This window comes from Symphalangus syndactylus, chromosome 5 (genome assembly GCF_028878055.3).
Source record: "Symphalangus syndactylus isolate Jambi chromosome 5, NHGRI_mSymSyn1-v2.1_pri, whole genome shotgun sequence".
In the NCBI taxonomy this organism is placed as follows: domain Eukaryota; kingdom Metazoa; phylum Chordata; class Mammalia; order Primates; family Hylobatidae; genus Symphalangus; species Symphalangus syndactylus.
The window spans coordinates 22,709,450-22,997,807 of NC_072427.2; the positions used below are offsets into that span (position 1 = coordinate 22,709,450).

Here is a 288,358-nt window from a genome sequence, read left to right on the forward strand (position 1 = left end):
TGTTAGCTAGAGTCAGTTTCTATTGTTAAAACCCTCAAACTCTCACTAGTCTTCTGAACAAAACTGAAGGAAGGAATGTGTAAGAATAATGAAAGAAAAATCAATGAGAGAAAAATCTATAGCAATGATGAGTACATTCAAAAATATTTTGAAAGACCAATAAAATCAGCAAACCTCCAATAAATCTATTCACTGAAAAAATTAAGACAAATCACAAAAACTTTCACAAAGGAGAAAATGTATGTGAAAGATTCTGAAGTTTAAAAAATATGATCTTCAACTCTATACTTGATTAATGAAGGAGATAAATTATCAAAATCAACTTAAGTGAGAAACTTGAATGTACTAATGACTGTGGAAGAAATGCCAATAAACTGTTTAAGAAAAAAGCATCCCCCCCTCCCAAAGGGCACAGAGCCAGATTGGTCTAGGGGGAGGTACCATAGAACCAGTGCTATTTAAACCTCTCTAGAGCATGGAGAAAGAGGAAGCTGAGCAGCCCTGAATAGCCCAGGACAAGAGAGACCTGCCAGTCCTGGACTCCAGCTGCAGCTGGCTCTCTGCCTTGTGTAGTGGTTGGCCTGCAGTGGAGCCCACTGTTGAGAGGCGTTTGGACTGTTGTGTGGACAGGTCATCTTGCTATGTCATTCTGACCCAGCTGTCACCACCCTCACACTTTTTAGTTATCTATCAGTGGCTGGTGTCAGGCAGGTAAACCCGCGGCACTCACCCAAGTCATGCTCATTAACACTCTGACTGGCTGCCCTTATCCCACGATCTCCACTAAGTTCAAGCATTTTTTCCCCAGTATCAGAGGAGGAACACTGTTTATTCCAGTCTACATGCTTCAAGTGGAAGTGAGGAAACCAAGGCCCAGAGAGGTGTGTACTTACTTGCCCAGTGCTCACTGGGATGAAGTCAGGGTTAAGACTAGCCCCGACTGGGCGCTGGGAGCTAACGGCTAGGGGAGGAACTGCATGACTTTTGTCCTGGAGAAATGTTATGGCAGGTGAACACCAGGGCACAGGCAGATACCCAAAGTGTCCAGGGCAGACAGAGACTGCTGGTCACCCCAGATGGGACCTGCTAAGGGCCCAAAAAGAGACTGAAAGTGGGAAATGGTTTTGTTTTTCAGTGTGAAGCGTTGCCAAACGTATGTTCTAGGTTTGGGAATCCTCGGGACCTTTGGAAGCCAGATTCAGCGAAGATGCTGTACCTATTGGGGACAGCTCTGACACGAGGTTAACGCAATGCTCCATGTCCCTGGCTGGGCTTAGCTGTGAGTGCGTCGACCTCTGGACCCTGTGCAAATGGACACTCTGTAACTGACACAGCTGGTAGGGGTTACCGAGGGAGCTGGGACCCTGGTCTGGTGGACTCCGCCGGATATGCAACGAGCTGTTTATGGCACCTTGGAGATGGTTGCTTTTAGTGCAGTTGACAGCGGGCTCAGAGCACCAAGTGAGCTAGCACCGTATTTATTAGTAAATTACACCATAACTCTAGGGCTCCCAGAAGACCAAAATCATTTGAGCAGATTGCACCCAGAGCACCGCGTGGAGAGAGAAGAAAGCCCGCCACCCACAGACCGCTTCCTCCTACCACAGGTCCCCCATCCAGTTGCATTTGTTGTCCCTCCCTAGGCGCATTTCGGAGCCTTCCTTTCTCAAACATACACCTAGCGAAAATGCGCCGGAGGGAGGCGATGTTGCCTGTAAGCCAAAGCCGGTTTCGCACCAAGACAGAAGCGGAGAGAACTGATCTCTCTCTCGGTACCCATGACAATCTCAGAGCTGGATCTATATCGTCCAGCGCCCAGCAAGAAGCACTGTGCGGCTGTACTCCCCCGACCCCCAGGACATCCACACGCCCAGCTTCCCAGGCTGGTCTTCTGCGCGGCTCAAGTAGCCCAGGTCTCCACGCAACAATGAAGCGTGGGCGGCCCCAGCGGCTTCATTTGCATATCGCCGCGGCTTGGCCAATGGGCTGCGCAGGGGCTTTGGAACGCAGTGTTGCCATCGGCGTGCGCGCGTGTGTGCGAGTGTGACAGCGGCTGTGGCTGTGGCCGTGGCCGTGGGAGGCGGGCCCGGCGGAGCCCAGCCGCGGGGGGACCGGCCCGGGCTCCCGCTCCCCGAGCACGTCGCGGCCGCGTGGCCCGGCCGAGCCTTGAGACCACCCCGCCCCTGCCGGTCGCAGTCGCGATGTCGGTGGCCGGGCTGAAGAAGCAGTTCCACAAAGCCAGCCAGGTAGGGAGGCGCAGAAGAGGGAAGGAGGGAGGGGGACGCGGAGGCTGCGGCCCCCCGAGGCTCCCGGGCCTTTGGGACTCCTGTTCCCTGAAGGGCCTCTCTCGGGGCTCAATTTCTTCCCGCCTAGGAGGGCGCGAGGGTGGGGTGAGGGGCCGCCTGCTCTGTCCTGGGCGTCTTGGCGCCTTCTCCTTCCCATTCCTTGGCCCCCGGCTCTGCCCTGGGCCGTTGTAAATCGGAGAGATTCTGCGGAGCGGAGGGCAGAGGTGGCGGCCGCGGGGACTCGGGCGGCGGAGACGGAGTGGGCGTGGGGGGCCCCTACCCGCACAAGGGGAGGACGACCACAGGGAGTACGATGCCGGCAGGGCCTCCCCCGAGTCTCCAGCCGTTTGGTTGGGAGCGCCTCGTGGGGGGCCCATCCTCCACCGGCCACCGGCGCCTCCAGAGATGCTGTGTATTTGGCGCTTGGCTGGGTCCCGCTGAGCTCCCCGCGCGCGCCTCGAAATGGCCCCAGCCGGACTGTGCCCGGCTCCCCGGCTGCGGCTCTCCACCGCGGTCCTTCCCCTCCCCACCGTCTTCCCAGTGTCGGCCCGGGGCTGGGCATCACGCTTATGCTCTTACAGAGCTGACAGCCTGCAGGGGAGACACGGAGACAGACACGTAAACAAACAGTGCTAGACACACCTCCACGCACAGAGGATGACAAATAACACAGCGGGGGCGTCAGGGAGAGCTTCCCGGAGGAGGAGACATGTCATTTGAGAATTAAGTATGAGGAAGAATTATGGTTGAGGGTGTGGGAGGATAGGAGGAAAGCCGTTCTGAGCAGAGGAAACAGGAAAACAGGAGGGGAGACATGAAATTGGTGTGTGTGTGTGTGTGTTTGTTGATGATAAGCAAATTTGTTTTTCAACATCAACACTGCAGGCTCTTCCAGCTATGGCAGAGCTCACGTTGTAAAACCTGTTCCCCACCAGCACTGCTGGGTCTGTTGCTTCTCACCACCTCTCTCCCCAACCCCAGCCCCCATTTTGCTAGAGCCAGGGTAGACAGATTTCATTCAACGTCCACATTTGTGGTGAAGTCTCATCCTGCCTCTCCCACAAATTGGCCCATAGAAAGCAACTGCAATTAGAAGATTCTCTTCTTTTAGCCCCAGTTCCAGGCTGAAAGGCACTGCTGTCTGCTCACTCACACTCTTTCCATATGGAAACTGGGTGATGCTGTTTCTGGCTGGGGGCACTGGGTGGACAGTGGTGCTATTCAAGGTGTTAAGGAGCCCTGGTGGAGAGGCTATTCAGGTGAGGGTGGAGATGATGGATTCACCGCTGAACCCAGGGACTTTGAGGGGTCTTTGGGACATTCAGATGTCACTGGCCTGGGTTGGGGTGCATATCCTGACCTGCAGCTCAGGGGGTGAGGCTGGTACTGGAGCTACAGATTTTTGGTGATTTCCAGCCTAAGCGGAGATTTAAAAATGTATGTGTAGACAAAAGTGAGAAAAGGCACAGCGAGTTAAAGACAGACTCTAGAGAGCACCCCCATTTAGGGACAATACTTAGCCCAGTACTTGTTGAGCAGTGACCACTCAATAAATATTTATTGAATAGATGAAATTTTGGGGTGGCACAACACAGGAAAGAAAGAACTCGTAGATTACAGGAGAGAGAAGATCATCATGGAAGGGGGGCATTTAAAGGCAGGAGCAATCAACACGTGCTTCAGTGAGCTAGGTATTGTGGAGTGCCCTCAGCTGGTACAGCCAGGAGGCCGAGTGCTGCTGTGAGCAGAGCAGTGCCAGAGTAATCGCTGGCTGTGCTTGTTACATTGGCTTCCTTAGCACTGGCAGGAAATGAGCCTCCTCTTTTGAAAACTTTTCCTTTATTGGGTATGGACTTCACAGGGGCAAATCTCAAAGATAAGCAAATCTCAGAGATAACGTAAGCCCTTGGGTGATTTAAGTTGCTTTCTGACCAGTAACCAGAATGAATGGTTGAAATCCTTGGAAGTTATTGGCATTGGAGAAATATGTTGCTAGTCATGGGTAGTTTGGTTTAACTACCTGTAATCAGTCCATTAAAAATGAAATGAACAGAACGTCTGATTTAGTCTTTTTTTTTTTTTTTTTTGCATGAGCTGAAATAATTTATGACTTTACCTGAAAGGAGAGGCATCACAGATTCTCTCTGGGCTTCATAGCCATGTTTTGTGGCTAAAAGTACTCAGTAGATATGTTTTACTATGTTCTAGAAGTCTTTCTAAGAAATCTTGCAATGCAACAATTTGGTGGAGAAATCAGACCAGTTTAATATAATATGAGGGAGCTCAATAATAAAAAATGCCAGATGTTTTTCTCAGACAACATTTTAGCAGCAGGTTTTAATTCATACAGAACTTCCCCGGGGCAGGGGAAGGGAGCCCCAGATGATGTCAATGGCTAAAATAATTTCCAGGGATCTAGGTCTGGCTCAGCCACTGACCAGCTCTGTAACCTTGGGAATGTAACTTAACCCATCTGGACCTTGGTTTTTATCTGTATGATGACTCAGGGAATTTAGAAGCTATGTTTCTGTTATAAAAATTATTGTGGCAATGGTTTCACAACTCTGTGAATATGCTAAAAACCATTGGATTGTACACTTTAAGAGAATTGTATGGTATGTGAAATATATCTCAATAAAGTCATATGCGTATGTCTCTGTGTCTCTGGGTGTGTATGTATGTATGCATCTCAGTGCTGAAATTCTTAAGTAATTTAAGCATTTCAGAGTAAGACAAAGATGATAAAGTGGACCTTTTACATAGAAGGGATCCAGGACGATGGCAAACTGAGATTAATTTTCTGAAAGATAAGCGAGGTAAAATTAACTATAACCTGGATAACTGTTCCTTTTTTCCTGATACCTTCTGTATCTTGGGGAAGAAAACCCTACTTTACAGAGAATGAAGAACCATAAACCTTGGGGATTGTGCATCATTTTGGCAGCACATGGAGACCAACAGGAAAGGGAAAGAAATATGCTAAAGTGAGAAGAATATAAGTTGAGTTAACAAAAAAATTTAATTAAGTTTCAACGTTTGAGACTAGAACCCAAATTTTTCAAGTGCATAGTGAAATTTTTTTCTCTTGACAAGATTTTTTTGATAGAGCTGTTTACTCTTCTGGTAGAGATGTAGCTTGAGCTATTATCAATAAATACAAATAGCATAGATATGGCATTGTGGTTTCTTGTTAAACATGGTACCTCACCAATAAAAATATAGCTTACAATAATTACATTTGTGTTACCACTCACTGATTTGTATTTGTATGCTTATTTCATAGTAATTTTTCTTGACAGCATTTATTGTTGAAGAAGGAAGTTCAGGGCACACCTCTGTGTGCTCTGACCTGGAAAGTACTAATGGCCGTATTCTTTCCATTTCTGGACCTTCTTGTCTTCTAGGGTCCTTGTTCCACATCCCATAAAAGTCCAGGGACCAGTTTCATCTCTTCTCCTCCTCTCCTTCTCTTCCAAGACTAACCATCTACTGATGACACTTGTGGGCTCCATGGTAAATTTACTTCTTTATGCCTTTTAACTTCTGTCATGTGACTCAGCAACACATGCCAGAGGTTAAAGGACACTGCTTGTAGGGCAGAAAGAAGGGGAGCCTCTAACACAGTGCTTTTTTTACAACTTTTCCCCCTTTCTCTTTTAATGCATTAGCCAGAAAAATGATAAGGGGTCATGAGGGGCCTGGACATATTCCCTGTAATCACTGACTGTACAGGCTGGCCATTTAGGGGTAAATGCTTCAGAGAAGGATATTCTTTGTAAATCATGAGATTCTCTAGGGAGGCAATGAATGTCTCTTGTTTCACTATCTCATTAAAGAGAAAGATAAAATGCACTTTGCAAAATCCATAATGATTTATTTTTTTCTCTTAGATGCATCAGAAAATATATTAAAGCTAAAACATTCTTGCTCCTTTTCACATAGATTGCTTGATAAATTAATTGATAAATCTATTTTTTTTCAAAGTCAGGATGTGAAGATGTTTAAAATGAATTGATGTTGATTTTTAAAAATATCTTAAGGATATAATATAATCCAAATATTTCTTACCACTGGGGACTTTTTGTTCTATAAAGTAAGTGTAACTCACGGTATCACTTGGAATTTGATTTAAAAATGCATTTGAAAGCAGGGATTTTTTTTTCCTATTGCTTCAGTTTAATTTTTCAGCTTTATTAACAAATTGAATGTAAATTAATTTCCCAAAGTTAAGTGTGTGTGTGGGTATCTCATGTGTATTTGGGGACGCTATTATTGGCATGCTTTACCCAGCAAATAGAACTGTCAGTAAACAACTGACACATTGTTCGGCTAAATAGTGAACATATTCTGGAGAATCTTTATCAGCAAAATGTGGATAGTTAGATTTTGCTTTTCAGTAGAAACCTGGGAAAGTGTTGAGCTGAGGGGAGAGTCTGAGAGAAGTACTATTGACGAGATCAGGGAGGGATTGTTTCCAGTTCTAACTATTCCAGTTCTTTGAAATGCTTTCCCAGTGGGAATTCCTTCCCAATTTCCAGGGTCATCCCAATGTTTTTACCACACACAGCACCAGCAGCCAGTGGCCTTCCTGAGCCAGGTGTTGTTCCTTCTGACTTCCCAATCCAGTGGATAATGGTGTCTTTTCCCTGTCCCTGGCTACATCTTCCTCAAACAGTAATGCTGGTAAGTACTTTGCCTGTTCAAATCATCCATCTGTGGTAGAGGCTGCTGCTATTTCAGGCTGGATGACTTGAGTCCTCCCTAGTGAATCTGATATCTGAGTCAAATCTTCTCATCCTTGTCCACCTTTCTTCCTTCTGGGCCACAAATCAAAACTCTGGAGGGTCTTGTGAGCTCATATGTAGTGCTTCAGTGCTTCTCCAGTGCAACAGTGGAAGACACACCTGGCTAGTCACACCACTGTGCTTCCAATCCCATCTCCTCTCATTTTCTCAGGGACTTTGCTCTTGTTGCCATCTCTTCTCTGCACTATTGTTTCTTCTCTCCTGGATAAATTTCACTGTAGGACAAAGAAGGGTGTATTAGTCAGGGTTCTCTAGAGGGATAGGACTAATAGGTTAGATGTATATATGAAAGGGAGTTTATTAAGGAGTATTGACTCACACTATCACAAGGTGAAGTCCCACAATAGGTCATCTGCAAGCTGAAGAGCAAGGAAGCCAGACTGAGTCCCCAAACCTCAAAAGTAGGGAAGCCAACAGTGCAGCCTTCAGTCTGGGCCGAAGGCCCGAGAGCCCCTGGCAAACCACTGGTTTAAGTCCAAGAGTCCAAAAGCTGAAGAACTTGGAGTCCAATGTTCGAGGGCAGGAAGCATCCAGCATGGGAGAAAGATGAAGGCCAGAAGACTCGGCCAGTCTAGTCTTTCCACATTCTTCTGCCTGGTTTATTCTAGCTGCGCTGTCAGCTGATTAGATGGTGTCCACCCAGATTGAGGGTGGGTCTGCCTCTCCCAGTCCACTGGCTCAAATGTTAATCTCCTTTAGCAACACCCTTACAGACACACCCAGAAACAATACTTTGCATTCTTCAATCCAATAAAGTTGACACTCAACGTTAGCCATCACACTAGAGTTTAAGAAAATGATGGCAGGTCTAAGCAAGTCATGGAGGGTTTATAAAAGATGGGTCTTGTAAAGGAAGTTTTGTGTATAATTGGGTTGGCTGGAATTGGAAGGGAATTTCAGAATTTAGTCCTGGTTTCAGGGATACACTGATGCAGGACCAGAGCAACAAGATTTTCTCAGAATGTTGATCTACTCCTAGTAAAAACTTGCAAGAGGATTTGATTTTAATTCTGAGATTGATTTCTTTATACTTTCAACCTTCTTCTGAACTACAGCTTTTTCATGTTTTACAGTTTCTGCCTAATTTCAAATTGAGAGTGCTGCCTTCTTCATTTAAAATGATAATTTCATTTCTTGAGATAGAGTTTTGCTCTTAAAGCTTTCCAGAGTCATATCTCAAGAATTTGGCTTTTTGCCACGCCTCACGATATACAATTTGCAGGTCATGCATCATTGCCTTCTGCTCTTCTTCCTTCTCTCCTTGAAAAGGTACATCTTCTTGTTTAACTGGAGTGGTGACTCTCACTCTCAACTTTTTCATCAGTTCCTGTGGCTGTTTCCCCCCAACCCCCAGTTCTCACTCTGTTATTGTGGCCTTCCCTTTCCCCTTTCCCCTTCCCTCTCCCCTCCCCTCCCCTGCCCTCCTTCCCTCCCTTCCTTCCTTCTTTGACAGGGTCTTGCTGTGTCTCCCAGGCTGGAGTGCAGTCATGTGTTCACAGCTCACTGCAGCCTTGACCTCCTGGGCTCAAAGGATCCTCTCACTTTAGTGTCCTAAGTAGCTGAGACTAAAGACGGATGCCACCACACCTGGCTTTGGCTTTTCTTGATGTGTCTAAATTGTTCCATGTAACCAGGCAATTTCATGTGCCTTTAATTTTTCTAAAAGCCATGCATTCCACTGCTCAAGGTACTGGTTTCCTTGTTTACATTATTCTTCTATAATATGGTATATACTCATGACCTTCAACACATACTTTTCCAGTGTCTAATTGAATTCACATACCGCTTCATCAGGTTCGACTTCCAGTTTCTCTAAATGAGATTCCCAAAGGAAGAAGTACTCATACTGCAGGAGGTTTTTCTTTGCCTTTTCAGTAAATGGCCTGGGAAACAGAGCTTTCGTGTTTTGTTAAGAGTTTACTGTGCTTTTTGCTGTCTTTATTAGCTTTTTGATTATTTAGAAAAACTGCATCATCTTTAATAAGTGATGTTCATCTTTAAAGAATTATATGTGTGTGGATGTGTTGATATGAATATTCTAAAAACTACGTAAACTGTATAAGAGTCTGATGGTCTTGGTATGATGCTGTGAATCATGATTCTGGTTGTTATCTTAAAATACGGTACACAGGCTGGGCGCGGTGGCTCACACCTGTAATCCCAGCACTTTAGGAGGCCGTGGCAGGCAGATCCTGAGGTCAGGAGATCGAGACCAGCCAGACCAACATGGTGAAACCCCGTCTCTACTAGAAATACAAAAAATTAGCTGGGCGTGGTGGCGGGCACCTGCAGTCCCAGCTAGTCGGGAGGCTGAGGCAGGAGAATGGCGTGAACCCGGGAGGCGGAGCTTGTAGTGAGCTGAGATCGTGCCACTGCACTTCAGCCTGGGCGACAGTGCGAGACTCCGTCTCAAAAAAAAAAAAAAAATACTGTACACAATAGAAGTAACTAAATTTCCTTGTTAATTGTTTGTTACAATGAATTCTCATCAAATTTTTAACCACGGCTATTCTAAATTTTTGTCATCCACAGTTTTGATTTTTCTCATAAAGTCATCTGCAGTCAGATTCATGGAAAAGACTCTAATAAGTAGCCTTGAATACATGTTTCTAATAACTTAAAAATCAATGGATTAAGTACAAATTTCCAAAACTCTAATTAAAATAACTGACATATTCATGAATCTGCTAACCAAGATCAAACACAGCAACAATTAATTACATGGGACTAAACTGATAATGGATTATAATTTTTATGGCTTTTATTTAAAATATTGCTAATTCTTTAATATTTTATTTTCCAGATTTAAGGAAACTTTTTTCTTAAGGTACCTATAGCAGTTTGGTTATGTATACTCTTGTGAATAATATTAAAATGTTTGCTTTTTCTCCCTATTATCTCTCTAAAATTAAAAAAATACTATTCATGAGTTTTTTATTTTATGACAATGTATTTACATAATTTTGATAAAAATTTATTTTTTAAATAACAAGATACAATTTAAAATGTTAATTATATTAGCAAGGTTTGACTAGACATCGTATTTAAAAATTCTTGTAGGTACTTCGGATAAAATCTGAAGCCCACCTTGATTTGGCCCTCTTGCTTCAGAAGTTAAAAAAAAAGTTCAATCTGAGATTCAATCACTATTCTCACTGTACTTATGTAAATACTCAGGACAAATCTGATAAAACTAACTTATTTTACATACAGATTAGTCTTGCTCTGAGTACTTTGGTAAAATTAGGATGACAATGATATACCCTTTATTAGATTGTAGTCCTGTGAGTTGTTTTCAGGTTTTATTATATACTTGTAGAAGGGACTGGATCTTAAATTCTTCTAGGTTCCTCTAATGCAATTTTCTCCTATGGAATTTTTAAATAGAATTACTAACAATGGAAACCATTCTTTTCTAAAGCGCTGTAAGCTAAAACTGAACAACTTAATATAAATTACAAGGGACAACAAGCCTTGTGCCTGATATGTGGGCCACACAGAAAGCTCACCAAACTGCCTGATGCCATAGCCAGAGGCATTCAGACTGCAAAACTGCTGACTTCATGCTGTGGACAGTGTTTCCCAAGGCCGTTGGAACAAGACATCATAATGAGATTCTTACCCCTTGTAATGCCTCCCTTCTTCACTTGACAGGATAATGCCATAATTAAAATTTCACAATCAGTAACAATTATGAGTAACTTAACAAAAGCTGATCTAAGAAATCCCTTAGTCCACTTACTGAGTAGCTTTGGCAATATCCCTAACAACTTTTTGTTCATATTGTACTAGTGGGCCCTTTTACAGAGTTAGCACTGTCTGCTTTAATTTAACCCAGTCATGGAATACTACCCAATGGCTATGCCAAGTCTTACCGAGTTTCTCCATGGTCTTTTGATTTGTTTAGTTGATTGCCCTTAGGCTTGGCAGAACCATTGCATAAACTAGATTTGTCATACTCCTATTGTTTTTACTTTGCATTTTCCTTTTAAAAATATGTACCTGATGTCTGTCAAATTTCTGCAGAAATGCAACTTCTTTTTTTTTTTTTTTTTTTGAGATGGAGGCTTGCTCTGTCACCCAGGCTGGAGTGCAGTGGCGCAATCTCAGCTTACTGCAAGCTCCGCCTCCCGGGTTCACACCGTTCTCCTGCCTCAGCCTCTCCGAGTAGCTGGGACTACAGGCGCCTGCCACCACGCCCGGCCAATTTTCTGTATTTTTAGTAGAGACGGGGTTTCACCATGGTCTCGATCTCCTGACCTTGTGATCCGCCCGCCTCGGCCTCCCAAAGTGCTGGGATTACAAGCGTGAGCCACCGCGCCCGGCCAGAAATGCAGCTTCTAATAGAGTAATGTTTGTCCAGTGTCTTAAAATGATAGCCAACATCTATGGAACAGACAGAAATCAAACTTGATGACATCCAGACAGACAAAACCTGAGAGCTTCTCCTTATGCCCTTCTTGTTGCTCAAATGTGGCTAAAATGGCTTGATACTGACTTCCAGCTGATAATCACCTGCCCCTGATGTTGTATAAGAATATCTATCCAGGACAGGTCCATCCCAGCACCCAGGGGCATTCAAAACCTGACCACAGGCTGATCAGTCTTTCTCCAAAGATCTTGATTAAAAGGGGGAAATGTGAAAGTTGCAGATATGAAGATAAAGTCAGTTTTGTCCGACTCAAATTTGAGTCAGGGAAGCATGAAGGGGAAGGGCTCATGCTTGCATATCCGAGATAAGGCTATCTCAAGGACTTTCTAAAATAACTCCACAAGAAATTCCTTCACAGCTTTCACATATCTCATTCTTTTCATGACTTAACGTTCTGCACATATGCGTACATTTCTGTGACCAGGTTTATCATTAGACATTCTTTAGAACTGTAGCAATTCAGATAAGATGCTCTTGAAAGAACCCTTGCCTAGTAATGGCATCTCCACCAATGAACTGATGCTGACTCTGGCTTTGAGCTTCTGGAAAAAATGAACTCTTTCCAAGCAGCTTATATGAGCTTATCCATTTTGTCAATAAAAGCTTCCCCTTACCATCTCCTCTTTGGGTGTATCTGTGGCTTTACTATAGCTGTGCTATGGTAAGATTACATTATAGTAAGGTTATATTATAATCTGGGTAGATTATAATGTAGTATAATTTGTGCCCAGATTATAGTTCTTTTTACTTACTCCTGGAAAAATACATTAAATTAGGAGATAATTTTCTCTGATGTCTTTTTTAGCTTGGTGCCATTAGCATGCAGACATCTTCTCTAGTATCTCTTGTCTTGAAAAAGGAAAGGAGGAAAACCTCCTTTGATCTTAGGTCCCTCTTCACCCCTGTCCTATTTAAATATTTGAGAAAGTTATTTGTTGTCCCATGTCTGCTTTCTTTCTTTCTTTTTTTTTTTTTTTTTGAGACGGAGTCTTGCTCTGTCACCCAGGCTGGAGTGCAGTGGCGCGACATTGGCTTACTGCAACCTCCACCTCCCGGGTTCAAGCGATTCTCCAGCCTCAGCCTCCCTAGTAGTTGAGACTACAGGTGTGCGCCACTGGCTAATTTTGTATTTTTAGTAGAGATGGAGTTTCACCATGTTGGCCAGGCTGGTCTCAAACTCCTGACCTCAGGTGATCCGCCCACCTCAGCCTCCCAAAATGCTGGGATTACAGGCCTGAGCCACCATGCCAGGCCCTCTGCTTTCTTATCTATTGTTTTCTCAACCTATTCAAATTGGCTTTCTTTTCTTGTGCTCTGAGACCATGCTTGCCTAGGTCTTGAGTGACCTCCACATTGTCAAATCTCATGGTTACTTCTCCATCTGAGCTCTCAACAGCGTTTGACCCAGTGGACTATTCTCTGCTTACAACACCTTCTGTACTTGCTCAGATTTCCTCTGGACTCACTGGCTGTTCCTTCAGATGTCTTTTAATGGGTCCTTCTCATGCCCTTGACTCTAAATCCTGGAATACCCCAGGCCCTGGCTTGGGTACTTTCTCTTTTCTAGCTTTGCATGCTCCCAAGTTAGCTTCCTCAGCTGTAGATTTACACACAGTCTATACATTGATTTCTCTCTAAATTATATTTCTAGCCCAGATGCTTCTCCTGGATACAGACTCATAAATCTAAGTGCCTGCATCACCTCTCTCCTTGGATATTTAAAAAATCTCAAATTTAAGATGTTCAAATGTGAACTCTTAATTATCTCTACCCCAAACTGTTTTTCTACTTGTGATCTCCTAAGTAAAACAAAACAAACCAAAGTAAAACAAAAACCAGGACTCATCCTTGACATTTCTTTCCCTTATTCCCAATCCATCAGCAAGCCTTTCCTCTTGGTTCTACTTTCAAAATACCGTTTGCTTTTCTCCATCTCTGCTACTATCACCTTGGTCCTGGCCATCATTTCTTGCCCGCATGATTGTAGTAGCCTCCTAACCAATTTCCATACCAGCTACAATTCATTCGCCCACAATGGCCAGGATACTGTTTTAAAAAATATATCTCGGGCCAGTGCGGTGGCTCACACCTGTAATCCTTTAGAACTTTAGGAGGCCAAACATGTATACATATGTAACAAACCTGCACATTGTGCACATGTACCCTAGGACTTAAAGTATAATAATAATAATAATAAAAACAGCTCATGTGGGGAAAAAAAAAAAAAGAACTTTAGGATGCCAAGGAGGGCGAATCACCTGAGGTCAGGAGTTGGAGACCCGCCTGGCCAACATGGCTAAAGCCCGTCTCTACTAAATATACAAAAATTAGCCCAGCATGGTGGTGTGTGCCTGTAATCCCAGCTACTCCAGAGGCTGAGGTAGGAGAATCTCTTGAACCTGGGAGGCAGAGGTTGCAGTGAGCCAAGATTGCACCACTGCACTCCAGCTTGGGTGACAGAGGAAGACTCTGTCTCAAAAATAAATAAATAAAAAGGTAAAAAATAAAAACACATATCTCAGACCATGTCATTCTTCTGCTTGCATGTCTTCAGTGGCTTCCAGCTGAATTTTAAATAAAACCTAAGCTTCCTCTTTGGGCCTGTGAAACCTCACTTGACTTGGCCTCCCCCACTCCTCTCCTGATGATGTTTAGCCCCTTTTTGCTCCCTTGGTATTCTAAGTAAGGTCATTCTATCTTGGGGCCTTTGTGGTAGCTGTTCCCTTAGCCTAGCATGCCTTTCCCCTTGATCCTTGCAAAGTAGTTCCTTCTTGTCATTCACATCATAGCACAGATTAAGGTCTCCTCTTAAGAGAGGTCTTCCCTGGCTATTCAATTCAAATAGACATTTACCCTTTCTTGTCTGTTTTCCAGTTGGGTGGGTTTTTTTTTCCTATCACAAATATTTTAATATTTTCAATATTTTGATAATTGTTTTTCAATATAATTGGGTTCCTTTATTCTATGTGCTTTTAATTAAACATTTTATTTTGAGGTAATTGCAGATTCACGTGCAATTATAAGAAATAATACCAATCTCTTGTATCCTTTATTCAGTTTCCCCCAGTGGTAACACTATGAAAAACTATTGTTCATATCACAACTAGGATGTTTATATTGATATAGTCAGGATATAGAACAGGTCCACTAACCACAAAGATCCCCTGTGTCACCCTTTATAGCCATACCCACTTCCCTCCTGCCTCCACTCCCTTCTTAGCCCCTGGCAACTACTATTTTTTTCTTCATTTCTCTAATTTTGTCATTGCAGGGATATTATATAAATGGAATCATACAGTCTGTGACCTTTTCTGAATGGCTTAAAGTGTCAGTGTAATACTATATTCACCAAGATTGTTGTGTATATCAATAGTTTGTTCCTTTTTATTGCTGAATAGTACTCCATGGTGTGGATGTATCACCGTTTGTTTAACCATTAACCTGTGGAAGGACTTTGGGATTGCTTCTAGTTTGGGGTTATTATGAATAAAGCTGCTATAAATATTTATGCACAGATTTTCCTGTGAACATATGTGTTTCTCTGGCATAAATGTCCAGGAGTGCAATTGTTAGGAAAAAAAAACATATATATATATATATATATATATATATACATATATGGAAAGGCATGCTAGGCTGAGGGAAGAGCAACCACAAAGGCCCCAAGATGGAAACACCCACCCAACTGGAGATATATGTATATAAAATCTAACATTGCACTCCTGGACATTTATCCTAGAGGAAAGGAACTACTTTGCAAGTATCAAGGGGAAAGGCATGCTAGGCTGAATCTGTTTAGGTTTTTTTTTTTTTTTTTTTTTTTGAGACGGAGTCTTGCTCTGTCGCCCAGGCTGGAGTGCAGTGGCGCGCGTGATCTCGGCTCACTGCAAGCTCCGCCTCCCGGGTTCACGCCATTCTCCTGCCTCAGCCTCTCCGAGTAGCTGGGACTACAGGTGCCCGCCACCACACCCGGCTAGTTTTTTGTATTTTTAGTAGAGACAGGGTTTCACCGTGGTCTCGATCTCCTGACCTCGTGATCCGCCCACCTTGGCCTCCCAAAGTGCTGGGATTACAAGTGTGAGCCACCGCTCCCGGCCTGTTTAGGTTTTTAAGAAACTATCAACCTCTTTTCCAGAGTGGCTGTACCATATTACATTCCCACAAGTTATGTGTGACAGTTTGAATTTCTCCACATCCTCTCCACCATTTATTGTCATTCTTTTTAATTTTAGCCTTTTTCAGTCCTGGTAAAGGTAGATGTGTAGGGATATGTCATTGTGGTTTTAATTCGCGTTTCTCTAATTGCTTGTGATGTTGAATAGCTTTGCATATGCTTATTGTCTTTGAGTACCTCCTCTTATGGAAAATGTCTGTTCGTATCTTTAGCCTGTTTTCTAATTGGGTTTTTAAAAAACTGTTGAGTTGTGAATTCTTTATATATTATAGATATTAGTCCTCTGTTGGATATATGTTTGCAAATGTTTTCTACCAGTTTGTAGCTTGTCTTTTCATCCTCTTGAATCAGATCTTTTACAGAGCAAAAGTTTTACATTTTGATGAAGTCCAGTTTAAGAATTTCTCCATATATGGATCATACTTTTGGAGTCTAAGAACTCTTGCTTAGTCAGAGATCATGAAGATTTTCTCCTATGTCTATTTCTGAAAGTTATGTAGTTTTATGTTTTACATTTTAGTCTGTAATCCATTTTGAATTAATTTTTTTAATAAAGTGTGAGACTTAGTTTGTTTTCTTTGCCTGTGGATGTCTACTTACTCCAGTACCACGTGTTGCAAAGGCTATCCCTCCTCCGTTGAATTGCTTTTACATCTTTGTCAAAATCAACTGGGCATATTTGTGTGGGTCTATTCATGCCTTCCCTATTCTGTTCCATTGACCTATATATCTGTCCCATGGCCAGTACTATCCAGTCTTGATGACTGTAGCTATATTCTAAGTCTTGTGTCAGGTAGACTGACTTGTCCCACATTATTCTTTTTCAGAATTGTTTTAGCTATTCTAGTTGTTTTGTCTTTTCATATAAATTTTAGAATACTCTTGTCTATACAAAAAAATCTTGCTGGAGTTTTGATAGGAATTGCGTTAAACCTGTATATCCATTTGGAAAGTGTTGATGCGCATTGATACGTTTCCCGTTGTAAGTCTTCTAATCAATGGATATGGTGTATCTCTATGTGTATTTTGCTCTTTGATTTCTCTCATCAGCATTTTGTAGTTGTCAGCATATAGATCGTGTGCATGTTTTATTAAATTTGTAGCTAAGTATTCATGCTTTTTTTTAGTGATTGTAAAAAGTCTTTTCTTTTCTTTCTTTTTTTTTTTTTTTGAGCTGGAGTCTCACTGTGTCACCCAGGCTGGAGTGCAGTGGCGCGATCTCAGCTCACTGCAAGCGCAAGCTCCGTCTCCTGGGTTGACGCCATTCTGCTGCCTCAGCCTCCCGAATAGCTGGGACTACAGGTGCCCACCACTACACCTGGCTAATTTTTTAATACATTTTTAGTAGAGACAGGGTTTCACCATGTTAGCCAGGATGGTCTTGATCTCCTGACCTCATGATCTGCCTGCCTTGTCCTCCCAAAGTGCTGGGATTACAGGTGTTAACCACCCTGCCCTGCCAGGTATTCTATTTTTCAATGTAGGTGTCCATGCATTTATTGCTAGTGTATGAAGATGTAATTGTTTTTGTACGTTTATCTTGTATCCTGTGACCTTGCAGAACTTATTTATTAGTTCTAGGAGTTTTTGTTTTTATTTTTTAGATTCCTTCGGATTTTCTATGTAAAGAATTATGTCAGCTGTGAATAGGGACAGTTTTATTTCTTCCTTTCCAATCTGTAGGCTATTTATTTCATTTTCTTGTCTTATTGCATTGTCTAGAACTTCCAGCATTATTTGAATAAGAGTAGTGACAGTTGACATCCTTGCCTTGTTCCCCATCTTAGAAGGAAATTATTCAATCTTTCACTATTAAGTGTAGTGTTCACTGTAGGATTTTTGTAGATGCTCTTAAATCACGGTGAGGAAATTTCCCTCTATTTCTACTTTTCTGAATTTTTATCATGAATGAGTATTGAGTTTTGTCAAATGTGCATCAATTGATATGATCATGTAATTTTTCTTCTTTAGCCTGTTAATGTGGCAGATTGCATAATTGATTTTCAAAAATTGAACCAGAAAAACCCACTTGGTCATGATGTACAATTTTTTAAAGATACTGATCAATTCTGTTTGCTAATGTTTTGTTGTTTTTTTTTTGGTGTCTATATCCATGAGGGATATTGGTCTTTAGTAGTGTTTTCTTTTTTTTTTTTTTGTAATTTGTCTAGTTTTGGTACCTTAATAAAATTAACTGGGAAATGTTCTTTCCTGTTCTGTTTTCTGAAGGAGATTGTGTAGAATTGGTATTAATTCTTTAGACAATTCAGAGAATTTTCCAGTAAAACCATCTAGGCCTGGTGATTTCTCATTTGGGAAATTTCTTTTTTTTTTTTTTTTTTTTTTGAGACAGAGTCTCGCTCTGTTGCCCAGGCTGGAGTGCAGTGGCGCAGTCTCGGCTCACTGCAAGCTCCGCCTCTCGGGTTCACGCCATTCTCCTGCCTCAGCCTCTCCGAGTAGCTGGGACTACAGGCTCCCGCCACCATGCCCGGCTAATTTTTTTGTATTTTTAGTAGAGACGGGGTTTCACCGTGGTCTCGATCTCCTGACCTCGTGATCTGCTTGCCTCGGCCTCCCAAAGTGCTGGGATTACAAGCATGAGCCACTGCGCCTGGCCGGGAAATTTCAAATTACATGTTTAATGTCCTTAATAGTGATATAGTGTTATTCAAATTATCTATATTTTATTGAGTGAGTTTTATTAGTTTGTGTTTTTCAAGGAATTGGTTCATTTCGATTAAGTGATCGGATTTAGGCATGAGAGTTATTTATGGTATTCCCTTATTATTGTTTTGTTGTCTGCAGGGCTATAGTAATATCTCATCTTTCATTCCTGATAATGGTAATTTTTGTCTTCTCTTTTTCTTTTTCAGTCCTGGTAAAGGTTTGTCAGTTTTATTGATCTTTTCAAAGAACTAGCCCTTTGTTTTATTTTCTCCATTGTTTTGTTCTTTTCAATTTCATTGATTTCTGCCCTTATCCTTATTATTTTCTTCCTTCTGCTTCCTTAGTTTATTTGCATATTTTCCTTCCACACCAGGTTCTTGAGGGAAATGAAATTATTGATTTGAGACCTTTTCTGTCTCCTAACGTACAAAGCTAGTGCTATATTCTTTCCTTTTATCTCACTTCAGTTGTGCCTCACTAATTGTGATATGTTGTATTTTAATTTTCATTCAATTCAACGTATTTTTGACTTCCCTTCAGACTTTTTCTTTGATCCATGGATTATTTAGAAGTTTGTTTTTTTAGTTTCCAAGTGTTTGGGATTTTTCTTGTTATTGATTTCTACTTTGATTTCATTGTCATTATAGAACACATTTGTATGATTTCAGTTCTTTTAAATTTGTTGAGGTTTGTCTTATGGCTCAGGATATGGTCTATCTTGGTGTATGTTCTATGGGCACATTAAAACAATGTGTATCTGCTGTTGTTGAGTGGAGTGTTACAAATAAATCATCTAAATATTGATTAGCTCTTTTTGGTTGATAGTGTTGCTGAGTTCTTCTATATTCTTACTGATTTTCTGTCTAGTTCTATTAATTGTTGAGATAAATCTCCAACTATAATTATGGATTTGTCTCTTTCTTCTTTCATTGCTACCAGTTTTGCTTTACATAATTTGCAGCTCTGCTGTTTGGTACCTACACATTTAGGATTGCTATGTCTACTTGGTGCACTCACTCTTTTATTATCATATAATGTTCCTCTCTGTCTCTGATAATTTTCTTTCCTCTGAAGTCTACTTTATCTGATATTAATATAGCCAATTCTACTTTCTTTTTCTTTTCTCCTATTTTCTTTGGATTAATGCTTGCATAATATATACATTTTTTGACTTTCAACCTTCCTATATTGCTATATTTGAAGTTTTTTGTTTGTTTGTTTTTTTTGAGACAGAGTCTCATTCTGTCACCCAGGCTGGAGCGCAATGGCGTGATCTCAGCTCATTGCAACCTCTGCCTCCTGGGTTCAAGCGATTCTCCTGCCCCAGCCTCCCAAGTAGCTGGGATTACAGGCATGCGCCACCACGTCTGGCTAATTTTTGTATTTTTAGTAGAGATAGGGTTTTGCCACGTTGGCCAGGGGTTGGTCTGCAACTCCTGACCTCAAGTTATCTGCCCACCTTGGCCTCTCAAAGTGCTGGGATTACAGGCATGAGCTAGTGAGCCCGGCTTGAAGTTTGTTTTTTATAGACAGCTTATAGTTAGGTTATGCTTTTTAATCTACTCTGCCTGTCTTCCTTTTAGCTGGTGTATGCAGACCACTTACATTTAATGTAATTACTTATATGTTAGTGCTAAAGGCTGCCATTTTATTTTGAAGGTATTTGTTTGTTACTCTGTTTTTAATTTATTTTCTTTCCTGTATTCCTGTGTGTTAGGTGAAATTTTTTAGTATTCCATTTTGGTTTATATAGTGTTTTTGAGTACACCTCTTTGTATTGCAGTTATCATGGCTGTTCACGTGTGTGTGTACACATACGCACACACATTATCAAAGTCTACTGATGTCATCATTTTACCAGTTCAAGTGAAGTGTAGAAAACTAACCTCCCTTTGTCTTCCATTGGCCTTCCCTATTTATAATATAATTTCATTAAATATTTCTTCTATATACATTTAGAAACTCATTAGACAGCATTATAATTGGGCTTTAACCATCATATATATAGTTTAGAATACTTATGGAAAGGAGTCTATTATGTTTACCCATACTTTTGCTTATCGTGTACCTTTTTCTTTTCTGATGTTCCACGATTCTATTTTTTATTGTTTCTTTTAGTTTAGAGAACCTTCTTTAGCCATTCTTTTAAGGTAGGTCTGCTGGTAACAAATTCTCTTAGTTTTCCTTCATCTGAGGATATCTTGATTTCTCCTTCATTTCTGAGGATATTTACTTTGGATATAAGATTTTGGGTTGATGGTTCTTTTCTTTAAGCAATTGAAAAATATTCTGCCACTTTCTCTTGGCTTTTGTAAGGTTAAATTAAATAAGCAGGAGGGTATTACCTTGAGGCTGTTTTCATTCTTTGAGTTTCTACCTAATGAACCACAACCGAACAGTATGTAAACAAATTGAAAGCTAACTTAGAACTATAACAAACAGCCAAGTTTCAGCCAATCACAGGCAGCTAGCTGATCAGACTATGTTCAAATAAGGCAAATACCTCATCACACCGGGATCTAATAAAGCAGATGCGTAGCTGTAGCCAATCCAGTGATTTCATGACTTTGCTTCTGTGTCTGGCCTATAAAAGTTCACTACTTATACTGCCGGCTAGAGGTCTCTGAACCTCTTCTGGTTCTGAGTGCTGCCTGATTCACGAATTGCCCTTTGCTCAAATAAACTTGATTAAATTTGTCTACAGTGTTTCATTTAACAGTGATTTCTGGTGAGAAGTCTGCTGTAATTCAAATTGTTTTTCTCTATAGGTTAGGTGTCGTTTCTCTCACTGGTTTCAAGATATTTTTTCTTTGTCTTTAGATTTTAGAAGTTTGACTATGATGTGTCTTGGCTTGGATTTCTTTTCTTTTTTCTTTTCTTTTTTTTTTTGAGACAGAGTCTCGCTCTTGTCACTCAGGCTGGAGTGCAGTGGTGCAATCTCGGCTCACTGCAACCTCTGCCTCTCACGTTCAAGCGATTCTCCTGCCTCAGCCTCCTGAGTAGCTGGGATTACAGGTGCCCGCCACCACACCTGGCTAATTTTTGTACTTTTAGTAGAGACGGGGTTTCGCCATGTTGGCCAGGCTTGTCTCGAACTCCTGACCTCAGGTGATCTGCCCGCCTCGGCCTCCCAAAGTGCTGGGATTACAGGCGTGAGCCACTGTGCCTGGCTGGATTTCTTTTGCTTTATCCTGTTTGGGATTTACTTAGCTTCTTGAATCTGTAGGCTGTCTTTTGCCAAATTTGGAAAGTTTTCAACCACTGTTTCTTTGAGTGCTTTACCAGTCCTGCCTTTTTTTCCCTTCTCTTTTTGGAACACTAATGACATGAATGTTAGGTCTTTTGTTAGGGTCCCTCGTGTCCCTGCAGCTCTGTTCTTTGTCTTATTTTTTTCCCGCAGTTTATTTTCTCTCTGTTGTTCAGATTGGGTAATTTTTATTGTTCTATCTTCCAGTTCACATTTTTTTTCTCTGTTTCTGCATTCTGTGGGTGAGATATAGGCTAATTTTTTATTTCAGTTATTATATTTTTCAGTTCTAAAATTTCCATTTAGCTCTTCTTCATATGTTCCATTTCTTTGCTAAGACTTTCTATTTTTCACTGCTTCTAGCATCTTCACAGTGGCTTGTTGGCTTCTTTAGAATCTTTGTCAGATAATTTTAATGGTTCTGTGATCTTGGTGTTGGCATCTACTGATTGTCTTTTCTCATTCAACTAGAAATCTTCCTGGGTCTTGGCATGATTATTGTTTTATTAAAATCTGGGCATTTGGGGCTATGATATTATGAGATTCTGGATCTTAATTAAATTGTCTGGTTTTGCTTGTTTTCTTTGACATTGCTCTGGTAGGGGACATGGGGGGCACTGCCTTGTTACTTCCAGGTGGGGGAAGTCTCCTCTCAGACTCCACTGACACTCAAGGTGGGGTCTCGTTATTGCTGAGGGGAGCGAGAGTTCCGGCCATTAGGCCTCCACTGATAACAAGGCACTCCTACCCCTCTCTGGTTGGGAGGGGTAGGAGTGCCTTGTTACTGCTCTGCACTTGGCCTCAACTGACACCATGGCCGGGGCAGCCTCATTACCACCAGGTAGTTCTGACTCTCCACTAGGCATCCTCTGACATCACCCCAGTGGGGAGGAGGAAGGGCACCTCATTTCTGCTGATGGAGGCGGAAGTTCAGGCTCCCCACATGCTCTCCATTACCACCAAAGTTGGGGGGGTTGGGTGGGTGTTGTTACTGCCTTACGGATCTACTTGGCCTTCTCTGACACTGCCCCAGGAGTGAGGAGGGGAGAGGGCTGTTGGTTACCTCATTTCAGCCTGGCAAGGGTAGAAGTCTAGGCCCCCGTTCATCCTTTGCTGATGTGGATAGGGGTACAGCCACATTTTGTTTTCTCTGTGGTGTGTGGCTGGAGTAGAGCAGTTATTGTCTAAATGTTTTCTTTCTTCCTTGGCTGCCCCTTGCTTAGTCCCTTGGCTAGAGAGAGCAGACCTTTGTTGGGGCTTTTTTTTTTTCTTTTTTTTTTCCTAGACAGAGTCTCGCTCTGTCGCCCAGGCCGGAGTGCAGTGGCGCGATCTCAGTTTACCGCAAGCTCTGCCTCCCGGGTTCACATCATTCTCCTGCCTCAGCCTCCCGAGTAGCTGGGACTACAGGCGCCCCGCCACCACGCCCGGCTAATTTTTTGTATTTTTAGTAGAGACGGGGTTTCACCGTGTTAGCCAGGATGGTCTCGATCTCCTGATCTCGTGATCTGCCCGCCTCGGCCTCCCAAAGTGGTGGGATTACAGGCGTGAGCCACTGCGCCTGGCCTGTCGGGGCTTTTTTTTTTTTTTTCTTTTTTTTTTTTTTTTTTTTTTTATGTCCATGCGCATTTCCATGTTGCTGGCTTCTTCAGCTCCAAATCTTGGACACGTGAGGGAAAAAGAGAACTGAGAGAACCCATGACCATGTCCTTTCTTGGGTCCCAGGGTCCCAGGCTGGTGTGCCTTCTCTCCACTTTTCAGAGTCTTCTTATGTTTGTGTTCTATATAATGCCCGGGGTTTTAAATTGTAGTTAGTGTGAGGAATAGAGAAAAGTATATCTACCCCATCATCCCTGAAGCAGAAGTCCTCTGTGCTACCCAATTTTAAATCCCTTCTTAGCGGATATTACCGTCTGATAATCTCTTGTCCTATTTATCCCTATGATATCCGAAGTCCCTCAAACACTGCCTGGCACATAGTAGTTGTGCAGTAATTATATGCTAAATGTCGAATGAACATTCAGCAGGTAGCGATGATGGTGAATTGGGGCCTGAATGTCCTGCTTCTGTTTACCTTCAGCCTGTTCTTTGCCTAGATCTTCTTGATTTTTTTGGAGGGGGGATGCTAAAAATCCAGATTTTATATGAAATGTCCTACTTTTGAAATATTGGCAATTAATTTAAATTTTTAAAAAGCTGTGCAGGCCAAAGAAACATGTGTGATTAATTATTATGATCCACTGCCAAATGGCTGGCACTTTTTTTTTTCCAGAGTCTTAGGTAAGCGTATATTGCTTGGATAGTTCATCTGCAGGTTGCCTTTTTCTCAGTTTTGAATAGTGGAAGGATGTTACCTGCTCACCCATAGCGTGGCCAGTATTTGCTCAGGAGCTGCATGTGGTCTCTGTAGAGATAACTCCTGGCTTTTTGTCTGAGGATGTTCCTGTAAACCTTATTGGGAGGCAGATTGGCTAGTAATGAACTGAGAGCTTGCCCATGTGCTGTTGTGTTAATCCCTTGAAGGAGCTTGGCTGGCAGAATGTGAGAGCTGTGGCATGATCGGGGATAAGGACAGAGAGCTGTCAAGTCATGATACAGATTTGACGATGCTGGGTGGGCAGAGCAGCAGAAGGCACGCTTTGAAATGGGTGGGCAGCCTCACAAGTGCGCTGAGAAAGGCTGGCAGGAAATGAGGTGGAGGGAGCGCTTTGCTCGTAGTGACCTATTTAGGAATCTTTTGAGAACAGGATGCAAGAATAGGTATTCTCTAGAATGTTATAAGGCAGATATAATCCCCTCCTTGGTGGTCTCATTGAGCCTTAGCTCAATGTAAAAGTGATGCATCTTAAAACCTATTTTAATAAATTTTATATAAATATAACTATATATAAAAAACTATAATTTTATATAAAAATTTGTTTTAAAAAAGTTAACTAGGCTGGGCACAGTGGCTCACGCCTGTAATCCAAGCACTTTGGGAGGCCAAGGCAGGCAGATCACATGAGGCCAGGAGTTTGAGACCAGCCTCGCCAACATGGTGAAACCCTGTCTCTCCTAAAAATATAAAAAATTGGCCGGGCGCGGTGGCTCACGCTTGTAATCCCAGCACTTTGGGAGGCCGAGGCGGGCGGATCACGAGGTCAGGATATCGAGACCACGGTGAAACCCCGTCTCTACTAAAAAATACAAAAAATTAGCCGGGCGTGGTGGCGGGCGCCTGTAGTCCCAGCTACTCGGAGAGGCTGAGGCAGGAGAATGGTGTGAACCCGGGAGGCGGAGCTTGTAGTGAGCCGAGATTGTGCCACTGCACTCCAGCTTGGGCGACAGAGCGAGACTCCGTCTCAAAAAAAAAAAATAAAAAATAAAAAAATTTAACCGGGTGTGATGTTGCATGCCTGTAATCCCAGCTACTCGGGAGGCCGAGGCAGGAGAATCATTGAACCTGGGAGACAGAGATTTCAGTGAGCCAAGATCGCGCCACTGTACTCCAGCCTGGGCGACACAGCGAGCTTCTGTCTCAAAAAATAAATACATAAAATAAAATAAAAAATAAAAAGTTAACTAGCATTCTTGAATTTTACCCGTCCTGGATCTCTGCTATTCACGTTGGTGTTACCAAGTGCATTTTCCAAGAAAAGACAGTCATTGCCTAAAACAAATTGTGACCTATTGTATTGAAATTATTTTGGCTACTTCCTGTGCCTGTCTACCAGATACTGCTTATATAAGTCCTGAGGAATGCTTGCTGAGTGAATGAATGCTTGCATTCTTTTCTCATGACTTCGCACTCACAGCGCACAGAAATCTGAGGTCTGTAGACTCCTGGTTGCTGAAGAGTTGGGATGTTGCACCAAAATTAAAATTTTCTTTATTATATTAGTTTTTGTATTTAACTCTGGCATCTACTTTGTTTGGAGCTTTGTCTTTTATAAATAAATAATTAGGAGTCAGGATTTCTAAACATTTTATCTTCATATCCAGGAAAAATATTTTGCAGTCAGTTAACCAACCATTACATGAGTATTGATCATAATACTAATTAGATTTATTTTGCAGATATGGTGGATGCTATACAAAGTGTTTTAGTGGAAAGGTATCATTTAATCCTCATAACTATCAAAAAATAGTATAAACAAATAGTATGTCAAATAGTATAACTATCAAAAAATAGATTAAAATAGTATTATTTTTATCCTCCTTCTACGAAGGGGGGAATTGAGGCTTGGCAAGGTCAAGTAAAATTTGCTCAAGTTTATACAGTTGGAAAGTGGTCTTTCCAGGACTCAAGAGCAGGCTTGTGTGATTCCAAGGCAAGTACAGTACAGTATTTGTTACCATCGCATGAGATAAATATTTGTGTTTGTATTTGTCACCATTGCATGAAATAAATCTGTTGCTAATTCTCTAACCTCTTCTCCATGATTCTGAATCCTTATATAAATTTGAGGTGCTTTCATCATTCATTGGAGCCAGATGTCACCTGTTTACACTCTGTATTACATAGAATATTCTAAAACAGGGGTTGGCAAACATTTGGCCTGTGGGCCAGATATGGCCCATTGCCTGTTTTATTGTACAGCTTGTGAGCTAAGAATGGTTTTTATAATTTCTTCTAATGGTTGAAAAAAATCAAAAGAATAAAAATATTTAAAACACATGATAATTACATGAAATTTAGATTTCAGTGTTCATACATAAAGTTTTATTGGAACACAGCCATGCTCATTTACCTCTGTGTGTTGTCTGTGGCTGCTTTTGTATTACAAGGGCAGAGTTGAGTAGTTTTAACAAGAGACTTCATGGAGCGCAAAGCCTGAAATACTACTATGTGGTCCTTTGCGGAAAAAGTTTGCCACAAGTTTTTCTGGACTATAAGTCTGGGCAATTGAAGTATGGCAGTATGCATGTTTCTGAAGCCCTGGATAGAGCACTAGAAGCGTTTTGTCTGAATATGCAGCTTGTTTGTGCATTTTTGGAGGCTCCCCAATGCTCAACAGTTCTTTTTCATCCTGGTGACCTGGGGAGGGCCTCACTCTGGAATACATTCTTACTTTGTAGTTCAGGAGCTACAAGTACCAAAACGTCACTTCTGCTAATGCCTCACTTGGCCGTCACACACCAAACTCTTCTATCCAGATATTACAGTACGGGGGAAGAATGACCGTGATATGTTTGCTTGGATGGGGACTCTCATTTACTTGGAGGGAGGAACTCAAGAAGCATTTTTGGGTTGCAGGTTGTCTGGCATTTTGCTGTGCATTTCATTGTAATTTCTCACCAGGGAAACACTGCTTGCTCTCCTGGCTGGGTTTACTTCATTTCTATCATCTTTCCTTTCTTGTTTTAATAATTCCAACTTCATCTTGCCTTCTCCTTTGCTTCATTTTGAAAGAGTCCCAATTTGCTTTTCTTGCCAATTCTCTACTTAGTTTTGCCAGAGCTCAAAAATTCTTCTTGGGGGTGATGTCATTTTCATGTTTATCTTTCTTCTCTCGCATGACTTAATCAAATAAGTACGTAGATTATAATTTGTAAACAGTGTTCTGAGGGAATTAATTGATCATCATCATATTCTTTTAAAAGGACCGTGGCCAGTTTTAGCCTCGGTTAACTTCAGTCAGTTTGTACAATAGCAATGGAATGTTTTGGCGTCTATTGGAGCAGGCGTGGACCATATATGTTCTATAGGCTTTTCAGAAATTCTATTCAGAAATTATGTGAACCAGATGGTACCCTTTTGATATGCCAGACATGCCTACTTAAAGAAATATGGGGCATTTATTCTCCTTAGGAGACTTAGAGGGGGTTCTTTGGGAATGTAGATCAGCCAAAATTGTCCTAATTGAAAAATTCTTTGGAGTTTGTCATCAAAATAAGGAGTGTACTATCAGAAGACCAGCATAGATTTTGCGGGAACAAATATTACTGGATTTGTTTGATTTACTTCTCTGAGAATGAAAAGCCCCATAGGCTTAGGTAAAAGAGGATATAATCCTTGAGATGCTTTTATTTTGATAGGTCCATGGATTCGCTCACTTAGGCCTCTTCGGGGACACTTTCAGCAGTGAGAGTATGTGGATGTGAGGTGGGTGAGGGAGATGGCATGGGTCCTAGGGAATGAACAGACAGTGAGGGCCAATTCATTAAACCGAAAGCTGAAGGGACAGGGTCTAGTCATTCTGAGAAGACCGGACTTCAGGAGAACTTGCAGATCATGGCAGGGGCTGAACCTACGGGAGGGCAACTGTTAGATTTCCTCTGAGCAGGGAGAAGGTGTACATGAGTCATAGTTACGTCTAAGCACAGAGATTTGGGATTCAGCAAGGATTGCAGAGGAGGAGATAGTGTCTTTCTGCAGGTAATATGAAGAGCACAGTGGAACTGGAAGCCCCAGCCAGGTGGGGAGAGCTGAGTCTGGTTGGCTGTCTGCACTGGCACTTGCTGGGGACTTTGGGGAAATGTCTTTCAGTGCCTCAGTTTTCTTACCTGCAAATTGGAGTTAATACCTCGAAGGGCTGATGGGTTTGTGCTGCTTACAAAGTATTTGGCTCAATTCTAACTTGTGATGTTGTGCTGAAGCTTAGAAATCACGTATCTCAAGTGCTTTATACATGATATATGGTTTAATTAATGGGAGCTTTAGTGTAGTAATCATTTAGCATACTGGTTAAGAGTTTGAGTTCAGAATCAGAGAGACCTGGCTGGAGTCCCAGCTCAGCCATTTTGGTAGCTGTGTGATGGTGAACGAGTCACGTGCCCTATGTAAGCTTCACTCTCCTCTTCCGTATACTAGGGTAAAGAGCAGCTCCAACATGGTAGACTCAACTTTGGGGATTAAATGAGCTAATGCACATGAGGTGCTCAGCACAAGGCTTGGCCCATAATAAATGTGTAATAAATGCTAGCTGATAACTTTCTCCACTGACCTCCTGCCTGGAACAGAAAATGAAATTCTGCTTCTTAAAACCAAATGTTACAAGCTTCATCCTTATAAACCAACTGCGTTTAGAAATGTCCTCTTTCTACTTTTCTCTGGGTTCCTGGGGAGCAGAACGCCTGCTTGGGTGATGACTTATGTCTCTCAAATCCTCTCTACCCCTCCATGATATCACACATTTCCGTCGTACAGCATGTACTAAGGTCTGCACTTAATTTATGATATAAGAGCCAGGTGCATATTTTCAGGACCCTTCAAAGGCTGCGTATATTTGGGATTGACTCTGAAGGGGGAATCCCCTGTTGTTTCATTCATACAGTAGGTATAGCCTGATGGTTAGAGTGTGGGTTAGTATGACTGGGCTGCGTCGCTTGCTTTCTTGGTTTGCACTCCACTGTAAGCAGACCTCGATTTATGTAGAGGTAGAGTGTGTGTGTGTGTATGTGTGTGGGGGGGGGGGTGTGTGGTGTTGATGTTGTTGTTCTTGCAGTGATCCGAGGAAAACTAGCAGGGGAGTAGGGACAGTGACAGGGAGGAGACGGAAGCCAATCAAGGTGCACTATTAATCAACTCAGTTACCGTGGATGGTAACTGGAACTCATTCTTCCTAGGGAACTCTCACAGACAGCATAGAAGCCACCTGAGAGTTATCCCAGCAAAGGCAGGAAGCTGGGGGATTTATCCACCAACTGCCCTGCCCATCATTGGCTGAGGACTGTTTCTGAGATGTTAACTCTCTGGCACTTCCAATTTGCCTGGCACATGGTCTAATGTTGTTCCTTTGGTTGGGGGTAAAAAGGCCTCCAGACTGAAAGTTGCAGGTGTTTGTAGTAACAGACTTGATCTTGTAGAATTGAGTCCTGGGGGCCATCAGTGGGGCACTGACAGCATCTGCTCTCCTGTCTAAGGTGGAAGTCTGTCTCTGCCACCTACCAGCTCTGTGATCTGGGCCACACTACTTATTATGCCTGAGTTTCCTCATCTGTAAAATGAAGATAATAATAATACCTCCTTCCCAGACTTGTGATGGGAATGAATTGGACGGATATGTGTAAGGCAACTTGGTAGAATGCTTGCCATGTCATAATTGCTAAATAAATGCTAACTTTTCTTATTTTGTGATTATTCATTGAGCTTCTTCAGGTTCTTTTTCAGTGTAATAAAATTCACCATGTTTATTGTGATATAAGATGAAGATTCTTTGGATGGAAACTAATTAGTTGTTTCTTTGGGCGTCAGATTATTTCCCCAATTTTTATTTATTTGAAAACTGTTAAACAAAAATGCAATCTATTTTAGGGTTAAAAAAATCCTCTTTAATTCTATCACCCTTCAATTATTACTTTTATCTTTTTGTTCCTTTGGAGTCTGTTGATATAAATTCATATTTCTACACTGTTATAATAAATAATGGCAAAACTCAATTTTTATCACTGTTTGTTCTAAAAATAAAATAGCAACCCTGTACCCAGCATACTTTACAGATTTTATAAAGTTCTCACAGTTTATGAAGAAGATGCTGCCATTCCAATTTTATAGATGAGAAAACTGAGGCATGCAGACATTATGCAACTCTTTTCAAATCACACAGTTGTTACCTTGTGGGGCCAGCATAAGCCTGGGAGGATTGCAAGGCTTGGGCCTCCCCTCTGCTCTGTGTCTCTCATGGTGGCTGAGGTGGAATATAGCTTGGAAGTTCAGCCAGCCCTCAGTATCCTTGGGTTCCACATTTGTGGAGTCAACCAAAAGAAGGTCAGAAAAATTTGAGAAAAACACCAAAACATCTGGATTGAACATATGCAGACTTTTTCTTGTCATCATTCCCTAAACAATACAGAATAGCAAATATTTATATAGCATTTGCATTATATTAGTTATTATAAGTAATCTGGAGACAATTTAAGGTGCTGTATATGCAAAAATGTGCATAGATTATATGCAAATATGACTCCATTTTACATCAGAGGCTTGACCATTCAAGGATTTGTGTATCCTGTGGGAGTCCTGGAACCAATCCCCCATGGATACCGAGGGGTAGCTGTACATTTATTGGTGTGTGCCTTCTTGCCTGGTGCCTGTTTGTTCTTTTTGGATTAAGAGAAATAATTCCTGGCTGGGCACAGTGGCTCACACCTGTAATCCCAGCACTTTGGGAGGCCGAGGCGGGCGAATCACCTGAGGTTAGGAGTTCGAGACCAGGCTGGCCAACATGGCGAAACTTCCTCTCTACTGAAAACACAAAAATTAGCGGGCGTGGTGGTGGCCACCTGTAATCCCAGCTAGTCGGGAGGCTGAAGCAGGAGAACTGCTTGAACCCGGGAGGCGGAGGTTTCTGTGAGCCAAGATTGTACCACTGCACTCCAGTCTGGAGGATAGAGAGACATTCTGTCTGCTGAAATAATTATTTGCTGAAATTGTTTTCCAACAGATGACTTTAGGAATCAGATTTGACACTAGGACATTAGGTGGGCAATGGATTTCTAGTAATTTGTCAGCTTTGTTTTATTGAGGTGGAGCTGCATTTAAATTGCTACTTCTCCCTGCTGGTTTGGTTTAGTTCTCCTCAGAAATGGCTTACTTTATTTGTACTTGACTTGAGTTACGTTAAAGCAAGCAAAAATATTTCTTAAGAGCTGAAATTTCAGGTTGGCAAAAGGAAACAATGCAATCTTTAATCATATATCTGAAAGAGCACAGTGGTGCATTATGATGGCAGAACTTCATTCCCTAACCCTGTACAAAGGTTTTTAGAGACTAAAGGATTGATCATTTTTTTTCCCTGAGAAAACACCTCTTTTGACATGTGCAGAGAAATATATAATTTGGGTTGCAGTGAAAGAAAGCTACTCTTGCTATTTCTCTCTCCAAGAAGCTGTGCTCTTGGATTTAATATTTTCTACTGGAGACAGTTCTACTTGAAAGGCAAACATTACAAAAAAACCACTAGAGAGGCATTGAAATCTGTTGTGGGAAGGAGTCATTTTAAAATTTCTTATTAAAAGAAAATGGCACTGAAGAGGGGGGAGTCATTTCCAATTTATTACTTAACAGAAAGATGAGCAATTTGTCCTCTCAGCAATAGTGTTTCTGTCAGATTACCTGTTTGCCATTTCCTTGCCAACACTGGGTCTTGCCATTCTTTTGAAATGTTTGCTCTTGTGATCTATTAAAAAATTTGTATATATTGATTTTACATATGTGCTGATCATTTGCATTTCTTTTGTGAATTGCCTTTTGATATTTTCCATTTTTAAATTGTCATTTTCAAATTTACCTTTGTATATGAAATATATTAATCCATCATCATATATCTTGTAATGGTTTATTTAGCTGATCCTTTGTGGTTGTTGCAAGCTTTTTTGTGTATTGTTTTACAGTTTGCAGTTTTTGTCACAAATTAAATCCATTTTTTGGGTTATAAAGTAGGCTTTACTTTTTATATATTCTGTTCTTTTCTATACCGGTGGAAATCTTGCTATTAATGTATACTGCCTCCCCCAGGGTTTGTTTTCCAAATCTCTTTTCTTTCTACAAACATATTAATCTGTTGAGCTTTCCTAAGTTTGTTTTTTTTTTTTTTTTTTTGATTCAAAGTTTTGCTCTTGTTGCCCAGGCTGGAGTGCAATGGCGCGATCTCGGCTCACTGCAGCCTCCACCTCCCGGGTTCAAGCGATTCTCCTGCCTCAGCCTCCTGAGTAGCTGGGATTACAGGCATGCACCACCACACCTGGCTAACTTTTTGTATTTTTAGTAGAGGCGAGGTTTCATCATGGCCAGGGTGGTCTTGAACTCGTGACCTCAGGTGATCCGCCCGCCTCAGCTTCCCAGAGTGCTGGAATTACAGGCATGAGGCACCACGCTCGGCCGAGCCTTCTAAAGTTTTGAGAGAATTTTCTCAAGTTTGTGTTCTAAGTCTCTGATTTGGTTTCCTTTGATATGCGAGCTAGTTTTTCTATGCCATACCATTTTTAATGTGAACAGTTCTGTTCTAGGAATAGAAATCTTGATCTCAATTTGTCCTTCTTCCAGGGGGCAATGTCATCAAGAATCCAACCTGGAAATCGGAATCAGTGCACTGTTTTGACTTTTCCTTCCCTTGCCTTCTGTGAGTTTGTTTTTATGGTCATACTTTGATTTCTCCAATTGGTTCTCTTATTTTAAATGACTGAGTTTCTTCATATGTTGGATTATTTTCTCCTATGCTCTTCAAAGAAAGTGGCTTTAGTGTGTCTAGTTTCAGCAGGTGAGATATAGTCTGTTGTCAGCCCAGACAGGGTGAGAAGGGAGAGCTTCAGATTGATAGTCTAGCTTTCTCAAAGGAAGGTTGCAAATGGAGGGCCTTGCTCTAGACCAGTGTGGCCCAGTGCAAACTTTCTGTGCTGATGGAAATGTTCTTGGATCTGAGCTGTCTGGTATGATAGCCACTCACCATGCATGACTACTGAGCGTTTGAAATGTGGCTAGTGCAAGTGAGATGGATTTCTAAACTTTTATTTACTTTTAATTAATTAAAACATAAATTTAAACGACCACATGTGGCCAGTGGCTATGTATTAGATAGCACGGTCATCGTGAGGACAGGCTTCCTGTGTGATTTGTTTACTGTTGTGCTCCCAGCCCCAGTACGTTTCACAAAGTAGACACTCAATATTCATAGAAATTAATGGATGCAGCAAGGGGAAATCTCTGGTAGGGCTTCTTTCCTTGCTGTGCCAAGAGTTCCTTTTCTTCTGCCCAAAGTTAGAGAAGTCACGTTACCCTCATCAGTCACTACCACAAGTGCTGTTGGTAGGGGCATCTGTAGGATTCCCATCCCCATGGCCCTTTTTATGTCCTACTGTGTATGCCAGTCTGACCAGTGAGATCAATCCATCCTTGTCTTAGGAATTCCTGCCTGCTTTCTGTCTTTCAGAAATTTCTCAAAGCTGCTGCCAGGAAGTTGGGAGTTGTCCTAGTTTGTAAAGCTGATCTAGATACTTCCCAGTTTTATAGTCCTGTGGCCATTCCAGGGAGAATGTTGGTGCTAGAGAGAAAAGAACTGAGATCTGTGTTTTGAATCAAGAGCCTACTGTCGTCTTTCTGTGTTTTAATGGCTTACTATATCTTGATGCAAAAGCTTCAGTGTTTACAAAGCTCCACTACTGATTGTATCTTTCAGCAATCTCAAATGACCCTCTTTAATCTCATTTTCTGCCTTCTTCTTATACCCAGAATGATACAAATATTACCCCCTAATTTAATTTTTTCCTCACATTTGCCCTCATCTTTTGGTGTAATACTATGGTGTTACTTTAAAGGGTTTTTAAGGAGCAGGTAATTTATGTTTGAACCAATTTTGATTGTCTTTGCGTATTATTTAATAAGGAAATCTAAACCATACGTACTATAGACACAGTGGTATGTCTGGTCATCTGCCATTTGGTTTTCCTTGTTTTTTGCTTTCAGTCCTGTCTTTACATTATCATTACATTTACTTTTATCTTGTACTTTTGTTTGGATCATAGTTATGCCATTTCTAATTTTAGTAGTGGATCCTATTAAATTTTTTAAAAATCCGTATTAAGTCTATATTGTTGAAATTGCTGAAGTCAGTAAAAATAGTTTTTTTTTTTTTTCACTCTCCCTGATAGACAATCCCACATTTCTTTGTTTTGGATGTTTTTTTGTATCTCTTTTCTTTTCTTCTATTTCCTGAGACTTTTGGCAATCTAATCTAGAACTATTCAAGTCAGCATTTCACAAATAACCTCAGTGATTTTCTTTTGTGTTTCTCTTCATAATCCTGTTATGAATTATGCATGCATTTATATTAAACTTAGTTGATGCTCACTTTGCCATTTTGAGTTCTTAGGTTTTCCAACTGTCTCTGACATGAAGCACATTTTCAAGTACATTCTTCAAGAAGCATACACCATATGTTTTCTGAGATTTTGCATATTTAAAACATTTTTTTTTGGTTGCCTTCTGTTGCGAACAACAATGTGTCTTAATATAGTAGTTTTAAAGTCACAAGTGTTTAAATATTAAAATGTAGATATTGATGCATTATCTTCCAAAACCTCCTGTTGGGGGTAAATATTGAGGCCATCCTGATTTGTATTCCCTTGCAGATAATCTCTCTGTCTCTTATTTTCTCGCCTTTGAATTCTGATGACTCCTTATGTGTCCTTGAGACTAAAAAATGTCACCAGAACATGTCTATCAGTGTATCTCTTTCCATTAATTTTGCTTAATATATGAGGAACCATGCAAACTGAAATCTGTTTTCAACTGAGGAAAGTGGTTTTTTCTGGTAAGTTCTTATTTATTGTTTGGATACTATTTGTGTGGGTTTTATTTTGGGAAGAAATAGTTATACATGGGTTGGATGTTTCTTCTGTGTTTCTTCATCTGTTAATGTAGGTGCCTCAACAAATATGGGGAAGAATAATGAAAAAGTGTTGTGTTCTTTGCGATGATTTTTGTTTTTAGGTAATTTTTTGCCCCATTTTTGAAATATTTCTCCTCTTTTTCCATTGGTTGCATTTTTTAGCATTGTAAAATGTGTGAAGTTTATTTATTCATTTATTTTTTTGAGGTGGGGTCTTGCTCTGTTGCCCAGGCTAGAGTACAGTGGCATGATCCTGGCTCCCTGCAGCCTCCACCTTCCAGGCTCAAGCAATCCTCCTGCCTCAGCCTCCCAAGTCGCTGGAACTACAGGCGTATGCCACCACACCTAGCTAGTTTGGTTTTTTTGGCATTTTTTTATTATAGAGTCAGGGTCTCCCTGTGTTGTCCAGGCTGGTCTCGAACTCCTGGGCTCAAGCCATCCTCCCGCCTTGGCCTCTCAAAGTGCTGAGATTACAGGCGTGAGCCACCATGCCTGGCCAGAAGTTTACTTTTTACTGCCTACCATGTGGATTTGTCTTTTTAAATTTCTATTATGAGAAATTTTATACATACAGAAAACTAAAGAGAAAAATACTATGAATACCTCTACACCATCACATAGATTAACAGGTATTAACATTTTGCCATCTTTGCTTTATCTTGTTTTATTCCTGAAGCATTTTAACAGACCACATAACATTTCATTCCCAATACTTCAGTATGCACATCTGAAAAATAAGGGCCTTTCTCTTAGGCCTTTCTCTAACCATGCTACCACTATCACACCTAACAATGATTTTTTATGTCCTCCAATGCCCAGCCTATATTCAAATTTCTCTAATATTCTCCAAATGTCTTTTATGGCCAGCCTGTATGAACCTGGATCTAACCAAAGACCATACATTGCATTTGATAGTTACGTCTCTTATACTGCTTTTTTTTAAATTAAAATTTACATAACATAAAGTTAGCCATTTTAAGATGAATAATTCAGTGGCATTTAGTACAGTCACAGTGTTGTACAATGATCATCTCTATCTAGTTCTAAAACATTTTCATCACCCCAAAGTAAAACCTCATACCCTTTAAGCAGTTACTCCTTATTTCCCACTCATCCAGCTCCTGGGAATCACTAATCTATCCTCTGCCTCTGTGGATTTACTTACTCTGGATATTTTATATGAATGGAATTGTACAATATGTGACCTTTTGTGTTTTGCTTCTTTTACTTAGCACAATGTTTTTGATATTCATCCATATTGTAGCATGTATCAGTACTTTATTCCTTTTCATGACTGAATAATATTCCATTGTATAAATATACCATAATTTGTCTGTTCATTTATCTATTGTGGACATTTGGGTTTTTCTCCCTTTTGGTTATTGGAAATAGTGTTGCAATGAATACTTACCCTAGTCAGCTCAGACTGCTATAACAAAATACTGGAAACTGGGTGGCTTAAATAACAGATGTTTATTTTTCAGTTATGGAGGCTGGGAAGTCCAAGATCAAGGCACAGGAAAATTTGGCTTTTGGAAAGGGCCTGCTTCCTGGCTTGCAGATGGCTACCTTCTCCCTGTGTCTTCACATGGCAGAGAGAGAGAGAGCACTCTGGCCTCTCTTTCTCTTCTTTATAAGCACGCCAGTCCCATCATGGGGTCCCTACCCTTGTCTCTCTTCTAAACCTGATAACCTCCCCAAAGCCCTGCTTCTAAATACAACCATATTAGGAGTTAGAGCTTCAACAAATGAATTTGGGAGGACATAAACATTCAGTCCATACAATACTCATGTACAAGTATTTGCATCCTGTTTTCAATTATTTGGGGTATATACCCTGAGTGGAATTGCTGGGTTATTCTTAAATGTTTTAATCTTGAAAAATTTTTAACCGGTTTACCTGTTTTTTTTTTTTCTTTCTTGTTCCTTCTTGTTCTTTTCCTGCAATGACATCAATTTGATAACATGACTAGTTCAGTCGTCCCATCTTTTGGCTTGGCCTGATTGTTCCTCTTGTTCTTCTTCAGTATGTTCCTCTGTGCGTTGCATGTCTTATAATTTGGGTACCATGTTTTTATTTTCTCTGCAGTCTCTTTTTTCCCTCAGTTTACTGTTCGATATATTTGCCTCTTCTGTTTGGTATGTGGACTATTTTGGGGGAATGTGCCCTTATTTTCTATTGGGAACCCAAAGAAGTTTCTGTACTTTCCTGCAATAAATCTATGTGCAAGAATGTTTTTGCTCTTTTTTTGGGGGGGAACTGCTTCTGTCCTCTTATGCTTCAAATTCTGGTCATAGGCATCAGACTGTTGTGTTTCTCCTTCCTTATCCGTGAATAGACCTAGTGTTGGCACACGGATGTGATACACTGGGCATTTGCAGTGTACCACTGACCCTGGCACAATGCCTTCTCATATCTGAGGCCAGGGGCTGAGCTGGTGGCACCGCCAATGGGACATTCCTGGTCTGTGGCCCATCCCAGGCAACTCTTTTTGGCTGACATAGTTTTTCTCTTCTCTCACTATCCATTTCTTTTTTTCTTTCTTTTTTTAATTTTCTTTTCTTTTCTTTTCTTTTTTTTTTTTTTTTCTGAGACAGAGTCTTGCTCTGTCGCCAGGCTGGAGTGCAGTGGCACGATCTCAACTCACTGCAACCTTCGCCTCCTGGGTTCAAGCGATTCCCCTGCCTCAGCCTCCCATGTAGCTGGGATTACAGGCACATGCCACCAAGCCCGGCTAATTTTTTTTTGTATTTTAGTAGAGATGGGGTTTCACCATGTTGGCCAAGATGGTCTCGATCTCCTGACCTCGTGATCCGCCTGCTTTGGCCTCCCAGAGTGCTGGGATTACAGGTGTGAGCCACTGTGCCCAGCCTCTTCTCTCACTATCCATTTCTGACAAATGAAAAAAATGGATGTGGGTCCTGCAGAACCTGAGGCCGGCTCTGACCAGTCTTTCATGGATGCATACACCTGCCTGCAGGCGCTGCTCCCAGGTGAGAAGGTTGCATGCCTCAGAAGGCAGTTAGCCTGGGCATCTGTGCACCAGGCCAAGTTCCTGCCTAGGGGCTGCAGATTTGTGATGAATGCAGAACTAAAGTTATTGAGGAAACCAAAAAACTTGACCTGGGAGTGCTTATGTGGTTTGGATGGGATTCCTTGAGGCTTTTGTGGAGGAGCAGTCCATGGGGTGAGGGTGTCCGTGGGTCACTGTTAGCCCATATGGTGCTCTTTGTATGAGTTAGAAAAATACGCCTGTTCCTCAACACACTTTACTTTCATGCGGGGGAAAACTCTCCTATCCTGAGTTGGTTAGAGCTGGTGATTTGACAGCCGCCTGCTGGAAAATTGTATGATAAGTGCACAAATCTGCTTCAGGAGGGTGTGCTCCCTTCCATGTGGCACAGTTGTCACCCCCTGCCCAGCTGCCTGTGCAGCCACTTTGGGTTTTGTGGCTGATGTTCACTAGCCACTGACTATACATCTGAATTTCTTCCTGTCAGTGGAAAATCCTTCTGATTTGGGCATATGGTCAACTTTTTATTTTTCATAACTGTTGCTACCCCTTCCCTCCATTTTTATTAGTTTTCATGGGGACTCAAGTGAGCATCCAGGCACTGTTGCTGATCTGCCTCCCTGACCCAGAAGACCATGTTGGCTTTTGGACAAAGATCCTGGATAGTTCTGAAGCTATGATGCTGTGCACCAGGGTTGAATGGGGGTCCTGGGGGTCCTGAGAGTCCAGCATTGCTTGTGCTAGCAGCTCATAGCAGCTCAGCTTGTGTAGCAGAATGGCTGCCTCGTAATAGATAGCCATCTGCTTTTCAGTTTATGGAAGGCTTCATTTCTTCTGACCGCATTCTGACAGGCAGGTGTTACATCTTTTGTGACTCTTAAGGTCATGAGGCTGGTTCTTGGGTTTGACTCTGGGAATCATGCTCATTGATCTGCTTTTCCTAATCATGTCAGTGAATACCTACACGTGAAGAAAACGCAAGCTGCACAGTAAAGCAAAGGAAGAAAGTAAAAACCACCTCAAATTTCCATGATACAGGAAAAACTTCTGTGAACCTCCACTTCCCCATCCTGGCCCCATTTCCTGTTTCCACCCTCATCCCGTTTGCTTTTCCAGGATCTTTACTGCTTCCTTTGATGGGGGTGAGGACTCTCCCTAACCACCCCACCTCCTGCGGGAACTGTTACCCCATCCATAGCCAGCATTTGATAGCCCAAGGGCAGGTTTATGTATTTGCAAATGACATTGTTCTTCTATAACTAAAAACGTAAAGATCCTTTCGTATTAAATAGTCCAGTGTCCCTAGGGCACAATGCTTTTGGATTTCAGCCTGCTTCTCCTTTGTGATCTTGGGAAAGTCACTAACCCTTCTGGGCCTCTATCTGTATTTAAAATGAAGAGGCTGAACCAAAATGCCCTTTCCAGGTGAAAGCAAGTGGGGAAGTTAGACCTATTTAGGGAATAGAGAGCAGCCTGTGGGACCGGTTTGTGCCTATTGTTGGTGCAGTTTAGTAGGAATTGTCAGAAGCCGATAGATAGATAGATAGATAGATAGATAGATAGATAGATAGATAGATAGATAATAGATAGATGACTGATAGATGATAGATAGATGACAATAGATGATAGATTATAAATTGATGATTGATAGATCAATAGATAGATAGATAAAAGGGAACCAAATACTGTCTCTGTGGCCTGAGCATTTTTGCCAGGCAGGGGGAATCGCATCTTTGGTGACAGAGTTGTATGGCCCACAGAGGCCAGCTAAGAGATTGGGAGAAGGTTGTTGACCTTGTGTGGGAACCAACCTCAGGGCATGGATGAGGTTGGGGCGCTTTAGGGGTCTCCGCTCTTGGTGTTTGGACTCCCCTTCTCTGTGGGTCTAAGCTGGCTTCCTTCTGCTGTGGGACTGTGTTAACACTGCTGCTTTAGTGATTTTGCATTTTTTTTTCTTTTTTTCCGCTGACCCTCATTAGCAGAGGTTTTGTTCTTACACACTGCATTGTCCCAGTGACTTCTTATATACCAGTCACTGGTGGATAAATGCCAGAGGGACACTGAGGGCTCATCAGGAGGGCTCAGCCTCCTCTCAGAGAGGAAGCCAAGGTGGCCAAATTACAATTTGTTTTTTCTGGTAAATGTCATGGGTAGGAAATGTTATTTGTGAGTCTGAAATATCCACCAAGGGCAGAGGGTGCCCTGAAGACAAACAGGAATTGAGTGCTCATTTTCTTGGCCCTGAAGTGATGCGTCGCCTCTGTGATGTCACAATTGGCCCCCCTACAATCTAGTTCAGCCTAGCACAGTATATGACGGTGGTCACTGGCTTTCTATCTGGGCAGGATAGCACCTGTACATCAGGGAAAACAGACCAAACTCTCACAAGCGCAATATCATCGTTTGGAATTTGTTCACTTTTAATTACAGGAGATTTTAAGTGAATAAGACCATTTTCCCAAGAGCAGTGTCATAAACATTGAGGACCCTCTTAAATCAGAAGATGAATTAATGGATGGAATCTTTGCTGGGATAATATGCAAACAAGCTAATGTGTGCCTTACCTGGACCTCCCAACAGGTAATAGATGGGAAAACGTTAAGGGGGAGTAGTTGGGGAAGAACAATAAACTTGGCAAAGCCATTCTCATCAGCACAGAAGCACTGAAAGAAGGTACAGATCTTCATGGTGAAAAGTGGGAAGGGTTGTATTAGCAAGGGGTGATGACTGACAAAGACCTAAGGTCTAATGTCTAATGTGTGCTGGGGAGAGTCCGAGAATCCTGTGGGTACAAAGAAATGTAAGACATTAGAAGTCCTTATGTATGTTTTGGAGACAGAGTCCCTCAGCTCACCTGGTTAGTAAGCGTTTCTTGAATGAGTGAATTGGACAGTGTGGACTCCATTCTGCAAAAAGCTTGATTGGAGGCAAGTGGAAAGGACCTTGGAAAATTAACCAAAATACAATGAAGCTCTTTCCTAAATACCAGTGGCCAAAGAACTTCAACTTGTCAGTGTTGTATGAAGCACTTCATTGGACCGAATTGTCCTCTGAATTTAATGTTAGCATTCCTTCAAGAGTCTTGACTTTCTTTTTTTGCCTGCACTGCTGCATTACAGTGCAGTAAGGCAGACTTTTCTTGTGAAGTGGTATAGATAAGATTTAGAGGATCTGAACACCTCTCTGCTTTGGAATTCGTGGTAGCTAAAGTGTAAATAGATTCACACATCTGACATTCAAAGTCAGAAATTCACGTGGTCTTGCACTGTTCTGGTGTGCAAGTTGGTTTCAGAAGGGGCTTGGTGTTTGAAAGGTGCGGTAAGGAGTGGAAGAATCAATGCCATCTTCAGATGTTTGTTCCAAGTCACAAGCAAACCCTGCTTGAAATCTGCTGGCAAGGCCTTTGAGTCACACAGAGCCTGACTTGTTCACTTCATGTTTGTCCAGCTTCCACGGCATATGGAAGAAGTTGGTCAGCTTGGGAATATGCTGAATCAAGGAACATAACCAGCCAATGAGAGGGGGCTCAAGCTTCTTTCAAGCTGGGCAAACCTTTAGTTGTTAGAAGCCCATACTTCCTACGTGGTGGTATAGGAAGGACACAGATTTACCCGTAGCTTTCTTGCCAAAAAACAGAATTGTGATCTGATCAATCTTCCAACTATTTAATTTATAGAAAGTATGGGCCAGGCGTGGTGGCTCACGCCTGTAATCCCAGCACTTTGAGAGGCCTAGGCCGGCAGATCACCAGGTCAGGAGATCGAGACCATCCTGGCCAACACAATGAAACCCCGTCTGTACTAAAAATACAAAAGTTAGCTGGGTGTGGTGGCACGCACCTGTAATCCCAGCTACTCAGGAGGCTGAGGCAGGAGAATTGCTTGAACCTGGGAATCGGAGGTTGCAGTGAGCCAAGATCGCCACTGTACTCCAGCCTGGTGACACAGCAAGACTCCCTCTCAAAAAAAAAAAAAAAAAAAGTATGGAAGATAGGTGTTCATATCAAACAACACTATGGGAATGAAATCCATTGGATTTAGAATGTGGAAATTCTAAAAGATGCCACATTTCTTCAGTAAATACATGAAAAATAAAAGACGGGGGGAAGTGGTGTTAATGAAAGAAACTTTGAAGGGACTGTGGCAGATGCAATTGATGTTCTGCCTACCTTCACTCCACTTCTACCTCTATAGCTTGCTGGAGGCTGTGTGCCAGGAAAACCTGTGACCCTTTCCCCAAGGGCATTTATTCTGTCCCCAGGATTACACATGGTAAGTGGAGCAGAGTGCCTGAGAATTAATGGCCTAGATAGTTAATGTCTCTGGAAGCAGTGCTCAGCCAAAGATGGGTGGAGAGCTGGTGGACAAATACCCCAGCTTCCTTCCCTCTATCCCCCAGGGTTGGGAAAACTCTCAGTGGTGCCCCACACTGTTTTCCAGAGTTGCCCAGACAGACTGAGCTTCATTTGCCCCCGGCAGTGACGCACCCTTTGTTGGTGGTCCTCCCACTGTCTCACTTTCCGGTTCCCCTACCAGTTTCACTGGGGTCACCTCCCAAATAAACCATTTGCACTGAAATCATTGCCCAAGGGTCTGTTTCTGGGGGAAACCGAAGCAGGACACGGACAAATCAATCCATGGAACAAGTGAACCTTATTTCCATCTGGATTCAAACAACCCATCTGTCAAAAGGCATTTATGAGTTTAATGTAGAAACATGATCATAGATGGGATGTTAGATTATTTTAAATAATTGTTCTTTAATTTCTTTAGTTTTGATTATTGTTCTTTTTTTTTTTTTTTTTTTTAAAGGAGTGCTTATCTGCTAGAGATCCATGTTGCAGTATTTACAAATGAAATGATACGATGTCTGTGATTTGCTTTAAAATAATCCAGTGGTGGTGGTGGTGGTGGTGGAGGGGCACCAGGGAGGGGATCCAGGGACTATAAGGTGGGCAAAACTTTAATAACTGTTGAAGCTGGGTGATGGGGACATGGCGGTTCATTACACAGGTTTTGTGGTGTATTTAAAATCTTTCATAGTAAAATGTTAAAGAAAACAAAAAAAGCACATGTACACCTTTCTGGTCTCCCTCCTCTGAGGCAAAATTAAATGATCCTCTTCCCAGCCATGTCACCGTGACACATCGGCTCTGTCTTGGGGGATCAGTGGCTCAGCAAGTGAGTCCTTAGTGTCTCAGTTCATGGCCCTCCTCCATGCTGGTGGCCTTCACCTCCTCCATTGCATCCACCCATCCCATAGCCAGACTGGAGGCTTTGGCATCACCCAGACCTGCTTTAACCTAAGTTCTTAAATTTCATCCTGCGAGCTCCTGCCCTGAGCGATTCCTCTGGTTCTGTTGCAGCAACTTTCCAAACTGTAACTCCCCGTGCAATCATAACCCACTGTTAAGTACCAGAACTGCTGGGTGGGAGGGAGGGTGAGCCTGGAGACAGAGGTCAGGCCAGGTTGTGGGGCTTCTCCTGTAAAGAGTCTTCAGCAATTCTAGTGGGATATCCAAGAGGATGTTGTGACTTTGGCCTTGGCCAAACACCCCAGGGGTGTTATAATTGGGGCGCGGGGGCAGCCACTGGGAGAGCAAGTGCCACCATGGCTCTAAGAGGAAGAATAGAAACTTCAATCAGGAGGGATCCAGTAGGGGAAGGGTTCAGTTCTCAGGAAGAGAGGGTTGGAGAAAGCTTGAGTCGTTGTTAGGGCATTAGCCAAATGGCCAGGACTTTTCCAGAGGGAAGCTGGGATATAATCAGGAAACTAGGGCAGGAGCCTAATTCTGCATACTGGATAAAGCTTGCCACAGGTATGCCAGGCTTTGGGTGGCAGGAGGAATGGCAGAGCTCAGCCACTGGGGGGAATGAGCCTGTGCCCACGGGGCTGTTTTCTGATGGGCTCAGTCACTGGAACAGGTTGGGAGAGGGTGGCCATGAAGAACCTGCAGGCTGAAGATCTTTTATATTTGGCTTATTTATTGAGAGGTCTCAGCTCTGCACATACATAGGAATTGGTTTTATTTTTGCTAATCACTGCTTTCCACTGTGCTGAAGCAAGTTCTTCTCTCCTTCTGTGGAATAGGACTCTTGAGGATCCTTGGACCAGGGCCATATATTTCCTGCCATGCTTAAGTTTTAAAACCTTTTTATTTCTGTATGACTTAGTCTCTTTGTTTTTGAGGTGTGTCTTGTTCTGCCACCCAGGCTGGAGTGCAATGGCGCCATCTTGGCCTCACTGCAACCTCTGCCTCCCGGGTTCAAGCGATTCTCCTGCCTCAGTCTCCTGAGTAGCCGGGACAACAGGTGTGTGCCACCGTGTCCAGCTAATTTTTGTACTTTTAGTAGAGACGGGGTTTTGCCATGTTGGCCAGGCTGGCCTCAAGTGATTCGCCTGGCCGAGGCCTCCCCAGTGCGCTGGGATTACAGGTGTGACCCACCGCACCTGGCCCCTTTTTGTTTTTAAAACATCAGTTTCCAACCTGATTGACAGTTTGTCCTCGACTGCATGGGCAGAGATGGGATCCTGGCTGCTGGTAGCGGAAGAGGGTGCTGTGGTCAGGCTCTGTGCACCTCCTCCCTCTCCCTCTTCCAGATGCTCCTTCCCTTGGTGCTGGGCACAGGAAGGACAGCTGGAGAGGCTTAGTTCTATGTGTCTCCCCCCTGCGGAGGGTGTATGGGGGTTCCTGGTCTTGCTGTGGTCCTCCTGGTTCTGTCTGATGCTGGTGTGGCACCTGTGTCTTCCTGTGGTCTCATCTGTGGTATATAATCCCACCCTCTTCTCCTGGTGCTGTTTCCCTTACCTTTGAAGCTGCCTGGACAGGCCATGGCTCCTCTCCTGCTGCTCTCCCAACCTGCACTTTCTTGTTGACTCAGGGAAACCACTGGAGTCTTCTTTCATACCCTCTGAGGGCCACAGAGAATGGTATTCCTTCACTGAAGGCAACTCTAGTCTTTGCAAGTGGTTTTCTTGGCGTCCCTCAGAATTGGCTTTGAGAGAGGGAAAGCATCCTCATCAGTTTCCCATGAGAATGTGAGGGAATAAGAAAAGTAGCTAATAGGCCAGGTGTGGTGGCTTATGCCTGTAATCTCAGCATTTTGGGAGGCCAAGGTGGGCAAATCACTTGAGGTCAGGAGTTCAAGACCAGGCTGGCCAAAATGGTAAAACCCTGTCTCTACTAACAATACAAAGAAGTTAGCTGGGCGTGGTGGTGCACACCTGAAGTCCTAGCTACTTGGGAGGCTGAGGCAGGAGAATCGCTTGAACCCAGGAGGCAGAGGTTGCAGTGAGCCAAGATCGTGCCACTGCACTCCAGTCTGGGTGACAGACTGAGACTCGGTCTCAAAAGAAGAAAAAGTGTTGCGCTAAACATCTCTTTCCATGTTAAGGTTGTCTTTCTGTACTCAGGAATGGACTTTCCTTATAGACTCCACTCTGAGATGTAAAATTTGTACATCAAAGGATTTGAACAATTCTAAGTACAAATTTTTATATGTGTGTGTGTTTGTGTGTGTGTATGTGTAGTACAGTTTTAATTGCTCCCATGATACATAGTTATTAGAGAAAAGCCTTGTAAAAAAAAAAAAAAAAAAGGAGCGGGGAGGAGAAAGGAGGCAAAGAAACACGGATATGGATTTGTGTCTTCCATTTGCCTTGAATTGAATTTAATGTCATTAAAAAACCCATTGGTCAGGTGCAGTAGCTCATGCCTGTAATCCCAGAACTTTGGGAGGCCGGGGCGGGAGGATCACTTGAGGCCAGGAGTTGGAGACCAGCCTGGCCAACATTGCAAAACCCCCTCTCTACTAAAAATACAAAAATTAGCCAGGCGTGGTGGTGCATGTGCCTGTAGTCTCAGCTACTCGGGAGGCTGAGGTGGGAGAATTGCTTGAACCCAGGAAGTGGAGGTTGCAATGAGCTGAGATTGTGCCATTGCACTCCAGCCTCGGCAACAGAGTGAGATTATGTCTCAAAAAAAAAAAAAAAAAAAAAAAAAAGAAAAAAGAAAAATAGCTAATACTTACATAGTGCAGTTCTAAGAATATTAAATATTTTAATTGATTTAATCCTTGTGATAACCATTTGGAGTAGACATTAGCCTCATTTTATAAATGAGGAATCTGAGGACTAGAGTGGATATACATAGCTCTACATCACACGGTTTATAAGTTGGCAGATCCAGGACTTGAACCTTGTCTTTCTGGCTTAAGTGTAACGTGGCACTCTTGTCACGCTGAAGGGTCCTTCTTTTCCTCTCTTTATATTGATTTCCTCTCTTGTATTGACTGAATGGGAGGCAGGGGAGTGGTAAGGGCAGGGGACCAGTTTTGACACCTCTTGGAAAGTTGTGCTGTAGTAGCTGGCATCATGGCTGGAAACTTGTCAGTGACTCTGACTGTGGACTATTGTGAGCTTTCAGTCATTAGCTTTGGACCTTAGCTGTGATTCCAGGTCAGGAGGAAAGTTCCACTCAACTTGCTATTTCTCATCAAGCTCAGCAGTGCTGACAGGCCTGGATCTTTTCCTGAAGCTCTTTTCCCCAAGCTGGATATCTTAGGACTTCTCTTCCTTTCCTGCCTGCCCAGATCCCGTGCAGGGCAGCTCCCTTTCTCACAGACCCCTGCAAACCCCTCCCTCCACTATCTTTCCTATGTCTTCTGCCAACCTCAAGCCCTGGAGCCCTCTAACATCTGTCTTCTCTGCTATCCAGGGGCTGCCAGGAACTGCTGGAGAAAATCTTATAATTGTGCTGGTGTTACATATTTATGGCTTCAGCTTCAAGATAAGTCACTAATCCTTTATTATGTTCTTGAATGGCTTCCTCTTCCAGTCTTTGTCATGGCTCTTGAAGACCCATTACAGCCCCAAGACCCCATGGTATTAGTCCTACCTTCTTGCCCCTCGTCTTCACGCTCTCCTTTACTGACACTTACCTTGAGGTTATCTACTGGGACATCTAGAGAGCCTATTGTTCGAGGAATGCAGTCTTGCAAGCCTACTCTGGACCCGAGCAGCTGACCTCTTCTTCCACGCCCCCCTTCTCGCTATCTCTTTTACCAATAAATAGAGAGGGCTGTGTAAAGCTCAGGGCCCTTGTCCACTAGAGGCAAGATGCCCCCTGACCCCTTCTTCCAAACATATTTTTTTGTCTCATCTTTATTCCCACATTCATCCTCCTTTGTTCAGTCCCCCAAGGTCTATGCAGGTTACAATTAAGCAAGCTGGCCTCTTGTTTAAATCCTCCCATTGACTCTGTCTCCCCTTAGGCCTCCACTGTCTCACTCTTTTCTTCATTGCTGGACTTTTAGAAAGCATATCTCTACCCACTGCTTTCACTTCCTGATCACGTATCACTGTCAACCAATGTAATCTACTGTCCCCTCTGTCACACAATGGATCTACTTCAGTTAAGTTACCAACGTCTTCCTAAAAGATGAATCCAGCAGGCATTTGTGTCTTTATTTTTGACAACTCTGCTCTGTTGTGCATTTTGACCATCTCCTTCTGGAAACATCTTCTACTGTGATTCCTACCACACTACTGCTGGTTAAACTCTTAACTCTCTGTTCACTATGTTTTATTTTCCAGGCTCTCTTTCTGTGTCCAACGTTTTAAATCAGTGATCACGAGGAGTTTGCTCTTGGTCATCTAGTCTTTTCACTCAGTTCATGTTTCGTGCATGACTCTTATGGTAACCCATGTGATCACCTGTTCATAATTCCTATCTTGACATTTCTCTTGAGCTTTAGGCAGCCTATCTGGACAGCTCTACTTGGACACCCCTATGTACCTCAAAATAGTTTTCAAAAAATATATATTTTAAATCCATCCAAACATTTTCATCACTCCAATTTACTAGAAACTATAAAACCAACCTTCATCTTTGGATGAAGCACTCTGGAGCTGATTACCTCTGCTTCAATCCTGACTCCTCTTTTGATTAGCTGGTTGAGCTTGGGCAAGTAATCCACCTTCCTTGTGTCTTAGTTTCTGGAAATTAAGCATATCTTCCTTAAAGAATGGACACGAAGATAAAATTAGATAATAAAGGCAGAGCTCTTGGCAAAGGGCTCAATATGTAGTAACTTCCACCAAATGCTGTGTTTTGTTATTGTTGCCATTATTCTATTCATCTTTCATTCAACACTTCTGAGCATCCTCTGTGATTCACTTGGCATTGTGCTGGGGAGTCACTCCACACCCTTATCTCTGTACATTCTGCAGATTTTTACCTCTTAAGTGCTCTAAGATCTGTCAATCTCTCTCTGCACCACCATCACTCCTCAGGGTGGGGCCACATTGCTTATTATCTACATTGCCACCTCTCCCACCTATTTTCTCTCCCGCTCCAGGCCATCTTCCTCACTGTGGCCAGAGGAATCTTCCTAAAACAGGAATGGTCACCCCCTACTGAAAATCCTTCAGTGGCCCTTCAGTATAGACTTGTACTGCTTCCCATGCTGTCAAGCCCTTGTGTCTGCTGGCCTAGCCCTAGCCATCTGGAGCTACTTGGAAGTTTCCACACCATGCCCTGTTGGGTTATCCCTTTGGACCAGGTCCATGTTCTTCCTTCTGCTGAAATAAGCTTCTCCTCCACCTCCCTCTATTGTCCTCCTGGTGTTTTGCTTTCTCCTCCTTTAAGATTCTGTTGAAGCATTACCTGCTGCTGTAAACATTTTAGGAATTTTTACCCCTGTTTCCTTCCTCTTCCCCCGCAGGTGGGGGATGGGTTGCTTCGTTCCCCGTGTTCTTAACAGCATTTTATACATATCTTGCCTCTCATGATCAGGGGCTCTACCTTTCTTACCCCTAGGTTTTTTAATGTCTAAGGCCCAGAAAGGGAGGTTTACAGTTAGCAGTATTTTATTAAATACTTAACTCATTAAAGTCATAAATGTAAAACTGATTCTATGTTAAACTTTAAAAAATAACTTACGAATCCTATAAATTCATTTGTAAATCTGATATTTATGTTAAAATGAAAGGCACTTATCTTTGAACAATGTTTAATTTATAAATTTAACCAATTAAATCCCTCAATTAATACTATTTATAAATTCTATTAATTTCCCTTAAACATTTTAAAGTGTAGTCATATGTGTAATCATATGTTCAATTAGTCATCCATTTCTCACAAAGATCCAAATCTGATCAAAGAAACAAATGTCATTCACTAAATAAATGTTTACTAAGTGCCTAGCATGTGTGGTAACTGCTCCAGGCTTGGAGACTCAGTGATTAATAGTCAACGAAATGACCACTGAATGGTAAATACTGAGAATTGTGCCAACTGTAAACCTGAGTAAATGATTATTAGTGTTTTAACTAGTGTCACTGCAACCTGAATAAAGTATATAAAATCCTATCAGTACACAGGACCTTAGAACAAACACAACAATTACACAGTAGGGCCTGACCACAGAATGAGGAGATCTGAATAAAATCCTGGAAGATGACACTAGAACCCCAGAGCCTCGCAACTCCCTGATATTTAAAAGCTGCATTATTTCAGGAAAAGGTACCAGTCTGCTGAAAAATGGACACATGACACTGGAGAAGATCATCTGAAAGGGAGAGGGTCGGGAAGTCCTGTTGACTACTGATGTGGCAGCTACTTCATGATAATGAGGGGCTGAACAAATGCCAGCTCAGATGGAATCATTCTGGAAGGTGCACTCACATTCTGAGTCCAGGCCCTAATCTCCAGTCGTAACATGGAACTTGACTTTATTGTGGTTCCCAGTATTTTATAAGGTAACCACAGCTGGCCTGAGGTGGTCATTGTGATGTCTTTGATTGGGACAGCTACTTGGAAATTTGAGATAAGGAAATAAATCCCTGGTGTCAATGCTTCTGTATTGGATATAATGATAGTAATAAGATACGTTGATAGTAATAAGCTTTGCAGGCATTTTTAGGTGTGTGTTTTGTTGCTGCCTCCTTTTGAGCCCCTCTTCCCAGACCACACTTTTGCTAGAGTTCACAGAGCAGGTTGAAGTTCATTGATGAAGCCCTGGACCAACATGGCCTTCAGGCCCCACATGCTGAGCCCTATCAAGTGCCACATCTCTCGCCACTATTGGTCTTGGGTGAAATGCTGCATCGGGGACCTAGAACCTGGCTTCTCGAGTGGCTGTCCAAGGGCTGGAGGGTGAAACCCAGAAGTGTTGGGTCTTTGGCTCCTATGGTGAACCTCAACCAATGGGAGAGGATAGGATGGCACTGGGCAGATCAATTTCCCTTCCTTTCTGCCTTCCAGGGACTACTCTGAGGTGCAGTTTCTTCTTGCAGCTCTTTCTGAGAAAGTCCGGTGTGCTGATGGACATACTTGCCTAGTGGCCTGGCTTGTTTTGAAGGTGGCTGGTGCAGTTACACCCTTTATCACACAGTCCTTGGACTCTTTCTTGGCCTTGCACTCTCTGTCCTCACTCTTACCGTCCTGGGCTAGTACCTCACACAATAAATTGTCATCACTTTAATCCTTGTCTTGGGCTTTGCTTTCTAGAAGACAGGGGCTAAGAAGGCCCTTTGAAAAGAGTTATAATCATGGATTTTGGAATATTTTTTCTTGTCCTCTGTGTATCCCTGAAACTTAGTACTTTTTGGAATTGGCTTATGCTGTTAATGACCTTTAGACCAGAAAATATTATATTTTTAAATTGTTTTCACCTGACGTTTTTAGTGTTCCAAAGTTGTATGCTTATCAGAAATAAGCAAGAACTCTGCAATTCTTTGAAGGCCAACAGCCTGTTACACTGTTTATAGCATAATTAACAACTTTATGACATTTATGAAAGTAAATGCATTAAATTTGTAATTATTGTCTGGAAAAACTGTATTTTTACATTTTATGAAACTTAAGCAATTCAAATTATGCTATATTTCATACATAAGCTGAATAATTTTAGATTCATGAAGTATTAACACATCATAAAAGTACTTTCTGTGCTAATATTTTTTTCTCTTCCTGACTTACATATTTTAAAAAAATTCACTTTGCTAATCATGATCCTGTTTAATATTCTTGGGAAGGTTAGAGGTGGAATTCAGAGTGAGATTATTGGCATCGCAAGAGGAACAGACATTGAAAGGTCAGTTTATTCAATTTCGTGTTTAGATGCAAGATCTCAGTTACTCATCCTACACATGAGAAAACCCTTCTTGCATTTAAGATTTACTGGCTTCTGGCTGGGTGCGGTGGCTCACGCCTATAATCCCAGCACTTTGGGAGGCCTAAGCAGGCAGATCACCTGAGGTCAGGAGTTCGTGACCAGCCTGGCCAACATGGTGAAACCCCCGTTTCTACTAAAAATACAAAAATTAGTCAAGTGTAGAGGCCCACGCCTGTAGTCCCAGCTACTTGGAGGCTGTGGCAGGAGAATCGCTTGAACCCGGGAAGCTGAGGTTGCAGTGAGCTGACATCACGCCACCGCACTCCAGCCTGGGTGACAGAGTGAGACTCTGTCTCAAAAAAAAAAAAAAAAAAAGAAAAGGAAAAAAAAAGACTTACTGCCTTCTTTTTAGACACAGTTTGCAGGAAAGGAAGGGAACCTAATAACCCATTAGAAAAATAGATGTTTTATAAATAATGTTAATTGCAGCTATTTCACATTCAGACAGGTATAACCAAGACTAAGCTTCACTCTAGGAATAATGCAAACTTTTAATCTGAAGAATAGTTTCGAGTTGTTGGAAGAAGTGATATGTCTTTAGATCAAGTGACAACTATGTGTCTAAATTATAGCCTTTTCCCAAGGGTCTATTGACTTTTTAGGAATGACCTTCACCTGGGTAGGATGCATTCCCCTCATCAGTGTGTGGAAATGGACAGCAGATCAGCATCCCGGAGCCTAAGGGTTTGCCGAGTTGGTGATCACATTCAGCAGCACCTTCCTTGGGTGCCCCATGGCAAGCGAGTAACCACTGCCATGTTTGGTGTAATGGTGAGTGGAGGCATCCCACACACAGTAGGAGACAGGAGGGGCCGGGGCCTCCACACCCACATGTGCATACTTCCTGGATTCAGCATGTGTCTCCCAAATTACCCAGGAATAGGACTTAATGCCTTATGTCTGTGACTTTTGGAGCACCAGGCTATGCACATTTGGAGGTACCTTATATATGCCTGTGTGAATGAATAAATGGATGGATGTGAATAAATGAATGGGCCTGAGGTTTTTGTTTTGTTTTGAGGCAAGTCTCAGTCTATCACCCGGGTTGGAGTGCAGTGTGCCATCGTGGCTCACTATAGCCTCGACCTTCTGGGGCTCAAGGGATCCTCTTCCCTCTGCCTCCCGAGTAGCTAGGAGTACAGGCATGCTCCACCTTGCCTGGCTAATTAAAAAGTACATATATTTTGTTGAGAGGAGGTTTCGCTATGTTGCCCAGGCTGGGGGCTCAAGGTTTTCTCATGGGTTTATTTGCTAATTGTAGTTCTCCTGTTATGACTTGTTCACACCCTTGGCCTAGCCATCCTTTGGAGTATTAGTATTTTTCTTATGAATTTGGATGAGCTCCCAATATATATACCAGAGGCTTATGTGACCAGAGGCTTGAAAGAACCTAACTTCTATTTCCTTTAGGAGCAATGGTTCAGTATTCATTAATTGAGTGTTTGTAGTGGCTTAATAGAACATAATTACTTTTAATACTGAAAGTCCACTGTATTTATTTCACACCTCTTGATTTTTCTGTTCATTATTTTGGATTGTTTTTAAATTAATCATGTATTTCATACATCACTTATGTTCATTGATGAAACATTATAAAATACAAAAAAAAGAGAAAAAGTTATAAAGTACAAAAAACCCCCAGCAAAACCGTTATCCACATCGCATTACCCTATATTGTTACTCTTAATATTGGATATATACCCAATATTATTACATTTACATATGTTTATAAAAATGCAAAAATGAAATGTACTGGCTTCTAACCTACTTTTTCTCACCTAATATATGGTGATGATATTTCTATGAGAATATAGATCCACATCATAATTTTTAGAAGCTGTATAATGTGGAAAAACTACACTTTCTTTGAAGTTTTCTAACTGTTGGATATTTAAGTTGTTACCAATTTTCACTAATAACAATAAGTAAAATTTATTGAGTGTTTGCTGTCTCAGATTATGAGTTGAAGATGTTTATACGCATTATTTCACCTAAGCCTCAACAACCTTACGGGGTAGGTATTTTTTTCTCCCCCAGTTTTATGGATGAGGGAACTGAGGCACAAAATAATATACCTAAAGTGAAAAATAAGTATTGCAGCTGGGATTCCAGTCCTGGAAACTTGATTTCACATTTGTGTTCCCAACTAGAACAACGTATAATTAGTGATTCCGTGCTACTGTCTTTGGCAATTTCCTAGGGAAAAAAAGTAATCCTGAAATAAAGTTGCTGAGTCAGCATTGGATATTTTAAGGACTTTTGTTATGCATCGCCAAGTTATGTTCCAGAAAATGTCCCCCTCAAATAGTGTAAGAAAAGGCGCATTTCCCCATGTCTTTATTAACGCTAGGCTGAATATAGTATTTTAAAATCACTATTTTAATTGTCATTTCTTTAATTGTGAGATGAAATGTTACATTCTTATCCACCTTTTTAGTTATTTTATGAATCACTGTTTATTTCCATTGTGGTGTTTGTCTTTTACTGGTTTCTAAGAACTCTTTATACATTTTACATATGATTGTCGAATTGCTGCAAATAATTTTCCTGTTAGTCATTTGAAATTTAAATAGGTTTTTCTTTTTACATTTTTATTGTGGAATCTGACATACATTTGGAACAGTGCATAGAATATAAATGTACAGCTTATCAAATGATTATGAAGTTAACAACTGTACAACCACCAGTTCAAGCAATGGAATCTTGCCAGTTTCCCAGAAGTTCCCTGTGTGTTCCTTCCTAATACAATCTACGCCCAACTTTCTAGAAGAAGCCACAATTGTGGTAGCCAGCTTCACAGATGGCCCCCAGTGATTCTCTCCTCCTGGTCTTCATACCCACCCAGGATTGTTCCAAGGTGGGCCAGTGTGACCAATAGAATATGACAGAAACCGTGGGATGTTGCATTCCAGATTGGGTTATAAAAGACTGTGGCTCCCATCTTGGGCTCGCTCACTCTCTCACGGATGAATCACTCGGGGGGAAGCCAGTTGCCATGTCTTGACAACACTCAGGCAGTCCTGTGGAGAGGCCCTGGTATCCAGGAACTGAGGCCCTCCTTCCAAAAGCCCTTGGAGAACTGAGGCCTGCCAACAACCATGTGGGTGAGCTGGGAGGCGGATCCTCTGCCTTTCAGATGACTGCAGCCCTGGCCCACAGCTTAACTGCAGGCTCATGAGAAATCCTGGGCCAGAATCACCCACCTAAGCTGCTCCCGGATTCCTGACTCTCAGAAACTATGTGAGATAACAGCCATGTGAGCTGTTTTAAGCTGCTGAGTTCGGGGGTAATTTTTTAGCAGAGTAATAGACAACTAACATAACTATTCTGACTTTTATAATAATAATTTCCTTCTTTATAATTACAATTTTACCACCAATATGTATGTATCTCTAAACAAGATAGTTTAGGTTTGCATATTTTTACCTATTTTATACATGGGATCATACCGTATTTTAAAATTGGGTCTTATCTCGATATTAGGCCTATCCATATAGTTGCATATAGCCAGCACTCATTTTATTTGCAATCTAGAGATTCATTGTATAAATACACCACTTACGTACGTATCTATTCTCCTGTTCGTGGTCATCGGTGTTGTCCTGGGTTTGAGACTATTATGAAAACTGCTGCAGCGAATATTATGGGCGTGTTTCCTGGTGCACGTTCCACAGGCTTCTCTAAGTTGACCTTGTAGTCACTCGCTGGCTAAAGGATATTGGCGTCTTCACTTTTTCTTTAATTTTACTAGATAATGGCTAAACCTCATCAAATAATACCAGATTATACTCCAATCTGCAGGACGTGAGAGTTCCCATTATTTTACATCCTTGCCAATCCGTGGTATTATTGGTCTTTCTGATTTTTGCCCATCTGATGAGTATGTAAGTGATATCTCATAGGGATTTTAATTTTGCATTCCCTGAGAGTCAAGAGGTTGTGCACTCTTTCATTTATTTATTGACTACTTGAATTTACTTTTTTTTTTTTTTTTTTTTGAGAGATGGAGTCTCACTGTCTCCCCCAGGCTGGGGTGCAGTGACGTGATCTCGGCTCACTGCAACCTCTGCCTCCTAAGTTCAAGCGATTTTCCTGCCTCAGCTTCCCAAGTAGCTGGGATTACAGGTGTGTGCCACCACACTCAGCTAATTTTTGTATTTTTTAGTAGAGACATGGTTTCACTAAATGTTGGCCAGGCTGGTCACGAACTCCCGACCTCAGGTGATCTGCCTGCCTTGGCCTCCCAAAGTGCTGGGATTACAGGCATGAGCCACTGCATCCGGCCTGAATTTCCTTTTTAGTGACATGCTTGTTCGAGTATTTTATCCATTTTTAAGAAATTAGTTGTCTTTGTCTTATTTATTTGTAGCAGTTCTTTACATATTCTGGATACTAGCCCTTTGTTGTTATATGTTGTACAAATATCTTCTCTTACTCTGTAGTTTATCTTTTCACTCTCTAAAGCCTAATGATGTCTTTTGATAAAAAGAAATTATTTTACTGTAATAGGGTTTATTAATCTTTTCCCATATTTGTTTTTTAACATGTAGGTTTTTTTTATAGTTGATTTTATTAGTCTTTGCCATTATAGTTCCTGACTTTTGAAATCCTGTTTAGAAAGGCATCCCTACTCTGAGATTACACAAATATTCACCTACATGTGGTGGTTTTATTTTTATGTTTTCATTTAAAAATATTTAAACCATTCATCTGAAATTTTTTTAAAGCTTTGGTTATAACATTTTTTTCCCTGAATGTGATGAATACGGTTAGCAAATTTATGGAATAATCTGACCTCTTCCTGTTGTAAATGCTACCCGGGTTACGAAGTGGGATCCTATATATTGGCTGTATTTCTGAGCTTTCTCTTTTGTGAATTGCTCATTCTGTTGATTCTGGCACTTTCTGCCACCTACTTGTAGTTACTGTGCTCTGCGGGACACATCTGATAGGGCCTGCTCCTGCACGTTACTCTTGTTTTTCAGCATTTTCCTGACATTTTTTACATTTTTGTTTTCTAGATGAGCTTTAGGATCCCTTTAATATTAACATAATTATTTTTGGCTGTGTTGTAGATTTGTCTGTGACTTGTTAGAAATTAGTCTTCCCACTTAGGAATGTGGCACGTCTTGCCATTTACTTTTGAATCTTTTTATGTCCCTCAGAAAAATTTTGTAGGTTTCATTTCAATAGAGGTCTGGCAAATTCTTATTCTAAGTTTTTTAAATTTTTTGTTTCTGGTGTGAATTGGCCCTTTTCTCCTATGCGTTTTCTGATGCATAGGTTTTCAAACCTCCATTCCTTCAGCGATAAAGGCTCCCGTGGAGTGGCCGAAGGCTGGGGAGCATTGCAGCTCTGCCCCTGTCTCTTTACCATAACAGGTTTTGTTTATAGAAATCATTCTCTTTTGCTAAAAAAAAAAAATAATTTTCCTGATTGGTTGTTACTGAGGTTTGAAACCCTGTTTTTGTGTGCACTTTTTTTTTTTGAGATGGAGTCTTGCTCTGTCACCCAGGCTGGAGTGCAGTGGCGTGATCTCCGCTCACTGCAAGCTCTGCCTCCCGGGTTCATGCCATTCTCCTGCCTCAGCCTCCCAGGTAGCTGGGACTACAGGCGCCCACCACCATGCCCGGCTAATTTTTTTGTATTTTTTTAGTAGAGACAGGGTTTCACCGTGTTAGCCAGGATGGTCTCGATCTCCTGACCTCGTGATCCACCAGCCTCAGCCTCCCAAAGTGTTGGGATTACAGGCGTGAGCCACCGCACCCGGCCTGTGTACACATATTTTTAATGAATGACCTTTACTGATATCTTTTGTTGGTTTTAATTACTTTTTTAGTGATTCATCTTGGATCTCCCGGGTATTCATTCCTTTATTATTATTTTATTTTATTTTTTTGAGAGAGAGTCTTGCTGTGTTGCCCAGGCTAGAGTGAAGTGGCATGATCTCAGCTCACTGCAACCCTGCCTCCTGGGTTCAAGTGATTCTCCTGCCTCAGCCTCCCGAGTAGCTGGGATTACAGGTGCATGTCACCACACCTGGCTAATTTTTGTAGTTTTAGTAGAGATGGGGTTTCGCCATGTTGGCCAGGCTGGTCTCGAACTCATGACCTCAGGTGATCCGCCTGCCCTGGCTCCCCAAAGTGCTGGGATTACAGGAGTGAGCCACCGCGCCCGGCCTCATTCATTTATTTATTGAAAAAATATTTATTCAGTGCCCACCCACTGTGTACCAGACACATTTCTAGGTGCTTGGAATATATCTATGAGCAATCATATGGTATATCATATGGTAAGCTCAAAATGAGTATATTATATGGTAAGTACTTTGGAGAAAAAGAAAATGGATCAAGGGTGCTGGAGGTGGGATATGGGGTCCAGGCAGAATTTTATTTTATTTTATTTTACTTTATTGATTGATTGATTGAGATGGAGTCTTGCTCTGTCACCAGGCTGGAGTGCAGTGGCGTGATCTTGGCTCACTGCAACCTCTACCTCCCAGGTTCAAGCGATTCTCCTGCCTCAGCCTCCCGAGTAGCTGGGACTACAGGCGCGCACCACCACGCCCAGCTAATTTTTGTATTTTTAGTAGAGACAGGGTTTCACCATGTTGGCCACGGTGGTCTCGATCTTCTGACCTCGTGATCTGCTTGCCTCAGCCTCCCAAAGTGCTGGGATTACAGGCTTGAGCCACCGCGCCCAGCCCAGGCACAATTTTAAATAGGGTGGTCACCATAGGTCTCATTGAAAGGGGGACATTTAAACAAAGACTTGGAGGTAAGGACGCCGGCTGTGTAGATATCTGCTGGAAAAGCGTGCTTGGCAGAGGAGAAAGCCTGTGCAAAGGCCTTAGGAACACGCTGGAGGTGTTCGAGGATCAGGGAGGGGTGTGGCTGGAGCACAGTGAGGGAGGGAGTCAAGGTTGGTTAGAGAGGGATAGAGTAGGGGACAGATGTTTGTGTGGGGCCTTAGTGTAAAGACTTTGACACTGAGTGAAGGGAGCAGCCATTGCAGGGTTCTGGAATACTGTAGGGACAAGATGGGCTTACTTTTTTTTTTTTTTTTTTTGAGACAGAGTCTCGCTCTTTTGCCAGGCTGGAGTGCAGTGGCACGATCTCGGCTCGCTGCAACCTCTGCCTCCTGGGTTCAAGCGATTCTCGTGCCTCAGCCTCCCAAGTAGCTGGGATTACAGGCACGTGCCACCACACTCACCTAATATTTGTATTTTTAGTAGAGACGGGGTTTCACCATGTTGGCCAGGATGGTCTTGATCTCCTGACCTCATGATCCGCTTGCTTCAGCCTCCCAAAGTGCTCGGATTATAGGCGTGAGCCACTGCTGGGCTTACATTTTTAAAAGATCATTCTGGTTGCTCCTTTGAGAATAGATTTTAGAGGGGCCGAGGTAGAACCAGGGAGACTGATTAGAGACGATTGTAAGGCTCCTCACCTAGGATCTTACTGTGCATTGAGCAATTGGTAAGGCTTATGGAATGAATGTTTTTACATACATCAGGCATTTTAGCATGCATTAAGAAACTACACGTTTAAAAAATACATATTTTTCTTGAGAAAGTGATGGGACAGAAAAGTGAGAGCAGGGGAATTGCCTTTGGAACAGGCCATTTTGGTCAAGCCTTGTCCTGGATAAAGAAGATGGGGAATGAAGGCTGACCTGCCGTGGAGGGGAGGAATGGGCAGGCATGCCCTGCCTCATCTCATGGAGTGAGGGCAGAATCTGGGGAGCATGTTCTTAGATGTCCCACCAACTTTGGAGAGGACTGGAGGCTGGGGATAGACAAGGACTATTATGACGAAGGAAGCTCATAAGTTCGTGTTTTGCTTCTAAATGATTGCTGTGGCTTTCTGGCTTTAAACTGGTTTAGATTTTCTGCGACCTCACTTCTTCCTAACTATTTAGTAGACCAGAACTTCTTGGTAATTTATTGCTCAATAATGGGAGAAAGGAAGGACTTCGTTTTCAGGTTAAGACTTCATATGTCAAATCCAGTTTTATTGGTGTGATAAACGCTGGTTTCTGTTAAATTTACCAGGTTGGTCAGTGCTGGTTCCTGATATGAGAACTGTATTTACCCTTTTAAGAAGATGATTTAAACTTCTAGAGAAAGGAAGAGGGCAAAGATCTTTAAAGAGTATGCTATTTTTATGATGCCTCCCTAATTATTCAGAAATATGAATAATTCAGGGATTTAACTCTAGAATAAGTGTAAATTACCCGGTTACTGCCTTGAAAGAGTTTACAGTCACTCTGAAGAGAATCCTACCCTCACCCCCACCAGTTTCACAAAGCCTATTTTAAATTATACCCTTGGAAAAATTAAACAAAAACACTACGCGAATATGTTTGGTGTGTAGTTCATTTCTTTGATTTGGTCTTTTCACTCTGGGCCCACACACTTTTGCCATCCCTTAGGGAGCATGCCCAGTGCTAGATTCGAAGTGAATATATTAATATATGTGTTCACCCATCAATGCCTTGTGTTGAGGGAAAAACAGAAGAGAGTGTCGTGGAAGGCTTAAGGATTCTTTTTTGTTTTTTTTTTTGCTGATACAAAGTACTTTTTGTTATTCAGTGCTTGTGCCACCATCAGACAACTTCATCCAGAATGTACAGCAATTCTGTAATATAGCTCTGCCTGGTGCAAAATACCTCATTTTGTATAGAAATGCAGGATTGCTTCATGTAGATAGAATAGAAAGAATCTTTGGTTTATTCATGTATGAATAAAACGTCTTTGTTCATGGAAGAGAAAAGTGCCTCTTATTGTTTGGAAGCTGTGTGAATTTTAAATTAAGCTGATGGCCCGCTATATTATATATTTCGGGGGAAAATTAGCTTTGCTTATATAAGTTTGGAATCTAATGTCTAACCTAGTGGCTTAAATAATTTTTGCTTTGGAGTTTGGTTATTATGTAAAGACATTGTGTTTGCCACAGCCATTGCCTATCAGTGAATTGCTTTAGCAAAATTTTATAGTCCTAATTAAAAAAAATTGTTATTTATTCCCTTGTCCCACATAAGATTTGAAGCAGCTTGCAAAAATTTAAAAATACAATGTAAATAAGAGTCATAAATCATGATCAGGGAAAATATAAATATTTTATGGAAAAGTCAAAGCTTGTAGAGGCATGTGCGAGTGTATTTATGTGTCAATATACATGTAAAAGGGTCCATGAAGTTGCTGTGTGGATCCTCAGATTTGATGTTGAGCTTCCTGGCAGCCAAAGTGAAGAAAGGAAGGCAATCAGTTAATCGTTTCTCTGGGTCTGCAAAGGACTACTTAGAGCATATCCACCACCAAGCAGGGGTATGGCATTCGGGCTTTCCTAAAAGAAAGCTGGCCACTCAGATGTTCTCACTCATAGGTGGGAATTGAACAATGAGAACACTTGGACACAGGGTGGGGAACATCACACACCAGGGTCTGTCGTTGGGTGGGGGGAGGGAGGAGGGATAGCATTAGGAGATACACCTAATGTAAATGACAAGTTAATGGGTGCAGCACTCCAACATGGCACATGTATACATATGTAACAAAGCTGCACATTGTGCACATGTACCCTAGAACTTAAAGTATAATAATAAAAAAAAGAAAGTTGGCCAATCAGAAGAACGGATTAAATAAAGGAATGCTGTAGGTCCTGGGACCCCTGTGACGGTGCCTTAGGCTTTTCCCTTTACAGAAGGTACCACCTCTGGCAAGTGACCTGCAGGATTACAGGCGGAAATAGGGCTGCCAGAGTGTCTGGTGTGCAGTCACAGAACCCTCCAGCTTCAGATGTAAACTTTTGGCTTTCTTCAAAGTGTTTGCTGGTTGTTAACAAAATGAGAAAAAATAAGAACAAATAAGGAAAAAAAGTAAATTTCCTTCAAATCCGAATTTATGTGATGTCAGATATTATGTTCTTCCTATAATTTTAGTATTAAAAGTTCCATTTTAAAATGAAAACAGCAATAGTTAAAAAGGTTGTGTCCTTTCCTGGGAAAATGAAAAAAGTTGAAAACACTTTGTATACAGTAATAATAATAATCACTATTACTACTACTACAGGTATTTACTGCTTATGAAATCTAGAAGTCTAGAAACTCCTATTTCTCTTGGGCTCTAGAGCATCTCAATCAGCTGCTTTGTCTCCAGGTTCACAACGTTTCCAGTTTTCTCTCTCCCAGTGTACTGCGCACCTGCTGGTTCCCTCACCCAGCACACCTTGGCTCCCAGAAAGCCACACTCTTGACGTTTACCATGCTTCCTGGGCATTTCCTGCTACCATCCCTACCCTGGACAGGGCTAATATGGTATCAGGCCTTAGTGTGGCACAAGCTTTCAGGATACAGGGTAAGAGTGGAGTTTGACACTTGGAACAATACTGGACCTAAAAAGAGCCAGGCCTTGGATGGACAGTCACTCTCCATGAGTTTTTGCACCATGTCAGCACTATAAACTCACTGCAGTGGGAGTTTCACGTTGACAAGGGTCTTCAGACCTAGGTCACCTCAGAAGGTAAGGGGGGCCTTGACAGGTCCTCTCAAGGGGGATAAATGCCACCTGCTATTTAAGGGGACTTGACCCCATCCCTGCTTCTATCCATTAATGGGTGACTTTTCAATTCTTCTGGAACTCTTACTGCCAAGGTCTTGGTGGGACGGAGGGTGAGATCGCTTTTCTGTGTCCCAGATGCATTGCCATTAGCTCCTTGATAGCGTAAGATGTTTAAGTCAATTAAGAAAAAAATGTGCTTAATACTCTTCATTTGCCTTAACAAGTCCACGTTTATTTAATATCAATTTAATTCTTGGCTGCTGCAAGGTCTGGGTAGTTTTCATTTCGAAACTACTCCTAGGGTGAGAAGTCTCTTAAGTACCTTTGGTGTTCCCAAAGAATTTGCTTTTGTGCGGCAGTCACAGCCTGGAAGCGCGCTGCTTTCTTTGCTCCTGGTGTCAGAAAAGCTACTTCTGGTTCTCAGATTGGGCTTTCCTGCACGTTAGAATTGGAAAGGTCCTCTTTGTTCCTGCCTGTGTAAGGGACCCAAACAAAAGGCACCAGACAGAGTGGTGGTAGGGCAGCATCATCGCTCCCTAACCTTCACCCTCCTCCTTCTCTCTTCCTTCCTCCCCGTCCCTGCCTCCGTGGCCTCCCTACTCCTCCATCCCCTCCAAGACTCTCAATGTAGTCAGCACTCTGTTTTCCCCACCTTTGCCTGGCTGCCACCTCCCTCCCTCCCTCTCCCTACCAGCTTCCTCCAGATGAGGTGCTATTCTGCATGGACTCCTTAGAGTACTCCTTAACTAGATGAATAAGCTGCCAGCAATATTGTTCCTGCTTCCCACATTTTAAAAAGGTTATATCTTTTTTTCCTTCTAAACTTTAGAGTCATTTGAAAATAATCTTTTGGAAATATATTTACATAGCTCCTCATGACAAATCCGCATACTCCTTTTCAGACAGGTCTCAACGACTGCATAATGAGATGGTCTGGGTCAGCTTTGCACAAAAGTTGTACTTTTCCTGCTGTGAATCTGTATTTTTCTGCTGTGTGTATTTGCAATGACTTTCCCGCCCTACCTTCCACTAGTGATGCATTAATCTCAGCATGGAGCTGAGAGGCGTGGGGTTGGAAGGGTCTTTGAGAAATTGTTTAATCGAGCTAGAACAAGGTCAAGGTTTTGAACATTTAACTTGTGGGATGTTAATTACTTGGCAATGAAAACGAAATTTGTTTTCTGAAAGTTCAACTGTAGCTACAGAATAAAGACCACGGAAAGATAAGGCATGATGTCAAGAGGTTTCACAATCTTATTCCACCTCATTTTCAGGCCCCAACTCCACTCAAACCCTCCACTTTTGAGCCACACCGGATGTGTCACCCTCTGTCCTTAGACATGCTGGACATCTGCATCCTGTGGTGCCTCGGCTCAGGCTTCTCTTTCATCTGGGAAAACCCTTGCCCCTCTCCTAGACTTCCCAAATGCTGCTTCAAGGCATCATCCCTGCCCTCCTTCCTTTAGGAAGTCTTTTCTACCGCTGAGAACACTTCCCTCATGCTCCACCGCAGACTGTACTTCATGCTGCTTTGCTCTTTTTGGTTGATGCATCTGTCTCTCCCACTAAATCATGACCCACCATTCATTTCTACTTCCCACTCGACCCAGGGCATGGTAGGTGCTCAATACATCTTTGCTGAATGGAATTTTTTCATCTAACCCTAAGAGCAACCTGAGCAGAAAATCATAAATGAATAAGGATCATAAATGGATGATCATCATTAATGACTAATCATCATAAATGAATGCTTACAGGATATACACAAATTGCAGAACACTGATAGCTATGGCATAGCTCTTATCCTAGAGGGAGTTTCAATTCACTTTAGGTTAGGACATAGGAAAGACAAGGAGAAACAACTAGTCCATGAGGATTTTTTCTACGCTTTGTTCCTTCCATCTGTGCTGTTCAGTAGCCAGTTTCACTGAGCTTCCCTGTAGTGGATGGGTAGAGATTGTGTATTATAAGTACTTGCTCATCAGTGGCTCAAGGGCAAAATCTCAGTGCCTGGATTTTGGGATAATGTTATGTGAAAAATAATTTTTTTGCAATATAATGAGATGTGACACTCATCACTTTCCAGAACAAGGACTTGTCTCCTTTGGATTTCCAGACCTAAAGAAGAATATATCTCTCTTTTTTTTTAAATTTATTTTATTTATTTATTTATTTTTTTTTATTATACTTTAAGTTTTAGGGTACATGTGCACAACGTGCAGGTTTGTTACATATGTATACATGTGCCATGTTGGTGTGCTGCACCAATTAACTCGTCATTTAACATTAGGTATATCTCCTAATGCTATCCCTCCCCACTCCCCCCAAAGAATATCTCTCTTGGAAAACTTTTCCCACTGACAGGTCAGCCCTCTGACTTCCAAACCCGCTTAGAAGCTAAGTTGCACTGGAGATACACAATGAAATGTATAGGAGAAAACGGGGCATCATATCTGCAATTTGTTCTCAAAATGATTTAGTGGAGGGAGAGAGAGAGAGGGTGGAAAGGGTGGGTTGGAGGGAGAAAAAGAGAGACAGAGAAAATTGATAAAATAAATGAGATAAAATTGAGGGAATCTGGCAAAGTCTATTGGAGCATTCTTTGTAGCATTGGGGAATTCTTTGTCATATGCTTGCAGCTTCTCTGTAAACCAGACATTATTTCAAAATAAGTTTTTTCAAAAGCAAAAGCAAATTCTTTGAATTCTTGCCCAGTTTAAAGGGATGAGACGATTGCAAAAAAGGTTGTGTTTCTCTCCTGTAGGCATAAATGGTAGTGCGTGGCAGTTTAGGATCCATTCACACAGAAACTGCATTTGAGGCAGGTGTTTGTGAGCACCTTTTGACCCCTTGACATTTAAGCAAAGGAGAAGTGGGTTCCTCTTATTCGCAGCTGTCATAGGTCAGACTTCTGCTTGTTGGGCGTGTCAGGCTGGGAAATTCCCCTCACTGCCAAGATGTTCATGTCCTAATCCCTAGGACCTGTGAGTGATAACTTATATGAGAAGGCAATGCGAGGATGGAAGCAAGAGATTGGAGTGATGTGAAGGAGAGATCAGGGTCCAAGGAATGCACATGACCTCTAGAAGCTAGAAAAGGCAAGGACACGGATCCTCTCTCCTGGAGCCTCCAGAAGGAACCAGCCCTGCCAGCGCCTTGATTTTAGCCCTGGAAGACTGATTTTAGACTTCTGACCTCTAGAGCTGTAAGAAAATAATTCTGTATTGTTTTGCCACTAAGTTTTTGGTAATTTTTTATTGCAGCCAGAGGAAACAAATCTACTGGGTGAGTGGATTCTATGCCCCAGTTCATAAGTGAGAGTGAGGCAAGGCATGAGTTCTGGATTACTGTCATTAGCATTTCAAAGAATTGTCCTCTGGCTCAAATCAGCGGTGTTCACACTTTGCTTAATTGCCTGTGTCTTATTTTGTTCTCCAGCTTTGATCACATGTATGACAAATGGAATCGGAATGAATTCCAGAACTAGCAGGTCGAATGCTTGACATCCCTTCACAGAGATGTCACGGATGCTTTGGGAAGTGCTTTGCTTGACAGTGCCTGGATTTATGTAGCAAGATATTTTGTCCTGGGATAAAGGGAGCCCACGCAGGTGGGAGGGGGAGGGTAAGGAAATGGGAGCTGATGCCTAGGCAGGTTTCTCAAACCTGTGTGAATTAAGGACCCCTTTCCATAAGGGACTTTTTTGGTGTATTGACTTAAATTTAGTTTTATTGTATTGCTACTTAAATATGTATAAACATAAAACTAAGTGTTAATTTGTGCTTATAGCTTTAAGACAACTATAAACTCCAAACATTTCAAATTAAATGCAAATAAAATTACAAACCTAATAAAATTCAAATTAACATCACTGAGTTAATGTCATGGATAATGTTTTGCTGATTTTAAATTGATGTTCTCAATGTGTTTTGACACACACTCATGAAGTTATGGAACATTATCTTTGTTTCTGCTGAACTTGTTTAATTCACTGTAAAGATATCATTATGTTGAAAGAAACATATACATCACAGTAATAAATTGATTTATCAAGAACAGTTTTCAGACTCTAATGCAAATATTCAGTTGGTTTCATTCCTGGAAAAATAAAAAACAGACCAAGATAAATCATAGTATTTAGTGATGTACACTTAGGGGATTAAAGTCAGCGTAGTAGTAGGCTGTGAGAGGAGGGGGGAGGCTGTGTTAGAAAGGGATACGTGGGGGGCTTCTGGATTGCTGACAAAGCTCAATTTCATGATGAGCATGCATTTCTTGAGTCTCTCTTTTTCTGTGGACATAAAACATAAGTGTACAGACTGTTGGATTATTATAAAGTGAACACTAATGTTATCCCATCAAGGGCAAGAACTAGGACATTGCTAGCATCCCAGAAGCTCCCATGTACCCTTTTATAGTTACATCTTCCTCTTTCCCAGCAAAATAACTACTATAGTATGTTTTGTGGCAATCACTTATTGCTTTTATCTATAGTTTTACAACCTAAGTAGGTGTATTAGGCCATTCTTGCATTGCTATTAAGAAATACCTGAGACTGGGTAATTTATAAGAAAAGAGATTTAATTGGCTCATGGTTCTGCAGGCTGTACAGGAAGCATGGTGCTGGCATTTGCTTGGGTTCTAGGGAGGCTTCAGGAAGATTACAATCACAGTGGAAGGCGAAGGAGCAGCAGGCATGTCACATGGCAAAGCAGAACAAGGGTGGGGGAAGGTGCCATACACTTTTAAATGACCAGATCTCATGAAAACTCACTATGACCAAGACAGCACCAAGCCATGAGGGGTCTGCCCCATGATCAAACACCTCCCACCAGGCCCCACTTGCAGCATTGGGGATTACAATTGAACATGAGATTTGGGTGGGGACAAATATCCAAACTGTATCAGGAGGCATTCCTAAATACTGTGAATTGAATTTTGCCTATTTTTGAACTTCTAAAAATAGGGCCATATTGTATCTTTTGTGTTTCACTCTTTCAGTCAACATTTTTTTTTAAAAGATACATCCATGTTGTTCTGTATAACTGTAGTTCATTTTTATGGCAGTATAGAATACCATTGTATAACTATACCATACTTTTTTGAGCTATTTTCCTGTTGGTAGACTTCTGGGGTCTTTTCAGTTTTTGGCTATTACAAATAATGCTGCTATGAACATACTCATATATGTCTCCTAGAAGACTTGTATCTAAAAATAGAATTGATGGGTCATCTGGTGTTCATTGCTAGATGATGACACATTGTTTTCCACGTGACTTTCTTTCTTTCTTTTCTTTTTCTTTTTTTTTTCTTTTTTTGAGACAGAGTCTGGCTCTGTTGCCCAGTCTGGAATGCAGTGGCGTGATCTTGGCTCACTGCAAACTCCGTCTCCCAGGTTCAAGCAATTCTTCTGTCTCAGCCTCCCGAGTAGCTGGGATTACAGGCCCCCACCACCATGCCTGGCTAATTTTTGTATTTTTTAGTAGAGATGGGATTTCACCATGTTGGCCAGGCTGGTCTTGAACTCCTGACCTCAGGTAATCCACCTGCCTCGCCCTCCCAAAGTGCTGGAATTACAGGCGTGAGCCACCGTGCCTGGCCATGAGTTCATTTTAATTTGTGTTTCCCTCATTTTGATTGAGGTTGAGAACCTTTTCATATATTTATTGGTCATTTGGATTTCCCCTGTTGTGAAGGGTCTGCCCAACTATTTTGTCCATTTTTCTCTTTTTCGGTCTTCTTATTGATTTGTAGAATATATATTCATTCTGGATATAAGCCCTTGTCAGTTTTATGTCAAAATTATTTATTTTGCAGATCTCTCTCTCTTCTTTTAAAAATAATTTTAACCTTTATTTTAGATTCATGGGGTACATGTGCAGGTTTTTTATATGTGTATATTGCATGATGCTGAGGTTTGGGGTACAGTTAATCGTGTCACCCAGGTACTGAGCATATTACTCAAAAGTCAGTTTTTCAACCCTCACCCCCAGTTCTCCCTCCCCCTTCTAGTAGTCCCCAATGTCTATTGTTGCCATCTTTGTGTCCACGAGTACCCAGTGTTTAGCCCCCACTTATAAGTGAGAACATGCAGTATTTGGTTTTCTGTTCCTGTGTTAACTTGCTTAGGATAATGGCCTCTAGCTGCATCTGTGTTGCTGCAAAGGACATTATTTCATTCTTTTTATGGCTGCGTAGTATTCCATGGTGTGTAAGTACCACATTTTCTTTATCCAATCCACTGTCAACGTGAACCTATCTTTGCTATTGTGAATAGTGCTATGATGAACATACATGTGCATGTGTCCTTTTGGTAGAATGATTTATTTTCCCGTGGGTATATGCCCAGTAATGGGATTGCTGGGTTGAATGGTGGTTTCGTTTTAAGTTCTTTGAGAAATCTCCAAACTGCTTTCCACAGCAGTCGAACTAATTTGCATTCCCACTAACAGTGCATAAGTGTTCTCTTTTCTCCACAGCCTCACCATTATCTGTTGTTTTTTGACTTTTTAATAATAGTCTTTCTGACTGGTGTGAGATGGTATCTCATTGTGGTTTTGATTTGCATTTCTGTGATGATTAGAGATGTGGAGCATTTTTTGGCGTGTTTTTTGGTTGCTTGTATGTCTTCTTTTGAAAAGTGTTTATTCATGTATTTTGCTCATTTTTCAATGGAGTTATTTGTTTTTTGCTTGTTCAATTGTTTAAGTTCCTTGTAAATTCCAGATATTAGACCTTTGTTGGATGCATAGTTTGCAAATATTTTCTCCCATTCTGTGGAGTGTCTGTTTACTCTGTTGATAGTTTCTTTTGCTGTGCAGAAGATCTTTAGTTTAATTAGGTCCCACTGGTCAAGTTTTTGTTTTTGTTGCCATTGCTTTTGAGGACTTAGTTGTAAATTCTTTCCTAAGGCTGATGTCCAGAATGGTGTTTCCTGGGTTTTCTTCTAGAATTCTTATAGTTTGAGGTTTTATATTTAAATCTTTAATCCATCTTGAGTTAATTTTTGTATATGGTGGAAGGTGGTGGTCCAGTTTAATTCGCTGCATGTGGCTAGCCAGCTATCCCTGTAGGTGTGCAGCTTTATTTCTGGGTTGTCTGTCCTCTTCCATTGGTCTACATATCTGTTTTTGTATCAGCACCATGATGTTTTGGTTACTGTAGCCTTATAGTACTGTTTGAAGTCGGGTAATATGATGCCTCCAGCTTTGTTCTTTTTGCTGGTGATTGCTTTGGCTATTTGGGCACTTTTTAGGTTCCATATGAATTTTAGAATAGTTTTCTCTAGATCTGTGAAAAATGGTGTTCCTAGTTTGATAGGGATGGTGTTGAATCTTTAGATTGCTTTGGGCAGTTTGGACATTTGAACGATATTGATTCTTCCAATCCATGAGCATGGAATGTTTTTCCATTTGTTTGTATCATCTATGATTTCTTTTAGCAGCGTTTTATAGTTCTCCTCGTAGACATATTTCACTTCCTTGGTTAGATGCATTCCTAGGTAATTTTTTGTGTGGCTGTTGTAAACAGGATTGCATTCTTGATTTGGCTCTCAGCTTGAATGTTATTGGAGTGTAGAAATGCTACTGATTTTTGTGCATTGATTTTGTATTCTAAAACTTTACTGAAGTTGCTTATCAGTTCTAGGAGCCTTTTGGTGGAGTCTCTAGGGTTTTCTAGGTATAGAATCGTATCATCAGTGAAGAGAAATACTTTCACTTCTTTTCCTATTTGGATTCCTTTTATTTCTTTCTCTTGTCTAATTGCTCTGGCTAGGACTTCCTCTTCCACTCTCTTACTGGTATCTGTTGGTCAGTGGAAGTTCTTAATTTTAGTGTAGTCAAGTTTATCCTTCTTTTCCGTATATGGTAAGTATCTATACATATAAGTATTTATACGTATCTGTTTTAGACATCTTTTTCAATTCCAGATTATGAAGCTACTCTTTATTTCATCTTCTAAAGCTTTATGATTTTGTTTTTCACATTTAGTATTGTAAGTCAAGAACTGTGGAGTGTCTGAAATTTTGCCTTACTTGCAAGCTAACAAGTTAGCCTGCCTCAGTGTCATGAATGTTGGCAGAAGACACAAGACTCCCAGGTCAGAGGGTCAGAGACAAATGACTTTGCCAGAGTATCAGCATCTTCTTGGGCCAGTTCCCAGAGCCCAAATTCCCACAGAGCAAATGTGTAGAGGGTCAGGTGACTTGTACACCTGGAGTGAACTGTGTTAGAGGTGAGCAGCCCTGAGCCTAGGGAACCCAAATCTTTTATAATGCGCTGTAAGCTTGCCTGACCTTTGCCCAGAGGGAGAAATTGTCTTTATATACTGGACAGTAAACAAGTCTCTCATTTTCCTTGGGGAGAGACACTATATCTTCTAAGACTGTTTGCCATGCAAATATCCTTTGAAGAGGCAGCAAAGAACAAAAAAAACCAGAGTGGCTGTCTTCAAGACTTGCAGAAACATGAGGGATTTAGGGAAAACTATCTCCCCTAAGGTGTAATCCACCTGTTAGTAATTTGCGTGTGGTGAGAGGTAATTTTCGTCATTTTCTATGCTGCAACTCAATTATCCCAACATCATGCCTTGGAAAAGTGGGAGAAAGCTGTCTTCCAAGAGATAGGTGTTGGTGAATTAGACTGAGGTTGCTGCAGTGGAGGTGAGGAGTGGGTACAGACTGAGCTACATGCTTCAGAGATGACAGAGCTCCATAGGCTGTTGGGTTGTTGAGGAAAGGGCTGAGGGAAGGATAAGTGTCAGGAGTAAGAGTCTTCTTTGTTGAGTCTTAAAATGTACTGTGTCCCCTAGAGAGGAAAAACAATCATTTAAAATAGGCCTTTACTGTATTGAATACTGGAAATTTGCTAAGATGGTAGATTTTAGGTGCTCTTACCTCTCCCACCCACCCCCACAACACAGATAACTATGTGAGATGACAGATATGTTAATTGGCTTGAGTGTAATAATCATTTCACTGTCTATATGTATATTAAAACATTATATTGTGTATCGTAAACATATGCAATAAAAATTAAGCAAAAAATAAAGAGGCCCATATTTCTCTTAACCTGTTAAATACTCAGTATAAATTTGAATTTAGAATCTGAAGTAGATCATGCACCCGGAATTCCTGCATGTCCAGCTGGCCTCTTTCTGAGGTGTGTTTCCTCTTACTGATATTTATTCTTCCCTTTCCAGTCTGAAAAGCAGTCTCCATGGCAGAATAACTGGTAACCAAATGTAGATCAGTCTGCAATGGAAAGTGATATTTTGTGAGCAAAACCTCAACTTTTTAACAAAAGAAAACAAACCGTAGAGCAAAGGAGACTTTCTTTCATTAGCCAGGGTCCAGTTAGGATATAGGAACCATGCTAAGTATTTCACATGGAAGGGATTTCATACAGGGATCTGGCTATACAGGGTCTGGAAGTTTGAAAAAATTAAAAATGGTCACTATCTCTAGGTGCTGGGTGACAAAAGGGAAGAGGTGGCGATATAAAATCTAGGTGCTCAGAGGAGGAGCTACCTTGGGTGGTGCTGAGGATGGGGAGGGGAGAGCTGGGAATGGAATGGCCCAGGAGATACCACAGCGCTCCTGCTTTACCCGCTGCTAGAAGGATGACTGTCAAGGCTAAAAGCAGGAACAGAGTCCTTTCTTCCCAGCTCCTTCTTTCCACTGTCACAACATAACCAGAAGCCAGCAGCAAGGAAGTCTGAGAAATGCAGATTGCAGAGTAGAATTACTGAGTGGAGGCAGAAGAGTGGGGTTGGGGCTGAGAGACAATAGGCAAATAACCAGCACAGAGTCTTAAGCAGCAAACTGTTCAGATTAGCTCCTCCTGCAGCAATGTGACAACTGGAATGCTCATTTTGCTGCTACTTCTAGGAACTGTGGCCCGTGGGTCAGTTGGGAATTAATGGCAAATAAAGGAGATTGTGGGAGAGTGTTTGCTTATGTGTTGTGTCTGATTAATTTCGAAAGTCAAGTTGAATTAATTTTGGATTTATAGGCATTTTTGAGGTCAAGGCTAGAGGTCATAATATCTGAGGTCTCATTATCGCCACTTTTCCTATCGCCGGAGTAGTGGTGCTGTCGGGGAGAGGACACAGAGAGGAACAGGCACTGAGAAAGGGAGGGAAATAGTGGGTTCAGAATTGGGACATCCAGGAGGCAGCTGGAAATGTGAGTCTGGAACTCTGGGATGAGATTTGGGGCTAAAGATAACAATTTGGGTGCTTGATGGTGAGCACATCCTTTGAGAGTGTATGCAGTTTCCCAGGAGAAAATGTGGGAGAAGAGTTGAGGGAAGGGTTGAGAACCTTGGAGGACACCAACATTTTCAAAGTTAGAGGAGCCAGCAGAGGTGAGCTCATCCTAATGGAGATCACTTCCTTCAAGCCGATTATTTGCTTGAAACTTTCATCTTTGGTATTATTTGCACTGTAGTGGAATGAACAACCATAATGTGAGTTTAAAACCCAGATACCAAAATATTGTTTGTTTATAGTCTCCCTCAAACTCCATCTTCCGTAAGTGCTGGTGTGGGGATTATGTACCTCTTCACTTCTCTTCTCAGCACAGTTGGTAAAAGAAGAGGCAGGCTTTGCTGACCTCATTTTGGCAAATCTGTTGGCTCTTCTTGGGCATTCCCATGCTCATGGTCACAATACTGTTACTACGTTAATTTAACTCTAGAATTGAGTTTAAGCCACTGATCAGAATTTCTTTTTCTTGCTTTGTCATTATAGCTGCTTTTTGAAAAGCAAAATTACTAAATTTCTTAAGTCAATAATTTCAGTTTGACAAAGAAGAGGCAACATATATGCAGGCTTTAAAACATGCTCTGAGACCACAGAAGGGTCTTTTTCTGATCCAAATATCCTATTAAAAGTGTGTAACTGTAGGAAAAAGTCCCTGTAGGCTAGAACAAGTTCAGTTGAAAACCTATTTTTAAAAACACTTAAATAATTAGCTTTCTTCCTAAATCATAGACATGTTCAGCATTTTAAGAAAAACTGATACACCCAAATCTGAATATATATGACAAATAGGTCATTAACACCCTTTCATTTTAGCAAAGGATTCTTTGATGATGCCTTTAAGTAAGCCAGTTTCTAAAGTAAATTTAAAATGTTTTGAATTATAAAAAATAGATTTACATGTGATGTTTCAAGGACATATCTTGTAAAGGAAGTACAGTTGTAAAGTGTTGAGCAAGGTCATGAAAGTTTTCACAAGAAGGAAAAGAATAACATTTATTTCTACCTTTTCTTTTTTCTTATCAGCATCTCAAAATAGACCAACAGTATATTCCATTGTTACTATTTGCTGCAATACAAATGACATCTCTTTTGATTTTAGCCCTTTAACCTTGAGCTAAAATGACCCTGTGGAAACAAATGAGCACTGTAGAGACACCTGCCCCTCAGAAGAGTTTGGAAGGGCAGAGTTCTGTGGGAGAGTTTGCCTAGGAAGTGGTGCGGGGTGGGCTGCCCGGGAAGGGTGTGTGGAGTAGAGACCCAGAAGGTGCTGAATGCCATCTCCCAGGAACCTTCCCAAGACTGACTTTTCTTATATGAGGCCTCCAGGCAGAGGTGGGGAAATCCCCAAGCCTTCCCAGAGGGCAGTGAGGCCTTCTCACCTTAATTTTTGAGTTAGGAATTAGTTCACATTAGCAGTTTTTGTCTCCCTGAGGCTGAGGTTGGGGAGCTTTTATGAAATCATGGAAATTTCTGGCCCTTTTCTCTAGGTGGAGATCCCACCTTAATTTATGCATCCAACATAGCCTAAACTATTGTCCTTTTTTTCTGTCTCTGTCTTCCTTTTCCCTTGCCTCCCGCCTTCTCTCTCTTCTTTCTTTCTTTCTTTCCTTCCTCTCATTTCCTAGTGGTCTGGGCTCCAAAAACAAATGAATGTGTGAAATGAGTGAGGATTCTCCTCCCTGGAAACAATGTGTTGTTGGCAAAAGCAACAACTGCCCCTGCAAACACCAAAACCCTCCAACAGAATGGATGGGGAAGATCATATTTGGTGTTCAGCAATCTTATAAAAAAAAAAAACAGATAGCAAAAACCCAGAGGAAGTGAAGAAAGTTAGTAGAAACTGGTCATACTATACAGATGATTTCTTCTACGCCTGTTTGGAAGTTTTGCTTAAGTCTGGCTTTTCTTGCAGTATTGGGAAGTGAATATGGTTGGTGTGAGAGAAGGTGACAGTGGATACTATATGCAGGGAGCTCTGTGGAGCCTTGCAGCTCTGAAAGTTTTTATTTGCAAGATGTTTGTTGAATCAGCCTTTCCTCCTAAAAGTTTCAGCACGTACAAGTTGCTGACTTATTGGCTGTTTTCTTCTTTTAACCCAAATTCTGTATTCTTAGTTGTGTTGTCATGAAGGATGCATCTTCTCATTTTCAAAGTGAAATCAAATGGATCCATGCCTTTCACATGTAACTTTCTGTTCAACTGCTTAAAATTACTTTTATTGATCCATAACATTTGTACATGTTTATGGAATACATGTAATATTTTGCTACATGCATACTGTAATGGTCAAGCTAGGGTATTTAGGTTATCTATCACCTTTGTATTTATCATTTCCATGTGTTGGGAACATTTCAGGTCATTCTCTTCTAGCTATTTTGAAACATACAATACATTGTTGTTAACTATAGTCACCCTACTCTGTTATCCAACATTAAAACTTATTCTCCATTCATGGGAACAGAGAAAATAAAATGGAATCAAGAGATGTTTGGGATGTAGAATGGATAGCACTTGGGGTGGTGTGTGTGTGTCTGAGAGAGAGAGAGACAGAATGAGAGAGAGAGAAAGAGATGAGAGAGACAGAAGACGTATATGTTAGGGACCTCTATGCAGCATTTGTGGCTCTGAAGGTTTTTATTTGGAAGGTGTTGATTGAATCTGCCTTTTTTCCTGAAAACTTCAGCACATACAAGTTGCTGACTTACTGGCTGTTTTTAAAAACATCTAAATTCTATATATATTTCTGAGAGTCTATTAAATTTTTCTTAGGTCTAGGACAGCTTTTAGTTTCCAGACATTATCAACTGTGTGGGTGGTGATTCCACTAATTGAGAGAAGGGAAGATAGGCAAACAAGTAGAATGATGAGTTTGTAAATTGTGTTTGAGGTATCTTTGGAATATCCAAAGAAAATTTCCAAAAGGCAATTGGATGTGAAAAAATTGAAGTTTGAGAAGTTTGGGTTGGAGTTCTGGATTTTCAAGTCAGTAGCAAAATAGGTGATTAACAAGTTCATGGTAATAGACAAAATCATCCAAGGAGATTATTTAGGGCAAGCATGATAGAAGGCCAAGGTTGTAACACTGGTTGAGAAAAAGAAATTATAAAGGTAATTGAGAAGTGTCTAAGGAGGAAGGGGATGATATTTAGACTGCAGAGGCCAAGGGAAGGGGTGGTTTCAAGGTGGGAGTGGACAGTAGATTTAGAATGTCTCAGATCATCTAAGCTAGGAGCCTGAATTTATCCCGGGTATGAAGGAATTGGATGGTCATTGATGAGAGCAGTTTTCATGGAGCCAGATTGTAAGGTGTATCAGGAATGAGTTTGGCTGCAAGTTAAAGAAAACCTAACCTTAGTGCCTTACAGATCTAGGCTTATTTTTCTCATCTAGCATGAAGTCCAGAGATGAGAGGCTGCTGGTGTTTGTTCAAGAACTTAATGATCATCAGGGTCTTCTTGTAATTCTTGAAGCTTATTCCTTATGATCTCAAGCTGATTGATGCAGCCTCATACATGTTCATGTTCAAGATAGGAAGAAGGGAGGAAGAGTGGCATCTTCAAATCAAGAAACCAGTAATTTCCAAGAAATCCCCACCTGCAGCTAACTACTTAGGTCTCATTGGCCATAATGAGACATATGACTACCTGTAGTCACAAGGAATGCTGGGAAAGCAGGGAATGTTCTGGCTTAGTGATCCATTGCCTGGGCTGGGCACACTGACACTGTGAGCAAAATTTGGGTTCTGTTAGTGAGGAAGAGGAGAGTGTTTATCGAGTGGCCAGCTAACAGTGTTGGACTTACATAGGTTGAGAAATGAATGGGAAGTGAGAAAATGAGGACAGTCCATGTCTATGACTCCTTCAGAGGCAGTTCTGAGGAGTATGGACTAGAGAAGGTGGTAGCCAGAGTAGAATATGGGGAAATAATGGAAGGTTACATTCTAGAATATGAAAGGCTTGAGTACATGTAAATGTTGATGTGAGTGGGAAAGGTTGAAGATGCACAGGAGCTTTCACACCCCAGGACAATACCTGGAGACTTGGGATGGGCGAGGGCTGTGCTTTTCTTTTGTAAAATGGCAGAAGGGGTTCATACAGGAGCTTCTGAAGACAAATCGGTTAATAGGAAAGAGCATATACAGAGGCTTAGGATCTGGAAATACATTCACTTAAAACTATCCCTGTTCAGTATCCATGTGTTTCCAGTTTAAAGACTACTGCTTTAATCATATAACAGTTTCTGTTCAGTCATTAGCATTTCCAGTTCTATGTGATAATCACAAGTTGAGTGCCGACTTGATGTTAATTTTCTCCCCCTCCCCAGCTAGGGTTGGCCTCAGGTAGGGCATTGCCACAGGGAGGATGTGTGCTCCCTTTGAGTCTCTTACCCCAGAGTTTCTTGCCCTCTGGGTTTGGAGTGTGGGACGAAAGGAGGGGAAAGTGAGGCAGGGAAGTTTCTATTTCTTTGGTGATTGCAGTATGGCTTTGATCTCTCTGGTCCCTGGCAGGTGTTCAGAGCTAACTTATTCACAGGTGTCCCATTTCCTTGCTGGGCCAATTTGTCTTCCCTCTGGTTAGTATTTACTTGACTCATGCAATGTACGTTTTTATTTCTGGTGGCACTAACTCTTTAAGGATCGTCTTGGGAAGTATCTCCTTAACTTGGGACCCACTTCTGGGCCCAGGGTTTATCAGCCTTTGATCTGCCTTGATGTTGGCGGGGGGTGCTGTGTTTCAATATGTTCCCATAGATTGTGTTGGAAACTCAATTGCTACTGTAACAATATTAAAAGGTGGGCCTTTAGGAGGTGATTAGGCCATGAGGTCTTGTTCCCGTGAATGGAGAGAGTTTGGCCCCTATTTTCTCTCTATCTCATGTGCTTGCTCCCGCCTTCTGTTTTCTGCCATGGGATTTACCCTTGCCAGATGCTGGTGCCATGCTGTTGGACTTACTGGCCTCCAAAACTGTGAGCCAAATAAACATCTTTCCTCTATAAATTACCCAATTGCTGGTATTCTGTTATAGCAGCAGAAAATGGGTCAAAACAGGAGTGGAGTTACTTCTAGTGCAGCAGTGTCTCTCTGTCTTCCCCTCTCTCTCCCTCTCTCCCTCCCTCTTGTTGGCTTAGGCCAAAACATTCTAAACCTTTGTGTCTATGTATTTTTAAAAGTTCACAGATCCATTGACCTGATTCTGATATTCATAGGGGCTCCCTACAGACCAAGCAAATTTAATGGGAAAAGAACACTTGACTTCATAAAGAAGAAGTTTAAAATATATTTTATAAGAAAAATGAATAAAATTTAAGAAAATAAAAATTAACTCCAGGTCCTAAAAACAAAAAAATTCAGAAAATAGTTACCTACTTCTGTTCCCCTCAGACTTGTTCTCAGCAACATTAAATGCCAGAAAGCAGCAGAAATTGCAATATTTCCAGAGTATTGAGGAAGGAATAGAATGACCCTCAAATACTACACTTAGCTTGATTCATAGAAGGCACTAATTTTGTTGTTGCTGTTAACCAAATATCAGAATGCAAAAGTCTTTTCTCTGGGGATGGCTGCAGAAAAGTATGTGTAACTCATTGTACTTTTGTAAAAGAAAAACATGTGTTTGTATATGTAAATTTAGGAAAAAGGTGGAAAGAATTGTCTCATACTGATTAAACCCAGGAATGGAGGGAACTTTGCCTCTTAATTCTTACAATTAAGTCAAAGTCTTAATAAAATTTGGTAATATTTTACCTTTTGTATTGTTTAGTTTTTGAAAAATACCATCTATGTAAAAAAAAGCAAACATTATCGTAGATCAAAGCCTGATTATACAGTTTTTTTATTTAAAACAAGCTGTTCTTGCATATTCATTAAAAAAAAACTCAGGTATATTATTTGTGCCAGAACAGTCTTTAGACCTATATTTATTGGTGAACTTTAAGAATAAAACATTATCAGCTTCAACCTTCTATATCCTTTTAAAGGTGATTAAACTTTCCTAGGTTGGACAGGATGGCTTGAGGAGAATGACATACATTAATTTTTCTAGCCGAATTATTTCATGTGGCTCAAAACCCATTCAGTCATTCTATTATACAATCTGATCTTTTAAACTCATCTAAATAGCTACCCGACATTGTCCTTATCAGGCCTAGGCCAATGATAAAGGTACATAACAGAATAAATCTCTCTAAAGGAAGAAAGGAAAAGATTAACTCTCTCCCAAATCCCCATGAAACTTCGTGTTCCTACATGGATCTGTTTGTAGTCTGGCCCCCAGACACAGTTGAGATCTGGGAACACGGGGTCCCAGAAAGAAAGCAGCCTTCATGATTAATTCATTTTCAAAGGTTCTGCCTTAACCATTCAGGGTGTTCTAAAGAGAATCTTCTGAAAGACCATATTTTGCTATGAAATCAATCAAAAACAAAATACCAGTTAGAATCAAACTTTTTAAAAGGTCAGACTCATAGAGGCCTCCAATTAATGATCATTGGGTACATGTTGACAACTTTTCAGGAAACTTTAGAGATTTATGGGGAAAATATCAATCTCATCTATCAACCGTAATTGAAAATGGGCAAAAAAATACAAATATATAAAAACTGGCATCAGTGCTGGAAACTACAGAAGGGCATTGCCCAACTTGGAGAAGTTCTGCCCAATACAATGCAAACTGTAGGAAGCCACGTGGCCCAAATCGTAGACATCCTTTCTGAAAAAAAGATAGGATGTGCAAAAAGTAAATACAAGTAGATCCTACCAGACCAGGCTGTTACTGAGCAGCTACTAATTTCTATGTGTGAGAGCTCAGAGGGGGCAGCCCCTGTACGGATTGGGAACATTTATTCTAGTTGGAACCCATTTTCCCAGAGTGGGTCCACGCTTAGAATCAGCTCCTGCAGGAAGCCCAAAGCCGAGCCTGAGGACAGCAGGACTTTAGGACTTTTTCTGGATATGGTGGACAGGGCATCCAGAAAGTGTGGGGTCCTGGGCACACTCAGCCGAGAGTGGGTGGGGCCAAACCTTTTTCTATTTCCTGTCTCATGTTCTTGTGCTGGGTCATTTCCTTGATTCTGCCTTTTTTTTTTTTTTTTTTTTTTTGAGACAGAGTCTTGCTCTGTTGCCCAGGCTGGAGTGCAGTGGCACAGTCTCGGCTCACTGCAACCTCTGCCTCCAGGTTCAAGCGATTCTCCTGCCTCAGCCTCCTGAGTAGCTGAAATTAGAGGCGTGTGCCACCATGCCCAGCTAATTTTTATATTTTTAGTAGAGACAGGGTTTCACCATGTTGGTCAGGCTGGTCTTGAACTTCTGACTTTGTGATCCGCCCAAAGTGCTGGGATTACAGGTGTAAGCCACCACGCCCAGCCAACTCTGCCTTTTTAATAAGCAATTCTGATTTCAGTTTTGTTCATTCTGTGCTCACTCTTTTTTATTGAATTTTCCTCCCTTCATTTTTCATGGTAGCCTTTTCTTGTTTTGTGCATATGAAATCTTCTCAAATTTTCCTATTAGGTATTAATGAAAACTTTAAAAAGTTCCCCTCAATACTTTGATTATCTCTATTTCCTTTGGATCATTCTAAAGTTTCATCTTTGACATTTCCTGTCACACTCCTGGTGTTCCTAAAATTTCTGTGGTTTCTGATTGTCAGTGTATCGGAATGAAGGACTAGACCCATCACTGTAGGTAGCCGGGGTGGGTTTTTGTCTGTTTACCTAACAGTCTTCCCTCCTTACTGGAAGGACTGAGTATAGGGGTGGGTGTGGTGATCAGTTTTATACTAGGGTCAGTGGCCAAGGGGGACTCAGACAGGAAGGCTGGAAAGAAGGGTTTTACCTTGGAATGCAGTGCTTTGCTCTTGGGCAGGGCTGCCTCTTCATGTTGCCCTTTCTATCTGTTGGAATGTTTGGAAGGATCTCTAGCTTCTCTCAGATCTTCACATCCACTTTGGGGCCATTAGCAAAGTCCACTCTCTTTAGAGTGTGGGTGCAGACTTCAGTCTGGGGACAAACGCCCCAGCTGCCTGTTGCTTAATTGATAATATTAATGGCTAATATTTAATGAGACTTAACAGTGTCAGATACTCTTCTAAATACTTTCCATACAGTAATCCTTACAAGGCAGATACTGTTATAATCCACATTTTGTAGATAAGGAATTGGAGGCACAGAGAGGTTCACAGTTGCAGTGGAGCACAGATTTCAGTCAAGATGCTGTAACTAAAGAATTTGCCTTTGGGTATAGAGATGGCATGTGGGGATGGCGGTGGAAGGGCTCTGTTGATCCTTATTGCTTTCCACCATACAGTTATTTTATTAAGTCCCCTGATGATTCTCCAGGCTCACTCTGTTCTTTTTATTTTTACATTGTTTAGACTTGGAATTTTTCTGTATCAACTTTTATCTTGGGAGCAGTTTTCTACCATGCATATATTGGTTGGCTTTATCCTCAGCTCTCTAATCCCATCTGCTCTCTGTCTTCTAGGAATTTCTCACCATTTATGATCTGTTGCTGGCACCCTTTCTTGTTTTTCAGCCCTGTTATGGATGTTATGGATATGCCTCTCTCTATATAGCTATATCTATATAGATATATATAGAGAGGAATGTGGTACACAGAGAAGATGTGTGTATTTGGTCCACCATCTTGATTCAATTTCTGTACTATTTATTATATGCATTTTATCTATTTACTTCCTGGAAGTGAGATTAATTAATTTTTTATTGTGCTGCTATAATGATTAAATTTTGAAGTAGCATTTAGCATGCAGGGAGTACAGTCACAATGTAATAGCCCCTGGGATTTTTGTTCTCTCGAGTATAAGTTATTAGCCTCTGTATGGCTTTGTTGTGATTCTGCTGAACAGAGACTTCCAGATGCAGATTGTCAGACATGATCATTATTTCTACTATTCAGACAGATAGGGACGAAGTGGTCCAGCGTTGCTTGTTAAACTTCCTTCTAGAAGAATAAATCAGGATAAATATAATCAGTGTAAATATTAAACACATTGAATGCAGGGCTCATGGAAGGGGTAGTTTAATATTTTAAAAATTGAAATAAAATGTACATATAGGAAAGCGACAGACCATAAGTGTACAGTATGATGTATTTTAACAAAGTGACACATTCATGTGATCAGTTCAAGATACAGAACATTAGTGGCACCCAAGAGGACCCCTTATAACCTTAATTTACAAGTAACTACCACACCAGCTTCTATCACCATAGATTAGCTTTTCCTGTTTTTGAATATTGTATGAATGGAATAATGCAGTATGTTCTCTTTTTTTAACTTTATTTAATTAGACATAAATATATTGAGCTTCTTTGATTCAATGTTATGTCTGAAATTTACCCATGTTGTTACATATTATAGGAGCAGTTAATTCTTTTTCATTATAATACTATATAGTGTTGTATTGTAGAAATAGCCACAATATAATTATTAATTAATATGGGCATTTGTTTCTAGTTTTTGGTTATTATGAGTAATACTATTTTTACATGGATTTTATTGCACATATGTAGGAATTTCTGCTGGGTATACACCAGCAGAATTGCTGAGTCATAGGGTATGGTTATTTTTATGTTCAGCTTTAGTAGATTCTGCCAAACTGTTTTATAAAATAGTTGCACCCATGTATACTCCTACCAATAGTGTATATGTGTTCTACTTGCACCATTAATCCTTGGAAACACTTGTGTTGTTGTTGTTGTTTTAAAGTAATTTTGGCCATTCTGATAGTAACGTAGTGGCAGCTCATTGTGGTTAATTTGTATTTCCACGATTATAATTAGGTGAAAACATTTTCATATGCTTATTGGCCATTTGGATTATTGTCTTAGTCCCTACAGGCTGCCGCAACAAAAGTACCATAGACTAGATGGCTTAAGTAACAAATATTTCTCATGCTTCTGGAGGCTGGTAAGTCCATGATCACTGCACTAGCAGATTTGGTGTCTGATAAGGGCCTTCCTGGTTCACAGATGGCAATCTTCTTGCTGTGTCCCTGTATGGTGGAAGAGTGGGAGAGCTTTCTCTGAAGTCTCTTTTATATGGTCATTAATTCCATTCCAGAGGGATCTATAATACCTTCATGGCCTATCATCTTCCAAAGACTCTACCTCCTAATAGGAGGTATAATATATCAAAATTCATAAAAATTCATAAATTCATAAAAATTTAAAATTTATGAATTTTTGTGGTCAGAGAACCTACTCTGCATGATTTGGGTCTTTGAAATTGTTAGAAATGTGCCTTCTGATTCAGCATATGGTCTATTTTGGTAACTGTTCCATGTCTACTTGAAAATAATCTTTATTTTGTAGTTATTTGCTGTAGTGTTCTACATATGATGGTTCAAGTCATGTTAATCTACTGATTGTTTTCATCTGCTTGTTTTATAAGTTTCTGAAAGAGGTGTATTAAAAAATTTAAAAATATTTGGAATTCTTTCTAGTTTTAGTTTTATAAGATTATGCTTTATACATTGTGAGGCTATGTTACTAGGTGCTTAAAGATTTAGGATTGTTATGTCTCTTTTAAATTGACTTTTTACAATTGTTTAAATGTTCTTTATTCTAGTAATAATGTTTACCGTATAAAAGTCTATTTTGTAGGATATTAGTATAGATTCTAAAGGTTTTTATTGTTGATGTTAGTGTTTTCTTTTTTTAGATTTAAAATTTTTATGGGTACATAGAGGTGTAAGTATTTATGGCATATATCAGATATTTCGATACAGCCATACAATAAGTAAGGATTATTACAATGTGTAATGATTGTCAGGGTAAATGGGGTATTCATCACCTCAAGCACTTATTTCTTTGTGTTATGAACATTCTAATTGTACTTCCTCAGTTACTTTAAAATGTACAACAAATTATTGCTGACTGTAGCCACTCTGTTGTGATATCAAATATTATATCATTCATTATATTTGACTATATTTTTGTGCCCATTAACCATCCTGATTCCCTCTACTCCCCTACTACCCTTCCCAGCCTCTGGTGACCATCCTTCTACTCTCTGTCTCCATGAGTTCAATTGTTTAAATTTTTAGTTCCCACAAATGAGAACATCTGATGTTTGTCTTTCTGTGCCTGGCTTATTTCACTTAACATAATGTCCTCCACTTCCATCTGTGTTGTTGCAAATGACAGGATCTCATTCTTTTTTATGGCTGAATATGTACCACATTTTCTCCATCCATTCATCTGTTGACGGACACTTAGATTGATTCCAAATCTTGGCTATTGTGAATAATGCTGCAGTAAATATGGGCAGCAGATATCTCTTTGATACACTGATTTCCTGTCTTCTTTCCTAGCAGTGGGATTGCTGGATCATATGGTAATTCTATTTTTTGAGGAAATTCCAAACTGTTCTCCATCGTGGTTGTACATCCTTACCAAGGGTGTATGAGGGTTCCCCTTTCTCCTTGCCAGCATTCGTTATTGCCTGTCTTTTGGATAAAAGCCATTTTAACTGGGGTAAGATGATATGTCATTGTAGTTTTGATTTGCAGTTCTCTGGTCATCAGTGATGTTGAGCATCTTTTCATACACCTGCTAGTCATTTGTATGCCTTCTTTTGAGAAATGTCTATTCAGATCTTTTGCTCATTTTTAAATTTTATTATTAGATTCTTTTTCCTATAGAGTTGTTTGACCTCCTTTTATTCTGGTTATTAATCGCTTGTCAGATGGATAGTTTGTAAATATTTTCTCCCATTCTGTGGGTTGTCTTTTGACTTTGTTGATGTTGAAAAGTCTTTGCTGTGCAGAAGCTTTTTAACTTGATGTGATCCCGTCTGTCCATTTTTGTTTTGGTTGCCTGTGCTTTTAGGGTATTACTGAAGAAATCTTTGCCAAAATCAGTGTCCTGGAGAGTTCCCCCAATGTTTTCTTATAGTAGTTTCACAGTTTGAGGTCTTAGATTTAAGTCTTTAATCCATTTTTATTTGATTTTTGTATATGGTGAGAGATAGGGATCTAGTTTCACTCTTCTGCATATGGATACCCAGTTTTCCCAGCATCATTTATTGAAAAGACTGTCCTTTCCCCAATATATGTTCTTGGCACCTTTGTTGAAAAGGAGTTCACTGTAGATGTATGGATTTATCCCTGGCTTCTCTGTTTTGTTCCATTGGTCTGTGTGTCTGTTTTTTATGTCAGTACCATGCTGTTTGGTTACTACAGCTCTGTAGTATAATTTGAAGTCATTTAATGTGATTACTCCAGTTTTATTCGTTTTGCTCAGGATGGCTTTGGCTATTCTGGGTCTTTTGTGATTCCATATAAGTTTTAGGATTATTTTCTCTACTGTGAAGAATGTCATTGGTAGTTTGATAAAAGTTGCATTGAGTTTGTAGGTTGCTTTGGTAGGTATGAAATTTTAACAATAGTGATTCTTCCAATCCATGAACATGAACTATCTTTCTATTTCTGGTGTCCTCTTCAATTTTTTGCATCAATGCTTTATTATTTTCATTGTAGAGATATTTAACTTCTTGGGTTAATTCTTAGGTATTTTATTTAATTTGTAGCAATTGTAAATGTGTTTACTTTATTGATTTCTTTTTCAGATTGTTTTCTGTGGACATATAGAAATTCTACTGATTTTTGTATGTTGATTTTGTATCCTACAACTTTATTGAATTTGTTTATTGGTTCTAATACCTTTTTGGTGGAGTATTTAGATTTTTCCAAATATAAGATCAAGTTATTTGCAAACAAGGATAATTTGACTTTTTCCTTTCCAATTTAGATGTCTTTTTTTCTTTATCATCTGATTAGCTACTTTTTTTCTTTATCATCTGATTACTCCAGTACTATGTTGAATAACAGTGGTGAAAGTAGGCATCCTTGTCTTGTCCTTTATCTTACAGGACAGGCTTGCATTTTTTCCTCATTCAGTATGATACCAACTGTGGGTCTGTTGTATATGGCTTTTCTTATATGGAGGTATGTTCCTTTGATATCCAGTTTTTTTAGGGTTTTTATAATGAAGGGACATTGAATTTTATCAAATGATTTTTCAGCATCAATTGAAATGATCATATGGTTTTTGTCCTTCATTCTGTTGATATGATGTACCACACTAATTGATTTGCATATATTGAACCATTCTTGCATTCCTGGGGTGAATCCTACTTGGTGAGATGAATAATCTTTTTCTTCTGTTGTCAAATTCAGTTTGGTAGTATTTTGTTGGGGATTTTTGCATTGATGTTCATGAGAGATATTGGCCTGTAGTTTTGTTGTTGTTGTTTTGTTTGTTTGTTTGTTTTTTGATGTATCTTTGACTGGTTTAGGTATCAGGGTAATACTGGCCTCATAGAATGAGTTTGGAAGTCTTCCCTCCTCCTCTATTTTTTAGTATAATTTGAGTAGGATTGGTATTAGTTCCTCTTTAAATGTTTGGTAGAATTCAGCAGTGAAATCCCAGGCTTGTCTTGCCAGAAGACTTTGTATTTCAAATGAGATCAAATGAGAGGTTTGATCTCATTACTTGTCATTAGTCTATTCAGACTTTGGATTTCTTCATGGTTTAATATTGGTAGGTTTTATGTGTCTAGGAATTCATTTATTTCTTCTAGGTTTTCCAATTTATTGACATATTGTTGCTCATAGTAGTCTCTAATGATCCTTTGAATTTCTGTGGTATTGGTTTTAATGTCTCCTTTTTCATCCCCAATTTTATTTATTTGGGTCTTCTCTCTTTTTCTTAGTCTGGCTAAAGGTTTGTCAATTTTGTTCACCTTTTCAAAAAAACCAACTTTTTGTTTTGTTGACCTTTTATATTGTCTTTTCTTTTTCAATTTTATTTCTGCTTGATTTTTATTTTTTTTCTTTACTAATTTTGGGTTTGGTTTGCTCTTGCTTTTCTAGTTCTTTAGATGCATCATTAGGTTATTTATTTGAAGTTTTTCTACTTTTTTGATGTAGGGGCTTATTGCTACAAATTTTCCTGTTAGTACTGCTTTTGCTGTATCCCATAGGTTTTCATATGTTGTATTTCCACTTTGATTTGTTTCAAGTAATTTTAAAATTTGCTTCTTCATTTCTTCATTGACCCACTGGTCCCTCAGTAGCATATTGTTTAATTTTCATGTGTTTGTATAGTTTTTAGAGTTTCTATTATTGATTTCTAGTTTTATTCCATTGTGGTCAGAGAAGATACTTGATATGGTTTATCTTTGAGAATGATTGCTGAGGAGAAGAATGTGTATTCTGCAGCTGTTGGATGAAATGTTCTGCAAATATCTATGAGGTCCATTTGGTCTATAGTGCAGATTATTAGGTCTGATGTTTCTTTATTAAAATGCTAATGAGTAGTTTACACACCACAATTACAGTGTTATTATAGTCTGTATTTGTCTATGTACTTACTGTTACCAGTGAATTTTGTTCCTTCAGATAATTTCTTATTGCTCATTAATGTTCTTTTCTTTCAGGTTGAAAAACTCCCATTAGTAGGCCGGGCGCGGTGGCTCACACTTGTAATCCCAGCACTTTGGGAGGCCGAGGCGGGCGGATCACGAGGTCAGGAGATCGAGACCACGGTGAAACCCCGTCTCTACTAAAAAATACAAAAAATTAGCCGGGCGTGGTGGCGGGCGCCTGTAGTCCCAGCTACTCGGAGAGGCTGAGGCAGGAGAATGGCGTGAACCCGGGAGGCGGAGCTTGCAGTGAGCCGAGATTGCGCCACTGCACTCCAGCCTGGGCGACAGAGCGAGACTCCGTCTCAAAAAAAAAAAAAAAAAAAAAAAAGAAAAACTCCCATTAGCATGGTGAGTATTAGCGAGTGAAAAGCTCCCGTTAGCATAGGTCCGATGTTGATGAAATACTTCAGCTTTTGTTTGTCTGGGAAAGTCTTTATTTCTCCTTCATGTTTGAAGGATATTTTTGCAGGATATAATATTCCAGGATAAAATATTTTTCCTTCAGCTCTTTAAATGTATCATGCCACTTTCTTCCAGTCTGAAAGGTTTTTACTGAGAAATCTGCTGCCAGACATAACGGAGATTTTTTATATGCCATTTATTTCTTTTGCTGCTTTTAGGATCCTTTCTGTATTCTTTACCTTTGGGAGTTTGATTATTAAATGTCTTGAAGCAGTCTTATTTGAGTTAAATCTGCTTGGTGTTCTATACCCTTTTTGTACTTGAATATTGACATCTTTCTCCAGGTTTGGAAAGTTTTCTATTATTATCTCTGTGAATAATCTTTCTATCCTGATCTCATTCTCTACCTCCTCTTTAAGGTCAGTAACTTAGATTTGCCCTTTTGAAGCTATTTTCTAGATCTTGTTAGGTTTGCTTTATTCTTTATTATTCTTTTTCCTTTTGTCTCCTCTGTTGTATTTTCAAATAGGCTTGCTAATTCATTCCTCTGCTTGATCAGTTCTTCTGTTTAGAGACTGATGCATTCTTCAGTTTGTCAGTTGAATTTTTCAGCTCCAGAATTTATGCTTAGTTCTTTTTAATGATTTTAATCTCTTTGTTAAATTTATCTGATAGGATTCTGAATTTCTTCACTGTGTTATCTTGGATTTCATTGAACTTCTTCAAAACAGCTCTTTTGAATTCTTTGTCTGAAAGGTCACATATCTCCATCACTCTAGAATTGGTCACTGGTACCTTATTTAGTTCATTTGGTGAGGTCTTGTTTTTTCTGGACGGTCTTGATACTTGTGGATGTTCATTCATGTCTGGGCATTGAAGAGTTAGGTATTTATTCTAATCTTCACAATCTGGGCTTGTTTATACCTATCCTTCTTCAGAAGGCTTTCCGAGTATTCAAAGGGAATTGAGCATTTGATCTAAGTCTTTGGTCACTGCAGCTATATGTGCATTAAGGAGTGCCCTAAGCCCAGTAACTCTGTGAGTCTTGCAGTCTTGTACAGGTACTGCCTCAGTGGTCTTGGGTAAGATCTGGGAGAATTCCTTGGATTACCAGGCAGTGTCTCTTGTTCTCTTCCCTTACTTTCTTCCAAACAAATGCAATCTCTCTCTCCATGCTGAGCTTCTTGGAGTTAGTGGAGGGGTGATACAAGCACTTCTGTGACCATCACTGCTGAGATTGTGCTGTGTCACACCTGAAGCCAGAACAGTACTGGGTCTTGCCCAAGATGTGTTACAACTATTTCCTGAATTCTGCTGATGTTTATTCAAGGGCCAAGGACTCTTTAGTCAGCAGAAGTTGATTCCTGCCAGAACTGGATCTTTCCCTTCAGGGCAGTGGATTTCCTTCTGGCCCAGGGTGGATCTAGAAATGCAGTTCAGGAGCTGTGGCCTGGAATCCGGGGCTGTAGGAGTCTGCTTGGTGCTTTACTTTACTGTGGCTGAGCTGCTACCCAAGTTGCAACACAAAGACCTCTTTTTCACTCTCCTTTCCTCAAGCAGAAGGAGTCTCTGCCCAGACAATCACTGCCCCAGGCCCATGGCAACTATAGCTTGGCTACTGCTGATGTTTATTCAAGGCCCAAGGGGTCTTTATTCAGCAGTTGGTGAGTTCTGCCAGGTCTGGGTCTCTCCTTTCAATGCAGTGGGTTCCCTTCTGGCCCAGGGTGGGTTAAGGAATGCCCTCCAGGAGCTAAGGCCTGGAATTGAGGAAATGAGAAGTCCTCTTGGTGCTTTAGTTTACTGTGGCTCTGCTGGTACCCAAGTCACAAGATGAAATCCTTTTTACACTTCCCTTTCCTTTCTTCAAGCAGAAGGAGCCTTTCCCTGTGGCTACTATAGCTGAGAATGTGCTGGGTCACACATGAAACCAGCACAGTACTGGGTCTTGCCAAGGCCTGTGATGACTGCCGCCTGGCTACAGATGGTGTTTATTCAAGGCCCAAGAGTGTTTATTCAAGGCCCAAGGGCTCGTTAGTCAGCAGGTGGTGAATTCTGTGACACTGGGTCCTTTCCTTCAGGGTAGTGCGTTCTTTTCTGGACCAGGATGGATCTAGAAATGTTGTCTGGAAGCTATGGCTTTAGGACTTTGCTTGGTGCTTTATTTTACTGTGACGGAGCTGGTATCCAAATTGCAAGACAAAGTCCTCTTTACACTTCCCTCTTCTCACAGAACTGTGAGCCACATTGCCTGGAGTTGGGGAAGGGGTGATGCAAGCACTCCCTTGGCCACTCTAAGCTGGTGTCTCCCTGGAAAGTTCTCTATTAATAAAGTTTCCTGGGTTACATGCACCCCAGTTCCACTGGCTGTAGGCCCAGCATAGCACCAGTATTTGTCCAGGAATTGCAGTCCTTGTGGCCTAGACTGCCTTTCAAGTTTATTTAGGACCCCAGAACACTTTATCCCACAGTGGTGGGGCTAGCCAGAACTCAGTTTCTGACTGCTGGGATGGACGATTGGCCTTTGGCTAGGGCTAGTCTAAGTGCTCCCTCCATGGGCACTGGGCAAAGCCAGTGGGAAACACTGGGAAAGGCCTGTGTTGCTTTCCACTGTGACAGGGCAGCACTGAGTTCCAATGCAAATTCCCAAAATTACTTTGCCCTTCCTCCCCCAAGTGCACAGATTCTCTCTCCGTGCCATAGTGCACTGCTGGGGGATGGAGGAGGAGTAGTGTCAGCAATTCAAAACTATCTTTCCTATCCTCTTCAGTGCCTCTTTCTTGGATACAAAGTTAAAATCAGGTGCTGTGATTGCTCACCTGATTTTTGGTTCTTATGAAGGTGCTTTCTTGTGTGGATAGTTGTTCTATTTGATGTTCCTGCAGGGGGAACGATTGCTGGAGGGTTCTGTTGAGCCATCTTGCTCTGCCTCCTCCTCCAGAAATCAATGTTAGTGTTTTTCTCATGTATCTTTTTGCACTTGTTTATTTTTCTTTCATGTTATTACCTTTAGTGTGCATCTCTTATTGGCAGGATATAGTGTAGCTTTTTTTTTGTTTTGAATCCTGGCTGATGCTTCTTTTCTTTTAATTGGAATATTTAGTCTATTTTCATTTAATGTAATTATTGATATTTTTACATTTAAATCTGCTATGTTATTATTTGTTTTCTATTTATCTCATTCATTCTTTGCTTCTTTCTCCTTTCTCGCCTTCCTTTGGATTAATCACTTTAAAGAATTATTCTATTTTACTACTATAATAGTTTGTTAGTTATATATTATTTTATAATTATTTAAAAAGCAATACTAGAAATTATAACACTTTTTTTTTAATGTGGTGGTGTCTTCATTAAATTAGTACTGTATCACTTCCAAGCAATAGAATAGACCACACAACAAGAGTCTCACTTAACTCCCTTAGTGGTGGCTTTTGTGCTATCATTTTTATGTTTTTGAAATTCTACATACATTTAAAACCTCACAAGACATTACTTTTATTTTAAGCTGTGAATATTCATTTAGATTTATCTTTCTGGAGCTCTTCATTTCTTTCCCTATTTTCTTATTTCCATCTGTTTCCATTTATATATGTGTGTGTATATATAATAAAAAATTATATGCATGTGTGTTTCCATTTATATATATTTATATATATACATTCACATATATTACATAAATGTGTATATATATAATACATACACACACACATTACATATATAATTTTTTAAAGAACTCCCTTTAGTGTTTCTTTTGGTGTTTGTCTGTTGTGAGGAATTCTCTCAATGCTTTTGTCTGAAGATTTCTTTGATTTTGCCTGTTTATGAGGGATATATTCATTGACAGGGAATAGAATCTTAGATTGGCAGATATTTTCTGCCAGCATTTTAAAGATGTGATTTCATTGTTTTGTAGCTCCTTGATTTCTCTTGTAACATCAGCTAAGAATCTTTTGTTGCTTCTTTGAATGCAATGTGTATCTTTATCTTTGATTGCTTTAAAATTTCTCTGTCTTTGGTCTTCAGCAGTTTGACTATAATGTGCCTAGGTAGGTTTATCTTCATATTTATCCTGCTTGGTATTCATAGAGAAGTTTCAATCTGTAGCTTGGTGTCTTTTTTCTATTTTGAATAATTATTGTCCATCTCCTCTTCAAATATTATTTCTTCTCATTTCTTTGAACTCTAAAATACACTTATGTTAGGTATTTTCACCATGTCTGATGTGCTTATAGTGCTCTTTTTTGTGTTTTTCATCTTCTTTCCCTTTATGTTTCAATTTAGATATTTTCTACTGACTGAACTTCCAGTTCATATATTCTCTCAGTTGTTGTCTAATTGTTATTAAACACTTCTGTTGGGTTCTTAATTTTAGTTATTGAATTTTCATCTGTAATTTTCATTTGCTTTCTTTTTATGTATTCCAATTTTTGATAAAAATTTTACATTGTCATTTATTTTATTCAACATATTTATCATAGTTACATTAAAAATCATTTCTGATGTTAATATTGGGATTACCTGTTGGATCATCTCTTCTTCTCTTAGTTTTCCATTGTTGGTTCAGTATCCTGGTATGCCACATTATTTTTATTTGAATGGCACATATTGTGTGTGAAGAATTGTAGCAGGTCTGAGTAATGTATCTTCCTCCAGAGATTATCTAGTTTTATTCTGGCAGATAATGAGGGTAAAGGCTTGTACCCTTGCTACAGGGGGATTGAAATGATTCAAGTTTGCATTCCAGGCTTTGTGAGGGCATGTCCCCTTGCTTGCTTTTACTCCTAGGGTTTAGGCATTCAGGGATGAATTAAAATCCCAGGATGTTTTTCCTTATCGGGCAGTCCTGAACTCCAATTTCTGTCTCTTGATCACTGTGATACTGCAGAAATATCTGCTTAGATATTTAGCCTTCTAGCAGCCTCTTTGTGCTGGTTTCTTATCATCTGCCTTGTGTATTCAGCTTAGGAATTGTCAAAAGCCTCAAGAGGAAATTGAACATAGCTTGTCAGGTTTGCTTCTTTATATTTCCCTTTTTCCCAGAAATTTGGCCTCTTATATCCTGGTTTCCTTGGTTACAGTGTATTCCAATTTTTCTCTTACACAACCTAGTGAGACTGCTGCAAGTTCCAGGCTGGTGTTTTCTGCTCAGACTTTATGTCCTATGTTGCAAGACAGAACATTTCCCAAAGAGAACAGTCAGCTGTAGATGTATCACTCCCCTCAATGCATTTCCCTTCCTCCCGATTTTGGCCCCTCAGATCCTGGCTGTCTTGGTTGCTCTGATGACCTCAGAGATCTCTTTAAACTTGGAAATTTGAAAAAATTTTAGACTTACAGAAAGGGAAGTTGCAAAACTAGTACAGAGAGTTCACATATACCCTTCACTCATCTGTCCCTAATGTTAACAACTTACATATTACCTTTACTATTGATACTTAAAATTGTGTTGCCGTATTCTCCAAGCTGATAACAACAGAGCATGACTGCCAACTGGTTGAAAGGAGAAAAAGGAACCTTTCAAAAGGGTGACATTTTTGGCACAGGGCTTCTCAAAGTGTCTTCCTTAGAACACCAGTCCTTGGAGATTTTCCTATTAGACAACTTCTACAGCCCAATAATTGTGGGAAATGCCACATCTTACATATATGTGCCCCTTTGGAAATCCATAGTGCCCATTACCGTTTTATTTTATTTTATTTTTTTGAGATGGAGTCTTGCTCTGTCACCCAGGCTGGAGTGCAGTGGCGTGATTTCAACTCACTGCAACCTCCGCCTCCTAGGTTCAAGTGATTCTCGTGCCTCAGCCTCCCGAGTAGCTGGGATTACAGGTGCACACCACCGTGCCTGGCTACTTTTTGTATTTTTACTAGAGATGGGGTTTCACCATGTTGGCCAGGCTGGTCTCAAACTCCTGACCTCAAGTGATCTGCCCACTGTGGCCTTCCAAATTGCTGAGATTATAGACATGAGCCACTGTGACCGGCCCTCCATTACCGTTTTAAAGCCTCTGAAAATGTTTTAGTAAAGAAATCTGCTTAATTTTGTTTTCCCTGTGTTTCCAAATATATATAGTCAAGAGCTGTTTTTGTTTTTGTTTGTTTGTTTGTTTTACTTTGCCTGGCCCTTAGGTACATCCCATGGAGCTAGTGTTTGTGGCACACATACTGGAAAATACGATTCCGGAGCACTCTCTAAAATCCTAAGTTACGAAGTTTCCTTTTTTACATTTTCTCCTAGGTTCTGGCTTTCTTGCTGTTTAATTTCTTGCTTCATGAAAGGGAAGAAGATGGAGACGCCAAGGTTTCTTTGAAAACAGATATTTGCACAAGAAGGCAGCCAAGGCTGTGTTAACATTCACCATTAAAAACCCAACACATCTAGACAAAACACCAAATGCAAAAGCTTCACGTTTCCCAAAGACATTTCTTTTATAATTTGTCACTGCTCGGTTGTAGTCTTTGAAAATAGTTTTCATTTTCCTGTTATTGACAAAATTAAAGCTGCCAAGAAGTAGATGGTGAACAAGGATTTTATCTCTGACTGTAGCACCAAGGCAACCTGAGATAGGTGTAATTTGCAGCATAAATCTTCTTTTCCACTGGGGGAAGAACACATGAGCCACGTTGAGTAGCCACCCATTTGTATTTTTGATTTGCAACTTCTGTCTAGTGAGCCAAGGTTAGGTGCGATATTTGTGATGGGGAAGCTGAATAGGTGAGTGAGGGTAGCTTGTGTTTGAAGCTGAAGAAGGTAATTAGGAGGGTTTTAGAATGTAATTTTGGCATTTTTCCCCACTCCACCTCTTCAAACTATGTGTCCCCTGTCATCGCCTAACCGATCTGCCTGTCCACCTTCTGGTTCCTCTCCAGTCCATTATCTCATGGCCCACTTGACTAATCTTTCTGAAACTCAGATCTGTTCTTATTACTCACTTTTCTAAAAGTCTCCATTGTCCCCAGAATTAGTTTAGCCCCATGGTCTGGCCCCTGCGTGTATGCCTGTCTGCTCCTTTTCATTTAAGCTGAGTCTTTCATATCCGTTTCCCTTGCTGAATTATTATGCTGTTTCCTGTTATGTTGTATGCATCTCTTAGAAGCTGCATATAGCTGGATTTTTTAAATCCACTCTAGTATTATTTAATATGTTGACTGTAATCCAATTATGTAGATAATCATTACTGATCTATTTGGACTCTTTATTTTCTAATCAGCCATTTCTTTGCTTATACTATTCTTTCTGACAGAAATGCCACTTTTCTTCTTATCTCCCTGGTGAACTCCATATATCCTACTAGGCTTTGTTCTGGAACTTTCTTGGCACCTTCTCATTTATATAATTGCTTCCTTCCATCTGGGTTTTAATGGCAAGTTCTGCATCTGTATTACAGAATAGTATTGATTTCATTATGGATTGCTGTTTGTGTTTCTGCTTTCCAGTGGGTCTGTGAGAGTGACTGATCTTTGCATCTCTAGCAAATCGGCACAGTTGGTAGACTTTCCAACTTGAGATATTAGATGTTTTAGAAATTAGATTGAATGACTTGGTGTCAGTTTGAAACATTAAATTGAGGTGTTCTTTGAAATGTATTTAAGGTTATACATTGATTTTTGAATACAGCTTTAGCTGCATACCACAGATTTTGATGTATAATATTTTTATTGTTGTTAAATTTTTTGGTAATTTCTATTGGGGTTTTCATTTTAATCTGTTATTTAGGACAGAATTTTAAAATTTTGTGCTGATATACTTATTTTTATTGTTGGTTCCTAACTTAATTGCATTATGGTTAAAAAATCCCAAAACCTAATAAACATGCTCTATATGGTATTGATTGACTTTGTTACCTAGTATTAAGTTGGTGCAAAAGTAATTGTGGTTTTTTTTTTTTTTTTGAGACGGAGTCTCGCTCTTTCACTCAGGCTGGAGTGTAGTGGCGCGATCTCCGCTCACTGCAAGCTCCACCTCCCAGGGTCACGCCATTCTCCTGCCTCAGCCTCTCCGAGTAGCTGGGAATACAGGCGTCCGCCACCACGCCCGGCTAATTTTTTGTATTTTTAATAGAGATGGGGTTTCACCTTGGTCTCAATCTCCTGACCTCGTGATCCGCCCGCCTTGGCCTCCCAAAGTGCTGGGATTACAAGCGTGAGCCACCGCGCCCGGCCAGTAATTGTGGTTTTTGCCACTACTTATAATATTTTGCAGCAACATAATATATGGTCAGTTTTTGTAATGTTCTATCTGTACTTGCAAGGAATATACATTTTTTAAATTTATTGGCTGGGGGGATATATGTATATGTGCATAATATTTGACCAAGGTTATTATTTTGATCATTCAGATAATCAATATCTTTTTCAATTTTTTATCATTTGATATGTCAGTTTTCTGATGGAGTTGTATTAAATCTCCTGCTATAATTGTGGGTTTATCAGTTTCACTATTTCAGTTTTGCTTTATATTTTTTGGAGGTTATACTATTAGGGGAAAAATATCATTATTATAAAAATTTTGGTGGATTGCTCCTTTTATTATTACCTTGAGTCTCTATTCCTATTAATTCTTTGCCTTACGAAGGTATTTCTTACGTCGGGCACAGTGGCTCACATCTGAAATCCCAGCACTTTGGGAGGTGGAGGCAGGAGGATTGCTTGAACCTTGGAGCTCAAGACCAGCCTGGGCAACATAGAGAAACCCCATCTCTATAAAAGTACAAAAATTAGCCAGGCATGCTGCTGTGCACCTGTGGTCTCAGCTACTCCTGAGATCACACCACTGTACTCCAGCCTGGGCAACAAAGCGAGACCCTGTCTCAAAAAAAACAAAAAAACAAAAAGACAGGTAGCTCTTGCCTGATATTACTGTTACAGGCTTTATTTTGATTAGCATTTTCCTAGTATGTACATTTTGTCTTTTCAGTCTTTCTATGTGTTGTGTTTTAGTTGTGACTCTTAGAAGATGTATATAGCTAGATTGTTAAAATTCACTCTATTATTATTTAGTATGTTGAATGTAATCCAATTATATAGATAATCATTACTGATCTATTTAGACTTATTACTATCTGATTTTGTGGTTTCTATTTGCCATTCCTTTGTCCTCCCTCTCCCTTTATTCTCTCTTGTTTTCTTTTGGATTGAAAAATACTGGTTTTCTAACAGTGTGCTGGTATGGATACTATAACAGGCAAGTTCTATATGCGTATCATAGTTTTGTGTTTTTAGGAGTTACCATTAGTTATATAACACAGATACCTGCTGTGCATTATTTTAATGATGTCTAAAGTTATACCCATTTCTCACCTCCTCCTGAACACACATGAATCTTAGTGTGCTTGAAATATCCACTCAACACCCTTCCCCATTTCTGTGTTATTATTGCTTAAGATTTTAATTTTGCCCTTGCGTAAACTCAGACACATTTGTTTTTGCTTGTTTGTTTGCCTTTACTCAATGGTAAATTTACCACCATAGTTTCTCAATTTCTACTCTCACCATTGTTTCATATGATCCATACTTTCCCTCTTGGTTCGGTTTTTATTTCCTTGATGTAATACTTTAGCATCACTGTTATTTGAGTCTGTGAAGTCTGAATATGTCTTTATTTTGTTCTTCTCTCTCCCTCTCTTTTTTTTTTTTTTTTTGAGACAGAGTCTCACTTTGTCACTCAGGCTGGAGTGCAGTGGCATGATCTCAGCCCATTGCAACCTCTGCCTCCCGAGTTCAAGTGATTCTCCCATTCTCCCACCTCAGCCTTCTGAGTGGCTGAGATTACAGGCACGTGCCACCACATCCAGCTGATTTTTTTTTTTTTTTTTTTTGAGATGGAATTTCACTCTTGTTGTCCAGACTGGAGTGCAATGGCGCGATCCCGGCTCACTGCAATGTCCACCTCTCAGGTTCAAGCGATTCTCCTGCCTCAGCCTCCTGAGTAGCTGGAATTACAGGCATGCGCCACCACGCCCAGCTAATTTTGTGTTTTTAGTAGAGATGGGGTTTCTCCATGTTGGCCAGGCTGGTCTCAAACTCCTGACCTCATGTGATCCACCACTTTGGCCTCCCAAACTGTTGGGATTACGGGCGTGAGCCACCACACCCAGCCTTGCTCTTAAACAACAGTTTAGGGAGACAGAAAATTCTAGATTTTTATTGCGCCACAACACCCGGCTAATTTTTGTATTTTTAGTAGAGACAGGGTTTTGCCATATTGGCCAGGCTGGGCTCGAATACCTGACCTCAGGTGATCCACCCGCCTCAGCCTCCCAAAGTGCTGGGATTACAGGCATGATCTGTAATCCCGCGCCTAGTCGATTTCTTCTTAGCACTTTGACACCATTCCTTCATTGTCCCTGGCATCTGCTGTTGCAGAAGAGAAATCTGCTGTCAATCTTATTGTTGCTTTGGATGTTTTTTCCCCTGTGATAGTTTTAGGATTGTTTACTCTTGAGATTTTGCTGTGTCTGGGTGTGAATTAATACTCATCTTGCATGGTACTTGAGTGTACTTCCAAACTGTAGACTCCTATCTTCCTTCAATTACTGAAGATAAAAGAGCCATTTTACTCGTAAATATTGATTCCCCTGTATTCTGTTGTTTTTTTCTGGAGTGCCTGTTGGATATATCTTGGAGTCTCTCACTTATCCTTCATATCAATTAACTGATATTTCATTAAAAAAACTCTTCATCTCTGTTTATTTTATGTTCTTTGAGTAAGTTCCTTAATATTTTCCAGCTTACCAGTTCTTTCCTGATTGTGCCCAGGCTGGAGTTTGTCCCATCTACTGGGTTTTTCATTTTTACGACTATATAATACTTTTTGTTTCTAATGTTTTATGTCTCTCTTGAAAATTTCTGTCCTTTTGTATAATTGCTTGCTCTTCATTAATAGAAGTTATTCCTTTATCATTTTAGTAATATCCTAAACACACATTAAAAAGTCTATCTTGTATTGTTTCATAAAATCGTTTTCTCTAGAAGTGAATTCATGTTATGTTATGTGATTTTGTCGGCTCTCTTTCTTGGTGTTATATTTTATTCATGTGCCTTGGAATTTAGATCTAGGATGAATTTTAATTTCAACCTCTTGTACTCACTTCTTTCTAGTGATTGGGGCTTCTTCCACCCAGCTTCCCAAGGCCCCCGTACAAAACCGTGGTTTCTGTTCTGTGGTGATATTGGGGCTATCTGGATCCAGTCACAGAGCTGGAGGGGGTGGGGATGTGACTTGACTGATTCTTTGTTCTTCAGTCTCCTTGGGCCTGCAGATTGCCATATGTGGTAGCATCAGACAGGGGTTTACATCTGAAATTTTTTTTCCAGCCTCATTTGCTTTTCCATCCCCAGCTGTAAGCAGAACTTGAACCCAAACTCTGGTCTCATGGAGCACTTTTAGATCCTTTCGTACTCAGCAGGAACCAGACTGCTGGCTGTCATAGCCTGTGTGCAGGCAAGAAGCCCAGCAGGCCTGAGGCCTCAACCTTGTTCATCATGTTGTGTTTCTGTTCATTTTCAGGTTCACAAAAACGTTTATTCTGTTTTTGAGCATTGCTTATCTTTCTGGTTTTCTTTTTTTGATATTTAATTTATCCTTGCTATGTATTCAAGGCATAAGGGTGCATATTTTGATATTTAATCTATCCTTGATTTGTATTCAGAGCATAGGGAGTGCATCAGAGTTGAATTTGAATAGTCATCTTCACCAGAAATAGAAGCTTGAGTATTTATATTTAGCTTGCAGCACCTAGAGGAAATAACCCTGTAACCCTGGAAGGAGGCCAGGTGCCCTGTAGGAATCACGTCTATCTTTTTTATCTTTCTATCCCAAGTACCAGTCATGTCCCTGCACATAGTAGATGCTCAACAAACAATATTTATTCATTGACTGACCTCTGAAATATAATTGAGTGGCCTAAACAGCTAATGCTATATGTGTATTTATACTTAATGTATCAAAACAGCTAAACATCACTGGGAAATTCGGGAAAAGCAGGAACGAATGGTCATGACTCTTACCTGTGACTCCTGTTGAAAATGATCCCATATGTTGTCTTCTCAAACGAGATATATTCATGTCACTAGTTTCTGTTCTTGAAAGTACAAACACTACTCCTTCTATTAGATATTTTGGTTTCTGAAAATAGAACAAGTAAAACCTGAACAAGTGGGAACTGGTTCGGATTAAGGAGATTTCGGGTCCAACTCTCCAAGCCAAAGGGATTTTCCAATGGTTATTTTAAAACATGGCTCTACGTGTGGGCTTCTGTGGTTTCAATAGTCACAGGAAATGGCAGGCCACTGTATCAGTCAGCTTTTGCTATATAACACACCATCCCAAAACACAGCCACTTAACACACAAAAAAAGTTCATTTAGTTTATGATTCTGTGGGTCAGCAATTTGGGCTGGGAGCACTGGGTGGGTGGATGTGCTGGTGTGGTTGATCGCTGCTGGGCTCACTCACCTGTTGCCGGTCAGCTGCCAGGTGAGCTGAGGGCTTGATGGCCCGAGGTTGCTCAGGTGGGATGGCTGAGCTCTGATCCACGTGGTCTTTCATTCTCCAACAAGGCAGCCCAGACTTACTCAGGTGGAAGCGGTTACAGTGGACCTCACAGAGTGAGCAGAAGTATCTGTAGAGCCTCTTTGTGAGTACTGATTTGGAATTTATAGCTGTGTAGTGTGGTTTAAACTCTTCTATTGGCCAAAGCAAGTCAAAGCCTGGAAAAATAGACTTCTTAATGGGAGGAGCTGCAAAGCCTGTGGCCACTTTTGCAATCTACCATGGCAACAAAACGTGGAGGTGCCACTCCCCACCCCAGGAGAGATTGTGTAACTTTCCTTAGATCCTCAGGCTTTACCTCCAAAGTTGAGAACCAATATGTTGGATGATTTCACTACTGAACAACAACAATGAAAATGTTTAGGAGAGTTAACTGATGGATACATCTGTTAAAACGCTGCTTGGTGTGTGGAAATGAAATTTTTGATTTTTTCTGTTGGAAGTTATGCCTTGTGTCAAGGCATTAGGTTAATTCTCTCTGACTTCTGTACTCAGCCTGAAAAGTAAGGATTCTTGTTCAGTTTACCAGATAACTTCTATTATGCGGCAAACCATTTCAAAATTCAGTGGTTTAAAGCAATACCGTTTATTGGACTCCTGTTCCCATGCCTCAGCAGATGGGGCAGATCTCGGCTGGGGTCTCTCACGTTACTGCAGTCACCTGCAGGTCAGCTGGGTGGCTCTAATTCTGGGGATGGACTGGTTGTACCTTGGGGGGTGTCTGGGCCACTTGTTTCTCTCCATTCAGTTAATTTGCCTGGGTTTGTTCACAGGGTAACAACAGTGTTTCCAGAGAGTGAGTGCGGAAGCACACTAGATCGCGTCCTGCCTAGCTAGGCTTGTTTCTATGGGGTCAAAACAAGTCACAAGCCCAGCCCAGATTCACTAGGTGGGAAGATAGACTCCAACTCTAGCTGGGAGGAACTGTAAAGACGCAGGACAGGGAGGATGGAGAACCCTGGTCATTTTGTAGTCTTCTGTATCTGTTGCCTTCAAGAAATTCCTTCTCACACTTAGAATTTAAGTAAAATACTATCTCCACTTATATTATTCCTATTAAATAGTAATACCGCATGTGTAATAGTAGTGTGGTAACTACACTTGTATTTAAAACAATCTGCAATCTTTTCACCTTTAATTGATGGCACCTCCCTTACTATGGATTTGCATATTCATATTACTATTTTAAGGGCATAGATTATGTTAATATATTTTGCTAAAGAAAATGATTGAACATATTTTCTTCTTCCAATTTGTCCTCCTCATTCTTTAATCAAACCCTACTGGTGCCAGACTTGCTTTTCTAAAGGATTTCTCTGTGTTTGATGAAGACTCTTTAGGGATCTCACTCGTACCCTTTAGCTTGGCATTTGAGAATCTGTGTGCTCTGGGCGTTGCGTAACTTTCAGATTTTATTTTCCTCCATTCTTCCTTGTGCACTAGTTTTCACAGTTAAACACAATTTATTGCTGTTTTTTGAGCACATTGGCCATACACAAATTGTCCTCAGCTCTTGGGCAACATTTTTGGTTGTTACAACTGTGTGGGTGTGTGTGTGTGTGTGTGTCCGTGCTTGTAGTACTGGCCTTTAGCAAGTAGAGACCGGGGTTGCTGCGAAACATCTTGCAGTGCACAGGACAGCCCCCACAACAGATAATTATCTGCTACAAATATCAATAGAGACGAGGCTGAGAAAACCTGCCCTATCCATTCCTGCCCCTGGCTCTTTTTTCCATGCCTCATCCCAGAAGGCCTTTCCTTCAATGCTGCCCGATGAAATGTTCTCCATCCTTAAAATGCCAGCTCAAATGCCACATCTAGGAAACAGATCCTGCATGAACCCACTCCCAGTGCCGTGGGCTCTCAAAGTCCATTCTGTGCATCACTGAAGTGACTACCACTTAGCGCATTTACAGTAATTTGTCTCTAGTACTATTATTTTTTAATGGTTCTTATTGTTCTTTTCTTGTTTTTTAGTTGAATGGTTGTGTGTTGACTCTTTGGGTGAACTGTGTGTTCCTTGATGACAAGTATCTCTCTTGTCTATGTCCTACAGCACTTACCATGTGTTTTACACATAGGTGCATAATAAATATCTGTTGACTGCATGAGAAATGTATGTCTTCCTATGCCGTTAGATATGGTTACCCCTTCCAACAATTTTCTTAAAGGAGTTAGTTAAAAAAATCCAACAAGTTGAATCCAAGTTTGTCTCTGTTTTTAATAATTTAGGTCAAAAACTGTGACAAGAAATCATTGTACAATGCAATTATTTGTGTTTATTTCTGCAGCTATTTAGTGAAAAAATAAGTGGTGCTGAAGGAACTAAACTAGACGATGAATTTCTTGACATGGAAAGGGTAAGAGAGCATTATAATATGTAAATTGATTAGAAACTGACTTTCACTGTGATATGAGATATACTGCTATTGTAAAGGATATTCGAGTGGAAATCTAGGATGTTTAAAGATAGGCGTGGATTATGCAATCTACAAGGCAGTACTTTCCCACGTCCCAGCCCAAATCAGATCCTCCCCCTGTAGCCACATCCAGTTTGGGCAGGTCGAGTAATGAGATCGATGTGGCTAACTGGCACCCTCTAGTGACCAGAAATCAGAATGTGCAAAAGATGGGCAATCTTGGCAGTTACTGCAAGGCCAGAGTAATTGGTAGTATATATTTTGGAGAATCAAAATGTATTTCTGGGACAAGATTTTTCAAACGCATAGTGATTTATTTACCGTGTGGAACACTTGGGCTCTGCTCCCACGTGTTGCAGGAGCTGCATAGCAAATAACTTTTATCCTGGTTCTGCCACTAGAACCAGAGTGTGAACTTGGATAAGTGAATTCATCTTTTTGAACTAATACAGAGATGATAAGTGTGCCCTGCTTGTCTCACATGGATTTTGTGAGAATTATGCAAACATTAACGTATTTGAAATAACTTACAAAAAATATGACGGGCTTGAGACAGAAATGATTGTAACATGCTCCAAAGAAAAATGGTATCATCTCTGTCCCTTAACATGTTTCCCAGTCAGCTGTGTGGAGTTGCTCATGTGGAGGCAGAACTAGAACCACCAGTATTAACAACATACTGTTTCTTTCCTCATTGTCTGGGCCCTTTAAACATAGCCTTGTTTTAATAATTAGACCCCCCTCCCTCCCACAGAGGAGAGAGGGAGGAAATGAAGCAAGGCATCCACCCTCAGGTGTAACATCAAGGCTGCAGATACAGTAGGTCGCAGAGATGTCAGCAGGTGCTGGGGAAGGAAGTCCAGCCCCAGGCTGTGCACTGCCTGGGAGAGTATCTCCTCAGGATACCTTGGCTCTGGCCAGCTCATCTTCCAGGGAGTTCTCTGTTTTCTGGATGAGAACTATTAAGTGTCTAGAAATGTTAATGCCTTGAGGGAGAAAAGCTTATTTTGTTTTTGCTTTTGAAAAAAACTTAATTTCTGAACCTTAAAACCATGGAAACATGTTCACACCATTGACATACCTTAAATTACTTTAAAAAACTCAATATACAAATATGTGATGTATAGCTTTGTTACTAACAAAATGATTCAGTTGAAATGTTAAATTTAAAAGCGTTTTTCCAGAGTTTTAGTTTCGGTTGATGGATGGAGATCCTACTTGCTTACCTCCTTTTACCTCCAAAAACCCCAGTGAGTTACGGAAGAAATATAAAGTCTATTATCTGTTTTATTACAGCAGTGAAAAGCATGGAAACATATAATACATGACCAGAAGTTTTAAAAACTTTCCAGAAGAGATCCATTAGATGGTATTAGACCCACCTAATAAATGATACAGAAATGAGAAAGTAATGGGAAAAAATATTCTATAATTAATGCTAACCATATAAAAATAGAGGAACAATAGTAAAATCAAAATAAAATTTGATGCAAGAGAAGCACTAAATTAAAAAAGCTTTTTAATTATAAAAAGATACAGTCAATGTAGTCTATCAGGAAATTATAATAGTTATGAACCATTCTGCACTACGTAACATAGCATCTGAATTTGTAAGGTAGAAGCTGTCAGAAATACATAGAGAGTTGATAAAAACAGAAGTAGACTTCACATACCTCTCTCATAAAATAATAGATTAAACTGACAATAATCAATAGGCTCATGGAGGATTTGCATAAAATATGATTAATAACTTTGATTATAAATAAATATAGATATCTGCATTCCCCAAATGGAGAATGTGCATATTTTTCAAATTCCTTTGGAACAAATACGGTTATCAATTATGTACTAGGTTATAGAAAAAAAAAAACTCGATAAATTTCCCAAAGTGATACCATAGAACATAAGAATTATAAGGGAAATTAGAGCTTCTAAATTCTGGATGTTTGGAAATTTAAAAATATGTAAAAATAATTCTTAGTTTAAAGAGGAAATGGAAAGTAAAATGACATTATTTAGGCATGAGTGACAATTCTGTATGTCAAAACCTGTCCTATGTGGCTAAACTGTAAATGTATTTAAAGAAAATAAATGTTGGGAGAAAATGAATAAATTATGCAATCGAAGAAGCTAGGAAAATAACAGCAAATTCAATCACTCTAGGTAGAAGGCAGAAATCAATATGGATAAAAAAGAGATTAATAAAATAGAAAACAATAACCACAAAAGATCGAAACAATGAAGCCAAGAGCTTTAGAAAAGCTGTAAGACAACAAACCTCTACAAGTGAGGCCAAGAGGGAGAATAAGGAAAAACCCAAATAAATTACATAAAGGAGAAGAAAGAGGATGCTCACTGATAGCATTTTGAAAGAGAATGCCGTAAGTAAGTGTCAGAAATGAGAGCTGCTAGCAGCTCTCTCACTCAGGGGCTGGGCCTAGGGGAGTCAGTGGCACAGGCCTTGGGACACCTCATGGGCAGGGTGCCAGCATTAAACAGAAATTCCAGACTTAACTGACCAAGATGCTGTCATACCAGGTTGACTTCACAAAAATAATTTTTACCATTCTGCTTTCCTCTTTTCCTCTATTTTCTTAATGGTTTGGCAAGATATTTGCATAGCATTTGGTTGACTTGAACAGACACACACACACACACACACACACACACACACACACACACACAATAGTGTCCCTAGTTATTCTAGGAGGGAGGTTTTGTTTGTTTTTAAGCGACATGAGTTTTTGTTGTTGTTTTTTTGTTTTGTTTTGTTTTGTTTTTAATGCTCATCTTGACTCCACATTAGCCAATATGTTTACTCCTTAATTTGTAAAGGGTTTATTTCTAGTTTTGATGCTTGGGCTGGTATGGAGGCAGCTCCAGTATGTGCATGTCAGGGCCTACGAGGCACTTGCAAGTTTTTGGTCATTTGTTTCTTGGGCTTTTTTGTTTCAAAAGATATAAAAAAGATCTGAAGTAGAAAATATCCCCATTCTAATTCCTCTCATCATCATCTTTCAGAGGTGACTCTTAGCTTTGTGGTGGCTTTTCATGTCCTAAAAGGGTTGTATATATCAAAGGGAGCACTCTAAGTTATGCTTTAATTAATATCTAATTTGTTACATTATAAATCTAAAATCTTTGTTTTTCTTAAGCTTTAAGCTGAATTTATGAATCTTGTTTCCAAATTTAGTAATTTTGCTATAAGATGAAAATCATTATAGTTAATTTTCATTTGAGGTTGCATTAATTAACACATAAGCTTAACAGATTCAATCCTTAAATATTTGCCACCAGCTATATAATTAAGCAAATTCCCTTAGACATTTCAAGCTGTAATCACAAAGGCAGTGTACAGGACTCCCTCAAACTTTACATAAAATCGATTAACAGCATTTTCCTAAGCCCTTACATTTCTTGTGACTAATAAGACATAAATATTTAGTGTATCAGATTCTCTTAAACATTTCAACGATCTTGGCAAATAGCTGAACATAGCAAAGAGAGCTCAAAGTTACAAAACTTGTTACTAGGCCAAACACACACTCACATGCCCACTTGCACACACAGCACACGAGTATCAGTAATATAGGGTTGGCTCCTTTTTTTTTTTTTTTATCATTTCTGTACTGTCTTTTAAAACTTTCCTGGGGCTCCAGATTAATTTATTTAGCCCAAATTAATGTATTTAGCTAAGGGGAACAAATACAATTTCAGGCTGGGTAAGATTGCTTGATTGCAAACTTGTAACCCTGGCAGGATCATAGTTTTCTAAATTACAAAAATGATTTGTCTTCTATTATAAATCACTCTGCAGCTTGCTTGCTTTCTTTGTATGTACTTTGAATGTCGATCTTCCTTATTTTTTTATGATTAAAGATTATTCCTTTACTTGGATGTTTCATAATTTATCCAATCAGTCTCCTATTGATTTCCATTTTCAATATTACATAAAATGGCCTAACAAACATGTTTTTTCCTTCACTGCAATTTGCTGGTGTGTTTCTAAAAGGATAAATCCCTAGAAGTATAATAGCTGGTTTATTAATATGCCCATTAATAAGAACTTCTCCCTTGATCTCCAAAAACGTATCATTTTGCATTCCTGTTATGTATTACTCCACACCCATATAATACCTGATATTGAGTATAACTGATTTTAAAAATGTTTTTATCAACCTGGAGAATGTAAAGCATCTCCTTTTTATTTACAGTTCTGAATATTTTTTTCAAATATTTGTAGGCGGCTTGTGTTTTTCCTCTTTTCCTTCTTTCTTTTTAAGACATGGAGTCTTGCTCTGTTGCCCAGGCTGGAATGTAGTGGCGTGATCTCGGCTCACTGCAACCTCCGCCTTCCAGGTTCAAGCGATTCTCCCACCTCAGCCTCCCGAGTAGCTGGGATTATAGGCACCCATCATCATGCCCGGCTAATTTTTGCATTTTTGTAGAGATAGGATTTCATCATGTTGGCCAGCCTGGTCTTGAGCTCCTGACCTCAGGTGATCCACCTGCCTCAGCCTCCCCCAGTGCTGGGATTACAGGTGTGCCCTACCGTGCCCAGCCTTTTCCTTCTTTCTTGTTTGTTTAAATGGAAGTTTAGAATATTATGCCACTTTTGTCAAATTTCACATACTGTGTCTTTTCATGTTTAGTTTTTAAGTTTTTACAGAGTCAGAATTTTGGTCTTTTTATTTATGACATCTGAATTTCAGGTCCTGGTTAGAAGTTTCTTCCCATTCCAGTATTTCAAAATACTGTCGTCTATATGTTAGTCGTTTTATAGTCTGGTTTTTTCAGGTTGATATTTTTAATCATGTATATAGTATGAAGACTCACTTTACTATCAGCTTGCCAAATTTTAACAAAAAAAAAGAAAAAATTGAAATTATGATGGGATTTGAATGAATTTTGCATGTTAATTTGGGAAGAATGCATATCTTTACAAAATTGAGTTTTCCCATCTAAGAATGTGGGTTTTCAAATAGGTGTTGTGAATTTCTCGTAATAGTTATTCTTCGTTATTGCATTTTTATTGCTTTTATGAATGAGATCTTTTTCTTTTGGGCTACTGATGTTATAAATAAAGCTATTGCAACTTGCATTTTAACTTTATTGTTTATTCCCATATTAACTGTCTGGTTAACTAACAACCAGAAAGTCCAGGAATGGTTTTGCAGAAGGAAAGATTCAGTCTTAACCAGAAAGCGTTAACTTTCAGGGAACGTTTGGGGAAAACTTTGATGTTAACATCTTCTGACCGCAGCACAAATGAATATGTTTATTGTATTATAATATAACACTAATGATTATGATTCTTTTATTGTTGATTACTGAGGCAGTTGCTAATATGAATCATTATTGTGGCATCCTTATATAAGTATAGAAATTCAAGTTCACCTAGCAGATAAGGAGAGTTTGGTTCATATCTAGTGTTAGTGTTGAGATACTTCCAAGTATACTTAATAATCTAGTGGAGCATAATAACTTCTCCAGATTTTCTAAATTTTACCTTAATATTCATTTGAATGTTAAAAGGAAAAGTAAATTAATGTTCTGCAACATCACTTGAAGGAAGTGGTGTTCCAAAAATCAGAAGGTGAGAAAATACCGCTTCTCCCAAAAATGTTGAAAACGTTCATTTGGATTAAAATCATTATAATGGTGTTAGAAAATTAAATTAATGAAAATTACTCCTCTATTTGTTCTTTTGTGAATTTATTGAGTTTGTCATTTACTAACTTTTTTAAATTTTGCTTTTAAGAAAATAGATGTTACCAATAAAGTTGTTGCAGAAATTCTTTCAAAAACCACTGAATATCTTCAGCCAAATCCAGGTAAAGTTGAAATATTCTCTTGTTCATTTGCTGTCACAGACCCTAATAACCCATGTTTACTTGGTGTTTAGTTGACCTAATGTAGAAACAATGTCATCTGTGTCCCAATAATGAAATTCAGTTTTTAAAGCTGAGTCTCCAGTGACCAAAGGTAGTTGCATTCAGTCCTACTGATGAGAAACAGAACAGCTATTTTTGTGAACTTCAGTTGACATCATCCGAATGGAGTGCTGGTCGTAGCAACAAGAGAGCACTGAGCAAAGGTTTTTTATGAGTTGCTTCAGAAAGCCACTAAACATTTGGCAAATATTTTCTTACTCCCTTATTTCCTCTTTATAATTTTTTAAGAAATTCTGCCTTTGTGTACCATATACATAGAAGTATATGTTAATTTGAAAAAGCTTTCTCTTCATGGCTTAAATGCTGAAGAAACAAGGTGTGGTGAATACGAAAGACTGCTTAAATCCAGTGTCACATCAGCTTCTCCACTGAAGGTCTGGGTTTCTAGGTCCCCAAGCAGCATCTATGGATGAGATTTTCCCAGGATGTAAATTACAGGAACCAATAGAGGGCGCTCAAGCCTTGAGTTCTGTGGATTTCTGAAGCCGCCTTTCCTTTTTAGGAATTTATTATTTGGGTAGAGTTCCTGTGATTCCCTTGACTGTAGGAATCAGCACAAACCTAACCATTTGAAAATTGAGAAAGTAAAAATTTAAGAATATAAATTTTATCAAATGTATCCAGGCAGGTCTAAAGTTCTTTACAATTGTATTGATGATAATAGCTTTGAAAACCATAAAAATGTATCTTCTCCTCCCTGGCCACATCAGTGATTGAAATCAGCCACACAAATTTCTTTTCCTGATATATCAGTCAACAAATATTTAATAAGTGCTTTCTCTGCACTAGAGGATTTCGGGGTGCTGGAATACACTATGAAATCAGACAGATACTTCACCCTCAACCAGCTGACTCTTGAATGGGATAAGGAGGTGTTGGCCAGCAATAAAAGTGTCTCTGGTTATTCCTAGAGAAGAGGCAGCCCTAGCAACCTCTTATCCAGTTTAATGGCTCTCACCCACATACCTGCTGCATCCCACACCCCCCTCCAACAGTGGGAAAGATGGGCAGAGAGAGAGAGAGAGAGAGAGAGAGAGAGTGTGTGTGTGTGTGTGGGGGGGGGGGTGGGTGTGTGGTGTGTGGGAGTGAAGCCTTTGGGGCTGGGGACCTGGAGGATAAATGCTTTGAGGATAAATGTGAGGTTCAAAAGTCCGGCACTGGCCAGGCACAGTGGCTTATGTCTATAATCTCAGCACTTTGGGAGGCCAAGGCTTGATGATTGCTTGAGGCCAAGAGTTCAAGACCAGCCTGGGCAATGTAGCAAGACTCTATGTCTACAAAACATTTTTGAAATTAGCCAGGTGTGGTAACGCATCTGTAGTCCTATTTACTCAGGAGGCTAAGGTGGGAGGATCGCTTGAGCCCATGAGTTTGTGGCCGCAGTGAGCCATGATCATACCACTGCACTACAGCCTGGGCAACAGTTGTTGTTTCAAAACAACAACAAAAAAGGCTGGCACTGTGAATGTCAGGTGAATGTGAGTGGCACTCACAGCTGGCACAGGAGTGTCACTACTCATAGTGCGGTCTACTGCTGGAAATGCAGAATCTTAGGCTCAACCCAGACCGATGGAATTACTCTACATTTTAACAAGATCCTCGGGTTATTTACATACACATTCAAGTTTGGGAAGCACTGATTTAAAATACATTAAAAATAAGTACTAAATTATTAAAGTAGGGAAAAAAGTGTATCTCTTGACTACCTAAAAGTATCTCAAATACCACAAACTAGTATGTGATTCACTCTCTCACCTACCGGATGAAATCTCAAATCTTTATTTTGGTGTTCAATTCATAGTCACATTTTCCCATAGCTATCTCCCACTTTGTCCTGTATTAATATCTTTTTAGGTCAAACCAGCCCACTCCTTGTCCACTGATTATGCCGTAGTATTCCCTCTTCTACACGTTACTGACACTATTCTCTGTACTTTTTAGGGCATCTTTCCATCTTTCTTCAGCATATTGCTGCCTTTCCCTTGCCCTGCACCACAGTGGACTTTATTTTCATAATTACATCCTGTATATTCTGCCCCTAGTAACTAGACTTTGAGCTCCTTGAGGGCAAAGGCTGTCTCTGGAGTCCCAATAATGAGCACAGTGTGTTGTTGCACAGGGCCCAGTGCAACAGTGAGTAAATACTCATTGCCTGAGTCAGAGGAAGGAAAGGAAGGTAAGACGCAGTGATGCACATCACCTCCCTAGGGAGCAGGGGCTGAGCTGCATCTTGGGACCAGCCACACAAGGCTAGTGTTCACTAGGGGTGGGCTGATCTGTCTCCTCCTATGATTCTGCCTCCTAAACAGCAGCACCTGCCTGCCATAATACTGAAAATCATTAGGCTGAATCAGTACTTGGGAGCAGAGTGTGTGTGCGTGTGCACGTGCGCACCCATGTGGTGTGTGTTAATAACCAGTTGGTTGTTTGAAACATCCTCCTTGGCAATTCTATTTTTGTTTACATTTAAACAAACAAAAAAAAAGCATGTTAGTGCCACACAGGTGTCAGTGTCTGACTTCACGTGTCAGCAACTGCAAGCTTTCCAAAGGGTCTCATTCAAGGGGTGGTGCTCACAAAAGCCTGGTCGCTATTATTTCAAGTCAGCAATGTGCGCCATCATTTCCTTCCTTCCTTCCTTTCTTTCTTTCTTTCTTTCTTTCTTTCTTTCTTTCTTTCTTTCTTTCTTTCTTTCTTTCTTTCTTTCCTTCCTTCCTTCCTTCCTTCCTTCCTTCCTTCCTTCCTTCCTTCTTTCTTTCTTTCTTTCTTTCTTTCTTTCTTTCTTTTCTTTTTTCCTTCCTTCCTTCCTTCTTTCTCTCTTTCTTTTCTTTCTTTTCTTTTTTTTTTTGATGAAGTCTCACTCTTGTCCCCCAGGCTGGAGTGCAATGGCACAATCTTGGCTCACTGCAACATCCGCCTCCCGGGTTCAAGCAATTCTCCTGCCTCAGCCTCCCGAGTAGCTAGGATTACAGGCATGTGCCACCACACCCGGCTAATTTTTTGTATTTTTAGTAGAGACGGGTTTTCTCCATGTTGGTCAGGCTGGTCTTGAACTCCTGACCTCAGGTGATCCGCCGGCCTCGGCCTCCCGAAGTGCTGGGATTACAGGTGTGAGCCACTGTGCCCAGCCGATGTGCGCCATCATTTCTATGGTTCATCGTGGCTATGGAACAGTGCACTTAGCACCCACTTTGGTAAAGAACCTAGAAAATTATGTGAGAAAATTAAATAGTTCACACACAATTGTTTCAGGCCTCAGGTCTCTGGCATTTTGTTTAAGGTGACCTCAGTTTTGGCAGCTGTGTTTATTAAATGCTATGTACCTGTCACTCCACGTTGTAACTTTAAAGAATTACAAATGACAATGTTTTTAAGCATACAGAGCTAAGCTAGGAATGCTGAACACTGTGTCGAAGATCCGAGGGCAGGTGAAGACCACAGGATACCCGCAGACGGAAGGCTTGCTGGGGGACTGTATGCTGAAATACGGGAAGGAGCTCGGGGAAGACTCCACCTTTGGTGAGTTATTCAGAGATCACCTGGGGGAGCTGAGAACTCCTCCAGTATGGTTTTAGGTTATGCATGAACCCTTCAGTTTAACAACCTTTGTTATTTTTCCATATTACCAAAGTAATACATGTTAATTGCAGGAGGTTTAGGAAACATAGGTAAGTAAAATAAAGAAAAATGCTAACATCACCCATAATCCCATATCCACTGATAAGCCCAATTAAACTCTGTTGTGTGTGTATATATATATATATATATATATATATATATTTTTTTTTTTTTTTTTTTTTTTTTTTTTTTTGAGAAAAAGTCTATGCCCAGGCTGGAGTGCAGTGGTGTGATCTTGGCTCACTGCACCTCTGCCTCCCAGGTTCAAACAATTCTCATGCCTCGGCCTCCTGAGTAGCTGGGATTACAGGCTCAAGCCACCATGCCTGGCTAATGTTTTGTATTTTTAATAGAGACAGGGTTTCGCCATGTTGGCCAGGCTGGTTTTGAACTCCTGACCTCAAGCGATCTGCTAGCCTCGGCCTCCCAAACTGCTGGGATTACAGGAGTGAGCCACTGCACTCGGCTTGTTGTGTATCTTTTATGCCTTGTTTATTCTTATATGTATTCATATGTACTTTTAAAAACCACAATAAGGCTATAGTACATATACTCTTTGGTAACACTGACTATATAATGATACATATCATAAAATAATTAATCTTCCATGATATTGTTTTTAATGGCTACATAATATTCCATGTATCATAGTTTGTTCAGCCAATCCCATTTACTAAATAAATGTTTCTTTATGTAAAAACATTTTACATAGCATTTACAATAACCATTTTCATAGGTAAATCTTTGGGGACATCCAAAATTCTATTCTTTGACATAATTTAGATAACATTTCTAGTATAAAATTGCTGAGTCAAGAGTATGCTTATTTTTCAGGTTTTGAAAGCATATTCCCAACCCACCCTTCGGAAGGGTTACTCTCATTTGACACGGTTGCCAGGAGTGAGTGAGGGTATGCTTCCCTACACAGTTCCTAATCCTAGAGGTTATCTTTTTAGTTGACTTTTAAATAACTGATCATTTGATATGTAGTATACAAAAATGATACCTCATTGCTGTTTTAACTCCATCTTTTGGATCACGTGTGAGGTGGAATTTTTATTTGTGTTTGTCATTGTTTTTGTGAATTGTGTGTTTGTGTCCTTAGCCTGCTTTTGCATTAGGAGGTCCCCCCTCCTGTCTCATGAGCTCTTTAAATGGTCAGGATATTTGCTCATTGGCTGTCTTGTATGTTGATGAAGCTTTGTCCCAGGTAAGCATTTGCCTTCAGACCTTGTATATGAAGGTCATTTCAATGGAGAGAGATTTTTATTTTTTATTTACTGAAGCTCTTTAGTCTTCCTATATGGCTTCTAGCTTTTTGGAATCATGCTTAGAAAATCTTTTTCATCCCACTCCCTGGCAAATGATATAAATGTTTATTTATACTTGTTTTTGAATCCTGTATTTTCTTTTATTGCCTTTAAATTTCCCAGCTCCTGCATTTATTGGAGCTACAGTGCAATAGGGTTCTAATTTTGTTTTCTAACAAATAAATAGCTTGTTTCAGTACTTTTTAAAAGTCCAACTTTCTCCTGATGATTTGAAATGATTCTTTTATTATAGGCTAAATTATTATACTTTAAGTTTGTTTATGGTCTTTCTCTTCCGTTTCTTGATCTATATCCTGTTTTGATTCAGTGTCATATTGTTTTAAGTATTGAAGTTTTAAAACATACTTTAATATATTTTACTAAAAATTTAGATATCGTATTGCAAAAAGTTCACAGACACACTTACTGGTTTTATTTTTCCAGGTGAAACTTAAGTCCTTTTTATTTAAAAAAGTCATTAAATTTTGATTGAGATTCATTTAAATTAATACATTAAATTGAGGATAAATTGGATTTAATATATTACGTATTCCCAAAGAATTTGGCATATTTGCTATTCATGTAGTGGTAACAAGGCAGGAGATGGAAGAGATGGAAGTTGAGAAATCAAATATTTGGCCACAGTAATCATTCTAGGAAATTATCTTTTGAAAAAAATGTTAAAACTCAAGCATTAAAACATGAATTAATTAGTGACAAAGGGTAATATTATCCCTCAGAGCAGTATAATGTGAATTTTATTTTATTCTAAGGGCCAATGGGGACAAGATGGCCTATTTCTTACTCTGAAGGCACATCAGTGAAGGGAGCAGGTGAAACTGCCAGGCAGGCCTTGAAATCCAAGGACCCTCCTGCCGTGCATCTGGCCTTGGCGACAGCCAGACAATTTGGTAGCTTCCCAGGTGCTCAGCAACCGAAAGAAACTTGGGATGAGGAAGAGAGTTGATGTCAGCGGGGCATCGGAACAGATGGATTTCTGCTGTTCCAAGGAAGAGGCTGTGCCGTTGGATGTTTTCTTTTGGGGAGCCACATGCTGGGACCTCCTACGGTACAGAAACTTCAGTGGGTGGAGGCTGAGCCCCTCTGGAATTCGACAGCGCCAGTCTCAGGCAAGGAGAGGGAATGTTGATTCCAGGGAGGTGGCGGCCCATGTTCAGAGCATCATCTCTGGAGTCTACAATGTATTTGAAAATGTTTCTGTCAAGGCGAAATGAGCTGACATTGTGAGGCACTGGCACGGGTGGCAGAGGGGCTGTGTGGGGGGTCAGGCAATACCATTTCTCACCATTTGGGTAGGAAAGAGTCCACAGGCTAGGAAGGGACATTTCGTCTTCATTTAGGAATTATTTAGACACACTTTGGAGAGCTGAGCTAAGGAAATTTAGCTTCCAAGGAGGAGTGAAGCTACCACTGGGTCCGTATGAAGTCCTGGGAAGCCTTAGTTTAGAGTAACGGTTCCTACTTCTGTTTTGCAAGGTTCTCTTTAGTATCTTTCTGTTTATTTTTAAGAGAGGTGAGGCACATGTTGCCATCTCTATTTTACAGGTGAATAAGTTGTCCATGCCCTCGCCTGGTGAGTGAAACAACTCAAAGGTCAGACTTAGGCTGGGCTTTACGGTCTTCTTCAAGCCTAGGAATTGAGCAACCCAATCTCCATCTTTTTACAAGATCAATTTGGAAAAACCCAAATATAGGAAAAATAGTTCATTCTAGTGCAGCATTTCCCAGGGATGTTTTCTAGAGACCCTGCAACCCTCATTGTACAGAGAACTAGAGGGCACCTGGTTTGCAATAATCTGGCAAATTACTGCCGATTAACTGGACTGAGATACCTCGCTGTAATCCAGGAAAAACTACCTGTCACTACCCAAGCCAGGAAGGCTGGCCTGGGCTCCAGTGCACCAGCAGACCCCCACCCCACCCTGCTGACAGGATGTCCCATGTGACACCGGCAGGCATTCTTTGACATCAGAGAGGGCAGGGAGGCTTAGAACCTTCTAGAGGGATACAGGGAGTAGCCTTGAGAAGATCCCACAGCTAGAAGCTGAGATGTTTTGTTGGTTTATTTCTTTGTAATTTTTACTGGTTGACACTTAGCCCCATGACTGAATCCTTTCATTGTTTACAAAGAGATTTTATTCTCAAGCTTCTAAGGAACCCTCCGTGCCAGTTTCCCAAATTACCAGTTTTTTAGAAAGGATCTTTATCCCCATCTAGTGGTCCAAATGGTAAGTACTTTGGTCTGCTAGCCTCAGTTGTATTTTCTGTGGTGGTGAAAGTGCAGAACATAAAGAGGAAAATACAGAAAATAGGAAGCCTTGCTTTTTCTTTTTCATTCTGATCCAGGATTCAGAGGTCCTGGAGCAAGGACCTTGCTACACCATCATCCACAAACTTTTGGTAAAGAATGAAATAAATAGCACTGTTAACCTGGAGTAGTGTTCCCAAAGAACCTTTTGTATTTATGTTTTCTATTCAAGGCAATGCGTTGGTAGAAGTTGGTGAATCCATGAAGCTAATGGCTGAGGTGAAAGACTCTCTTGATATTAATGTAAAGCAAACTTTTATTGATCCACTTCAGTTACTACAAGATAAAGATTTAAAAGAGATTGGGGTAAGTCTTCCAGGGTATAAATATACCTGTTGCTACATAAGCTGATGTTTATATTTGAAATCACTAGAATGGGACTCACTGAAAGCATCATCTTATGATGCTTGTGGGTAGGGTAAAAATAACTCAGTTCTATTTTCCTGGGCTCACTGGGAAAGAGTGCCAGGATCCATTAGCCCTATCTGCCCTGGAGATGAAGCAGGATAATGGGAGGGAATGTAAGCCATGTTCTATCAGCTGGAAATTCTGTATTTAGTTGAAGCCAGCTCTAAGCCAGGCTAAACAAATTAATTACATAACTTTATAGTAGATTTCTTATTTTCAAAATCGTACCATAGTTGCATGTTTTGATGCATTGCCATTATTTTCCATTACTTCTCAAGAAGTCATTATTTTCCATTACTTCTCAAGAAGATCAATACCTAGAACTTGAATTTTTCATTTGGAATACTGTTAAAAATGGCATGCATGGGAATTTTCAGGTACCTGGAGGTAATTGCATGCCACTTGCATGGTGGCATTTTTGTAGATGTGCAAAAACAGCCCCGAAACTTCTACCCCACCAGGGACTTCTACTCTGGAGGTACAAGCACCCTCTCACGGATATGTACAGAAGATGTTCCTCCAGGTGCCTTCAGCATGATCTCAGCTTGGAGGTCATTTGAGCCTTGGGCATATCCTGTTTTCCCTTCATCAGACCTATTGATTCTCAAAGTGTGGTCCCTGGACCAGCAACATCAGCATCACTTGTGAGAAATGCAAATTCTTGGGCCCCATCCCTTATCTCCTGAATCAGAAATCTTGTGGGTGAAGCCCAGCAAGTCTGTGTTTTATAAAGTCCTCCAGGTGATTCTGATGCACGCTAATGTTCAGAAACCACTGTTCCAGCCCATCCTTTCCAGAATTCGAGGGGGAAGTGTGATCCCCCACTGGTCTAGCCTATGTGACAGAGATGAGGCTGGTGGGATGTGTGAGCTTGGGTGGCCTTCCCTGCTTGGACCGTGGGCCTTGAGGTGGCTCCATATTCCAGGGGCCAGAGAAGGCACTGATGGATGTCAGATTATTGGTTCTTCCTTTGTTCATTCACTGATTTATTTATTCATCCATCAACTGTGTATAGACAGCCTGCTCTGCCCTGCTACAGTGGTGGTGGGCACTGGCCATATGTGGCTAAACAAGACCTGGTGCATGCCCACGTGAAGCTCACAGGTGTAGGGTAGAGAGACAAATCAACAGATAGCATGCACTTTGACAGTTGTTGGAGAGATGAGCCCAGGGACGCGAAGGAGAGGTATCTCCTTCAGCCTGGCTGGGTCAGGGAAGGCTTCTCAGAGGAGGAGAACCTGGCCATGCAGACTGGGAGACTGGGGTGGCAAAATATCCAGCATAAGCTGACCAGAGGGCCAGGGCTGTGAGAGCAGGCAGGCTCGGGAACCTCGGTTGTGTGGTATGGCCAGGGGATCGGCTGTGTGGGGGCAGGGGTGCTATGGAGGGAGGAAAGGCTGAGAGTCATGGAAAGCCCTGGATGCCTGTCCAGGCAATGCATTTAGAGTTTCTGCTGAAAGCAAAGGGTATGAGGGAGAATTCAGGAAGTTTGAGTGAGAAATGAAAGCACCCGTTCAGGAGCTTCCTAAATATCCCTCTCCCCACCTGCACACCTCTTGGCCTCAACACTCATACCATCCTCTTCTTCCATCTCAGGGGAAACACGTGCCTGTTGCTCTCAAGCCAGTCCTCCTCTGGGCCACAGGGTCTGTCACCTCTCACCTCCTCAGGGCCATTGTGACATCCATCGTCCTCTCTGCTGTATCTTCATTCTTTCCCTTTCTGTCTGTTGGCTTCTTCCTGTTAACATTTATACACATCAGCACAGCTGCCCTTGACTCCTGGCGTCACATCTCACTCCCTCCTGTCCCTTCTCCAGCCCACAGCCAGGGCACCCTTTCTGAGCTGCAAACCTTCCTGGCTGCCCACTGGCAGTGGGGTGAAGATACAGCCCCTCAGCCCTTCACAGCCTGGCCCCTCCTTTCCTCTGTGGCCTTATTGCCACCCCTTCCCCACGTGAACTCCGCCCAGCCTCACCGAATTATTTCCAGCTCCCTGGTGATGTTTTGCTTTGTGCTTTCTCACTATTTGCTGTCTTTGCCTTTTCACTCCTTCTCCTGGCTGAGTCACCTCACCCCTCAGCTTGGATGTGCTTTCCTTTGGGAAGCTGTTTGTTCTTTCGCTAGACTCTGTGGGGTATCCCTTCTGTGCCCCTGTGCCACGAGCACTGTTGCTTACCTTTTGCTCATGTTGGGCAGTCCATTCCTCGGGGTGAGGGATCGTGGTTTGTTCCTTGTAGTCACAAGCCTGCCACGTGGTTTGTGCTCACACATTATTTTATTTTTTTAATTTTAATTTTTGTGGGTACGTAGTAGGTGCATATGTTGGTGGGGTACAGGAGATGTTTTTACAAATTATTTTTGAATGGTTGATTCTAGAGAAGTGACAGTCTGGGTTCTGGGGATGCCAAAACATCTCCCCCAAATGCACAGTTGTAAAACCAAATGCCTCCTTTGCTGACATATAGCAAGTTTTATTTCTTCTTGTGCTGTCATCATGGAGGAAGATCATATGAAAAGTCAGCATTACTCCTCCACCTGGCCAACCACAGACACATATGTGGTCCTGAGTAGTAAGTGGGTGAAATGTGTAAAATACACTTATTCTGAAATGTTGCAGTTCTCTATGCAACAAAATAATTTTCTAAATGCCATCTTGTTACTCAGCTGCTGTTTGATATAGAACTGTAAATCTAAACTTAAATTATGTGGATGATGGAAAGTTGAGTCCAAGGTTTAGGAAGCCTTTCATAGTCTCAGCTATACTCTGTGTAGTCGCTCAGAAATCAGGGGTCAGGAGCCTGTTCATTTGACATATGGCTGACTTTCAGGTGTTCATGTAGAGGTACAGAGGGATTAGGGACCAGCCCAAAGTCACAGAGCATAGGAGAGAGATGCTTCTGACTCTCTGGGTCTTGTGTGCTCTTTTCACCGAGTCATGGAAGTTAGAAGCAGTGCTTCCTGCTAAAATGAATAGTGCAAGCTATCCCCGTGCTTCAGTGGGATGATCAGTTTCTACATACACTTTTGATGCCCAGTATCTGATTTCCGAGGATTATAGCCATGAACTCTCCAGGGACCCCTCCCTTGTCCTGTATAGCTATCCCACTCAACACTGTTTCTGACACGGGGTCTCTCTGCTTGGACACAAACTGTGACAGGAAACCTACTGTCATGCAAGGCAGCCTGTTCCATGAGTGGACAGTTTTAACTGTTATATTTTGTTAAAGGGGTTATAATATTTAGAAATTTTACTGTTTCAGAGGTTGTCTGTGAATCTCTCCCCTTTGCATTCATTAACAGTGTTTTATGCAACTTATTTCTTGATTGTTTGGGAACTTTATGGAGATCCGTTAATATTCTAAGGGATTGTAGAAATTGGTGATTTTATAGTCTACTACTTAGCAGTTGACAACAGTGCCAAAAGAAATGTTCCTACTGTATTTTGTTTGGTTAACCTGGTTAGAAATTATCTGGACATTAAGAAGGCTGAAGTGAGGGATCGTATAAAGAACATTGGAAAATAATATCTGAGCATGGCTACTGCATCTTTACGTTCCATACAGACACTCGTTTATTCTATCACCCATCTGTCCATTCATTCATTCATTCATCCCACAAATATTCTTTGAGCACCTGAAGTGAGGGGAGCCTCCATCAGGTGCTGAGGTGCTCCCAACAGCAGTGTAAGGTGGGTTGCTGCCCTCTGGAATCTAGGCCGAGAAAAGGCAGTGACCATTTTAATAGAAATAATTTTTTGTGCCAGGTTTTGAATGTAGCGCCTCTCTGAGGGACTCCATTCTCTTTTTTTAGCATCACCTGAAAAAGCTGGAAGGCCGCCGCCTGGATTACGATTATAAAAAGAAGCGAGTAGGTAAGATACCAGACGAAGAAGTCAGACAAGCGGTAGAAAAATTTGAAGAGTCAAAGGAGTTGGCTGAAAGAAGCATGTTTAACTTTTTAGAAAATGATGTAAGTATTTAAACCAAATAGGAGATTTTAATGTAAATGAATGAAACATTGAATATATGACTATGATTAACATGTTGAAAAACTCTAAAGCAGGAGTGTCCAATCTTTTGGCTTCCCTGGGCCACACATAAAATACACTAATACTAACAATAGCTGATGAGCTTAAAAAAAAAAAACTCATAATTTTTTTTTTTTTTGAGACAGAGTCTCGCTCTGTCACCAGGCTGGAGTGCAGTGGCACCATCTTGGCTCACTACAACCTCCATCTCCTTGGTTCGAGTGATTCTCATGTCTCAGCCTTCTGAGTAGCTGGGATTACAGCCACGCACCACCACACCTAGCTAATTTTTGTATTTTTAGTAGAGATAGGGTTTCACCATGTTGGCCAGGAGGGTCTCGGTCTCCTGACCTCGTGATCCGCCCGTCTGGGCCTCTCAAAGTGCTGGGATTAAAGGTGAGCCACCACCCCCGTCCAATCTCATAATGTTTTAAGAAAGTTTATGTATTTGTGTTGGGCCACATTCAAAGCCATCCTGGGCCACATGCGGCTTGTGGGCCACAGGTTGGACAAACTTGCTCTAAAGCCTTAGTTGTTAAGCAAGTTTCTAGAGTTTTCTTCTATCTCCTGCCTCAGAGATTGATTGCTTCAGACATCTGGCAAGCCCTGACTCACATCTTTTTTTGGAGACAGGGTCTAACTCTGTTGCCCAGGCTGGAGTGCAGTGGCACGATTGTGACTCACTGCAGCCTCAACCTCCCAGGCTCAAGCGATCTTCCCACCTCAGCCTCCTGGATAGCTGGGACCACAGGCATGCCACCAAACCCGGATAATTTTTTGTCAAGATGGGGGTTTCACCATGTTGCCAAGGCTGGTCATGAACTCTTGGGCTCAAGCCATCTACCTGCCTCAGCCTCCCAAAGTGCTGGGATTACAGGTGTGAGCCACCACACCCAGCCCCTGACTCAATATCTTAAATCTTGAGGAGTCCTGTTTATCCCAGGATTGCTTCAGAGGTTGTCTCTGAAGATTGCTAAGTAGACTGGCTTTTGTATGTGAGGCCATAGCATTTGTGGTTTCACAGGAGAATGGAAAGTCCAGGTCATGTGGTAATTTGCCATTTTGCTAAGACTGAAAAGTACTTGGCAAGGCAGACGGTTAAGGGCGAGCAGCTCTCTTAGCTGGGGGACGGAGAGCTGCTGTCATCCCCCAGCTCTCTGGCGCCTTTACCTGTCATAGCCCACATTCAGGACACAAAAGCATGACCTGAATTTTTCAGCTGTTCCATAGTGGTGCTTGTAGGCTCGGGAATTGTGAAGGTCTCAGATCTTATCCCTCAGAAGTGCCGATCTTCTATTGTACTGTGGTTTGTGCCATTTGCTTTGATTTGATTTGTCCAAGTAAAGTCAAATGAAATGGAATTAAGGAGGACGGTGACTCCTGACCAGACAACACGCAGCTGGGGGTGGCCTCCCTGCTGGGCCTTGGATTTAAGGGGCCATTGGCACTTTGACTGCCTGAGTGGAAGAGGTGTTAGCCACCTGCCTCCCTCCTGAGCCCCTGCCCTCAGCCTGGCTTCAGCGATGCCAGGAGCTGTTTCAGCCCCAGCATTAGTATGGGACCTAATTGTTAAGTTTTTAAACCTGTGGGAACAAGTCAGGAGGTTTATTTATCCTCAAGACCATGTTGTACTTACAACAGTTTATTTAAAGGTACACTGAGGTCTTACATCTTTTGAGTCAAGTCAAAATGCATTGAGCACCTTTTATTTACCATGGTGATGTGCGGAGGAATTATGTCCAATACTGACAAGACATTCATCCCAGAGAATCTATTCTCCCAACTGGAAATGCCAATTTGAAATTTCCCATGCCTATTAAACCACTGAGGCCTGAAAAGTACACTCTACTGTGTTTCTTTTTTTTTTTTTTTTTCTTTTTTGAGACGGAATCTCGCTCTGTCGCCCAGGCTGGAGTGCAGTGGCGCAATCTCGGCTCACTGCAAGCTCCGCCTCCCGGGTTCACGCCATTCTCCTGCCTCAGCCTCTCCAAGTAGCTGGGACTACAGGCACCCACTACCACGCCCGGCTAATTTTTTTGTATTTTTAGTAGAGACGGGGTTTCACCGTGGTCTTGATCTCCTGACCTCGTGATCCGCCCGCCTCGGCCTCCCAAAGTGCTGGGATTACAAGCGTGAGCCACCGCGCCCGGCCTACTGTGTTTCTTAATTATTTTATTTTTTTACATTTTTTTGGGGAAATAGGAGGAGGTGTGACAGTTTGGTATCTCTGTTTTTCTTTAAATATATAAATTTCCTCTTGAAATTGTCCCCAAGCAACAGCGATTTTGTTTTGTTTCAGATTGCTGTATTGTTTTGAAGTCTTTAGAAAATGTATTTGAAGTGTGACATGTATCAGATACTCCTTGTGGGGCCATATGGAATGTTGCCCTGCTGGCTCTAGGCCCATTCATGGCTTAAACTCTGAGATTGTGTCTTGTGTGTCAGATGTGCCGTCTGACCCATTTGTTCCATTCATTACCTTCATGTGAGAACCACAATGATGGGTTTTTGCGAAGTGCTCCGTGAGGGAAGCCTGTCTCAGCCACGCCAGCCTTAGCGGTTGACCCAAGAGACCTCAGTTTTCCCCCTCAGTATCAGTCAAAAGTCAAAAAGGATCCCTTCATTATAAAAGCTCAATCATTTGTCCATGTTTTGACAGTGACACGTATTCTGCCTGTCACAAATGGGTTAAGCCTTCCCACCCTGCCCCAGCAGAAGTAAGAGCTGGTTCCTAGCCCAAGCTCCGCAGGGGCCCTGGTGCTGGCCTTGCTCGGGCCTGGTTGCAGTGTTTCCTCCAAGGCTTCCTGTGGGAAATTGACCTGCAGGTGAGTGGAGGTTTCCCCTGTTCAGCTCTGGGGAGTCGGGGCTGCTCCCTCAGCCTGGATCCTGGGATCTTCACCTTCACAAGGAGGGGTTGTCTGGCTTCTACTTCTGCCATTGAGGTGGGAGAAGACCAGTGTTATGAAACGGAGATGGGCCGCCCAGGCTGCCCAGGAACTAGGCTCTTCCCTTCCTCCCTCCGTCTTCCTTCCTGCCATCTGTAGCTGCAGTGGCTACTAGGTGTGCCCTGGCTGCTGGTTCTTGCGGTAGTGGTGGTGATAGTGATAATGATAAAGACAGTGGTGATAATGATGATGACAATGACAAGAGCTACCATTCACTGACACCGCATGATAAAGAAGCTAAGGGGGTGCTGTTGATGGTCCCTGTCATGGTGCACGTGCGTTTGCCTTTTTTCCTACCCAGGTTTATAGCTGAGGAGACTCAGAGGTGATTGTGTAGCCTTCAGAAGCCCATCTTACTCTCTTCTTGGGGTCAACAGCAGTTAGATCAGAGGGCACCACCTCATCCTTTTCCATGTCAGTGTGTCTGTGCCGTAGCCAGGTGGTCTGACATCCTCTCCTGTTGACCAGACAAGGTAGAGAAAAATCTCCTGCTAGTCACTCCTTGGACCTGACATGCCAATGCCGATACTGCCTGGTGCTTGGGGATAAACAGAGAATGTGACTAGTTGGGAGAAAGACAAAATGCCAATACATGGTGGATGGGGCATACATTAAACCCTTGGCCCTGTGTTTGGCCCATCTCCAACAACCAGGCCAGAGCTGGTGGCCCTGTAGCCCATGGGACTCTGGCTTCCTGCTCCCTCTGAGTCAAAACCCGCACGTCCAACCTTGGTCACTCAACCTCTTGTTGCCATGTTGCTTCCTTTCCTGGTGGGGAAGTCCTGCATGAGGAGCTGTGCTTCAGGATGGCTGGGGAGGGGTGGATTTCCTGGCAGAAACTAAAGATGGCTGGGACCTATTCTAATCGCTATGTCAAACACAGTGGATCTTCGGGTGCTGCTGCCTGATGGATTGGATGGTGTTTCTACCTGATCTGGTACCTGCTGGAGACAAGGTGCACAAACTGTCAAATGAGTGGCTGCAAGGGAAGCCTGGTGGCAGGCAGCAGAGGCCCTGACACTTCCTCCAGACACAAGTAGGACGTGCTTCTGTTACGGTGGTGGGAAGTTTGGGGATGTCAGTCACAGCCATTCACCCTTTGGGTTCTGACCAATGGAGGAAGTGACAAAAAAGCTGGATTGGAATCAAGGGACATCTCTTTAACTGATGAGAATGCTTGAAAATTGTAATATACAGACCTCCTGGCCAACTGTGCTGAAGGACATGGCCTGGGCCTAAAGTCTTGTTGGCACTTTCTCCTCCTTGCACCTTCGGTGGATGACAGCCAGCTCTAGGGGAGAGCCAACCTGTCTCACCACCCAGACACAGCCTGAGATGCTGAAGCTGGGTGAGTGGGAGCCTTGCTGGCCTCAACCCTGCAGAGCCAGTGACTGAGGCAGAGCAACCCATCCTACTAACTAGGGAGCACCCCCAGCCTCATCCACAAGAGGAGGAAGAGGAGGGCCTGGCGAGAGGACCTAGAAGCATTTGTTCCAAAGAGAAAGTGAATAAGCAGAGAAGCAAATGAAGGGAAATCCTCTGAGATGGGTGTGCTTGGTGCTGTGGTGCTACCTGTCCATCTCTGTTTGGCACTGACAATTCAAAGACCAAAATCTCACCCTGGGGGAAGAGCTGATGCCTTCTCCAGCCCTCATGTCTCATCATTCTGGCTAAGACACAATAAAAGCTTCACCGGGGAATGCCTCAAAAGAAACTGTTTGCCAAAGCTCTGACTGATGTGAGGAGAACCCTGACTGGAGTTAACAGACTTGGTCTTTCCTGGGTCTCCAGATGTAATACTTCCTAGGGTTTTCTGGCCAACAGGCCATTTGCAGGGATTTCCAGGGTGTGGTTGTTCATCTGTCCTCACCTCTGCATTCTCCCAACTGAGAAACAAACCGGGGGAGCCACACGAGATCACACATCAGCCGCTTGCTCAGCGAGCAGGGCTCTCTAGAAAGCCATGTTGGAAGGGGCAGCTTGGGCCTGGGCCCACAGTAGAAATCCAATGAGCTATTCCTGGCCTGAAATCTAGACCTTGGAGCCCCTGCAGAGACAGCGGGTGCAGAGACCACAAAGCCAGATGACACATGATCTTGTGGCCACTTCACAAACCCACTTTCTTGAGAAATCCAGAGCCCAGAGCCAGGCTGCTACTGCCTTTCCTTGCAGTGTCTAGATACCCTGGTTATTAGGGCCAAGTGGGTGCCACTCCCGCAATCTCACTCGTTAGATGAATCACCAAAGGAAGGAGAGGTAGAGAGACATGACGTGCTCACTCTAACATTCCTAAGCACAGGTTTTATCTATTTTCTCATCTATTTTTGGCAGAACTGGGAATGGGAGAATGAAGAAGAGTCTCCTTCGGCCCCACACCGTAGCCTTTGGTTGTCTTGTGAGTGGGAGCTGGGTTGGAGACATTGACCATCTCTTCACATCTTGCCTGAGGCTGAGCAGCGTCGTTATTCTATAGGCAGTGATGCAAGCCAGGAGGTGTTTTGGTTCTCCAACTTTCCAGGGATCCAAGAGGGGCAGTCCCATGACCGATTTCTCGCCAGGCCAAGGCAGGGTCCTGAGAAGTACCCAGGGCAGCCCTCCTGTTGAAGGAAAGTGTGGGAAAGTCAGCAGACTGGTTACCAGCTTTCATTGCCGTATCTTGGGAACACTGTATCACCCATAGGCTTGTTAACACACTGTCACCTCTTCTGTCTTTGCAGAGAAGTTTATTCCTCACAGCTTACTATTAGCAAATGTAGGTCTTTGACATTAGCAGAAATCAGAGATATTCCATAGAAGGTGCCTATTTCAGTCCAGTGAGTCCAGGCACCGGCAGTACTGGCTCTCTTGGTATACATTCCCCAGCTACGGGATCCTCCCTCCATACATGGGTTCCCAAGACCAGTGGAATTACTAGATTCCAGATTCCTGGGGTCTTTCCATTGGTCTAGAGTAGCATTTTCCAAAATCCGTTCCATGGGATGTTAGTGTGTTTTGCATTAATAATGTCTCTGTGGTCAAATAAGTTTGGGAAACCCTGGGTTAAATAAAACTAAAAAGTTTCTTTATCACAAGACTTTTCAGTCTTTATTTGATAGTATGAAAGATTAATCTCTAAGCGGTTCCTAAGAGAAAATACAGTTGGCAGTTTACCAAACTTATTGGACCACAGAATTCCGTCACGTTATTATATTATTACTAATGTTTCAGGGACTGTAATGTGTGGAATAAGATGCATTAGGAAGTACTGGACTTGTAGAAAGCATACCCAGCAAGGCGTGAGATACCTGAATTCTGTTTCTGATTTTGCTTCTGCTAAGCCTGTGGGAAAATCATTTCACCTGACTGGTATCAGGCAAATTAACAACTGCATTTGAGAAATTCTTTAGAAGGATAAAGTGGAGAATAAAAGTGTAAGGGATTATTATCCATGTTATTAATTTAATTGCCTTACTCAAACTTTCTCAGAAACTCTGAATAAAGGCTTTTGCCCCATTGGAAAAGGCATCTGTTTATGACCAAGACTGCAAAGTTCATGAGAAATTTTCCATAGCTTCTCTGAGGAATCCAAAAAGAGTAGAGATCTTTGATATGATAGAGCAAGAAATTACTGGTATTATTACACTGTAAATTGAAGATGACCTCTATGGGAAATGTGCCATTTCAGTTGTGAAAGAGAATGGCTTGTCGTCTTTTGAAGATGTACACTTCTTTATTTATGCATGCCAAACACACTTGCAGACCCCAGGAGTCTGGACAGGCATCAGCTACTCACATCACAGTTCTCTCTCTGTCCTCGCCATGGGCTTCAGGGTGTGCTACTCTCTACTTACTCACCCGGCTGCTCACCAAGTCCCCTGGTAAGGGATTGCTAAAGAGTCAGAGGAGGAGGGTTCCCAGCCCTGCTCCTTCTAGGCACCCCAGTTTCCATAGTCCTCTTGCAGAGTTGGCCTAAGACAGCCTTTGTTACAATACGTAGTCCTTTGAGCCGTTCTTCCTTTGGGTACAGCTTAAGCCCTTTGCAGTTGGCCCACAAGGCCAGGCTAATAGCTCAGATCTTATGCACGTGTCCCTGGGGTTTCCACAACTCCTAGAAACTTCTAGTATCCTTAATCCATTGTAGTTGGGGACATCTATTCTCTGTTTCCATCCCCAGGACTAAGGTGTTCCCAACGGCCATATATGCTGCTAATCATCCATTAGTTTCCAGCTAAAGAGAGGTTTGGAATGAAATGCATCCACAGGTGACACACGTGTCACTTGTAGATTGTGTATTGTGTATAGTCTGCCATGGGAAATAAATTGAGTTAATTCCTGTTTTGGGGTTATCCCTCAGAAGAAGGTGAGGAGCCCTGGGATACAGCCAAACCAACAATGAAGTCCCCAGGCCCAGCCACGATGGGCCCATTACCCCCTGAGCTTGGTTCCTATGCGTCTCCAGGCAACAACTCCCATCACCATGAATGGGGGACCCTGGGCAGCACTAATCTCATTGTAGGTTTTTGCATAGTTTGAAGATGGGCTAAAGCAGTTCTGTATCAGTTTCCTATTGGGGCCATAACAAATGACCACAAACTGTAGCTTAAAGCAACACACATTTATTGTCTTCCAGCCTAGAGTCCTAAAATCAAGGTGTGGGTAGGGCCACGTTTGTTCTGGAGGCTCTAGAGGAAGAAGCTGCTTCTTAGCCTTTTCCAGCTTCCACAGGCCACCTGCATTTCTTGGCTCGTTCTTCGCTTCCTCCCTCTTCACAGCCAGCGGCACAGCATCTTCACATATCTCATTCTGACCTCTGCTTCCATTGTCACATCTTCTCTGACCTTGGCACTCCTGTCTCACTCTTAAAGGACCTCATGATTATCTTGAGCCATTCAGACATTCCAAAATAATCTCTTCATGTTAAGATCCTTAACTCAATCGTAACCGCAAAGTCCCTTTTGCTATGTAAAGTAACATATTTGCAGGTTTGGGGAATTAAGATTTGGACATCTTTGCAGATTCCGTGATTCTGTCTACCTCAGGCGCCCTCTGGTTTTATGGTTCTATATGTCTCCCAAGTAGCTTCACAGCCCTCACTTCACACATTTGTCAACCACCGAGGCCTGTGCCTCCTTGACCTCTAACCTACATGGAAGTTTACTTGCATTATGAGTTTCTCACTTCAAACATCAGCTGAGTGTGAGCCCATCTGTAGGAGCTAGAGTGCTTCACTTTCAGAAAAGGGAGTGGATTCTCTGGAAATCCAGTTCCTTGGCGTATATCATGTGAACATTTTCATGGGTGAGGTCACACTTTGCTTTCAAGATGGCACCAGCACAGTGTCAGCCCAGGTCTCAACCCGGAAGTGGAATTAAGCCTTTCTTCCCATCCCAGGTGACTTTCTCTGATTCAACAGATGGACTGCTAAAATTCCAACAACGGAAGAAATGTTTTACCTTTTGGTCAGGTTTTGGCTCTTGCTAGGCCTGAGTTTGTTGCTTTATCTTGGTTCTGCTTGTCTAGGTATTTATTTCTAATCATGGTTCAGGAAGCTGAATCTACCTGTGTTGGTCCCCATGGTCCCCAGCACACAGCTCAATGCTCATGACCTGGGGGACAGCTGGAAGTTTCCATTTTCTGAAATCAAGAGGAAAGTAATCTATCGTAGCACACCTGGTTCTCACTGTCAACAAGAGACTTACAGCCTAGTAGCCAGCCCTTCAGGACTTGTACTGAGCACCTACTAGGTGCAGGCATTGGGCAATGCTGCCATTGTTTCCCAAGGTTTAAGGGTTTTCAGGATTCATTTCCTTCCCAAAGTCAGCCACCCAATGAGCAGTTACGAATGCATCTCTAGATTACATCACCTTGTGTTTTAGCCACGACAGAGAGGATAGCTGGTAATCCCCTTGCCCCCTTCCCATTCCCCAACCCCAAATATGTTTCAAGAAATATTCATTTAGCTATCTTTCACTATTTCTTTAAAAATAAATTATAAAATGCAAGCATTTTTTAAAGTGGCTAATAAGACAGGACAAATAAATTTTACTAAAGGCAGAGAGGCATGGCATAGATTTTACCAAGCACACCACTCTAGCACTGTAAGGAAGAAAAATTGTTTCTGTAAAAAATTCTACTGTGATTGTGCTAGGCCATGGCCCTGGACTTATTTAAAAGTACGTGTAAAAGCCAAAGAGATGAAATTTAAGAAATCCTTAGGATTTGGTAGGGGCCAGGCTGTCTTTGTTTTGTTTATTGGGTTTTTGGAAATTTAAGGCTAGGCTTGTTGCTTTTCCAGCCACAGAGCATGGTAAAGTAAATGAAACCCGACAGGATTTCATTGTTCGGATGCTGATCACAGCTTGGCACACATGGAATTCCATGTGTATCTTACATGCATGTTGAGCCTGTGTTTAAAATAGTATAAATGAGTAAGAAAAATTTAAGTACAGGCAACTAAAGAATGATTTGCAACTACAAATGAAAGTAGCTTGGATCTTTGAAGGCTGACAAGTCCACGGTTGGTTAGGCAGGGTGAGATTGTATAAATGAATCAGCAGGCAGACTTTGCCCTAAAGCTGAGTACAAAATGAAGTATGAACATGATGCATAGGCTTTGGGGAAGCCTGGGAAGTGTAGGATTGATTTTGATTTGTGTCTTTGTCCAGCTCTAGAGTTGACTGGATTCTTGCTGGGGGAGGCCAATCACCTCAACCCTCTGGAGCTTGCCTCTGGGGCTTTCAGAAATAAGCTTAATTAATCTCTTTCCTGTAGCAGCCCCTCAGACGTGGGGGAGCAGGAAAGCTCTCAGGCCTTCCTTAGATTGCTCTTCCTCAAATTATACAGCCCCATATCATCCAGGTTTTTCTTATAAGACACAGCTTTAAAAAATTCATTGTAAGTTAGTCATTAATTTCATGAATGTCTTGATTTGTGGGAAACAGAGATGCCAGTGTCTTTATAGTTCATTCCCTGTAGCTCTATGTTTCAGGGAAAATATGTTGAGTGGATAGCAACAAAACGCATATAGGGGACAGGGAAATCTTTGCCCCCGTTCGCATGTTGCTCCCTGGCCCCCTTTCTTATCTGTTTCATTTACAGTTCTTAACTGTTTAATTTACTTAATGTCTTGATTTGGCTTAGCTAGAAAGTGAGTGTAGAGACACTTGACTAAGTAGGCAGTTCCTTTGCTAAATATTGGCTTCATTTATAACTGGAAGAGCTTTATCTCTCTGTTTTCAGATCCATGAGCTTTATAGCATAGAAAATCTCCTGAGAAAAATCATCATCTAATTGGAAAAACAGGCATTTTATTGAGTTAAATCAAATTCATAATCACAAATAAATTTGAACATGTTTTTCCAGCATTTATAGCTCCATACCATGACCTGTATGATTATTATACAGAGCTCTTAGATGAAATTAAATGAAATGGACCAGAGCCGAGGCAGACACTGGTCTTCCCTGCAAAGCTGGGTCTTTGTTGCTGGTCTCCTCTCTCTGTGGACATTACACAGGCTCTGGCCTCCATGGAATAATTTTCCACTTCTGCTGCAGGTAGAACAAGTCAGCCAGTTGGCTGTGTTCATAGAGGCAGCATTAGACTATCACAAACAGTCCACAGAGATTCTGCAGGAGCTGCAGAGCAAGCTACACATGCGGTAAGCACCTCCACGTTTCTTACAAGCCAAGGGCTGCGGAGGTAACATCTATTGAAATCCATCTGTCTGTCTCTGCATCTCTCCATCTTTCCCTTCCCCCGCCTCATTCTGTTTTGAATTTTCTTTCACTGGCTTTCATGGTTGGATGTGGGATGGGACTGAGATAATAAGTACTGGCTTTGGCCGGTAGGATAGAACTGGGAAAAGGGACCTGGCAGCTTTTCTCCTTTTTCTTTTCATTAAATCCCTTTTTTTTGTGACCTGTGTTTAGGGCAACTAACAAAAGTTGCTCTCCCACCTGGGACATCAACCCCTACAGAACTACCCTGGCTTCATTGCTGATTTGATGAGAGTTTAGCTCCCCATTCACAGAGGGATGGAAAACATCCAGAGCTATGGAAAAAAGTGAGATGCTGTATGGAAAATATGTAAATATCTGTAAAAAAAAAAAAAAAAAGATAATGTTTTCACTTCACCAGTATGAATTTCAGGATATGTTCATAATATTGACTGGTATTGAAATAGTCAAAATATTGAAAAATTTCAGGCTGTGTTCATAATATTGACAGGTATTGAAAGAGTCAAAAGTATCTTCTGAACAGTCAAAGAAAGGTTTCTGTGTTCCTTGTGAATTTAATCATAGATGTAGTCTATACTTTTCTGAAAATTAGTAATATTATATATAGTCTGCATGGCAACCCTATTTATTAAAATATTGGGTTAAAATACCCTTTTTAAATTAGGGTTGATAACAGAAAATTGTTTTACACAGGATTATGGTAATGCATAAATTTGGAGGGATTTTTACTTAAATCAATGACATAGTTACATAGGGAAGACAAAGATGTATTCAGTCCCTGAAGCATCCACTTCTGCAGACAGATAGTTTACCTGTTACTGACAGGAGTATATTTTCATAATTCTATTGTAATCTATAAGAGTAGAGTGAGGGAGAAGGCAGCTCCCATCACTGGATACTGACCACGTCCCAGGCACTTGCTGGATGCCTCAGAGACTTGATGAAGAAAATTAGTCTTTTGTTTTGTTTTGTTCTGAGATGGAGTCGTGCTCTGTTGCCCAGGCTGGAGTGCAGTGGCGCGATCTTGGCTCACCATAACCTCTGCTCACTGCAACCTCCGCCTTCTGGTTTCAAGAGATTCTCCTGCATAAGCCTCCTGAGTAGCTGGGATTACAGGCACCCACCACCATGCCTGGCTAATTTTTGTATTTTTCGTAGAGATGGGGTTTCACTATGTTGGCCAGGCTGGTCTCGAACTCCTGACCTCAGGTGAGCACCTTGGCCTCCCAAAGTGCTGGGATTACAGGCATGAGCCACCATGGCTGGCCCAATTAGTCTTCTTCAAGATGAATTTCACTCACAAGCTCAAATAGAGAGTTGAAAAACTACATTTGTGATATCACCTCCATCACTTCGGGCTACTCAGGAGTCAGTGTGTAAAAATCATCCCTTTCATGACCACTGGCTGTAACCTAAGTTCCTATGCTCAACAAGGCAGAGAGAATGTGTGTTTGGAAAGCTTTCAACATCAGATGTCTGGCTCATCTTACGATGTGTCTTACAGAATATCAGCTGCATCCAGTGTCCCCAGACGAGAATACAAGCCAAGGCCTGTGAAAAGGAGTTCTAGTGAGCTCAATGGAGTGTCCACCACCTCTGTAGCGAAGACGACAGGTAAGTTGACCATTCTAATATGCTAAGTGTGCCTTTAGTAAAGCACTTCTAGAAAGACTTATTTACTGCTTGTTTCTGGGTCAGTGAATACACACAGACCCTGGATATCTTTCTTTGGTTGTTTGGTATATTCCCTTTTCCCCTAAATGTGCCCTTTTTTTCTGTTCCTTGGGGAAGAATTCTATCACTTATATAATGTGGCATTTAGAACCTTGGTCATAGAACCATTATGGCTGCATCATCCTTTATGTTTTTAACTCTTTGAAAATATTTTCTTTATTTTTAAGTGAAATTAGCATTTTTGAGCAACTGCTATATGCTAGATACTATCTTAAGTGCTGCATCATTATTTTTTATTACACAAGTGATGCAAATGTGTCTTTTAGTAAAATAATCAAACAGAAAAAAATTGGTAAAATAAACAGAAAAAAAATTTAATGGTATAAGTCATTCTATAGTCTCTTGTGATCACCCACACCATCCCAGTTCACTTCACACTGTTAAAAATTTGGTATAACTATTATATCTATTGATGTACATAGATATACACATAAACAGCGTTTTGGATTTTTTTCTGTTTTTTATTTTTTTCTTTTTTGAGCTAAGGTCTTGCTCTGTCACCCAGGCTGTAGTGCAATGGCACGAACATGGCTTGGTGCAGCCTTGACCTCCTGGGCTCAAGCAGTCCTCCTGCCTCAGCCTCCCATGTAGCTGGAACTACAGGCGTATGTGACCCTGCCAGGCTAATTTTTTTATTTTTTGTAGAGACAAGGTCTCACTTTGTTGCCCAGGCTGGTCTGCAACTCCTGGGCTCAAGCAATCCTTCTGCCTCGGCCTTCTGAAGCGCTGGGATTATAGGCATGAGCCACTGTACCCAGCCTTTTTTCTGTTTTTTAAATGCGAGATTATACTAGGCATATTGTTTGGCAGTTTGCTTTTTAAAATGTATCACTGTTTCTTGGAGTTGTCATGCATATAGGTCTATCCCACTGTTTTAACAGCTTCATAGTTTTCTATTATACCATTTCCCTATTGGCGGACATTAAGGTTTTTTCCAGTTATTTGCTACAGTGAGTATCCTTTATCCACTGTGCTGGCTATACTACTATTAAAGCATGAACACCTGCTTCCCCACACCCATGCCAGTAGACTTCCATTTCTGCCAAACACTTATGAGAACAAAATGGTATCCAGTCTTAATTTGCATTTTCATGATTATTACTGAGGGTGAACTTTCTTTACTATATTTTAATTTGTATTTCCTTATGTCTGAATTGTCTGTTTATGTCATTTATTTGTGTTTTTTGAGGGTAGTTTGCTTTGTCTTATTGTTTTATAGGAGCTCTTTCCATATGAGGATATTAATAATTTTTTTCCTAGTTTGTCCTTTATCTTTAAACTTTGTTTATGGAGTGCCTTGTCCCTTTGTTGCTTTTGCTGTTGTTTGCTTTGTTTAGTTGTGCTAGTATACAGAAGCTTTTATTTTGATGTAGTCAAATGCATCTATCTTTTGCTTAAGACTTTTACATTTTGTGACCTGTCATGATTACATTTTGTGCCCTGTTGTGAAAAGTCTTCCTATCCCTGAAGTTATTCTTCTACAGTTTTCTACTACTTTGAATAATCTTTTCTTAATATTTAGATCTTTATCATAAGGATTTATTTTTGTAAATGAAAAGAAATTCCCAAACTATCTTTCAGAGTTGTGCTACCATTTCACATCCCCACCAGCAATATATTAGTGATCCGGTTTCTCCACATCCCTGTCAGCATTTGGTGTTGTCACTGTTTTTTATTTTAGCCACTTTGATAGGTGTGTAGTTAATCTTACTGTGGGTCTAATTTTCATTTCCTTAGTGACTAATGATGTTGAGTATCTTTTCATGTGTTTATTTGTCATCTGTGTATCCTCTTTGGTGAAATGGTTCTTCATGTCTTTGGTCCATTTTCTAATTGGATTGTTTACATTTTTACTGTTGAGTCCTGAGAATGCTTGATTTATTCTAAATACAGTTTCTTTCTATATATGTGATTTGCACATATATTCTCTCACTCTGTAGCTTATTTTTTATCCTCTTAATAGGGTCTTTCACAGATCAAAATTTTTAATTCTTATGAAGTCCAATGTATTCATTTTTAGTTTTATAGATTGTGTGAAGTCTAGGAATTCTTTGCCTAGCCCTAAATAATAAATATTTTCTTTTCTTTTCTTTTCTTTTTCTTTTTTTTGAGACAGAGTCTCACTCTGTAGCCCAGGCTGGAGTAAAGTGGTGCAATCTCGGTTCACTGCAACCTCCGCCTCCCAGGTTCAAGCGATTCTCCTGCCTCAGCCTCCTGAGTAGCTGGGACTACAGGCGCACACCACAATGCCCGGCTAATTTTTGTATTTTTAGTAGAGACAGGGTTTCGCTATGTTGGCCAAGCTGGTCTTGAACTCCTGACCTCAAATGATCTGGCTGCCTCAGCCTCCCAAAGTGCTGGGATTACAGGTGTTGAGCTACCACACCCTGCCTCTCCTATGTTTTTTCTTAAGTCATGATCCACTTTGTGTTAATTTTGTATAAATGTGAGACTTAAGTCATTTATTTTGCCTATGGATGTCCAATTGCCTTTTCAAACACACATTGCTCATATAAGCTGCACAGTGTGAATTTTCTTCCAACCCTGTTGCTATCCTTAAAGGTTTTTTTTTTCATTTTAAAACAGAAATTATCAGAGTAATATTTGTCTGTTGTTTAAAAAGAAAATGGTAATATGCATATGTGGTTTTAAAAAGGCAAATGTAGTTACCTCTACTTCTGTGTGAAAACATGGGCAGACCCCCTGAATTTTCTCATTATTAAAACTAAAAATTATCAGAGTATATGTGTATACATTTATTTTATTTTTTTATTTTATTTATTTTTATTTTTTTTGAGACAGAGTCTCGCTCTGTCGCCCAGGCTGGAGTGCAGTGGCGCCATCTCGGCTCACTGCAAGCTCCGCCTCCCGGGTTCAGGCCATTCTCCTGCCTCAGCCTCTCCGAGTAGCTGAGACTACAGGTGCCCGATACCGTGCCCAGCTAATTTTTTGTATTTTTAGTAGGGACAGGCTTTCACCGCGGTCTTGATCTCCTGACCTTGTGATCTGCCTGCCTTGGCCTCCCAAAGTGCTGGGATTACAGGTGTGAGCCACTGCGCCGGGCCATATGTATACACTTTTAAAAAAATATGGTGCAAGCTTTTTCATGAGAAATGGCAGTTTCCCCTTCAACTCCTTTCCCAGTGCTTATTTTCTGCTCTCAAAGGAAACACTTTCAACTCTTTTACATATTTATTTGGTACTTAACTTCATGGTGCTTTTTTTTTTACTATTTCTTTTTTTACTCTGATTCTTCAGTTTTGGATAAATGTATTGATTTCCTGATATGGAAGATAATGGCTTAGCTTCCTAACCCTTGGTCTTCCATAGACTTCTCCCTCCCTTCACCCTTCCAATTTACTTATAATCACTATTTTTGTTAAATAAATATTCATTGTGTAACCATCACTTCCATCATGTGGGACTCTTAAAATGCCCTCCTCCCCTTTTTTCCCTGCTCTTATTTTAAATTGCCTACTTAGGGATGAAAATGTGAGCAGGCTCCATGACTTTTCTGACTACTCTTGGGTCACATAAGTTCTCCAGTCACTTGAATGTGTAAGTGCAGACTCGTGCAGTAGTCAAAATGCTAAGACCCATGTCATGGTCAAAGCTATAATCTTGATTTAAAGTTTGGCTTTCACTCCTCCCCAAGCTCTGGCCTGCTGCCTTGGAAACATTAGTGTCAGGGAAGAGGTTGTATTTGGCTTTTTCTCTTTCCCCATCTACCCGTTCTGTTCTTAAGTCCCCAGAGAATGTATTTTAAGCTCGCTGAGGAATCTTTTAAAAGTCCTTCTCTCTTGATTTGGTGTGAAATGAAAAACACATCCTGCCTCCTTCACACTCTCTCCAAACATTTTTCTAAAAATCCTTTTTAATCTCCATCTTCTGACCTATTCGTGCCATAGATGTAGGCTGGGATTAAAAGTTGTAAAACTGGCTTCCCTCATCTCTTCTGTTTTTGTTTGTTTCCAAATCCTGCATAAGTTGTCTTCTGCACATCAGTTAAAAAAAAAAACGGTTCTGGGGCCTCATCCAAAGCTTCCATTTTTATATCCTCTAACACTTATTTACAATGTCATGAGCACAAAAATAATATTCAGAGCAGTATCACATAGTGTACTATCATTGCATTTCTATTCTTGTACAATTGCTGTTGTCTTGACGACTGTAGCTTTGTAAGTTTTGAGGTCAGGCCCTGTTAGTCCTCTGACTTTGGTCTGCATTTTCAAAGTTGTTTGACTATTCTAGTTACTTTGCATTTTCATGTGAGTTTTAGAGATCAAAGTTTCAATGTTTCAAAAAAATCCTGCTCAGATTTTTATTTGGATTGGGTTGAATCTGTAAGTCAATTTAAGAGGAATTGATAGCTTAACAGTATTGAGTGTTCCAGTCTTGAACACAGTCTATTGTATTTCCCATTTATTTAGGTCTTCTTGAATTCCCCTCAGCAATGTTTCACTATTTTTAGAGTACGTACAGGTCTTTTAATTTTTTTCGTCAATCTCTAAGTATTTTATATCTTTATGCAATTGTAAACAGCGTTTTAATAAAATTTCCATTTCTGAATTTTTGTTTCTAGCATTCATAATATTCCATTGATTTTTGTACATTGATCTTGTATCCTGCCATGTTGCTAAATTTACATCTTAGGTCTAGTAGTTTTTTAATAGATTCCGTAGTTTTTCTACATAGATGTTCATGTCATCTATAAACGAAGACAGTTTTACTCGATATCTGCATGCCTTTGTTTTTCTTGCCTTTTTTCACTTGCTAGAACATGCTGAGTACAAAGGGTTAGAGTGGACATCCTTGCTTTGTCTCTGATTTTAGGGGAGAAGCATTCAGTACTTCATAATTAAGGATGATTTTAGGTGTAGATTTTTCATAGAATTTTTTTTCTTTTTTTTTTGAGACAGGGTCTTGCCCTGTTGCCCAGGCTGGAGTGCGGTGGCGCAGTCACGGCTTGTTGCAACCTCAACCTGCTGGGCTCAAAAGATCCTCCCACATTAGCCTCCCGTGTAGCTGGGACTACAGGCACATACCGCCAAGCCTGGCTAATTTTTGTATCTTTCGTAGAGATGAGGATTCGCCCTGTTGCCTAAGCTGGTCATGAACTTCTGAGCTCAAGCTTTCCGCCTGCTTCGGCCTTCCAAAGTGTTGGGATTATAGGCGTTAGCCACTAGGCCTGGCCTTCATAGATTTTAAAAATCAGATTGAGGGAGTTCCCTTCTAGTCATAAATAGTTCGAAGAGAGTTTTAATGAGAAACAGTCTTTGAATTTTGTCAGATGCCTTTTTTTTGGTATCTGTTGAGATGATCGTTTAATTTTTAGTTTTAGTTTGTTAATATGGTGAATTACATTGTTAGTTAAATCAACCTTGCATCCCTAGGATAAACTCTTTGTAGGAAAGTTTTTTCAAATTAATTTTAAATTTTAGAATAGTTTTAGACTTACAGAAAAGTTGTGACGATAGCACAGGGCATTCCCATATACTCCTCCACTCTTCTATATTAACATTTTATTAGTATGGTACATTTACTATAAATAATGAACATACATTTATATTAACTAAAGTCCATACTTCATTCACATTTCCTTAGTTTTTACCTACTGTGCTTTTTCTGTTCTAGGATCCTATCCAGAATAGCACATTGCGTTTAGTCATCACATCTCTTTCGGCCCCTTTTGCTGTGGCAGCTTCTAAGACTTTCTTTGTTTTTAATGAACTTGACAGTTTTGGGGAGTACTGTTTACATATTTTGTAGAATGTCCCCCAGTTGAGATTTGTCTGATGTCTTTACATGGTTAGACTGGAGTTAAGAGTTTCTGGGAAGAAGATCACAGAGGTAAAGTGCCATTCTCATCCCATCACCTACCATCTCACACCAGTCAGAATGGCTGGTAGTAAAAAGTCAAAAAATCATAGATGCTGGCAAGGCTGCAGAGAAACGAGACAGCTTATACACTGCTGGTGGGAATGTAGATTAGTTCAGCCACTGTGGAAAGAAGTTTGGCAATTTCTCACGCAACTTACAGCAGAACTATCATTTGACCCAGCATTCCCATTACTGCATATATACCCAAATGAATATAAATCATTCTACCATAAAGACACATACACGTGTATGTTCATCGCAGCACTATTCACAATAGCAAAGGCGTGGAATCAAACTGAATGCCCATCAGTGGTAGACTGGACAAAGAAAACATACATATATTCCATGGGCACTACACAGCCATAAAAAAGAATGAGATCATGTCCTTTGCAGCAACATGGATGGAGCTGGAGACCATGATCCTAAGTGAACTAACTCAGGAACAGAAAACCAAATACTGCATGTTCTCACTTGTGAGTGGGAGCTAGACATTGAGTACACGTGGACACAAAGAAGGGAAATAATAGCCAGTGGGGCCTGCTTGAGGGTGGAGGGTGGGAGGAGGGTGAGAATTGAAAAACTACCTATCCTGTACTATGCTGATCACCTGAGTGACGAAATAATCTGCACACGAAATCCCTGTGATACACTGTTTACTCATATAAAAACCCTGTGCATGTACCCCTGAACCTAAAATTAAAAAAAAAAAAAAGAATATGCCCTATCAACAAGATTAATCACTGCTGATACTGATCTTGGTCTGCTGGCTGAGGCAGTATTTGTCAGCTCTCTGTAAAGTTACTCCTTGTTGTTTTTTTTTTTTCCTGCATGAAGGCTTTAAACTATAAATTCAACATCTTTATAGATAGAAGGCAATTGAGGTTATCTGTTTCTTCCTGAGTGAACTTTAGAAGTTTGTGTCTTTCAAGGAATTTATCCCTTTCATCTAAGTTGTCAAATTTATTGCATAAAGTTGTTCACAATATTCTGTTATTATCCTTTTAAGATATTTAGAATTTGTAGTGATTTACTTCTCTCAATCATTTTTGAAATTGGTAATTTTTGTCTTTTTCTTTTCTTAATCATTTTAGCTATAGATTTATCAATTTTGTTGATCTTCTTAAAGAGCCAGCTCTCTGTCTCATTGAGTTTTCTCTGTTGTCATTGAGTCCTTTTGCCTTTTCCAATGTATGTGTTTAGTGCTATCAATTTCCCCCTAAGTACCACTTGAGCACTATCTCATGCATTTTGATATGTTGAGTTTTCCCTTTCATCCTCTTTAAAATTGTTTCTAATTTTACTTTTGATAACCTCTTTAACTCTTGGTTTCTTCTGAAATGTGTTATATCATTTCCACATATGTGGATATTTTTCAGATCTCTTTCTGTTTTAGATATCTATTTAATTCCATTTTTTATCAAATAACATACTTTGTATGAATCATACCCTTTTACATTTTTTGAGACTTGCTTGATGGGCCAGAATATGATCCATCTTGGTAAATGATCTGTGTACACTTGAGAAGAATGTGTATTCTATTCTTACCGGGTAGGGTGTTTTATAAATGTCAATTAGGTCAAATTATTTAATAGTGTTCTTCAAGTCTTCCATATTCTTACTGATTTTTTGGTCTATGTTTTCCTATTAATTTTGTGGCAGAGGGTATTAAATCTCTGATTATAGTTATGGATTTGTCTATTTCTCCTGGCAATTGTATCCAGAAGTATGGGAAGTTGGCTACATTCCCTTCCCTATTCCTCATTCGCACTGACCCTTTTAGTCTGATTACTTGCATTTTTTAAAACTATGGAAAGTGTTTGTTTGTTTGTTTATTTGTTTGTTTGTTTTAAGATATGGGGTTTTGCTGTGTTGCTCAGGCTGGTCTCTAACTCCTGGACTCAACGTTCCTTCCACCTCGGCCTCCAAAGTGCTAGGATTATAGGTGTGAGCCACTGTACCCCAATGATTTTTTTTTTTTTTTTACTGTCTTAAATATCCGTCTCCTCTATTCCCTTTCTTTTTGCCCGTGTAAACAACTACTAGAGGTTGAAACTTTTTGTCCTTCCTCTGTCTCATCTTTTCCTTCTTGCTCTCTGTACCTCTGTTTTTTTATTCTGCCCTCTGAGGACATTTCACCTTCTTACTTTATTCTTTGATCCAGTTATTTATTTAGTATATCTACTGAATTTCTTATTCCAATTGTATTAGTTCTCTATTGATGCTGCAATGAAATACCACAAATTGTGTGGTCTAAAATAACACAATGTATGATCTATTTTATAGTTCTAGAGGTCAGAAGTCCTAAAATCAAGGTGTTCACATTCCAGACAGGGTGGAATCTGTTTTCTTGCCTCTCCTGCCTTCTAGAGACTGCCTGCAGTCCTTGCCTCATTGCCCCTTGCTCCAGCTTCCCAGCTGGTGGCATGACATCTTCAGCTCTCCCTGCCTCCATTGTCAGATCTCCTTCTCTGACTCAGATTCTCCTGCTTCCGCCTTATAAGGACTCTTGTGATTATACTGAGCCTACCCACATAAACCCAGGGTAACCTCCGCATCTCAAAATCTGTAACTTAATCACATCTTCAGATTCCCTTTCGCTGTGTAAAGTAACATAGCTATAGGTTCTGGGGATTAGGAAGTGGACATCTTTGAGGCTATTGCTCTGCCTACCATGATAGTGTTCAAATTTATATTTTTAAAAAATTTTACAAGTAACTAGACCTTTCATATTCCTCTGAGAATATTAATTATACTTTTTATTTTTATATTTATTTAGTTTTATTTTATTATTATTATTATTTATTATTTTTTTTAAGATGGAGTTTCACTCTTGTCACCCAGGCTGGAGTGCAATGGTATGATCTCGGCTCACTGCAACCTCCGTCTCCCGGGTTCAAGCGATTCTCCTGCTTCAGCCTTCTGAGTAATTGGGATTACAGGTGCCTGCCACCACACCTGGCTAATTTTTATATTTTTAGTGGAGACGAGGTTTCACAATGTTGGCTAGGCTGGTTGCGAACTCCGACCTCGTGATCCGCCCAACTCGGCCTCCCAAAGTGCTGGGATTATAGGCGTGAGCCACCACGCCTGGCCCTTAATTATACTTTTTAAAAAGTCTCCACTTAATTCTTACCTCTTTGAGTGTTTTTTGGGATCTGGAGTCTACTTTATGAAGTTGTTTCTCATACGTTGATGATTCTTGGCTCTGTGCACAACTTTTTATTTGAGAGTGCTTATGAGGTTGCCTCCTGTGGTTAAGGGGAAATAAGGGATGTTCTCTTGAGTGCAGTGGACTGGTTTCTGTTTTTCTGGTTGTTTCTATCATCCATGGCACTGCCCTGACTTTCTGTTTCAGATGCCCACACTCACTCAGTACCCCTTCCTGAAGGCAGTTGCCAGGCCTCCCAGCACTGGTACAAACCCAGGATGAGTGGACTCACCTGGCTGCTCTTTTCTCAGAAAGCCAGCCAGCTTTTAGGAGTTTTGAGCACCCTTAGACTTCGCTGTCATGGCATTCCGCTTTGGGAGCCATGTTGAGCCTCATTTCCTCCATCTGCTGCTTTCCATCTTCCAGGCATTCTTGTATTCTTCATCATTTCTGGTCTACCAGCAGTATTTAGTCTCATTTTCCAACATTATTTGCAACCTTAAAAAGTCCTATTTTATAAGTGATAGGGATTTGATACATGAAAGGAAGGCTGCAGTCTTGTACTTCATTGTGCCATATTAATGGAAATTTCCCTTAAGACGTTCAATGCCACTTATCTCACTGGTTGCATCTTTGCTCCTCCCCAGGATGGCTTTAGGTGCTGAATGGATACGGACAAACAATCTTGAATCACATGATGAGAAAATATTCTTTTTTTCAATTCTCTTTTATTCATTCCAAATTCAAGGAGATAAGCTACAGTTTTGTGCTGGAGTATTTTTAATGTTCAATTTTAACAGAGAAGAGAGGCCTCCGGTTAAAAGTCATTTACAGACTAGAGAACGTATCTTTTGGATGTAATAAAATTGTCTATTTTCCATTGTAATTATTTTCATGCTTACAATCTCTTTATAGCATGTGGTACTAGTTTTCAGTTTACATTTTTTGATGTAATGTTTCAGTGAAAGTTATATGAATAAAATTTATTTTATAAAAAACGTATCAAGAGGATACTTAGGTGCAGTTCTCTGAAGACTATTTTTTGTTGTTTGTTTTTTAAGATTTTAATGAAGCAGATATATTTTCAAAGTAGAATTCATTGGTGCCATAACAATTTTCTATCTCTTATTTACTTATTTTTTTGCCCTTTATATTTCTGTAGTTGGAGGAGAGATTCAACTTCCCATGTGAAGCACTCCCCCTTTCCTTTCTTTATTTTTTTGATATTTTAATTTTTTTCCATAGGTTTTTGAGGAACAGGTGGTATTTGATTACATGAGTGAACTCTTTAGTGGTGATATTTGTGAGATTTCAGTGCACCAATCAGCCTAGCAGTATACACTGAACCCAATTTGTAGTCTTATCCCTTACCCCTTCCCTCTCTTTCTCTCAAGTCCCCAAAGTCCACTGTATCATTCTTATGCCTTTGCATCCTCATAGCTTAGCTCCCACTTATGGGTGAGAACACATGATGTTTGGTTTTCCATTCCTGAGTTTCTTCACTTAGAATAATAGTCTCCAATTCCACCCAGGTTCCTGCAGATGCCATTAATTCATTTCTTTTTATGGTTGAGTAGTATTCTACCATATATATATATACACACCACAGTTTTTTTATCCACTCATTGATGGCATTTGGGCTGGTTCCATATTTTTGCAATTGCAAATTTTGCTGCTATAAACATACGTGTGCAAGTATCTTTTTTGTATAATGACTTCTTTTCCTCTGGGTAGATACCCAGTAGTGGGATTGCTGGATCAAATGGTAGTTCTACTTTTAGTTCTTTAAGGAATCTCCACACAGTTTTCCATAGTGGTTGTACTAGTTTACATTCTTACCAGCAGTGTAGAAATGTTCCCTTTTCACCCATCCACGCCAACATCTATTTTTTTTTAATATTTTGATTATTGCCATTCTTGCAGGGGTAAGTTGATATCGCATTGTGGTTTTGATTTGCATTTCCTTGATCATTAGGGATGTTGAGCATTTTTTCATGTTTGTTGGCCATTTGTATATCTTCTTTTAAGAATTGTCTATTCATGTCGTTAGCCCACTTTTAGATGGGATTGTTTGTTTGTTTCTTGCCAAGTTGTTTGAGTTCCTTGTAGATTCTGGATATTAGTCCTTTGTCAGATGTATAGATTGTGGAGATTTTCTCCCACTCTGTGGGTTGTCTGTACACTCTGACTGTTCCTTTTGCTCTGCAGAAGCTCTTTAGTTTAATTAAGTCCCAGCTATTTATCTTTGTTTTTGTTCCATTTGCTTTTGGGTTCTTGGTCATGAAGTCTTTGCCTAAGCCAATGTCTAGAAGAGTTTTTCCGATGTTATCTTCTAGAATTTTTATAGTTTCAGGTCTTAGATTTAAGTCCTTGATCCATGTTGAGTTGATTTTTGTGTAAGGTGAGAGATGAGGATCCAGTTTCATTCTCCTACACATAGCTTGCCAATTATCCCAGCACCATTTGTTGAATAGGGTACCCTTTCCCCACTTTATGCTTTTGTTTGCTTTGTCAAAGATCAGTTGGCTGTAAGTATTTGGCTTTATTTCTGGGTTCTCTGTTCTGTTCCATAGGTCTATGTGCCTATTTTTATAACAGTACCATGCTGTTTTGGTGACTGTGGCCTTATAGTATAGTTTGAAATCAGGTAATGTGATGCCTCCAGATTTGTTCTTTTTGGTTAGTCTTGCTTTGGCTATGTGGGCTCTTTTTTGGTTTCATATGAATTTTAGGATTGTTTTTTCTAGTTCTGTGAAGAATGATGGTGGTATTTTGATGATGGGAATCGCACTGTATTTGTAGACTGCTTTTGGCAGTATGGTTATCTTCACAGTATTGATTCTGCCCATCCATGAGCATGGGATGTGTTTCCATTTGTTTGTGATGTCTATGATTTCTTTCAGCAGCGTTTTGTAGTTTTCCTTGTAGAGGTGTTTTACCTTTTTGGTTAGGTATATTCCTAAGTTTTTGTTTTTGTTTTGCAGCTATTATAAAAGGGGTTGAGTTCTTGATTTGATTCTCAGCTTGGTCTCTGTTGGTATATAGCAGAGCTACTGATTTATATACATTAATTTTGTATCCTGAAACTTTGCTGAATTCATTTCTCAGTTCCAGGAGCTTTTTGGAGGAGTTTTTAGGGTTCTAGGGTTTTCTAGGCATACAATTATATCATCAGCAAACAGTGACAGTTTGACTTCCTCTATACTGATTTGGATGCTCTTTATTTCTTTCTCTTGTCTGATTGCTTTGGCTAGGACTTCTAGTACTATGTTGAATAGAAGTGGTGAGAGTGGGCATCCTTGTCTTGTTCCAGTTCTCAGCGGAAATGCTTTCAACTTTTCTCCATTCAGTAATATGTTGGCTGTGGGTTTGTCATAGACGGTTTTTATCACATTGAGGTATGTCCCTTGTATGCCGACTTTGCTGAGGGTTTTAATCATGAAGGGATGCTGGATTCTGCAAATGCTTTTTCTGTGTCTATTGAGATGATCATGTAATTTTTGTTTTTAATTCTGTTTATGTGGTGTATCACATTTATTGACTTGCGTATTTTAAACCATTCCTGCATCCCTGGTATAAAACCCACTTGATTGTGGTGCATTATCTTTTTGATATGCTATTGGATTCATTTAGCTAGTATTTTGTCAAGGATTTTTGCATCTATGTTCATCAGGGATATTGGTCTGCAGTTTTCTTGTTTTTCTATGCCCCTTCCTGGTTTTGGTAGTAGGGTGATACTGGCTTCATAGAATGATTTAGGGAGGATTCCCTCTTTCTGTATCTTGTAGAATAGTGTCAATAGGATTGGTACTGATTCTTCTTTGAATGTCTGATAGAATTCAGCTGTGAATCTATCTGGTCATGGACTTTTTTTTTTTGGGAATTTTTAAATTACCATTTCAGTCTTGCTGCATGTTATTGATCTGTTCAGGGTTTCTCTGAAGACTTTTTGTATTGTATTATGCTAACACTAGCTTGTGTCTCAAAAAAAAAAAAACCCATAAAACTGAAATGCAGTAAAATAGGATTTCCTCACTCCTGCCACAGTCCAGGGAGAATATTCCAAGAAGATAGGTGGTTCTAATGCATAGAGTCTCTCAGGGGTCTAGGCTGATGGCAGCTCTGCCATCTTTATCATATGGCTTCCTAGTTGTTGCCACTCCAGCCAGCAGGAAGGGGAGAAAGAACAAACATTTAGGCTAGATATTTCCTCTTACACCTGCAAGGTGGAAATGACGCACACATTCCAGGGATGAGCGCTCAAACAGCCACACCTAGTAGCAAAGCAACTTGGGAAGTACAAACTCTAGCTAGGCAGCTGCTATCCAGTTGTAATGGCGTCTTAGTTTGTTTGGGCTGCTGTAACAAAATACCTTAGACTGGGTAGCTTTTACTTACAGTCTGGAGGCTGAGATGTCTAAAATCAAGGTGCCAGCAGAACTGGTGCCTGGCGGAGGCCCATTCCTCATAGATGACACCTTCTAGCTGTGTCCTCACATGGCAGAAGGGGCAAACAAGCTCCCTCAGGTCCATTTTATAAGGGCACTAATCCTACTCATGACTTTATCACCCCCAAATCACTAATTCTCATGACCTAATCACCTCCTAAAGGTGCCAGCTCTTAATACTATTGCATTGGAGATAGTTTCAACAGATGAGTTTTGGGGGAACACACACATTCAGGCCATAGCAAATAGGAAATATACTGCATGCACCAGTCCACAACAATGATGGACTCCTGCTGGACAGAAATTTCAAGGACCCCCTACCCTGGCAGTGAAGAAAGTGTCTTGATTAGACCCTGGTTCTGCTCTCTGGATTTTGGATCAGGGAGACTCTTTTGTCTTTTATTCTGTGGGATCCTAGATTTGCTCTCTGAGAAATGTGTCTTCCAAGACCACATTGTAAGTGGGCTTTGGAGGGCTACCTTCTTTGACATCTGTGCTTATTGCTGCTCAGGGACCTTGTGGGTTCCTTACAGTTTAGTAGATACAGATGTCTTCAGGTTAGGCTTACACTTCTTATCACAACTTAATTTCCTTTTTTTTTTTTTTGAGATAGTCTTGCTCTGTTGCCTAGGCTGGAGTGCAGTGGTAGGATCTTGGCCCACTGCAACCTCCGCTTCCCAGGTTCAAGCAATTCTTGTGCCTCAGCCTCCCAAGTAGCTGAGATTATAGGCATGCACCACCACGCCTGGCCAATTTTTGTATTTTTAGTAGAGATGGGGCTTCACCATGTTGGCCAGGCTGGTCTTGAACTCCTGACCTTGAGTGATCCACCTGCCTCAACCTCCCAAACTGCTGTCACTACACTGGCCACAACTCGATTTCTTAAAAAACATAATTAACTTCTGATCTGTATACTTCCAGGCAGTTCCATGTGCCTGTAAACACATTCAAGGTGCTTAGATATAGCTCTTAAGACTTTTATTTCTTTCCTTCCTTGTCTCACCCATGCTTCACTTTCTTAACTTACAGAGGCTACCTTGAGACCACCTGAAACAGCAGATCTGAGTGAAGGTGACACCTTTCATTGCGTCTTTGCCGCACAGCCAAGTTCCTTTAGTTTAGGGAGGTCTCTGAGAATGATTTGGAAGAGCAACCTGCTTATCTCGTTTTCTTTGGGGTACAGAAACTGTTTGCTTTTCTAATGCATTAGGAAACAATATCTGCTCTTTCTTTTATCTTTGCTTGCAGACTGGGCAACTTTTGTCTTTCTTATAATAACTTGCTACGCACACCAAGGTTTAGCTAACATCCAACCTTCTGGCTTTATTCACCTTCTTTCTTTAGAGCTACTGGTGTATGGTCTGCTTTAAAAAAAAAAAAAAAAAAAAAAAAAAAAAGAGTTATTATAGGCAAAAAGTTTTTCAAGTGTTTTGCCATATCTAACAGGTCACTGGGTTTCAGCCTGGTGTGGTGGCTCACGCCTGTAATCCCAGCACTTTGGGAGGCCAAGGCGGGTGGATCACCTGAGTTCGGGAGTTTGAGACCAGCCTGACTAACATGGAGAAACCCCATCTCTACTAAAAATACAAAATTAGCTGGGCATGGTGGTGCATGCCTGTAATCCCAGCTACTTGGGAGGCTGAGGCAGGAAAATCCCTTGAAACCCGGGAGGCAGAGGTTGCAGTGAGGTTGTGGTAAGCCGAGATCGCACCATTGCACTCCAGGCTGGGCAACAAGAGTGAAACTCTGTCTAAAAAAAAAAAAACAAGAAGCTAGGTATAAGCAAATTAACTAAAACTTTTGACAGTGAGTTCAACCTCAGCCTCCCTCCTTCAATGTCAGTATATTTGAGGAAGGGAGAACCCAGGACCCCAGGGCTCAGTCATTGCCCCACTGTCTCTATCTTTCCAGCTTGCACCCAAGTGGTTCTTAGAGACAGGACGTCAAGTCAAGCTCCCAAGACACCATTCTCTCATTTGCCACCAAAGAGAACTCAGCTTTCCTTTGATTTGAGCTCACAGACTGTCAGTGTAGAGAGTGTTAAGCCTTATAAAAAAGAAAAGGTATTTGAATTAAAGTATCCCTTAAGGTCATAGGGACCTAGCATTTGAGGGCCAACAGTATGCCAGGAGTTATTATTTGGTGTTTTGTAGACATAGACATAACTCATTTCATCCTCATAACAGTACTCCAAGGAAGTAATAATAAAAAGTAATACATAATAGGGTAATGACAATAGCAACTACACTTATTGACTACTTAATGTGGGTTAGATATTGTATAAATACTTTGTATACATCTCTAATACTATTTTTAGTTCCCATTTTACAGATGAGAAACTAGAGGCTCTGAGAGGTTAAGTGAGATCTTCTCAAGATCACAGAGCCAGGAAGTAGCAGAGCTGGGTACTTTACCTTATAGATAGTTCATGTTATATCATTAAGAAGGAATACTAGGGGAATGTTATGAAATGGCCAAGAGCATTGGGAATTATTTATTTCCAAGATTCTTGATTACAGGGAATCTGTGGTCAGCAAGTGGTTGCACAGGGAGCCCGCTAAATGCATCTGACTTGGAGGGGAAAAACAGAGGACAGTGAGGTCTTTGGCTTCCTCATTGAGGCCGCACATGTCAGTGCTTTGTCCCCTCTTTCTTGGCCAGTAGCTGGGTCCCTAGACAGATTAAGTTCCTAGAAGGGCGATGTTCAGACAGACGTGCAGAAGCTGGCTTTTAAGAAGGCTCAGTGTCCCATATTCTCCCCTGCAGCAAACTCTACTGTGTGCCACTGTGTGTCTTTTGCCTGTGCCTGTCCCAGGCTGCCTCTTCTAAGTTTCCCTCGTCAGTAGCTTCAAGTCCCCATCTCACACACCCAGCATTGGGCTTCCTTGATTTGTGGGTGGAATTTGTGAGTGTAAAGGGGGTCCTGTACTGTTTGTTTCTGAGGCACAGTTTCAAGAGAAAATGACATTTACAGCCTGCATTAATGGGAAATTACTTTCCATTAGGATTCTGAATGATTTGCACATGATGTTTATAAAGTGAAGGAAAAATGTCAAGCATTTCACTAACAAATGAAAGCAAAGCTCATGAGACTGTGCCAGAAATGAATTCCAAGAACATTTTCTTCATCATTTCTTCTTTCTAAAGAAAAAAAGAGAGAGATGAAAGAACACAAGTCAATTAAGCAGCATGCATCGTGGGACTGAGATGGAATCTTTGATAATATCATTGCTAGGTAGTTAAGAGAATGAATAAAGTGAGCCAAAATGGAGAAAGGGGAGAATCACATCTTGAAATGACAAATTGCAGACAAAATCCAACTCTAGGTCCTGGCTGGGAGAAATGAGGGCCTGTCCAAGCCCGCGAGTGTGGGGTCATGCTGTTTCATCAGTGTAAGCTGCCCCTCTGTCCCCAAAGAGAAAAGGAGGCCAAGAAACGTCCTTGAGCTGAAACATGTGCCTGTGTAGCTCCCAGAAAACCACTGATTTTGAAGAAAATAGTGCAGGAATTTGTGACCCATGCTCAAGTATCTTCCTCACCCGTGGGGAATTTGTATCGGGTCCCAGGTTGTCACCTCCTGAATTATATATTTAAAGACCAGAGGACAAAGTGCATTTTATCAACTCATTTTTTATGAAGGTTTTTTTTTTTCTTGCTGAAACTCTTAAAAGGGGTACCACTTTGTGTAATCACAACTAAGGGTTAATATGCCCCAAACTGGGACCTGCTTTAAACATATAGGGGGCTGAAATTAGTTAACAAATATGCAGTCCAAATGTGTGCTACAGGCACATCAGAGTGAGGTGAAATAAATCTCCCAAATGGCTTGTATTAAGACCTTCTAACTCTCTTTAGGTATAAAAGAGACTTTTATAAATTTCTTGACACTTCTAAGGCAGCTTGGAAATAATTTCTAGAGCCTAAGTCATTCCCCTCATTGGCACAAAATGTCTAGGATTACATTAGAAAATAAACATTTATTCAAAAGTGAAATGTGAAGTCTGAAAACTAAAGAAGATGAACACTTTGCAAATAGAAATATATGCAATTTTTTGAACCTACATTTCTGAAGAGGAAATTAGAATTTCACAGAGCAGTGACAATGGTGATTGTTCGGTCAGCAGGTTGTTTCTTACATTTCTCTTCTTTCCTTCCTCCTCTTTTCTTCTATTCCCCTTCCCCACTAATAGCCTTCCCCCCAGATCCATTTCTGTATAAGTAGTGCTTCAGAGTCAGAGTTATTGACAAGAGAGAAATAAATAAGGAAACAAGAGTCCCATGTTATAGTTCAGATTCTGGAACTTCTTAGTTGTATGAGTTGGGGTGAGTTTCTTAGCACCTTTAGACCGATTTGAACTTGTTCCTAGAGGAAGTGATTGGACTTAATACATTCCAAGGTACTTTCTAGCTCTAAATTCTGTGGCTGCAGTAGTTATCTTTTGTGAGTACTTAGCATTCTTAATAATTTGAAACGTGGACAGGTTGAACATTTAATATTTTCTGTATTTTAAAAAATGTTTTAAAAATTAAAATGTGAAATATGATTATTATTGTTGATCAGTAGCCATTGGTGCGGTGAACAGAAAGAGTCTCTTATTTTCCAATCTGAAGGAAGATTTAGAGAGGGAAGTTTTCCTCACTGCAGGGAGTGGTTTTCTGTAATTATTCTAAATAGTCTGTAAAAAGAGTTTTGAAAAGCCATAAGACATAAATTCTAACTTAGTTGTGGGAATTTTGACTTTGCTGAAATGATCTCAAATGCTGCATATTTTAAAATCTTAACATATACTCTATAATGATACATTTGATCTGTAAGCTAAAATGCAAAATACCATCATCTAAATATTAATTTATGTACTTGTTTTAAAAAATACAGTAGAAGTCAGTTGTTTCCCGGGATCACAAACCAGGCAACAGTGATGTTGCACCATCCAGAGGACTCTGAGTCCATATGAATGACACCCCCTAGAGTTGTCCAGTGGATGTGGCTGCAAGTGCAAACTTGAATGCCAGATTATAGGAATGAGAGACATAGGAAAAGTGTAAGAAAATAGTGCAAGGCTGGTGATAAATGGCTGACTCTAAGCTTCCAAGTCAGGATCATGACAGAGAGAGGTGTGTCTTCAACAACTAGAAAACACTTGTTCTTTCTGAAGGGGGCGGCTGATAGTCTACGGCAAGCGCCCCTTGCCTGAGAATGTGAGCCCATCATAGCTAGCCTTTCTGATTTTTCAAGAGAAGCCAGAAACCGTATGTTTATGTGACATCTCCTGACTTTTAGATGTTGGCAACTAATCCACATGGTGAAAAAGCAAGGAGCAGGCCAGACAAGGTATCATCTGCAAGCTGATCACTATGCCAGTGGCCAGAAAGCCAACTCTAATTAAGGCAGCTGTTTGCATTTCCATTTTCCAGAACTCAGAGTGGCAAAAAATAATAATAATAATACAAACAACAACAACAAAAAACAACCCACACAGATTGGACCTGGTTGCAATAGAGGGGTCACCTGCCAGAAAGTTTATTTTGATAAATAAATGGGCCGCAGGTTTTGAGGTATCTGCAAAAGTCATCTCAGTAGACAAGTCATTGTTTTGTAAGGTGGGGGAGGGCGCAACTTTATTAGTTAAACCCATCTAATATAACCCGAGTAAATTGACGAAGATTGGCATTAAGGTTAACATAAATCACACGTGCTTATTTTTACAGATTTCAATGATTAAGCTTGAGTTCCATTGACAAGTAGTTTCAATAAATCACATCTCCTGTGGATAAATACAGGGCTGTTATTTCTAGAAAGACAGCAGTTCATAGACTTTTACTAGATCGTACTTGGTAGTGTACAACCTAACCCTCATAGACCAACACTTAAAATTTCCAGATAAGGAAATCAGGACCCAAAGATGACCTAATCCACAGCAAAGATGCAGGGATCTGAAGCTTCTGTCCACTGCGCTCTTACCCACGGACGAAAACAATATGTTAGAGATGTTGAACCAGATAGTGTCTGTGGTATCTATCAGCATTAGACACCAGTGTTTATCTGGGTCAGATAGAGAGAAAGTATGTGCTTCAAATGAATTCTGCTGTAAGAATTTGAGATTATAAATGGGAAAAAAGAAACTTTTGAAGGGAGTTTAAACCAGATATGCTTGTTTGAACTCAGAGGAGATGGTATCTCACAGATTGAGCATGGTGCCTGGCTCCATGCTTTCAAACACTCGGTGAGAGTTTGAAAATGAATTGGAACCAGAAATAAACCTGAAAGTTCCAATCGGGTTTCTACCCCCACCATGGTAGATGAACTGTCTAGTTAGATGGTGCAGGTACAGTCAAACCTCAAGGTAACCTGGGTTCTGGAACCGAAGCTTCTAGGAGACTTGGGGTCCCATTCCTGACTGGGGCGTGGACTCCCCCATCAACGGTTACCTTCCTTTCTGTTCATCAGCTGCTCTGCAAGTGGTGTAAGTAATAAGGGAACATGTTTGGATTTCCTGACTTCAGGCCAGGAAGTGAGCGGAATATGAGCCCACCCAGCCCAAAGGGGTGTTACCTGCCTTACTGCAAAGTGGGCTTTGGAGTCAGAGGGAAGCCCAAATCCTGGCTCAGTTCATACCTTTGGGTCTCAATTTCGTCATCTGACGAGTGCGGATTCTCATTGCTACCTCACAGGATTATTCTAAGGATTAAATTAGATCTTGTGAATTAGGGGTGCTGGGCAAGGGACTCGGTACAGAGTAAGAGCCCACAATGCAGTGCTGTTAATGTTTACATAATCGGTTATCTGATTTCCCAGCCTACAGCAGACTGGAACCAGCAGATTAGGAAGGCCCAAGGGACTGCTTCGGGAAGGCCATTGACGGCAGGAAAAAGTGACAGGTCGCAGCCAGACTACAAGGGAGGCAAGAGAAAAACTATAAAAAGCAGGAACAAAAACACTCAAAAGACACAGCAGTCTGGGGGATTTACTAAAAGACAAAGAGCCCTACTCAGGTCAGTAGCTTCTGGGAGACTCCATACCTTGTACTTCAACAGGGACTTATGTTGACAGCGTTGTATGAATTACTTCTCTCTCCATCCTCTTTGCCCCTCGAAATAGCTGTGGGGGTGGGGTCATAGTTTGCCTTTCAGTGGGGTTGCTCTGACCGAATGCTTCCAGGTCATGAAGTTCCCAAAGTCAAGGCCAGCAAAGGAGCAAGCACAGTGGGCTCCTTCGGTGGTCTGAAAAGAACCCAAGTTCCACAAAAGAGCTGTGAGTTTTAGTGCAACAGAGAGAAGGATGCCCCTTGCACCACTGATCACTCCTTCCACCTTCACCTCCCTTAAAGTCAAGGTTAGAGATGGAGCCCTGGAGAACAGGCTTCCAGATCCTGGCATATGGGAGAGAGAGAGAAAATGAGAAGGCTAGGCTGCAGACATGCCAGTCCCTTCTGATGCCATCTCTACTCTGGTGTCTAATCCACCACCTGGAGTGGGCACTGTTTTTAACTGAAGCCTGAGCTGCTCACTTTGAAGCTGGAACTCAGGCTGAAGAAGGCAGGACAGAGACTAAGTGCCTGGAAGTTATCCCTCAAGTGCGACAGGCAAGGCTAGATGGGACCTGGACAGACCTTCCTGGGGATCTGGGAAGGATTGAGGTAGAGAATGCTCTTGGAGAGCCTTCCAAGGCCTAGGAGTATCCTGAGGTATGCTGAGCTGAGGACCCAAAGGCTCATTCCAAGCCCAGCTGATGGGCCACCCCATTGGCTGGGATTGGCTCAGAAATGGTGTGGGAGAAGGCTGGGCACGGTAGCTCATGCCTGTAATTCCATCACTTTGAGAGGCCAAAGCAAGAGGATCACTTAAGCCCTGAAGTTTGAGACCAGCCTGGGCAACATAGTGAGACCCCACCTCTATAGAAAATACCAAAATTATCCGGGCATGATGGTGCCTGTAGTCCCAGGTACTCAGGAGGCTAAGGCGGAAGGATTGCTTAAGCCCAGGAGGTCAAGGCTGCAGGCCGATAGCAGGGCACTGTACCGCAGCTCGAGGAACAGAGCAAGACAGTCTCAAAAAAGAAAAAAGGAAAAGGAAAGAAAAGAAAAGAAAGAAAAAAAAGAGTGGGGATAAAACCACAAACTAACAATTTTCAGCGGGGGTATATTGCATAGGGATCAAGAACGTGGACTCTCCACCTGGCCTGAGGTCAAGTCTCAGTGTTGTGGCTTAATTGTGTTAAATTTGTATCCTCAATTTCTCCATCCCTCACATTGGGGGAAATAGTGGTACCTACTCATAGGATTTCTCTGGGAATTAAATCCATAAATTCACTAATATCTCTGAGACACTTAAAATATTGTCCTGGCACGTGGTAAACACTAACACCTGAGAGTTATTATTTCGTCCCTGTAGCTGAGTGGGGCTGAGGAATTGTAGGATTGGACCGCCTCTACCTTAATAAAATGTGCTCAGCATTTCTGCATATGCAGGTAACCCTTTGCAGCAGCAGAGACTTCAGTCAATATATATATATATGTGTGTGTGTGTGTGTGTATAAATGTATGTGTGTGTGTGTGTCTATATATATATATAAAATAAGTGGAGTTGGGGGAGGGGCACTGCAAATAATTTTCCTGCTGTTAAAATAAGAGGGACTGAACCATATTAATGCAAAGAGGGAAGTTCAGTTTATTTCAGGGGGAACATGGTTTTCCTACCTCCTACTGCGTTACTGATGCAGTACTTACTGACCAGCCGTCTTAAACTCTCGTGATAGGGTCTCTCTCTCTCCCTCTTTCTCTTTTTCCTAATGGTGTGGAACAGAGCTTGAATAATAAATATTTAACAGGGACACTCCCTTTTCTCTGTTAAAATAATCTTTGTTTCAATACTTTAACAAGGAAGACTGTGTTTTCCCACCTCTGCTCTCACGTTTCGTTGAAGCCAGGTCTCAGGAGTAAGAGAAAATAAACACAGGACCACTTGGGGAGGGCAGTGCTGGCTGAATTCGTCTCACTGGACAGCCCAGGGTCAGGGGTTTCGGCCGCCTGTTCAAGGACACCCAGATCCACAGCAGCCAGCTGGGAGCTCCTAGGCAACTATGCCCAGCGATTCCAGGTGCCAGCTACTGAATGTGAGAGAGCAAGGAGGTGGGGGTGGACGAGGAACTGCCAGCTGCAGGACCACAGGGGCAAGGGGAGGGGGTTGTCAACAGAGATGGGATGCGGGGTAGGACCAGTCTTTTCTTATGAGACGTTTTCAGCTAAGGTGCTGGCTTCTGATGGTGGGAAACCAGGCATTCAGGTCCCTTGGAGAGGCTTATATCTAACAGAGTTGGAAAGCCTCCATTGAGGAAATCCAGCCCATTCTGCCTGGACTTTGGGGCTCCATCCATGGTGATTTTTGTGTCAAGGGAAAATTCACACACTGTCACTCAGGCGGGCAGCAACTTAATTTCTCTTTAGCTGAACTGAACTTGCTTGCAAGCCTCTATGTAGACCAATGGCGGAAACAACTTAATCTTTTTTCCATTTCTGCTGTTGACCAAAAAAAAAAAAAAAAAAAAAGTTTTAAAATCTTTTTTCCATTTCTTCTAATGGTGGAAAAAAGCATAATCTTGCCATTTCAAGGTAGCTCAGTCTCTTCCAATAGAAAGCATAGACTATCCATTTATGACTTAGGCGATTTCGGGTTTAAACATGGTCAATTCAGAGTAGGAATTCCCTATCAGAGCTGTTGGTTTTTCTTGAAGTTTCTCTCCTTCCCCTGGTCTAGTCCTAAGATGTTGCCTAGATGTGAGGGGGGTTTACAGAACATCATGGTGGCAGGTACGGAGTCTTGCTTCCACAGCTGAGGTGACTTGTCACAGGAGGCCTGGGGCCTGGGCCAGGACCTGCTGACATCTGTGGCTTAGGCCTCCCTCTCTGGGTTGCTGAATCTCTGTTCTCGGAGCCCTGTGTCACCGCCCCCAGGCAGCCTCTGGCCTCAGTGGCCCCTCAGCACTTCCTGCTGGGGACTTGAGGGTATTTGTTCACAGTTCACAGGGAGTGACCAGCCTTCAGGCCCCATCTGTACTTAGTGACACCACATGGTTTCCACTGGGCTCCAGCCCCCGTGTTAGTCCAGAGAACTTTGACAGCTGCCTTATCCCAGAATTTCTGTGGAAAGTGGAGTCTAAGACCCCCTTCCCCAGGGTGGCTTCCAAGGAGCATTTGCTCACTCTCTTCTCACTCCAGGCCCCTTCCCTGCTTCCCTGCCTCCAGGAAGAGCTTGTATCTATTCTCTGGATGGCAGGAAACAGCTCCTCCCTCTCCATGGCTTGTAATCAAAATGCTAGGCTCTGAGTTCTTCAAGCTCTAGTTCCTTGGAACCCAGGAGTTTCTCTCTCTCTCTCTCTCTCGCTCTTAAATCTTATAAAAGCCTACCTGGCTCTAGCGTGAAAGCCTAAAAGCCTTGGCTTTCACAATGTTTCACAACTGGAATGGTATTATTTGGGAATTTAAAAGCTAAACATTGACTGCTTTGTTCATGTCTGGGTTCCACCCTCCCCCTCAAGTAAGGGAGGCAAGCCCCAGCTCCTTGGGTTGGGGGCCCCAGGCAACAGAAATGACCCAGAATGAAAAATGCATTGATACTTCAGAATATCGTCCAGCTGCATGTATAATTCAGGGCAGCCAGTCTGATCTCTGGTTGGGGTGGATTTACCAACTGCCTACTTAGCAAGTGCCAATTGCTCTTAGTGTTGTAGCCAGCCCAGTGGTGGCTGGAGGGCCAGGTGCACTTGCACTACCTGAGTCAGGGAGTTCTTGAACAGGGTCTTTCTACTCAGTGGTCTCTGGAGAGATGCCCTACCTTGGATTTAGGTGCTGATAGAGTGCGATATGAGTGCTGGTCTCTTTCCAGCTCTCATAATATCAAAGTGGGCAATGTGGCAGTGGTTCCTTGCCAAGAATGAATGACATGAGAAATGAGTAATGCAGCTTTTCCATGATTTGTTCTGTGTGTGTGTGCAGCAAGAACCCAGGTTTACACATGGAGGTGGTGGCCTGGTTTACACATGGAGGTGGTACATACACTTGGACAAATGTATGCCTGCCACTAAGCATTTTGGTCATTGCAGGTGGCTTATAGAGTGAATGGGAGGGAAATATATAAATGTATCTATCTACCTGTCTGTCTGTCTATCTATCTATCTATCTATCTATCTATCTATCTATCTATCTATCTATCATTAGCCCTGTAGTCAGTGTGTAAGTCTATGAAATGTCTTGGCAACCCTTAGTGGTGTCATAGATCAAGTAGGAGGTGACATGGAGCAAGGTAGGTGATGGCCTAGGGTCTGGAGCCCTCCTGTTTCTGGCTCAGCCAGTAGCCCTGGGGCCAGGCCATTATGACCTCTCAGAGGCATTGATGGCTTCTCTTTGAAAAGGGACTCATGGAGGATGGCCAAATTCCATTCTAGCATTAACATTCTGTGTTCAAGCAAATGCTTCCCGAGACTACCATGTGGTTTGGCACCTGATCCCTTCTCTGTTAAAAACTAGTAGTGGGAGAAATGCTAAAAGAATAAGAATTATTTTTATAATCCACATTAAAACAGTTATACATTAATAAAATAGACTTTGACTCATGGCTCAGGTTGCCCTTGGTTTTCAGTGCTCAGCCCCTGCCTGCCCACCCATATACACACTCCATGACCCAAGGAAAATGAAAAGTTCTGTATTGTAAGCCCTCTATTCCCCTATGCGTTGTTTGAAATCGTTGAATGTTGTTCTGTTCAAATTCAAAATAGTGAACTAAGCCCCAATATTTACAGCCTTCTACCCCCTAGCTTTCATCATTATGACAAGAGGAATACACAGACTTAGGCAGGGGTGGGGTCTGTCATGGAAGGAGCCGTCCAGAGGCTAGAAACATCATGTAGTTCGTAGAGGTTATATTGCAGGTGGATTCAGAGTTTCAAAGTCACCACCCAGGACAGGAGCTGCCTCCCTGAAGAGGAAGAAGAGCTCCCCTACCATTACCCCCTGCCCTTTCCTTGCCAGCTGAGTCTCTTTAACGCTTCCTTAGGGGAAGGAGAGGGGAAGATCATTTCACTGCTGGTTGTCAACCTCCCCTAGACATTGGAAGGACCTGAGAAACAAAAAATACTGATGCCGGAGCTTCTGATTTCATTGGTTTCGGGTTCAACCTGGGCAGTGGGCTGTTTAGTGTGCCACCAAGTTGAGAACCACTGCCATAGGAAGGCAACAGGAAGCCACCTTGGTACAACCTGGGGAACTTCGCTGATGAAGGCTCCTTAGAGTGCCCTGTTCCTTAGAGAAATAGGCGCTACTCTGTGAATTTCAAGCTGTCTAAACAAATATAATCCTTCTCACAACAGGAATCTCCACTGCCCCAACTCTTCTCTTCCTCCTCCCACAATGCTGTCACCTCTCTACCCCTCCCCAGGACAAAGGGGCATCTCATTTGGCCAGCCACAGAAATACCTCAATGTACCTTTTCTGTTTACTTGGACCTAGAAGACTTGGTGGAGAAAGAACATAATCTCTAGCAGAACTTGCTTCAACTCTCACTTGAAGTCTAGAAGGAGGAAAATGTCTTATAACAGAAAAAGGAAATAAAAATGGAAATCATCAAATAGGTTGGCAAAAGTCACTTATTAAGAAAAAAAAAAACTCCTAAGATTAATCTTATTAATACTCTGGCCGGGCGCAGTGGCTCACGCTTGTAATCCCAGCACTTTGGGAGGCTGAGGCGGGCGGATCAGGAGGTCAGGAGATCGAGACCACGATGAAACCCCGTCTCTACTAAAAATACAAAAAATTAGCCGGGCGTGGTGGCGGGCGCCTGTAGTCCCAGCTACTCGGAGAGGCCGAGGCAGGAGAATGGCGTGAACCCGGGAGGCGGAGCTTGCAGTGAGCCGAGATTGCGCCACTGCACTCCAGCCTGGGCGACAGAGCAAGACTCCGTCTCGGAAAAAAAAAAAAAGTAATCATAAGATTAATCTTATTAATACTCAAAGAAAAAAAGTATGAACCAGTCAAAATTGAAGTGAGATTTTTGTGAGAGAAATATGTCACATTAATACTGAAATATACCTAGTTAAATGAATTCATGAGAATAGCAAGGAAATATTGAAATAGAAGAGTAATGACTATGAACTAGTTTTACTAATTAACATTTTATTTATTTATTTATTTTTGAGATGGAGTCTCACTCTGTCACCCAGGCTGGAGTGTAGTGGTGTGATCTCGGCTCACTGCAACCTCCGCCTCCCAGGTTCAAGTGATCCTTCTGCCTCAACCTCTTGAGTAGCTGGGATTACAGACATGCGCTACCACGCCTGGCTAACTTTTGTATTTTTAGAGATGGGGTTTTACCATGTTGGCCAGGGTGGTCTCAAACTCCTGGCCTCAAGTGAACTGCCCGCCTTGGCCTCCCAAAGTGCTGGGATTACAGGTGTGAGCCACCACACCCAGCCTGTTAACGTTTATTGTAAAGCCACAGTATTTAAAATGATATGGTACTGTTACCAAAATGAGTCAGTGGGACAAAATAGAAAATCCAAAAATAGATCTCAGTCCCATGATAATTAAATATATGATAAAGATAAAGGCAATACTTGAAATCACTTGAGAAAATATGGATTATTTAATTATGTTGTTATAACTGCATAAGCATTATTAAATATAATAGATATTTACCTCATTTTGCCAAAATCCAAATGGATTATAAAAGTAAAAGTTCTAACATGAAAAAAATTAAATAAAAATCCTGGAATAAAATTAAGTTGAGTATTTATATAGGACTGTGAAGAATAAACCATGAATAGAAAGTTTGATTAGTTTGACTGCTTATACTCTTAAATTTGTGCATTCATGCCAAAACAAAATAGAAACCCCTTTCCCTGCCCCACTGCCAGCACAAACTTCAAAAACAAAATGAGAAACAAAAAGAACAGATGATAAGTTGGGAATAATGTTTGTACCAGAAATGACAGATAAAGGGTAAATATGTGTAGTATAAAGGGACTTCTAAACATTTTAAGAAAAATAGTGATATTAGGTTGGTGTAAAATAATTGCGGGTTTTGCCACTAAAAGTAATGGCAAAAACTGTGATTGCTTTTTTTTTTTTGAGATGGAGTTTTGCACTGTCACCCAGGCTGGAGTGCAGTGGCACGATCTTGGCTCACTGCAACCTCCGCCTTCTGGGTTCACACCATTCTCCTGCCTCAGCCTCTCCGAGTATCTGGAACTACCGGTGCCTGCCACCATGCCCGGCTAATTTTTTTGTATTTTTAGTAGAGATGGGGTTTCACTGTGGTCTCGATCTCCTGACCTCGTGATCCACCCACCTCAGCCTCCCAAAGTGCTGGGATTATAAGCATGAGCCACCGCACCCGGCCACTGTGATTGCTTTTGCACCAACCTAATAGAAAAATAAATTGACACTAAATGTCAGATATTTTAGAAAGAATTCATGTTCTATGACCATGAAATCCTTTTCTTGGAATTTATCCTCAGGAATTAATTGTGCACATTTGTAGATATTTATGAATAAGCTTTTTTTCCCAAAGATTGTCTATAAAAGCCAAGGGGGAATAAAAGAGACAACAGAAAGAAATGAAGAAAAAGGAAGAGAAATCGAGAAAAACAGGGAGGGAGAAGGAAGGAAAGAATGAAGGAAGGAAGGAAAAGAAGAGATGAAAGGAAGAGAAGGAAGGAAAAGAAAGAAGAACCGTAAATGTCCAACAATAGGAGATTAGTTGAAGAAATGTTACATTGTGAGAGCTGACAGCTAATCAGTAACTAAAAGTAAAATTGAAAGATACCCTAGCATGTACAAGAAGAATCTTTTATGAAAACAACTATATGTAAATATATGCACAAATATAATCATGAAGACATCTGGAATCTGAAAGCTAACCCAGTTATCTCTGGGGTAATGGGTTACAGCTCTGACTTTTCTTTCTCCATTTTGCATACATGTATTTTTTGTTTACAATTAGCATGATTTTGTTTTGAAAAAATTGTTTTTGATGTTATTCTGGGACTAGACGTCAGTAAATATTCTTGTCTGTAAATTCTGGTCTGTAAATATTCTTGCCTTTCTTGTCCTGGTTTCTCTCCTCCCGGCCCTCGTCCTGCCCATGCACTAGGAAAATCTTGCTGACCACCAAGGTCTTCCCTACTACCCTTTCCCCAGAGCTCCTGAACCATGAGTGATACACACTTCATATTTGTTCTTTAAAAGTTTTTTGGCTGTGCACAGTGGATCATGCCTGTAATCCCAACACTTTGGGAGGTCGAGGTGAGCAGATCACTTAAGGCCAGGAGTTCGAGACCAGACTGGCCAATATGGTGAAACCCCACCTGTACTAAAAATGCAAAAATTAGCTGGGCGTGGTGGTGCACACCTGTAGTCTCAGCTGCTTGGGAGGCTGAGGCATGAGAATTGCTTGAACCTGGGAGGCAGAGGTTACAGTAAGCCAGGATCGCACCATTGTACTCCAGCCTGGGCAACAGAGCAAGACTGTCTCAAAAATAGATAAATAAATAATAAAAGTTTCTCTTGTGTTTTCCAATCCGCACAAAGAAACTGTAAGCTCCCAGAGTGAAGGAGGTGGGCCTTGTGATTCCTCTGTTGCTCCCTTAGGGCTCCAGGTGGAGCTGACTGGCTGCTTCTGGGAGATGGGCTGGGCATGACTTCTCTGCCTGGGAGTATTGAAAAGATAGACACTGGGCTCGGGGTCAGCGCAGGCAGCTGGGAGAGCTGAGGCAGCCAGAGACCACAAACAGCACCCGTGAGCTGGGTGGAGCTGGCCTTGTTGTGGGAAGGAAGCAGGGCCTGCTGGTAAGGATCTCTCTGAGCTTTTCCACATTTCCAATTTCCCATGGATAATCGATCATGTTAACCTGTACTTTTTGTCTCCATATCATGCGGACAGGTTCTAACATTCCCATGGACCAGCCCTGCTGTCGTGGTCTCTATGACTTTGAGCCAGAAAACCAAGGAGAATTAGGATTTAAAGAAGGGGACATCATTACATTAACCAATCAAATAGATGAAAACTGGTATGAAGGAATGATACACGGGGAATCCGGATTCTTCCCCATTAATTATGTTGAAGTGATCGTGCCTTTACCTCAGTAAATGTGTAACACAAACCCTGGACATACTTTCATAACTGAAATGAATTCACACCAGTGTGCTCTCAGTGTGGTGTTCTGTGACATCCTTTGCTCTCTGACCAACTTAATGACTTTTGTATGTGTGTTCTCTTTATAATGTATTTTATATCACTTTAATTTGTATAAATGATTTTCTTGTCCTTGCTACATGAAAATATTGTTTTCTTTTTTGCTTCTTGTCCTAAAAATCATTGGTTAAATGTATTTGCTTCCTGTTGTTAAAAATAAGTCTCACCCATTGCAGTTATGTCAATGAATGGCCTATATTCCTCAGCTGCAATGAAATGGTAACATTTGAAACTAAGAAATGCTAAATATTTTGTTTCTCAACATTCCTGATGACGTCTGGTCTTTTCTCTTCATTGTATTTTAAGCTTACCTGTGAATAGCCCAATAAACATGACACGCTGTGTTGGCAAAAGGCCTTGGTTATTTTTAACGTTGAATTGTTGATTTTTAAGCGCAGTCTTCCAGCTGCAAACTCACACCCCATGGCCAACCAAAGTATCAAAGCACGGATGCTTAAATGATGCCTCCTGATGGGAGCCTTCACTTTCCACCTGATTCAAACATGACATTAATCCTCCTTCCAGTTGGGAGATGGAAAGCCCTTCTACCTACCTTCAAGTTTATTTATAAAAGACCCCACATCAAACTTTTGCTGCTGCCACATTTGGGATAGGTTTTTCGAGAAAGTTGTGTTATGGAAGTAGTGTGGTCAAGAGTTGGCTGAGTCCCCAATAACGTCCTCTTAGGCTCAGTGAACCAGCCCCTGGCCTTGCCTACAGTACGCACTAGTCACATGCTTTGGCCCACTGGAGTCTACAGTCCTTTTATGGGAAGGGGCAGGTATTATTTCCCATTTGGAAAGAAGGAGGCTCATCGACTGACTTACCTAGGATCAAACGACCACATACAGGCACACCTCAGAGACACTGCAGGTTCTGTTCCTGGCTACTTACTGCAGTAAAGCAAATATTGCAATAAAACAAGTCACACAAATTTTGGGGGTTTCCCAGTGTATAGAAAAGTTGTGCTTACACATAAACACGAGGAGGGGAACAACACACACTGGGGCCTGTTGCCGGGGCAGGGGAGGAGGGAGAGCATCAGGAACATAGCTAATGCGTGTCGGGCTTAATACCTAGGTGATGGGTTGGTAGGTGCAGCAAATCACAGTGGCACACATTTACCTATGTAACAAACCTGCACATCCTGCACGTGTACCCTGGAACTTAAGAAGAGTTGTGTTTACACTATGCTGTAGTCTATTAAATGTGTAGGAGCATATGTCTTAAAAAACCAAAGTACACACCTTAATTTAAAATACTTTACTACTAAAAAATGCTAATGATTATTTGAGCCTTCAGCAAGTGGTAATATTTTTCCTGCTGGAAGTTCTTGATATTGATGGCCACTGACTGATCAGGGTGGGGTTGCTGAAGGTTGGGGTGTCTACGGCAATTTCTTAAAATAAGACAACACTGAAGTTTGCTGTATGGGTTGACTCTTCCTTTCACAAAAGATTTCTCTGTCACATGCAATGTTGCTTGATAGCATTTTACACACAGAACTTCTTTCAAAATTTGAGTCAGTCCTCTCATCCTACCACTGCTTTATCGATTAAGTTTATGTAATATTCTAAATCCTTTGTTGCCATTACAATAATGTTCACAGCATCTTCACCAAGAGTAGATTCTATCTCAAGAAATCATTTTCTTTGTTCAACTGTAAGAAGAAATTCCTCATCTATTCAAGCTTTTTTTATGAGATTGCAGGAATTCAGTCACATCTTCAGTCTCCACTTCTAATTCTAGTTCTCCTGTTATTTCCACCACATCTGCAATTACTTTCTCCACTGAAGTCTTAAGCCCTTCAAAATCATCCAAGAGGGTTGAAATCAACTTCTTCTAAACTCCTCTTAATGTTGGTATTTTGACTTCCTCCCATGAATCACAAATATTCTTAAAGGCATCTAGAATACTGAGTCCTTTCCAGAAGGTTTTCACTTTGCCCAGATCCATCAATAGAATCACTATCTATGGTAGCTGTAGCCTTACGAGATGTATTTCTTGAGTAATAGACTTGAAAATAGAAATTACTCCTTGATCCATGGGCTGAAGAATGGATGTTATGTTAATAGGCATGAAAACAACATTCATCTCCTTGCATATCTCTATCAGAGCTCCCAGATGACAAGGTGCATTGTTAGCAGAGATTGTGAAGGGAATCTTTTTCTCTGAACAGTAGATCTCAACAGTAGGCTTATAGTATTTAGTAAGCCATGCTATAAACAGACATACTGTCATCCAGGCTTTGTTCCATTTATAGAGCACAAGCAGAGCAGATTTAGCATCATTCTTAAGGACCCTAAAATTTTTGGAATGGTCAGTGCACATTGGCTTCAATTTAAAGTCACTAGTTGTATTAACACCTAACAGGGTAATCTGTCCTTTGAAGCTTTGAAGCCAGAGATTGACTTCTTTAACTAGGAAAGTCACAGATGACATCTTCCAATGTAAGGCTGTAGTCTACTTTGAAAATCTGTTGTTTAGTGTAGCCAACTTCATCAATAATCTTAGCTAGATCTTCTGGATAACTTACTTCTCCATCAGCACCTGCTGCTTCACCTCGTACATTTATGTTATGGAGGTGGATTCTTAAACCTCATGAACCCACCTCTGCTAGCCTCAGACTTTTCTTACACAGCTTTCTCACCTCTCAACTCTGGATTAGGCTTTGGCTTCAGGTAATGCGGCTGGTTGATCATCAGACCACTCAAACTTTCTTCATATCAGCAAGAAATCTGCTTCACTTTCTTATCATTCCTGTATTCACTGGGGCAGCACTTTTAATTTCCTTCAAGGACTTTTCCTTTGCATTCACGACTTAGCTAACTGAGGCAACAGGCCTAACTTTCAGCCTCCCCTGGCTTTCAATAAGCCTTCCTCACTAAGCTTAATCATTTCTAGCTTCTGATTTAAAGTGAGAGACCTGTGACTCTTCTTTCACTTGAACACTTAGAGGCCATTGTAGGGCTACTAATTGGCCTAATTTCAATAATTGTTGTATCTCAGGAAATAGGGAAGCCTGAAAGGGGAATGGCCAGGCAGTGGAGCAGTCAAAACACACACAACATTTATCAGTCAAGTTCACCATCTTATATAGGCATTGTTTGTGGTGCCCCAAAACAGTTAAAATAGTAACATCAAAGATCACTGATCACAGATTACCATAACCGATATGATAATGAAAAAGTTTAATATATTGTAAGAATTACCAAAGTGTGACAGAGACAGAAAGCATGTGCTGTTGGAAAAATAACGCCAATAAAAATAGGGTTACCACAAAACCTTCAAAGAGTTTACAAACCTTTCTAAAAATCACAATACCTGTGAAGTGCAATGAAAAGAGGTGTCCCTGTTGTGGCAGAGGCAGAGTCTGAAATCAGATTGTCTGCTGTACCTCACTGCACACTTAAGTGTTCACCCAGGTCACTTGGAAAGGCACTGCTGATCACTGGCTTTTGTAACAAATGCCCGGAAGCCAGACTGATCACCTAAATCAGGTAACCTAAGCCAGGTTTCCCAGTCTTCTGATTCCATGATACATCAGTAAATTCACGACAATATGTTTTCCCTCCAGCCAGCTACACACACACACACACACACACACACACACACACACACACCCCACTTCTCCAGAACAGTTGTACATTCAATGTCTGTAATCAAATAACGATAATAATAATGGCTAACTCTTGTGTGCTTACTATGTGCCAGGTGCTGTTCCAAATATTTTACCTGAATAAACCCATTTAATTCTCACTAACAATCCTCTGAGGCAGATCTTATGCCCTTTTTTTCAGATAAGGGAACTGAGTAACTTGTCCACAGTCATACAGTTAATCAAGTGGCAGAGCTAGGATTCTAATCCAGTTTCCCTCCCATACCCACGGTCTTTGCCTTTCTGCTTTACTACATCCCACAATGTGTCTGTTCATGTATATTCACAAAGCAGCCCTTTTCCATCCTCCATCAGCTTTCATTCTCTAGATGTCACATTAGGAATTTACCAAAGGGCATGAGAAATGCAGGACTATTCTCAATGCCCATAATATGCTTAGCTGTCTTGTTTGGTTAATACATAGTAAGTGAAGTTTATTGGGAGCTATAGATTAAACTGTAATGATAACAACAACAAAAAGGTTCAGCAATTTACATCAGATTACTGACATGGAATTGAAATGAGACTTGTGTCTGTTGACAGATAGCTGCCAAGGAGGAGATGGAAGGATCATGACCTGGCAGTGAGTGGAAATGGAAGTGTTTGTATGTACAGTGTTTCTTCCCTGGCTTGTGGCCTCAGCTATAGGGCAGGATGTTGTCTCTACAGAGTCTGCACCCAGATAGTGTCTCACACATGCTCAGGGAAAAATTGGGCCAGTTGCAACGCGGCATTAGCCACTGTCTTCCCTTCACCCGGCTCTACTACTCCTAATTCCATTATACCCTTGCACATCACTTCTTCTGGCATTGCCTCTCCTACTGGCTTCTCTCCCTTCTGTTGGGCACGGACTGATGGTGCCCACAGGGCATTTCTCCTGAGGCAGTGGAGACTTTGACACATCAAAGTGACACCATATTCTGTTGGAAAGTGCAGAATGCCCCTCCTGCTGCCTGCATTGCTTCCTGGAGATGGGATCCCAAAGCAAGTTTGCTTATCCTCTGCTATTCCCCCAGACTAATAACAAATAATTCTATCAGTTCTGCCTTAAAAATGTCCTCAATATAGGTTTCAAGTGTGAGTCCAGATAGAAGCTAGACCAGAAAATGAATATGGGTGGTAGATACCACCAATCCTTAACCTTTCTCTCATAAGATTGTGCTCTGTTTCAATTACCTATTGCCACATAATGCTGTGTAAAAAGCCACCCCCCAAATCAGTGACTTAACATATGATACATATTTACTCAGCTCACAAGTCTGCAACTTGGTGATGTAGTCTGGGTAGCTCTTCAGGTCTCAGCTGGGCTCACTCACAGGACTGGAGAATAGCTGGCTGTTGGTTGGGGCTGCACAGGTCTGGAGGTTGGTTGGGGGACTCAGTTCTGCTCTACATTCTCCCTCCAGCAGGCCAGCCTGGGCATGGTCTCATGGCGAAGGCAGAGCTGCAAGAGCGCAGGTGGAAAGGCCAAAATGCTTTCTCAAGTCCCTGTTTACATCCAGCCTGCTACCATCTCACAGGCTGGGCCCAGCATCGGAGTGGGAGGGTTTTTCAGCAATACCTGGTAAAGGGTAAAGAAGTAGGGACATTAATATATCGCAGTTCTAATATGAATAGGCATTAGCTATTTTTCCATCAAGCTTATCGCTCTGGTTTCTTCTTCCTTGAGGATATGTTCTTTTCTTCTGACGTTCCTGTCCCTCAAACAAATAGGCTTTTTTTTTTGAGATGGAGTTTTGATCTTGTCACCAAGGCTGGAGTGCAATGGCACAGTCTTGACTCACTGCAACCTCCGCCTCCTGGGTTCAAGCGATTCTCCTGCCTTAGCCTCCCAAGTAGCTGGGATTACAGGTGCCCACCACCACACCCGGCTAATTTTTTGTATTTTTAGTGGAGACGGGGTTTCACCATGTTTGGCCGGGCTGGTCTCGAACTCCTGACCTCAGGTGATCCGCCCGCCTCGGCCTCCCAAAGGGCTGGGATTATAGGCCAAATAGGCTCTTGACAGGCACATCTTCCAACTCTACATATGTTGCCGGATGTGTTTGGCCCTCAGTATGGGCACTGCTTAGCTTCAAATTGGTATCTAATCCCTCACATTTGCACCCCCTTCTTCGATTCTCTTCTCTTGTTTTGCTATTGAGGCAAATAGATTGGGTCCCAGTAGACTCATCCAATGTCTGTCCTTATGAGACCATGCCCAGCCCCAGTGTATAATTGGATTTCATTCAAATCTCCCCCTACAGCACTGAGCAGGGCTAGCTACAGATCTGACCAATGAGCAACACCAGGGTTCAGCTCAAGGGGCTGATAGGGAGAGTGTGATCCTACTTGACGCAGGTGAAAGCACGAAGAGCAGGAAGCGGGGATAAAAACCTATTTATATGAGAAACAACAAGAGACGAGCTAACGGGGACAAATATTAACATCAAGGTGAGTTGCAGAGGGCAGAAGCAGGACCATTAAAGAGATGTCAGAGCATAGAGTCAGGGGACTGATGGAGGACAAGTATAATGAAGTGTATCTAGTAGAAAGAAGTACTAGTGTTTTAAGATGCTGAATTACTGGGCCTTTGACATAAAGATTCTTCTCTGCTTCAGAGGTAAGCCGAGGGCAGGGGTCTAGGAATAAAATATCTGGGATGTTAAGGCTCCTTGGGAGGCCAGGACTTTGAGACCAGGCTGGGCAACATTGTGAGATTCCATCCCTACAAAAAAGTTAAAAATTAGCCAGGCATGGTGGTGTGCAAGCAACAGTTGTTCCAACTTCTGGGATTGTTCTGGGACCAAGGAACCCTGGGAACCTTTGGACTTGGAGCGATTCAGGCCTGAAGTGTTCCTTTTAGGAGCCGCCTTTCATCTCTCACTCCACCTGAAGGAAGGATTTGTTATGTTCACTTCCATAAGAAGAGAGCACCAGGCTGGGCGCGGTGGCTCACGCCTGTAATCCTAGCACTTTGGGAGGCTGAGGCGGGTGGATTGTGAGGTCAGGAGTTCAAGACCAGCCTGGCCAAGATGGTGAAACCCCATTTCTACTAAAAATACAAAAATTAGCCAGGCATGGTGGCACGTGCCTGTAATCCCAGCTACTTGGGAGGCTGAGGCAGCACATTCTCAGAGAAGCCGTGTTATTTATTTTATATGCATTTTCTTGTTTAATGTTCCTACTAACACTGTAAGTCAGGTTGTAATGTTTCCATTTGCAGGTGAAGAAATTGAGGCTTAGAGATGTTAAGCAACTTGTTGAATGTCAGAACTGTGCTCTAAAGGCCATGCTATTTCTGTACTACTTTATCACTCTGTCATATTTACCTTTTTATAGTGTCTGTTCTGCATGTAACTTCTACTTTACCCACTGTAGAGGGAAACTATCAGCCACATTGTACATTGTGGCCCTATCCCACTGGCCACAGCTAATTGGACCAAGGACATGCAGCCAAACCAGAGAAGGCCAGTCAAATTCTTCCCCGGGAATGTAGAATTTTCCATTTGCTGTTGTGGTTATATAATTATTCCAAGTTTGATTCCAGCATTTTTTCCCTCTGTTCTCTTTTACGTAACTACCTAAATTTCAATTTTGTATTTTATTTTTATAGCTTATCTACTGTTATTTTTTTATTTTAAGTCATTTTATTGGGATTTTATCCATTTTTTCTCCTCTTTAGCTATATATAACGACTAATTTTAGCCTTTATTTCTATCACTTAAAATTTATTTTTCTTAAATTTTAAACTTATTTCTGTTGGAATTAATTTTTTTGTTTCTTTGTTTTTTGAGATGGGGTCTTGCTCTGTCACCCAGGCTGGAGTGCAGTGGCACGATCTTGGCTCACTGCAACCTCTGCCTCCTGGGTTCAAACGATTCTGCTGTCTCAGCCTCCCAAGTAGCTGGGATTACAGGCACCCACCACCATACCTGGCTAATTTTTATATTTTTAGTAGAGACGGGGTTTCGCCATGTTGGCCAGGCTGGCCTTGAACTCCTGACCTCAGGTGATCTGCGCGTGTTGGCCTCCCAAAGTGCTGGGATTACAGGCATGAGCTACTGCACCCAACCAATATTTTGTTTTTTAACACTGTGTGACTTTCACTTTTTTTCTTACCATTAAGAGGTCCCAGATTTTTCTCCTAAAGATCTCCATTACCGCAAGACTCCTGCTTCTCCCCATCTCCCACTAACTCTATCCCGGAGCAGAAGAAGTAACAATCTGATTCATTGGTTTAGAGAGAGCATCATGTACCAACCAGTCACTTCCTCTCCTCTTCTTCTCTAACTGCACAGCTCATGTTCTGAATCACTCCTGACCACGCCATGACTTTAGTGATAAAGATTCTGCTCTGTGGGTGAAGCCAGGGGTGGTCGGAAGCCTTTTATGACTGGGGGGGGTAAGTCTGCCTGTTTCTGAGGTTCAGAATATGGAAGCCCGTTTGCCTGGAGATCTGAGTCACATTTTCCAGTATTGGCTTCTCCAGGAATAAGGTGATATTTTGGTTTCCAGATTTCTTATCTTTTGCCTTACTTCTCAGTTGGTTCTTAATTGGGGCCTTGTTAAATGCTAACAACTGGCATGTTTGTGCAGAAACTTTGACAATGAAGTAGGAGGGAATTCAGGGATTAGAGTAGCACTTGGTAGAGGCTCACAGTGGGACTAGGGCATGTGTTTTTGGACATTAGCATGTGGCACTTGTCCCTTTGTCCTTGACAGCTTTCTGTAATTTCCATTAAGGCCCACTTTGGAATAGCTTCTGTGTTCAGCTGTCAAACACGATACAAGTTGAGCAATTTTTACTCCCTCTATTGTGTTTTGTCAGTTAGGCCCTCAACAATTGTCAGTTAGGCCCATCAACAGTTAGGCTCTTCTGGATGATAAACACTGATTTTCATCCAGGTCTAAGGCAGGTTGATCCAGAAATATCATGACCTTTCTGTATCAACATTCCTTCTGTGGCTCTAGTTCTCCCACATACTAATTATACTTATCAGTCCTGAAGATGCAGATTACAGCTTTACCTATAGAAATGTGGTGGACTTTATTATCAGATAAAAAGAAAAGGGGCTGGGCACGGTGGCTCATGCCCTGTAATCCCAGCACTTTGGGAGGCCGGGGCGGGCGGATCACGAGGTCAGCAGATAAAGACCATCCTGGCTAACGTGGTGAAACCCTATCTCTACTAAAAATACAAAAAATTAGCCAGGCGTGGTGGCAGGTGCCTGTAGTCCCAGCTACTCGGGAGGCTGAGGCAGGAGAATGGCTTGAACCCGGGAGGCAGAGCTTGCAGTGAGCCGAGATTGCACCACTGCAGTCCAGACTGGGCAACAGAGCAAGATGCCATCTCAAAAAAAAAAAAAAAAAAAGAAAAGGGATGTTCTACTTAACTAGTAAAAAGGCTGTATTTCATATGTCCTAGTGTTGGAAATTAGGGTGACCCAAAAACTATTCAAGGATCTAAAGTAGAGACAGAAGCACTGCAGAATAGTTTAAATGGTTTAGATGAGTGGTTCTCAGATCTTCCTGTTCATTAGAATCTAGACAACTTTTTTTTTAATGGTATGTCTGGTCCTAACCTCTACATTTTGATTTAATTTACTAGGGATAGGCTAGGGCCTTGGGCCTTGATATGTTTTTAAAGCCCCCCAAATGATCCTAAGGTACATCCATGATTGAGAAAAAGTCTTTAGATAAACAGAGGATGGTGCCTTAGGCAATACTGGGCGATAAAATAGGGAAGTACTGACTGTGAGTGTCTTGTTCCAATAAAGCCACCCCTCTTTTTCATCTGAGTTCTAAACAAACTGAGGCATAAAACAAGGATTAGAACAAATGACAGTCAATATATGATCTGAGCTGTAAAATGTTAAGTTATAGTATGCCACTTAGGATGAGAGCCTATAGAATCTACTAAATGAACCCCAAAGTAATCAGATACACCTACCTATTCCAAAAATAGCTGAACTACCACAATCTCTTGCTACAGGGACAGAGCCTATAACACTGAGCTTACCACAGGGTTCAGGGCACTCAAACACACATTTTCTGCAGGCTGCCCAGCTTCTAAGTGGGAGAGGGGGCTATGATACACATGCCCAGTTTCTAAGCCAACTCACAAGTCAGGTAATTCCATCCACCTATCCAACTAGCCAGAAATGTTTAGAGAAAATCCCTCACAGAAACTAGAAGAATGGGGAGAGGTATTTCTCCAATTCTGGAGAATGAAGATGAGGAACATGTAACACTTCAGAGAAGACTCAAGTTTTCAGAGGCCAAAATACACCTATATGAAAGAGAAAAAGGAATATATATAAAAGACATATTCTTTATAACTGCTTTTTAAGTTTACATCAGTGTGATAAAGCAAGAAAAAGCAATACATGGAGTAATGACTATAAAGCAAGAAATAGGCTGAGCGTGGTGGCTCACATCTGTAATCCCAGCGCTTTGGGAGGCCAACGTAGGTGGATCACATGAGGTCAGGAGTCCGAGACCAGCTTGGCCAACATGGTGAAACCCTATTTCTACTAAAAATACAAAAATTAGCTATGCGTGGTGGCAGGTGCCTGTAATCCCAGCTACTCAGGAAGCTGAGGCAGGAGAATTGCTTGAACCTGGGAGGTGGAGAATATAGTGAGCCGAGATCATGCCATTCACTGCTCTCTACCCTGGGTGACAGAGCGAGACTCAGTCTAAAAAACAAAAACAAAAGAAAAGCAAGAAATAAAACTGTGTTTATGTGCAGAAAACAAGAGAGAACATGTAGAAAATCCCAAGAATCTGTTAAAAAAAAACAAACCAAAAAACTAATAGAATTTATAAGCAAATTTACGAAGGTCATGGGCTAGAAAGTCAACATACAAAAATCAATTATGTTTCTATGTACCAGGAACAATTATTAAATATAGCATTTAATATTAAAACTATAAAAAGCAGTGCCATTTACAATGCCTTCAGAAAGTACAAAATACTTACAAAGTATTTTAACAAAAGATATGCAAGACTTTTATACTGAAAACTACAAAACATTGTATGTAAAAAACAAAGACCTAAATAAATGCAGATGTACTATATATTGTTAAACTATCCATTCTTGCTAAATTGATATATACATTCAATGTAATTCAAATAAAAATCCCAACAGCGCTTTTTGTCAAAATTGACCAGCTTATTCTAAAATTATACAGAAATACAAAAGTCCTAGAATAGCCAAAACAAAGAGAAGAACAAAGTTAGACAACTTATACTATCTGATGTGTAAAATAGAGTCATCAAATCAGTGTGGAATTAGCATTATGTTACATAGTTCAGTGGAACCAAAGAGTCTACAAATAGACTTACATGTAAAAGCACGGTCAATTTATTTCCAACAAAGGTACTCAGGTAATTCAGTGGGGAAATAAAAGTTGTTTTCTGCAAACTAAAAATAAACCTCAACCTTTACTTCATACCATACATAAAAATTATTTCAAAATGTATCATAGCCTGGGTGCAGTGGCTAATGCCTGTAAACCCAGCACTTTGGGAGTCCAAGGCAGGAGGATCACTTCAGGCCAGGAGTTCAAGACCAGGCTGGCCAATACAGTGAGATCCCATACCTACAAAAAAGTTAAAAATTATCCAGGTATGGTGGCATGCACCTGTAGTACTAGCTACTTAGGAGGTTTAGGTAGGAGGATCACTTGAGCCCAAGAGTTTGAGGCTGCAGTGAGCTATTATCACAACACTACACTCCAGCCTGGATGCCAGAGCAAGACCCTGTCTCAAATAAATAAATAAGTAAATAAATAGATAAATAAATAAAGTATCATAGACCTAGACATACAGGCTAAAATCTTAAAGCTTTTGGAAGAAAATATAGGTGATATGGTTTGGCTGTGTCCCCAGCCAAATCTCATGTTAAACTGTAGCTTCCATAATTTCCACATGTCATGGGAGGGACCCAGTGGGAGGTAATTGAATCATAGGGTTGGGTCTTTCCCATGCTCTTCACATGAAGTAAATAAGTCTCACAAGATCTGATGTTTTTATAAAAAGAAGTTCCCCTGCACATGCTCTCTGGCCTGCCACCATGTAAGACTGACTTCCTGATTTGCATTCCGCCATGATTGTGAGGCCTTCCCAGCCATGTGGAACTGTGAGTCAATTAAATCTCTTTCCTTTATAAATTACGCAGTCTCAGGTATGATTTATTAGCATGTGAGAATGGACTAATACAATAGGAAAATATCTTCATAATTTCTTAGGCCATAAAAAGCACTAACCCCAAAAGATAAAATTGATCAATTGGACTTCATTAAAATTAAACATTTCTGCTCCTCTAAAGAAAGATACATTAGAAAAATAAAAAGATAGATGGGAAAAAACATTCATAATACATATCTGTGACTGTATTAGTATGTTTTCATGCCGCTGTAAAGAACTGCCCAAGACTGGGTAATTTATAAAGGAAAGAGGTTTAATTGACTCACAGTTCCTGAGGGCTGGGGAGGCCTCAGGAAACTTACACTCATGGCGGAAGGGGAAACAAACATGTCCTTCTTCACATGGCTGCAGGAAGAACTATGAGCAAAGCGGGGGAAAACCCCTTATAAAACCATCAGATGCTGAGAGAACTCACTCACTATCATGAGAACAGCATGAGGGTAACTGCCTCCATAATTCAATTACCTCCTACTTGGTCCCTCCCAAGACACGTGGGCAGTATGGGAACTACAATCCAAGATGAGATTTGGGTGGGAACACAGCCAAACCATACCATTCTGCCCCTGGCCCCTTCCCAAATCTCAAGTCTTCACAGCTCAAACCACAATCATACCCTTCCAACAGTCCCCCAAAGTCTTACGGCATTCCAGCATTAACTCAAAAGTCCAAGTCCAAAGTCTCATTTGAGACAAGGCAAGTCCCTTTCACCTATGATCCTGCAAAATAAAAACAAGTTAGTTACTTCCTAGTAACTAATGGGTATAGGCATTGGGTAAATACGCCTGTTCCAAATGAGATAAATAGGCCAAAACAAAGGGGCTAAAGGATCAATGCAAGTCCAAAATCCAACAGGGCAGTCATTAAATCTTAAAGTTCCAAAATGATCTCATTTGATTCCATGTCTCACATCCAAATCACACTGATGCAAGAGGTGGGCTCCCACAGCCTTGGGCAGCTCCATCCTTGTGGCTTTTCAGGGTATAGCACCCCTCCTGGCTACTTTCACAGCTGGCATTGAGTGTCTGCAGCTTTTCCAGGTGCATGGTGCAAGCTGTCAGTGGATTCTGGGGTCTGGAGAATGGCGGTCCTCTTCTCACACCTCCACTAGGCAGTGACTCAGTGGGGACTCTGTGTGGGGGCTCCAACTCCACATTTCCCTTTTGCCCTGCCCTAGCAGAGGTTCTCCATGAGAGCCCCATCCCTGCGGTGTACTTATGCCTGGACAGCCAGGGGGTTCCATACTTCCTCTAAAATCTAGGTGGAGGTTCCCAAACCTCAACTCTTGACTTCTGTGCACCCCAGGCCCAACACCATGTGTAAGCCACCAAGGGTTGGGGCTTGCACCCTCTGAAGCAACACCCTGAGCTCTACCTTGGCACCCTTTAGCCACAGCTGGAGCTGAAGCAGCTGGAACTCAGGGCATCACATCCTGAGGTTGCATAGAGCAGAGGGGCCCTGGGCCTAGCCCATGAAACCATTTCTCTCTCCGAGGCCTCTGGGCCTGTGATGGGCCTGTGATGGGAGGGGCTGCCATGAAGATCTCTGACATGCCCTGGAGACATTATCCCCATTGTCTTGGTGATTAACATTCGGCTCCTTATTGCTTATACAAATTTCTGAAGGTGGCTTGAATTTCTCCCCAGAAAATGGATTTTTCTTTTCTATTGTATTGTCAGGCTGCAAAGTTTCCAAACTTTCATGCTCTGCTTCCTCTTGAACGTTTTGCCACTTAGAAATTTCTTCCACTAGATATACTAAATCATCTCTCTCAAGTTTAAAGTTCCACAGATCTCTAGGGCAGGGGTAAAATGCCACCAGTCTCTTTGCTAAAGCATAGCAAGAATCACTTTTATTTCAGTTCCCAAAAAGGTCCTCATCTCCAAGGCCACCTCAGCCCGGACTTCATTGTCCATATCACTATCAGCATTTTGGTCAAAGCCATTCAACAAGTCTCTAGGAAGTTCCAAACTTTCCCACATTTTCCTGTCATCTTCTGAGCCCTCCAAACTGTTCCAGCCTCTGCCTGTTACCCAGTTCCAAAATTGCTTCTACATTTTTTGGTATTGTAAGTTGACTGTTGTCTCTAGAGGCAATCTCCTGGTGGAAGAGGTTTCTACTCTGGAGCTTCTAAGCACATCGTTAGATAGCTTGCCTTGTAGGGGTGTGCAGAAGCACCCCACTTTCTGCAGTACCAATTTAATGTATTAGTCTGTACTCACACTGCTATAAAGAACTGCCAGAGACTGGATAATTTATAAAGGAAAGAGGTTTAGTTGACTCACATTTCCACAGGACTGGCAAGGCCTCAGGAAACTCACAATCATGGTGGAAGGGGAAGCAAACATGTCCTTCAAATGGTGGCAGGAAGGAGAAGTATGAGCGAAGGTCGGGGAAAAGCCGCTTATAAAACCATCAGATCTTGTGAGAACTCACTGTCATAAGAAAAGCATGAGGGTAAGCACCCCCATGATTCAATTACCTCCCACTGAGTCCCATGACACGTAGGGATTATGGGAACTATAATTCAAGATGCGATTTGTGTGGGGACACAGACAAACCGTATCAGGGACAATAGACTTCTGTACCAAATTTATACAGAATTCTCATAATAAGCAATTTAAAATGGTCAAAAGATTTGGAGAGACACGTCACAAAAGAAGATATAAATGTTCACTAAGCATGTGAAAAAGTGTGCAACATCACTAATCATCATCAGAAAAATGCAAATTAAAATCACAAGTTAACCCTCACACCTACCAAAATTGCAAAAATGGGAAAGATTTACCATACCAAGTACTGGATAGGAAATGGAGTAACTGAAATTTTCATACACTGCTGGCAATGTAAAATGACACAATGTAAATGGATATGAAAAGCACGATAGGAAAACCAATGCAAAATACTCAAGGCATTATCGGCAGGTTTTAAGGTGATTTGGTATTATAGAAAATGCAAATATCACTCTGGGCTATGAGAGAACATAGTAAGAAATTAGTAGGATTAGGATGCTAAGCGATTGTAACCAAGTATCCCCATTTTTCTAAGAGAAAGAGAATTAATGTTTTAAAAATTATTATTTTTCTTCTTTTCTCTTTCCTCCTTTTCCCCACTTCCTACTTAACTCTTTATAAATGCAATTATGACCCTTTACCTTCCCTTCATCAAACACTCCCTACAGGGCAAGCTATCTAATGATGTTCTTAGAAGCTCCAGAGTAGAAACCTCTTCCACCAGAAGATCGCCCCTAGAGACAACTGTTAACTTACAACCCATAGTATGCCTGCTAGGAAACTCTCTCCCACCTGGAGAACATCTGGAAGCAAGGGTCACTTTTATAACCTAGTTCTGACTGCAAAGGCGCCAGTTCAACCACCAAGTGGCACCAAAGCAAGTCATGGAGGCCCCCACCTGCTTGCTGTTTCCTCTGTATGCCATTCATACCAAGTCCCCCCTTTAAAAGCCCCTGCTTTGTGCCTTAGAAGCAAGGTGTTTCCCTTAAGGCAGGAAGCCTGTATTTCTCCCCCTAACCTAGCTTTGGGATAAAAAGTTACTTTCTTTATACTAGATCTTACTCTTGTTAATTGGACTCTGCAATTGCTGAGCAACTGAACCTGTGTTTCCATTACAGGATGACTCAAACTAGAGGGGAGACAGGCAGGTCTGGGCTAGATGTGGGACTGAGAGAAACCTATGCCCTGTGTATATTAACAAGGGTGAAAGTTAAGTTGCTGTAAAGAAAAAAGATTCAATAATATTCCTACTAAAAGATATAGAACTTCATTTTTCTCTCCTGATACAGGCAATCCAGATATGAGAGCTAAACTGCTTCATGTAGTCATTCAGGCTGTCAGGTTCCTTTCTTCTTACTATTCTCTAAGTTGTTATCATCATCTGCATGGTCAAAGTTGGGTTGCTGTCATATCAACATTTCAGCTAGGGAGAAGAGGAGCGAATTTATGTATATTCAATAAATTATGCATCATATCTGGAAACAGAATCATCATTTCTACTCACAGTTCATTGGCAAGAACTTAGTTACATCACTACACCTAAATGCAAGTGAGTCTGGGAAATCTAGTCTTACTGGGAAAACAGGTGACCAGCTCAAACTCTATTTCTTTAGAAGAAAGGAATAACAGATTTTGGGGTCCCCTTGCAGTCTCTGCCACACTTTAGATAAAATTCAGAAAGAGAAAGGCAGACTGTCTCTACTGACTGAATAATGGAGGCTGTTGGCAGTCCTAGAATTTTTACTTTTGTAAATTTTACTTCTGTCTTTCTGTAGGTGACTCCACTAGGCTAAATTTGGATTAATATATTGGAAACACAAATATGTTGAAATATATTTTTATCTGTGAACTGAGAGAAGATAGGGCTAGCCTATAGTTCAGAATAAGAAACAGATATATAGCTCATGCCTAGCTACATGCCTATAGTTTAGAACAAAGAATAGATGATAGATGATAGATAGATAGATAGATAGATGATAGATGATAGATAGATAGATTAGATAGATAGATATAGATAGATGATAGATAGACAGATAGATGATAGATAGATAGATGATAGATAGATAGATATAGATAGATGATAGATAGATGATAGATAGATAGATGATAGATAGATAGATAGATAGATAGATAGATAGATATAGATAGATGATAGGTAGATAGATAGATAGATAGATGATAGATAGATGATAGATAGATAGATCAGAGCAGCCCCAAGGGAAATGCAAGGGCAATGGCCAAGATAGAGAGATAGACAGAATTGGGTTGATAAAATTTTAGAAACTCCAGGAAACCAAAGACAATCAAACATGATTAGATGAGACCAGAGCCCTCTTGAGAGGCCAGATGATGACATTATTCACATTGTAAAGCCACAAGCTCTGCCACCAGGATTGCCTGCAACAGGAGAAAGCAGAATTTATAGAAATGGTTAAGACTCCGACTAAAAGAAAAAATATCCTGGTACGAGTTATTCTGTCACCAGGACAATTGCAGGACAATTGGAACTCTGAAAACAAGCAGGCCTGTAACCTTCAGCAGCGATACTCTCTAGAGTCAGGGCAGTCAACTTTTGCTCCAAGACCTGGTCAATAATCTGGGTCTACAGCTGTAGATATTGGTCTAGGGCTTCATCTAGCATGAGTAGATGCTGAACCTTCCACAAGATACCCAGGGAAAAGGTCACAGGCAGCATCTTTAGCCTGGTTCCTGTCACTGGGTTGGCACCCATTGACTTCCAACAAACTGTCAGAAAGAAAACTGCACTGTGTGCTCCTGCCTTAAGGCTCTCACAGTTTTACATCCAAAAGTTTGTTGTACAACTTTAATCAAATAATCTTTTTTTTTCAGTCTCTAGAAAGAGTCATGCAAATTTTATCTTTTTTGTAAAATATATCCATGACTTATTTTTTTTTTTTTGAGACAGAGTTTTGCTCTTGTTGCCCAGGCTGGATGGAGTGCAGTGGCGCGATCTCGGCTCACTGCAAACTCCGCCTCCTGGGTTCAAGCGATTCTCCTGCCTCAGACTCCCAAGTAGCTGGGATTACTGGTGTGCACCACCATGCTCAGCCAATTTTTTGTACTTTTAATAGAGATGGGGTTTCATCATGTTGGCCAGGCTGGTCTGGAACTCCTGACCTCAGGTGACCCACCCGCCTTAGCCTCCCGAAGTGCAGGGATTATAGGCATGAGCCACCGCACCCAGCCAAAACATACCCATGACTTTTTAGATGTCAAAACAATTTTTTAAATTAAAATAGCTTTATTTTTCTAATTATAAAAGTAATACAGGCATATTGTAGAAAAATTCAGAATGCATGTAAAATCATAAGAAAGTGAAAATCAACTTTAATCCAACAACCTCAAAATAATTACTATTATCAACGTTTTCATTATATGCTTCCAGTTTTGTCCTTGCATAATTGTATCTATTTTATGTATTTATATATATATTCATTCACACAAATGAGACTTCCATATCATAATTTTATCTTTCTATATTAATAACTGTAGACCTAAGTCTTATGGTTTATTGGTTACATGTTATTTTATTGTACGTCGATCATAACTTATCTAACTAACCTCCTACTGTTACACATTTCCAGTTTTCTTACATTATAGACAAACTGGTAACAATCATCTATATATATAACTTCAATTATTTCCTTATGATACATTTCTAGAAATAGAAAAAAATGGGTCAAAATGACAAACATATTGAACTTAGATATATTTAAATGTGTATATTAATTAATCTCTTCCATATTATACTTGAACTTCCTGATGGTTACATCAGTTTATATTTCTTATATCATTGTGTGGATATTCATTTGCTTCTGGTCTTATTAATTCTGGGTAAAAATAATTATTGAAATTTGTCCATCTGACAGGTAAAAATGTATACCCCTATTGTTTAATTTGCATTTCTTTGCTTACTAGTGACATTGATCTTTTCATATAGCTATTGGCAATTTTTAGTTCTTACTATATTCGTTGCCTAATTTTCTATTAGCATTTACCTCTGATTAATGAGTTATGTATTACTATCTGTGATCCCTTATCTATTATGTGAATTTAAAATATATTCTCTAGTTTGCCAATTGCCTTCGTGTGTGTGTATGCACACGTGTGTGTGTTATTTGACTGTTATACCAATATTTTAAAAATGCATATAATCAAATTGATCATTCATTTCCTTCCTATTTTCTAGTATTATTCTCAACTCTAATATTATAAAATCACTGAGCTTTCTACTTCACTTTTTTCTTTTTGCACACTAATCCTTAACTCATTTGGAATTTATTTTATAGAAATGAAGGAAGTTGATATGTAACATTTCTCACTAAATAGCTAGCCAATAATTTACACTTTTTTTCACTGAATGAAAATGTTACCTTTAACACATACTGATTTTTCAAATATATTTAGATATAATTACTTACTCTTTCTGTTTCATTACGTATTTTTTCCTCCCATTCCCTTTATTATTAGTAGCATTGTTGCTTTGGTAAGAACACAGTACAAGATCTATTCTTTTAGCAATTTTAAGTGTGCAACACAATATTGTTAACTATAGGCACTACGCTACAGAGTAGATCTCCAGAACTTACTCATCTTGCATAACCGAAAGTTCGCAGCCTTTAACCATCACCTCTCTAGTTCTCCCTTCCACAAGCCCCTGCCAATTACCATTCTACTGTCTGCTTTTATGAATTTGACTATTTTAGATTCTACATATAAGTGAGATCATATAGTATTTGTCTTTTGGTGTCTGGCTTATTTCACTTAATATAATGTTAAGTGAACATTAAGTTAACATAATCCACCCATAGATTTCCTTCTTTTTATGGCTGAATACTATTCCAGTATATGCCATATACCATAGTGTTCTTATCCATTCATCTGTTGATGGACATTTAGGTTGTTTCCATATCTTGGCTTTGTGCATAATGTTGTGATGAACCTAGGAGTGCAGGTATCTCTTTGACATACAGATTTCATATCCTTTGAATGGATATGAAATGGAATTGCTGAATCATATGAGTTTTATTTTTAATTTCGGAGGGAACTTCCATACTGTTTTCCATAGTGGCTGTACTAATTTATATTCCCAATAAGAGTGTAAAAGAGTTCCTTATTCTTCACATCCTTGTCAACTTTTGTTATCTCTTGTTTTTTTTTTTTTAAGAGAGCTGTGGCATGATCATTATTTTTAATTGCACTGTCACTGCATAGCCATCCTAATAGGTGTGAGGTGATATCACATTGTGGTTTTGATTTGCCTTCCTGATGATTAGTGTTGCTGAGCACATTTTCTTGTACCTTTTGGCCATTTGCATATCTTCTTTGGAAAAATGTCTATTCATGTCCTTTGCCCATTTAAAAATCAGATTATTTTTCTGCTTTTAAGTTGTATGAGTTCCTTATATATTTTAGGTGTTAACCCCTTATCCAATATATGGTTTGCAAGTATTTTCTCCCAAATCATATGTTTTTCATTTTTTTTTGTGCAAATGATTTTTAGTTTGATGTAATCTCGCTTGTTTATTTTTGCTTTTGTTACCTGTACTTTTGGTGTCATAGCCAAAAAATTCTTGCCAAGACCAATGTCAAGGAGCTTTTTCCTATGTTTTCTTTAATGGTTTTAGATCTTACATTTAATTCTTTAATCTATTTTGAGTTAATTTTTATGTATAGTGTAAGGTTATGGTCCAATTTCATTCTTTTGCTTGTAGATGTACAGTTTTCTCAGCACCATTTGTTAAAGAGACTATCCTTTTCCCATTGTGTATTCTTGGTGCCCTTGTCAGAAATTAGTTGGCCATATATGTATGGGTTTAATTCTGAATTCTCTATTTTGTTTCAGCTTTGTTCTTCTTACTGAAGATTTTTTGGCTATTTGGGGTCTTTTGTGGTTCCATATGAATTTTAGGAATCTTTTTATGTTTCTGTGAAAAATTCTATTGGAATTTTGATAGTGGTTGCATTGAATTTGTAGATCACTTTGGATAATACAGACATTTTAACAATATTGATTTTTCTAATCCATGAATATGTGTTATCTTTCCATTTATTTGTGTCGACTTTAATTTCTTTCATCAATGTTTTATAGTTTTCAGTGTAGAGATATTTCACCTCCTTAGTTAAATCTATGCCTAAGTATTTTATTCATTTTGATACTATTGCAAATGGAACTGTTTTCTTAATTTCTTTTTTTGATCGATCATCGGTAGTGTATATTATGCAACCGATTTTTGTATGTTGATTTTATATTTCTCAAATTTACTGAATTCATTTATTAGTTCTAACAGTGTGTGTAGTCTATGTATAAAATTATGTCATCAGCAAACAAAGACAATTTTACTTCTTATTTTCCAATTTAAATGTCTTTTATTTCTTTTTCTCGCCTAATTGCTCTGGCTGGGACTACCAGTACTATGTTAAATACAAGTGGTGAGAGTGGGCATTCTTGTCTTCTTCCTGATCTTAGATGAAAAGTTTTCAGCTTTTCACTGTTGAGTATAATGCTAGCTTTGGGCTTATCATGTATGATTTTTATTACCATATATGATGTGGCACATTCTTTCTATACCTAATTTATTGAGAGTCTTTATCATTAAAAAATACTGAATTTTGTTAAAATTTTTCTGCATCTACTGAGATGATCATATGATTTTTATCCTTCATTATGTTAAGGCTGTGAGGGCTGTTAGGGTCCTCAGCTGCACCTCTGGGTCCAGTGGCCAGGAGCCAGGGCCAGTGGTGTGCACATGCTATGCTATGATAGCTGGCTGCAGGCACATCTATGACAGCCTAGGCCAGTTGCAGGCTCATCTCATGCATGGTGGCAAGAACTGGGGTAAGAGGAAGGGCCTGGGACCAACTATGAGTGCACAGATGGCAGGGTGGGCTGGCAGATTGCACATGCATAAATGCAGGGGCCAAGTGCATGCTGGTGAAGGGGGTTAGAGGCTGTCTGTATGTGTGTAGAAGGGTGCAACTGGGAGGCACACTGGGTATGTATGTGCACGTACAGCTGCAAGGGCCAGCTGTGGGTGCAAACATAGTAATGGGGGAAGGAGCCAGGGGGCAGGGCCAACTGCTTATGCATGTACAGCTGTGGAGCCAGGGCTGATAGCATGCAGTAACCTGGCTGCAGTGGTTAGCCTAGGGTACACATGGCAATGGGATAGGGTCCTGTGCTGGGGGGGCCATGGAGCCGTTTGCAGGCACACATGTAGTAGCTATGCTGTGTCCCAGGGCCAAATCACCCATGGAGGCAGCAGCTAGAGTGGTTCTGGGCACCTAGAGAATGCAAAGGCCACTAGGGTGAGACCCTGGGCTAGGGGGATCATGGCAGGAGCAGCTCAGGTGGTTTCAGGGAGGGGTGATGGAGAGGGGTGGTGGGTCAAGCACCCAGAGACTCCCAAGGCTTTTGGGCTGGATATCCAGATGGAGCCACTGCAGCAGCAACAGTCTTGTGGCTCTAGGTGGCAGCTCAGATGGCTTCAGGGAGGTGAGAAGGAAAGGAGTGGTGGGTCAGCCATCCACAAACTGCCAAGACTGCTGGGCTTGGTCCCTTGGCCAGGGCAATTGCAGCAGTATATGATATATCACATTGATTGATTTGCATATGTTGAACCATTCCACTTGATCATGGTGTATGATTCTTTTAGTGGGCAGTTGAATTCAGTTTGCTGGGATTTTGTTGAGGATTTTTGCATCAGTATTAATTAGGAATATTGGCCCATGCTCTCCTTTTCTTGTAGTGTCTTTGGCTGGCTTTGGTAGCAAGGTAATGCTGGCCTCATTGAATGAGTTTGGATGTGTTCCTTCATTTTTAATATTTTAGAAGAGTTTGAGAAGAATGGGAATTAATTCTTTAAAAATGATTGGTAACATCAAAACAATCTGGTCTTGGGCTTTTTATTTTTGGAAATTTTTGATTACTGATTAAACCTATTTACTCATTACTGGTCTGTTTGTATTTTCTCTTTCTTCATGGTTCATTCTTGGTAGATGTATATTTCTAGGAATTTATCTATTTCTTTTAGGTTATCCAATTTGCTGCCATATAATTGTTCATCATAATCTCTTACGATCCTTTGTATTTCTCTAATTTCAATAGTAATGTCTCCTCCTTAATGTATAATTTTGTTTGGGCTGTCTCTTTCTTAACTTAGTTAAAGTTTGTCAATTTTGCTTACTTTTCAAAAAGCCAGCTTTTAGTTTTTTTCTTTGTGATTACCATGAGGTTTTCATAAAACATATTATAGTTATAATGGCCTATTTTAGTTGAAAACTTAATTTTTATTGCATACAAAATCCCTACACTTTTATCCCCCCAAATTTTATTTATTAGGGTCACAATTTCCAGCTTTTTACATTGTGTAACCATTAACAAATCACTGCATATTTTAATATTTTTGTCTTTTAACCTTACATTAGAGTTAAAAGTGATTTATGCACCACCATTACAATATTAGAATATTCTGAATTTGACTTTAAACTTACCCGTGAATTTTATACCTTTATATATTTTCACAGTGCTGATTAGTGTCCTTTTGTCTCAACTTGAAGAGTGCTTTTTAACATTTCTTATAAAGCAGATCTATTTGTGATAAACTCTCTCAGCCTTTGCTTGTCTAAGAAAGTCTATCTCTTCTTCATTTTTGAAGGACAATTTTGCCAGGTATAGTATTCTTGGTTTGCAGTTTTTTCTTTCAGCACTTTGCAAATATCATCCCACTGTCCCAACCTGCTGAGAATCTGCTTATCATCTTAATGGGGCGGGGGGTGGTTCTCTTCTATGTGATGTCACTTTTCTCTTGCTGCTTTCAAAATTCTCAGTTTCTTTGACTTTTGACAATCTGATCATGTGTCTCAGTGAAGACTTCTTGATGCTGAACTATTTGGAGTTCTTTGGGCCTCATAGACATGGATATTCATTTTCCTCTCCAGATTTGGGGGACATTCTGTCATCTTCTTTTTTCTTTGGCGGGGGAAGATGGAGTCTCACTCTGTCACCCAGGCTGGAGTGCAGTGGCGCCATCTCGACTCACTGGAACCTCCGCCTCCTAGGTTCAAGCAATTCTTCTGCCTCAGCCTCCTGAGTAGCTGGGACAACAGGTGTGCACCACCATGCCCAGCTAATTTTTTGTATTTTAGTAGAGACGGGGTTTCACTGTGTTGCCCAAGCTGGTCTCAAACTCCTGAGCTCAGGCAATCCACCCGCCTTGGCCTCACAAAGTGCTAGGATTACAGGCGTGAGCCACTGCGCCCAGCCCATTTTCTTGAAATAAGCTTTCCACTCCTTTCTTCTGCCCTGATCCTTCTAGAATTCCTGTAATGCATATATTGATTCACTTGATAATGTCCCATAAATTCTGTCAGTTTTCCTAAGTCTATTTCTTTCTTTTTGTTCCTTGAGCTGGATAATTTTAAATGATCTGTCCTAGAGTTTGCTGATTCTTTCTTCTGCCTGACTGAGTCTACTATTGAAGCTTTCTATTGAAATTTTCACACATTTTATTCCTCAGCTCCAGAATTTATGTTTGGTTCTTTTTTTATGATTCCTATCTTATTGTTGAACTTCTCATTTTGTTCATGTACTGTTTTCCTGATTTCATTTAGTTGTTTCTCTGATTTCATTTAGTTGTTTTGTAGATCACTGGGCTTAAGATGATTATTTTCAATTTTTGTCAGGCAATTCATAGATCTACATTTCTCTGGGGTCAGCCATGAAGCTTTATTTTGTTCCTTTGGTGGTATCATATTTCCTTGATTCTTCATATTCATTGAAGCTTTGCATTGCTATCTTTGCATTTGAAGAAGCAGTCATGTCTTCCAGTCTTTACTTCACCAGTGAGCCTGGCTAAAGATCTTGGGTGTCTCTTAGATCTCTTTTTTTATGGATACACCCACACTGCTCCTGTTGTTCCCTCTTAGAGGACAAGCCTTAGGATTGTGTATCTTCTCTTGATCCTGCAGAACTACATTTTGTATTGAAATTCTCCTGTTTATTTTCCCCAGGGCAGTGTCCTGAAATATCAAGATTGTGGTGGTTCACCCAAGCCAGTGAAGTTGAGATGATTGCTAAAATCCACACCTGCTGTTGAGATCCTTGTGCTGTCTGTGAGAGCTCATGCAGGCTGTGCACAGGGATGCATACGGTGCCACCCCATGGGGAGCTGCACGAGGTGCTCAGGAAGTGTGTTGGCTGGTTCAGGGGAGTCCTCGAGTGAGTCGTCCTGGAGCAGTCTTGGGAGGGTTGCTTGGTAGAGTTTAGGTGTTAGTTCACAAGATCCATGACTGGCTGTTGAAAACTGTGTGGCAGTTGTTCTGCACTTCCTCCCCTTCTCCTGGCTTCTAGCTGTCCACAGACAATTCAGTCATGCTGAGCCCCTCAGTGTTCTAGGTGGGGCAGATAGAAGTGGGCCTCCTAGGCAGCATTTTGCAAGGACGGGGAAGCTGAGCACTCACTTCATTCTCCCTTTCCCCTATGGAAGAAGTCATGGGCCAAGGGGGCCTCTCTTGGCATCAAGCTGTGCCACTTTGGGGGAGCAGTGATGCGGATAAAGTGAAACTGTTTTTATCCTTTTAAATGTGTTTATGCACAGATTCTTTGCTCCACCAGGGTGCTGGGACCTCAGCTAGGCTCTGGGGCTCCCACAAAGTTATTCTCATCTGTGGGCAGTTGCCAAACCCTGTATTCTGTTGGGGGATGAGAGCTGGAACCTCCTATTCTCCCATCTTGCTAACATCACTCTCTCAAGTCTTCTTAAAGCTGTCTTTTCACATTCTTCTCTGCAAAATCCCAGTTATCACAGCAACTGTTCCTCTGATCTTCTGATCTCTCAAACTCTACAAACTGCTTTCATCTGCCTGGCTGTTTCTCTTTTTTTCTGGTCTCCTAGATCCTTTCTTCTTTAGGTGATTTCATACATTTTTTAAGTAAGAAATTAATCTGATTCACTCTAATCCCAAGAAAAGAATCATGGCTGATTGAACAACTAAAGAATCATTCTATCTTTAAAGGCAGAAGGAAAAAGCAATATTGCAAACCTGTATTAGTTACTCTCTCTATTTCAATACTTGTTACACTATTTATTTCCGGAGTGCTCTCCCTACCTTCCTGGTAGAGTCAAAGAAGGACACTCACAGTGCACAGCTCTCTTCTGTCATCTTCTCTCTTCATATCATCATGGTCATGCCAGAGCAATGACCAGGGCTGTATCTCATCAATCCTCCCTGAGTTGCAGTTCTAGGAATGATCATCTTCCCCAGTTTCCAGCATTCATATGGAATTTTTTTTATCTTATCTATTTGATAATTTCAATGGGGAATGGCTGGTTTGAGTAAAATGTTAATGCTCAGATCATCCTCTGGGATCAGAAGTCTCCATGTGACCTGAAATTTCATGTCAGTATCAGTTTTTTAAAATTTCTTTTCCATTTTCCTTATTTAGGCTTTGCAGAACACTGAATAGTTTGTTCTCAATTTTCCTGGCCCCATATATGAATTTGGGGATACTTTTTTCATAAAGTCTTTTGATTTCTTTCTTAGTCTTTAAAAACAACAATAAAAATACACTGCTCTGGAACACATTTGATGAAACAGCATTTACCAATTTCATGGGAAATGCCGAGTAAGTCCCACTCTTGCTTTGATGGTTAACCAGAGACCCAGGCTCAGATTAAATATCAAATTTGCCTTGGAGGAATCAGTGGCTTCTGGATGTAACTTTAAATTGAAGTTCACAATGGAAGAGCAAAAGAACAGAGCTGGGGAAAGCTTCCTTCAAGCCAGAGCCTCTGAGCCACATGAGCAAACGGTGAAGACCCAGGCTGAAATCAAAAGTGGCTCACAATGATTGCATCTTGATTTTGGTTTTTGAGAAAGAGAAATAAATGTTGATATTGTCACTGTTTAGGGGGAATTATACACATATGACTTGCACATTATATAACATTTAGAAATTCCTTTCCTGGTAGACATATGAATAGATGACAGATGAAGGTAGCTAGCTATTTTTACCCACACCATGAACTTCCATGGTTTCATGCATCAACCATATGTGCTGATGAGTCATCAATATACATCTCCAGCCCAGGCAACTTCCTGGTTCTAGATCTAAAGGCATTTCCAATTCAAAATGCCCCAAGTGAAGCCATCATCTCTGTGTGCCCCCTCCTACCTAACACATGCCTCCTCCTATGTACCGTATATCAGTGAATGACACCAAGCTGCCCATTTCACATGTCAGAAATCAAGAAGTGAGCCTTAACTTGTCCTAGTGCCCTACTCTTTAAATCATTCACCACATCTTATCAATTCTACCTTTCTAGCAACTCTCAAATCCATCTATTTTCTTGTATTCCCACTGTCACTCATGCTAGGTTAGGCTATCATGAGCTCTTGCTTATATTACTAGAAACACAGCCAGAGAAATCATTCCGACGGGCCAGTCTTATTATGTCATTGCTCTGCTAAATATTATCCTAAGCAACCCTTTGCTCTTAAAGTTTGAAACCCGAGAGCATGGTATATGTGGCCTTCAAAACTTGGCCCCTGCTTACCTCTGTCTACTTACTTTTTTTTTTGGAGACAGAGTCTCACTCTGTTGCCCAGGCTGGGGTGTAGTGGTGTGATCTTGGCTCTGCCTCCCCAGCTCAAGTGATTCTCATGTCTCAGCCTCCCAAGTAGCTGGGACTACAGGTGCATACCACCACGCCTGGCTAATTTTTGTATTTTTGTAGAGATGGGGTTTCACCATGTTGCCCAGGCTGGTCTCGAACTCCTGGACTCAAGTGATCTGCCTGCCTTGGCCTTCCAAAGTGCTGGGATTACAGGCGTGAGCCACCGTGTCTGGACTATCTACTTACCTTTTGCCAATTCCATTTTCACTTTGTGATTCAAATGCATTAGTATAGACTAGGTTTATGCTGCAGTAACAAATAAAAATTTCAGATGCTTAACAGATAAAGTTAATGTCTTATGCATGTGAAATCTGGCATAGGTTGGCTGACGGCCCATGGTAGCTCTCCTTCATGGGGTGGTTCAGGGAGCCAGGACCCTTTGATCTTGTGGCTCTGCATGCCAACACACAGCCTCTGTGTTAACTGCCCAAGGGGAAGAGAGAGCCTGGAGAATCCACAGTGAGCTTTTCATTGCCTCAACCAGAAAGTGATACGGATCACTTCCATTTTTATTTTATTGGCTAGAATGACTCAATGGCTCTGCCTAACTGCAAGAAGACTGGGAATTGTAACCTTCCTAAAGCACCTGGGAAGGAGCCATACCAAAGAGATTTGGTGAACACTTTGCTTTGCCTCTGCCACACTAAAGACAGCGGTATGAATACCAGGAGATGATAGTCATTGGGGCCCTGCTAGAATCTGTTTACCACAGATACCCTGCAATATTCCCTCAATTCCTTATTAGGCTGAAGGTGTGTGCACACAAACCCATATATGGGAACAATATGAAAGCGAGCAGATAGGATTTGTTCTAGAACAAATTCATTCTTTCCTAGACATACCCCACCTCCCAGCCATTTATTTTGTTTTATTTATTTTTTTTGAGACAGGATTTTACTCCCATCACCCAGGCTGGAGTGCAATGGTGTAATCTCGGCTCACTGTAGCCTCCATGTCCCAGGCTCAAGCAATTCTCCTGCCTCTACCTCCCAAGTAGTTGGGACTACAGGTGTGCACCACCACACCCAGCTAATTTTTGTCTTTTTGTAAAGACAGGGTTTCGCCGGGTTCCCCAGGCTGGTCTCAAACTCCTGAGCTCAAGTGATCCTACAGCTTTGACCTCCCAAAGTTTTGGAATTACAGGCGTGAGCCACCGAGCCTTGCCCATTTACATTACTTTAAATCATGTATTTGGGATTGTAGATTGTTTTGACTGGAGAAAAATCACAGAAGGAGAATACAATTTTTAATGAAATTGAAATGAGAAAATCCTGTGCTTGTACTTAAACTTTAGTTCTCAATTGAAATATTTTCCTAAGAAACGTCTAATACCCTCACAACTGAATTAGTTGCTGTTTTACCCAGTGCATCTATAGCTTCCTGCTCTTAAACCTCTGAGAACACTTATCACACTGTATCTCATTTGCTTCTGCAGGGCAGGTGCTATCTCTTGTCATGTCATTGTATTCCCAAGACTTTGCACGTGTCTGACACAAGGTAGATAGTCAGTAAATATATACGGCATTATACTGTGTTGAATCGAATTGTTCTTTAGATCTAAAGCTGACCAGATCTTCAGACCCCAAATGGTGGGGTCTGAAGAAAATTGGTTCTTCACTCATCCATAGAACATTTTTGTCCTAGTCTGGGAAAAGAAGGGATAGAAATGCTTAATTGGCTATCAAAACCCTCCCAAAGTTAATGTGTTTTGCAAAACTTAATATATAGAAATGTTTTTATTGAATTTATATTTGAAAAACTACTTTTCAAGTATTCCTTTGTGGTGCTTCCAACCCAAATATTGCCAAGTGGAGAGCGTAAGGAACACATAGGAAAGCAGACTAAACAGGCAAGTCTCATTTTGTGGTGCACAGGGAATGACATGCAAGGCGGCACCAGAGAAAATGCTTTTGTGCGTGACTCTTCTTGACGATTTGTCAGAAAACCGGTATCACATTTTTAAACAGTAATGGGTGCTGTCTTTAGAGGAATACGATTTCTTACTTTACACTCTGCCCTTTTGCTCAAATTAATTCTGGAATAAAATCCTGGTGATCTAGAGTTGTCAGAGATGATGTTCTAGATGGGAGTTTTTGGGTAAACCAAGGTGAATATTTACAGGAATATGTATCGCTTGGTTTTTGTTTTCCTTTTCTTCAATTTAACTCTTTTGCATGCGAATATTTTTCTAAAATGTAACACGTACTTTCACACATTCATAAACAGAATCTAATGGACAAATGGGTTCATAACCTGGTTTCGTGAGCAGGAACACGGTACTGTGCCTTCTTCTCAGGCTCCTCTGAGGTGAACTAAGCTGCACCAAACAATGGTGATTTTTGACTTTTTGGGTGCCTTTTATGTTTTTCTGTAGCACCTTTATCCTGTCAGTATGCCTCTTAGCAGGCTTTCTGTCCCTTTCTAATTTGTAGCTTCTGATTTACCTAGATGAACAAACTCGTTAAAACTATGTGCAAAGTAAGAATCAGTAGACTTGAGTGAGACCCAAGTGTCTGCTAATATGCAATATGCTCAAATCTGTGATGTTGGTTGGATGCTGAGAGGTGTTTTCTATTACTAATCTGGTTGTAGTGAAACTAGGAGAGGCTCCCAGGGTTGAGTTCTAGATTTGCAAGGTATTGCTGTAATACACAAGCAAAGTATAAAAACAACCTCACAAATTACACCAGAAGGAATCTTTTTTTTTTTGGGGGGGGGATGGAGTCTCTCTCTGTCGCCCAGGCTGGAGTGCAGTGGCACGATCTTGGCTCACTGCAACCTCCACTTCTCGCGTTCAAGCGATTCATTCTCCTGCCTCAGCCTCCTGAGTAGCTGGGTTTACAGGCACATGCCACCACACCCGGCTAATTTTTGTATTTTTAGTAGAGATGGGGTTTCACCATGTTGGTCGGGCTGGTCTTGAACTCCTGACCTCATGATCCGCCCGCCTCGGCCTCCCAAAGTGCTGGAATTACAGGTGTGAGCCACCGCGCCTGGCCAAAACTTTCTAATTTTTACAGTTTCACAATATAAAGGAGAAAGTCGATGTTCAGAGAGGCAAAATGGCCTCCCTAGAAGCCCTCAATCTGTGGCCACGCCCGCACTGGAACTGGATTTCCCGACTATAGTTCCAGTACTCTCTACACTTGCCTTGAACCTCTAAGGGGAAGATAAGGGTCTTGTGAAGGGCAGAGTGAGATAAGTTCCAAGGCACTAGCCAACCTATTCTCCTCAGAGTATTTGTGTTCTGCTCATGTTCTACAGTGGAATCTACCTAGAGATGGGCAGGTGTACACATGCATGCTTATCAGCACCTTCCTAGCCCTGAAGGCCAGAGGGGAACTGGCCTCAGATTTGGGGTCTGGAGAGTTTGCTGGTCCTGGCAAGGCTCGACAATTCCCAATGCTATCCTTCACAGAACTTCAGGGGACTCTAGCTCCCCCTGCCCCACCCTGAAGACTGGGGACTTTTTAGAAAGAGATCGTCCAACACCACCTTCGCCCTCCTGACAGAGATTCTGATAGGCTCAGACCTCCAGTGCTGCAGCAGTACTAATTCCTAAGCTCCTGACTTGAAATCATAGACCTGGCACCTCTAAGACTCCTGAAGACCTGGGGATCTAAGTGCAGGCTAAGGGGAAAAACCAAAAGTGAGGCTCTGCTAAAGCACACAGAGCCCCTCACTCAGCAGAAATACTTCCTGTCACTACACTTCCTTCCCAAGGGCTGTTCTTGCTTATGAGCAACTGGATGAAGACTTGAACAAATTTTATAAAGCAAATTTCTATTCAAAAGAAGGACCCACTCTGGTCAGAAAACCATCAGTGCTAGCAGAGCATATTTCCTGTGTGGGACTAGGGATACGTCCTGAAAACCAGGCATGGTAGATGCCGTTGGAGAGGATGCCCTGTCTGATTTCTTTACCAGCAGGCACACCTATCCCCAGCATATATTTGGTGTAGCAGCTAAAGGCTTACAGCTGATACATTCCTGGAGCATTGTCCTTGGCCACAGGGAGCCACCTTGGAGGTTATACCACCATATACCAGCACCCAGCTCCAGTGGAGGCAGTGACTTACTGGCACCTGGGTCAGCAGTTGGTTCTGGTGCTTCAAGTCAGGGCAAATTTATGGTGTGGCTTCTGTTCCAGGATCCCCGAGGATCACATGAAGGTTAGACTTGACCTCAGTCACAGCTTGCTCTAGTCTTGCCCCTTACCTATGCTGCTTCCCTCACTCCTGTACAGGTTTTTCCTGAAGAACACTCGCTAGCTAATTTTGTGCCCCTAAGGCACCATGTTCACCTAACACCCAGATGTGTTTTTTTTTTTGTTTGCTTTTTTTTTGAGATAGAGTCTCGTTCTGTTGCCCAGGCTGGAGTGCAGTGGTGTGATCTCAGCTCACTGCGACCTCCACCTCCCAGTTCAAGTGATTCTCCTGCTTCAGCCTCCCGAGTAGCTAGGACCACATTTGCATGCCACCATGTCTGGCTAATTTTTGTATTTTTTAGCAGAGATGGGGTTTCATCATGTTGGCCAGGCTGGGTTTGAACTCCTGACTTCAAATGATCCGCCTGCCTCGGCCTCCCAAAGTGTTGGGATTACAGACATAAGCCACTGCACCCGGCCCCAGATGTGTTATCTTTTAGTGGCCTTGGCTGAGAGTGTATCTTTGGTGTCTGCTGCAGTCAATGGTACCTTCTATTGGTGTACTTGCCTCCAAGTACTCTTTTTCTCCAAGCCTCCAACACAGCCTTCTTGAGTGTGCTTCCCAAGCCCACTTCACAACTCTGTAACCAGAAAGAGCATTTCTGTTTCAAGAACAAATTGAGGCTGATGCCCGAATTGATATTCCTTGTCTCTAAGGGTAAAACCTAAACACACCCCAGCACCACCATCATCAATAGCTCCTTTCCTGGTCTTCAATGTGTATCTCTCATGTGAATGTTGTACTGTGTGCTTGTTGGGTTGGGGTCAACAGGCAAAGCTGGGAGTGAGGGTAGGAATCTCTGAAATTCATCTAGGAAGAAGCAGGTCCTGAGACAGGTTGTGAAAACCAGGAAGCCAAGAAGATGGATCTTAGGGAGGAAATGGAACTCAGTTTCCTCGACCCTTCAGAGTCTAAATGCATTGCCATTGTCCCCAGGTGGTGGGTGTTCTCACAGGAAGGGAGTCCAGGAGGTAGGCAGGGAGGTTCCTGAACCTCCCCAGATAGTGATTGGGTAGGTGGCCACACTCAACAGCCAAATCAGCCAGATTAGCTGCTTTGGGGTTTATTCATTCCTGTTCTTCCCACTTCCTGATCTCCCACCACACCCTGCCTTTGGCAATGTCTTATTTAAACATTTGGGCCAAGCCTCAGGTGAGGGAGTAAGGATGGGACGGAAGTGTGGGTGAGTGACTGAGGGAAGGGGTGAGGGAAGAGGTGACTGAGGGGTGTTGAGGCCATGATTCTGTGCACAACATCTGTGAAGTCCAGCCAGCACCCCCAGTGGAGGCTGTCCTCTGCAGCTCTTTGTTGTCCTAACTTACAGTGCCTTGACCACTCACACAGTTTGCTTGACCTGCTAGGGTTAACTGGAAGGCAAAAGTTCTATAAAGGTATTGGTGATGTTTTCTCTACTACTTTTCGCTACTGCAACACCTGCTCTTTGAGGGGGCTGGCCTCCTGCTAGATGGAACCTGTGGGAGAGAAAGGCTCAGTCCTGGTCTTAGCACTTGGTGTGGGGCACTCCTTGGAGGTTGGCTCAGCAATCAGATTGCCCAAGGGAGATGAGACAGGAAGTCCTGCTGAGCCATTAATACCTTAAAGCAGAGCAGTGCATCTCAAATGTTGCCAGCAAAGTCCCCCAACTCCAGAGGCATTCTCAGTGCCTTCTTGAGTTGCAGACACTGGGAGCTCTGCTTAATGCAGCCGCCACTGCACAAGCATAATATTTCTTTGAATTCTCCATTTCATCTTGCATATTCATGTGACTTTTTTGCATTTGACTCCATGATATGGCAGGGCTGGTTTTAGAATATGAATGATGAGGAGTGGTATCGTCTAGTTCCTAAGAACATGTGGTATTTAAACCTTTCCACTTCAGTTTCCTCATTTGCAAAATGGGAATAAAAATAATATCTACCCCATAGGCTGTTGTGATGACGGGATGACTCGGTACAAGCAAAGTATCTGGAACAGTGCCTGCCACATCCTAAGTGTTTTGAAATGTTAATGTGGCTATTCCTTTACTGATACTCTGATACGAGAAGCACGAAAAATCAGTTCTCATTATTTGCAGATTCCCTATTGTGAATTCAGCTACTTGGTAAAATTTATTTGTCATCTCTGTTAAATTAAGTTTAGCCTAAAGCTGCCTTCTTACATATTTTAAGTTCGGCCTAAAGGTCTCTCTGTACATAGTGAACTGTAACCTAATGATGTGTAAACAGACTGTAACCTACTCTTGAAGCAGTCACAGAGTTTTGGCCAATCACAGGTGGTCAATTGTTCAAACCATGTTTAAATAAGGCAAATGCCGAGCTGTAACCAATCCAGCTGTTTCTGTACCTCATTTCCGTTTTCTGTCCATCATATTCCGTTTTCTGTCCATAAATATTATCTGATCATGTGGAAGCCCCAGAGTTGCTCTGAATCTATTTTGTTTTGGGGCTGAGGGGGGCTGCCCAATTTCCAAATTGTTCTTTGCTCAATTAACCTCTGTTAAATTTGTCTAAAGTTTTTATTTTAACACCTCATAATCAATAGCTGCAGCACTTTCTAAGTCATTGAACCAGTGGTGAACATTTTGAGTCTCTTGAGACACATGGTGGAAGCTAAAGTCCAACCAGTCAACCCTCTGTCTTCTTGTTTCAGCGTTCACACGGTAAATGAGTGGCCCAAAAGTTCTCTTCATTGCCATGTTTTCACATTTTTTGTCTTTTTTGTTGATGATTTTGCTGCTTAAAGCACCCCCCAGGCACAGTGCTGAAGTGAAGTCTAGCGTTCCTAAGTGGAAGAAGGCTGGGATGTGCATTGCAGACAAAATATGTAAGTTAGATAAGCTTCATGCAGGCATGAGTTACAGCACCGTAGGCTGTGAGCTCAGTGTTCAGGAATCAACAATAGATGTTAAGTAAGGCGCCTTTAAACAGAAACATGCATAAAATAAGGCAATGTGTTGGCTGATTGACAAAAATATTGTGAGCTTGCAGGAACCTAACTCTATATTTCCCCTAGGAACATGGGCTCCATATTCACAAATTCGTTGTTCTGTGACTTTATAGACCACAACTACAGTGAATAAAGAGGATCGATTGTCCATAGATGAGTTAGTTCTAGTTTAGCCCAGCCCTCCCTACCCTTCACTGGCTACTCTTCCCTCCCCTGTCTCCACACTGACTTGTCCTCTGCTCACTTGCCACAAGTCCAGTCATTTTACATAGAGTGGAGAGACAGCCTTGAAGATCCTCTTTTTGGTCAGAGGAAGTCACCAGAGTAAGTAAGGGAAGAATGAGTGAGGAAAGCAGGCAGGGCCAACTGCTCTTGGCAAAGCTCTAACAGTAACTGGAACGCAGCAACCACAGAGAAGGCAGGAGAACAACTTTACGGGTGAACAGTCCAGGCTCTAGAGAGAGGCAGATAGGGGTTCCAGTCCTGGCTTCTCCACTCATGGTGGGCAAGTTATCCTCCCAGCCTCAGATTTATCCTAGGTGAATTTATCCTAGGTGAAATGGGATAATGCTCGAACTACTGCCGCTGTGAAGATCAGATAGACACAAAGAGCTTGGTACTCGACAGACACCCAAGTAAATGATGACTGTGGTAGGACTTAGGTGGGGGCATAATGCAGGCTTTAAGATCAATCTCCTGGCCCTTGGCTTATCCTGCTGGGACTAGGACAAGGACAGGGACAAACATTTCCTTTTACTTCACTTCCAGAAGTACACAGGCAACTCACCCCAGTCTCTTGTCCGCGACACTCTTCCCCCCAACCCCAAATCCCAGGCCTGGACACTGCATAATTCTGGCACCTGTGGAGCTCTCAGTTCCCCAAGCCCGGCTCAGACAAGGGGGCGCCAGGTACCCAGTTAAGAGGCGCTCCTGCAAGATCCTCGTGGTCCCTGGCTGCCAAAGGTCCGAGGCCTCTGGGCGGTGAGCACTCTACAGTCCAGGGTCCCTTGTGTGGCGTCTATGCTGTGCGGAGGAGGCGCAGGCCAGGAGAGGGCCATTGGTCTCCGACTATGGTCCTGCCTGGCCAGGAGTGCCTATGGCTCTTAGGCACGAGCCAGCGGTTCCGGGCAAACCTCTGTGTGGCTGCCGGGCCTGACTTTGCAGAGCTGGCGCCCGGGTCTGGGCGGGGTGGGTGGAGGCTATGGGAGGTGGGGCCGGGGGTGGGCTTGGGGGGAGCGACGGCATCCCTGCTCCGGCTCCGGTTGAGGCGGGTCGGCCAGGCTGGCTTGCGGAGCAGCGGCCGCCTTTCCCCAGCGCGCCTGCCGGCGGCAGCGGTGGCGGCGTCGGCAATCCCGGCTCTTGGCACAACGCCTGGCGGCCGGCCCAGGGCGAGGAGTGGCTTCCAGGAAGCGGGCGGAGGAGCGTTCCAGCCGAGTCTCGCCGTCTCCGCGGCCCCGCGCGCTCCGAGCGGCCCGGGCCCGGTCCCACACCGGGTCTCTTCGCGCCCCCGGCGCCTCCGGCTCAAGCCGAGGGCGCGGAGCCGGCGCGCAGGCTGACGGGCGCCTGGGCGCGCCGTGCACTTGCCGGGCGGTGCAGGTGGCGGCGCGCGCCCTCCGCCTCTGGGCCGGGGCCAGCGCAGCGCTCTGCGCGCCCGGAGGGGGCGGGAGAGGCGGGGCAGCCCCCGTCCCAGCCCCATTTAACTTCGCGGCGGCGGCGGCGACTGCGGCGCCGCGGGCTGGAGGCCGGCGTCGGGGAAGGTCGTGGTGCCGGATTCCGCACGAGGTGTTGACGGGCGGCTTCTGCCAGCTTCTCCTCCGCGCGCGCCGAGCCCGCGCAGCCCCGGGGCTGCACGTCCCAGCTACTTCTGCGGCGCAAGGTGGGTGCACCGAGCTCTGCGCAGGGCGGCCCCTCAGGGGTCGGGGGAAGGCGCTCCCCAGGGGGAGTAAGACTTGGAGCAGTGGCCTCTCTAAGCAAGTTGGGGGTCTCCAAGCAGAGTCGGGGCGTGCCACGCGGGCCCCAGGGGGCCTCGGGACTGGGATGCTGCTCATTGCTGGGCACCTCGGGTCGGGCGCGCTCCGTGGCGTCCTGGAAGGTTCAGGGAGAGTCTTTCGGGGGCAGTTCGCGGGCTGAGGGGCGTTCTTGATTATGGCGGAACTCCACAGGGTTGGAGTTTTTCAGGATTGGGAGTTACTAAGCAGAAACCTCGCGCGTCCGAAGGTCCGGCCGGTTGGCCACTGGGTAGCGAGCGCCCAGAACGCCGGGGGTTGAGGCGACGCGCGATTGTGGAAAGTGGGCGTGGGGGTGACCGGGACGCGGCGGAGGCACTGGAGGAGCGACTTCGAGGCAGCGGGTAGTCGGGGGAGTGTGCACTCGGAAGGCTGGTGCGAGCGGGCGAGGGTGGCGCAGAGTCCCAGGGCCCCGCACTGGCCGCCTCCCTTCAGCCAGGAGTCGCCGCCTCAGGTCGGAAACAGCAGCACATTTGCGGATCGCATTAGACCAGGCCCTTAATGCCTTCTCCAGATGGAGAGAAGCCACCGACCCGCCCCCGGACACCAGCTCCGCCAAGGCGCCCGCGAGGCGAAGCGGGAGTCGAGTGTGACCTCGGCTTTTCCAGTCTCGACTCATGCTGATTTCCCTGTAAATTGACAGGAAGAGTAAGGGAGAAAGTCCCCGCTTCCCTCCTTGTTTCAGCTGACCTCTGGTGGCTCGCCCTCACCTACTTTTAGGAGATTTTGTTAGGCCGGCTCAGGGGCTGTGTCCTCTAAACCTCCCTGAACTCAGCTCTCAGGCATTTCTCTGGTTGTGGGTCCCGGACCTCGAGGGCACACGGTGTCATCTAGCGAGTAAAGCCTTGAATTATCAGAAGATCTGCGTTTCACCCCTAAAATGTCACTATCTTGCTGTGTGACCTTAGGCAGGTCCTTTCCCTCTCTGGGCGGCTTTGTTGTCTTAGACTCATTTTTGCCGCGAGCAGCAGAAGCTGGCCTAAACCTTGGCTCTGTGCTGGCTTCCTGAGTCAAATGCCAATAGCCACACCCTGCTGCTGACAGATAGGCTGGGAGGTGGCTGGGGCAGGGATATCTCAGCTTCTGAAGAGCTGGAGATATGAGTTGCCCACTGGAGACAGGTCCAGCCCTCGCCTGACTTTGATGTGGACCTTCTAAAGGGAGCCCAGTTAGCCTGCACCCTGCGGTAGGCAGCCGCAACCTGGGCCAACACAAACCTTTCCTAAACAGTATCTGGCCTTCAGGGTCCCTCCATCTAATGGGTCTCTTAAGTCATGGTTTACTGCCATGGGGGCCAGAGCTGGTTGGTAATGAACTCGTTCCTCGTTTGTAGGCTACAACTGAGACCCGGAGGAGACCAGACCCCATGGCTTCCTGGACGAGCCCCTGGTGGCTGCTGATAGGGATGATCTTCATGCACTCTACCCTCCTGCAGGTAAGGTCATAGGGAGGGGAAGGGAAATGGTGGACATCCCTCTGTTTACTCAGAGGCATTATTGTAGACCACCTAAGATGTGGCATGATTAGTGTTAATCCTACACCAGAGAACCAAACTTTCTTTCCTATCTCCAGCCGATGGTATTTCTGGTTGGCTTAGCTGTAAGGATTATCCAGATCTCTTGGATACTCTCTGAATCCTGAGTAGGGCCTTATTAGCACTGTGGATACCATACACCGGTGATGACCTGGGGCTGTGATGGACCCTGTCATTTCAGACTAGAATGGCTGTCTGCATGTGCCCAGTAGAGGCTGGGTTGCTGGAGACCAGGAAACAATTAATGGGCAGAGCCAGGTTCTGGCCCTAGCTAAGCTGCTAAATAAATATTCTGAGTTTACATCTATCATCACATATCCCACTGTTTTATCCCACAGTCCTCTCTTTAGACTTCTGCTGTCTTTTCCAACCAACTTGAGAGGACCCGGCTCATGAATTGCATCCTTATTTGCCTATAGGACAGACTCAAACAAAGGGATGAGGCTAGCATTGCCTAAGAGACAATAGGGAGTAATGGAGACAGCGGCAAAGTGCAGAACGCGTGCTCCATCTATTAAGAGCAGCCTGTACTCAATTCCATCTGATTGTTGCTAAGTGGAGACACAAGCCCAGGATTGCCAGATCTTATTTTTCAAGATAGCTGGATCATCTAGATTTCTTACAAAATTTCCCAGTTTTTAAAGTATTGAAAGGCAGATAAATGTGTTTGCAGCCTGGATTCAGCCAAGCAGTTTGCAGCCCCAGATCTAAAGGCAGGGCACATCTTAGTATTGTGTCCCAAGGGCTGCTGCTGGCTCTATACAGTGTCTTATGAATTAGAACAAGGCAATCCCTCCTTGCAGACATAGCTTCTGAAATACATGGCTTGGTGGCCTGTGTACCCTCAGGGTCTAGGAAGGGACTTGTCACTTAAGGGCTTAAATGTCTGTTAAATAAACATGCATCCATGGGTGAAGATATATACCCTAGGATAAATTAATCAGACTTCTCTGCCTCTTGTTTCACTTTCTTGGACTTAGTGCCTCTAAAGCCTCTTTCGACTCCAATGCCCTGTGAATTCTGTGATGCACAAAGAACTGGTCAGCAAGGTACATCTTCTCCCCATTATCCCATTTTATCGATGCTATCCCATAATCATATTAATAGAGCTCTTTTGTTAGAACAAAAGTTAAGTCTTTTCAGGATGATGTTAGGGTTCTCTGGCCGGCAAGATGACTGTTGAGGTAAAAGCGTGGAGGCTTCCATTTCTGTCTCATCAGTGGATCTGAAACAGGCTTTGAGAGCTTCAGAGATTTGTTCCTAGTCAAATGGGGCTGAGGCTTCAAGGCACAGTGTTTCATTTTGCCTTCTTTCACCTTATAAAATTTAAATATGCTTTGAGGCAGTCTTTGACCTTTGGCCAAGGGCAGTGTTTGCCCAGCTTGAATCACTCACTGACCTCTTTTGGATTTTTCCATATCTGTGTGCCTGTGGCAGTGCTGTTTCCATGTATTGAGGCAGTGTGCATAGAAGGTCATAAAAGGAGATTTCAGACCAGCGGTCTTCATCATTCACCACCCACTGTTCAGATCCCATCTCTACCACTTCATTACTGTGTCACGTAAACGTCTCTGCATCGCATCTCAGTTTTCACATCTATACAGAGGAGATAATATTAGTATAGACCTCAGAATTGTTTGGAAGAGTTAATCCATTGTGAAGTGGGAAAAAGTGAAAAACCACACCAAACAGTGTCTGGCACGTGGTAAGTGTACAATAAATGTCAGCATTCTGCTGTTGCTGCTGCTTTGTCAGCATTAGAAGCTTGAAGCAAGCGCAGTGCCTGTATTTTCTGGTGTAGAGCCTGTAGGGGGCACTCAAGAGGTATCAGCTGTGGAGGGCCTGATCTTCAGGGAGTGTGGGTGGGCGTGGCTAGGTCTGTCTCACCAGCGGCCCTGAGAGAAGGTTCTAATGAAGGGTGGTAGGTCAGCCCTGTGTCCCTGTCCATGGGTTCGTCGCTCTGTTTTTTCCGTAGGGTCAGCCTGGGTTTGACTCAAAGCCGCCCTTTCTGAAGTATGTTGTGATTTTGGTGTTTGGGTGGGGCTTCAGGTGTTCCCTAGCATCTACCCTTGCTTCTTATGTGCTGCCACCAGGTGGTTGTTAGAAAACTACCAGATGCGTGAGGCTGAGCTGTGAGGAGCAAGGGATGTGCCAACTAATTAATAACAAATAGAGTTTCTTTTCTTTCTTTCTTTCTTTTTTTTTTTTTTTTTGAGACATGGTTTCACGCTGTTGCTCAGGCTAGAATGCAGTGGCATGATCTTGGCTCACTGCAACCTCTGCCTCCTGGGTTCAAGCAATTCTCGTGCCTCAGCCTCTGAGTAGCTGGGACTGTAGGCGTACACTACCACATCCAGCTAATTTTTGTATTATCAGTATAGATGAGGTTTTGCCATGTTGGCCAGGCTGGTCTCGAACTCCTGACCTCAAGTGATCCACCCACCTCGGCCTCCCAAAGTGCTGAGATTACAGATGTGAGCCACTGCGCCCGTCCACAAATATATTTTCTTTATTGAATCAGCTAAAATGTAAACTCTTATATTCACTGCCCACAAATAATTGTGATAGATTGTAGAACAAGGTATGAAGCTGGCAGTTCCTTGTTTTTGTAACTTGTTCTTGACCATTCCTGGAGGAGCTCACTGTTCTCCTCATCCAGGCAGCTGGAGCGGCCTCCCTTCTTCCTGTCTCACAGGCCCTGGAAGCTTCCTGTTGCTCCAGGCTTCTCCTTAGGGATCTGATTTTCCCAGAGAAGACAGCAGCTGCTGTTCCTACTCTCTCTTCCAGCCTGGAGTATTTGAAAGCTTTTCAAACTTTATCCAGCCTGGAGTATTTGAGAGCTTTCCAAACTTTTATCCAGCCTGGAGTATTTGAGAGCTTTCCAAACTTTATCCTGAACACCTTGAAGATGAGTCCTGTGTTGACTGTGCCCTGAATTACAACTTGCCTCCCCCCCTTTTTTTCTCTTGCCCATGAGAAGAATAAACAACCTTATCTGTTCACTAATTTAATTGTCATAGGATGGCTTCCTAGCTCTCTGGCCAAGTGCCTTTAGAAACTGTTTCAACATTGGTCATGTGGCTTGTGATTATCTCTTTAAACAACCATGTCAAGATGGCTTCATGTATATCTGAATGGCCCTCCACCATGTTTTCCCCTCGGGAGGTGCTGTACTGTTTAGATTCTCTGGCAAATTCTGTCCTCTCCCATTTCCTGTGACTCTGGATGGAATAGCCTTTTCAGAAGAATGACTTGATCTTTGACCGTCTCCACTGCCAAGTTCATAGATATCTACTGGAACAGATCCCTCGAGGCCACAGTTTTGAAAGGCAGGAGACATTTGGATGAAGAAGTCCTGGGAGGTCTTATAAGTCTGTGGTGACCTCCTCTGCAGGGAGGATTTTGAAAATTTCAAAACACAACTTGTAAAATAAGCAATATCTGGGTTGGCTCTAATCCTGTCCCCTGGGTCTTGTTGGTGTGTAAGTACAGGACAGAATTATTTAACTTTTTTTTTCTGATCCTGAGGCTGGAGGCTAGTGTAGAAGGCTGATCTTGCAGAGAGCTTTGAGGTAGGGTGGGAATGGAAGGCCAGGTGGCCTTGGGTAGATGCCCTTTGAGCTCCTGTTGCCTTCATCATAATATTTGATGGAGCTCCCAGGCTGAGAGTGTGGATGTCCTTGGGATATGTGGTAGGTTGCCTAATGACCCCCAGATATGTCCATATCCTAATCCCTGGAACTCATAAATGTTCCCTTATATGGCAAAAAGGACTTGGCAGATGTGATTAAGAATATTGAATTGGGGAGACTATCCTGGATTATGCAATCACAACAGTCCTTATAAGAGAGCCACAGGAGAGTCAGAGGCAGAGGAAGTAGAAGATGCTACCATGGAAGCCAGAGACTGGGAGAATGTAGCCAAGAGCTAATGCATGCCAGCAACCTCTAGAAGTTGGAAGAGATAAGGAATGGATTTTCTGCTCAAATCTTCAGATGTAACTGGCTGTAGTGACACCTTGATTTTAGTCCTGTAAAAATGCATTTCAGATTTCTGACCTTTAGAACTGTAAAAGAATAAACTTGTGTTGTTTTAAGACCTAAATTTGTGGTAATTTGTTACAGCACCAAGAGGAAACTAATACAGGATGTCAAGGATGGGCTTCGAATCTTGACTCTTTGCTGCCACCAACACAGGCATCCTTTCTCCACCTCCAGTAACCCAGGTGCAATCATAGGTGCTGAGAGAGGCTGGCAAAGTCACATAATTGACATGAGGACAAAAGAAGTGCCATTTGAGTGTTGGTGGCTTAGTCCAGGCCTCTTATTCACCTTCTACAACAATCCCACACTCCATAGCAATTTCACCATCCAAGTTCCCTCAATTACCCCTGCTATTGCTATCACCCTTGATCATGTCAATCATGGGCAGTGAGGATGGAATCCTAAGGAAGGCAGTCCTGGGTCAGGATTCAGGGAACTTTCTCTGTGGGTAACTCAGCTCAAGGTAGCCCTGACTCTGACATGGCACATAATTCCTTTTAGATCAGCCTAGATTTGGCTGGGTTTGGCCCCTTGACAAGTCATAATCTTCTGTCTGAGTGTTGCCCCATGCTGGGTGATCTGGGAGAGTTGGGGCCTCTGAAAGACACAGATTTATTGAGAAGTCTCATTTCAGTAAGGTATAAATATGGAGCCAATCACTGGTCCAGCCATGCCCCGTGAAATCGCCTTTTCCCATCCCTTAATGGAATCTTAGGAAGATCCAATTTTGGTTATTAAAAGTTCAGTTCATTTAAAGTTTTGATTCTCAACTCGATTTAAATCTCATCTCCCTTTCCTCTAGTCTGGGATTGACAGATGGCTTCAGGTACCTGAAGTTGCACAGAGCTCTTTTCCTTCTACCATGGAATGGTAAGGGTGTGGTGGGCACTGGTTCTGAGATACTTCTTCCTTTTGTTTCTTCTGGATCCAGCTTTCCAAGGGTAGGAAACAAGGAAAGGGGAAGGGGATAAGGGCTATCAGCTCTTTACTTAACTGGATACCTCTCTCTGGTAGTTGTCACTGCCACTCCAGCTCTCCCTCAACCCTCTGCCCTCTGGGTAGCAGATGTGAGTTCTTTGGAGGGCTCCACAGGACACTTCCTGCAGCAGGTAGTCCAGCTTCAGCTTGCCACTTGCTGCCGGGGTCTTCTCACCTAGCGGGCAGCCTTATTGGATGGAGTGTTGGCTGGAGAGCTCAAACCCAGCTCCCTTTGGTGTAGTCTACCTGACCCATAGGAAACGCATGCTTCTTACTGTGCCAGACAGTGGGGAGATGGAATGCTTCAGTGCTGCCTCCTCTCTCTGTCCTGCCAACTCCCTTCAGTTCTCCTTTCCTTGTTCTGATAGACCCAGGGAGAGATCAGCAGACCCACGGTCTAAGCAGATGTTCATCTGTAGAGTGGACAGACATTCTCTCCTTGCAGCCGCCCCCAATCTCTATGAGTGTTTCTTGGTTTTTCATTTTCATTTCTAATGGCTGTGTTCCATTGTGCTTATGGATATACCATAATGGCATAAGTGGCATTATGTGTTATTTAAACCCATTATTTCTTTATTGAATGTTTGGGTTGTGTCCTGGATGGTTTGTTCACTCGTGTTTACCATCAGACACCTGAAATGAACATCTTATGCTCACATCTTTGCTTACTTGGTTCAGTATTTCCTTAGAATAATCCTTTCTTAGTGTACTGTGCTTTGCTGCACATTGATACACATTGTGGCCTTCCCGTTTCACCCTGTTTCAGTTCTGTGTAGAGCTTTTCCAGCACTCCGGGTTTTATGTCATAAATGTACTTCCCGTGACCTTGTCCCCAAGTGATTTTGGATCAATATTCCAGTCTGTGTTGACACTGGTGATGGAGTCTGAGCAGGAAGATCTTGGGTCGTCCTGGATGCAGACTCCACTTTATTACCAAGTTGCCCTGAAGGCTGAAAATCTGCAAGACAGAGTTATTGGCTAGATCCAGTGAGAATCTGGTGGGAGAATGAATGGGAGCTTTCTCCTTGTGTGTTGCCTGTGATCCCTGAACTCCTTTTTCTCTTTCTACCTCTCTGACCTTTCCATCTCACTCTCCTTCTTTGGCTCTTCTCTGGCTTTTAAAAAATGCTCCTCAATTCCAGCGCTCTGCCTTTGCCCTCCCCTTTCTCCCTCCACATGCTCTCCCAGGCAGCCTCCATCTCTGCAGAGGCTCCTGCCTGGGGGTTATCAGGTGGAGACCCAGGTCTCATGTTGATGTCGTCTCTCAAATGTAAACTTTTGAGGTTTTCTTCAAATAGCATTATATATACCGAAAAGATAAAAAGTTGTCCATTATTTTACATTAACTGTTAAATGTAAACATTAAAAATAAACACAATCTTCATAACTCTGTTTTGGCTTTTCTTGTTTCTTTCTTTTTCTTTTTCTTTTCTTTTTTTTTTAACTCAAGGGCCCCTCCAAAATGGAAGAGGCTCAGCACCTCAGAGGGGCTTCTGTTTGCCTCTTCAATGAGCTGCAGACCAATATGTCCATGAGCTACCATGCACCAGAATGTTCCTTGGTGGTGTCAAGCACAAATGCTTCTCAAACCAAAGTCCTTACCTCTCACCGCACTCTCTTGCTGTGCCTAGATTCTCCATCACCCAGCCATTTGAGCCAGATCCTGGCATCACTGTAGATGCCTTCTTCTTTATTCCACCTGCCCTGTACCCATTTCAGCCACTAACTCCCATTTGTCCCATCTCAGAAATGTCTTTTAAATGTATCCTCCTCTCAGTTTCCATTGATGCTGTGTGTTTGAAGAGTAGGGACATGGCAGCATGGAGTATGAGATAAGGATGAACAAAGATAATCTGTGTCTGGGCACAGTGGCTCATGCCTGTGATCCGAGCACCTTGGGAGACCAAGGCAGGAGGATTAGTTGAGGCCAGAAGCTTGAGATCAGGTTGGAAAACATAGCAAGACCTCATCCCTACCAAAAATGTAAAAAAATAACTGGTTATGATAGCTGTGCTTGTAGTCCCAGCTACTTGGGAGGCTGAGGTGGGAGGGTCGCGTAAGCCCGGGCAGTTTGTGGCTACCCTGGGGACGACCTTGAAGAGCATGTAAAGGACTTTACTCAGTTAGTAACGTGGAGTTCTGTGGCTGCTGATCAGGAGGTGGTGGAGGCACCATTGCGACACCATTGGACCACTGGGGACACACTTCAGCAAAACATAATTGGGAGACCTCTTCCAGGTGGGCAATGATGAGACCTTAAACTCAGTTTTCAAGAGCAAACGGGGTGGAGAGTTAGCTGTAGACAAGAGGGTATGAATGTGGGTATGATGTTAGAATCTGAAGGAGTGGAACTTGGTAAGTGATTACATAGGCTTGAGAGAGAGAGGGGGAGGAATCAAAATTCCTTCAGATTCTGAATAAGTGTTAGGGACACATGAGGGTGGAAATTCACCCTGATCTTGGGAAATAATTGGTTACATTTGAAGGAGTAGTTTGGGGGACTACATGGAGTCTCACCTTTGGGGGAAGGTGAGGCACTGAATAAAGGAAGTGTATACTACTCTTTGAGAGAGAAACACAGTCATTAGAGAGGTTTTCCTTAGCAGAGTGTATTCAGTATATTCATACTCTAAAAGGAAAGCAGCCAGGAGAAAGGGAGAGATTGAAGATAGAAGAGGAAAAAACCAATTACATGTAATTGTTTCATAACAGAAAAAACTTAGGCAGTATTCCTCCATTGCATTACTAATGTATCTTAAAGCACCAAAGCTAACATCTTATGGAAACCACATTTCAAGGTTTATGATTGTGATTGCTTTCAGTTTATTTTTACAAAGATGCTGATTTCCATAAATAGCATGGAAGCATAAAGCAGTTTCCTCTCCAAGTATTTCATGCAATTACTTTCTGGAATTTGTCAGCACTGAACAGCTCCAGCCAATGTATGCTATAAATTATTGTGGTCAAATACTCAGAAATGCTTTTATTATCCAAGCCTTCATTTACAAATAAATGACATTTTATTTTGAAAATAATTTAAAAACAAAGAAGAGTAACTATTTTACTAATAAAAGAATATTTACAGTATTAAAGGACTCAAAATTCTCTTTACTCTCTTTTGAAATTATCTTTTTTTTTAATTTAAAAACAGCACATATTCATTATAAAAATGTAGAAAACACAGTAAGGGACAATGATGAAAATAAGCATCACCTTTAATTCTACTAATTGTTAGGATTTTGTTGTATAGATTTCCGATATTCTTCTTAGAATATTAACAAATATATATCTTTTAAACAGTGACAATACTCCATTTTGATAATTATTTTTAAAAATTTAACATGAGGAATATTTTTTACATGTCATTAAATATTTTCCTATAATAATATTAAATGTATTCCTGCTGTTACATCATTTGGATGTGTCATGCTTTATTAACCAATTCTTCACTACTGAGCGTTGAAATGTATTCAAAGAAATGTTTGTTAAGACATATAATTTTTGGGTCAAGAAGTCTGTGAAATTTTAAGACCTTTAATATGTACTACAAATTGTCTTTTAGAAAATTCCATTAATGTCTATGCTTACCTTGCAATAGTTGGCACTGTAAGATTAAGGAAATTTTATTAGTAAAAGGTTATTAAAAATACTTTGGGCCATTTGTATTACTGCTTTTTTTGTGTATTGTCTCTTTAAGGCATTAGAAATGGAATAACAGGACTGGGCACAATGGCCACACCTGTATTCCCAGAACTTTAGGAGGCTGAGGTGGAAGGGTTGCTTGACCCCAGGAGTTCAAGAGCAGTCTGCACAATATAGGGAGACCCCCATCCCTACAACAGATAAAGATAAATTATCTGGGCGTGGTGGTGTGTGTGCCTGTGGTGCCAGCTACTTGAGAGGCTGAAGCAAGAGGATCACTTGAATTCGGGAGGTTGAGGCTGCAGTGAGCTCTGATTGTGCCACTACACTCTGGCCTGGGTGACAGAGCAAGACTCTGTCTCAAAAAAAAAAGAAAAGAAATAGAAAAATAAATTTTCATCTTCATATGTATGCCCATTTTTCTATGAGAATCTTATTAATTTGTAAGTACTCCTCATATACAAAGAGTATTAATTTTTTGTCTTACGTTGCAAATAATTTTCCCATTTTGTCATTTACATTTTATTTTTGTTTATGTTTTCGATATACTGCCATTAAAAAATTTTAAGTAGTCTACTCTAGGAGTCTCTTAATTTTTTAACTCTCTACTTTTGTCATGCTTAGAAGTAACTTCATGTTGGGAGAAAATGTATGGATATCTATATTATCACCTAGTCTTATATTTCTTTTGAAATATTTAAATCTTTATTTTAGAATATATTTAGTCAGTTAATCTTTCAGTCTTTTCCTGTGCTGATTCATACTTTTAAAGTTATTGTACCTTTGTAATGTGTTGGCATCCACTAAGGCAAGACCTCCCTTCATTATTACAGTTTTGACTAGTCCAGGTCTTTAAATTTTTGGTCACATTCCAGGAACAAAAAGTTCTCTTGTCTTAAATGGCATATGGTATAATGGAGGAGTAACAAAAGTTCCTTCTCTCAAAACTTTGTAAAACAAACAACAAAAAGAACAGTGTATCTCTAATGAAGCATGGAAATGGTGCCAGCTTCCAAACACAAATTATGAAAGTTTTTTTTTTTTTTTTTTTTGAGTACTGTGAAGTCTGGATGTAGGGGAGGGAGGATCCTGAAGACGGACATGTGTTTCCTTGGATTCTGAGCAGGACAGAGATTTCTGTAAGGATGTCCTATGTAATAGACTTTTGTAAGAACAGTGAAATTGGTGGCCCTGAGTGGGACTTGGAAAAAGCAGGTATTGTCCCCAAAAAGGCCCAGTTTGACACCAAAAATGACAAGGTACATAGAATTGAAAGGGAACCCTTATTGACCAAAAGTTGTATTGTCCATGTGTACAAAAGAGCCTCCTACAGAGGGAGATTGGTGCAGATGAAATGGGATGAAGGGATCGGTGGGTGGAAGAGCAACCCTTTCCATAACAAAGAGCCTGTAGGTTAGGGGCTCTCTTGAGATCCCTGATGACATTTGAATGCTGAAAATGAAGAGAAGATAGGACTCCAGAGAAAAGAAAATAACATATTTAGTGATAAGATTAACCAAACACCAAAGCATAGTGGAAGTTAGGGCCTACTCTATTCATTCTCTGTCTCATACCCCATGTCCTCTTTATGCTGCTCTTCAGCTAGAAACAACAAAAATAAGTGCCATGGAGTAAGCAATTGGGAACATGCTAGACAAAATATGCATCCAACAAGATGAAATATAAAAAACAAAAATATACAAATGGTGATAGAAAAATGATGACAAAGGAGGCCCAACATATGCATAGTTAATATTTTTGAAAAAGAGAACAGAAAATACTCAACAATATAATTAAGGAAAACTTTTCTCACTCTTTTTCTTCAGGTCATTGTAAATATTGATTCTGTTTTTTTGGTATTGAGTATTACTGAAGAGAAGTCTGTGGTCAATCTAATATTTTCTCTGTTTTTTTTTTTCTCACTTTGACACTATACCTACATGATTTCTTATTCTGAAGTGTCACATCAGGACATGATATAAACAATTTTTATGTAAATTATTTTTTATCTGTGTGTGTGTGTGTTTGTGTTTCAGGAACTTTAAAAAATGGGGTCATCAAATATGTAATGTTTTCATTTTTATTTTTGCCATTCTTTTCCTAAGCTCACTTTTTCTGTTGTCTTGAAATGTTTCCTTTAAACTCATATTTCTACCGAGCTTTTAAAAAGGTAGATCAAGTTGTCCATAATGTATTTTTGACTTTTTTTTTTGAGTAATTTATTTAGTAGTACATGTTTTTTTACTACATTTTGGTTCTGTTTCCTGCTATTTTTAAAAATTTGTGTGCATCAATCTTGTGAACATTCTGTTCTGATGGGTATTCTCTTCTTAATGGGGCTCTGCTCTGTGTGTCTGCCATCCTCCTTGGACCAAGAGACTAACCAGAACATATTTTTTTTTCTTGGTGATGATAGAGATACAAAAAACCCAAATGCATATGAGTCTTTTAAGCTTCTGCTTATGTCATTTCTGCCAACATCCCGCTGGCCAAAGTAGCTCACACAGCTGAAGCCACAGTCAGAGAATAGGGAAGCATCCTTACCTACTGTGAGGCCAGAGGGCAGAGCAAATTATACAGCCTTGTCCAACGTTATTAGGGCAGGGAAGTGTGCTCCTCCCATGGAGATTTTCTGTATCTCTGTGTGCTGGAGGAGTGAGTATTTATTTATTTTTTTTGACGGAGTCTCACTCGGCTGCCCAGGCTGGAGTGCAGTGGTGCAATCTTGGCTCACTGCAACCTCCGCCTCCTGGGTTCAAGTGATTCTCCTGCCTTAGCCACTCCAGTAGCTGGGATTACAGTTGTGTGCCACCACACATGGCTAATTTTTGTATTTTTAGTAGAGACAGGGTTTCACCATGTTGGCCAGGCTGGTGTCGAACTCCTGACCTTGTGATCTGTCCGCATCAGCCTCCCAGAGTACTGAGATTACAGGCATGAGCCACTGCACCTGGCCAGGAGTGAATTTTTTTTTTTTTTTTGAGACGGAGTCTCACTCTGTCACCCAGGCTGGAGTGCTGTGGCGCGATCTTGGCTCACTGCAAGCTCCACCTCCCGGGTTCACTCCATTCTCCTGCCTCAGCCTCCTGAGTAGCTGGGACTACAGGTGCCTGCCACCATGCCCGGCTAATTTTTTTGTATTTTTAGTAGAGATGGGGTTTCACTGTGTTAGCCAGGATGGTCTCAATCTCCTGACCTCGTGATCTGCCCGCCTCGGCCTCCCAAAGTGCTGGGATTACAGGTGTGAGCCACCGCACCAGGCCAGGAGTGAGTATTTTTGAAAAATAATCTACTCTATTGTTGCGGCAGGCTTTTCTTTAAGGCAGCCTAGTTCCAGAGAGCATGCTTTAATCACTACACTCTCACAGCCCTCATAAATGAAATTATGACTTTGGGAGGAGTTGACACAAATCAGGTCTCCGTGATCTGCCACAGCCTTACTTCATGAAATAGATGTTTATACAACATAAGGGCTGAGCATGGTGGCTCACGCTTGTAATCCCAGCACTTTGGGAGACCAAGGCGGGCAGATCACCTGAGGTCGGGAGTTTGAGACCAGCCTGGCCAACATGGTGAATTCTCATCTCTAGTAAAAATACAAAAATTAGCCAAGCTTGGTGGTGCACGCCTGTAGTTCCAGCTAATTGGGAGGCTGAGGCAGGAGAATTATTTGAACCTGGGAGGCAGAGGTTGCAGTGAGCTGAGATTACGCCACTGCACTCCAGCCTGGGTGACAGTGGGAGTCTCTGTCTCCAAAAAGAAAAAAGGAAAAGAGAAAGATGTTCATAAATTATAGGAAGAGGCTTTGATACTTTATTCACTATCTCACTCATAATCCTAACTCTAACCCTAGACCGAAGTCTATAGCAGTAGAAATCCAGAAAATAATTCCTCTTAATCCCCTAGGTCAGTGGTGTTATTTAAATTTTTTGACAGTGACTCAAGGGAAGAAATGCATTTTATATTATGACCACACACACACACATACACACACACACACACACACACACGCACACATATGTTTTTCATATTACTTAAACAAAAGTTTTGGGAAACAATACTTATCCTATTTGTTTTTCTTTTCCATTCTATTTCATTTCATTCTATTCCAATTGATTCCATAAAAAAATGGCTAAGACCTAATCAATTCATTTTATAACCCACTAATGGAATGTATTCACAGTGTGAAAAAATACTGCTCTGGTTAATAGACCCCATTCTCTGTCTACCTGTGTGTGTGTTGAGGTTGGTATCTGGTAACTGAGACACTTAGCACAACTGCCTGATTCTGGTCAACTGATGTCTATTGTAACTCTTTTTTCCTGGGATGGTATCTCCTGGGCTAAACCAACTATTGCCAATGGTGTGCAGATAAAACTATAATTTCCAGCATGCTTAGTTATTAGCGTTCTTCAGAGCTATCTAGATGTTCATATTCTTTCACTCCTTTGACCTAGTAACATGAGGAATCATAGTAATAGGTTTCTGAATATTGAATCATCCTTGTGTTCCTGGCATTAACTATACTTGGCCATGATATATTGTTTTTTTTTATATTCAGCTGGATTTGGTTTGCAAATATTTTATTGAAAATTACTACATCTGTATTCATAAGAGATGTTGGTTTGTACTATATTTTTCAGGTTTTTATATCAAGATTTTCAGTAACCTCATAAAATGCATTGGGTACTTCTCATAATTGTCCTTTCCTGGGTCTGTTTAAATTGCACAGAAATAACCTGTTCCTTGAAGTTTGGAAAGAACTTGCCAATAAAAGAAAGAGGGCACAGAACTTTTTGTGGGCAGTACTTCTTTGACGTCCTCTTTACTTTTTATACAATTGTTGGTGTGTTCGGGATTTCTCCAGATTCTTTAATCCAATTTGATCAATATAAAATGCAAAAAGATAATTTGTATTTTCCTAGAAGCCTTCTGGACAGCAAAGGCAAATATACTATTTCAAAATATTTTCAAGTTATTTTGCAGTGATGTTTTAATTTATTCTCTCTTCAGAGAATGTGGGTTTTATTTAGTTTCATTTTTTGAAATGTAGTAAGGTGCTCAATTTTATGTATGTCCCAAGGATATTTGATAGTTGGACATTTTGTAAATTTTCACAGCTATTTGACAATAAATTATATTCTCTGCATTGAAGAATATTGTTCTGCTGTCCCTGACTCTTCTTTACTAGTTGTCTCTCTCTGCTTTTCCACTCCCACACTAATTCCCCTTTAGCAATCTAACTCTTTTGTTTTCTTTTCTCCTATTGATCTGTGTCCTCAGGAGCTCTGCCAACAAATGCTTGCCTAGCTGTTTTTGTAAGCAAAGATACTTCTCTCCTTAAGAGGAATAATGGGCCTAGCTGTTGGGTAAGATTAAATTCCGTTTTCCAATTTGCTGATTTTGCCTCTGGGTTGCTTTTTAGTTTTTACGATATTATCAATAAAGGATATTTAATGCCTTTGTGCAGCAAGCATTTCTCTTTATTACTAAGTTGTACCATTAGTAGCCTGTCTTGTGACTTATACTCACTCGCATTTGATGTCACTAATAAAATGTTAACTCCATAGAAGCCTGGGCATTTCAAACCCTGTCACCCTTAAATCCAAATAGAAGTGACCACCTTGGGAATCAGAGTAGAGAATTTTGAGGGTTGGTATAGCTCATTTAGGAGGACATTTTAAGCTATGTTATAAAATGGATACTCTGTGAGTCTAGTTTGTGAAAAGAGTGACCCATATATGTTAGAATGCAAAAATAAGGTGTCAGTGAAGCAGGGGTGTAAATCATAAGCAAAGCTTGCTGGTACTCCAGGGGGTCTGGAAGATAGGTTTCAAAGTGTGTTTGGAAAGGAGAAAGCACTATTGGCATCTTTTGCTAAGGTGAAGGCAGGGCCTGTGTTTGGAAAGGAGAAAGCACTATTGGCATCTTTTGCTAAGGTGAAGGCAGGGCCTGTGAAGAGGCTTTTCCTGCCTGGATGGGTATTTTCTGTGATGCTGAGGGATGACTGCCCATTTGCTGGGTGTGCAGATTGTAGATCGTAGCAGAAAGAAGCCAGCCTGAATGTGAGGACGTGCCTGCCCTTCTGGAGGAAAGTTGCCCATTTGTTGGCAGTCATTTGTAGTCATTATTCCTCCAGTTGAGAGAGAAGAGAAAAGAGGTGTGGGATGGGCAGATGAAACAAGTCCAACGCCCTTTACTGTTCAACCCAAATTCCTTTCAAAGCAAACACTTCACACTTAGAATGCAGAGCCTCCTTTCCAAGGAACAGGGATAAGTGGGACATTTGCAACGTTGCTCCCTTGTGCCATGACTCTCCAAGAGAAAGAGACCTTCCCAGAGCCCAGTCAGGCCTTTGCTGGGGGCCTGAGCAGTGGCCTTACTTCTTAGGACAGGCTTTGTGGGCTTGCATCTTGGAGGTAGACCGGTGGCTTTGAGCTGACCTTGGAGCTCTCCTTCCCGTCCCTGGGAGGTCCAGCATGTGGCAAGCATCATTGTTCACAGCTCCAGAGGCGGAGCACTTATGCTGCATGCTCTGTAAACACTTTCTGGGATGCGTTAGCAGCTTCTATTGTCAGAGCCAGGAAAGCATTTTGGTGCATGGAGCAAAGAAGGAATGCATGGAGTGGCAGGCGGCCATGATCTGGCGGGCTCTGTTCAGGCCCTGTTTGTGAGAGGGCTGTTCACCTAGGTGGTGCCTTCTATGCACCTGGCTGATGACTGCTGATGTCTGGTGGGTCCTTAGCAGTGCACTTAGCAACGAGACACTTTAAAATATAACACAGCTTTTGGGGAGATGGAGAGAAACCCAACCTACACCATGGAATGAACTAGCCACTATTTATTATAGTGTTAATTGATAAAACGTATAGACAGGCACACATACATAATTGTACAACACAGAGCAACATAGGTAATGTACTGATTGCTATCCTCAGTTTTCCCCAGTAGAGCATTGGTGAGTCCCTAGAGTGTGACAGGCCAAGGTGGTGTCTCAGTCTTTGTTGGCATCATTGCTGGGTTTTTTTTCTATGCTGTCTGCTGACCCTCTCTGATGCCCTTCCCAGGACACAGAGTGCATTGAGTAAGCCTTGGCTCCCAAGATGCTTCGTTGGCCAGCCCTGGGGTAGTGTCCTAGATGTTAACAGTTTTTTTCCACTCTAGGAATAACCAAGGGAAGCTTGTCCTTCAAAAGACACATGGCATGCAGGACATAGGCATCTTTTTTAAGCTGTCATGTGGAAGTACTCACTGACCTCAGAGCTCTGTTTTCTAACATAGGATTAGCACATAATTCCGAGGTGCAATTAATGAATCCATTGACTAACAATCCCTGATAAGGTCAAGAAAGAAAGCTATCTTAAGAGAAACTAATATGAGACTAGGGTTGGCAGTAGACGTGCAAGTGGAGTCCTCATCTGTATTCAGCATTTAGAATTCATGGCTTCTTCCCTGCTTTCTGTTTGTAAGGTTGCTGTATACCGAGGACTTTTAGCTTCTTTAATATGAAATGTGTGGTTTGTAAATATATTCTCCCAGTATGTAGCTTGATTCTTTTACCCTCTTATAGGTTTTTATTTTTATTTTTATTTCTTTTTGCAGAGGAAAAGTTATAAATTTTGGTGAAGTTCTATTTATCAAAGTTTTTCACTTATAGATCATGGTTTTTGGTGTCATGGCTAAGAATGCTTTGCCTACCCTAAGTCCTGAATATTTTCTCCTATGTTTTCTTCTAAATATTTTATAGTTTGATATTTTATGTTTAAGTTAATGATCCATTTTGAATTAATTTGTTCATACGATGTGAGGTTAAGGTCACAACTTACATTATATGGTGTGAGGTTAAGGTCAAGTCTCACTTTTGCCTATGATGTCCAGTTGCACCATCATCATTTCTTGAAAAGACATTCATCCTCCATTACATTACTTTTGCTCCTTTGTCAAAAATTAGTTGAGGGTATTTGTTTGAGTCTATTTTCAGATTCTTCATTTTGTTCCATTGATCTATGTATCTTTTGTCCTACGTGTCACACTATCTTGATTACTGTAGCTTTATAGTAAGTCTTAGAGTGATTCCTCTTTATTATTCTTTATCAAAATTATTTTAACTGTTCTAGATTCTTTGCATTTGCATTTCCATATAAATTTTGCTTGTCTATATATACATATATATATATATATATATATATATATATATATATATATATATACAAAAAAAACCTTGCTGGAATTTTGATAGGAATTGTGTTAAACCTATAGGTCGGTTTTGGGGGAGGATAAACATTTTTAGTGTGTTGAGTCTTCCCCATCCATGAATATGGTCTGTCTCTTCATTATGTAGCTGTTTCTTGACTTCTGTCATAAGTGTTTTGTAAAATTCTGAACAATCCTTGTTGGATTTATAATTACATGTTCTATATTTTTTTGGAGTGATGGTAAATGGTGTTGGGTTTTTCATTTCATTACCCATCTGTTGGTTGCTAATACACAGAAATACAATTGATTCTTGTGTATTGATCTTGTATCTTGCAACCTTTCAGAAATCATATGCTAGTTCTAGGAAGGGTTCTTTTTAGATTTCTTGGGATTCTCTACATAAACAAAGGGATATAAGACCTAAAATTAACAACCAATACTATGTGCTGCCTTGATATCTGGTGAAACTAGGAGGTCCTTGAATGGCTTAATGTTAAGTTTCTCTCACTAATCCATTCCCATGGATAAGGTCCATGGAAGAATTTTTTTAAAATCATGAGTAGGTGTTTAATTATGTGAAATGCTCTTTTCTGCATCAGTTTATATGATCATGTTATTTATCTTTTTTTTTAATGCTGTTGATTTGATGTATTACATTGATTTTCAGGTATTGAACCAGCCTTGCATCCCTGAAATAAACTCCACTTGGTCATGGCCTATAATTCTTTTTATATATATTGCTGAATTCTATTTACTAATATTTTGTTGAGAATTTTTGCATCTAAATTCATGAGAGATATTCACGTGCTGTTTTCTTTTTTTTTTTTTTGTCCTGTCATTGTCTGGTTTTAGTACTGTCTTCATCATAAGAGTTGGAGAGTGTTTTCTCTTCTGTTTCCTGAAGAGATTGGTGTTCTTTACATGTTTGGTATAATCTCCAGTGAAACTTGGATATTTCATTTTTGACAGATTTTAAACTGTGAACTCAATTTCCTTAACAGTTATATAGTATTATTCAGGTTATCTATTTTATATTGAGTGAATTTTGGTATTTTTTGTTTTTCAAGGAATGGGTCTATTTCAAATTGTTGAATTTTTCTGTGTAGAATTGTTTGTTGCATTTCCTTGTTATCCTTTTAATGGTTGCAGGATCTGTAGTGATACCCATTTCATTCCTGATATTTGAAGTCTGCATTTTTTCTCTTTTATTCTTTGTAATATTGCTTACTTTTTTCTTTGTCAGCTTATTTTTTTGTTCATCTTTAAAAAGAATTAGGTTTTTGTTTTATACATTTCCCCTGTTGTTTTTCTGTTTTCTGTTTCAGTGATTTTTGCTCTTTATTATTTTCTTCCTTCTGATCACTTTTTTTTTTCCTTCTGTTTTCCATTTTCTTGGGGGTGGGATTAGATTATTGATTTGAGATCTTTTTTTTCTAATGCAAGCATTTAGTGCTATAAATTTCTCTCTCTGTAACTGATTTTGCCATACCACAAAATTTGATATGTTTTACTTTCATTTTCATTCTTATTAAACAATATTTTTAAGCTTTCCTTTGTGCTATGTTCTCAATGTTTGTGTCCATCCACCTCCAAATTCATATGTTAAAATCCTACCCTCCGGCCAGGCGCAGTGGCTCACACCTGTAATCCTAGCACTTTGGGAGGCTGAGGCAGGCAGATCACGAGGTCAGGAGATCGAGACCATCCTGGCTAACATGGTAAAACCCCATCTCTACTAAAAATACAAAAAATTAGCCGGGCGTGGTGGTGGACGCCTGTAGTCCCAGCTACTTGGGAGGCTGAGGCAGGAGAATGGTGTGAACCTGGGAGGGGGAGCTTGCAGTGAGCGGAGATTGTGCCACTGCACTCCAGCCTGGGCGACAGAGCGAGACTCCATTTCAACAGCAACAACAACAAAATCCTACCCTCCAAGGTTATGGTATTAGGAAGTGGGAGGTGATCAACTCCTGAGGGCAAGCCCTCCTGAATGAGATCAATGCCCTTATAAAATAGGCCAAAGGGAGCTTGTTTGCCCCTTCTTCCATGTGAAAACACAGTGAGAAGACACATCTATGAACCAGAGAGTAGGCCCTCACCAGATATTGGACTTGCTGGCACCATGATCTTGGACCTCCCACTCTCCAGAACTGTGAGAAATACATTTCTGTTTTTTATAAGCTACCCAGTTTGTGATATTTTGTTAAAGCATCCCAAATGGACTAAGACATTTTGAGAATTTCTCTTTGACTCATGGATTATTTAGAAACATGTTATTTACTTTCCCAGTGTTTAGAAATGTTCCTGTTACCTTTCTGTTACTGATTTCTAGTTTTATTCCATTGTGGTCAAATAATAGACTCTGTCTGATTTTAATCCTTTTAAATTCACTGAAGTTTGTTTTGTGTCCAATAATATGGTCTATTTTGGTGAATGTTCCATGGGCACTCTTGAAAAAAAATGTGTATTCTGCTATTGTTGGGTGGAGCATTCTTTAGATGTCAATTAGATTTTGTTGGTTGATGGCGTTGTTTAGTTCTTCTATAATCTTGCTGATTTTCTATCTAGTTATTCAACCAATTGCTGAGAGAGAGGTGATGAAATCCTCGAGTATAGTTTCATTTGAGTATAATTTTTCTTTCAGTTTTTATCAGTTTTTGCTTCAAATATTTTGAAACTTTGTTGTTTGGTGCATACACATTTAGAATTCCTGTGTCTTCTTGGTGGTAGAACTTTGCTCTATGTCTCCGATATTTTTCTTTACTCTGAAGTTTATCTAATATGAATGTAGCCACTTTTAAAAATTACTATGAAATATATCATTAGCATAGTATATGTGTTTTCATCGTTTACTTTGAACCTGCCTACATTATCATATTTGAGGTGAGTTTCTTATAGAGAGCATATAGTTGAGTCATGTTTTTAAAAAATTCATTCTGCCCATCTCTATCTGGTATATCGGTGTATTTGCTGTAATTTGACTATTTACATGAAAAGTAATTATACTAAATAATACTTGAGTTTTCCAGTTTTAAGCTTATTTTGTCTTTAGTCTCACTTTTTTTTTGTTCTGCTCTTTCCCTTTTCTTGCCTTCCCGTGGGTTACTTGAATTTTTTTTTTAAGATTGTATGTTGATATTTCTATGGGAGTTTTCAATTTCTCTCTCTCTCTCTGTCTGTCTCTCTCTCTTTCTCTCCCGCCCTCTCCCCCCCACTTTATCTTATTAAAGTCTACTGATACCAACTTTACTACCTCACTTAGTGTAGAAACCTTATCTCTATTTAGGTCCCCTTATTCTTCACCCTTTTGAATATAGCTGTCTTAATATGTCCTCAATATAGTTTGAGCACCACATCAGATGACATAATTTTGTTTCAACTGTCAAATACATTTAAAAAACTCATAAGGAGAAGGATATTCTATTATCTTTACCCATTTTTACCCATTAATTGTTGTTTCTTCCAAGAGTTTTGAAGCCATCTTCAGTTATTTTATCCTTTCTTTTTGGAACACTTCTTTTATCTCTTCTTTAATGGTAGGCCTTCTGGTGACAAATTCTTAGTTTTGCTTCGTTTAAGAATGTCTTGATTCTAGAAGGATATTTTTGCTGGATATAGAATTATAGGCTAAGAGTTCCATCTCTTTCTCAGCACTTGAAACACGTTGTGCTACTGCCTTCTGTCTCTACGGTTTCAGATGAGAAATTTAATGTTATTCAAATTGTTTTTTTCCTGTAGGTAATGCATTGTTTCTCTCTAGCTGATTTTTAGATTTTTGTTTGTCCTTAGATTTGAAATTTTTTTTTTTTTTTTTTTTTTTTTTTTTTTTTTTTTTTTGAGACGGAGTCTCACTCTGTCCGCCAGTCTGGAGTGCAATGGGGGGATCTCTGCTCACTGCAAGCTCCGCTCCCTGGGTTCATACCATTCTCCTGCCTCAGCCTCCCAAGTATCTGGGACTACAGGCGCCCGCCACAACACCCTGCTAATTTTTTTGTATATTTAGTAGAGACGAGGTTTCACCGTGTTAGCCAGGATGGTCTCGATCTCCTGACCTCGTGATCCACCCGCCTCAGCCTCCCAAAGTGCTAGGTTTACAGGCTTGAGCCACCATGCCCGGCCAGATTTGAAATGTTTCATAGTGATATATCTTCCTGCAGTTCTTTGGGTTTATGCTATTTAGAATTCAGATTATTGAATCTTTGGTTTTAGGCTTTTCCCCCAAATTGGGAAAATTTTAGCCATTGTTTCTTCAAGTATTATTTTTAGGCAATATATATATTGCCTAATATATATATAGTATATATATAATATATATTTATATTATATATATACTATTTAATATATATATTAAACAATATCCATATTATTTAGTATAAATATATATAAAATATAAATATATTATGACCATATTATTGGACACAAAACAAACTTCAGTGAATTTAAAAGGAAATATGTATTTTATATATATATTTCTTCTCCTTTTTGTTCTGTGATAGTGAAAGTATTATATCCTTTGTTATTCTCCCATAGGCCTCAGATGTTCTGTTTATTTTATTTTCAGTATATTTTCCTTCTGTTGTTCAGATTAGGTAATTTCTCTTGATTTTTGTTGAAGTATACTAATCTGTCATCTCAGTGTGCTAAAAACCTCTATCCAGTGAGGTTTTAAAAATTTTTTAAATTTAAGATGTTGCATTTTCAGTTCTGTAATTTCTATTTGGGTTTTTAAAACATATCTTCTATTTCTTTTATGAGATTTTCTATTGTTTGTTTCAAGAGTGCTCATAATTGCTCATAGAAACATTTTTAAGATGGCTGCTTTAACATCATTGCCAGATAATTTGAACATCTGAGTTCATTTCAGTGTAGGTATCTGTTGATTGTCTTTTTCCATTTAAGTTATTTTCCTAATTCGTAGTATAAAAAGTGATTTTTAAATTATATCCTAAACATTTTGAGTATTATGAGACTCTGGATCTTATTTGATTCAATTTAAATCAATCTTCTATTTCAGCAGACAGTGATCTTGTTTAGATCTAGTATGTAGGTCCCTGCCTCCTTTTGTAGGCCATAGTTGTAAGAGTTTAATTTTTGGTGCCCTGCAATGCTACTCCGGTCTGCTTCATTCATATGCAATGGTATTCCACACAGTAGTTCAGTTCTCAAACCTTTTGCATTGTTAATTCTGGTCAGTTTCATGTGTGAGTTGGTTAGGGGTCTGCCTAGAGCTTTATGTGCAGTTTTAAGGATTTCCTTTCTCCAGCTCCCTTCTCTCCAAGTTTTGCCTCCCCAGCCCCCACTCTATTTGTGAGTGAGAGGAGCACCACCTGAGTAAGAGTGGAAGTCCAGGCTTCTCACTTCATCTCAGCAGATATTGTCCAGCGGTGGGTAAGGGGAGTGTCCCTCTGTGTTACCCATTATTACCAGGATTAAGGTGGGAGTCCAAAGTCCTCACTTGGTCTTTGCTGACACCATGCCACCATTGGTGGGAGGGTAGCATGTCCCAGAGTGTCCACTACCACTTATTAGGGTGTAGAAATTCAGACTTTTCACTCTTTGCTGGGCAGGAGTTGGGGAAGACATCCATGGTGTTTGGCTGATGTAAGGGGGTTATTGTCAAAAAGATGTTTGTTGTGCTGGGCTGTCTCCTAGTCCTTTGACTGGAGAGAGCAGGCTTTTCTTTCCTTTTTGTCTCTGCTTGTTGGCATTTATGACTTGCAGTGTTCTCTAGCACACAGTCCAGAACGTATGGAATGTGAAAGGAAAACCCAGTGAACCCACCACTATATTGTTCCTTAAGTTCTGAGGTTCCTAGCCAGTCTTTTCTCTTCTTTTTACTTTTCAGAGGCTCTTCTTATGATTGTTTGTGCGATTATGTCCAGGATGTTTAGTTGTATTTGGGTGATGGGCAAGGGGGACATGAGTGTACACCATTTTGTCCATAATCCAAGATTCTTTTTTTATAATCTTTGATAATTTCGATACTTTTACTAAGATATGACTGGGTTCTGATTTTTGATTGGCACACTTTAGTTGTTTTTTTTTTTTGACTTAGGAATGTTTTCTTCTAGTATGTCTTTAAATATCTTTTCTTCTCTTTTAGTTTTTCTGTTCCCTTCTTTAAGATCATCAATTTTCCGTATGTAGATATTGTACTCTTTAATCATCTTTTATAATTTTTGTGTTTTCCTTTTTATTCCTAATTCTCACACTGATCTGCCACTTAACTGACTCTTAATTTTCTGTAATGTAATTTCTGCTCTGTACCTTTTCTGGTGCTTTAAGACATTATTTCCTTTCTTTTTTTAATACCAGCTCTTTTTTAAATTTCAAATTTTGTCTTAATAAGATATTGTTCGTGGTATTATTCCTGTCTTATTTTTCAAAAATCATATTTTCTTTAATTTCCTTAAGAGTTCAAAGCAAATGTTATCCAAAATTTAGTTTATTTTCTAGAATAAAATTTTAAAAAATTTTCTCTTACAGATTGTTATTATTATTTTAATGCTACAGATTCTCATAGTTTTCAAGTTGGTTTTATTCCTGTTTACATATTCTTGAATAAGCATTTGCAATAGCCCTATCACTATTTGCAGTATTCCCCAAACTTGGGAGGCACACTTTTCCTTGGATCTGATACCAGCTAGAATAGGCTAGATCATGCTTCAGTAACAAATAATCAAAATATTTTAGTGACATAATACAGAAAGGATTTTTTCTTGTTCATTTACGTATCTATCACATTTCTCCTCAGTGCTGTTGCCATCTGAAACGTTGCAGATTTCCATGTCAGAGGAAAATAGAAAATGTGGCAAATTGGGTGCTTGATCTTAAAGACTTCTGAATAGAGGTGACACGTCATTTATATTTTGTTAGTTAAAATAAGTCATGTGGACATACTCAACTTCAAAGGGGTGGGGTCGTGCACTTCTATCATGGACCCAGGAGGATAACTGAAAATATTTAGCGAGCAGCACTAATGGCTACCATAGATCCGCCATTGTTTGCTTTTGTGCCCTAGAAATTCATCTTTAAGATGATCAAGAATGGATTTGGGATTAATGTTAGGCAAATATTTGCCAGCCTAGACATATCAATAGTTCTGGCTGACATTTCTCTGGTTAGTGCCTGTGCATTAAATAGTTTGAAAAGCAGTCTAAAAGGGCTGGCTGTGGAAGATGGGGTCATGGACAGCCCTAACTACAGACTGACATTGGGTGTGGTCCACTTGCTTTCCCAATTTCCCTAACTGCTGTTGGTGCATGGTAAGAGAAAGAGAGAGACCTCAAGTGAAGGTGTTCCCGTCTCCCCTGTGCCCTGTCGTGGTCTTCAGCTGCTAACCCTCCATATCAAGGATACTTCTAGAATTTTATTTATTTACTCCCCGTAACATTGCTCCTCTTTTCCTAAGAATGGACATTTAAAAATCTGTCCTCAGTGACTTCTTTTTTTATTTGATCCTACCTGTACTTGATCTAGCAAAAACGCCTTAAAATTTGTGTCGTATAGTTGGCATTGTTTCCAATTTCAGAACTATTTTTGATATTCTATTGTTCTGTTTTTCTTCGGTCGTTTTGAACGGTTTCTGGCTAGAGACGGTTGGGTATCTTAGTTACCTGAATGCTGGCATCTTGACTCTGTGACCCTGGGAGAGGGCTCTTGGCTGTATGTAGCAGGCTTCTCTGTATTCTCTCTGGCATAATTTATGATTGGCCAGTTGATTTAGAGACTCAGGGATGGGAAAAAGAGAACATCAGAGATCATGGAGCCTGAGACAGACCTGCCCATGGTTCATAGGACAAGTGAGGGTCAGAACTAATAGCAGATCTACACCTATAGCTCACCAGATGTCTTGTTCTGGAAAACCTGTGGTATCCAGACCAGAAGGTAGCAGGTAGGGAACTCTACTTGTCACACTACCTTAGATGCATTTACCTTTGCTCTTTCTCTGTCTTATGTCACTCTTTCACCATCCCATTCTTCTATTCCATCTCTTTTAATCCTTTTTCTCTGAGATACGTTAGGTCTGCCAGAAGAGCCTACCAATGTCACTTGTCCTTGCTGTTGGCACAAATGGCTGAGTAGATTGATGACTAGTATATTGGAAGAGGAACTAAGTTGGTGTCTCATGGGAGAACATTGGTGTTAAAGGGTAAGGAGATTCAGTGTTTGTTTATTGTACAGGGAAGCATGATAGTGCCGTAGTCTAAATAATACTAATTGGTGTTTCCCTTGGCTTGGCCTGAATCATACTGTTTTCCTTAAATTTTCCATTAGAGAGCAGATGTCATCTAATGACTTTCCTACAAATGTTTGCTTTCTCAGAAGTGAGCTATGTTTATTTCTTCAGTTACAAAAATGTGTTGTTTATAACTCGTAAAGAAATGTGACTCTATTCTGATTTGCCTCCCATCAACTTTTCTCCCTGGGTGATTACCCAGCCTATTGTCTGGTGGACTAAACTGCCTAGTGGTGAGAAAGACATCCCAGGCAGGCCATCAAAGCTTGCCTGATGTTTTTCAGAGGTTTAAGAGTACAAGGAAATTCACTTGGAAATATTTGGACTTTGGCCACAAATTCAATTTAAGGCATTGGCTCAACAAAACTGGTCATTCCTTTGAGCCAAGATGAAACTAGCATTAGTGGGGAGAATGAAAGATGGTTGATACTTGCTCAGACCTTCTGTGTGCAGCCATCAAGATAGGTATTGCTGAGTTTTTACTTTGTCCTTGCATGTGGCTTGTTGTTTCCTCCAAATAGTGTGGCCGATTGTGTATTCAGGCTGTAGTCAAACTGAACTTGCACTGCCCCATGCTTTCCTCTTCCTATTTTCCCCTCCTCTCAGTCCTTCCTCCCTGCCCCTCTGTTGTTAATCCTGGCTATCCTTCAACACTCAAGACATCCACAAAGTCTTTCCCGATCCTCCCACTGGCATACATCTCCCCGTTTTTGTATCCCACCATGTAATTATTTCTACACATGTCTTTTCTCCTTCGTTGGACTTCCCATTTGACTTTTCTTCCCCATTCCTTGAGGTCTATGTCTATTTTACCTTTGGGCCCCTCACACAATCTAGAGCAGATCCTGGGACATAATGAGGACTCATTTGAGCATATGGTATCTGTCTGGAAGAAGTCCACATCAAATTGAGGAGGTAAGTAGGCAACAGGACCTAAGTAGCAGAGAACAGTTCCTGGCAGCCTCGTTGCATCTGGAATCCCTGTCCATCCAGTACTGTACCCAGCGCCTCCTTCACACCCTCATTCTCTAAGGTCAGTAGCGCTCCATTCCATGGCCCTTTCCACACTTGTCTCATACTTTCAAAACCTGAGCTTCTCATATAGGAGCTGCTATTGTTTTCTCATACAGCTGTGTTTTTCCCTAAGACATCTTAAAGATCTGGCTTAGTCTTTGACAGCCTGACACTTAATCATTTTGCTTTGTTTTCTCATTCTGCTTTTAGTAAAAACATTTATGTTTTCTCCCTTGCATAATAGTATTTTAGGCCATACATATGTCCCCAGCTAAAAACTTCACGTTGGTATTCCACCCTTAGAGCTTCATAGTAGATTTGAAACCTGAAGCAAAGATTACTACTTGTTTACAACCTATCAAGGATAACATTAATTTATCTTTTGAGCATCCTTGCTTATGTCTCATAGATATTATAAGTTTTTGGAGATTTCTGCTTAGTTTGTTAATAATTAAATGGATTAAATAAATAATACAGACACACACATTTACCACCTCCCAGTTTACAAAATAAAACTTTGTCAACACAAAACCCTAGCCACATTTTCCTTTTTCTCTCCCTTTTGTCTTCAGAGGGAAATGACCATTCTGAATTTTAAGTTTATAATTCCTTTCCTTTTCTTTATACTTTTGCTACATATTTCTAAACAAAATATACATTGTTGTTTTGTACTTTTAAAATTTTATATAAATGGCTAGGACCTGAAGTTCCAGCCACTTGGGAGGCTGAGGGAGGAGGATCACTTGAGGCCAGGAGTTTGAGGCTGTAGTGTACCATAGTTGTACCTGTAAATAGCCACTGCCCTCCAGCCTGGGTAACATAGCAAGACCCCATCTCTGGGGGAAAAAAAGGCAAACCAAAAAACCCACTTTATATGAGTAAAATTATACTGTGAGTATTCTGTAACTTGCTTCAGTTACTGGGCATTATGTTAGTGAGATTATTCATGTTGTTAAATTTAGTTTTAATTCACTTATTTTCACTGTTGTGTAGTATTTCACTGTATGAAGACATCAAAATTCTTTGTTCTCCTGTTGTACATTTAGTTGTTTTCAATTTTGTTTTTTACAAACAATTCTATATATCTTCTTTATATACATTCATTTTTCTAAGGTCTATACCTAGGAGTGGAATTGCTGGGGGAGGTGATGCACCCATCTTCAGGTTTACTAGCTATTGGAAAAATTATTATGTAAAATATGGCAACAATGTATAGTTTAACTGAACAATTAAGAATCCTTGTTGTACCATATTATCTTCAGTACTTGATATTGTCAGGCTTTTTCATTTTTGCCAGTTCATAGTTATAAAATGGTATCTCTTCAGTATTATAATTTATATTGCCCTAATTACTAGTGAAATACCCATCTTTTCCTGTTTACTGGCGTTTGCCTTTCTACTTCTGTGAATTGCTTATTCTTTTGCCCTTAAGGGTTTTTTTGTTTTTGTTTTTTCCTTCTTTTAATTTGTACACATCATTTATGTATTCTGGATACAAATTCTTTGTTGATTATATACCTTTTCTCAGTCTTTGGCCTGTATTTTTTTATCTTTAATGGTGAACAAAAATGTTTATTTGTATTTATTGTAGTTTCTCTCTAGAAATATAAGCTCTTGGACATGGACAGCAGGGCTTTTGGTCTCTTTTGTTCAGTGATGTATCCTAGGTGCCTGGGGCAGTGTGTGACAACTGTCAGATGTTCAAACATATTTGTTGAAGCAGTGAATGGAAGGATGATTACTGATCTTGTCTCTTATAGTTTGCCTTTTTGTGTGTCTTTTTAAAGAAATCCCTTCTTACTTTGATGCCACAAATATTTCCTCTTATATTTTCTTCTAAATGTTTAACTTCATTTATTTTTTGCCCAAAGGAAAATTATTTTATATCCTGTATGGCTCTGGGAAGAGGAAATGAATGAGTTTTCCAATGGGCTCTGCCACATTCTAACTGTGATATTAGACAGCTCTCTTTACCTCCAGAACCTCATTTCTTTCCCTCTTTCTCAAATGGAGATGATATTAACTTCCTTGTGCAGGGTTGATGTAAGATTAATTTAGATAAACTATGCCAAGCATCTAGTAGATGCCTGGCATGTCATAGTCATTTAATAAGGTAGCTGTTTCTTCTTTCTCTTTTATCTTCCCTGAGGACAGCAAAATGAAAGTGAGGCCCCAGGAATATGAAACTGCCTTTCCCTGTGACTTCCCCCGGTATGTGGAGAAACCCCACGATGGGCTCTTTCCAGCCTCTTGCTGGCAGCTAGCTTGTCCTCCCTCCTCCTTCCTCCTGGTCTGGCCTCTTCTCCACAGCCTGGGTTTCTGCCCTAAGCCAAGTAGCAGACGTCTCTCTTTTACAACCTGTCACAGACCTCTGAGTAGATGCAGGCAAGCAGCTACACCATTTTTCCTTCTGAACACTTAAAGACGCTTTTCATCAAAACTAAGCTGTTTTTAAAGAAGGATATAGACCGGTTTTCTCACAAGCAGCTTTGTGATTCATTTGCATTTCACTTACTCCTGAACACAACCAATCATATTGGTCAGTGTTTTACTGTGGGCAGCGACTTGCTATGGGAGGGGACAAACAGATTTGTGGTAACGATGAGATATCATCTAAGTGTCAGAAATAGATATAGTCACACTTTGAATTATGCTTGAGTTGCAGCTGCTAAAAATGGAAGAAATGGAAGAAGCTTCATGTCTTGGGTTATGCATAACATTGCAGTTAGAACATTTGTGCTGTTTTATGGCTTCCTGCTCAGGAATCAAATGATTTAGTTGTTCAATTTAATTGTGGGATTCTTCTATGTTGTGTTCCTGCAGTTAGGTCTTTTCACAGTGGTTTGAGGTTGGTGGCAGAGCTAATAATTGATGTGTGGGTGGGATCCCTTCTTAGGTATGGAGTCTGCAATGCCATGAGGTCTTGATTATTCTTTTGTGAAGCCCCTTTAGGTATCATCTCCTTAGTCTTGAACCAAAGACTGCATCTTGGTGAGTAAAATGTATTGGAAACACTTGCCTGACTTAAATCAGTGCCTTTCCTTCTCCTCAGAACTTTTAGGGCAGTAAGAACTACTCCAGGATCCTATATAGCAGCACTGTTCAATAAAAAAGTGATGCAAGCCACATATATAACTGTACATTTTCTAGTAGCTATATTAAAATAAGCTAAAAGGGGTGGGTTCAGTGGCTCACACCTGTAATTCCAGGGCTTTGAGGGGCTGAGATGAGAGGACTGCTTGAGTTGAGGAGTTTGAGATGAGCCTGGGCAACACAGCAGAACTCTGTCTCTACAAACAAACAAACAAACAAACAAATAAACAAACAGTTAGCTGGCATAGTGGAGGTACCTGTTGTCCTGGCTATTTAGGAGGCTGAGGTGGAGGAGTCCCTTGAGCCCAGGAGTTTGAAGTTGCAGTGAGCTATGATTGTACCACTGCACTTCAGCCTGGGCTGCAGCGTGAAACTCTGTCTCTAAAATAAAATAAAATAAAATAAAGTTGAAAGTAACAAGTGAAAATTAATTTTAGTAACATATTTCATTTAACTTAATATATCCAAATATTATTTCAACATGTAATCAATATGAAAATTCTAAATGAGATATTTTACATTACTTTTTGTCCTACTAAGTCTTTTGAAATCAAGTACTTATTTTACATTTTCAGCCCATCTCAATTCAGACTAGCTGCATTTAGAATGTGCAATAGCCATGTGTGTCTACTGGCTACTCTACTGAACAGTGCAGCTCTTAGGACTTCCTGGGAAGAGGTGGGATCAGTATATCTTGCCCTATCTTTTTCCTGCCATCACTCAGACCACAGCTAGCTGTGACGTCCTCTGTCCTCTTTTGCATGCAAGGAGATAACCAATGTAGAGTTTAATCTTTACATAGCCTACAGCTATCCCTCTCCCCGTTAACATACTGATAAGCTACATATGATTTCAAAATATCCTTCAATATTACTTCTTAGATTCTGTATGTGAAAGAATATGAAAGCAGCACACCTAGGGGGCCTAGCAGCCAGAAGGAGGAATAACAGGCCATATATCCAGAACAGACGGCTCTTATTGAAACAGTACTGATGGCAGGGATGGAGGAAAACTGGAACAGCCACCAACTAAGAGTATGTAAGGAGATTCCACTACAGCCCAATACCACTTTCTTAAACTAAAAATCAAATGAGATTTTCCAAGCAAAAATTCAGTGGATGAGTTGAAGGAAAGCCAAGTGGAGGAAATACCATCTAACACAGTGGAAAACCACAAAGTGTAAAGCATGAGGGAAAAGCTAAGAGACTTGGAGAACAGTTTTATAAGCCTTAATGTTCAAACAATAGAAGCAGCAGGAGGAAAGGAATGGATGGAGAAGAGGCAATAATGAAACAACTGTTAGAAAGTTTCCTTGAATGAAGGAAGACTTGTATCTCAAAGGATGTACTCTCTGGCTTACAGTCAGGACTGATGAGAAAAGACACATACTGAGACATATACTTAATCAGTAAAATTTCTAACTTCTAAGGAGGAAGATGCAAAGATTTCTAGAGTTGCCATATTACGTTATTTAAACTGTCCAGTTTTCAACCAAACGTTATGAGGCACACAGTGAAACAGCAAAGTGTGGCCCATAACATGAAAAGAAAGCAGTTAATAAAAACTGTCTTTTAGGAAGCCAGATGTTGGACATATTAGACAGATACTTTAAATCAGCTGTTACAAATATGTTCAAAAACTCCACATGAAAGAAAAGTAACTCATAATGGGAAAACAATCTGATTGATAACAGACTCTTTTTTTTGCAATTCTTAATTCTAGAAAATAGTGAAATTATATATATTTATATATTTTTAACCTTTACGTTCTTTTATTCCTATGGAATTGTTTTAGGTGCATTGAGGGAGGATCTGTGTTTACTCATTTTCCTCCTCCTTATCTATCTATTGAGCTGAAGAATTTATTAAATAATTCACCACTTTCTCATTGATACAAAAAAAACTGTATCTAGTGTTAAGTATACACATGCATACACACACACACACACACACACACACATACATGCCTGATTTAAAACAAAATTAATTTTTTTTGAGACAAGGTCTTGCTCTGTCGCCAGGCTAGAGTGCAGTGGCATGATCTTGGCTCACTGCAGCTTCCACCTCCTGGGCTCAGGCGATCCTCCCATCTCAGCCTCCCAGGTAGCTGGGACTACAGGTGTGTGCCACCACAGCAGGCTAATTTTTTTGTTTTTGTTTTTGCATTTTTTGTAGAGACGGGGTTTCACCATGTTGCCCAGGCTGGTCTCGAACTCCTGGGCTCAAGTGATCCACCTGTCTTGGCCTCCCAAGGTGTTGGGATTACAGGTGTGAGCCACGGCACCTGGCCTAAAACTTATTATAAAATGTATATACAAAAGAATTCATATAACGTGATGTTTAAAGGAAGATGGCCATATAAATTTGTGTAGTGCCCAATTGCACAACAATACGTAAGATGGCTCAGTAATAATGACATAGTGAACATGTAGGTACCTACCATGGAGCTTGGGAAATGGAACATTATCAATACCTGTGAAGCTTCTTGTATGACTTTTCCTTACTCTCTCCTACTCTCTGCTCAGTTGTAAGCACAGCAAAGGTGAATTTTGTTTTTATACGTCCTTATCTTTATAGTTACCATTTGAGTATGTATCCCTGAATAATATATCATTTGTTGCTGTCACCGTTTTGGATTTTATACAAATGAAATCATACCTTGTCTATTCTGCTCAGTATTGTAGTTTTAAATTTCATCTCTGTTGACCTGTGAAGCTGAGCTCACTCATTTTTACTGCTCTGTTGTATTCCAGTGTATAAATACACCACGATTTATTGATTCATTCTACTGTTGATGGTTTATTTTTGTATAATGTTAGATTTATTTTGTCTATCTTTTATTTAGAAATTTGCCTTCATTTTAGAGTGAGACTGATGTGTGATTTTTTTCTTTTATTTTTCTTATTTGGTTTTGTTTTCAAGATCAGAATAAACTCATAAGATGAATTATTGGGTATTCCTTTCTTTTACTATTCTTTGAAAGAGATTTTTTTAAAAGATGAGAATTATTTATACTTTGAATGTTGTGTAGAGCACACATGTTTTGTAGGACACACCTCTAAAACCTTGTGGTTGTATTCTTTTCTTTATGGGAAGAATGTAAAAACCAGATTCCATTTCTTTATTGGTTAAAGGACTATTGAGATTTTCCTCTTCTATTTGGAGTCAGTTTTGGTTAATTACATAGTTTGTCTGAAACTTTGCCACTTGTCCCAATATTTTAAATATATTAGGATAATTTTTTCTTGAGTTCTGAGATATGTTACTTTGTTCTGGTTCATTTTCCTCTCAATCCTCGTTGCCCCATCATTTGTCTCCTGGAATGTTACAGTGGCCTCACTAGTTTCCCTGCCTTCTGTATCACTTACCCTCCCATCCATTCTTCATAATAATAATTTCACTTCTCTACTTAATATCTCTCCAGCGCTTCTTCAGGATGAACACGGACTTCATGTTCTGCCTTCCAGACCCCTTTCAGGATCCACCCTATGCCTACCTCTCCAACTTCTCTTCTCCCAACTTCCCCCACATTGTGGAATCCAGCTCTGCAGAGCTACACACCGTTCATGCAACTTGGACTGTTGCCCCCTGTCTCCTGTCCTTGCCTGTGTTGCCCCCTGTCTCCTGTCCTTAGCTGTGTTGCCCCCTGTCTCCTGTCCTTGCCTGTGTTGCCCCCTGTCTCCTGTCCTTAGCTGTGTTGCCCTCTGTCTCCTGTCCTTGCCTATGTTGTTCATTATGCCCCTGTTGTTCTAGAAGGTCTGTTCCTCTGTCCTCTCTATTTTTCTGTCTAATTCCTACCTGTTCTTTACATCTCAGCTTTGTGGTCATTGCCTCTGTAAAGCCATGTGTGACACTTATGCTCCTGTGCCCCCCTAGCACTCTGTTCTTCCCTGTCTTTGATAGTCCTTGTCACATAGCTTCAGAATTGCCTATTTGCTTGTCTGTTTCTCATTCCACACCCAATCCCAGACAGTGAGTTCCATGGGAGCATGGAGTGTCTTGTTCCGTCTCTCATGGCTAGCACCAGACAAGACGCATGCTTGTACAGTAGTACTAAGGCTTACGTTAAAACCTTGCCTTGAGAACTTTGTGATTACAACAATCATAATATCATACATTTGTACAGCTTCTTACAGTTTAAAGAACACTATCATATACATTATTTTAGGAAACTGAAGCCTTGGGAGCACAAATATGCCTTGTCAAAATATGCAAGCTGCCTCCTCTCACCAGTAGCAGTGGGATGAAGAAATAAGCTAGTGTTCAATGTTGATTCTTTTATCATGAAGTTATTCTACATTTTCCTTTTATCACTGAGCTGAGTGTGGCTCTATCTGAGGGCTCTGAGTCAGTGAAGGGGCATTGTGCAGTTTTTCTCTCCTGCACCTCCTTTTGATTTAAGAAAATGCAATGATTTTCATGACAAAGGATACCAGAGTTTTATTTTTTGACTGCTGGGTATTTTTCTCCTCAGGCAACTTTTTTTCTAAATTCACATCAATGGTATTACTTTGGTAATTAAAAAATATAAGGTAGAGAGACAAAATTACTGCACCTTCATCCTCCTGCCTGGCTTTCCTTCCGCTGTGGAGGATTTTGGAGTTCATCTAATATGATGCCCGCCTTTAGCAGTGTGGAGACTAAGACCTGGAGACCTGAAAGGTCGTGTCAGGAGCCATATGGTCACTTTCTTGCAGAGGTGGGTTGGGCACTTGGGCTCCCAACTGCAAGTCTGGCTCCCTTTTGAAATTTGAGCAGCCATCCCCAATATATTATAACAGATGTCCAGTGTCTCCAAGTTTGTCTAGTTTGTGTGATTTTCCAGATATCTGCTACCAATGAATCCAATGTTTATTCAAACCCAAAACCAAGTTACATTTTCTTCTCTTTGTTTATTTATTTATTTTGAGATGGAGTTTCGTTGTTGCCTAGGCTGGAGTGCAATGGTGCGATCTTGGCTCATTGCAACCTCCACCTCCCAGGTTCAAGCGATTCTCCTGCCTCAGCCTCCCGAGTAGGTGGGATTACAGGCGCCTGCCACCATGCCCAGCTAATTTTTGTATTTTTAGTAGAGACGGGTTTCACCATGTTGGTCATGCTGGTCTCGAACTCCTGACCTCAAGTGATCTGCCCGCTTTGGCCTCCCAAAGTGCTGGGATTACAGGTGTGAACCACGACGCCCAGCCTCCAAGTGACATTTTCATGTCAAATAAATATAGAATGGTATGATGATGTTTTAAACAACCAAAAGAAAAGTATTCATAATTCCATATATTAAGAAATTTAAAGTATACCTTAAAATATGCCAACTTAAAGTCAGAAACCAGTATCGCACCCAACACACTGCTTGGATCAGAGACTGTAGTTTGCATTCTTCTTTTTTTTTCTTTTAACAAAAGATAGTATGTTTGTAACAGTTTTTTTTTTTCCTGCTGATTTATGACTCCAATATGGCTTCATTACCATTGTATTGCAGGGGTTGATGTTGGCCTCTTAATATTGTAAAAGCATCACCTTTTGTTTTTAAGAAGTCTTTTAATATGTTCTGCTAACCCCCAAGGATTTTTTTTTTTGTGGTTTATAGAAATGAAAGTGATGCCATTTTATATACATTGAACAAAGACACCCTGACTCTAAATCTCTGTCTTCCTATCATCTTGCTTGTTTAAGAGTTTTGAGGCTGGGCACGGTGGCTCACACCTGTAATCCCAGCACTTTGGGAGGCTGAGGTGGGTGGATCACAAGGTCAGGAGATCAAGACCATCCTGGCTAACACAGTGAAACCCCATCTCTACTGAAAAATACAAAAAATTAGCCGGGCGTGGTGGCGGGTGCCTGTAGTCCCAACTACTCGGGAGGCTGAGGCAGGAGAATGGCATGAACCCGAGAGGCGGAGTTTGCAGTGAGCTGAGATCGCACCACTGCACTCCAGCCTGGGCGACAGAGCGAGACTCTGTCTCAAAAAAAAAAAAAAAAAAAAAAAAGTTTTGAAAGCCATGAGCATCCAAACAGCAAACCTGGCAGCTCCACTGATGTGTTCGCACTGAACACTTCCTGCCCTGAAAAGCTTAGAAAAACAAACCAGCTTATGATGAATATAAATGTTTTTCGGAGTATGTGCAAACAGCACATTTCTGTCTTTTTCTTCTCTTGGAAGGCTGCATTTTGAAAGCCTGCATGATTTCAGCCACACAGACGAGCTGTTTCCTGAAAGAAATAAAGCTGTAGGGGTGAGAAAGACCTTGAATAAACATGAATATGTCCCCGACGTGTTTCTGGACTTTGTCAGGTTGGGTGGTGTCTCATTGCCAAATTGGGAAGAGCTGGTAACGCTTTTTTTTCTTTCTTTCTTCTTTTTTATTTTTTTTGCTACTGAATTAACGCAAATGCATGCGTGAGAATTTACACAGATTTGTCTGATACTCAGTAATGGTCTCTGAGGTTGGCAACAAGAACATCATGTCTGCATAATTAATCAGTTGTTGACATGTGGATGTTTTCTGCATATGTCGGTTGCACTGGTGTTATAGGTGTGAGCATTGTTGGGCTATGTCTCACTGGGCAGAAGCATGGCCAGGAGAACAGCCAGGGACAGCAGGATGGCAGAGGCCCCCGCTGGTCCAGGAGGCAGGAGGTGCTTGGGGAGCAGCCATGCTTGGGCCTGGCCAGGCTGGAGCTGGAGGGCTGTGGAGGCAGAGTACTTAGACCAAGGAGGAAAGGGTCGCTCTACTGCCTTGGGTAGAGGCAGATGGACTCCAGAGTCCTGCAGGTCCCAGCCAGGTTCCTAGATAGTGTAGACCCTTTGAAATCTCCAAGGAAGATGGCAAGATCCAACTTGTCAGTTTAGATAATCAGAAAAAAAAAAGTGATTCTTTAAGGAACCTAGACCTACTCTGGTCTGCCCTGAACACTCTATTTAAAGCTGCAATTTATACCCCATCCCCCGGCACTTTGGATTTCCTTTTCCCATATGACATAGTATACAATTTACTTCTCTGTTGTGTTTATTTCTGCTTCCCCAAGTTAGAATATGAGCTCCTTGAGAAAAGTGATTCTTGTCTGTTTTGTTGACTGTTGAACTCTCAGTATCAAAAACAGTACTTGGCACATAGTAGGTGCTTAATAAACATATGCTGAGTGATTGAACGGGCCCTGTGAACCCCAAGAATTAACCTAACACTCCATGCTTTTGAGATTCTCCCCCCGCAACCATTTGGGTAACATAAAATATTTATTTGTACTTAATTTAAAAGACAAAGATGCCTTTTCTCTGCCAGAGAGATAATGATGAGTGTTAGTGGTGAAGAGGCTGTGGGAAAATACATGCTTCACTTGAGGATCAAAGTGCAGATTCCACTGCCTAGATGGGGCCCTGAGAGCATGTTCTTCTTCAACATGGAATTCCTGTCAGGGCGTGGAAGCGATTTTTGGGAAAGACCAAGATCCACCAGAAAACACCTCACTTCTGCACCGCACTTTTTCTGGTGGCTCTCACCAACAGCACTTCCTCTCACCAACAGTGACTCATGCCCCTCGAATAACAAATAACCAGCATTCTCTTCTCTCCTGAGTGCTTTGGTGGGAATGGTGTCACCCCTCACCGAGTGGCTAGACCAGGAGGAGGGGGAGGCTGGCGGAGAGTGAGGTAGGGAGTTTACAATTTATCAAGATTTGAGACAAACACCTCATTTTTTTCTCTAGCGGTGGAGCCCTGTTTATAGAATACTATTTTCAGTTTTTTTCCTGGGGAACTTTAAAGTAGACTTATTTCCATGTGACATTTTGCTAATCGAGGCTGTTTCCAATAGGTCAGCTTACTTCAAGGTCTTGAAAAATGGACTCTTAAGTAAAATTTTTGGGGGGCGGGCTCTAGGGAAAGAGGATCTGCATTGTGTATATTGGCAGGGCAAGGCTTTCTTTCCGCTCCCCATTCGGAGGAATAGTCGAGTTTTTAAATAACCCCTTGTGAAATGCCAGCATGCTACTCAGCCAGAGAATTTGGGCCTTCTGTGGTGCAGAGAATATTCAGACAGCAGGCATGCAGGCTCTGCGGGGAGAGGGCCAACCTGGGCTGGCTTTCCTAGGAAAGATGTTAGTTACTGAAGGTCTTCCATGTGTAAAGCCCAGTGCTGAGCACTAAAGAACGTTCAGATATGTAGAGAAGTCATACAACTCCATGTTTAGGTTTTCTCCTTTTGGGGAACTGAAAGGTGAGATGTGTTCTAGCAAGATCTTTTCACTAATTACTCTGGGCCCTGCTTGCCAATGCTAATTAGGGATGTGAGAGTGTGTGTGCTATGTGGTGTGTATGTATTTGGTGTATTTGTGGCGTGTGCATGCATGTAGTGTGTGTGGGGTGTGTGTGGTATGTGTGGTGTGTGTGTGGGGGGTATATTTGTGGTGTAGGTATGTATGTGTGTGTATGTATGTAGTATGTGATGTGCATGATATGTGCATGATATGTTTGTGGTGTGTGTATGTGTGTAGTGTGTGGTATATGTGTGTGTATGTGTGGTGTGTGGTGTGTATGGATGGTGTGTGGGGAGTATGTTTGGTGTGTTTGTATGTATGTAGTATGTGGTGTGTGTGCATTGTATGTGTTAGGTGTGTAGTGTGTGGTGTGTGAGTACATCTGGTATTTGGTGTATGTGTGGTATATTTGTAGTGTGTGTGTATATATAGTGTGTGGTGTGTGTGGGGGTATGTTTGTGGTGTGTGTGTATATGTGTAATGTGTGGTATGTGATTGTGTATGTGCATGTGTGTATGGTATGTGGTGTATGTATGTAGTGTGTTATATGTGTTTGTGTATGTGTGTTTTCTGTGTATGGTATGTTTGTGGTATGTATATGTGTAATGTGTGGTTATGTGTTTGTGTATGTGTGTGTATGTAGTGTGTGCTATGTATTTTTTCTGTGTGTGTGGTATGTGTGCAGTGTGTGTGTGTGTGTGTGTGTGTGTGTGTGGTGGGGGGGTCTTTGAGAAGGGGAGGGAAGGAGAGAGAGGGAGAGAGAAAATTCCAGAGAAAATGCATGTTTTGTGGCTGAAGGAGGAGTGGTGCTATGAAAATTCCAGTTTGCTAAAGAGATTCTTCCTGTGATAGATTTAAACTCGGGGAAGGAGCCTGTCCATGTAAACAGCTCATTCTGAGTAAGGGAGGCACTCGCAAGGCCCTGCCCACCTCACTGACCTAGGAGGGGTGGAGAAGGGCCTGGGGCTCATATTTCTTTTGAAAATGTGACCCAGAGTGAAGCTGAAGTTCAAAACTACATGGTATTTTGGCTGAGGTGTATCCAGATATTATTGAAATGTTAGGTCTCTTAAATGAACAATATTAGAAGAACATATAATTAATTGATGGTAAACAGAGAAAAAGAATCTTAAATCCCTAGAAATAATTTTTTTTATCTTGGAAAAAAATGTGAAAAGTCCTTTTCTTTTAACCCTCCCTTCCAATCCTGCCAAAGTAAATGTATTTTATATTTCATCAGGAAGGTTTTGGACACTTAAGACTGAAAAGTCTCATAATGACTGCATTCTACTTAAAAAACCAAAATGATCCAGAAGGTTTATTTTTTAACTTTTGTTTCAGGTTCAAGGAACCAAATGTACATGATGGTTTTTTTTTTGAAGAAAGATGTGTTTGGTGCACTGAGTTTAAGTACTGCTGGTTAACTTGACTTTCCCTCATGGGCCTTGGAAGCTACAAACTGTAAAGTCCCATGTGCCCTCCAGGCCAGGGGGAACAGCCCCCTGAGGCCCCAGAGGAATACAGAGAATGTATCCCTTGCAGACTGTGGCTGGCGTTGAGCCTGGGAATTCTGCCTGATTTGCCTGGAAGGTGCACTTCCTGACTCATGGAATATTGACATTTAAAGGGACCTTTCACTTGTGGGAGTGATCCTAACTTCCCATTCAAATACTAAAGTCTTCCTGGCTGATCTTGGTTTGTCACCCAGGCTGGAGTGTGGTGACATGATCATGGCTCACTGCAGTGCGGCCTTGACCTCCTGGACTCAAGTGATCCTCCTGCCTCGGCTTCCCTAAGTGCTGGGATTACAGGCATGAGTCACCGCGCCCTGCTTTGGTTGCTGTTAATAGAGATAGGCCTACCTGTGCATTAATATTCCTCACAGTGACCTTATGTGGTGTCTGGCTAAGCGCTGGTGTCATGGGAAGAGTCCAGCAATAATGGCTCAGGGCTTTGCCTTCTTGGCATTTAGCCTTTGCCCAACCTGTTAAAATCTGTTGGAATCTCAGTTCTTCCATCTAGCATCTTACCTTCTTGTGTTGTCTGTCAGTGTAGATTTGAAGCATCTGACAGTGTATTCCTTGAATCCTTAGTGGCCAAGATGACGGCATGGCAAATGAGGAACAGGTAGAGGGCTCAGGTCTCAGCCCTATTCCTGTTCAGTGTTTGTAGCAGTGACAAGGATGCAGATTGTGAGCATGCCCCACAAATTTGGGCTGACGTGAAGCAGGGGGAGAGTGCCGCATATCCTGATAAATGGAGTCCAGATCTAAAACAGTCTTGAGATGCCAAATCTAAAGAGAAAGTGAATGGCAGGAAGGCGTGCAGTTGGGCTCTCAATCCAGAGTGCGGTGACATGGCTTAGCAACGGCATGTGGGAGAGAGGCTAGGTCCCTTCACTGACCGTGGTTCTGTAGACGTTAGCGATGTGATATTTGGCTGTGTTTGTGCTCTGGAGAGAGATGGGTGTGAGAGCTCACACCAGGTCAGGAGAAGTGTTCAGACTGGCGTGTTTAATTGCAATGGGAATCACATTGTGTTTATTTTAACTGGTGACTACTTAACTTTTGAGGCACATTGAATTCTGCTCTTGACTCTAGGAATACCCTCTTCTCCCCTGCTTCTCTCTCTTCCCATTACGTCAATCTGAGAAATAGGAAAAAACAAAAAAATAAAGTGTTTTTTCATACTCTCTATTTTCCACTCAACACAGCACTTGTGTGGAGATATTTCTGTACACAGAAAGCTATTCTTCACTGGACACCACTGGGTATCCTCTATTTCAGTTCAATTCTGAGACTATTTACCTAGAAATAGCATCAGACCCCACAGGTTAAGGGCTCCATCCCACAAGACTGCCCCCTACTTCAGATGCCAATCTCAAGCAGTAGGTTGAGTATAGGTTATCACTAATACTTCTGACAAACAGGCTATAAATTGAGCCTCTGCTTGGCTTTGACTAATTTGCCCGAGCAGCTTGGAGAGCTAAATGAAACACTTTACTTACATTTTCTAGCTTATAAAGGGATACAATAAAGGATAAAGATGAATGCCCAGATGAAGAGATACGTAGGGTGAGGTCTAGAAGGAGGTCCCAAGTGCAGGAGTTGGGGTGTGCCACCTCCAGGCACACAGATATGTTCACCAACTCAGAAACTCTCTGAACCCAATCCTTATGAGTTTTCATGGAGGCTTCATTACCCAGGCGTGGTTGATTACCTCATTGGCCATTGGTATCAGCTCAACTTTCAGCACCTCTCCCTTCACCAGAGGTTGGGGGTGAGGACTGAAAGTTCCAACCCTCTAATCACATGATTGGCTCCCCTGGCAACCAGCCCCCATCCTGAGGCTATCCAGGGGTCCACCAAGAGTCCCCTCATTAGAACAAAAGATACTTCTAGCACCCAGGAAATTCCAAGGAATTTAGGGGCTGAGTCAGATGCCCCTGTCATTCAGGAAATCACAAAGCCTTAGGAGCTCTGTGTCAGGAACTGCAGTCAAAGACCAAGTAGTAGAACAAAAGATTCTCCTATGGCCCCTATTGCTCACAAAATTACAAGGATTTTAGGAGCTCTATGTCAGGAACCTTAGTCAGAGGCTACATATATATTTCTATTATATCATAATATCACAATCAAGCAGAACTTTCACCCAGCTTTCATAGTTATTCTTGACCCTTTACAATGTGTAGATCAAGGTCTAGAATGCTCATCTCTTGTCCTTGAATAGCCATCCCATATACGCTTCCTCCTGCTCAAGTCAAATCCTTCAGCTGAATAGGGATGTGGAGACACAGCTATATCCCCAAGTCTCATATTCATAGTCCCTAGAGGTGCTGTCTGGATTCCTCCTGACCTCGTCCCTGGTGACTCAGCAGCTGTGGACAGTGGCTGGTGGAGATGATGCATTTTGGCAGCTTCACTCCTAGTCCTGGCTCAGTGCCCTGGGAAGATCGCACACTTCCTGATCCAGGCTTGTTCCTCCTGCTTTCCCTCCAACTTTTGCTACTTAAGGGCCTTGACCTCTTTGGTCACCCCATCCTGTGAAGGGCCACATGCCACTGAGTCTTCCTGACATTTAGGAAGTCAACTTCCATCTGGCTGGAAATGGCAAACGCATGTTTGGTATGATGCTTGCTTTCTGAAGCCGTGTGTGAACTCAGCCATTTCTCCTAAGGGAAGGCCCAATTTTTCTAAGAAAAACTGCACCATAACTACTCTTGTCAAAGTCAACGTTGACTTCCCTGTTGCTAGATCCAAGGGATACTTCTCTGGCCTCATCTTCCTCAATTTCTTAGCAGCATTCAAGACACTTGACTATTCTCTTCGACGCTAAATCTTCCCATGACCTAATATAGGGGTTTTTCCTTTTTATTCTACTCTAATTGATGTTCACTTTTAGTCTCTTCTGCTTGCTCCTCCTCTTCTACTTAATTTCAAATATTAGAATTGAGGGTGTCAGGCAAAGCCCTCTTGCCTGCCAAACTCTTTCTCTAGGGAGTGGCTTTTCTGGTATAATGGGTGTAAATATATGTAAATATACATACATACATACATACATACATACATACATACATACATACATACATTATGAAAATGTAAGTGATGACTTCCAAATCCCTATCTCCAGCATCAGATTTCCTTTCTGAGCTCTGGACTTGCATATTGAATGGCAAACTCAAGCTCTTCACACGGATGTTTTATGGACACCTCCAACTTAACATGACTCAAACAGAACTATTGACTCCATCCTCACCAACAAATCGGTTTCTGCCTCAGGGCTATCCATCCATTACAATTCCTTTACAGCCATTGCTCAAGCCAAAAACCCAGAAGTCACCCTTGATTCCTCCCTTTTCCTCCCTCATCAGAAAGCTTTGTTGGTTCTACTTCTAATCCATGCACCTCTGTCCTTCTCTACTGCCATCATCCCAGTCCAAGGAACCATCCCTTCTCACCTGGGTTAGTACCAACAGCCTTCCAACTAGTCTTTATGATTCCACTTTGCCTCCTTCTAGCTCAGTCTCCACAAAGCAGTCAGTGTTGTTTAAATACTCTTCTGTTGTTCTCCGTCTCCTTACCATAAGGCTTTAAATGTCTTGGGTGGCTTTTCCTTCCTTCTTTATCCATTTCGTGCCACTCATACTTGTCCGCACTGAATCCAGCCACACTCTAGTTCTTCCAATTCACTGACTTCCTTTCCACTTTGGAGCTTTTGTACTTGCTCTTCTTTTGCTGGTAATACTCATCCTTAGCTTTTTCCATAGCTGGCTTCTCCTGTTTGAGGTATCATCTGAAATCTTATCTTCCCATGGATGCCTTTTTTGACCATCTTATCTAAAATTGAACAGTCCTCTCCCAACATTATTCTCATATCATCTTATTTCCTTTAGAACTTAGAATGTTAGTTTTCTTATTTATGTATTTGTTTGCTTATTTTACTATGTATCTCCACCTCTAGGATGTAACCTCCATGAAAATAGGAACCTGATCTTTGTTGTTCCTCATTGTATCTATCGCACTGAGAACTGTGCCAGGCATATACTAGGTGCTCAATAAATATGTGTTGAATGCATGGTCAACTAAATATAAGCATCACACTGGAAGGTCCACTATATGCGGGAAGCTGTTTTAAGGTGGCGATCTTTGACTGCTTCCACTCTGGTAAATGGATCTGTCCAGGTATGGGCACATGGCTACTAACAAGTTCCAGCCTTGGCTGTAAGCCTGTGTCTGTTCCTCAAACTCACTGACTTCCTTTCTATTTTAGGGCTTTTGCACTTGCTCTTTTTTTGTGTGCCAGGAATAGTCACTGTCAGATTTGGTGATTGGTAAGTCTCCTAACTCTCAGAGCTACAGTTTACTCATTTTTAAAATAAAGAGTTTGACCTACATGACTTCTCTTTTTTTGAGATGGAGTCTGGCTCTGTTGCCCAGGCTGGAGTGCAGTGGCGCAATGTCAGCTCATTGCAAGCTCCGCCTGCCAGGTTCATGCCATTTTCCTGCCTCAGCCTCCCGAATAGCTGGGACTACAGGCGCCTGCCACCGTGCCTGGCTAATTTTTTTTTTTTTTTGTATTTTTAGTAGAGACAGGGTTTCACTGTGTTAGCCAGGATGGTCTCGATCTCCTGACCTCATGATCCACCCACCTCGACCTCCCAAAGTGCTGGGATTACAGGCGTGAACCACTACGCCTGGCGACCTACATGACTTCTAAGGTCTCTTTAGGTATTTAAAATGATGATTCTGGCTGGGTGCAGTGGCTCATGCCTGTAATCCCAGCACTTTGGGAGGCCGAGGCGGGCAGGTCGCCTGAGGTCAGGTGTTCGAGACCAGCCTGGCCAACATGGTGAAACCCCATCTCTACTAAAAATACAAAAATTATCCAGGCATGGTGGTGGGCACGTGTAATCCCAGCTACTAGGAAGGCTGAGGCAGGAGAATTGCTTGAACCTGTGAGGCGGAGATTGCAGTGAGCTGAAATCACGTCACTCAATTCCAGCCTGGGTGACAGAGCAAGACTCCGTCTAAAAAAAATTAAAGTAAAAAAAATAAAGTGATGATTGAAGCCAGTAAGAGCAATTAACAATAGTGGTGCTAAATCTCTCACATAAATGAAATTTAATAAGAAAATCTTCAAATTATTTTAACAGCCTAGTGCTATCTAAGCCATCTAGTCTAGTGGAGTTATCTCTTCTATATTCCTTGACAGAATGATGTTGATTTTCCTTTCTAAAACACAGTATTCAGAGGGATGTTTTGGCATAAACTATAGTTCCTGCTGCAGTTTGAGAATGAGTCCATTGGAGCAGCAGAGGTGTCAGAGGAATATGTTTATTCCCTGCTCCTCCTGTTTGCAGAGAGCAATTTTCTTAGAGTAACACCTGTGGCCTCTTACTTTATTTCTGACTCATTTCTTTCCAAGCAGGGGGAATGAGGTATCCAGTCGGGGGTATAGTCACAGATCCACGTATTTTTGACTGGATGGGGCTAATCACTGCAGATTCTGTCTCCTTTATTACTTTCCTCCTTGAAGCAATCAAAGCAATGATCCTGGTAAACCCTCTACCTGCTCAATCTTCCCTTGGACAGGCCCTCCCAGGAGGCGGGTGGTAGTGTGATGGTAGCTAGTCCATTGGGTCATCATATCCCAGCCATATTCCCCCAAAGAGGGTGTCCTTTCTGACCCCCTCAGACTCCAACCATTGTGATTTATGTCCAGTGATTCAGATGCCAGGTAATATGGTTTTGTTCTGTGTCCCCACCCAAATCTCATCTTCAGTTGTGCTCCCATAATTCCCACATGCTGTGGGAGAGACCTGGGGGGAGATAATTTGAATCATGGGGGAGGTTTCCCCCATACTGTTCTCATGGCAGTGAATAAGTCTCACAAGATTGGATGGCTTTATCAATGGTTTCCACTTTTGCATCCCTTCATTTTCTCTTTCCGCCATCATGTAAGAAGTGCCTTTTGCCTCCTGCTGTGATTCTGAGGCCTCCCCAGCCATGTGTAACTGTAAGTCCGATTAAACCTCTTTTTCTTCCCAGTCTCAGGTATGTCTTTACCAGCAGCATGAAATTGGACTAATACAGTAAATTGGCACCAGTAGAATGGGGTGCTGCTGAAAAGACACCTGAAAATATAGAAGCAACTTTGGAACTGGGTAACAAGCAGAGCTTGGAACAGTTTGGAGGGCTCAGAAGAAGACAGGAAAATGTGGGAAAGTTTGGAACTCCCTAGAGACTTGCTGATTGCCTTTACCAAAATGCCGATAATGATATGAATGAGAAGGTCCAGGCTGAGGTGGTCTCAGATAGAAATGAGCAACTTCTTGGGAACTGGAGCAAAGGTGACTCTTGTTATGTTTTGGCAAAGAGACTGGTGGCATTTTGCCCCTGCCCTAGAGATTTGTGGAACTTTGAACTTGAGAGAGAAGATTTAGGGTACCCGGTGCAAGAAATTTCTAAGCAGCAACGCATTCAAGAGGTGACTTGGATACTGTTAAAGGCATTCAGTTTAAAAAGGAAAACAGAACATAAAAGTTCAGAAAATTTGCAGCCTGACTATGCAATAGAAAAGAAAAACCCATTTTCTGGGGAGAAATTCAAGCTGGCTGCAGAAATTTCCATAAGTAGTAAGGAGCCTAATGCTAATTCCCAGAACTATGGGGAAAATGTCTCCAGGGCATGTCAGAGACCTTCATGGCAGCCCCTCCCATTATGGACCTGGAGGCCCAGAAGGAAATAGTGGTTTTGTGGGCTGGGCCCTGGGTGCCTTTGCTGTGTGCAGCCTAGGGACCTGGTGTCCTGTGTCCCAGCTGCTCCAGCTATGGCTGAAAGGGGCCAATGTAGAGCTCAGGCTGTGGCTTCAGAGGGTGGAAGCCCCAAGTCTTGACATCTTCCATGTGATGTTGAGCCTGCAACAGAAGTCAATAATTGAGGTTTGGGAACCTCTGCCCAGATTTCAGAGGATGTATGGAAGCACCTGGATGCCCAGGCAAAAGTTTGCTGCAGGGGCGGGGCCCTCATGAAGAACCTGTGCTATAGCAGTGAGGAAGGGAAATGTGGGGTTGGAGCCCCCATACAGAGTTCCTGCTGGAACACTGCCTAGTGGAGCTGTGAGAAGAGGGCTACTGTCCTCCAGACCCCAGAATGGTAGATCCACTGACAGCTTGGACCATGTTCCTCGAAGAGCCACAGACATTCAACGCCTGCCCGTGAAAACAGCTGGGAGAGAGGCTGTACCCTGAAAAGCCACAAGGGTGGAGCTGCCCAAGACCATGAGAACCCACCTCTTGCCTCAGCGTGACCTGGATATGAGACCTGGAGTTACAGGAGATCATTTCGGAGCTTTAAAATTTGACTGCCCCACTAGATTTTGGACTTGCATGTGCCCTGTAACCCCTTTGTTTTGGCCAATTTCTCCCATTTGGAATGGCTGTATTTGCCCAATACCTATACCCTCATTGTATCTAGGAAGTAACTAGCTTGCTTTTGAATTTACAGGCTCATAGGCAGAAGTGACTTGCCTTGTCTCAAATGAGACTTTGGACTGTGGACTTTTTGGTTAATGCTGAAATTAGTTAAGACTTTGGGGGACTGTTGGGAAGGCATGATTGGTTTTGAAATGTGAGGACATGAGATTTGGAGGGGCCAGGGGTGGAATGATATGGTTTGGCTCTGTGTCCCCACTCAAATCTCATCTTGAATTGTACTCCTATAATTCCCACATGTTGTGGGAGGGACCCGGTGGGAGATAATTTGAATCATGGGGGCAGTTTCCCCCATACTGTTGTTGTGATAGTGAATAAGTCTCACGAGATCTGATGGTTTTGTCAAGAGTTTCTGCTTTTGCATCCCTCTCATTTTCTCTTGTGGCCGTCATGTCAGAAGTGCCTTTCACCTCCTGCCATGATACTGAGGCCTCCCCAGCCATGTGGAACTCTAAGTCCAATTAAACCTCTTTTTCTTCCCAGTCTTGGGTATGTAGTTATCAGCAGCATGAAGACGGACTGGGGTATGAGCTTTCCATGAACTAAACACAGTCTACAATATGCATGTTTATTTAAGCTTGGATTTTTAAACAAAGCATTATGAAGAAAAAGTCTCAAAGGAAATACACCAAAACAATTAAAAGTGGTTATTACAGGTTGAAAAGATTATGAGTGATTTTATTTTCTTTTGTGCTCATTTGTATGTTCTAAAGTTTCTACAGTGAAGTGCATTTTTGTTGTAGTATGGGAGAAAATTTTTGTTTCCCACTCCTTTGCCAAAAAAAAAAAAGAGAAAACGGAAGAAAGGAAGAATAAAAGAAAATCCTAAAAACAATAGATTTGCAACAACAAGACAAAGTTAACTACTCTGTGGCTGAATTGCTGGAAGATGGGGAGCAGAGGTAGCGGGGAGGGGGAGAGAGGCAGGTGTCAGAGAATAAATGCCACGGCTGCCAATTTGATTCGGGCCACTGTGATATCCTGGCCTAACAATGCCCCGACACACCTGGTGTGCCTCACCTTGGTCTTTGCCAAGAGACGGCACTTCCCTTTTTGTTTCTTGGTACAGCTTTTAATGGTGGATTCTCCTGGAATGGCCTTCTTGGACTTCACTTGTCAGGGGGCCCTTACTGGAGTCTTATTTGTGACCAGATGATCTTGTTTTTCAGACCACAGCTGAGAAATCTCCTGGAGCCTATTTCCTTCCCGAGTTTGCACTCTCTCCTCAGGGAAGTTTTCTGGAAGACACAACAGGGGAGCAGTTCCTCACTTATCGCTATGATGACCAGGTAAGAACATTGGACAAGGATCTACCTTTGGCTTTACTGTTTGCCAGTGGTCAGGAAACAGCGTCTCTAAAAGACCTTCAAAGTAACTATATTTTCCTCTTTGCAATACAAGTACAACAGACCCTTGACACCCTCGAAAGATCCCAGAGCATCTGGATTACCCATGTTTGCATATAATTTCCTATACAAGGTGCAATTCTTTCTCTGCATTTGTGTAAAAGTCACTTTTTCTTATTTTCATCAGAAATATATGATGGGTTTGTTCATCTTAGCTATCACCACATTAATGATTCAATTCTGAAATTATCCAAAATTCTGTTTTCTGCCTACGTGTTACTTCTTTGCCCTCAGCTTTTACTTCATTTCTTTTACCAGCACCAATGTTGCATGCTTTTTTTCCCCAAGATTACTTTTCAGAAAGGAACACAGTGTGTATGCCTGTGTGTGCATATGTCTGAGAGTGTGTGTGTGTGTGTGTGTGTGTGTATGTGTGTGTTGAAATCATTTTAGGAAGGCTAACTGGAGAAGAAGGCCTTGCTTGGCTGACATGTGTAAGCTGAGCACTGGAAGTTGTAATTCCCTTCCATCCTCAATTCACCTTGATGCCATAATAGCATTTAAGATTATCCATCTTTGAAATCACTCACAACTTGGTGAAACAGAGAGTTTCAACTTTGCCTAATGCAAAGCTGGTAAAGCCTGAATTTATGGGGCAGTTGAGCAAACCAGGGTGGACTTTAAGATGATGTAGGGCCTAGGTGGATCTGGCAGACCTCAGCACCTATAGGGCCCAAGTGAAGGTGAGGAGTTGGGGCAAGATCACCTTCCCATGGTACATGATAGAGTGGAGGGAGATGGCCCAGTGACTGAGGCCAGCTGTGCTGTCCTCAACTGTATAGCCAAAGGCCAGTGCGTCCTGGTTTGATTTAGGTAAATCCTAGTCAGGGTGCAAAAGACAGTACTGAAAAGGAACAGCTCTGAGAAATTCAGTCTGCCAACATGGGTAGATCCAAGATGTGACCACAGGGAGTAGGACCCATTTCTGGGGGCTGGCTGGAGCTAGGCAGAGTGCTGGAGGTGGGCTGGGAGAAGGATTAAAGTCTTGCAGAGCGTCAGTGGCTGATGCAGGATGGAGATGGGAGCATAGAGGGCAGGTAGAGGAGTCTGTTGCTCAGTCCTCTATCTCCCAGCTCAGGGGGAGACGCTGCACACTCTCCATCCTTGAGGCTGCTGCTCAGTGACCTACCCTTGGTGGGCTTAATTCCAGAGCTGGGACTGAAGTGAAGGTCAGGGCTGTGACCCACCAGACCCCTGTGGGCAGGGAGCCATACTGGTCACTGGGGCAGGAGTGGGATGAGACCAATTTCTTACTGAAAATGTCAACATTCAATCATATTTTCAAGTTACTTTAAAAGTGAGTGAGTGCATTACTAGTCATTGTGGGGAGCAGGGCTGGGCTGGGGAATAATTCTGTATTTGCATTGCAGAGCCCAAACATTTGGGCCTGGTTGCTAATAGGGGCTAAAACATCATTAAGTCACTTTCTGCCTTCCTCCTTCCCTTGATGAATTTTGAGAGGGTCTATAATTTATAGCTCCTTTTAATCCAGAAATCAATAATCCAACAGGTTTTCATATGAGAACTTCAGAGGAACTAATTGAGAGGGCCATAAAGGATAAAAGCGGGTGTCTGGAAAATACCAAGCTATGCATTTTATAATTAAAAAGTGGTTAATGCCTTCTCCAGGTTCCACAGATACTTTATATTTAACATAATAACAATATAAAAGCTGGGATAAGGAGAAAACAAGCCCCTTTAGTCTTTTCAAAAGGTCTAAAGGAGATCTGAAAAGTGTGTGGCATGCTGTGGAAATTTCATCCTAGGACATAGTGTTCCAGAAAGCCTCACTGACTAGCATATGAAAACACTCTGTGTTGCCCCCACTGTGTATTTCTTTTAGGAGAAAGGAATAATTTGAGACTATAACAAGCCAATAATAGCACCCACTTTCCTCTACTAAAGGCACAGAAAATAGGCGCTTGGACTAAACTAGGTATATCTCTTGAATGAACCTCAGGAATTTAATCAGCTAGAGACTGTTAACCCACCAACCAAATCCTGATTCTCTTTCCTCTTTTTTCTTTTCTTTTCTTTTTTGAGATTGGGTCTTGTTCTGTCACCCAGGCTGGAGTGCAGTGGCATGATCACAGCTCACTGCAGCCTCAACCTCCCCACCCATACTTTTGTGATCCTCCTGTCCCAGCCCCCACCCCCTACCCCAAGTAGCTGGGACTATAGGCATTAGGCATGCACCACCACCCCTGGATAATTTTTTTTTGTCTGTATTTTGTAGAAATGAGGTTTTGCTATGTTGACCAGGTTGGCCTCAAGCTCCTGGGCTCAAGCGATCTGCTCTCCTCGGCCTCCCAAAGTGTTGGGATTACAGGTGTGAGCCACTGTGCCTGGCCAATCCTCTTTTTTCTTAATGCTGAACATGCTTCTCAGGCACCGGGGAAAGGATAAAACCAATCAAATACTATCAAACTTAAAAAAAAATCCCCTGATCCTTCAGCATATGACAAAACATTAAGATCAATTAAGAACAAAGTCTCTAGAGTCAGACTACTTTGGGTTTGAATTTGATTTGTCAGTTCTGCCATTTGATTTTCTGTTTTACTTTGGATAAGTTACTTTACTTCCCTGTCCCTTAATTTTCTCATCTGTGAAATGGAGATTTGGATGGTATCTACCTTATGTAGGCGTTGCAAGGACTTGAAGCAGATAATTCTTATGTCTCCCTGCACAGGGCCTGATATGTATAAGCATTTAATTTAGCTATTGTTATTACTAAGAATGTCGTTTGCAAACACTCAATTCAAAGAATCTCAGATATGCTTATGCTAAAGGAAGGGAAGTAGTTTATTCTTACTTTACATTAGGAGATCTCATGCAATTATTTTCAATTAATTTTTTATTGAGCTATAATATATGTAAGTAAAATGCACACATATCTGAAGTATAGAGCTTGATGTATTTTTAAGTATTTTTACACCTGTGTAGTTGCTACCTAGATCAAGAAAATGAACATTTCTAGCACCCTAGGAGGCTCCTTGAACCTCTTTCCAATCAATATCCCACATTTAAGAAGTAACCACCATTCAGACTTTTATCAGTATTACAGATTCATTTTGCCTGCTTTTAATTTTATTTTTGATTTTATATAAATGGAATCATACACCACATAAGCGTTTGTGTCTGGCTTCTTTCACACATCATTATGTCTGAGAGATTCAACCCAGTTGCTGGATCCAACATAATATAGGGTTTAATGTCTAGCAGCCAGTTGTACTCTTTGGAACAAATTGTCTCATGTTGGAACAAATTGCAGCATACTGGGTGGCATGCAGCATTGCTCTTGCACAGAAATTCCCAGGTTGTCCCTAAAAGGTTTTCAGAGCAGTCTCTCCAAAGATTTCATACCTGGGGAAATGGTGGGGACAGTTTTCCAGTGTAGCCTTTGTTATATGCCAGCAGCCACCGGCATTCCACAGCCAGAAATAGGTACAGGGTGTGTGTGAGTGGCTGCCAGGGCAGAACCTGTGTCAGGTGGCATGGGTACCTACCTGTGGAATCTCCATATATATATGCCAGGGGTGCTGTCCTGCTGACACAGTGGCCTGAAACCAGAGTGACAAAGTACTTATGCAATTGAGGCTACAGCCTAGTTTCTAATGCTGTTGGGTCAGATGTGGGTTCGCTAGGATCTTCCTACCTATAAAGTACTCATTTGATAAAATGGGACGCAAATGGATGGTGTGTAGATATTTGCTGTCTTGGACGAACCTCACAGGACTTTTTAAAGTATTTAGCCTGGGCACATTTCATGAAGACCTTCAGGTCATTCTTCAAATGTCTCCTGGGTTAGATGCCTGGAAAACTAATAACCCTGAGGCCAGTAACGCATAGCTGTGATGTAGGCTGCATTTAATGGGAGGCATAAAAGCCACATTATGGATCATACGGAGGGCCGTGGCAGCTTCTAGTGAAGAAAGCGGTCTGAAGCCAACTGAGTAACAATGTGGTTTAGTGCAAACAGGACTTGTCAGGCAGCCTGTCTTGCTTCTACCACTAATCAGCTTATAATTTAACAGAACTATTTAACGTTTTGGACTTTATGTTCTTTATTTCTTTTAAAAAACAAAGTGACTGGATTTCATGATCTGAACTCTTTCCACTCTAAAATAGTCTGAAACTACAAATAGAATATTCCACGTTGCAGAGTGTTAATTGGATCATTCTGATTATTGAGACAGTCTTGCCAGCAATTCGGTAAACTATTACTTAGAGACTTACACAGTTTTACAGCTGGTGGAGACTTTGGCCCAAATGCCTCATTCTACAAGTCAAGAAAACAGAGACGCCAAATGTGCAAATGACTTACTCAAGGACACCCGTGGTTATTTGAAAAACTAAGACCATTACACTCCAAACCCAAGGCTCTCCTGCTCTGAGATATATCCAGGAGTTTCTCTCAGAAGAACCACCTAGAAAATTATCTCCTATCCTAAAAATCCTGATTCCACTGTTTACAGTTAGTAGAGCTTTGGGGATCTTAATAGACCCCAGAGATTAAGATTGAGATTAATGGATGCCTTATCAGCTCATTCTCATCTCCTTCAGGAACTTGGAATTAGCTATGTGGAGAGCATTCATAAGCATATTTATTCCTTTCCAGTTTTTAATAGAAACCACAATTTTTTTTGAAGCTTGAGTGAAACATTAACTGAAATTAAAATGGCACTGACTTTCTATTGGATGGGCACATTCTTAGAATGAAGGCGTTCTAGCACTTGGTTGCATCAGGTACATAAAGTAGCTAGAATGTATTAGTTTGGGACGACTGGCTAAGAAGGCTGTGGTTTCAGTTACTAGCCAGCCTGTCTCTGGGGTAGATTCTTTGGTCATTCCTCATAGTGGTTTTGGAGTTTTGTCCCACAGAGGACCTGTTCATAGGCAAACAGCTGGATATTGGTTAGCTGCACATGGTTCTTTTCATCGTTGAGTAAGTCAGTATTTGGAGATCTGCTCTGTCTTTCTCTGCCTAGATCACCTTCTGGGAAAGGGGGATGGTGTGGTTGTTTTCCATCCTTACCTTGCTTCAACTCACTGAAGATTTAAACTTGGAGCTTTATTATGGACACTGATTTAAAAGCCTGTGACAAACACAGTGTTTCTCAGTTAGAGGTCATTTATTTTTTAAGGAGTTAGGAAAAGTTGTCTTTTGCATAAATATTCTTTTATTTCTCTTTATTTTTAGCATTTGTTAGGCACGGGGGAAGGTGGAAGGTGTGTCCACCCAGACTTGGTGGATTTGCTGTAATGTGCTTCCTCCTCACTGTCAGCCATCGTAGGATAAAGGACATTAAGCACGAGCAGTAGGTGACTTAGAAATTGGGCCTTATGCACACTTTCCTATGTTTTATGAATTCTTTATGTGTGTACCTGTTAGTATTAATATAGGGTATTAAAATAATGCTGACCTTGCCACTTTTAGTCTACTAGGCACAAAAAGGCAGGAAAAAAGGTTAATGCCTTGGATTCCAAGCATGTAGGACAAGTAGTGGGTTCTGATTTTCCTAAAATTAACCAAGGATAATCCCACTAATGCAAGCTTGAAGCCATTTAGAGGAGAACTACCTTGATCTCATGTTGGAGAGGTCCTTTTATACCTGTTTATACCAGGCCATCCCTTCTCCCTTGTAAACTTCCTGCTCCTCTGCCCTTGACTAATTTAGCATTTGCTGTGTCTCTTCCTGACCACATTTAAGAGGATTCGAGATTTTTTTCCAGACTTGAAAATGCTTTTGTCTGTACTCTAATCTACCATTGCTTTCAGTGACCACTTGGTTTTCAAATTCTTACTGTCTCCTGCTGCTTTCTGCTACTCATTCTGCTACTCATTTTTAACCTTTAAAATCTAACTTCTTCTATGTCCTCCAACCTCCCTCCCCCCACCACCTTCAACAGGCATCCTTTTTAAGAATTTCAGTTACTTTCTTAAAGTCACACCTATATTCTGGTATGAATCAGTCTATATTTGTAAAAGTCTGTGTTGGTACAATTCCATGTTTGTGAAGTCCTAAGGCCTTAATGACATCATAGGTGAAGTCATAGTTGACTCTTCTCTTTCCTTCCTGGGATGTCATTGGCTGCCTATTTGTATGATTCCTTGTTTCAATATGCCTCTCTAAATTGTATTTTCTTTACTGTTTCCATCCCCAGGGAGGCAGAGGGCTGGATGTGCAGCCTTGGTAGCATTTGGAATTGTATTAATAGCATGTCAGAGTTGAAAGAAAGTATAAGATTCTGGCTTTTCAGGTGAGGAATCTGAGCCCCGGAGAGGAACAGTATCTTGTCCAAGATCACACAGCCAGGCAGTAGCAAAGCCAAGTGCCCGTTCTTTGCCCTTAAGCTCAGTTAAGACATTTTTACATCTAATCTGTGGGCAGGAAAAGTATGAGAGAAATGTTTGAATGAATTTTTAATACTACTACTAATAATAATATATTAATAATGAAGTCTTTGTGTAGTCTTATTTCTAAACTTCTTTTAAATGCCTTTTTTCTTATACTATTATGATAAACATAATTTTCCTTTTCCTCGTTTAACTATTGATTTATGCATTCTTTCTAAAGAGAAGAAATCTGTTTGCTGTGAGTACATCTTTCTCAAAGTAACTTCTTCCGAACTTTTCATGAATATCTTGGCCAGGAGTTTCAATGTGGTTAAACTATTGGCAGCCCTCAGAAATATCACTTGACGTTTCCAAGTTATTTATGTAATCGTTTTTAGTTGGAAAGTATATACCAACTTCTGAAACTTCTGGTAAAAGAAGATGGACATAGCCCATGGGTCTACTGGGTATTTTCATCTTCTTCACTGATCAAAATGAGCAACTTATATGTTCTCCACATAGGAGAGTTTCTGTGTTGTTTCTGGCCTGTGTGTATAATATTTTTAAGCAGCAAGCCATTTGAGTTTGAATAGTTCATTCCTTTGTTAGTGAGTAATCTCGGTCAAATGTAGTTATGCTGCTTAAATATTCCAAGATTTAGCGATCTAACAAGAAAGCAAGCTCATGGTCTGTTAAGAGAAGACAAGAACAAATTAATTGGAATAACTTGTGCTGTGTTCCCAGTTCATGCGTGTAGCAAATGCATGAATACTGCACATGCAACTGTACATGCTGTTCTGATTGACTGTGTCACACATGAACTCTGAATTTCATTATCATTGAGCTTTTTCACAAATCATGAATGCATAAAAGAACTGTGTGAGTAGAGATTTAATATCTAGCTTTTGAAGGATGCAGACATTTTCCTCTTTCAGTGTCATCTTCCTAGACTCATGTTTGGGGTACTGGGTGATTTTTATCACTTATACCCTATGGGTTAAGTGGTAGGTATAGGGTGGGGATGTTCAAGACAGACCCAAATGGATCTTTCCTTAAAAGTCCCTCACTACACTTAAGAACGCTGAGAGACAGGTTCTGTTCTGACAGGGCCCTTGCTGCCTACCCTCAGATCATGCTTTCTCTTTGAGATCAGATCAGTCCCTACTCACAGATCCTCAAAGCCTTCAAGTGCTTTGAGACAAGGTTGTTTTGAGCAACTCAGTTCTGTCACTCACAGTCCCCGGATGAAAGAAAGCAAGTAGACTTTCCTCTCCACCATCTCCTCTCTTCAGTGGCCCTTTATGCCATGCTTTTCTATTCTTCCTCCTGTTTTATCCTTTGTTTATTGATTCCCCCTTCTCAGTGCTTTCCATCGTCCCCTCATGGTCAACAGGACCCCACATCCTGACTTCCAACTTTCTACTGCAACTGAAAACTAGCCTTGGCCAGGCTCACTGCCTCCCTCCCAGGCCTCACTAGTGGAGGCTGCTCATACCTCACACGCCAAGCACTACACGGCTAAGGTTGGGGGTTGACCTTCTTTGAGTCCCTACTGCTACTTCCTGGCTAGTCCTCTTCTCTCATCTCAGTGCTCCTCCTTTTTGGAGGCTCATGTCATCTGTCTAAACCACTGATCAGAGCATTCACCAAAACCTTCATGACCTGATCATGACTTGCTTCCTTCCAAGGTCCTGCCATGATCTGGGGAGTGTTCAAGAATTAACACTTGGAGCAATTTCTGTTGAGCCTCCTGTCCCTGGGGTCAGCAGTGATAGCTCAGGGCAGTGACTGATGGCCCTTAAAATTGCCTGTTCCAAGAAACCATTTCAATTACATTTGTCATTCTGCAAGCTTCAGTCTAACCCTGTCATTTCTGGATCTCTCTGGCTCCAGTGACCTTCACAGACCTTCCACTTCAGTCACCCATTCCAAGTGTCCAAACTGGACCATATCATTCTTCAAACTACTCTGCCTTAGAAATATTAAATCCTACAGCCTCTCTCTAATCTCAGACCCTTCTCCTTCACCTCCTCCTATGCATGCTCCTACTACATGCATTCTTTTTGATCTCTAAGAGACATCTAATTCTCTTATCTCTCTACTTCTCCCAGGTGATCAGCCACCTTTCAGCATCTCTAGCTTTCCTACCCATGTGGCCTCTCCTATCAGTGTCATCCCTCACTTTCTATGCGTGATTTTCCTGGCCCACTAGCCTAGTAGAACTTTCTATCGGGTTCTCTACAACTTGGTGTCTTTCCCTGTCTTACACTCAGATGGCCTTCTGAGCTCTGCTTAAAGAAGAGCAGTCAGCCATGAAATACAGCCTCATGTGGGGGAACCCTCAATGTCACCTTTGATCATCTCTAATCCTTTATTTTGACTGCATTCATCAACCCCCTTCTACTAAACGTCTCTGCTACTGAATGTGTGTTTTTCTTAAATGAGTGCCAGATTTCTGTTCTGTTGTGGTCTGTCCTCCTCAGGCATAGTGAAGGGAGTAGATTTTATTAGTGTTTGTGATCTTGAGAAAATGCAGGAAACTGGACTTGCAGGTTTGCTATAAGAATGGGGAGTAATGGCAGGTGGAGGACTGGATGGGAACATCTTTTTTTTCCTCTTATTATAGCATAAAACAAAGACAGCTACAAAAAAAAGGTAAGTTAATTTGCTGGCCAGCAAAGAGGGGCCATGCCAGGCAAGAAAAGACTTCGCCGATTCTCTGCAAGCTGAATTTTGAAGGACCAGATGTAGAAGCAGTAATGGAATTTATTCCCTGTCACAAGGGATTTGAAGCATTATGTTTTGATTGGCTTATTTGGAGATGTTTCCTTTTGTTTGGCCAATTCTAGCCTACGTCAAAAAAGTGTAGGCACAGTTTTCAAAGAGGTTCCTGGTGGGTAAAGGCTCCATGGGGCCTGAGTCTCTCAGTGGACACCTTTGTTTGCTCATGCTTGGAGTTTTAACACTCTGGAGTGTATTTCTTGCTTCTGGACTTTGGGGAGCTGAGACATGTTGAGGGCTCTTCCAGATGGTTGGGGAAATGGCACTGACATATGGATACCTGAGGCCAGGCAGATAAATATCTTGAAAGTATCTGTTGTTTTATTCTCTGTGTTTAGTTACCTTTGGTAATACTCTTAATCTGCTTTTTATGTACACCTTTTTAGGGTGGCCAACTGTCCTGGCTTTCCTGGCACTGAGACAGTCCCAATTTCTACTCTACCTTCCAGCTTGGACTTTAATGTCCACTCTTGGGCTGGAGTTCTCCAATGAAACTGGTAGCCTGAGATCAGGATCCTGCTAGCTGTTGTGCTTGGTGGGACATCCCAAGGGCAAGTGGGGGCACAGGTGTGTAGCTGTTAGGGATGCCCACTGGAACACTCTATGTGCATTGCTGTCCAGCACATTTCTAGGCCAGGTGTTATTGATGAAGCTTGTATGTTTCCTTTCCCTTCATGTAGCTCTTCAACTGCAGCCTTTGCATAAATTGTCCTGTTTGCTTGGAACATTCCCTCTGCTTTGTATACACTGTTCCTCCCCCTGCCATCCCTGTCTAACCCTTGTATATTCGTCAGCTCAGTTGTTACTTCCTCAAAGAAGTAAGGCCACCTTCACTTACACTTGCAGGTGAGATTAGGTCCACCTGCCTGCTTCCTAGGCCTCCTTTCTTTCTCTCTCTCTCTCTCCCTTCCTTCTTTCCTTCCTTCCTTCCCTCCCTCCCTCCCCCTCTCTTTTTCTTTCTCTCCTTCTCCTTCTTTTTCTTTCTCTCCTTCTCCTTTTCCCTCTCTTTTTCTTTCTCTCCTTCTCCTTTTTCTTTCTCTCCTTCTCCTTTTCCTTCCTTCCTTGCCCACCCTTCCTTCCTTCCTTTCCTTTCTTTTCTTTCTTTCTTTCTTTCTTTCTTTCTTTCTTTCTTTCTTTCTCTCTCTCTTTCTTTCTTTCTTTTCTTTCCCTCTTTCCTTCCTTCCTTCCTTCTTTCCTTCCTTCCCTCTCTCTTTCTCTCTCTCTTTCTTTCTCTCTCTTTCTTTCTTTCTCTCTTTCTTTCTTCCTTTATCTTTCTTTCTTTCTCTCTTTCTCTTTCTTTCTTTCTTTCTTTCTCTCTCCCTCTCTCCCTCCCTCCCTCCTTCCTTCCTTCCTTCCTTCCTTCCTTCCTTCCTTCCTTTCTCATCCTGGAATTTTTTTTTTTCTTTCTTTCTTTCTTTCTTTCTTTCTTTTCTTTTTTTCCTTCTTTCTTTCTTTCTTTCTTTCTTTCTTTCTTTCTTTCTTTCTTTCTTTCTTTCTTTCTCTTTCTCTCTCCCTCCCTCCCTCCCTCGTTCCTTCCCTCCCTCCCTCCCTCCCTCCCTCCCTCCCTCCCTCCCTCCCTCCCTTCCTTCCTTCCTTCCTTCCTTCTTTCCTTTCTCATCCTGGAATTTTTTTTTTCTTATAGCATTTTGACCTCCTGACCCACTGTAACCTTCATGGGTTGCAGTGGGAGGGAGGTGGGAGGGAGGAAGGAAGAGAAGGTGGGTGTGGTCAAACAGTGCACTCAGTTTGGATTTCTCATGCTAGTCTGGGTGACTTACTTATCCAAACAACAAACCCTGTGGGGATGCTGCATCATGAACTGTTTCAAGAAAACACAAGGCAGGATGTGAGGCTCGGAGCAATTTCTGCTGAGCCTCATGTCCCTGGGGTCAGCAGTGATAGCTCAGGACAGTGACTGATGGCCCTTAATATTGCCTCTTCCAGGAAACCATTTCAATTACTTTCATCATTCTGCACATGCACACATGCATGATTATTTTGGACAGGTTTCTGTTTCTAAAAGTTAATAATACATGGCTACATACATGAATACATTTGGATTATGTGGAAATTAACATATATAACATACACCTCCCTTCCCAGAGCTGGATTGAACTGATTGGGTACTTTCTCCAAGTCTTCTCTCATCCGCTTTGAGATTGTCATATTAATTCCTTCTCCTCTGCACCCAGCACTGCACATTTCCTCATCTGTCTTTTCCACCAGGCTTTGAGCCCCTAGGGGCAGGGACTATGTCTTCTCATCACTATAGCTCCAGATTGTACTCTGCAGCCTGGCACATAGTAAATGCACAATGAGCATATGTTTGTTGAACATTATACCCCTTGTCAAAAACCTTACATGGGTCCTTGTTTCCTCCTCTGAAATAGGCCAACTGCTGACTGGTATTAAAGCCCCTGCACAGCTTGGCCCCGGGTTACCCGTCTTCCCTTATCCTGGTCCGTTTCTTTCTGTGTGCCCTGTGCTCTGGCCAGACTGGACTCCATGCCTTCTGCCTTCTGATATTTTCCTGTGCCAAGGGCGTGCAGCTCTTCATTGAATGTCTGTGTTTTCTGTTATGTCCAGCTTAGTACCATCTCTTCCAGGTAGTTTTCAGTGAAGTCCTCAGCCTAACAGCGTTTCTTCCTGCTCTTTGAAATGGTCACTCATGTTTGCTTATGGCCCTAAGGATTCATCTGGGTTTGTAATTATTGACATGGATGTCTTATCCTGCTGGAGTCAGAACAATCTAGAGCAAGTCTGCATGACTTTTCTGCAATTCCCATGGACATGGAATAGCTAAATCTACTTCCAGGAGTGACAAGACTTGAAGAAATTCTAATTAAATTTTTATTTCTGAGTTTGCTTTAAGAAATAAAATAAATTCTTAGGCCGGGCATGGTGGCTGATGCCTGTAATCTCAGCACTTTGGGAGGCCAAGGTGGGAGGTTCACCTGAGGTCAGGAGTTTGAGACCAGCCTGGCCAACATAGTGAAACCCTATCTCTACTAAAAACACACACACACACACACACACACACACACACACACACACACACACACACACACACAAATTAGCTAGGCATGGTGGCAGGTGCCTGTAATCGCAGCTACTCAGGAGGTTGAGGTAGGAGAATTGCTTGAACATGGGAGGCGGAGGTTGCGGTGGGCCGAGAGCGTGCCATTGCACTCCAGCCTGGGCAACAAGAGCGAAACTCTGTCTCAAAAAAAAAAAAGAAAAGAAAGAAAGAAAATAAATTCTTAAAAAAGTTAATTATTCTTTGTGATAATAAAGAGCCTATCTTTATTTCTTCTGTGTGTGTGTGTGTGTGTGTGTGTTGTGTGTGTTTGTAATTATTTCTATTTTCCACTCTTTTCCTACAACTATGAGGAAGTAATAGTCTCTTCCAAATACTGTTAGTCTAAATGCTTGTTTGGAGAATCAGACTGTTCTTTGTTTTGGACCCTGGCTGCTTGCTTCCAGTTCTCAACTCTTTCCACGTGGCAGACCACCAACAAGGAATAGTATTCCTAGTCCGTTTGGATGAATCCTTCTCTTAATCCCTTCCCCCTGGGATTTAATGCTAACAGGGTTTTTAAAATTTACATTTCAAAATAATTGAGTAAATTTTTCTTTATAATTGGGAAAAGGCAAGATTTTTAACTAAGAATTTTGCATTTGCATTAGGTTTACACTGCATTAAGACATATATTTATCAAATAGAGCTATGATATGCTGTAAATATACATTAAGTAAAGCTATGCTCTATTTAAAACCTAATTCTGAACACGTGGTTCTCATGAAAAATTATAATACCTTGAACGGAGACTGACATCTGAGCTGATAATAGCAGTAGTTTAAAGGAGTAGTCATTCATTCCATCAATCTCTCAACAAATGTTGATTGAATCTCTGTAATGTGGCATCATGCTGGGTGTATGATATTGTGATGTGAAATAGAATTGTATCCAAAGTAATTCCTGCAATTTCAATCTTGAAACTAGACAAGAGGAGCTTTTTCTTTTTGCAGGCTAAGATTACAGTTGCCCTTTATTAAGCAACCTGCATGTATAAGAACTGTATGAGATATGCCATGTGCCTTATAATTACAGTTTACTCTTCTGCTCCTCTGTGTTTGCTTCAGCAGCACATATATTAAAATTAACAATACAGAGAAGATTAGCATGGCCTCTGTACAAGGATGATATGAAATTTGTGATGAGTTTTAAAAAAGGCCAGTTAGTTGTAAGGGAATGGAGAAAAGAAGGTGCAGGAGAAGCGACAGAAGCTAAGCTTCTCTGTATATACCTATCTTACACATTTGGCTTTGGGATCATGCAAATATTTTATATATTTGTAAAGTAAAATTAGATTTTAAAAGAACAATCCCTAAGAATAAAAAATAAAATAATAAAAGCAAAAAAAAACTGTGATTCCCATTGGTGGTGGTCACCACATAGAGAAAAATTATTCTAATTGACTTTAACACACATGAATTTCACTGAAGATCAGTATATCCAAGGATAAAAGAACTAAAAATGAGATTTAAAACTTTTTGCAGTGACGTTATTGTTGATGGTAGCATTGGACTTGCTGTTATGAGACTGCTGTGTGGGTGATGTGAGACAAAGCAAATGAACAATACAAATGTTATCATTTGGTTTTTTATTCTGGTAATCTTGAAAATCCATATTCTTGATATGGGAAAAAGGAGACAGGGAAAAACATAGAAGAAATTAAGTGAAAACTCTATAGTCCTAAAATTGAATTGTAAGTATCTGTAAAAACTCCTGAGGTCTTTTATCTTAAACAAAACAAAACCAGGACATATTTTGCAGATCCCTTCACTGAAAAGGCATAATAACAATGAAAAAATGGCCAACTTAATAGCAATGATCTAGTGCCCAGGTCATGGTCTCTCAACACCATGTCCCATTTAAAAGGAACCAGGATTCCATGGCAAAATTACTTATTCTGGGTCTGGAGGTAAAAATATGCAAAATTAGCCTGGAACATTATGTAATTAACAGGTAGCAAGGAAGCTGTCAAGACTACTAGAGTCTCATCAGAAGGACTCAGGAATCAGCTTGTCAACACTTTTATAAGCAGAAATTGGGACAATTTGAGGCCAGGTACGGTGGCTCACACCTGCAATCCCAGAATTTTGAGATGCTGAGGCGGGCAGATCACTTGAGGTCAGGAGTTTGGGACCAGCCTGGCCAACATGGTGAAACCTCGTCTCTACTAAAAATACAAAAATTAGCCAGGCATGGTGGTGCATGGCTATATAATCCCAGCTACACAAGAATTGCTTGAACCCGGAAGGCAGAGGTTGCCGGGAGCTGAGATCCTGCCACTGCATTCTAGCCTGGGTGACAGAGTGAGACTCTGTCTCAAAAAAAAAAAAAAAAAAAAAATTGGGACAAAATTTGAGCATCAATAAAAGCAAAAACTGCAAAGGACTTAAGCATGTCAACTATGTTTATATCCCTAAGTTAATAATAATACTAAAATGCGTTAGTCAGTGATGGCGGGTGCTCAAGAATCAACTCATTACACTGAAAACAAATAGAAGGAAAAAACCCAAATATTCATTCTGCCTTTTCTATATGAACGATATCACTGGATAACCAAACAGTAGATGAAGAGAATTTGTCTTTACAGAAATATTTCAGTCAGTAAGTAAAGAAGGGATGATAGAATGAGAATGTCATCATTTTGCAACCCTAATGAACTGATATATGCATTGAATATCAAAGCCAATAAAGTCACAAAAAGAGAGACAGCCAAACAGTACACATCTCTTGATGGAAGAGCCCGTACTACCCGTGTAGGATTCTTGCCTTCTATCGTGCTTCTCGACCTCCCCAAAATTGAGGCTCTAGATCTAACTACCCATTTATAAGAATTACAGTGTACAAGGAAACACATTAAACTAAATCATGGGTTTGCAACCACCAAAATCCAGACAGTGGGAAACTTTACAGGACAAACAATTCGGTTTCTTCAACAAATAAATTGCAAAGGAAAAAGAAAACTAGATACAGAACCAAAAAGATTAAGTGAGACTTAAAAGACGTCTCCACCAACTGTAATGCGTGGCCCTTATTTGGATCTTTATTTAAATGAACAAATAAACAGACAAAAAACCTACGACAACACTATGACATTTATAAGAAAATTGGAAAATTACTATTTTGTTGTCAACTCCTAATTTGTTTTTTGTTTTTTTTTTTTTTGAGACGGGGTCTCGCTCTTTCACCCAGGCCAGACTGCAGTGGCACTATCTCGGCTCACTGCAAGCTCCGCTTCCCGGGTTCACACCATTCTTCTGCCTCAACCTCCCGAGTAGCTGGGACTACAGGCGCCAGCCACTGCGCCTGGCTAAATTTTTTGTATTTTTTTTTAGTTGAGATGGGGTTTCACCGTGTTAGCCAGGATGGTCTCGATCTCTTGACCTCGTGATCCGCCCGCCTCAGCCTCCCAAAGTGCTGGGATTACAGGCGTGAGCGACCGTGCCTGGCTGCCAACTCCTAATTTCTAAGGCATGAAAATGGTATTGTGAATATGCTAAAAAGTATATTTTATGAATACACATGAAAATATTTACTGATTAAATGATGTTTTGTATAATGGGAGTGGGTGAATAGTAGAGTAAGATTGGACTTGGGTTGCTGATTGTGGGGCTGGGCTATGGGTACTTGGGGTTCATTAGACTTTTCTGTCTGCCGTTATGTATGTTTGAAATCTTGCATAGTAAAAGGTAAAAGATAAAAGTAACAACAACAAAACAGCATCAACAAAACAAAAATGAAACTCAACTTTGCTGTGAATTGGACAGTGTCATTCCATATTATTAATAAGGAAGTTGTGGCTTGGAGGAGCTAACAGCCTCACCAGGACACAATCAGTCAATGGCAAAGCCAATTTCATACGTAGGTCTTTTTCAAGAGAAAAAATGTTTGGCCTGGTGCGGTGGCTCATACCTGTAATCCCAGTACTTTGGGAGGCCGCGGCGGGCAGATCACTTGAGGCTAGGAGCTTGAGACCAGCCTGACCAACATGGGGAAACCCCATCTCTACTAAAAATACAAAAATTGCTGGGCGTGGTGGCTTATGCCTGTAATCCCAGCTACTCAGGAGGCTAAGGCAGGAGAATCACTTGAGTCCGGGAGGCAGAGGTTGCAGTGAGCCGAGATCATACCACTGCACTCCAGCCTGGGCGACAGAGAGAGACTCTGTCTCATTTTAAAAAATAAATAAATAAAGAGAGAAAACATGTTCACTTTTTTGCCATACTACATTGCATACCTTAAATTAAATAATGCAACTTCAAAAATATCAAATTCACTAGACAAAATTAATTAGCAGAAAAGCATTTTACAATTAAACGTTTCTTCCATAGATGTTTGTTAAATGTTTGGTCCCTGACCTCATTGCCACATTAAAATAAGATATATAATCATATTCAATTAAGTTCAAACTTATGTGTGCAGTAATTTAAAGTTTAATTCATGAGTATTCCATGAGGCTTTGTAAAAGCATCCGCATTATACTTCACACATTCTGACACCAGAACATGTTTGAGAAATACTGATTTAGTGGTTGGTGACAAAAGGTTTTTAGAATTTTCAGCACACACAAAGGTTAGAATGTGTCAGTGGGCATTACACTGAATAGCCATGTTAAGTACTAAAATATTTTAATGACAGAACATATGCCCTGCTGTTGGCAGTGAAACTGTGTTACCATTAGCATATTTTACAAGTTGAGTCTATTTTGTGTTCTAACTTGAAGCAGCTTTATTTCCTGCCCCATTACAGGATAGTGCTTTTATAATATAAAATAAATGTCCCCAATTCAACTCATTTTAAGACATGGATTTATAATGCCATGAACTTGGGGCAAACCTTTAAAATGTTTTAAAGCATATTTTTTCTTAGTTTTAAACCTTGAATTATTCCACTCATGGTTTTTATGTTAAAAAAAATTTCATTAAACTTGCCAAATTTTATTGTAAAATACTTGAATAAGAAGTCTAAAAAATAAATGCACAAAACATTTTGTTCTTTCCCAGGTTCAGATGATGAGTATGGGAAATCTTTTTTCTGTGCAGCTTAGTTAGCAATTTTTTATGTTTTTTTTTTTTTTTTTTTTTTTTATATTTTGTTTAGAAGCAGCATATATACTTTTTAAGTTAGCAAAATTGGCCCTACCTGGGATTGGAACAGTTTGGCAGAACTATAGGAAGTTACCCTGAAGTTCCATTTTCTCTGCCAGATGTGACTTTGCCATGACTTGATATCTGTCTGTTAGGCCTAACTCTTGCCACATGGCACAGGAAACCTTATTTTAAACAACCAGAGTTCATCAGCAATCTTATTAAATATCTGGCATGTCTTATCATTCATGAGCATTGATTAGTGTTGGACCTCACAGTCACATTGTCCCATCTGCACACAGGGAGAACTCTGACACTTCAGACTCAGAAGCCTCTTAGTAAAGGATTTGGGTGAACAAAGTATCTTTCCCAGAGGGTCTCTGAGAGCCCCTTGTTTAACTCCTACTCAGTTATAATCCAATTCTACATAGATTAAACATCTTTAAGGTAGTATAAGCAGTATATCGCCTAGTACATGTTCCGTAGTTTGAGAGAAGGGGACCTCCAATTCTCTAAACACTCTCAGATGTTGCCTTCTTCTGAAGTAGATTTCCAACAAGAAACCTAGGAAACACAAGGCACTAACATATTTATGTGTTTTGTTTGTTTGTTTGTTTGTTTTTGGGATGGAGTCTTGCTCTGTTGCCCAAGCTGGAGTGCAGTGGCTCGATCTTGGCTCACTGCAACCTCTGCCTCCTGGGTTCAAGCGATTCTCCTACCTGAGCCTCCTGAGTAGCTGGGACTACAGGTGCGCACCACCATGCCCAGCTAATTTTGTCATTTTTAGTAGAGATGGGGTTTCACCATGTTGGCCAGGCTGGTCTCGAACTCCTGACCTCATGATCCGTCTGCCTTGGCCTCTCAAAGTGCTGGGATTACAGGCGTGAGCCACTGCACCCGGCCACAGATTTACGTTTTTAAGAGGACATTGCCTTTATGAAACTGCCTTAAACTCCTGAGGCAGGACAGAATTGAGATGAGCAAAGATGAAAAAAGATGAAAGGCATAGTTTCCAAATGAAATCAAGAGGCAGGAGATGCTGGATTCAGCAGAGAATCAGATTAGTGAAAACAAATTCAGAAAAGTTCAGTTACAGAGGATAAGGACAGGGAAATAAAATCAACGAGGAGACTATAGCTTGTTGGATAGATCTCAGACATCCAATGTAAGTACTCATAAAATAGAGAAGACGTCAAACGGAAGAGAGGAAATTCAGTCAGTGCTATAAGACAGCTTTGATTTACTAAAAGCTATTGTGAAAAAAAGTCAAAGCTATCATTAAATATGTGTCAGTTGTAAGATGTATTGCATTTTGATTTCAAAAAATGGAAAAAGATAGGAAGCAGCAAGTTAGAATTTAGGAAATATAGAAACAAAAAATTATGATACAGAAATTGTTATAGGCCATATCCTCTGAGCCTAAGTAATTCAAATAAACATTAAGTGAAGAGGTTTGAATCAAAACCTATAAACATTACAAATTTTAAAACACTCTCCTGCAGAAATTATTCATGCAAGAGGTAATGAAAAATATAATTACACGTTATGTAGAAGATAAGAAAAACAAGAGTATTCATTTCAGAAATTATCATGTAACTACAGTCTATACTGAGAGGACCCCACATTCTTTCAATAAATGTAAACATTTAATATATTCAGTAAGTGATATTGGAACAGTTGGTTAATTTAGAAAAAGTTAATTTAAATTGTTAACATATGTAATAGTAAATTCCAGATGGATTGAAGAGTTAAATAAAAAATTTAACCATAAAAACATAAAAATACCATGAAAGTAAATACTTCTCAAATTTCTGATGGAGAAGCTTCAAATGAATGGAAAATAAAATGTACTGACGGATTTAACTACATAGAAGGCTTAAAATGAATACTTGTCGAAAAACATTCAAATGAGAAGTTAAAGTAAAATAACATGTAATACAAATTGTGTAAAATACTATGTAAAAGACTTTTCAAATGGACAAAAAAGAGATAGTAGATGAATAGGTAAAGGAAAATACTTTACAGTTCTAATAGAAAAGCAAGTGACTGGTTAATAATCATGTGGAAACATTCAACTTTATTTCTAATCAATAAAATATAAGCCCAAGCAATGGCTAAAAAGCACTCCCCCACCTCCAGCAATTACTTTCAAAAAAAGAAGTTTGCAAACCCAGTGCTAGTGATGGTGATGGACAGAGATCAAGTTTATATTGTGCTGTTGAATACTGCTAAGTGCAGTGCTTTTGATAAGCAGTTTTGCAACATGTATTAAGCACCTCAGAAATATCTTTAGTTTTTGACTCAGCAAATGTTGTTTCAGGGAATTTCCCAAGGGAATATTCTAAGTAAAAAGAATGCTTCCTGCAAAAATACATTGATATTATTATTTATAATACTTGACAACCAGAAACAATCTAAATGTGAAACCATAAGGGAATGGCCAAGTAAATTATGGGATTTCTGAGATGGAATATTACTAATTTTTATTATGCTTATACTTTTGAAATAACAGGAAATGCTAACATGATATCCTTAAGTTAAAAGATCAGGTCACAGAATCACATAGCAAATCTATAATTTTATTTGTATGTGAACAGAAAGATAAACCTCATGAAAAAGCAAAAATAGCAGTGGTTATCGCTGGGTTGTGCAATTAAGAGTGTTTTAAATTTTCTTTTAAATGTGTTCTCCAGGCTTACTACAAATGAGCATATAATACTTTGATCATTAAAATATGATTAAAATATTCTTTCTAAATAGTGATGAAGAAGCACTTGGGAAGGGATTAACAATAGTTAATTAACAATTAAGATATTTTGAAGGTTGGTGGCAATTTTAATACAAAGAAAGGATTGGGGGAATGGACATCCAAGGCTCAATACTTGTTTAATAGTGTCCACTTTTTTCTATTCCTGGTTCTGATTTCCCTTCTTGTTTTTTTTAATTTTTAAATTTTATTTATTCATTTATTTTTATTTTATTTTTTATTTTTTGAGACAGTCTCACTCTGTTGCCAGGCTGTAGTGCAATGGTGCAATCTTGGCTCACTGCAATCTCCACCTCTCGGGTTCAAGTGATTCTCCTGTCTCAGCCTCCTGAGTAGCTGGGATTACAGGCACACACCACCACACAGCTAATTTTTGTGTTTTTAGTAGAGACGGGGGTTTCACCATGTTGCCCAGGATGGTCTCGATCTCCTGACCTCTTGATCTGCCTGCCTCGGCCTCTCAAAGTGCTGGGGTTAAAGGTGTGAGCCACTGTGCCCAGCCTATTCATTTATTTTTAGCATTTGTGGGTACCTAGTAGGTGTATATATTTATGGGGTATGTGAGATGTTTTGAATCAGGCATGCAATACACAATAATCACATCAGGGTAAATGGGGTATACATCACCTCAGGCATTTATCCTTTCTTTGTGTTCAATCAAATTATACTCTCAGTTATTTTAAAATGTATAGTAAATTATTGTTGACTGTAGTCACCATGTTGTGCTACCAGATACTAGATCTTATTCATTTTATCTAACTATATTTTTGTACCCATTAGCCATCCCCACTTCCCCCACCACCACTATCCTTCCTAGCCACTGGTAACCACCATTCTACTGTGTATCCCCATGAGTTCAAATGTTTTAATTTTTTTTTAGCTTCCACAAATAACTGAGAACATGTGAAGTTTGTCTTTCTGTACCTGGTTTATTTCACTTAACATAATGACCTCCAGTTTCATCCATGTCATTGCAAATGACAGAATCTCATTCTTTTTTTTATGGCTGAAGAGTACTCCATTGTATATATGCATCACATTTTTTTTTTTATCCATTCATCTGTTCGTGGACCCTTATGTTGCTTCCAATTCTTAGCGATTGTGAATAGTGCTGCAAAAAACATGGGAGGGCAGATATCTCTTCGATATCCTGATTTCCTTTCTTTTGGGTGTATACCTAGGAATGGGATTGCTGGAACATATGATAGTTCTATTTTTAGTTTTCTGGGGAACCTCCATACTGTTCTCCATAGCGGTTGTGCTAATTTACATGCCCACCAACAGTGTATGAGGGTTCCTCTTTCTCCACATTCTTGCCATCATTCATTATTGCTTGTCCTTTGGATAAAAGTCATTTTAACTGGATGAGATGATATCTCATTGTAGTTTTGATTTACATTTCTCTGAAGATCAGTAATGCTGAGTACTTTTCATATGCCTGTTTGGACTCAAGCGATCCTCTCATCTCAGCCTCTTGAGTAGGTGGGACCACAGGCTTTTTAACTTGATGTGATCCCACTTGTCTTCTTTTGCTTTGGTTGCCTGCACTTGTTGGGTATTACTCAAGAAATCTTTGCCCAGTCCAATGTCCTGGAGAATTTCCCCAATGTTTTCTTTTAGTAGTTTCATAGTTTGAGGTCTCAGGCTTAAGAATTTAATCCATTTTGATTTGATTTTTGTGTATGGCAAGAGATGGGTATCTAGTTTTATTCTTCTGCATATGGACATCCAATATTCCCAGCATCATTTATTGAAGAGACTCTCCTTTCCCCAGTGTACGTTCTTGGCACCTTTGTTGAAAAGGAGTTCACTGTAGAAGTATGCATTTATATCTGGGTTCTCTAGTCCTTTGGTCTATATGTCTGTTTTTTTATGGCAGTACCATGATGTTTTGGTTACTACAGCTCTGTAGTATAATTTGAAGCCAGGTAATGTGATTCCTCCAGTTTTCTTATTTTTGGTCAGGATAGCTTTGGCTATTCTGGGTCTTTTGTGGTTCCACATAAATTTTAGTATTTTTTTCTCTTTCTGTGAAGAATGTCATTGATATTTTGATATGGATTGCATTTAATCTGTAGATGACTTTTGGTATTATGGACATTTTAACAATATTGATTCTTCCAACCCATGAATATGGAATATCTTTTCATTTTTTTGGTGTGTCCTCTTCAATTTCTTGCATCCACGTTTCATAGTTTTCATTGTAGAAATCTTTCATTTCTTTGGTTAAGTTTATTTCTAGGTATTTTATTTGTAGGTATTGTGAATGGGACTGCTTTCTTGATTTCTTTTTCAGATAGTTTGCTATTGGCATATGGAAATGCTACTGATTTTTGTATGCTGACTTTGTGTCCTGCAACTTTACTGGATTTGTCAGTTCTAGTAGTTTTTTTGTGTGGTATCTTTAGTTTTTTCCAAATATAAGATCATATCATCTGAAAACATAGATAATTTTACTTCTTCCTTTCCAATTTGGTTGCCCTTTATTTATTTCTCTGTCTGATTGCTCTAGCTAGGAATTCCAGTACTATGTTGAATAACAGTGGTGAAACTGAGCATCCTTGTCTTGTTGCTGATCTTAGAGGAAGGGCTTGCAATTTTCCCTCATGCAGTATGATACCAGCTGTGGGTCTGTTATATATGGCTTTCATTATGTTGATGTATGTTCCTTCTACATCTAGTTTTTTGAGTTTTATTTTTATCATGAAGGAATGTTGAATTTTATTAAATGCTTTTCCAGCATCAATTGAAATGATCATATGGTTTTTGTCCTTCATTCTGTTGATATGATGTATCACATTGATTTGCATATGTTAAACCATCCTTGCATCCCTGGGATAAATCCCACTAGGTCGTGATGAATAATCTAATTTATTGTTGATTTCAGTTTGCTAGTATTTTGTTGAGGATTTTTGCATCAGTGTTAATCAGGGATATTGGCCTGTAGTTTTTTCTTTTCTTTTTTTTGATGTGCCTTTGGTTTTAGTATCAGGGTAATACTGGCCTCAGAGAATGGGTCTGGAAGTATTCTCTCTTCGATTTTTGAGAGTAGTTTGAGTAGGGTTAGCATTAGTTCTTGTTTAAATGTTTGGTAGAATTCAGTAGTGAAGCCACTGGGTCTTGGGCTTTTCTTTGTTAGGAGCCTTTTAATTATGGCTTCAATCACATTACTTGTTATTGGTCTGTTCAGGTCTTTAATTTCTTCCTGGTTCAATGTTGGTAGGTTGTATGTGTCTAGGAATTTATCCATTTTTTTTTCTAGATTTTTCAGTGTATTGGCATATAGTTGCTGGTAATAGCCACTAATTATCCTTCAAATTTCTTTGATGTCTCTTATAATGTCTCCTTTTTCATGTCTGATTTCGTTGAGTCTTTTCTTTCTTCTTCTTAGTCTGGCTAAGGGTTTGTTGATTTTGTTTATCTTTTCAAAAATCAACTTTTTGTTTCATTGATATTTTTTGTATTTTTTGTGTTAATTTCATTTATTTGTGCTCTGATGTTTATTATTTCATTTCTTCTGCTAATTTTGGGTTTTGTTTTCTCTTGTTTTTCTAGTTCTTTAAGATGCATCATTAGGTTGTTTATTTAGAGCTTTTCCAGTTTTTGTTTGGGTATTTATTGCTATAAATTTCTTAGCACTACTTTCGCTGTATTACACCAGTTTTGGTATGTTGTGTTTCCATTTTCATTTTTAATTTCCTTCTTAATTTCTTCATTGACCCACTGGTCATTCAGAAGCATATTGTTTAATTTCCATGTGTTTGCATAGTTTCCAAAATTCCTCTTGTTATTGATTTCTAGTTCCATTCCATTGTGGTCAGAGAAGATACTTGATATGATTTCAATTTAAATTTTTTTTTGAAGACTTGTTTTTGGCCTAATATGTGGTCTATCCTTGAGAACGAGCCATGTGTTGAGGAGAAGAAAGTGTATTCTGCAGCCATTGGATGAAATGTTCTGTAAATATGTATTAGGTTCATTTGGTCTATAGTGCAGATTAAATCCAGTGTTTCTTTGCTTATTTTCTTCTGGATGATGTATCCAATGCTGGAAGTGGGGTGCTGAAGTCTCCAGCTATTATTGTATTGGAATCTATGTCTCTCTTTAGCTGTAATACTATTTGCTTTGTTTATCTGTGTGATCCAATGTTGGGTGCATATATATTTATAGTTGTTATATCCTCTTATTGTTTTGACCTCTTTATCATTATATAATGACTTTCTTTGTCTCTTTTTTATAGGTTTTGTCTTGAAATATATTTTGTTTACATACAGCTACCCCTGCTCTTTCTTGGTTTCCATTGACATGGAATATCTTTTTTCATCCCTTTTTTTCAGTCTATATGTGTCTTTATAGGTGAAGTGTGTTTTTGTAGGCAACACATCATTGAGTCTTTTTTTTTTTATTCATTTGGCCACTATGTCTTTTGATTGGAGAGTTTAATCCATTTACATTCAATGTTATTATTTATAAGTATGGACTTTTGCCATTTTGTTATTTGTTTTCTGGTCTTCTCCTCATTCCCCCTGCCCCCTTCCTGTTTTCTTTTTAGTGGGGGTGATTTTCTCTGGTGGTATACTACAATTTCTTGTTTTTAATTTTTATATATCTGTTGTATGCTTTTTGATTTGAGGTTACCATGAGGCTTACAAATACTATCTGGTAACCCATTATTTTAAACTGATGACAACACTGATTGCATAAACAAACTAACAAGCAAAGAGAAAACCAATATAAATTCTACGCTTAAACTACATCCTCCTGCTTTTAAACTTTTTGTTTCTATTTACATCTTATTATACTGTGTCCTGAAAAGTTGTAGTTATTATTTTTGATAGGTTCATCTTTTAATCTTTCTACTCAAGATTTGAGTAGTTTATGTGTCACAATTACAGTGTTATAATATTCTATGTTTTTCTGTGTAGCTACTATTACTGGTGAGTTTTGTACCTTCAGATGATTTCTTATTGCTCATTAAAGTCTTTTTCTTTCAGGTTAAAGAATGCCCTTTAGCGTTTCTTGCAGAACAAGTCTGGTGTTGATGAAATCTCTCAGTTTTTGTTTGTCTGGGAAAGTCCATATTTCTCCTTCATGTTTAAAGGGTGTTTTTGCTGGATATACTATTCTAGGATAAAGGGTTTTTTTTCTCCTTCTGCAGTTTACGTATGTCATGTTACTCTCTCCTGGCCTATAAATTTTCCACTGAGGAGTCTGCTGCCAGATGTATTGGGGCTCCATTGTATGCTGTTTCTTTCTCTTGCTGCCTTTAGGATCCTTTCTTTATTCTTACCTTTGGGAGTTTGATTATTAAATGCTTCGTGGTAGTCTTCTTTGGGTTAAATCTGCTTGGTGTTCTATAAGCTTCTTGTACTTGAATATTGGTATTTTTTCTGTAGGTTTGGGAAATTCTCTGTTATTATCCTTTTGAGTAAACTTCCTACCCCAATCTTTCTCTCTACCTTCTCTTTAACACCAGTAACTCTTAGATGTCCCCTGTTGAGGCTATTTTTTGATCCCATAGACATACGTCGTTATTTTTTATTTTTTTCTTTGTCCCCTCTGTGTATTTTCAGATAGCCTGTCTTCAAGCTCACTAATTCTTTCCTCTGCTTGATCATTTCTGCTGTGAAGAGATTCTGATGCATTCTTCTATTTGTCAATTGTATTTTTCAGCTCCAGAACTTCTGCTTGATTATTTTAAAATATGTCAATCTTTTTGTTAGTTTTATCTGCTAGAATTCTGAATTCCTTCTCTGTGTTATTTTGGATTTCATTGAGCTTCCTCAAAACAGCTATTTTGAATTCTCTGTTTGAAAGGTCACATATCTCTGTCACTCCAGAATTGGTCACTGGTGCCTTATTTAGTTTGTTTGGTAAGGTCATGTTTTCCTGGATGGTCTTGATGCTTGTGGATGTTTGTCAGTATCTGTCACTCCTCCTTGGAGTGGTGCTCAGGTTGCTCTGCATGGAAAGAGGTAAAAAAGGGAGGTCAGATGCTGGAATGGAGAACAGGGTAAAAGAAGCCAAGCACAGTTTCATACCAAAGCAAAACCAGCCTCAAGAACCCAAAAAGTATAATGGTTAGGAGCATTTAGAATCACAACAAGTTTTTTTGTTTTTTGTTTTTTTTGCTATTGAGTTGTGTGAATTTCTTATGTATTTTGGATATTAATCCTTTCTCAGATATATGGTTTGCAAATATTTTGTCCTAATATGTAGGTTGCCTTTTCATTCTGTTGATTGTTTTCTTTGACATGCAGAAGCTTTTTAGTTTAATGCAGTCTCACTTGTTTATTTTCACTTTTGTTGCCTGAGGTTTTGGTGTCATATTTGAAAAATTCTTGCCAAGGCTAATATCAAAAAGCTTTCCCGTCTGTTTTCTTCTAAGAGTTTTATTGTGGTTTTAGGTCTTACATTTAAGTCTTTAAGGCATTTTGAGTTGATTTTTGGGTATGGTGTAAGATAAGGGTTCAATTTCATTCTTTCGAATATGGCTTTTCAGTTTTCCAAACACTGTTTATTGAAGAAACTATCCTTTTCCCATTGTGTATTCTTGGCCCCCTTGTTGAAAGTTAGTTGACCATATATGTGTGGGTTTATTTTTGGACTCACTCTTTGGTTTCATTGGTTTATGTGTTTGTTTTTGTGCCAGTACCATACTGTTTTGATTACTATATCTTTGTAATACAATTTGAAATCAGGAAGTATAGTAGGAAGTGTGATGCTTCCAACTAATTGGATTAAAAAATGGGCAAATGACATTTCTCAAAAGAAGACATGCAAGTGGCCAACAGGTATATAAAAAGGTGCTCAGAATCACTAATCATCAGGAAAATGCAAATAAAAACCACAATGACAAAACATCTCATATCTATTAGGATGTCTGTTATCAAATAGACAAGAGATAATAAGTGTTGGTGAGAGTGTGAAGAAAAGGAACTCTTATATGCTGTTGGTGGGAATGTAAATTAGTGCAGCTATTTTAGAAAACAGTATGGAGGTTCTTCAAAAGTTTAAAAATAGAATTACCATATAATCTAGCACTCATGATTCTAGGTATGTATCCAAAGGAAATAAAATCATTGTCTTGAAGAGCTATCTGCACTCCCGTGTTCATTGCAGTGTTATACTCAGTAGCCAAGATATGGCAATAACTTAAGTGTCCATTGATAGATGAATGGATAAAAAAATGTGATATACATACATATATAACTATATTATTCTTTATGAATTATTATGAATATTATTCAGCCTTAAAAAAGAAGGAAATCCTGCCTTTTGCAACAACATGAATGGACCTGGAGGACATTATGCTAAGTGGAATAAGCCAGACACAGAAATAAAAATACTGCATGATCTCACTTATATATGAAATCTAAAGATTATATAGCAACAGAGAGTAGAACTGTGGTTACCACGGCCTGGAATGGAGAGGAGATGTTGGTTAAAGGGTACAAGTTGCAGTTATGTGGGATAAATGACTAGAGTTAATAATGCTGTATTATATACTGGAAATTTGCTATGAGAGTAAATTTCACCGCACATACACAAAAGTAACCATGTGAGGAGATGGATATGTTAATTTGCTTGACTATAGTAATCATTTCACTATGTATGTGTATATCAAAACGTGTTGTACCTCTTACATATGTACAGCTTTTACTAAAAGAGAATCACAACAAACCCATTGCTTTGATAGTAATTGGTGTTCCCAAAAATGATTCTGAGTACTCAGAAGGGGTTAAATTATTTTCTAGGTACTAGGTACCTTATTTCCAGACTGTAATGTGTGTTTTCCATTTAAAAAGAGTTAAGCTAAAAATAATACACTAAAGGGCATCCTTTATTACCTAGAAAATAACTAAGTGTCCTAATTCTGTCAGATAAGTGAGTCAACACTGTATATTTTATCTGCCTAACAGATGCTTCCTTTGTCAGTTCAAAACATACACGAGTAAAAGTGGGATTTAAAGGAACAGCTTGGAATGAATGGTATTTCTTAAAATTTTGATTTTCCCAGAAAATTCAATTCTGGTCGAATAATGATGGGCAATAATATATACCAGGGCTGTTGCTTTCACATTTATTAATGAATTTGGATTATAAGAAATACTCTAGAACTCTATTAGAAACTATATAAACAATATTCAGCTCTGTCTTAACTAGTTGATTGCATTCCATAAAACCATATTTTTATTCTGTTAACATTTCATGGAAATGGAATTTATTGAATTTGCCTCATTTATGCTAGATTATCTTTCTACCTCATACACAGAGTTGAATTTTCATCAGAAAGTCACACATACCTGTTTATCTTTTTTTTTGTGTTAAAGGGGTATGTTTCTTTAGAAACCACCAGCTTAGGATATGGTGTCATTCAGAATGTGATTTCTGTCCGACTACAGTGAGCACAGGTAATGGATATTGTCATAAATGACATTTGGTTCATTAGAATCTGTCAAAATGGGCTGGGTAAATTATGGCTGTTGGAAAGAGCACAATACTGCATTGTATTGGGGAAACACACTTGTAAGGAATTCCTGAGCTGCTATTTATTACAACCTGCCACATCATTTCCATTTTCTGCGTTTCATTAAATTTACCGTCTGGGTGTAATCACAAGAGTGAAATGGAAAATGTAATGTAAAATATCTCCTTAAACCCTCCTAAACAAAAATGAACTGAATCATCCATTCAGTCAAGACAAGTTGAACACCTACCATACACCAACCCTCTGCAATAAAGTGAGGAACAAGACAGTTTCTGTTTTCAACTAGGCCAGAGCCCAGCAGGGGAAATGAATGGACAAAACTAATCCTAATGTGATACTATTGTAGAGGTGTTGACAGAGACTGTAGAAGTGGAGAGGAAGGTTCTCTTCCTGGGGGTGAGAGACTTAGTCATGGGTGTCTACAAATTAGGTACTGACCCTGTCGGGTAGAGACTGTGAGTCACAGCTTCTAAATGTGATTGGAATTCTGGGGCTGGTGCTAAGTTAATTGTCATTTGGCATTTTTGTGGGCTGCGCGCATTACGTGGTGGAATTTAATGTCATTTTAACTCACCAGAGAAAGTTTGTGGGTCTAGAGGTTTGGAAAACAACTCGCTCTGTAATACGCTGCATTTTAGTGCAGATCTTTCAAATGATTGCACCGTACTTGCTAATCTTTGATGGAAGCTATCTCATTGTCTGAAGAAAATGGTGTTGATTAAATTTACAGGGAAATGACTTTATTTAAAAATCTCCTCTAGTTTGTTGACAGCACTCATGTTTCATAAAATAGGGGGCATGATCCTGAATTTCATATGAATAAAAAGTTATTAATTTTGACATCTACTTTGAATGCCTTAGATAATTTATTTGGCTTAGTGCCCAGTAAAAGCATGAAAGTGACTTGGACATCAACCACAAAATGGCCCAGGGACCCCTTCCCACTGGATAGACATCTGGAATGGCGTATAAGGAATAGACAATGCAGGCGGACATTTAATTAAAGATTGGTATTCAGACAGGAGGGAAGCGTGGTGAGTCTCTCGGCATAAACGGAATAGTGAGTCTCTGAGACAAAAGTTATTTTTTGTGTTTTATAATGATGCTTTACAGCTTGAAACATTTTAGCTATAAAATATAGACTATGAACTCATAATGCCATTAAGTCTAGATAGTAATTTTTATGGCAACAATTTATGATGTATTTTTGTGGGTTTTTTAACGGGGAAAAGTCTTTAACATTTAACATTTTGCAATTTAAAAAATCCCTCTCTTGAGCCTTCAGAACCAGAGTGAACACAAAAATTGTAAGGATTTTATTGAGTTACCTATTATGTGAATCTGGATTTGTAGACATAGTTAATGACACTGGCAAGAATCATGATCTAAAACAAAAACATGTTAACTTTTTTGTTTTAAATTTTCATCCACGAGTTGTCGCTGTGTTGCTATTGGCGTTACCAGGACACAGCTAGGAAAGCTAGAGTTGGAAGTGAAGGTTCCCTGTGTTTGCAGATGTTCATGTAGGAGTTCCTTGACCAAATAGCTGTAGCTATTCAGCATCCCAGCACTTGTGTGCCTGCTTTGTAATGAGCTGCCCTGCCCACTCACACCTGCCAGTTCAGGTATGGGTGTAGCCATTTCTGGGAGGGGTGATGCTCAGCAAATAGTCTTAAAGGCACAAAGGAATTAGAACATTTCTCTCCAAACCATAAACCTTGTGGAGCCTAAGGAGAATGAATTTCCTTTTTAGACCCCAGAGGACATTATGCCCAGACTGCCCCCAGGGGTCACTCTCAACTTGGGAATGATTTTTGCAGCTGGTGGAAGCATATATTCTCTGGATTCTCCTCTGCTAATGGGGAGGGCTGGGGTTCTCATGTTTGATATGGCATCTCGAGATGGTCATCCAGCATCTCTTTGAACACCGACAGAAAGTATGGAACCTGAATCTCCAATACTAGTTTTCAGATATGATTATACTATTGTCTGAGTGCCGCCTGTAGTTATAATAGTTCATCTAATGGATAGTAAAACTCTATCAGGCAGCCTCACTATGCATATGTTATAGAATAAGAGTATTTATTTTTTAAAATTTAATATTAATGCAGTCTATCAGAAGAAAGAAAATTTAACCAGAAATAAAATAAACCAGAAGTAGGTGACAAAGAGAAGAATAAAAGGTATCTGATAAAGCCAGGAATAAGACTAAAATAAAAATACACACCATAGAGCTCTCCATACTTACTACAGGGGCACAGATCTGATCTGAGCTTTCTAGCAGCCAACCGAGAGAGAGAAACACAATTAGTTGCATAAGTCACAGGTTCATAAGATAATAAACTAACGGTGTTTCTCAGGAGCAACACAACTGTTCCTTATTTTAACAAGGAAAAAGTTACTGATTTCAGTAAGAAAGTAGCCTTATCCCACAAAGATGAGGAACTTGACTTTGAAAAGGAAATATTTCAATGTTGGGTCTCTTTAATCTTCTTACCAGTTTCATAGCCTGAAAAATTATTTTCCAGAAGCTTCTCCCATGAAGAATTTCCTTTTAAGTATTTATAAGATCATCTTGGGGGATCAGTGGGTGATTTTTAATACACTAAAGCGTACAATTTTTTTTGCTTGTTTTGGTAATCTCACTAACTTCAAGGTTTTTTTTTGTTGTTTTGGTTTTGGTTTTTACCACTGAGCAATTTTTGTCAAGTCAGCTACCATCAGGATCAAACACTTAGTGCAGTAAATTGGGTTTGGATATCCATTAACTGCTGGTGACAAAAGAGGAAGCCCCACGTTTAATACACGTAAAATAAAATTTTAAGGCGTTTTTGGCTAGAAAGAGGCTACCAATAAAGTTTGAAAATGCCCCAGTCTCTGCTAGTTGAATCTAATTACGTGACAGAAGAGATTTGGGAAAGATAAGCCTGCAGTGAAAACAAGAGAGAAATAATCCTGTTTGCTCTGCAGTAACCATTCTAAGGACAGGAGAAAAAAAAAGAAGTTGACTAAACTTAGTATACTCAATATTGCCAAGATACCAGTTAGCAACATAAGTACAAATTTTCCTCAGGTTCATCCAACATACCACCCTGTGTAATAAGCTAGTGTTCATAAACAGGGGAAAGTGGTTCTTCTATTCCTCAGCAGTCCTGGTGGGATTACACTGGATTTTTCTGTTAATTCTGGCCTTTAGCCCCTTTCCAATATTAACTGTGCCATGGAGTATAGAATATTCAATGATTAAATAATTATAATTTAAAAATTAGACCTCATGTCAAAGAAAATAAAATATTAGGCATTTTTAAGAATTTAAGACAAGACACGGACTTTGGATCAAGATGACAGCTAATAATTTTGCATCTACTTCATCGAATATGGCAAATCTCATGAAATGACCTCAAAGTTGTATAAAGAACAGTATCTCTGTGATAGCCCTGGAAAAGAAGACAAAGTTGTACCAACAAACTGAAAACTCTGGGAAATTCCTAATGGTTAAGAAGTGGGCAGTTTATATACATGGATAAATAGGATTATAGGAAACTAGCCCAAAATATATTCAGGAGGAATTCTGTGGTGGAAGCCATTCTGAGAAGTCCCAAGGACCGAATCAGCAATTAAAAAGGAGGTGACAGGAGAGAAATTGGCATGTGGCCCTGTGGGAGCTGAGCAGTGCATGACAATTGTATTCTTTCCTAGGTAGGTAGTGGGTAAGTGGAACAAAAGGGCCAGAGAATAATTCATGCTTCAGGTAGCCAGAGACCTCTAGGAGAGATGGGAAGCCCCCAATCTAGACGAAACATTACAAACATATTCTACCAGACCATAATCCTCCCACTTCTCTACGACCACCACAGGCTGTAGTAAACAGTTTTGTCAAACAAACGGATGCTTAAGTACAAAGAGAAGAAGACAACCAAGACACAATACCCACCCTGGAAGAGGAGGACCAAACACAACAGAAGAGTTAACACCCAGAGAAACAGCTACCAAAGGAAACAGAAGAATATTTTAAAGTATAGCTAATTACTATCCTTACGTAATGTTCAGGAAGCTATTACATTATGGAAAAGAAACAATTAGATATTTTGTACACTAAAAATTTGATCATGAAATCATAGATTTGCTGATAAGCAGAATGGAAATAGGTATAGGTCATGCTAGTGAATTGGAAAAATCAGCACAGTGTAAAAAGGTTTAGAAATGGGAAGTGTGGGGGAAAATAGAATTCTAAGTTATATCTAGGAGTAGAAAGATGAGACAAGGGAATGGAAGGAAGACTATAATTGATATGGTTAGGCTTTGTGTCTCCTCCCAAATCTCATCTTGAATTGTAATCCCCAGGTGTCGAAGGAGGAATCTGGTGGGAGGTGATTGGATCAGGGGGTTTCCCCCATGCTGGTCTCATGATAGTGAGTTCTCACGAGATCTGATGGTTTTATAAGTGTTTGGCAAGTTCCTCCTTTGCTCACTCTTCTCTCTTGCCTGCCGCCATGTATGACATGCCTGCTTCTCCTTCTGCCATGCTTATAAGTTTCCAGAGACCTCCCCAGCCATGCAGAACTTTGAGTCAATTAAAACGCTTTTCTTTATAAGTTGCCCAGTCTCGGGCAGTTCTTTATAGCAGTGTGAGAATGGACTAATACAATAACTAAACAATTGAAGAAAACCCCTCAGACCTGGAGAAATACACAAATCTTCAGATGAAAAGAGTCCAGAGAGTATCAGTTGGGATGAAAACACAAGCATATACATACCCCAATACATTGTGTTAAAATTTAAGAATGTTAAGAATTAGGAGAAATATCCAGAAAACACTCATGATACAAAAAGCAAATTATCCTCCTTTGTTTATGACAATAGAATTGGTGTCAGACTTTCTGCTAGTAATACTTTGTATTAGAAGACAGAGACACTATTAAGGCCTGAGAAACACAAATTTTAATTTAGAATACTGAACTCACCTCCACTGGCTGTGTTTCAACTATGAGAGTAAAATAAAAATATCTGTTCAAGTACTACAAGATTATTACCCAAGACTGTCTCTGAAATAATTAATCCAGAGTATACCTAGCAAAGCAATAATAGCAACAAAAACAAGAATCTAACAGAGGAAAACATGAGGCGCAAGAAAGAGGGATGAACAAAGAAACTGGTAAAACTTGGAGTTAAGTTCAATTTTAAATTTAGAAAAAAATGGACCAGGTAATATGTCACATAGTTCAAAATTCAGAATGTATAAAGGAGCATTTATAAATCTTTCTCACCCACTTTCCCCAATCAGTAGGTTTCTCCTCAGAGGAAGCCAATGTTATTAATTCTTGGGTCTCCTTTTAGAGATATTTTATGTGTATATAAGCAAATTAGCATCTATATTCATGTATGTCACTTACACTTTTTAAATTAGGTGGCTGTTGTTCTCACTCATAGGTGGGAATTGAACAATGAGAACTCATGGACACAGGAAGGGGAACATCACACTCCGGGGACTGTTGTGGGGTTGGGGGAGGGGGGAGGGACAGCATTAGGAGATATACCTAATGCTAAATGACGAGTTAATGGGTGCAGGAAATCAACATGGCACATGGATACATATGTAACAAACCTGCACATTGTGCACATGTACCCTAAAACCTAAAGTATATAAAAAAAAAATTACTCTGGAAGTATAACGAAGAAATGAAATAAAGATATTACCCATGGGGGTGTAAGGGAAAAAAAAAAATAAATTAGATGGCAGTATACCATATTTTGAACCTTCTAAAATTCTGTGAAGATTTGTCAAGGCTCTGTTTCTTTTGTTTGTGGCAAGGATATAGATACTTATTACCCTAGACACAGAGAAGAAATTTGTTTAATGTATTTAATTATAAAGTTGTTAAATTTTATTAAATATGTGTGTTAGAAGAATGAAATAAGAGGCCAGGCATGGTGGCTCACGCCTTTAATCCCAGCACTTTGGGAGGCTGAGGTGGGTGGATCACGTGAGGTCAGGAGTTCGAGACCAGCCTGGCCAACATGGTGAAACTCCATCTCTATTAAAAATACAAAAAAATAGCCAGGCATGGTGGCAGGCACTTGTAATCCCAGCTACTTGGGAGGCCGAGGCAAGAGAATCTCTTGAACCCAGGAGGTGGAGGTTGCATTAAGCCGAGATTCTGCCACTGCATTCCAGCCTGGGTGATGGAGCGAGACTCCGTATCAAAAACCAAAAAAATGAAGAATGAGATTAGTTATTATTTCCAGTCCACAAGAAAAAAATAAAATAAAATGAAATAAAGAAAATATGATCATTTCAACAAAATGCAGGATTAAAAAAACAAGAAACCAGACCAAAAATGTGATAAAAGGAAAACAAAATAAAATAGCAGAAAAATCTAAATACCCCAAATTACAGTAAATGTATATGAGTTAAATGTCTTCATAAACATGTAGACTCTGAGATATGTTTAAAAAACAATAGCTAAATGCTTTTTATAAGGGGATATATAAAATCATGCAGAAGGATGGAAAATAAATGGATGGTAAAACATGGATCATGCAAGTGTAAACTAAAAGAAAGATTATATAGCAATATTAGTATTAGAAAAATAGAATTTAGGGCCAAAGATATTAATCTGGGTAAAAGATTCTTGCATTTCATACAGGTTGAGCACCCTGAAACTTTTTGTACATTGACATGATGCCACAATGGAAAATTCCATACCTGATGTCATGTGAACGGTCACAGTTAAAACACAGTCAAAACTTTTATTCACAAAATTATTTAAAATATTGTAAAAAATTACATTCAGTCTATGTTTATAAGATGTATATGAAACATAAATGAATTTTATGTTTAGAATTGGGTGCCATCCCCAAGATATCTTTTTACGTATATGAAACTATTTCAAAATCCAAAAAAAATCTGAAATCCAAAATAGTTCTGGTCCCAAGCATTCTGGATAAGGGATACTCAACCTGTACTATTAAAAAATAGTCATGAATTGCATCTCCCCTGCACTTCTTGGTAGTCTGTTAGTGGGAGATCCTTGTCACCATCCCTTCACCTCCTCCAGTGCCAAGGAGCCCTACAAGTCCCCATAATGCATGAGTACATCTCCATCCACATTTGCTGGGCTGGTGTCCAGATTGGCAATGCCTGCTGGGAGTTCTACTGCCTGGAACACAGCATCCAGCGTGATGACCAGATGCCAGTGACAAGACCAGTGGGAGAGAAGACGCATCCTTCAGCACCTTCTTCAATGAAATGGGTACTGGCAAGCATGTGCCCAGGGCAGTGTTTGTAGACCTGGAACCCATGGCTATTGACAGTTCACACTGATACCTATTGCCAACTCTTGAACCCTGAGCATTGCATCACAGGTAAGGAATAGCTATGCCAGTAACTATGCCGGTGGCCACTATACCATTGGCAAGGAGATCATTGACCTCATCTTGGACTGAATTTGCAAGCTGGCTGACCAGTGCACAGGGCTTTAGGGTTTCTTGATTTTCCACAGATAATACATGCTCATTTTAGACACTCATGGAACACTTACAAATATTGATTGGGTATTAGTACACAAAAAACTCAAGAAATCCCAAAAAGCAGAAATCACATGGTTTATTTTCTCCAACCTTAGTGCAATAAAATTATACATTTACCACCAAAAAGTACTCAAATCACACCAAATCTATCCATTTGGAATTTAAAAGCACCTTTTTTTGGGTTGATGAAGAATCCAAATTAAAATTACCAATTATTTGGAAACGAAAGATGTAAGAGAACTGCATATCAAAACTCATTGGATTTTGCTAAAGCAGTATTAAGAGAAAACTTTATGACCTTAAAGACAGGGAAAATTGAAAATAAAAATAAACACATTCAACTAAAAAGTATAAAAGACAGCAAAATAACACAAAGGGAAATAAAGATAAGAATAAAAAAGATGCAATAGAGTAACAGCCACAAAACCACAGTATACGTCATCAGTATAGCAAAAAGCTCTTCCTTTGAGAAGACCAATACAGTATAACATCTTTTGACAAGTCTGACACAAATAATAAAATGACACACAAAAAAACAGACAAATTCTATAGATTCACATGATATAAAAAGCATTATAAATTATGAGCAGTTACTTTGTATAAATTTATAACAGAATTGAATAATTAGGTAGAATGCTTTTAAATAAAATCCAAATTCCTAAAAAATACAGAAAAACTGGGTAAACCAATATATGTAGAAAAAGTTGAAAAGGCAGCCAGCTGTTTATTCCTTAGAAAGACACCAGAAGACTGGTATAATACGGATACTGAAACATCAAAGATAGCACAGAAAAATTATACTCCAATCACATGGACCAAATACTAAAACTCTAAATATATATTAATAGCAATAAGTTAATATTATATTATAATACAATAAATATTATATTAATAAATATTAGTAGATGGAATTCCACAGGGTGTTTTTTCTTTTTAGGTTACTACATCTCACCAAGTGTGGTTTTTTCCTAGGAATGAAAGAATGGTTTAAACTTCAGTCATTAACATTAAAAAGTCAGTCAGTAACAGATTGTGGAATTATCTCAACAGCTGTCATGAAGGCACGTGATGAAATTCAACATAGAACACTACTAAATTTTTTTAATGCTTGAGGACTATAAGGAAAAAGTTTCCTAATGAATATCATCCACTAGCACCATACTTAGTATTGAAACATTTCATTGAAATGAGGAAAGACATATGAAATTATAAGAAATAAGTGGCATTAAGACTGTAAAGGAGGATACAAAACTGTAATTATTTGAAGAAATTATGATCAATCTAAACATTTAAGAAAACCAATTCAAAAACCATTGGAACTATAAGGTGAGATCAGCAAGGTGGATATAGATCAGAATATATTTGGCTGGGTATGGTGGCTCATGCCTGTAATCCCAGCACTTTGGGAGGCTGAAGCAAGAGGATCACTTCCATCTAGGAGTTTGAGACCAGCCTGGGCAACATAGCTAGAACCCTTATCTACAAACAAAATCAAAAATTAGCTAGACTACTTGGGAGGCTGACGTGGGAGGATCGCTTGAGTTTGAGGCTGCAGTGAGCCATGATCATGCCACTGCATTCAGCTTGGATGACAGAGTGAGACCCTGTCTCAAAATATGTATATATTCAATACAGTTAGTATAGTAAATGTATATTGAACCTTCTGCTTTCTAAGTAGAAAATATGTCTTCTTTTAAAAAACCCTTGGGAAAGTTAGAAAAAAATTACCATATATTAATTCACAAGGAAAAGTCAGTAAATTTCTCCTATAAGAGATGTATACTACAATTTTATCCTAATGCAAAAAAATTAGAAATGTGTAACCAAAGTAGCAATTAAATAAATCTAGCCACTTGTAAATTGAAATAAACCTCTCTCCTAAGCCAACAGTATTGAATCAAAGGATAAATAAAATGTGTGATTGTAAGTTATTCAGAAAACCATGAAAATGAAAAATTTTCAAACAGCCTTATGTTAAACCTTGGCTTAAGTTGACTACAGCCTAAGCTTTAATTAGAGAAAACTTCCTATTAAAGAATGAATAGAAATGAACTAAACTTTCAACTTATGACATTAGAAAAACAAAATATACCTAAAGAAATTCAGAAGAAAAAAATTAATATAAACAAAAGCAGAAATTCAGTTAATTAGAAGAGTTAAAGCTTTCAAAAGGCTAAATTTAAACCTAGTCATTTGGGAACAACAGTAAGAAAATGGATAAACTTCTAATTAGTTCTGCCAAGGCAGAAGTGAGGAAATACAGGTTCACAAAATTAGGAATAACCAAGTGGAATAAAATATAAAAATAATAAAGTAATTTTTGGACAGCATGGTTTTGTAGTTTGTAATCATTTGTGCTTTTCTTGTCTGGAAGCTAGTAAGATTAGTTCTAAATCTTTCTGTTTCAGAAATTTTGCCTGGCTGTGTTTATGGGAGAGTTTCTTTCCAATGATTTTGCCTAATATGGGGTCACCTTCTTCGGTCTGTGTTTGTAGATCTGACTTCAGCTTGGAAAAGTTTCTCACTATTACAATTGGAAACACTGGCTATGTATTATAATGAAAATTGTTCTTTGATCTCCACATCTGTTATTTTCTCTCTCATTGTTTTAATTTCATTATACTTTCCATCAACATTTGCAGAGAAGCTTTAATATTTGCCTGTTTCTGTGTGATTCAGATTTTTGAATTTTCTGTTCTGTTATTGCTTATATCTAGTACTTACATTTCTGTGGTATTGTAACTGCCCTTACCTCCTAACTTTACTACACTAGCTCCCTCTTGGCAAGAGTCTGTGACCTCATCATTCCATTTTTATCCCTTCTATCATTCTGTCCATTTGCCTTGCATTTAAAAGAGCAAAATCAGGAACCTGTCTAACATTTACTTTTTCTGCTTTGAATAAATGCTTTAAAAAGTGTGCTTTCCCTTGACTTTTGAGGAGTATACCATTTTGTTTTCCCTGCACAAAAGCATCAAGGTTTGTTACAAGTTTGACATTTTTGACTGTCTGATTTCTCTTGTCAGCCATGGCTGGGGAGGGAAGGAAGTAGCCACAGGGTAGAAGAGTAACTAGAGTCTAACACTGTGCCCGAAGATATGAGAATAGACAACAGTTGTATGAGGAGATTGGATGAAGATATTTAAAGGGCTGTATTTCAATCTAGTGTAATAATGGATGTTTATATCAATAATGGAGTCAACAAGAAAAGATTTCCTTAACTCATATATCTTTTTAATTTTTTTTTTTTTTTGTGATGGCATCTGTTGCCCAGGCAGAGTGCAGTGGTGTGATCTTGGCTCACTGCAAGCTCTGCCTCTCGGGTTCACTCCATTCTCCTGCCTTAGCCTCCTGAGTAGCTGGGACTACAGGTGCGTGCCACCACTCCCGGCTAATTTTTTGTATTTTTGGTACAGACGGGGTTTCACTGTGCTAGCCAGGCTGGTCTCGATCTCCTGACCTCGTGATCTGCCTGCCTTGGCCTCTCAAAGTGCGGGATTACAGACGCGAGCCCCTGCGCCCGGCCATATCTTTTTTATTTTAAAAAAAGGCAAATTTTCTTCATGTGGGAAGTTCATTTATACAGCATACTTAATTCTAATAGTTCCAGAAAAAGCAGGGTTTTGCTAGATAGAGGAAGATAAAACCACACACGACTTAATATTTGCCAAAGACACCAAAAAATATCTTGTTCTAATTTACATACTTCAGATTCCATGATTTTCTCATTCTCACTCTGTGTAAAGTAGAATTTTCTAGCTAAAATGAGCAAGAATTGCCATATGGACACTCAAGTACATGTTGTCTCTGAGCATTAATTTTCTTTTAAAAAATTAATTAATTTTAATTGGCAAAAATTGTATATATTCATCATGTACAACATGATGTTTTGAAATATGCATACATTGTGGACTGGCAAAGCTAATTAGCATATGTATTACTTCACATACTTATCATTGTTTTTATGGTGGGAACGCTTAAAATCTCTTATCAATTTTCAAGAATCCAATACATCATTATTAAGTATAGTCACCTGTGTTGTACCGTAGAGCTCTTGAATTTATTTTACCTATCTAACTTAAATTTTGTATCCTTTGGCCAAATCTCCTTACTACCCTCCCCACAAATGAGCATTAATTTTCAGTCAATGGTTTGTCAGCAGGACTGTCGTGTTTGGAGTGTCTTACATATGCCTTTCTAGAGAAGCCATTTGTGTAATGTCAAAAGAGTGTGTTTGTTTATTATATTGATAGGGACAGGAAGCAGGGACATTCTGGGCATAAGAGGGCGGGTCCCTGGCGAAGGCCCCACCCTCAAGCCTGGAACCACAGACCAAAGTGAGAACATGCATTCCTGTTTTCCTCCTTGAATGTTTGCCTTTTCCAAAACCACCCATGGCCTGCCCTGCCCCACATCCTGGGCCCCTAAAAACCCCAGGCTCAGCTGGCAGAGAGCAGAGAAGAGGAGAAGCAGCTGGACATCAGAGAGAAACAGCTTGACTTCGGATGGACGGCTTGATGACATTGCTTCAGATGGAGCACCTTCCTGCTCCATCCCCTTTCCAGCTCCCTTTCCTGATGAGAGACACTTTCATTGGCAATAAAATCCTCCGTATTCACCACTCTTCAATTCATTCATGCAATCTGATTTTTTCTGGACGCCAGACAAGAGCTTGGGTGCCATTTGTGTGGATGCTAAAGGCTGTCATGCTGACCCTCTGTCCTCACTAGTGGAGAGCAACCGCCTCACATGAAAAGGCAGAGAGCCCACTGAGTGGCATAACACTTAAGCTGGCAAAGCTAAAAGAGCACTGACTAACACTCCTTCTGGGGCTTCAGGTACTTCCTCCTAGACGCTGCTGTGGAGTCTGAATGGAGTTTTGCTCCTGCCAGCACCCAAAAGCACTCGCCCTGGCTCCTGCACCTGCTCACCTGTGTGCTTCCTTTCATGAGGGGTTGAGCACAATAGGTTCCAGAGAGTGCAGTCCACCCCTGCCAGCACCCAAGCAACTGGCTAGTTCTAGCACCCATGCACTCCAGTTCCCACTTGAGAAGGGGTCAAGGAAAATTTTCTGTTTCAAGATGAAGCTATCTACATTAATTCAATGAAGCAAAAAGTACATAGAGTGACACTTGGTTTATCTAGTGCCATTGGGCAAAATGTGTTATGAATAAATGCAATC

General features: G+C 40.8%; 2 protein-coding genes and 1 pseudogene across 8 annotated transcripts in view; all 3 read left to right on the plus strand.

Moving 5' to 3' along the window:
• Nucleotides 1–2,007: 2,007 nt before the first annotated feature.
• On the plus strand, nucleotides 2,008–161,862 carry SH3GL3 (SH3 domain containing GRB2 like 3, endophilin A3). Of its 6 annotated transcripts, none has more exons than XR_008657624.2 (11): nucleotides 2,040–2,246; nucleotides 40,359–40,508; nucleotides 101,620–101,688; nucleotides 107,510–107,582; nucleotides 111,078–111,221; nucleotides 115,132–115,265; nucleotides 119,180–119,338; nucleotides 129,875–129,978; nucleotides 131,562–131,671; nucleotides 152,064–152,260; nucleotides 161,198–161,424. XR_008657624.2 is itself a non-coding variant. In XM_055277430.2 (10 exons), the coding sequence occupies exons 2-10, from the start codon at nucleotides 40,440–40,442 to the stop codon at nucleotides 161,401–161,403; spliced, it is 1,068 nt and encodes a 355-aa protein (XP_055133405.2). In that variant the 5' UTR covers nucleotides 2,037–2,246; nucleotides 40,359–40,439; the 3' UTR covers nucleotides 161,404–161,862. The 6 variants fall into 6 exon arrangements, 4 of the variants coding, with proteins under 4 accessions (XP_055133406.2, XP_055133405.2, XP_055133407.2 ...); XR_008657625.2 differs by lacking the exon at nucleotides 161,198–161,424 and adding an exon at nucleotides 157,629–157,886; XM_055277430.2 differs by lacking the exon at nucleotides 152,064–152,260 and having other exon boundaries at nucleotides 2,037–2,246; nucleotides 161,198–161,862.
• Nucleotides 161,863–197,443: 35,581 nt separating this feature from the next.
• The window catches only part of ADAMTSL3 (ADAMTS like 3), a 385,342-nt gene continuing 294,427 nt past the window's right edge, over nucleotides 197,444–288,358 (plus strand). For both annotated transcript variants that reach the window (XM_055277435.2, XM_055277434.2), the window contains exons 1-3: nucleotides 197,444–197,597; nucleotides 199,061–199,162; nucleotides 246,874–246,993. In XM_055277435.2, the coding sequence (XP_055133410.2) occupies nucleotides 199,094–199,162; nucleotides 246,874–246,993 (189 nt within the window). In that variant the 5' untranslated portion in view covers nucleotides 197,444–197,597; nucleotides 199,061–199,093. The remainder of the gene's footprint in view (nucleotides 197,598–199,060; nucleotides 199,163–246,873; nucleotides 246,994–288,358) is intronic.
• Nucleotides 260,359–260,454, plus strand: LOC129483617 (uncharacterized; annotated as a pseudogene).

Bases quoted from the DNA above. Each gene is read 5' to 3' on its own strand.
- SH3GL3 (XM_055277430.2), top strand. From the start codon at position 40,440: ATGGATGGAATCTTTGCTGGGATAATATGCAAACAAGCTAATGTGTGC. The intron at 40,509-101,619 runs GTAATAGATGGG...TTATTTCTGCAG, and splicing joins TTACCTGGACCTCCCAACAG to CTATTTAGTGAAAAAATAAG. The intron at 107,583-111,077 runs GTAAAGTTGAAA...AATGTTTTTAAG, and splicing joins ATATCTTCAGCCAAATCCAG to CATACAGAGCTAAGCTAGGA.